The sequence below is a fragment of the Mauremys mutica genome, chromosome 5, assembly GCF_020497125.1.
Source record: "Mauremys mutica isolate MM-2020 ecotype Southern chromosome 5, ASM2049712v1, whole genome shotgun sequence".
NCBI classification, from domain to species: domain Eukaryota; kingdom Metazoa; phylum Chordata; order Testudines; family Geoemydidae; genus Mauremys; species Mauremys mutica.
The window spans coordinates 13097229-13336115 of NC_059076.1; the positions used below are offsets into that span (position 1 = coordinate 13097229).

Sequence of the window (238887 nt, forward strand, 5' to 3'; positions counted from 1 at the left end):
ACCTGCCTTCTCTGACATGTATATTTAAAAAAAAAAAAAGCAAAACAAACACTCCCTGCACATGCTTTTCCCCCTGGGGAGAAACATATGATAGATATTAGACATGTCGCTTGATGCATGACTGGAAGGCTCTCTGATACCGCAGTGATGAGCGCAGGATAAGAGCACACAGAATAGATCTCTCTAAAGTCTTATACCGTGCTCATCACTGCAGTATCGCACACAACTGTTATCCATAGAATGCAGGATCAGTCAATTGTGCTGGTAACTCTGATGAACTACAGACAGTTCGTAGCAAGTCACAATTGCAGCAGCATCTTCCAGGCCTACCTCTGTCCAGTACGTGTCTGGTAAACTTTACAACCCTTGTTCATGAGCAAAACACATGTATAGAAAAAGATCATAACTAAAAACACCAGCACATGGCCTGGTTCCCAGGAGATGCTGACACTGAAGCCCACAGGGGCTACAAGTGCTCAGGCCCTTGGAAGATCAGCCCCCAGGACTTAGCACTTGCCTGTTGTGGATGTCAGAGTGCTTTACAAAACTGGGTAGTCATTCCTGTTTCTATCTTATGGATGGAAAAAGTGAGGCAAAGAGAGGTTAGTTTGTCCAAGATCAAGGAGCAAGTCCCCGGCAGAGCCTAGAAACTAAGATATGATGAGGAGCAAGCGCAGATGACTTCAAGAAGATAACCTGGTTAGGCTAAGGTGAGAGGAGAATTGCTATAAAGGGTTCATTCACATTAAAATGGAGAGAGAAACTAAATGTTAGGAAGGAAAGGAACAAATTGAACATACACTCAAAGGAGAAGGGCTTGCAAAACACTGGAATGCCAAAGCCACAAACATAGCAGATTAACAGGAGGAGATGGAGTAATGGTTCCCCAAAAGAGATAGGTGCAGTGCACTGTTTTATTTTCACCATATATACATTACACTTTCTGCTGAAGTGAAGGCATCATACATTGACTACTGTGGGACTGGTAATGTCCTGAGCGGCCAGAATCTTGGTTTGATTTTAAGTCTGCCGGGACATTGGCTCAATTTGGTAGAGAGCTGAAATCTGCAGTCCTCACACAGGCAGAACTTCTGCTGAAGTTGAAGGAAATGATAGGAACCTTCAAACCTTCCTAAATGGGCTAGCCATGGAAAAAGCTCTACATCAGTCCTGGGCAAGCAGCAACAATGCAGCCTCCTGAGAAACAACTACTCAGGATGGGGAAGAGGAAGGGATGTGGACCCTGGGCATGCAGGATACACACAGGCAGAGGAGGGTACCATAATTCAGGGGATCACAGGCCATTTAAAGAGAAAAGGAGGGGAGAATCATGGAGAGGATTCACACACATGGTTAAATGAATGAAGAAATCAAAATGAGGAGAAGGAAAGCAGAATAAATCATAGTACATTTTATATGGCTCTTTCAGAGTTGTGGTCTTGTTAGAGGTTAGTTGACCAGCCTTGTGACCAGCCATGGTCCTTGCATCATTCTGTGGTGGTCATCTGCCCTCAACAAACCAGGGAATGATGTGTGTGGCCGAGGACATTCAGACACGGGTAGTCCCCATCCAAAGTATCCTGCCAGCCTGTGTGTGCGCCAAACTGGATCAAACTGGTTCCTGGTCAGTAAACCAGGCTCCTGGCCTAGGACAGACAGGGTCTGAAAACAAAGTATTTGCGTAAGGGAAAATTAAACAAGTCAATATTAGATAAAATTTTATAACATTTGGCCATGTGTGTTAGCATCGGGAATGGGTACGCACCACCACCAACCTCTAGGCCCCCAAAATGTTTACCTTTAAAAGAAAACCACATTCTCCAGGGGATGCCAGGATTCACTAAATCATTTGGACCCTAACAATTACCCTAGGCTGCACTGCTTTCAATAGTGGATTTTTCCTCAGTGATTGATTGTAAAACTCCTCTGTGTGAGGGTTACTATAGAAAAAACAATTGTACTCCATTTGCATTTTAGAGAGGATTTTGCAAAATCTTTCCCTGGCAGTGTCCATGGTTTTTTTGTTTATGTTGTTCTCGGTGAGCTCATTACCATAAATAATTTAACCCCTAAAGCAAAAAAACCCCCAAGATTAGAATTTGTTTAACCTGAAGAACTTTCTTAGTAACTACATCAGCTCTTAACTCATTAACATATTGTGCAACATCACTTACCGTGCAGATGAGTTTAAAGATGAAAGCTACTGAAAAAGCAGTAAAAGAGGAAAACTAGCAAAATGAATATCAAAAATGCAAACACGTTAACTCTGAAAGTCTGGTATTCTTCCCCCTTCTTTGGCAGAGTGTGTCCTTGGCCTTTTCATGGAAAGAAACCAAGTTAGATGATTGAAAGACACATCCCAATGAATGTGTGAAAGACACATCCCAATGAATTTCCCCTGAAACACACCCATATCAAATTAGATTCGAAAGTAAAACCAAACAGACTGTTAAGACTACACAAGTAAGCAAATTTATTTTAAGACAGAACAAATATTGTGGCAAACAATATATAAATTCAATTGATAACAGGGGTAAATATCAGACTTTGTTTTCAAATAGATATAAAATATATTCAGATTTTTTTTCCAAAAAAGCAGCTCTTTTTTCTCCTTTATTTTAAACAGGCCAAATAACTTATCGGAATATTGGCTCCTCAGCTGGCAGGGAGTTTTGAAAGCCCTATGGGTAATCTGGAGATTTCCCTGCAGCTCCTACTAATTTTACAGTAGTGTAAAATGCACGTGACCAAACAAACCACTGCAGAAAAAATGCTATGGAAATGCTTTGTTTTCTTAGTGTAGGTTTGGTCCATTCTGTATGTTCTGTCAAACGCAAACCTAGATCGAGGTCGCCTACTTACCATTTTCTTTCCTGGCTTCTTGCCCTAGAAGCTCAGAAGGAGAAATCTATCATCACTGCAGACACTGCCTTTATTTTGACAGAAAAGGAGGCACACAATGGGCACTTTCTAGTGGTCAAAACTGGAACAAACTTAGCTACATGGGTGCTCAGATAGGCACCAATGAGCACTAATTTCACAAGCTAGACAGATGCACCTAATTCTGATTTGTGGAAAATGCGTGTTCACAAAAAACAAGGACTATTCAGCTCTAAAAATTAAATTATCTTGTGATCTGCAGTTCAGCTATGATGGAGCTGCCTCTGGTACAGAACTTGCATACTAACAATCCATGAAACAGAGGAACTAATTTTCAAGAGCTGAGGAAATTCATTTGACTCTATATACTATGCTCAAGCAATGGTCTCCAGTGTGAACATCTAGAGGTAGCAGAAACCTACCTAGCCTTTCTGTTACTGCACTTTTCCATTATACTATGGACAGTGTTCAAGGGGTCAAAGCTGGTACTAACTTAGCTACACAGGTGCTCACATACTGCAAGGAATGAGCACTGATTTCTAATACGTCTTGGTAAATCCTCCATGTTGCCCGTATTCAACCTTCACAATGCAAGGTCCCTGTACTGGGAATACCATGCTTGAAAGCTGAAGAGTGGAGCAAGCTGTCAGCACTGCTGCTGCACATGGCCAGAGGAGCCCCTGCTGTGTGATGCAGAGTACTTTCTTCCCTTCAGGGCTGAGTGGGCAGCCTCTGTAGAATTCCCATCCTCTACTGGCACAAGGAATGAAACATCTAGAAATGGCAGAGAGAGCTGCATTACTGTCTGGTCACCTGGCTATCCTGTAGCTGTTGTAAGGACCTACCTGGCATGGATATTTTCATATAAATGAATCTGGATTGAAAATCAGCTGAGGGTCAAAGAGTTTTAAACACCTGAGGAGTAACCTAGATTCTTGGTCTTGCTATAACTATCTCCAAGTGGAAATACAAGAGTGTGTTTTACAGAAACAGAGCTGCTTTCTGGAAAAACAATCCTGAACCCAAAGAAAGCACACATAGAAAACAGTAGATTGTCAATGGTACTTTGAAACAAATTCAAGTTTATCATTTTGTGTGTTTACTTCATACAAACAGATGAGAGAGACTTTAAACTTCAAGCTTTGTTCAGCATGTGTGCAGTTAGCATCCACAAAAGCACCATTTGATATGGAAGAATTAGCACCACGTAATTTTAGGACCTAACTGGCAACATGCATCATTAAAAAACTTGGAACATGGACATTTGTGTGGTACATGGTACAGTCTATTATAAACAATACAAGGCAATTTATGATTTTTCATACAGTACAATACAGTCACTGATCAATGAACCCTTTTAGTACAGTACATGACAAGTAACACCTTGCACCCTGTTAACACTAGAATAGGCTGTAGATTTAAACATGTCTTGTGTGAGTGGCTTAGTTTACCTTCTTCCTACCTTCAAAATTCAGGGTCTGATATTTACATGGTCTCAGAAAGTGTGCCCAGATTTGTTGGTCTCTGTCTCAATATGGGCAAATACCAAACGTGTATTTTGCAAATGTCAAGCTACACAAATTAAATGTTAGAACCACAAAATAACCCAATAAAACAGCCACCCCACTTAGCTTTAGCCTTCCTGAAATCTAGGTCTTGCAGTAGTACGCTGACATGGAAGGCGAGGGAGCGCCCCAACGTGCATCCGAGTGGATCCGTGGATACACTGCTAAGAGTGCTATGGAGTGAGGCAGCTTGGGATGGTGGGATATCCTGCCTCTGTCTGAACGTGAGGTCATGATATGGGGTTTCAACATTTTGATGTTACCCAGTGTAGGATGAACATGACTGCCCTGCTCTGCAGCTGGGAGCCAGTCTTAAGGCCAGATCTCCAGGGCCAAGGGCTGTACTGGGAAGTAATGAGCCCCCTATTCCTGAGGTTCAAACACATGAATTACCCTGCTTCCATCACTGCCCTCTACATCACCTACTAACCTGCAGGAATCTTGGACAACCGGCCTTAAAGAGTCAGGGCCTCTACAATCGCTGCCTCCTCGCTGGCCAATAGGTCTCTCTCAGCCATGTTCTTACATTGCTCCTCCCCCGCTTCACCTGTCCTCCTCCCCATCTCTTCTCATTCCCTCCCCCACTCCCCAGCTGCGCTCTCTCCTCTACCGCTTCCACTGGCACTACTGTTTACTCTTGTCCCCTTTTCCCTCTCACCCGCACAACACGCCTCCACTCCCTCTTTTGCTGCCACCTCCTGGTGATATCTGCCCTGCCTCTGCCCACCCCTTACCTGGAGGTGCTCTTACCCCAAACATGGCTTTGGCTGCCACCTTGACACCCCCAACCTCAGCTTACAAATCCATCTCTTGATTGACAAACCGTCACCCTCCATCCAGCCCCATATCTCAACCCATCTATGACCCTTCTGCAATGTCCAGTGGCCCTTTCAGGCCCAGTGTGCCTCAAGCTGGGTCCTTGATCTTTCCCTTCAGTCCCTTCCCATTTCCCTGCGTCACCCTAGAGATCACCATCCCCCTACTCATGCAGGCCCATAACCAGGGGTCTGACCCAGCCTTCTCTCCAGACTTGCACCTGCAGACCATAGCTACCTCCTACTGCATCTTCCTACAGAGCATGTCGGAGATCAGACCCTCAACCTCGGGCTGTGACTCCCTCTGCCTCGCACCCTTCAGATAACATCAAGAATGCTGCTGCCCCAATTCATCACTCAGACCACATCAACTCCCTCCACCTGACATGAGTGATGTGGAGAAAGTGGATAAGGAAAAGCTATTTACTTATTCCCATAATACAAGAACTAGGGGTCACCAAATGAAATGAATAGGCAGCAGGTTTAAAACAAAAAAAAGGAAGTTCTTCTTCACGCAGCGCACAGTCAACTTGTGGAACTCCTTACCTGAGGAGGTTGTGAAGGCTAGGGCTATAACAATGTTTAAAAGGGGACTGGATAAATTTATGGTGGCTAAGTCCATAAATGGCTATTAGCCAGGATGGGTAAGAATGGTGCCCCTAGCCTCTGTTCGTCAGAGGATGGAGATGGATGGCAGGAGAGAGATCACTTGATCATTGCCTGTTAGGTTCATTCCCTCTGGGGCACCTGGCATTGGCCACTGTCGGTAGACAGATACTGGGCTAGATGAACCTTTGGTCTGACCCAGTACAACCGTTCTTATGTTCTTACGACATCTACTTCCTTACTCTCCTCGGTGCAGTGATGTTGACAGAGCCTGGCCAGCCAGGGTGAGCTGTGTCTGCCTCTCACACCTGTACTTCCCTATTCCTGACACTATCTCATGTTGACTCTGTCCCCATTAAAACACTAAAACAAAATATGTAACTGACACAGCTGTGCCAATTCTTCACCAGATTCATTCCCTTGTGTGCGCTATCTACGCTGGACAGCCCCCAGCGCAAAACATGGGCCTTTGGGCACCACCAGCTTATAATGGTCACTACTGCTGCTACTAACAATAAATAGGGGTGGGGGGGAAGAGACAGAAAAGCTGGTTTAAATGGATTAGTGGCCACTGCAGGATTAATGAAAAGTGAATTGCGTATGGGTCACTTTAGTTTCTATTTTATTGTGGCACTTGTATAGAGGATTCTGATAACCATGAGAATTGGGATAAAGTCTTGACTCGGGAAATGTAATCAGTGCTTTAGTGGACATGCCCGTCTGATCAGGTACACTTGGGGATAAAAGAGGTTAAAGGCAAATTCACACTCCGCCTCTAAAGCTAGCTGTTTGACTACTGAGACAGTGGAATGTACCCCCATTCCCACACACCAACTTAGCTGGCAATGAAATGTCTTTCTAGAAACAGATCATGTAAAGAGACCCTGAACTTATAGTTACATTTAGGCCAATTCTGGCATCCTGCAAGACACTGTATAACAAACACAAAGAAAGGGTTAACAGGTTTACTCTTCTTGATGCACAACATATGATCATAAATGGGGATACATATCAAGAAAAGTAAACTCCTGAAGCCAGTCCCACACCAACACCACTTCATACCTCTGACATAGTGAGAACAGGGTCCAATGGGAAAAGTGCTAAATTACAGTACATTTGCATTTTTATATGTCAACTATTGAACAGCAAAACAGATTGTTTGAAAACAGAATCAGTATCGTACAGTAAGTTCACATTTAATTCTTCACCATTTCTACACTTTTAACACATGCATTTTATTTCCATTATTTTAATTCCAGTAGGACCAAGATCCTTCAGAACAAAGATCTAACATTAAACAAAAAAATTAAGAAAAATATTAAGCATCACATAAGTTTCAGAAAAGTCTGTTAATTAGCATCACAATGTACTCAGATTTACATTTAAGATTTTTCATGCCATGACTTTAAAACACCTTTTGGTTAATAATATTCTACTGAAAAAAGAGTACTGTTGGGGAATATATATATATCTATATATCTATAGTTTTAAATGACTACCTGCTATATACAGGTTTCTGATAAACTTGACTCATTTCAATGTCATCCTATTAATGTATATAGCTGTGAAATTACTTCAATATATATTTTAAAAGAATGCTAAATAATTATAGTGACCTTACATGTTGTTAAAAAAGAAAGTTAGTGATAAATTACATTAAAACACTGCCTGTGTGCCATTACAATTTATTCTTTAACTATCTAAAAACAAAATACTTAAGAACTTTATCCCTTTTGAAATAATCTTCTGGTGAAAAAAGGTGCTTTGCTATAAATTACACTTGGGCTTGTCATGTGTGCCATGTAGTAAAGAACTTTGTTTACGTTCGATGTCTTGAAGGAGGAGACGTCAAGTAAAGGGAGGCAGCAATCCTATTTTGGAGATAAGCTGCTCCATGCGCCCCATATCCTGAGCTAACTGAGTAAACGGCATACTACAGCCTGTTTAGCTCACTGAGAACTTTCAATTTTCAAAAGCACCTAAGTCAATAGGATGTAGGCTTCTGAGTCATGGAAGTGCTTTTTGAAAATGTTACCCTCTAACTAGCTATGGTTCTTACTGCTAAGACATGCCAACACTTCCAACTGTTACGGTTTTAAACCTGGACTTGCAGAGTGAATTGGGCTATGAAAAAAAACCTGTCCTTTATTTTAGCACCACAATTAAAAATATAGAACATAAAAGCCTAATCCTATTGGGCCTTTAATATTTAATGTTTTTTAATCACTTCAATACTTAGTCAAGATACCAAAATAATATAGAGTTCTATTCCAATAGAAAGCTCTAACCAGAGCTGAGAGGAAGAAATCATTAAAATCTATGGTTTATTAGGAAAAAAATCTTAATTACTGCAGCAAAATAAATGTAATTGATATATCTACTTTTTAGTTTTAATACACCATATTCAGATGAGCAGATTTTATCATGCTTATACTCTTCCAAGATTATTTCTGCTGTGTCAACTAGTTAATAGTGATATATGAAACCCAATTTACATGTCACACTTTAGAATGAACATGCAATTTACTACAGTAAGCATGGGGCCTTATCTAGCATATTTCACATGAGAAGAACTCTCACTAGGAGTATTGCCAAAATAAGAATTGATTGGACGCATAACTAGTAAACTGGGAAAAATATATGTCTTTTAGTGATATTTAGATACCCACAGCATAAATGCCTTCACAACCGGCAAAGAGTCCTGTGGCACTTTATAGACTAAGAAGTTTTGGAGCATGAGCTTTCGTGGGTGAATACCCACTTCATCGGAAGCATGAACTTCTGTTAGTCTATAAGGTGCCACAGGACTCTTTGCTGCTTGTACAGATCCAGACTAACACGGCTACCCCTCTGATACTTCACAACCAGGTTATTTCTTCTTCACTAGAAGAGAATCTGAAGGCTTTTAAAAGAAGCTAAACATCATCAAGGACTGGACAGGGTATGGCATGTGATGTTAAATATGTACATCCTACATCTGAAGGGTCTCACTTTGTTTTCAGAATCATATAGAATTACCATTATGTTTAGCATATAGAGACAAAATATCAAATTCAGTGAAGTGTCTTTCCAATCAGTCTCTTCCAGGATAGTCTCAAAATCTTCACATTTGGATACCATACAAATTTAACAAGAACAATTGTGTACATCTAAGTGGCTTCCTGCCACAATGTACTTCACATTCCTAATGCCACTCCTAAAATTCAACAAACCCAACAGTCATTCTGCCCAATATGCCTCCCTCCTAGTATTTTGTAGTTCCTTCATTTGAAAAAGATCTTTTTTTGTTTAAGCCCACAATAAGTCTAAGTTGAACTTCCAACAGAGGCACACAAACGGCTTTTATTGCAATGGCTTAAGCACAGTCTGCACTGACAATGATGTCTAATAAACCTTAGGAATAGTTTTTAATTTGCTTTCCTATCTATCCTTGGTGGACACAAAGGTAAAATTGTGGTACCAAAAGCAAGAGTATGTAGCCATATATTTAACTATATTTCTTATTTCACAGCCAGTGGTCTGTGCAACGCAAAGTATAAAATACAAGGTCTTGCGCTGTTCTTCTCCCCCATAAGGTTTCTCCTGTATCTTTGGTGTTTTTAAAAGGTATGCACTCAATTGCCTCAAAAAATTTAGGACAACCACATTTGCCTGCACGTCAATGATTCAGTTTGTAACAGTACACAGAAGTTACATTACATATGTTTGGACTGTTTTGTTTCATTAATTTATAGAATTTCTAACATATAATTCATTGAAGTAAAGCGCCAGACGGTGATCACGTTCACTTAAAATTCTTTTTTTGATTGCCACTACATATGTTAAAACATACAGCCTGCGACAGGCTACACAAAGTAGGAAAAACAAATAGCTTGAAACTCAGTGCTAATAGTACTTATAAAAGTGCAGTGCTCCATATAGTCAGAAGCAAAATGACGACTAATACTTAAAGTGCTAGCTTTAAAGTTGGTTTGGTTCAGCATCCAAAACCTGGTTAGAACATGTATGGTAGTTAGGGACTAAATAAAAAAAGAGTAGAGAGCACTGAAATTGCACATGCCACACCAAAAGTGCTCCAAATTACATCATTAGAGATGCACAAAGCCACTGTTCAGCTAATGAACATATACAAGCAAGCATCTGACATCTTCTAGTTTACAATAAAGTACACTTCATAAACTTCATTAGCACAAACCAATTCAGAAAGAAATTATCACAACTTACAAAAACAGTCTTCCAGAACATTTACAAATCTTTGCTACCACGATACTCAAAGTCAAGTGAAAGCTTTCCTGGAAAGCCTGCCAAATGTCAGCAGCAAGCTTCACAAATGCTTTGACATGCAGTTCGCAGAGGAGTCACATTAGGGACTGTCTCCTTTTTCACATTATCTTACAGTTAGCCTATATATTTTCAGCTTTCTGAACAGGCATTAAACTTACATTGTCTCTTGCCCACTGTAGCAGTGAAAAGACAATTAATGCAGTAACAAGTTTATGAATGCAATCTTAATGAAATTCTTAGCATTAGCTCTTCATTTCTACAAAGGAAAGCATAGCCCATATGTTTTTCAGTAAGCAGATATTTTCTTTAAGCTTCTAGCACTTCATACTGTATAGCTGTGAGAAAGTGAGGACTTAAACAACATGAAGACAGTGTGAAAAACACCAACATCCAAAACAACTGTGATACCCCCTTAATCGCATGGATGATCTCTAGGAGTACTGCATTTTACACATTTTTTGAAGGTGGGTTGAAAAATACAGCATCCACCTAGGAAATCACTTAATCCGATATTCTGCAAATAAATGGTGTATGAACATCACTGTGCACCAAAATGTATTTCATTTCAGTTCTTAATGCTTGCGTTATTGTTCCCTGTAAATCACTTTTGTCAAAGTAAAAGGTCTAAAACCATGTGAGGCAAGAATCTAAACATCAGTAGTCAAGATCGGAGAGAAACAAGCGTATAGTATGAGTTAATGGCTAGAATACCAGCCATTTAAATACATAAAAGATCCACCACTCTTGTGTGGTCTGAGAAAATAATCTGGAGGAGGAGGAGAGGGGGGTATGAAAACACACAGTAGACTGGTATCATCACTTCTTACTTAGGGTGACCATGTGTCCTGATTTTATATGGACAGACCTGATATTTGGGGCTTTTTCTTTTCTTTTTTAATATGGGCTCCTATTACCCCCCAATCCCATCCCAATTTTTCACACTTGCTATCTGGTCACCCTATTCTTACTAGTACAGATAAATATAAATGTCTTTTTTCTTACAGTTTGGCAACGCTCACGTAACTTGTCATGCCAATTAAGACTCAATGAATTGAACTGTAACAAAACCCACTTATTCCTGTACATGGGTTTCAAACAATAGTACCGGCCTGCTGTATTTTAAAACAGAAAAAATGCAAATTGAAACTAAATGTAGAAATAAGAGTTTATTTAATAAAAGCAGGGCAGAGAAAACTCTCCCCTCTAAGCCAAATGTAATTCAGTGCCTCACCTCTGACTTCAAACTGTCAGCAGCTCCCAAGGTCCCTCGGAGGCTTTGCCAGGCTATGCAGCCACAAAGGCTGATCTCTGGTCAGTAGCAACACTCTTCTGTGGCAATCGCCTCACAATGCTGGAACTACAGCTGCCTGTGACCTTCCCTTCTCAGGGGAAAGTCTGTGACACTACCATACCTGACTGTCCCATAGACAGAGCTTTTGGGCTCTGAGGAATTCTGTGGCTCGAGAAAGAGATACCAGGGAGCCAGAGAAGAAAAGGTCTTAAAGATGTGTCCATGGCTGACTGCTCCCTTCTGGAGCCCAATCAGAAAGCAGGCCAAGGACTCTGCCAAAAGCCAAAACACAATTAGGGAGAAGCAAGAGCCCTCCATACAGTGTGCTGAGCCCACCACCTTCTTTTACACTTGGGAGAGGAACCCTTGCTGGCCCCAATGATCACCTCAGGGCCAACAAGGACTTTTTATTTAATTAAAGCTATTTACTGAGACGCTCCCCCATGCGTCTTCCCTCTTGGAGCCAGGCAGCTGGTACCGCCCCAGCGTTTTAGTAACTCTATGAGCTGCAGAGCCCCAGCAGGCAGAAGAAATGGCTGGATATAACAAAAGCTGCTGCACTGAGCTTGTTTACTTAAACTCTGCCGGAGAAGCTCTGCTCTGGAATGTATGGGTTTCCTTTTTGCCCACTGGTATTTATGGCCTCCTTGGACTTGATCGTTATTATTTGTATTACATGACACTTAGGAACCCCAGTGGAGGTGCCCCACCGAGCTAAGCATCATGCTGAGAGGGAATGGAAGGCAGTGCCTGTCCCACAGAGCATACAGCATTATGGATAATACAGTCCAAAAAGCCACAGATAATTTCCTTCTGGAACAGGCCCATAATATTCTTAAACAAACAAAACACACACCAAAGTCAGAGTCCCTTTCCTCTCATAGCTCTAAGGTAGTAGTCTGAAGACCCCAGTGTGTAAACCATCTCTAAGATTCCCAAAGGGGTTCACACCTCCATTCAAAATTTTTTAGGAGTCTGCAAAGGAAAAAAGGTTGAAAACCACTGCTCTAAGGGAAAACTCCCTCCCTCTTTCAGGGTTGCTTTACTAAATACAGTTTGCTCAGCAGACACAATACATAGGGTTATTTTCAGGAGCTCAATGTGCATGAAAAAGATGTTACTCCTTACAGTTTAGGTTTTCAAAGAAGCCTAAGGGAGGTAGGCCCTGAACTCCTAGTGAATTGCAGTTGGTGTGAACGCAAATTACCATTGACTTATGTAAAGTATTCTGTGCAGCAAGCATCACTCATAACTGTAACAAATGTTTAAAGGATGCATCAAACCATTGCAATCCAGGCTTACATGCTCCACACTGAAATCTTTCTACAAAGTTCTTTATGAAAACATATTTGCAGCTGTGCTATAAAATCAGATTCAGTGACTTGCATTTTCTTCTACCACTCTCCCTTCTTAAAAAGAAAATGTCTCTTTTGCCGTGGTTAAAAATGCTGAATGTCTTACTAAGATATTACTCTGTGGTGGCACATCTGTGCTGTAGCTTGTAGTTTTCTGCAACTAATTACAGGCCTGATACTGAAATTGTGAAGCTAGAGAAGGTCACTCATCCACAGCAATCAGGATCACTTGGTAAGCCAGGTGCAATCAAATGATGTCTTTTAATGCAACCTGTATCAGGGTGGACCCTGCTCCTGCTGAGAGGGGTTTAAAAAGTGGCCTGGCAGGGCTTGAGAGCTGCTGCTTTAGGCTGGGCTGATTAGGGAAGTGGCTGCAGCTGGGGGCCACGCCCCAAACTGAGGAACAGGGCCTTATAAGAAGGCAGGGAAGCCAGAAGCCAGACAGTCTCTCTTTGGCTGTAGAGAGAGATGGGCCTGGCTGCTTAGGAAATGAGACAAGGTACCTAGGGTGAAGCAGGGCTGGGGACAGGCTAAGGAGCTGGGAAGCTCTGGCCTGGAAAGCCCCAGGCTGCGGACTAGCAGAGGGCTAAAGGTACTGGGGTTGCAGAGGGCAGCCCAGGGGTAGGCCAAAGCAGCAGGTCCAAACCCTCCTTGCCAGTGATGAGTAGGCTGATACTGCAGTCTGCCCCAGGATGTGGGGCTAGACAATGACTGACAGTAGCCATATACTGAGGCAAGGTGGAGATAGAGGGTGGGGGTTCCCTAAGGAGGGGAGACCCTAAGAGAAAGGAGTTACTGCCAGGGGGCAGCAGCCCATGTGAAAGGGCACCGGGTCCAGGGAGGGACACGGGGGCCAGAGGACAGGTGGATCACCAGCCTGCAGAGGGCGCTCCGAACGCTGGAACAGAGCTAATTCCCGGAGTCACCAGCAGGAGGCGCCGTGGGGGTGAGTCTGACCCGTTACACAACCAAACATGGTTGTCACATACTCAGGAACAAACGTGGCAAGTCACACTTACAAGATAGGGGACTGTATTCTGGAAAGAACTTAAAAGTTATAGAGGGCAACCAACCAACTGAACATGAGATCCCAACAGGACTAAGAGGGCTCATGCAACTCTCGGATGTATAAACAAGATAATACCTAATTGGAGTTGGGAAGTGTTATTACCTATGTATACAGCATTAGTAAGCCCATAACTGGGCTACTGTGTCCAGTCATGGCATCCAGACTTCAAAAGAAGATGAATAAATCAGAGAGGATTCTAATAAGTGATACAAAAATACTTTGACCTGGAAAAACTGCAGTGCAGTGAGAGACTAAAGGGATTTAATCTATTTAGGTAATCAAAGAGAAAGTTAAGAGGAAACAATCTGTGTAGGTTAAGGCTTCCTAATATCAAACAGCTTTTTTTTCTGTTTAAATACTTGGAATATGATTGAGGTATAACAAGATCCACCATCTGCAAGCTGAAGTTTGGGAAAAATGCAAATTGGAAACAAAATGCAACTTCACAGTAAGGATAAACTATTGGACAGTGAAGGACTTGGCTCCTCATCTTTTGTACTCCTAGAATTTATTTTTTAAAAAGCATTACAGCTGTATTGAGCTTGGTCTAAAAGAAAAAAATAAAGCAGCTCTTTTATAGCTGTAAAATGCCTTTGCTCTTGAGTTGGAATGGGCCATGTAGTAGGAAAATAGTTCCTTTCCTCACTGCATTTGACCCACAAAGTATAGCGGTTCTTTCATTATAATCCAGGGGTCTGATTTTTCAAAAACTTTGCCATACTCTTGCTTTCACTGAGTTGTATGCGTGCGCAATGCCTTTGAAAATCAAATATAAATATTTAGTGTCTAATAAAACCACAAGCCATTCAGGGAATACATTCACTCTTAACTGTACCATATGTTTACACACACACACACACACACACACACACACACACACACACACACACACACACCACATATGTGAAGATGTCCATGCGACAGATTATTCTTTCTTTATGGCTGTGCAGTTTATCACCTCAGACTGCCTCTCCTGCTTTACTCGCTAATCATTTTCCCTGAGGAACCATTCTAACATATCAACCCCATGGGCAGCCTCAGACAGCAACCACTTAAAATAAAAGTCATCCTGCCATAGAAATATTTCCTTCTTTCCCCCCCCAATAGTTGCGTCTGCCCAAGACTCAGGGGAATGATACATTTTCCATACTTAAAATGCTACTTCAAATGGTGTTGAAGCCTTCGAGAGCTAGAAGCAAGTGCTGCCCTCCTGCCCAACCAATTGGGAAGCTGGAATCTCCCATTTCCAGGGTTATAAACCTCCCATTTCAAGAACTGCAGGGCTGGGAGATGGTAGACTTTAAACCCATGACATTTTATGTGTAGATGAGCTAGTTAGTGTAGTCTGTAGAAGTTTTATGGCTCCATCTGAGCCCTACACTTTTAGACATATGGAAATTATGTCACCCAGCATTTGGACGTGGAACGATAAAAAAATTATATCAGGGTTGGTTTTATAATAGTAATTAAAACATTTCCAAAATAGTTGTATGCCTTGGGGCATACATAAAATACATGGTGATGTGGTATAAAGGTTCTAACTGGCACTCATTTAAGTTGATCTGCATAATTGATTTGTTGCTTTACCACTAAGGTCATCCCCAGGCTGTTTCAGTGGTAAGGAAAGTGATTCCTACATAAAGCATATTGTAGAGTGTACAGGGATTTGAGATCCTTATGCATGAAGGACATAATAAAAATGCAAGACATAAGTTTATGAGTGATTATGGGGCCATTTTAATTACATGCAATTTACTGCAATGAAAAAATGTTTCTTGTAGTGTAAGGATGCCATGTGAAGAGGTAATTATGCATCCTTTCTAGTCCTAGCAGGTTTCTGTTTGAAGAAGTTTATTTACAAAATGTACATCTCTGTGCCTTGATGCAGTCATTACAGCCATTGAACTTGGGCCCAATCCTGCAAACCTTCACCATGGATTTCATTAGCAATTCTATGGGCAGAGGGCTTGCGGGATTGAGCCCTTAACCCATCTTCAGAATGGCAATGCCTTGTGATCCTGCATGGCCTGTACTCTAGGGTATACTTTGTCTCTGAACTTTTGAACAGCTTCAACTTCAAGTATGGTAAATCAAATATGTTTGATTCAACTGATGCTAGTGGTCAAATGCAACATTTAGTATCGCTACAATGTATCACTTTGACATTCAGAATTTCAGTTTAGAGAATAAATAAAATGTGCATAAGAAAATCATGTTTAGATATTCTTAATAAGCAAGTGCCAGCTATGCATAAAAATAAGTAAAATTCTAAAGTTGGCTTGTAATTTTTTCATTTTTATTTGCAGCAAAGTTTAAATACTACATGATAAATGTAGCATTTTGTAGCTGTACAAATATAACCATCATGAAGGCCAAAAAAAAAAAGCCCATTTTTATACATGGTTCTGAAAATCAGTAATGGATGAAAAATGAATCTTTCCAGTAGTTCTGCAGAAAAGAATAGCAGAAGGCACTCAAAGCACTGAAAACAATGTCTTTCCATTCAGCCCTGGACTGTCTATGAAGCAGTGGAAGAGGCAATAACAGCACACAAGCTTCTGCCATGATGATACCCAATATTCATCTTCATATCTTGAACACACCCAGGAATGTTGGTGCAGTTATTAATAACTTATTTACAAAGTTGATGAAACAGTCCTATTTCAGTTAATGCCTCCTTGACTTTGTAAACACACAAGTCTTGGTCAAAGACTAAGGACCTACCTAGTGTCCTGGAGTACAGTACGATTCAATCACTGGAACCCATGTATCATTATTGCTATGTGGCTCTGTGGACACTACCAAACATCAACTCACTACTGCTGTATGGTCTGAGGCCATGGCGACTCCAAGTCACAGCAATCATCCAAGCACACTTGAAATGCATTCTCTCCCAAGTTCAGAGCCTTTGTTCTCACTATTTCTGATACAGGAAGTATTTTATGCCTGCTAAGTGCATCTCACCTCAGTCAGAGCAGTTTCAGGCTGAAAAATATATTCTCAGTTCTTGTACATATTCTCTGGTCTTTTCTATAGATAGACATTTGTTGCTAGATATTTAGATTTGCCTCCAATGCTAGGAGACACATTCCTGAGGTGCTTGGTGGCAGCTAAATGATATCAGTACTTTGTACTTACAATGACTTTCACTTGATGATCTTAAAGCATTTTATGATTATTAATTAAGCTACAATGATGGGGGGAGTAGAGAGAGGTTATACAGAGATCATTTTACCTACTGCCAAAATGCTGCAACTTCTAGGATGGAATGCAGCAGCTGCTTAACAGCACATGACAGTGCTACACAGAAGTATAGTGCAGATGCAATTTTATGTAATTGAAATTGCAGGGGGAATTAATTAGGCAAAATATAAATCACCTGAAATTCAGCCAGGATACAGGGGCTAATCTTTGACAATGGTAAGTCGTCAGGAGGTAGAACCTTCAGAAGCACAGCCCTCCGACACAATGTTGACATGAACGGCTCTCACCGATGATTATAACATTGGTTGAGGACTGACTCAGAGATAAGTGACAGCTATTTAACCACAACCACTTCTTGTACCTTGTAGATAGTTCTCAGAGGCCTCCCACCAAATGATTAACGTTGGCCAAAACGTTCTTCATGTGTGAAATCTGACAAGAAACATGGTGCTTTGGGTAAGGCTGCTCTGCTTCCTTTGTCACCATGGGCAAGTAATCTCCGTGTACCTCAGTTCCCATCTGTAAAATGGGGCTGATCCTTCCTTTTCCCCATACCCTTTGTCTGTCTTGTCCATTTAGGCTGTAAACTCTTCAGGGCAGGGACTCTCTCACAATGTGTGTGTACAGTACCTACCACAATGGGACCCTGATCTCACTTGAGCCCTCTAGGTGGTACTATAATATAAATAGCAGCACAAAATGGTCTGGCTATGGGACATTTTGCCTGGCAAATCAAAGTCGTCTTAGTGGTGCATTAAGTCCTGTCACTCTTGTATTGACCAACTGGCATTATGAACCAAAATATTTAACTGCTCTAATTTGATGCAGTAGTTTTAAAAAGTCATGCCATGTCTAATCATAAGATGTTACGTACAATGCTGGTAACATGCTCCAGACTGCCATGTCTTGCACAATATGCTAGGCCTCCTTCGTGAAAGTCTAGGAGACTATCTGCATGAGATCAGTGATGACACAGTGTCAAGAAGGTTAATGTATAAAAACAGGGGAGTAGCAAGCAGGAATAGGGACATGATTTTTATCTTGTATATGGCATTAGTGAGACCGATGCTGGAGTGCTGCATTCAGTTCTAGTGGCCACATGTTAAAATGTTGAAAAAGTGGAGAGGGTGCAGAAAGGAGCCACAAAAATGATTTGAAGGATGAAAACAAGGACAGGGAACTCCATTTGTTAAAGCTTATCAGAAGGAAGTCTGAGGGGAGACTTGATCAAGAACCAATGGGTGAAAGACAGACATATTCAAAGCAGAAATAAGGCACAAGTTTTCTTTACCACTAACCATTAGCACAAGCTACCAAGGAAAGTGATAGACTCCATGTCTTTATGTTTTCAAATCAAAGCTGGATGCCTTTTTGAAGATCTGCTTCAGTGAAATAAATTATTGGGATCAATATGGGGTAACTTGGTGAAATTCTCTGGCCTGCAATATACATATCAGACTAGATGATCTAATGCTCTTTTCTGGCCTTAAAAAGCTATGAAGCTATGGTAAAAGTATACTACTACTGAGCCTGCATATTGTGGTGCACATTGTCAAAGTGCTATACAAGCATTCCTAAAAATGTGATTTGCTGAACACAGAATCTTGTCTGGAAATTTCACTGTGTGCTAGCATAAGCCCTGTGCTAGCAGCAAAATGCTGAGTGTGCAGAATTTGCAAAGTAATAGTCTCACATTAACCAGGTCTTAAGATATAGGATTATCTCCATGATTAACTAGGTTAAGTAAGGTTTGCCAAGGAATCAAACAAAGGGTCAACAATAAGGAAATCTATCAAGCCCCGGCCTTGGAATTTACTGAAGACTACAAACATATGACGCACTGGATGAGAGAGTCATATAGGATATGTAACTATATTCTATGGTGGAGGATATTATGATGTTTATATGCAAGACTTACACCTTAAACGGTCACTTTCAGATTAGAAGCCAACCTCTGCAATAGCTTCCGCCAGGCTCATCATTGAAGCCCTAGTATATCATGTTCGCTAGGGCCACATTCCCTCCCATTTCTTTATTTACACAGACTTTACAGACATGTTGGGGGTTCCCTTGAGCTCAGAGCCCCAGTACAACTGTCCTCCTTTCTTTCCCTTGTCGGCAGGGCCAGCTCTAGGCACCAGCAAACCAAGCACGAGCTTGGGGCGGCACAATTTCAGGGGCAGAGTTCCTGTTCGCCCGGAGGGGTTTTTTTTTTTGGTTGGTTTTTTTGCGCTTTGGAAGTTGCACTCCCGGAGGTTTTTTTTTTTTGCTTGGGGAAGCAAAAAACCTAGACCCGGCCCTGCTTGTCGGCCATGGCTTCAGCTCAGATGTTTGCTGAGTGATTGATAAATAATGCCAACAAAGGTGATGGTGAAGTAAAGCCTATCAAGAAGCCATGAAGAACACAAGACTGTGGAGATGCTGAGACAAAAGTGCAGAGGAACTGCAGTCTCCTTTCCATAATCTCTGAGGATACGGAGAATTGGCATCTTTTATAGAGCCATGCATTCTGCATTTTGGCAACTCATATAGAATGGCAAAAGCAGAATGCTATCATTTAACAAACCTTGTTCCTATCAGCATGGCTTTTACTGGAACTCCACTGAACAGAACCTATTCAGTTCTGAGAATATCTGTTCAGATCATCCCTGTCAACAGTCTCCAGAGAATTTAAGGATTTGGGAGAAAATATGCAGTTGCCACCAATACATCTTAAACAATGGTTTCTGTTGATTGCAGAGTGAATTTCACTTAAGCCATAGTAACTGTTGCCATCATTATGGATTATTACTGACGTAATCAAGTAAGAATCCTTGATTTTCCTCTCATACATTGTAGTTAGAACTTGCAAATAAGCAGGTGGATTTTCAGCTGTCAGCTAGACAGCTTTCTCCACTCAATGGAGAGGCTAGGCTGCAAAATCTAAACATTTAAAAAAAAAAAAAAGTCTAGCCCCTTGGTTGAGAAGAACGCCTAGACATGAAGTGATGCAGCACCACGTTTCTGAGTTATGGAAGCAAATGGGTGCAGTGCCCGTGCTGCTGCCCACCGCTGTCTCAACCAGTAGCAGTATGAAAATAACAAGACATTGAACAGTTTCACAGGAATCATCTGTGGGAAAGCAACACAACCAGGCACTAAAGGTACTCAGGGAATGACAGGAAACACTCAGGAGGCTGGGGGAGAGGAGGAGTGGAGAATCCCTCTTTGCAGCAGCCGGGGGCCAAGGTAAGGGCAGAAGAGTGAAGCCATCAACTGCAGCATCCAAAATGGTTGGGGAGGGACAGAAGCCCAGCAAGGATGAACTGCCTTTGTCAGAAGGCTCTTGAGAAGAGTCTCTCTAACCTCCCCTTATCTAACATATAAAGGAGAGCGGGACAGGAGCTTCCAGTTATCAGACACCTCAGAGCTGAAGATGGATATGAAAGAAACAGCCCAAAACAAGAGTACAGGGATACCACGCTAGGCATCTTAGGACTCTCCCTTTTCCCAGCAGTTAGAAGCAAAGGTTAGGCTTCCGGATGGAATTCCACTCTTGGACCTCACTGCTTTCCCTCCCTAAAATCTTTATTGCCTCCTTACTCCTCCACGAGAAATACTCCAAAGAAACCAAAATAAAGGAATAAAAGCTGTAATTGGAAATACATTTTACGTGAGCTCTGAACAAAAAGTGAGATGCCATCTCTCCAACCTCTGGAAGCCTTGATACCACAAACTGGCTTTACAAGAACGTCACCTGAATATTTAAAATTTAAGGAATCAATTTAATTTATGGTAAGTGATTTAAAAGCTACTGGGAATTTTTATTAAGAGTGAAGGCCATAAATTAATGTCAGTTCTAGACTATATTTACACTCCACTAGCAATTTCTCTACAAGTTCTGAATCAAGTGAACACAAAATGTATAAACTCATCAGGTAACCTATCCAAAAAGGCAGCACTAGAGTACTGAAATCACTGAGACAAACACAACAGAAAAATGTCCCAACAGCCACTGCCAGTCACAAATCAACAACTTGAGACGTACACTTCTAAGGGAGAAACAAAGGTGTACTTCTGAAGAATAAACATTCCAAAAGTCAGCTCTTTTGACTGGAAGACAACGGGTCATAATGTTGCCAAGCTGTGGGTGAGAAGTGAATCTGCAAACAGACAATTTTTCTAGCAAGACCCAAGAATAGCTGACTTTGGAGGTACATATCACAGAACACTGACTTAGGCATAGCAAAGACACCAAATCGAGCAAGTGAAACTGAAGTTCTAACCAGCCAGGACTTCGGAGAATTCATTAGGCATACCAAGAGGACCAATGGTTTGTTCACACATAAATAACTTCTTTTTAGCCCTAACAAAAATGCACTCTGGGCCTACCTGAGAAAGGAAAGACTGGTACTATGACAACTACAAAGACTGATTTTTCAAGGAACAGTAATGTCTCTTCAAATTGTTTATTTCCAAGTCAGGTTTATGGATTTACAGAAAAGTCTAATTGGAACACTGAACCACTCAAATGAAATAGGAGTTTCGTTATATATAACTGTTAGCAGCTATAGAAATGAGCTACTTCCATCAGCACAGTGATTGGAACAAAGAAGATAGGTGCATTAGAAAAAACTGTTTTTCCTTTTCTTTCTTGTTTCTCCTGCAAAGGAATTTTTTGTTTTTTATTAAGTGTTTCTAAAATTTCATGTTTCCTTTTTCATGAATAGTTCAGGAATTTTCATTTAGCTAGTCAAGACATTTTTATATAATTATGGTCCGTGTACTAACAACATAATTCAAAACAAGAGAAACTTTTTAAAAAGATAAAATTGTTGCACCAAGTTAACATTTTTATGGGCACAGTATTTAAAGAGAACAATTTAGTTAAATGTCTTGGTTTGCTACAGGGACGATTACTTAGTAATTTTACTTTAATGCAATGAATTTCCTTTAAAAACAAATGCACCCTTTTTGGGGGTTACAGCCTCATTTTAAAATATTTAGTTATATTATTGTAGCTTTTTTGGATAGATTGAAAACAAATTATTTTAAACAGGTCTATTTTGTTAACAAGTATACGTTGAAACAAGGTTCCTTTGTGTGCCTTAATTTTTAATGGGTGAATCCCACTTTGTCTGAATAAATTCCAAAATGGAAAATCTGTGACCTTTTGTACAAAATGAATAAACTGATGTGACTGATCTGCAAACAGGTGAACAGTTCACTGGAACTTGGAGAGAAGCCCATTTTTAACAAGTAATGCATTAGGAGATTAGAAGATAAAGGAGAACAGCTCATTGAACATGATTGGCAAGCAAAGGAATCCAGGAGCTGCACAATCAGATGTCACCTTATAGCAGAGACTGACTGCTGAAGCTAATAGGGGTGTGCAAACCTTTTCAATTTAATTGAGACGGTCTTCTAAGTAATGTTTGAACTGGTGAAAGTTTCAGAAACACATTCTACTCCTCAGGCACAATGGAGCTGTCAGGGTGAAGCTCATCTGTGCAGGAGACAGAGCTTTCTTGGGACCATTCCAAGGCTGTGGAATAAAATTCCCCAGCAGGTACCACAAACCTCACCACCTCCACTACTAGTGTAAGGTGCACTTCTTCATCCTACCTTATCTGATATAAATATCCAGGTTGCTATGTATTCACCCACGAAAGCTCATGCTGCAAAACGTCAGTTAGTCTATAAGGTGCCACAGGATTCTTTGCTGCTTTTACAGGTTGCTATGTGTACATTAAAAATACAAAACATTATACTGCACATACAGCCAGGGACAGGATGAGAGAGAGAACAATCCTCATGTGACAGATGCAGTCGCATGCTTAAATGCACGTCTGAAAGGCACTCAAATATTATGGTGATGATGCCAGTTTCAAATAGAAGGAAATTTTATCTAATTTTATCTGCATTACATTATCACATTACCTTGCTTTACACACACTGGATGAAAATTTGACTGAGGAGAATCCAATCAACTTTTCAACTCAGTTAGATTTTCTGGGAGGTTGAATTACAACCCCACCAAAAAAAGAACAAAACAAATCACCCCCACAGTTCTATTAAAAAAAATTCCTCACCTCATTGGATGGGCACTTGATTGTCAGGAGCCTTGGATGCAAGTTATTTGAGATTAAATTGTATGACAGTCTTTTCTGTGCAGAGCATCTCCAAAGAGGTCATTAAAGGCAGTGTTACAGACTAACACGGCTGCTACTCTGAAACCTGTCATTAAAGGCAGTGTTTCCCCAAAAGTAGTTACAAAGAGTGGGTGTGCTTGACATAAACCCCCCCAGGCCACTATCCAATCAACTGCTGGCTATTCGGGATTACACATGAAACATGCTGCAAAATCAAACACACACTATAGATAGATAGATATATACACACACACTATATATAGTATATAATATATATAGTATACACACACACTTTTTGAACAAGCAGCATAACACAGTATATCATTTGAGACCCAGCAAGAGTTGCCTAAAGCAATTTTTTGGAAGAAGCAGAGACTCAACTGTAAAGTTGGAAAGCTAATGGGTGAAATCCTGGCCACACTGAAGCTTATGTCAAAACTTCTGTGGAAGCCAGGATTTCATCCAACGAGTTCAATGTATATTGCTTCCAATTTTCAATCAGATCAGCCTGTAGTATGGTCACTTTGAAAATGCTGAATTAGTTACAGCAATATTCTTAAAGAAAAATAATTGTTTGCTGGTCTGTCAGAAAATAATGTTTTTTCTATCAAAAACTTTGGTTTAATGTTAGATGCCTTTTTAAGGCTCCTGACAATCAAGATATCACATTCCTAACTGCAAGCAGCTCAAAGACAGATGAATATGCTTGAGGGAACAAACAACAATAATGCACAGGTCACTCTACAGCAAGCAGAGAAAATTGTTAACTGCAAGTTATTTGATGAAATTGTATGAAACTCTGCACCGAAGAGTATCTCCAAAGAGGTCATTAAAGGCAGTTTCCCCAAAAGTAGTTACAAAGAGTGGGTCTGCTTGGCATAACCACCTCCACACCACGTTTTCCAATAATTACTGGCTATATTCTGTGTTACATGTGAAACATGCTGCAAAATGAAACTATAAAGATAGATCATGAACATGCAGTGTGCAGACCTAATACACCTACATAAAATTGAACCTAAAATTGTGAATATTTAGGGTCCAAGACCCCAACATTTCCCCTTTGTTTCAAAGCAAGGCTTTTATTAAGTTGGGATGACTATGGGTTTATTTTTATGCTATTTCTATAGTGTAAGATCAGACCAGCAGAACGTGGAAGAATTGAATTAGCCAATGTTGTCTGCTTAGGAACTTTTTTCTCTAAGACCAGCAGCTATGAAACTAGAGAAGTTGCAAGCTGGGGTGAAGTGAATGCTTCAGTTGTAACTTTTATACTAGCTTTGCATTTTTTAGTTATTTTTGAAAAAATTTAAACACATTTTTGCAAGATGGTACTAAAAAAGGATCTTGGTGGATCTCATGACCAAGAACAGCTTATGTGAATGGGCTCAGTCTGTCTGTATCACAGAATGGGTTTGGCTCCTACACCCATTGAAATCAATGGCAAAGCTCCCCATGATCTAAATGGTGCAGATTCAAGGGCAGAATTTGTGGCTCTGCCGAGTGACTGATTGGCCATACGTTGGCAGCTCTACTGACCTTGCAGAATTTCCAAGCCAACAGTTAACTGAAATGGGGAGATTCTTCACTTCAAAAAACTGATCTAACCAAAAAACCAGTGGATGATGCCAGTAACATGAGACGGGAAGTGCCCCATTACAAGTTGCCAATGAATTCCTGAAGAGTAGGTATTTGGGGAGAAGCTAACCAGGCCACCATCTTAAAAAATGATGGAAAAAAGTGCAACTGTTGCTTCTAGATTATGGGCAATGTGATGCCACCACTCCTGACAAGAAAGCCTGCGATTTCTTCATCCCCAGGCCTGGTCACCAAAGGGTAGTACTCCAACATCTTGGGACCTCTAAGATTTAACACCTACAAGCAAGCAGTTTCTAGCCAGCAAGCAAGTCTGTCAACATTAACCAGCTGAGACAAGAAAACAACAGGCTAATCTTTTCAACAGCAGTATTAGCTTCTTCCAAACCTGCATGAAAACTCCAGAGTTGCAACCACCATCTTGCCCAAGTATGAAACGTCTTTGCCCTTCAGATTACTAAATTACTATAGTTTACTCCTCAGTCTAAATAATCTAGAAGGTTTTGGCATATATGAGGAGGTCTATATTAAAAAAAAAAAAAAAAGCCTCACAGAAATCTTTACATTCTCCCTAGAAATTGCATTGACACAAACATTTACCCTTTACCTTCCTTTATATGCTGGAGAAATTCTGTGATGTATTGAAAATACAGTTTATCCAACCAAATTATTTCTGCAGTCAGATCATTGCCAGGTCCTTCATTAGTGGGATTTGGAAAGGCTGATTTACAAGAATAAATTTTTTTACCAAATGAAATACTCCTGATTAACACAAGACTTTCCACTATCTGTGGAAGAGAGCATACAGATAATATGGCAATGTAGCTTGAACTCACGAATGCTGGCACAATCTGTATGAGCGTCAAATAGTTAAAAATGGGGTTAAGTGAAAACATTTTGACACCCATAAGACTGCACGGTAAATTCAATACTTCATATCTGAAAAGCATGGGGAGGAGCAACAGTTAGGAAAACTCCAGCCTTTTTTGTGCATGATAATAAAGGGAGCTAGACCCATATAATTAATTTGCCTAAGACCTTCCATTATAAGAGATTCTTATAACCTTTTTTGAGCGGTTCTCACACCTCCATTGTTTGCAGCAGGTCTTTGAAATTCAGCCAGGGAATACCCTTAGGCTAGAGAAGTGCCTTTTCTTTGTCTTATTATGTTAAGAGATCTACACTGTTAAAAAGCACCATTTGCTGGCTGTGGTTTGTATTCCTCAGAAAAAAATTGGCAGTTAAAAGAACATTAATATTGAACAGTCAAGTGCTCAAAATGTAGGAAATTCAGCCCTCTTGTGCATATTCAGGTGAATGCAGTCTTTAATTCATAATCTCAGACTATTTTTTTGCCCCAAAGAAGCTCTTCCTCATTCAGTGCACAGCGTGTCTGGGAATGAGGCAGCTATTGTTTTTATACTCATCATTTCATGTATGACACCACACCTATTTTATTGCACACATTCTAACCCTGCAATGAATATGGAATTAATAAATTCCTCTTGGAATTTTCCCTGTCACTCATCACAGTAGCATCTGAGTGCTTTGCAAACATTAATGAATTTATCTTCACAACACCTCTATGAGGTAGTAAGAGATTTTTTCCCCATTTTACAAGTGGGTAACTGAGGCACAGACAGAATAAAGCCAAAATTGTCAGGTGTTCATTACTTTTAAGTATCCAACTTGAGATGCTTATAAATGTTTCAGAAGATGTAACAATGTTATAGCACTTTATATGTTCAGAATACAGGTCCCATTGACCTCAGTTGCAACTGTGCTCAGCACTTCCACAAATCAGGCCCCAGGTGTCTCTCAGTGGGGACCCTGAGAATGGTGAACACAGTTAATGACCACCTGTGAAAAGTTTAGTGTAAGTGTCTTACAGACAATCGCACAGGAACTCTCTGGCAGAGGCAGGGATAGACACCAATTCTACAGGGCAGCATTCAGCTGCCTTATCCATAGGACTATCCTTTTTCTTCCCGAAATCCTCTGCCTCGCCCACTACACATCTTCAAAATTCTGCAACAAATGAGCCAGGGTCCTACAGACAACATTCTCCTTCACTGCAAAACCCTGATTCATTCCCTGTCCACCGTCCATCTTGTGCACTGAATGAAGCAGGGTCCTACTGAAACAAATGATCATGTAATTAAAGACTGTTTCAAAATGTTCACACACAAGGGTGCCAACTAGCATGTGCAACCTTAATTCTGGCATTTCTTAACTTTTGAGTACTTGACTTTGCAATCTTAACATTCTTGTACTGTAAATCTTTTAAAAAATGGAATTGCCTATATTTTTAAAAAAACAACCAATGAATTCCATCTTTTGGAACCTTATTGACTCCCCAACTTGGGTCAGCAGCAGGGCTGGGACTTTTAAATCCATCACACAGACCTCCACCACTTGGGCTAATGGAGTAACTGGTAGCAGTAGTAGGCTGTTATCCTCTATGCGGACTACAGCGTTAAGAGGGGAATGACACACACTTCGCAATGGGTTACATAACTGTTTAATGATAGAAGAATGCTGGGTTCAAATTCCAAGTTTGAGAGAGAGAATGTGGTCTAGTGGTAACTGATCCTTCTGCTTCTATCCCTCCCATTCCCCTGCAGGCCACTTCTGTTCCTGTCCCCCTCTGCTCCTCTTCAACAGAATGTGTTAAGAATGTAACTTGAGAAGTATTTGTATGGATTTAAGGTTGACCCCAAACACTGAGTGCATAGATTGCTGGATATTTTAATCAATCAGTTACAGAGATCCTGTTGTGCCACCATTCTGAGTGTAAATAGTTTTTTGCATTAACAATTAAATGTTTTCATAGTAAAGCAAAGCTTGCTATTTGCAATATGTACCGAACATATCTGATTTAATAAAAAAAAATCTACTTGCTAGAATTTTTAGCATACTATTGAATATTGACATATTGTTAACATCCTGCCCTCCCAATCTCTCTCACACTCTCCCCCGCCTGGTGTTTGTGTATTTTTATAAATATTATATAGGGTGTGTGTGTGTGTGGAAAGCTTCAAAGTCAGAGGTCTTAGAGTAACGGATATGCACTTCTCTTCCTCTCTTGGCTGAATCTAGCCATTTTAAAGTTATCTTGTTTGTGATCCATATGGTGCATAGGTTGAAATTCACATACTTACGCCATGAAACATCCCTCTGCCCACTGGGTGAAATTCACCCAGTGATTAAGAAGCCAATTTAATTGGCAGTATTTAAATTAACGACCCAAATCCATGAGCTGCATGATTTTCTGAGTTTAATATTAAATACAGGTAATGTAGGAGAGGTTTGATACATTTTTAAAACCGGTGTATTTGCAAAAGTTTAAAGGGGCATCTTTCTACGTTGGTTTCACAACTCCCAGTTTCCATCAGAAAGAAGCCTGTCAAACAGGAAAAAGGAATAAGAATGTGTATCATAGAATGGACAAGAAAGGGCTGAAAAGATAAGAAATAAACTTACTGTAAAAAAGTCTTGATTCTAACAAATTAAAAAAACATGACAGGCTTTGGTAATATACTTAAAATTATTAAACAGTGCTTGGTATGCTTCAAATTGATGCTTTGAGATTCCTAGAAAATCAGCTGTTATTGATGGTGAGGCTTTTTTTTAGCATTTTTTAAAACGCTGATTTAATTTAGAACCTCTTATGAGCTCAGCCAGGCACATTCTCTTACATAGAGAAACTATGATACCATAAACATGATGCATAGCACAAGATAAGAAAATGCTTTCAATGTTACTTGACTCCATGGCTAAATGTTTGCCCCAGCTGAGCATTGATGACCTTTCTTCTGCCCATTAGACAGACAGTATCTGAACCGCAAATTGTTGCTTCTGGGTAAAATCCTGGCCCCATTGATATCAGTGACAAAAACTCCGTTGACTTCACTAGGGCCAGGATGTCGTCTTTGTTATTCATTCAGCTGGCTATTTTATTCTACTCCAGAAGCTCCACCATTTCATTAAGTGGAACTCTATCAAAAACATACCCTTTCAGCTACATTATATTTAATTTAACAGTTTTTGTAGTTTACCAAAAATTTCACTTGTTACGTGTTCAAGTTACCCCCTCAGAGGGAACTTCAGGATAACAAACACTGGAACTCCAACAGGGTTGTAAACCCTCCAGGATTGTCCTGGAGTCTCATTATGTCATGTGATGAAACCTCCCGGAATACATCCAACTAAAATTGGCAACCCTAAACTCCAGTGATAAAAGTTTGCTAGGTCTTGATATTTTTAAACTACTACTGTCCTGTATATGTATAAATATAGGTGGTACAGAGACCTCAGGTGTGATAAGGTTTTCATGAAAAGCACTTTGTTATAGTGAGAGCCGTTAATCCCATAATATTTAATAGGCTGTCACCAACATTTAGAGCTTCCACAGATTTGTATTTATTTATTTTTTTAAAAAACAGCTGGGCTAAAAGCCTGTTTTTAATATTTCAAAATACCTGATCCCAGGAATGTCCCGTCTCCTAACATGGATGCTTTTATTCTGTGACCCCACAAATTCTGCCATAAACAAAGTCAGAAACTAGGATTTAATAGTGCTAATAGACTCCTAACATAATAATGAACTGCAAGCATTTGCCATGTAAAGAGAAATCAATAACCTTTACAAGAATTGTAGTCAGATGTAGATTTTGGTTCTCTAAACAAACAAAAAATCTAATGAATAAATCTTATGCTACTGTCCGATAATCATACTTGCTTACTTTTCATTTTTTGTAGCAGTACACTAAAATGTTAATGACTCCAGATGAAAGCAAAAGGACAATGAGACTACCTTAGATAGTATCAATAATGTAAAATAGCTATATCCATTATTGAATTGAGAATACACAATACAACTATAACTGCAGATTAAGGTCTTCAAATTCAAATACAACTTTTTGATACTGTAGTACCCAACTGCTCATAAAGATGGTATTCAAAAATTGGCCCAATCCTGTTCCCACTGAAGTCACTAGAAAAATTCCCATCTGCCTCAATGGGATCAGGATATGGGATAAAACTTAAAGGCAAAAAGAGCTACTATCAAAAATAATTATTTTATGGGCCCTATTCTGCAATCCTTAGTCATGTGACTACTTGCATTGGGATGTCAGCTTCAGCAAAAGTTACAGGACTAGGACTACATTTGTATTTAAAATTGTGAATATGCCTATCCATGTATTTGACATGTACACTATTACAAATACATGCACACATATACTTGATCCATAAGTACTTTGCTGTAATTAATTCTAGGATTTCTGTTGATAGCATATGTATATAAGAAAATACTTCAAGTTGTCTGTGGCTGGCATTTTATATGTAGTGTACTTTTTCATTTCTCACCTAACTAAAGAAAACTGTTCCAGATCTGAATTATTAAAAAGCCTATAGGAAAGACAAGGTGATTTTTAAAAGCCATGACACAGAAGGATTAAGATATTTTCACCTTAGAGGAAATAGCATAGAAAATAAAATGCAAGATGTATAGTTTTTTTTAGGACTTATTTTGTAGATTTCATATATATTGTATTTACAGGAAACATGTACTGTTGCAATGGGACTACAGCCTGCTTACTAACTCATTTTCCACACTGTGAAGACACTGTACAGTGAAAACAAACAACAAAATAAATGCATTTCCATTGCACAAAATGACTACACTTTTAGTTAAAAGGGATGTCAGTCAAGCAAGTAACAGTTCTCCTAATTCTCCTCCCCATAGAGTTTAAGTCATTTTAATAATCCACTGAAGAAAAAGGATGCAGCCATTTGACTAAAATACATTTAGCAGAAAAAGTACGTTAAAATTGTTTTTGGTCATTTTGTTTGAGCCTTTACACAAATAAACCTGTTTTAAACTCTTCTAGCAGCATATTTGGGATTTTACATTTATCCTACCTAAAGATTTGGAGCATTTGGGGATTTAAAGACAGATTTGAAACACTATGGCAGCTAACAGTAAACCTGCATACAAAGCTGCCAGTAAAGCCCAAGACTACTTATTTCACATGAGACACCTTGAAATAAGGTTTTATTTTTTTCTTTTTTTCCTTCAGCTCTACTGAGAGTCATATACCATCCCCTTCTCCACCAAATTTCAAATAAATAATACATCAAAACATTTAAATGCAGTAATCTTAAAAGGGATGCAATAAATAATATATGTAACGGCTCTCAGTGAAATAACACATTTAACCAAACTGTGTTCCAGGCAGAAACTGATTTTTAAGTCCCATCTTTAAACTGTGCACTTCAGATAAATATATTATTTCACTTTGAGCTACTGTGGATTTACAATATACATGTATTGGATTTATACATATTAAATACACATATGAAGCACTTATGATAAAGAGTAGATTGCTACTATATTGAAGCACAGTTTCTTTCTGGATAAAGTACACACACCATTGATATTTATATTAAACGTGTATTTCAAGTTTTGTTGCATTAAAATAGATTCCCCACTCTCTTAGGTGCAGGAATAAATGTTGCTGCTTCTGAAAGTCCCTAATCAAGAATTTCTTTTAAGTTTGCTATGTTCTCTGTATTTCATGAAATTTGACAGTCTACTTGGTCACAGGTGGTGAGATGTCCTACACAGTGCCATGGTGGTGAACCTTACCATTCTAGTGCGGGTAACGTTCCAACTCTCCCATAGCATTATTACAACCAACAACATACTATATCTGTACTTTAACAAGAAAGGAAGTTTACACGCTATGGCTGGATTCAATACAAACTGGCTAGTTTCAATACCACAGAAGCCCACCCAATCCCCCCCACTACTCCAAATCAACATTTCTGGGATTATGAGGGCTTCTGTGACAGCAAAGTGTCACAGAAAGCTAAGTGAGATGGCGTTACTGAACCCAGCTCTATAAAGATTATGAGTACAAAACATAGCTATACATTCATTACAAAATATCTGGAGCCTGATCTTTCAGAGATGCTGAGCACCCACAACTCCAAATAAAGTTAACTGGAGTTGTGGGTGCTATGCTACCTCGGGGGTGGGGGCGAGGAGGGAATCAGACTTGTGGTTTTGAAAGGATTTTTAATAGTGCCTGCCTTCTCTATCATACCATTGTAACTGGATCAAGTGATTACAACAGAGCTTTGACAGACGTGCATGCAGGAGGCCACCCCTCACAGATTTAGGCTATATATTACTGAAGCACATCCTACCAAACTAATAGCAGAAATGTGCTTCTATTATTTACAAAATAAAGTGCATTATTATTTAATTATAGAACTGACATACTTTCTGCCTGGACCACACAGCTTTAAAACAGAGGTGAGGGCTTTAATGTAAAATTCTCTCATGAGAACCTATTAATTCAAGAGATTCAGACTGATGCTTTTCACCCTGTCCTCTTAGAATTGTTTTTGGCCATGCTCTTTAGTGCAAACAAGCTTGTGTTTTTCTCAAGTTTAAGGGTCAGGCAGTTTTAGGGCGTAAAGAATGACAATCTATTTAGAATGTACTGGGAATTCAATATTCCTTTGTGTTATAATGGGCCCTTCTGCACATAAGCCGCATAATACTGCTGCTTTCTAAAGCTGGGAACACATTGCCAAAAATAATGAGGAACCCGTTTCCAAATGTAACCAATGTAAGTTTTGCATTGCTATATTTTGAGTTTGTTAGTGTTATGCTTGGATCATAGTATTTTCAATCAATGCTTTACATTTCTATGGAAAACCAGTAGTCAGTGCTTTAACTGTTGATAGCTGGCTCAAGTGTCGTCCCGGATACTCAGGTGCGTATCACCGTGTGAGAGTAAGTGCATTAGCTGGTTTTACAAAATACAGGCAACACTTAATTGTGTATCAGAGCTGAGAATTGAGCTTGTTCAGCAGCCAGCAAGATACTGACTTCCTGGGGTAATAGTTACAATACATCAATGCATTTCTGAAGGCCAATTAATAAATACAGGAAACCTAATTATGAAGCAGTGATGGAAACTGATACCGGTCTACATCTTCACTGGAGCACTTTCAATAGCTAAGACGTAGGCTGGCTCTAATTCTCCAAAATGGCAACTTGATAGCAATAACAATGCCACTTTGCACCTGTTTGTTTTTTAAACCTGTAAAGGAAATGTATTTTTTTAAATTACTACTTACTTGCACAATTAAAATATTTTTCTCCATTAAGAGCAAAAGAACACATGGAATGCAAGATTATCTGCATTGCACATGTTACGTAGGAACAATTCCAATGAATGAGCTTTTAATATCAAGTGATGCAAACATTATTTTAGACTGGAAGATGCTGAGTGTAGAGGGGAAAATCCACGTGAAGATGGAGTGCAAGGGGAGAAGTGAGCATAAAAAGTTCTTACATTCATAGTTCCAGATTGCTGGAAGTTTTGACAAGTTCATCACTACTTTAGGCACTGTGATGGGCAGCAGCAATCAGTGAGATGGTAATTTAGGCATTGATAAATCATTCACTAATATACTGCTATCAAGCCAACAATAGTATAAATTGTTATTTTAGTATGATTTGTGACTTCTTAAAACATCTTTTTTTTTTTTTTTTTAGTACTTCACTATCTAATAGGAACCATTAGTCCTAGGACTAAGGTTATAACCTTCAATTGCTTGGTCATGGCCCAAATGGCCCATTAGCAATTCAAGTGACCAAATAAGAAAATTTTGCTTTGGATTAGAAAATATCTGAAACAGCAATCAATACATTAGTGATTAGTTTATGGTAATTTTTTTTGACACTAGGCCAACTGGTTGTTAGCTCTAAGGGAATCACCTAAAACAGTGAAATTAACTTCTTTACATCTGTTCTTTTCTGTCACAGGCGTTAACATGTTCCTAATAGTTCTTTGGTGACTTTGGTGCAAACTTTTTTGTAGTTTCATCATTTTTAGCACCCAAACTAAAGGCCAGATTATTCACTTAAACCCCACATACAGTCCTTCTTGATATTACTAATGGTATATCAGATCAAAGACATGATAAGGTGTTTGAATTTAGTGTGGCCTTCAAGTGTGCAGGCAGATTAAAATTAAGACTGGGGACAATTTTGGGTTGCAGATAAGTGTGTTTAAGCAGATTAAAATTTACTGTTTGGATTAAAAGATAGCTGGCCCTCATGCACACTCAGCTACTTCATTAAAAAACATGATTTGGGTGGTGATAAATTTCTGTAGATATACAGTAGCACTTTAAAAAAAAACACATAAAAAAGGTAGGTAAAATGGAGTCTCTAAGCAAGGGATTTATAGCCCAATCCAACTCCCATTGATCTCAGTGAGAGATGAATTGGCCCCTATATGCTGAAAAATTTCTTCATAAAAATAAATCTGTTTTTGCTTTGAGATCCAAAAGCATTTAGAATATCCTATGTCCCCTTTCTAACTCAACCCTCCTGAACAGATAATGCTTCACATTTCCCCTCCAGGCAGAGTATTTGGATTTCAAGGCAGCAATCTGGGGGAAGATGTACCTCCATAGTCTTCAAGGGGACTTCACGCAGGCCTAACAGTCAGCCCACGTGAATCAAATTGCAGGATCATGGCCCCAGCTTTAACATGGTGGTGAAAGAGTGATGGAGGTGGGGGCATAGATATTATCTTGGAATACTAAAACCTATAAAAATAATAATTTGTAATGGAAATGCTGACACAGCTTTAGCCATAGCATTGTAAATGCGCTACCAATAAGTATGAAATTAGAGAAGCATTTTTATATCAATTAAGTGGTGCACCAAACTCTCCCAAAGGTTTTTCCTCAAAGTAGAAGGACGAAACCAGAAGCTATCCTCATACTTTTAATATCATACCTGTGTTACTCATACAGTTGGGAGAAAACCCTGGAAACCCACTTGCAACAATCATTCAGCCACCAAAATGCCCACTTCCCAGCTCCTTGCTAGAGCCCCCCAAACCACCAATAATATAAAAATAGTTTTTGAAATTTTGAGAGCACATTAAAAATTCCTCAACCTTACATGATGTAATATGTAGATGAAGAATGGATTATTTTCATTAATTTGGGATAACCCATCACAATTCAAACACAGCTTTACTTTTCTGCGGCACTCGAATTTTTTGGTTACCACAGAATTATTAAGCTAAGAAATTAATATTCCACTCTTTGACAATCCTTTATAAAGGCTTGACCTGCTATCGAGAGTTTATCCATAAAGAACATTGCTTAAAATTCAGTAATTAGTGAAATTGATTTAAAATTTCTACCTTTCCTCGTATAAGTAGATAAAATACATACAAAGTCAATTTCTGTGGTAAATGACCTGTAGTTAACCGTTTCAGATTTTAACTCAGCATGGACAATATTTAGTTCTGGAAAACCTGTCATAAGCAGAAACCAATACTTTTCAGCATAAGGTACGTCATGTTCTAGTGCAACACAAGCCTTACCTAGACTATTTAAGGGTCAGAATGTCAGATTTTTGTGCTGATATGCATACTTTCATAGTCTTCAACACTTGAAACAGCTGATTCATTTAGATTTGGGAGGCTGATATTCCCATAGGAATTAGAGAGCTGTGTTGGGTGTCATTTAACATAACCAGACTTCAGAAGTATTATATACTGGAGTTATTACTAACAACAGGAAAAGGACTTACAAAAAATGAGGGGCAATTTTTTCAAACTACTAAATATTCAAACTACCTCCAGCCAATTTATGGTTTTCTGTTTTGCCTGACGACCAGTTCAAATGCACTCTATTCCAGACCCTCTTGCTCTTCACCACTGTCACCTGTGACATCCATTCTTTTCTCTTTATGGCTGTTGTAAATTCTCCTCATTTCTTCTTCATACTTGATAAAGTTTTCCCCAAACCTTGTCCACGCTTTATACGGGACAGTGATGGTGTTACGGTAAGGTGGCCTCACCTCACTTACCTTCAAAAAAATGCCATACCTGTTAGATCCCACATCAAAGTAGAACCGCTTGTTATCCACCCTGAAGGAAGTCCCCTCTGGAAGCTCAAGGGGTTCATCACCCCCACTTCGTCGTTCTTCTATATCTCCCTCCCCATATTCTTCAATTAGCTGGACCAAAGCATCCCTGAATTCAATCATCCCTTGGGCTGGAAGGACAATAGTCTGTTCCTGTCCCAAATTGTGGCCAAAATAACCTATCATGCCCGGTCCTCTAATCATGGTTTGTCTAATCCTTAAGAAACGCCCACGTTGATTCTCCTTCAGGTCTAGATAATACTTCCTGTTGTCTCTTTCTATATATTCAGTTTTCAGGACACTGTGAGGATGCTCTTCTGATTCAACAGATGCTGGAGGCGAAGGCAGATGATGCTGTTGCCGTCTTCTCAAATCTTGCTCTTTGCCATTGCTGTGTTCATGTCTATGACTATGGCTGCCTTTGAGGCCCAAATGGGCATAGTGCTCTATGAAATCTCCCAGATAATCCTTCAGCTCAGCAGCCACAGACAAGGAGAGAGTCAGTTTGCTTTTCCTGATATTTTCCTGCCTGCCTCTTCCTATCCAGACCTCCGCTATCTTCAGGAAGCGGCCTCGGGAACTCTGCTTCACATCCAGATAAAATCGCTTTTTCTGGATGTCCACCCTTTTGGAGGCTAGCTCCTGGATCTCCATGCAGCCCCCCTGAGAGGAGGCAGGATAGTGATACTGCTGTTGAGACTGGGAGTAAATGCTCCTGTGCAGGCTGGAGCCCCCCACACTCCTTCCTCCTCCTCCTCCTCTTCCCCTCTCCATCTTTACCAGTCAGCTGGAAATAACAAATATATAAACAGACACAGACCATAATATCAGTGTCAAGAACCTGCGCTACTTCTCAATATCTCTCTGCTCAGTGTTACTTTCCCCACAAAGATGCTTGCACCCTGATCTCCTACCATGACACTCAGCAACATGGGAAGAGATCCCAATCTCCGTGACTGCTTCTATCCTTCCACTTTGTGTGTCACCCTCGAACTTCTCCAATAACCATCCCATCACTACTACCCTCCCACCAACAGGCACCCCACAACCCCCCTTCCCTGATAATAATCCCCATAGCCCCATTTCTGTCACACTCCCCCCAATAACTGTCTACCCATTGTGCCACTAATCTCCACCATTATAGCCCCCAGGACTGGGGGATTCCCCAGGAGACTGGGTGTCACCAGGATAGCACCACTCTACTGCCAAACAGTCCTCTGTAATTCCCCCTAGCCCTACCACTGTACTGCCCTCTAGTTTGTCCCTGGATGCAGCCCCCACTAAACCCCCATCAAACCCCCCTTTCTCCCAGTGATGGGGGCCCCAACCACCCAACAGCCACGGTACGGCAGACCAGCCCCCCAGTGACCCCCTTCCCCCAGGTTGCAGCACCCCACTGAACTCCCACTCCCTCCCCAAGGCTGTAGTGCTCCACTGAACCCCCACTCCCCATGACCCCCTCGCCAAGGCTGCAACCCTCCACTGAACCCCCACTCCTCGTGACCCCCTCCCCCACCCCGCATCCCCCCCACTGAGCCCCTACTCCCTGTGACTCCCTCCCCAAGGCTATAGTGCTCCACTGAACCCCCACTCCCGTGACCTCCTCCCCCACACTGCAGCCTCCCACTGAACCCCCACTCCCCATGACCCCCTCGCCAAGGCTGCAACCCTCCACTGAACCCCCACTCCTCGTGACCCCCTCCCCCACCCCGCATCCCCCCCACTGAGCCCCTACTCCCTGTGACTCCCTCCCCAAGGCTATAGTGCTCCACTGAGCCCCTACTCCCTGTGACCCCCTCCCCCACCCCACAGCCCCCCACTGAACCCCCACTCCCCGTGACCCCCTCCCTCACCCCGCAGCCCCCCACTGAGCCCCCACTCCCTGTGACCCCCTCCCTCACCCCACAGCCCCCCACTGAGCCCCCACTCCCCGTGACCCCCTCCCCCACCCCTCAGACCCCCACTGAGCCCCCACCCCGCAGCCCCCACTGAGCCCCCACTCCCCGTGACCCCCTCCCCCACCCCTCAGACCCCCACTGAGCCCCCTCCCCCACCCCGCAGCCCCCCACTGAGCCCCCACTCTCCGTGACCCCCTCCCCCACCGAGCCCCCCACTGAGCCCCCACCCCCCGTGACCCCCTCCCCCACCGAGCCCCCACTCCCTGTGACCCCCTCCCCCTCCCTCACCCTGCAGCCCCCCACTGAACCCCCACTCCCCGTGACCCCCTCCCTCACCCCGCAGCCCCCCACTGAGCCCCCACTCCCCGTGAACTCCTCCCTCACCCCGCAGCCCCCCACTGAACCCCCACTCCCCGTGACCCCCTCCCCCACCCCGCAGCCCCCCCCTGAGGCGCCACTCCCCGGGAGCCCCTCGTCCCCCTCCCCCACCCCGCAGCCCCCGACTGAGCCCCCACTCCCCGTGACCCCCTCCCCCTCCCCCACCCCGCAGCCCCCCACTGAGCCCCCACTCCCCGTGACCCCCTCCCCCACCCCGCAGCCCCCCACTGAGCCCCCACTCCCCGTGACCCCCTCCCTCACCCCGCAGCCCCCGTTGCTAGGCGAACGGGACACTTACTCCATTGCTGCAATTGCCCTTCACCAACCGCCGCCGCCGCCCGCCGCTCCCGGCCGCCGCGCACAGTCCCGCCCGAACCGGGACGGAGCATCCCCCGCAGGCCCCGCGGCCGACTCCACTCCGCCGAGAAACACGGCGGCAGAACAGGGCCCGCGCCACAGGCTCGGGGGATGGAGCTGGCGCCGCTCTGCCAGGTACCGATTCGGCCCTTAAACTACAACCCCCAGCATGCACCGCGACAGGGCCTCACCGGACATGCGCGTACCCTCGGGTAACCTTCCAGCCCCGGCGGAGGGAGGTGACGTGTTGATGGGCGACGGGCGGCGAGCTGATGACGTTGCGTACACGCCGCTGGCGCGCGGAGGGTCTGAGCGAGTCGGGGGCGCCTAGGACGCGGTGCAGCAGGTCAGGGCCCCCCCAAGGCGGAGCGTGCCGGGCGCCGGCCTCCCCTCCCCTCTCCCTGCGGGCGGGCGGTCCCCGGGGTCCTAGCGCGGGGCCGCCTCCCGAGCCCGCCCGGGGCCCCGCGGCTGCTGGAGCTGGGTCCGCCCGCGGGAGCTGCCGCCTGGCGCCCGTGCGAGCCGCGTCTCCACTGGGCCTGCGGCGGGCGCTAGCTGAGGAGAAGAGGGGGCCGCAGAGGGCGCGTCTCCACTGCGGCTGGGAGCCCCGGGGGCAGGCGCCGCGGCCGCCGTGCGGCCCAGGGGCTGGTACCCGGCTTCGCTGGCTGGGGCTGCACGGCGGCCGGGGGCGAGCGAGGGAGCGAGCGGCTGTGCCCGGAACACCCACGCGGCTGTTTTGAGTGGGCCTAGCGGGGGGCCTGCTAGTCACAGTCTGTCTTCCTGTGCTGGGCCCCTCGCCCCGAGCTGCAGGGGAGCCCTGCCCGGAGAGGCCTTGGGCAGCAGCTTCTGGTTCATTGCTCTGGCTGCCCTTACCCCGGCCTGTGCCCCCGCCGGTCCGTGCTGAGCACTTCGGCCGTCACTTCTGCACGGGTTGTCTTCCCACGGCTTCTCGCTCAAGAACACTCCATGGACTTGTGGCCACGGGAGTCCCGGTTGGGGGGCCCTTTTCTAGTATTGCCTAGTGAACCTCAGGAGCTTTGTTGGGACAAGGCCGGGCCTCTCTATTTGGGAGGAGGGAGCAGGGATGCTGCGCTGTAAGAGGGTCATGTCCTGCTAGTAGGCATACGTGTGTGCAGGAGACGTGTGCTCACAGAAATAAAGCTAAATGAAGTGAAATATTTTTTTCTGTAAGAGAATTCCAGCTTCCAAACTCAACGTATGCATCACATCTGGGTTGGAGTGACTTGTGCCGATGGAGGTTCTCAATATACAATACGTGACTCGCAGGGCTTTGGAGCGGAGCCCGGAGCTGGAGCGCAGAGCAGCTCTGGAGCAGTGGAGCTGCAGGTTTTTGCCTGGAGCTGGAGTGGAGCCAGAGCACAGCTCCGAAGCCCTTGTGACTGGGGAGGGGACTTACATAGTCTTTGATTTCTATAGAAGGATGTCACTCGTTCTCCACCCTTGATGTGAATAACAAGCAAATTATGGCAGGTGGATTTAAAAAAAATCATGCTTTCTGCCCATCAGTGCGTGTTCAGAGGTGATATGGTATTTGGGTCTGGAGGTGAGGGACAGAATCAGCTTTTCTGTTGAGACTGAAGGTAGAGGTATGAAGGGGGAGCATTGTGTGTGAAAGGGGATTCTGAAGTATAGCCATGTTGGTCCCAGGATATTAGAGAGACAAGATGGGTGAAGTTAGGTAATATCTCATACTGGACTAACTTGCTTCTGTAAAGGGGACTCTGGTAATACCGAAAATATCACTTAGCTGTGCTATTTCCTGACTGACCATTTTGATAAGTTTTGGTCCATTTATATAGCAGTTCTAGTGAAGGGAGGAAAAATAATTACTTCTGAGAACATTGATTCAAAGTGAAACACAGTTCAAACAATTCCTGGCTGAAGTTCATTACAGTATATATGTCAACAGAAGTGCTAAGATAATAGCAGTGAATGCTATATAAATAGGTAGAAATTAAATGCCACAAGCATTGGTAGTCTACAGATGCTTGTCTACAGTCAGTCTTTGCACAAACTTAACTAAAATTGGGGAGAAGGGGAACTACTTAAACCAGTGCAGTCCCCTAGAGTGTAGTGTTTCAGAAATATATTATGCTGATGTAAACTCTGTGGAGAGTCTCCTGATGGATTCTTCCTCCCCATTTGTGTTGGGGAACCCTTTTTGTGCTGCATTACGCTCACACCCATAACCCTTATGCATATGCATGAAGGTTCCAAATCCTTTTTCTTTATTGGGATTTCTGCACCCCATAAAATGTGGGGTATCTTGCTTTTCATAAGCTAGCTTCTTAATTCCCATTATTTTCATTAGCATTTATGGCAACAAGTCCCCATGGCAACATGCGGTTGCTGCAGTATTTTCCATGATGTTACAATCAGGGGTCTTGAGGTTTAGATGGGTACATTGTGGCATATTTTCCTGAATATCACCCATTGGCACTTTCTTTACAGTAATCTTGTAACTTCACCGGTACAGGATTATGTCAGCCCTTCTTTAGGTCTAAAGCCTAATACAGGGGTTCTCAAACTGGGGGTCACAAGATTATTAGCTGAGGGGTTGTGAGCTGTCAGCCTCCACACCGAAGCCCGCTTCACCTCCAGCATTTATAATAGTGTTAAATATATAAAAAAATGCTGTGTGAAAGGGGTCACCACTACAAAAGTTTGAGAACCATTGGCCTAATATGACTAAGCTACAGTTCTGCAGGCCTCAGCCTGGAGATATTGCATTACAGCCTTACTTCGTTTATATACCTAATACATATTCATCACTCATAAATAATTGTCAGCCTTATACCCTTATAATACTATTGTATTCATGCCTATACTTGTATCTACCTCTGTTTATCACACATTGATTACATACAAATTAACCACAACAGAAATAATTATATGAAATAATTGGCTACAGAGAACTGCAAAGAAATAAATGCTAGCAAAATGTCATCCTTTTTTCTTTCAAGGATGGTTTTGTTATGAACAAACTTGTGCATCTACATTAAAAAGGTAGGGTCACATTTCTGGAGAAATTATAACAAGCCTTAATGAGATCAGACAGAAGATATTTTGAGTCATGCTTTATTTCTATATAATGTTTGAGAAGATTTTTGTTTGATTGGAAGCAGCACAACTTACTAGCAATAATATAACAATAGCATTGGCTGAATGAGGCAAATTTTCTGCACATCATAGGCTTAAACTGAATTGTAGGCTATATTAATTGCTTTTCATATTGATAATTACTGCTTGTTGCTTTCATCATGATCACAGAAGAGATTTGGACAAAAAAATAAATACCAGAGTTGCCTGTTAAAATAAAGAAAATGGTAATTACTAATACTGGTAGTTGGACCAAAAGTTGAATGATTCTGATTAAGTGGGCCTCTGCCTAAATCTTTTACTTACCCAACTTTATACTTCTTTCCAACTAGAATAATTTTTGATTGCTGGCATTAAATCAATTGGCAGTTTAGGAAGCTAGAGGCAGCTGTGTTTTACTTCTTTTTTTTTTTACACAACTGAATACTGCAAAGATCAGTTTCTCTTTCTGCTTCAAAATAGTGAGCATTGTAAAATGAAGCAGTAATAGTGTTTTAACTAAAAAGAGAAATTTGTTATTTGTAAAAGCACCTTGATGCAATAAGATTAATGTAAAAGGTCTCTTCTCCCAGGGATTTATGTACATATCAAGTACTTTTAGTGCTTGAGGGTAAGGCTACAGTTTTGTCACGGATGTCATAGTGGTTGTGGAAACTGAGTTTGAATAAAGTCCATGAAATGTCCCCAAACCAAGTGGCAGTGTGACCTAGTCCACTCAGGTTTGGCATGTCTGCTCCTCCATTTCTGGGGGGAGGGATAGCTCAGTGGTTTGAGCATTGGCCTGCTAAACCCAGCGTTGTGAGTTCAATCCTTGAGGAGGCCACTTAAGGATCTGGGGCAAAAATTGGTCCTGCTAGTGAAGGCAGGGGGCTGGACTCAATGACCTTTCAAGGTCCCTTCCAGTTCTAGGAGATTGGTATATCTCCAATTATTACCTTTATTACCTATTACCTTTTCTGTGCATCAACACTATGTGCTAGGGTGTAACACCAATCAAATTTGCCCCTCTGTCCCTGGGATAGGAGCCACAGCTACAGAGTGAGCATGGAGTGAGCTCACTCTCCGATCCCCTCTTCTTTCCATGATCTGTCATTGTTTATCTAAACCTCTGCCGTGGAATGTTTTAAAGATTGGCATGACCATCATAGTCCTACTCGTGTGAACTAGACTTATGGGAGAATAAGACCCTTGGTGTGATGAACTGCAATGCACTAGGGTTGTATCACACTTTATTAGTGCTCTAGATCTAGAAGAGGAAGCAAACCAAATTTCATTCATGAAATTTGCAGAAGATATAAAACTGGATGGTGGGCTGGTGGGATTGACTTATGAAGGAAGCTCTTTGTTGCTTTAGAACCTCATGTCATGGACCAGGGACTTATTGTGCTAGGCACTGTACAAACACACCAAAAGATGGTCCCTTCTGCAAAGAACTTACACTTTAGGACGAGACAACAGGGGAATGCAGACAAACAGACTAGGGAACATAAAGAAACAAGTCAGGACTGGTTAGCATGCTAGGCAGTGGGCTCACCCACACCTGCTGCCCAATGGTTGTCAAGAGTTTTGGAGGTATTCCAACAAAGAGGAGAATTAAGAAGAGATGTGAAAGAGGACAATAAGGTGTCTTTGAGGGTATTTATGGGGAGCTCATCCCATATGTACAGCATGGTGAGAGAGAGCCTGGAGGTGCTTGCTTAACATGTAACAAGCGGGTGATGAAGGCAGCCTTCATTGGCAGGATAGAGGCGGGAGCTGAGATCTTGATAGCGTGAGAGAGATGATAGGCAGTGTGGGATAGACTCTGAAAGGCCTTGGAAGTGAAAACATTGTATTTGATGAAATGGAGAACAGGGAGCCAGTGGGGGGATGCAGAGAGAAGGGAACATAACTCTTACAAACTTTTTCAGGTAAGCACCAAGGTAGGAGATGAATTATGTAGGGTGGTGTGAATGTTATAACTGGAAAAGGAACATGTTGGCTGACTCTTCAGAAAAATGTGGACGCATATCTAATAGGCTGCAGAATGGCTTCTCAGTAGAAGTGTTGGAATTGTCATTGATTAAATCTATATATTTTTTAAAAATAGTGGCAGATGGTGGTGGGACAGGGACTTGAAAATGTACAGAACAACCCTGCATTGTCTCAGACAACTAGATGACTTCCGTAATTCTATGAAGAGCTCACTGAGTGATGCCTTGGGGCAGTGCATGGAGTGGGTGATGCACCTTTCAGGTAGGGATCTCAGCTAATAGGTGTGGACTAATTAGGTTCTTCTTTAAGGGCATCCATGCGTTCCCACTAGTGGGAACTGCCTCCTGACAAATGGGTGCACAGAGCCCTCTTGAAAGCAGCATCTGTTAGGAGTGCATGCATGAGCACCCTCTTGAAATTGAGCATTTGGATTGTAGAGCTCTGTATAAAAGGATGCACTCCTCCAACACCTTCTGTTCTTTTTCTGCTACTTTAAAGAGCAGAAGGGACCCACTGCTGTGTCTGTAGTGAGGCACTTATTTGAGTTTTCACCCCCCAAATCTATGGACAGCTTAGTTTCAGTGCTAGAGTTGTGTAGTGTTAATAACTTCATAGACTCACTGAGTTTTTTCTAAATCTCCTGGGAGCCCTTGGGGCTTTTGGGCACTGAAGTCAAACCCTAAAAGAGAGTTCAAGAATCATAGAATCTCAGGGTTGGAAGGGACCTCAGGAGGTCATCTAGACCAACCCCCTGCTCAAAGCAGGACCAAACCCAACTAAATCATCCCAGCCAGGGCTTTGTCAAGCCTGACCTTAAAAACCTCTAAGGAAGGAGATTCCACCACCTCCCTAGGTAACCCATTCCAGTTCTTCACCACCCTACTAGTGAAAAAGTTTTTCCTAATATCCAACCTAAACCTCCCCCTCTGCAACTTGAGACCATTACTCCTTGTTCTGTCATCTTCTACCACTGAGAACAGTCTAGATCCATCCTCTTTGGAACCCCCTTTCAGGTAGTTGAAAGCAGCTATCAAATCCCCCCTCATTCTTCTCTTCTGCAGACTAAACAATCCCAGTTCCCTCAGCCTCTCCTCATAAGTCATGTGCTCCAGCCCCCTAATCATTTTTGTTGCCCTCCGCTGGACTCTCTCCAATTTATCCACATCCTTCTTGTAGTGTGGGGCCCAAAACTGGACACAGTACTCCAAATGAGGCCTCACCAGTGCTGAGTAGAGGGGAATGATCACATCCCTCGATCTGCTGGAAATGCCCCTACTTATACAACCCAAAATGCCATTAGCCTTCTTGGCAACAAGGGCACACTGTTGACTCATATTCAGCTTTTCGTCCACCGTAACCCCTAGGTCCTTTTCTGCAGAACTGCTGCCCAGCCATTCGGTCCCTAGTCTGTAGCAGTGCATGGGATTCTTCCGTCATCATATTTCTTTTGGCCCAATCCTCTAGTTTGTCTAGGTCCCTCTGTATCCTATCCCTACCCTCCAGCGTATCAACCACTCCTCCCAGTTTAGTGTCATCTGCAAACTTGCTAAGGGTGCAGTCCACACCATCCTCCAGATCGTCAATGAAGATATTGAATAAAACCGGCCCCAGCACCGACCCTTGGGGCACTCCACTTGATACCGGCTGCCAACTAGACATGGAACCATTGATCACTACCCGTTGAGCCTGACCATCTAGCCAGTTTTCTATCCACCTTACCGTCCATTCATCCAGCCCATACTTCTTTAACTTGCTGGCAAGAATACTGTGGGAGACTGTATCAAAAGCTTTGCTAAAGTCCAGAAATAGCACATCCACTGCTTTCCCCTCATCCACAGAGCCGGTTATCTCATCATAGAAGGCAATTAGGTTAGTCAGGCATGACTTGCCCTTGGTGAATCCATGCTGACTGTTCCTGATCACTTTCCCCTCCTTTAAGTGGTTCAGGATTGATTCCTTGAGGACCTGTTCCATGATTTTTCCAGGGACTGAGGTGAGACTGACTGGCCTGTAGTTCCCTGGATCTTCCTTCCCTTTTTTAAAGATGGGCACTACATTAGCTTTTTTCCAGTCATCCGGGACCTCCCCCGATCGCCATGATTTTTCAAAGATAATGGCCAATGGCTCTGCAATCTCATCGGCCAACTCCTTTAGCACCCTCGGATGCAGCGCATCCGGCCCCATGGACTTGTGCTCGTCCAGCTTTCCTATATAGCCCCGAACTACTTCTTTCTCCACAGAGAGCTGGTCACCTCCTCCCCATACCGTGCTGCAGAGTGCAGCTGTCTGGGAGCTGACCTTGTCTGTGAAGACAGGCAAAAAAAGCATTGAGTACACTAGCTTTCTCCACATCCTCTGTCACTAGGTTCCCTCCCTCATTCAGCAAGGGGCCCACACTTTCCTTGACTTTCTTCCTGTTGCTAACATACCTAAAGAAACCCTTCTTGTTACTCCTAACATCTCCGGCTAGCTGCAACTCCAAGTGTGATTTGGCCTTCCTGATTTCACACCTGCATGCCTGAACAATACTTTTATACTCCTCCCTGGTTATTTGTCCAATCTTCCACTTCTTTAAGCTGTTCTTTTGTGTTTAAGACAAGCAAGGATTTCACTGTTAAGCCAAGCTGGTCGCCTGCCATATTTACTTTTCTTCCTACACATCGGGATGGTTTGTTCCTGCAACCTCAATAAGGTTTCTTTGAAATACAGCCAGCTTTCCTCGACTCCTTTCCCCGTCATGTTATTCTCCCAGGGGACCTTGCCCATCAGTTCCCTGAGGGAGTCGAAGTCTGCTTTTCTGAAGTCCAGGGTCTCTGTTCTACTGCTTTCCTTTTTTCCTTGTGTCAGGATCCTGAAGTGTGCCTCATGCCTGGTAAGTATCTGTCATGAGCATCAGATTCTGGGATACATCAGGTATCTGGAGGAAGCATGTTCTCCAGCCTAGTGTGCACTCTGCGGGCTTTAGCCACGAGCCCCATCTTTGGTGTTAAGCCTACCTTGCTTTGAGGTGCTGAGAGCCCAGGTCCTAGTTCTGCACTGACACTGGAATGACCCTCTAGTGCTGAAGCCCACCCTTACAGAACTCAAGAGGGAACTCCTGCCTTGGCTTTGGCACCTCCCTCTTCTAGAGGTTTCAGTGCAGGCTCTCCAAAGACCCCTGCAGTTGCAAAGGCAAAGGCCCAGTCTGTGCTGTCAGCACCCACTGAAAAGCGCCATTGGCTCCAAGCGAGATGGCACCTGACTCTCCCCAGGCTCCCTCTAAACCTGCTCTGGAGAATCTTACCGGTTCCTCTGCACTGACATGTTGGCACCAAGCTCACTCCCGGACATTGATCCTAAATGGAGAACAAGAGGAAGCAGGCCAGCACCGCAAAGTTGCCTAAGAAAGGAAGGGGAAGTGCCAAGACTCTTCACTCCTATGGCGTGGGATCTCCTGGTGCTGACCACTTTGGAGCCACCAGAACAAAGCCTCCCAGCAGTAGGACTATTTGTTCTCACCGTGTCAGTGCCTGACAGAAGGGTTGTCCCTGATCGTGATTGTTCATACCCCATTCCAGTCACCATGTGGCAGAACTAGGCCACCTTCCCAGAGTCTGACAAGCCCACTACACGTCTTCTGCTATCCCAGAATTCTCTCCCAGCCCTCCAGCAGGGGTTACCCCAGGTGTGGCAAACCTGAGCCTGAAAAGAAGCCAGAATTTACCAACAAACATTGCCAAAGAGCCACAGTAATATGTCAGCAGCCCCCCATCCGCTACCCCTTCCCACCCCAGCACCTCTTGTCCACCGGCAGCCCCGCCAATCAGCACCTCCCCACCCTTCCCCATGCCTCCTGCCTGCCACAGTCAGCTGTTTTGCAGCGCACAGGAGGCTCTAGTGGGGAGGTGGGAGGAGCGAGAGCATGGCAGGCTCGGGGGAAGGGGCAGGGGCCTTGGGGAAAGGGGTGGAGTGGTGGCAGGACTTGGAGCAGAGCAGGGGGTTGAGCAGTGAGCACCCTACAGCACATTGGAAAGTTAGCATCTGTAGCTCCATCCTCGGAGTCAGCACCTGTACAAGGAGCTGCATATTAACCTCTGAAGAGCTGCATGCGGCTCCAGAGCCACAGGTTGGCCACTCCTGGGTTACCCCATTGTGGGATGAGAATGGATGGGTTGCGAGGGTCCTCTGTGTTCATAGAATCATAGCATATCAGGGTTGGAAGGGACCTCAGAAGGTCATCTAGTCCAACCCCCTGCTCAAAGCAGGACCAAACCCAACTAAATCATCCCAGCCATGGCTTTGTCAAGCCCTGTGGGCCTTAAAAACCTCTAAGGAAGAAGTTTCCACCTCCTCCCTAGGTAACCCATTCCAGTTCTTCACCACCCTACTAGTGAAAAAGTTTTTCCTAATATCCAACCTGAACCTTCCCCACTGCAACTTGAGACCATTGCTCCTTGTTCTGTCATCTGCTACCACTGAGAACAGTCTAGATCCATCCTCTTTGGAACCCCCTTTCAGGTAGTTGAAAGCAGCTATCAAATTCCCCCTCACTCTTCTCTCTGCAGACTAGGTTTCAGCTGCAAAGAATGAAAAGCACAAGGGTAGCATTGACAGCGCATGCATTGTTTCTAGTGCAAGGTTAATACTTTTTATTAAATAAATACCCCTCAGTGCACTTCCCTGCAAGTCACAATGTAATCATCACCACTGGCTATTGCAAGAGTCAGTTTGCTGCTCCAGCCATGGTGAGTACAGCCATGAGACATGGGCAAGAGAGGTCTTGTGCTGCAGCTTTTGTGAAGACATCCTTGAGATCACTGGTTGGAACTTCAGAAAAGCCTCCTTTCCCCTAGCAACCTGAGGACAGGTACAAAAATCAAATAGTTTGATTTTTACAAAAGCGGCACCAGATTGGGAGGGAAGGGAGACAAACAGGAAGCTTCCCATTTCCCCCCCCCTTTTTAAAAAATGCTGGTTGAAATCCCTTCCAACCACAACCACAGCACGCTTGGGAAAGCGTGGTTGTGTAACCCAGATTTCACCAAACAGGGGGCGGATTACTAGTTGAATTGTTTGCGGCTTAAAGGCTAGCATCCAAAACTTCCCTCCATTTCCCCTAAGTGATGCGATATCACTCTCCTGAGGGTAACAGAGATGGAAAGGGAGCAGATGCTGTAAGCGTCTGGGTACAGACCTGGCCTTTATGCTGCAATGCTCTGTACTGCAATGATGCCAGCAGAGTTAATACTGGAGCGGCTCGGGACAGTGTCCTACTGTGGTAGATGAAATAAGGCAGCCCTCCCCAGAAACCTTCTGCAAAGGATTGCAAAGAACCTCCGTGAAAGCTTCCTAGAGATCTCCATGGAGGATTCTAAGGCCATCCCTGTGCAGGTAAATAGTTTTATCTGAGAGCACCCTCTGTGTAGCTGGAGTGGCCACCTATACCAACTACACCTACTTTTTTGTTCAGATTAAACATAAAAAATAACAGCATGTAATCCTAAAGTTTGATTGGAAACTGGATACTCACCAGAAGCGCTTTCATGGCATCACGGTCCACCGGTAATTGGTCTTGTGAAGGGATGGGTTCCAGGGCAAAACACAGTTCTTGGCTGTCAGGGAGAATGGATCCTCCGCTTGCCTGCCTCGCATTCTCCCCCTTGTCGTCAACAATATCCTCGTTGTTGCTTGAGGCCGCCCGGAGCTTCTGGGAGGTATCCATAGAGAGTTTTGGGGTAATGGTGGTGTTGCCATCAAGAATCACATGCAGCTCCTCATAAAAGCGGCATGTCTGTGGGGCATCACCAGAACAACTGTTCGCCTCCCTTGTCTTATGGTATGCTTGCCGAAGCTCCTTTATTTTCACGCAGCACTGCTGCATGTCCCTCATGTAGCCCTTCTCCCCCATGCCCCCCACAATTTTGGCATAGATGTCAGTGTTTCCTCCGCTGGATTGGAGCTCTGCCTGCACAAACTCTTCTCCCCATACACCAATAAGATCCATCACCTCTTCTGTACTCCATGCTGGAGTGCGTTTGTGGCCTTGAGTCTCTATGATCAGCTGTGCTGATGAGCTCTCCAAGCTGATCAAACAGGAAATGAAAATTCAAAAGTTCCCAGGGCTTTAATAGGGGAGTGGCTGTTTCCTGTGTACCTGGCTGATGTGCAGTGGAGTTGAAAGTGTTCTCCAGAGCAGTTACGACAGAGCAGTGTGTGACACCTCCTGGAGGCCAGTTCATTCAAATTACACAACGCAGTGTCTACGCTATCCCCATGTCGAATCAAGTGCTACGCCTATTGTCGAGATGGAGTACAGAAGTCGACTTTACAGGCCACTTAGGTCAGTGGAAGGGACTTGGTAGTGTAGACACATACATTATTAAATCGATCTAACGTGACTTATATTGACCTAACTTTGTAGTGTAGACCAGGCTTAGGTGTGAGAAGATGAGAGCTACTAATACTACAATCTTGAAGAACCTGTTAACCAGAAACGACAAATTCAATTCAATAACAGATAATACTTCCATTGTTTAATAGTAATTTTAAATGCAAAGCATGTTTTGATAAACATTTACTTATGTATCCAGCACATTTAAAGTAATTTTGTTTAACTAATTAAAAAAAGTAACTGTTTTTGTGTTTAATTGAATTTCCATCCAAATGGTGTGACCAAAAAATCATGAATAAAAAAGTTGTTTAGTAAATAAGAAATGCTTAATTAACCATTTTCTAAAAATTAAGAATCTGAATAAATATAAATTGTTATATAATTCCTTAAATATATATAGATTTAGTGCATCCTCGCGATTAGCAAAAAGAATGCCCAAATTTAGCTATAAAGGCTAATTTAATTGCAAACCAACATGTTTACCAACCAATGAGAGTCAGCCTTTCTTTAGAAAAATAAAAAGTACAAAAGCAAACTAAGATTAAAATAAATTTAACTCAGTTTTCTGCTTGCTGATTTAAATCATGATTAAATTGATTTGATTTAAATCAATCCACCTTGACACACAGAGAACATCTAATTGAATTAAAGTCTGTATAAAACCATTTCAACATAGTGAGGGTACCAGGACTAGCAAGGGTTGAGGACCATTTGACTGGAACCACGGTGGCTTCTGTGGCATGTCTTGGGTACATTCCAGTAGGGAAAAATCTGTAGAGCTGCAACTTGAAGGCCAGTTTGTACTTTTCGCCAGGCATGATGCCATGTGCTTAACACGGCACTCCAGTGCTCAATTTGGGAGAGCAGTGCTGCAGTTTGTATTTTTTGCTAAGAGCTCCTCAGTACTGCTCACTAATCTCCCACAAGTGGGACTGTACAGAGGCGCAAAGAAAGAGAGGTTTATCCACCAATCACCTGTGCATTCACACTCAACAACCACCTTTCCCTTCACCTCCGGGTCCCGTATAACATCAGGACACTGGTTCGGGAGAAGGGACAGGAAGTTAAGGAGGTGAAGTCTCTTATAGCCTTAGTTGCTGAACATTTGATGCCATGAGAGAGCACTTGCACATGTGTGCGCTCCCCTCCTCCCTCCACACTGGTGTATGCAGCCTTCCAGAAGGTTGTGTGTGCTCGCCACCGGTGGACAACTCCCATAAGTGCCAATGCAGAGAGGTGACTCAACATTAGGCACCAATAAGTAACTTCTCCTTATCTCCCATCACTTCCTCATTTACCTAGTCTATCTTGTCTTCTCTCTCCTTGCCCAGGCTCTCCCTCCTTCCTGTTGTTAATCTTCTTTCATCTTAATACTGGCCTACCATTCCTCTACCACTCACAGTCGTGTTGCCCTCTCTGGCGGCTGAGTGGAGGGGAAGCTGTTGAGGATCTTGGGGGCTGAACTATGTGCATTTGTTGTGTTGCCCCTGATCTCTGCTACAGAACTCAAGAGGAAGCTGTTAGTATCTGTTAGTAAATATTAACCCTATTCTTTTTTTCTGTTTGATTAATTTATATATTAGCTATTCTTTAGAATCTTTATCTTCAACAAAGAGTGTGTCTGAATTCTAAAGCGCAGAACACTGGCCCTTGACTGATAGGTAACCCTATGCAGGAATGTTCTCCATCATACCGTATTTTAAAAACGGTGAGGAGTCCTTGAGGCACCTTAAAACTAACACACTTATTTGGGCATAAGCTCTCGTGGGATAGGTGGGTATTGTAGTTTTAAGAACAAATTGACAGAGCCAGAAGGGTACCCAGAAGTCACCTACTACAGGACAGGCCCAACAAAGTAACAGAATGCCACTAGCCGTCACCTACAGCCCCCAACTAGAAGCACTACAGTGCCTCATCAGGGATCCACAACCTATCCTGAAGGTCGAGCCCTCACTCTCTCAGATCTTTGGGGACAGGCCAGTCCTCACTTACAGATAGCCCCGCAACCTGAAGCAAATGCTCACCAGCAACCCCACACCAGAAAAACTAATCCAGGAACCAATCCCTGCAACAAACCATGTTGCCAACTCTGTCTGCATATTTATTCAAGGGACACCATTCTAGGACCCAACCACATCAGCCGTACCATCAAGCCATACCATCGTTCACCTGCACATCTACCAATGTGATATATGCCATCATGTGCCAGCAATGCCCCTCTGCCATGTACATTGGCCAAACTGGACAGTCTCTACGCAAAAGAATAAATGGACACAAATCAGACAAAGAATTGTAACATTCAAAAACCAGTAGGAGAACACTTCAGTCTCCCTGGACACTCAACAACAGACCTAAAATTTGCCATTCTTCAACAAAAAACTTCAGAAACAGACCAACGAGAAACTGCAGAACTGGGATTAATTTGCAAACTTGACACCATCAAATTCCGCCTGAATAAAGACTGAGTGGCTGGGTCACTACAAAAAATAATTTCCCCTCTGTTGATACTCACACCACCTTGTCAACTGCTGAGAATTGCTCACGTTCACGCTAATTGAATTGGCCTCTTTAGCACTGACCCCCCCCCCCACTTGGTAAGGCAACTCCCATCTTTTCATGTGCTGTATATTTATACCTCCTTACTTGTATTTTCCACTCCATGCATCTGAGGAAGTGGGTTATAGCCCACAAAAGCTTATGCCCAAATAATTTGTTAGTTTCCAAGCTGCCACAAGGACTCCTCTTTGTTTTTATTGATACAGACTAACACGGCTACCCCTCTGAAACCAGCTGTATTTTAACAATCTCTGGCACCTTCATATCTATAAAACCCCAAATATTCTTGGAAACAATCTCCTTTACATACATGTAGGGCAGTGGTTCTCAAACTAGGGCCGCTGCTTGTTCAGGGAAAGCCCCTGGTGGGCCGGGCCGGTTTGTTTACCTGCCGCGTCCACAGGTTTGGCTGATCACGGCTCCCACTGGCTGCGGTTCGCTGCTCCAGGCCAATGGGGGCTGCAGGAAAGGTGGCCAGCACATCCCTCAGGCCACGCCGCTTCCTGCAGCCTCCATTGGCCTGGGACGGCGAACCTAGTTTGAGAACCACTGATATAGGGCATATACGTAATGGGTACAGAAGCATATATAGACTTGAGAAACTAATAAGGGATGATTGTTACAGCAGATGTTTTCTGTTGGGGAATCAATAGGGAAGATTGATTGTGGGGTAAGAAGGACTCATTGAGAGAGATTATCTTGAAGAATTGTTAGTCTTCTCAGCTGTGAATAATCAGGCCTTCACACATAAACCAGGTAAACTGAGAATGTATAGAAATGACATCAGAACATATGTTCCTGGGGAATATTCTTGCAAAAAAGGTTTCTTTGTCTACAACCCTATATAATGATATTGGTAAGGGAACTTCACTGGGGGAATGAGGGCTGCGCTTCCTTCCAGATATACACTGAGACAGAGCCAGCTCTTGGTAGGGTAATAATGTATCTCTTTCTGTATTCTGTATAGTGCTGGACTAATCTGATTCATAATCTTAGATTAAATAATTCCAATTTAGCCCATTGTAGATGGGCTGACTCACCCCTGTGGCGCCTCCAGCTGGTGACTCCGGGAGTTAGCTCTTTTCCAGCGCTGGAGCGCCCTCTGCAGGCTGGTGATCCACCTGTCCTCTGGCCCCCATGTCCCTCCCTGGACACGGTGCCCTTTCACATGGGGTGCTGCCCCTGGCAGTAACCCCTTTCTCTCTGGGTCTCCCCTCCTTGGGGAACCCCCACCCTCTATCCCCACCTTGCCTCAGTATTGGCTACTGCCAGTCATTGTCTAGCCCCACACTCTGGGGCAGACTGCAGTATCAGCCTACTCATCACAGGCAAAGGGGTTTGGACCTGCTGCCTTGGCCTACCCCTGGGCTGCCCTCTGCAACCCCCAGTACCTGTTGGCCCTGTGCTAGGCCGCAGCCTGGGGCTTTCTAGGCTGGAGCTCCCCAGCCCTGCTTCACCCTAGGTACCTTATCTCAGTTCCCTGCAGCCAGGCCCTTCTCCCTCTGAATACAGAGAGAGACTGTCTTGGCTTCTAGCTTCTCTGGCCTTCTTATAAGGCCCTGTTCAGTTTGGGGCGTGGCCTCACCTGCAGCCACTCCCTCAATCAGCCCAGCCTAGAGCAGCAGCTCTCAAGCCCTGCCAGGCTGCTTTTAAACCCCTCAGGGCAGGAGCAGGGTTCCACTCTGCTACACACATTATTTGAAAATCTTGAGTCATTAACTCAGACATGCAACAAAGCAGTGAGTTGAACTGGAACTGCTGGAGACAGCACAATGGGCAGTGTAACCGCACCGAGAGCTGGTAAGACCAGCATTGTGTGTTGCTGCTCCATTGGTTCCTCTTCAACACAACTTGGTGGGGCGGGAACATTCAGGACTAATCCCCATAGCCGAGGCAACCTGCTCTCATCAGACCAACGTTCCTACTCTCCACTGCAAAGGGAGTTTCAAACCATGAATTGTGCGAACAGCATGTAACTATTTCTGAGTAAGAAGGCTAGCTAGAGAACAGAACTGTGCATCACTAGATTAAGTGTTAAACAAACAAAATCCCTAGGATTCCTTGGTATGTTAGCATCATAGCTGTTAATGGTTGAATTGTTTTAGTGGAAAAATACACAAGTCATTTAATCCTAAATTAGTTGGTGCTGTCATAATGTGCAAAAGACTTCACTGAACTTTCTCTCAGGAGGATATTTTGAGATTTTCTTCTTTCATGTGTTTTTATACATTCGTGTGTACATGTAGCAGATGATGATAACTCTGGTGAAGAACTCCTGCATTTACTTAGTCACGTACATTTCCTTCCCTGTGGACAGATTACTTGAGCCTAAAGTGATCAGCTAAAATGAGGACCCTGGGGGACTCAGAATGATAAAACAGCAATAATAGCTCTCATTCCTATACCGACTGTTCACTAACTGCCTTTTTTTTCCCCTTAAATTTTACAGAACAAAAATAACAGAAATGCAGGAGAATTAATCATATAGAATTGAAAATGATTTCTCCACATCATAAACTTCCTCAGTGGATGTCTGCACAGAGTAAAGACAATGCTGTGGGTGACAAAAAGGTAGGATCTGATGTGAAAATCCAGTTGTGCTACATTACATAGATGGTTTGGACTAATGTTCAATTTTATTACATTTTCAGCTTGTACCGTTGTTCCAGCATTCATTGTTAATATATTTACAGCTTGTCTGTAGATTAATTGCATATATGTGGTACGTTTTTGATTGATGATCCATTTTGCTGTACAGAATTTTTCATTTGACAGAACAACAATCTTAATATAAATTTCACCATGTAATGGTGTACCTATTAATAAATAGTAATACTTTTAGTTCTTTCTTTCTGTATATTTGATTCATTTATACATATTAACTATTCTCTAGAATCTGTATCCACAACAAAGAGTATAGCTGAATTCTAAGGCCCAGAACACTGGTCCTTGACCAGTAAGGTACCCTATTTCATTATGCTGTATTTAATAACTTTAGGGCATCTTCATGTCTCTAAAACTCCAGATATTCTTTCAAACCAGCTCCTTAACATATATCTATATAGATATAAAATGTTGACATAAGCATATATAGACTTGGGAAACTAATAAGAGATTGTCATAGCAGATGTTTTCTGTGGGGGAATCAATATGGAAGACTGATTGTGGGGTAAGAAAGACCCACAGAGAGATTAACTTGAAGAATTGTTATTGCTCTCAGCGGTAAATAATCATGCCTTGACATGAGAGAGAATATATAGAAATGACATCACAACATATATTTCTGGGAGAATATTCTTGGAAACTGGGTTTCCTTTGTTGGAAATTCTATATAATGATAGTGATATGAAAACTTGGTGTGGGGGGAGGATGAAAACTGCACGTCCCTTCCAGATGCAGGTAAGATACATATACAGCTCTTATTCTGACAACAAAGGGTAGTAATGTATTTATTTCTGTATAGTGCTGTATTTATCTCTGATTAACCTGTTATTTCAACAATATCGAGTTGTTAACACAGACATGCAACAAATATAATCCGCTCTGTCTGTCTGTCAGTGACTAAACAACAACATGGTATGAGGATTAAATTAATAGCAGTCAAGACATGAGTGTTACTGTGTATAAAACACTGGGTAGTACATTACTGTAGCTGACTGTCTGAGTTTGCTATACTCCAGTGCTATGGAGTAACAGCAGTTGCTCCACAGTTAAAGTTGCAGCTGAGTCTTCTTTATAATCATGATTCTGACCTCCTTTTAAAAACGGGAAAATGGTTATCATTATAGCAAATGTTATTTGTCAATTATTGGAGGCTCCAGCCTGGCACTGGGGAGCACAGGCCACTGGCTGCGCAGAGGTGGGAGGTTAGTCTGCAGCACCCACCGGGGCATGGACTCAGCCGTGAGGCTGCACCCAACCCTGACACAGCGCAAGGACCAGACTTGTCCCAGAAACATCCCAGGGCTCTGCCCCTCCGTGCCAGGTGCACCAGGCGGGGACAGGCAGGCTCAGCAAGGCCAAGTGTGGAGGGGCTCAGTGTGGGGGGGATCCAGGTGTGGGTTGAGAGGGTTCTGTGTGGGGCAATCTGGATGCGGGTGGCTCAGTGGGGGATCTGGATGCACAGGGGATTGTTGGGGCGTTCTGGGTGCAACGGTAATGGGACTCTGCAGGGAGGGTCCAGGTGAAGATGGTTGGGACTCAGCGGGGGGGAAGTCGGGTGTGTAGGGGGGGATACAGCTCGGTAGGGGGTATGGGTGTGGGGGCCTCGGGAGGCCCAGATGCTGGGGCAGTGGGGCTTAGTGGGGTGGGGATCCAGGTGCAGCTGGTTGAGGCTCGGTGGGGTGGGGATCGGTGCAGGTGGCTTAGTGAGGTGGTCCAGGTGCAGGGGGAGTGGGGCTCATCATGGGGGATCTGAGTGTGCGGGGCAAGACTCAGCAGGAGAGCCTGGGTATGAGGGGGTCTGGATAATGGGGCATGGGTGGGTGGAGGAGCAGCTCACTGTACAGCAATCCCTCCCCCTGCAGCTGAGGAGTGATGGGTGCAGGAAGTGGGGAGTGGAGGGGGAGAGAGTTTGCAGAGCTTCCTGCAGCTGGGGGAGAAATCTGAGGGTGGGTCTGACCTGGCCCCAGATGCTATGCAGGGAAGAGGAACCAGCCAGGACTAGCAGCTGAGTTGGCGCAGGGTAGGAACCACCAGCTGGGTCTTCCCTAGTTCCTCCTCCTGCCCCACAGTGATTTACCTCTCTGCCGGCTGCCCTGGGCCCACAAAACACACTGCGGGTGGGGTAGGGGGGGTTGCATTACCGCTCTTGTGGCTTCCCTTTGCTTCCCGTCACAAAGTCATTTTTCTGCAGGGAAGCAAAGAAATCTGCAGGGGACATAAATTCTGTACATGCGCAGTGGTGCAGAATTCCCCCAGGAGTAGTACATGCAGCTGCTTACAGAGAAGACTACATGCATCAGTAGTTTCTGGTGCACATGAACCCTTATATTCCAGGAGATGTACACAAAAAACAAACAAAAACCCATACTTCTCTGTTATGAGCAGAAGCTGCACATTACAAGACAGCAGTTGAATATAAGTGGCACCTAGTTATGTACAATTTTTTTTGCTTATGATCAGTAACTATCAACAAAGATCTGAAATGCAGTTCCCCTCACCCCCAAAGGCTGCAGCTGATCTTATCAGGATATACCTCTCAATCAAGAGATGGATGCACAGCCATGGACAAATTTCAGCCAGAGCCAAATTATAAATCCTTTCTATTCAAAAAAAAAAAAAGAAAGAAAGAAAACCAACCCCCTCCCCCACAATAAAATAAAATAACCAAAACTGAAAAGAAAATTCAAAGGATATAAAAACTAAAATTTCACACCAAAAGGCTACTACCTACATTTACAGAGAACAATTTTATTTCCACTTTAGAATGTAACTGTGGAGATGCTACTATGTCCATGATATGCAGTGTGGCCAGATTGTGTTGTCTTGAAGGTGCTATGGATTATTTTTCTCCTGTGGTTCTGACTCAGTCTTGTTTCCAAAGCTGGGTATTTCTTACTGTACTGTGTTTTGTTGGCTGCCAAATAACTGATGGCTTGTCTTTGGTACAAAATTGTATGTCCTGTACAGAGTAGAATTAGCTAACGTGATGCTGCCGAGGACAAGCCGTGTTCAGCATTGTGTCAGGTGTTTAACGATAAACCCTGATCTACGCTGACCGCATAGTCACAGCCAGCATTGTTTGATTACTCTAATTTTTAGTCCTGTCCTAGTGCTGTTAATGTGTAGCAAAGACAAGGCCCAAGCCACGTCTTAGACATAATAAGTTGTTTTATAAGAAGGAACAAAATAAACATTTTAACCAAGTAAAGATGAGATGAAATATCAACTACAATTGATATTACACTTAATATTTATATGGTAGTTTTAATCTTCAGGGCACCTGCCTAATAATTTAAAAATTACTCTTCTGCAGCCCAACGTTTCACATGCTCCTGGGTGTTTGGGCTATGCTCCTCTCTGCAGTTTCGTGGAGGTAGATCAGCCTTTAGGTGCTGCATGCTCTAGTCACGCCCTCTTTGCTGCCGCTTGCTGCCAGACTCTGCCTTTGCAGCAGCAAACGGTGGCAGTTTCTGTTTCTCCCACCCTTACTTCTCTGTTTTCGCTTGTTTTGCCCAGTTTTTGTGACGTGGGGAGCAGTGTTCTCCCTCTTCAGTGCTCCTCTTCCTCCCTGGGTTGGCTATCCCTCAGGTTTAACCCTCCTTCAGTCTCCACTGTAGCATCTCCCTGCCTGCTCTTCTCCCGCTGCAGAGGCAGAGCAGCCAGGAAAGCACTGGGTCAAATCCAAGCGGTGCTCTATATGTGATGCAGCCTTTCCAGGCTCAGCAGATGGGGAGTTGTGCCCAGACTGCCCCCAACCTTCTGTCTCAGACTCTCTTGAGGAAGTGAATTAGGGATGATAAGGGCAAGCACATTCACAAGAGCCCCCCACCTCAGGGTCTGTACCATACAAGAGCCAAAGGCCTCTATTGCTGAGACATCAGAGGTGGACGCTGCAGTAGCATCCCTCACCAGGGATATGGTTATTCCCTGAGGAGTGGAGTTCTCCCCGAAGGATCCCATAGATAGAAGGATGGAACCCACTCTCCAAAAGGACTTTTGACGTCTCCTCTGCCACCCTCCGAGCATCTTTGGCAGTTCCCTGTTTGGCTGGAGCATCTCTTTCCTGGACCGAAGATCTCAAAGGCCTTAAGTCCAGAGATCACCTTGACTTTGGTTCCATTTTAAAGAGCGTCTCCCTAACAGCAGCATTTGTAGCTGATGCCTCAGTGGATGCGATCAGGCTGTCAGTCCAAGCCATGGCTTCTAGCTGACTAGCCAGGCACCACCTATGGCTCTGACCCTGGAAGGTGGATACTGGCTCTGAGCAAGTCCTATGCTCGGCCAAGTTTACAGTTTCCCTCCTTTTTGGAGAAAAAGTTGGTTATGTTGGTGGCTGACAATGTGGCAAAATCCACACAGTCTCTCCCTTCCCCACTAACTGTCCTCAGGAGAGACTGTGGACCAGCCTTCAGACAGAGATGCTTCTCATCTTTGCAGAGATACCGGCAAAGGGACACAGATTCTTCCAGGAAAAACAGTGGAATCGGGCCCTGGGGTTTGGAAATGTTGAGGGAGCAGCTTACACCCGCCAATCCAGTGCAAATCCCAGAAACCCCGGAATTCCAACCATTCTGGGCTTCTCCCAGAAAGGCATAGACAGCCCAGTACAGTTGCCTGTCGGTGTCTGCTCTTAGTAGCATGCTATTCACAACATGCTTAGGTTTCCTCATGGCTGACAAGCCACAGGTAGCCAGATTCCTTGGAGCAGTCTGGTTAGCCAGTCCGGCAGTCAGGCCGCTCTTCCCAAAATGGGATTTACTGCTAGTTTTGAGGGCCCTGACAAGCCATCTGCTTGAACTGTTGTCTACAGTGTTCTTATTTGACCATTAAGACCTGTTTTAGTAGCTGCTGCATCCACCAGGCGAGTGTTGGAGCTGGCAGCCTTATCTGTGCGGCAGCCTTTACTGCATGTTCCATGAGATCAAGGTGGGGTTCAGGACACCAGAATCTATTTTTACTAAGGTAAATTCCTACTACTTTCATTCTCAAGAGGTTGTGCTTCCTTTGTTCTGTCCAAAACCACAGCAGCAAACAGAGAAGACATGGCATACCTGATGTTTTTAAGGCTCCTCTGACATCTATCTCAAATGTAAACAGTCCTCAAGAAGATTGGGCTCTCTATTCTTGTCCTTCCACTCAAAATGGCAGGGACTTAGAGCTTCCAAGTCCTCCATTGCTAGGTGGATTAGACTATATATTGCGGAAGCCTACAAATCATTGGAGGTTCCTAGCTCAGAAGAGATCAAGGCGCGCTCCACGAGAACTATAGCAACCTCACAGGCGCAATGAGAAAATGCGTCCCCTTTGGAAATTGAAAAGCGGACACTTGGTCTGCAGCTAACACCTTCATTAATCACTATAAAATGGACTTTCTTCTGCAGAGACCTCCTTTGGCAGAAAGGTGCTGTGGGTGGTGGCCCAGAAATAATATAGGGCTTTTGGGGGGTACATCTTTTCTACCAAACTCTTGATTTATACCCCTCCTTATGTCTAATCACTGCTTTCTGCTTCCCAGACATCCAGAATTGTGGGAGATGCTGCTTGCAGAAAGGAAATTATTGATAGGAAATTTTCTGTTCATTTTAATGAACTGTACAAATTATTTCATATGTCTATGTATTGCACCACAAAAACTATATTAAAATAACATTATTAAGGTTGCAAAGTCCAACATTCCAAAGCTAGGAAATGCTGGAATTTAGGTTGCCTGTGTGACATTAATTCGCTCCACTTGTGAACGTGTATACAGAGACTTTATCTGCTAAGCCCTAACAAGTCTCAGCTGAGCATGTGCAATTTGTTATAGGTTTATAACTTAGCCAAAATTGGGCTCATTTTTACAGGTATGGTAAAAGGCACATGCCTGACTCAAAATGACATATTTCAGGTTCCTGCTGCAAAGCGTGGAGATGCTACAGCATTTTGAAGAAAAGGTTGCCAAAAAATTTTAACTTGGACAAAACATATTTTTTCCTAGTCTTGTTCTCAGAAATGATGAACTCTTTTGGCTGAAGTTTTACAAAAACAAGTCAGTAAAAGGTTAACACCTGTCATGGAAAATTTTAGCCCAAATGGTTAAAGTTTGACAAATTTGTAAGCAAGTGAAGACAGGGTCTTTAACAAAGGGTGGTGCTATGAGCTGTCTATTTTAAAGTTTGTAACTGTTCTGCTAAATAGTTTTACAGTAACAAACCAATCCCAAAATTGTTTTGGTAGCCAGGACTATGGCTTTAAGAAAGTTGTATTGCTAATGAATGTGTTTGCAATGTGGCTAAATATGCCCTATAACAGATCCTCTTCTAAATGTTGTTAAACAGAAGTCTCTTGTTCAGAGGAGTGTTCTGGAAAATGACCTGCCTATCTTAGAGTTCCATGGCTCTGTTGTTTACAGCTACGATGCCAGCGACTGCTCCTTTCTGTCAGAAGATATCAGGTAAAAGCTTGCATGTTTTCTTGGTGTGTGTGTCTATCGCTACCTCAGAAGGGTTTGTGTTTTTCCACATGCACATCTATACCTGTTGTGCAATTTTCATACACAGAGTGGGTCAGCTACTCTGCCATAGAAAATGTCTGTAGATAATAGAGGTCTTCTTTTTAGTGTAAGTTGCAGAATTCTGTCTGGTGTTACATATTGTTTACAAGCACCAAGTAAAGTTATAGTTTCTTAGGACTAAAAATTATCCATAAATGCTACTGAATGACATCTGCAGTGAGTGGAAATTTAGAAATAAACTAACTTTAGCTGACTGGATGTAGTTCTGCATTTGTACCCTTTTTGTGAGACTTCATGTCTGGAGACAGCATTCTTTAAAGTGCAAATCCTGTACTCTACAAGTGTGTAACTTTTCACATTGTGACTAACTCCATGGATTTCAGTAACTTTAGTAGGACTACTGTGTGTAAAGTATGTGTTTGAATGTCTGCAAGATTGGAGCCTAAAGATACATCATCAATTCATTATGCAAATAGTTGGGTTTTGGATTTGGATAGTGCATACAATGTTTTTGGGGACAAACTTAACATAAGATTATCAATAAATTGAGAAAAATAGTTATGAGCAAGAACTTCCAAAAATATATCTAAGGAAGGAGTGTCCAGTTTCTGTTTTTCTCTCCCTTGGGGTGAATTTAATTGAGGCACAGCAAGCCAAAGAACGGGTGTCTGTACTGCATAAGACCTGTAGTTAAGGGTGTATGTTGTTTGGAAGGTGTCAGGTGAGCCCTTTGTAGTAGGGTGAATTTCACCATCAGTGTGGAGGCTGTTTGACTACAACTCTACTAACAGCCCATGAACAGGGAGTGAGAGAAGAAGTTTTTTAGTCGTTCATTCTAAAGTAAGATATACTGTTGTCATATGTTATAGATCAGACGTAGGCAACCTATGGCATGTGTGCCGAAGGTGGCACACAAACTGATTTTCAGTTGCACTCACACTGCATTTTAATTTAATTTTAAATTAAGCTGCTTAAACATTTTAAAAACCTTATTTACTTTACAGACAACAATAGTTTAGTTATATTATTATAGACTTACAGAAAGAGACCTTCTAAAAACGTTAAAATGTATTACTGGCACACAAAACCTTAAATTAGAGTGAATAAATGAAGACTCGGCACAGCATTTCTGGAAGGTTGCTGACCCCTGTTACAGATGGTATATGTGTAGTAGAATTACTAAATGGGAATTAATCAACCTATTTTCTCTTCAGAAGAAACCTATCTGGTGGAGATGTGATAGGATTTGACATTGAATGGCCGCCATCATATACTACAGGGAAAGTAGGGAAAGTCGTCCTAATCCAAATATGTGTATCGGAGAAAAAATGCTACTTGTTTCACATTTCTTCAATGTCAGGTCAGTATCATTCTTTCCCTGCTCTGGTTCATATTTGCCTCTCTGTGTCAGGTTACATGATCTGTGCTTTTGCCTCCAGAAGCAGACAGTACTTCCTGTTTCAGCTGATAGAGAAAACCTACCCCCACTATAGTGCACATATCCAACTATCCAATTCTGTGTGGGTATGTTAGTCTCTGTCAGCCCGCATAGGTCGTTTATATCATGAAAGTGCCATCGTTACTACAAAATTAATTTAATTTAAAAATCCTTATCGATGTTATTAACATTGTAAATTACGGCTGAACCAATTTTAAGAGCTAGATCTTTTTCAAAAGAGTTTATTATCAGAAGGTCCCATGTGGGCACCTAAATGAAGTGGCCAGATTTTCTAAAGTGCTCAGTATCCAGCAGCTTCCACTGTTCCCAAACAAGGAGGAAGGAAAGTTTCCTTTTCGTTTACTCTGCTCATGTTTTCATTTCTCTTTGAAGACGACTGTCATAGCTTATTTACACAGCCACTTTCTTGTGCTCCTGAGGTAGTTTTCCTGAATTCAAATGCTATCTTTACTAAAATAGAAAATATTAAACATTTGCCCTATATAATATGTTTGTTCCCCCCCTCCCCCAGAAATGAAACTGTAGGCCTGTATTTTGCTGACAATGACCCTTATTACCTTGGCTCAACTGGCTAAAAACTTGATGAGTGGTCAGGATGCCATTGGTTCTTCAAATCTGTGTGTTGTCCCGTATTCCTATGGGGAGGTATCAAGTATCTGCTGTGCAGACTAGTTCTAGCTTGCTTGATGTATTTGTGGCAAGCCTGGTGTGTACAGTGTCTGTAGAACCTAAGCTTTTGTGGTTGTAAATGAAACCACGTAAATGAACAGAGAGTAAACTGATGCAATGTTATTGTCATGTACCTGCAGACGTTCTGAAGCTGTGTGAAAAGGGCCATTATTCTCATTGGGGTGTTCACGCTAATGTTTAATAATGACACTTTAAATGTCTGTATTTAATTGCTTATTTTAGCAAATGTGGTGGGGAGAGATGTTCAAGGGTAGGAAATTCAGATGGAAGAAAGGTACAAAGACGTGAAAGAGGGAGAGAGATGATGAAAGGAGGATAGAGGAAGAGGAGAAACAAGGGCAGACATGCTGGTGATCCTAAAGGCAGAGATTTTCCCACTGAGTGATGATAAATGTGATGACATTGAACATAGGATGCTGATAAATAAAAGTTGAGTTACTAGTTGAAGGGATGTATGTTACATCCTGGATCTTTTTGCCAACCTTCCACTCATATCAGTAGAAGATACCCTGTGAACTGAGGGGAGTATAGGGTCCTAAATATAAACCCTGATCCACGAACAATAATCCAACATAAACTTTGGAGTCTGTTCAGAATGGGGACCATACAAGTACCAAGATTGTATCATAAAATGTAGGCATACACACATGATGAAATGTTGAGTCTGCAAATACTTATCAAGCTAGTGCAAAGCTCAAGTTTGGACAGTAGAAACTGAGCAAGTTTCTAGGTGTGAATATATTTGGGTGCAGATTTATAAGGGGTTTAGAGCTTTAAAAATTATGGCCAGAATAGTCAAATATGGGATCGTGAAGTCATAATTAGGTTCCTAAGGTGCCGAGAGAGGCGGGGGGCGGGCGCTGGCGTCGGGCGAGCGGAGGGGCGATGGAGGAGTAAAAGGAGAACCGGCTGCAGGGAGCCCACAATGAGGTGGTGGTGCACGCGTAGCGGCCCACCCCCCTGCCCACACCCCGGGCAAGCAGCGTTGTAGACTTGATGGTGAAGACAATAATGGACAACATTGCACTTCAAGTTCAAGTGACTACGGTGACCCAGTTTACAAAGAAATTGCTGTGACCAATGGTTATATTAATAGAATGAGTAGAGATGAGCTCAGCGCTAAACTTGCAGAATTCAAACTTGAAACCAGGGGAGTGAAAGATGTACCGAAAAAGAGGTTGAAGAACTACTATAAGAAGCAGAAGCTGATGCAGAAGGAGCCCACCAATGGAGACAGTTACTATGATTACATCTGTGTTATTGACTTTGGAGCAACCTGTGAAGAGGACAATCAGCCTGAATTTACACATGAAATAATTGAATTTCCTATTGTTTTATGAAATACTCATACCCTAGAAATAGAGGATACCTTTCAACAGTATGTGAAACCAGAGATTAATCCCCAACTTTCAAATTTCTGCATCAGTCTGACAGGAATCACTCAGGTCTTGGGATATGAGTAAATTTCTGAATATCCAGTGCTGTATTAGCCGTATCAAATATCCCTCTTTTGCCAAAAAGTGGATCAACATTCGCAAATCCTATGGAAACTTCTACAAGGTTTGAATTGATTGCAGATTCTCTGGGGAAAATTCAGTCTAAAGTTGGAATAAGTAAAATTTTGCACACATTTTTATGTAAATTATTTTTTGTACACCGCAGGGTCAAGCTGTAAAACATTCCAGTTTGTATAATTTCAGTAGCATTTATTTAGATCGCAGGGCCTTAACAAAGTGCTAATTTTGAGCACCCACAGTCTCTGTTGAATTCTTGAAAATCAGACCACTGCTTAGGTGTTTAAATAAAGATTTAAGACTTAAAAAAAAAAATGGGGGGAGGGATAGCTCAGTGGTTTGAGCATTGGCCTGCTAAACCCAGGGTTGTGAGCTCAGTCCTTGAGGGGGCCCCTTAGGGATCTGGGGCAAAATCAGTACTTGGTCCTGCTAGTGAAGGCAGGGGGCTGGATTCAATGACCTTTCAAGATCCCTTCCAGTTCTGTGAGATAGGTATATCTCCATTAAAAGAAAAAAAATGTCCAGAATACAAAGCACCCACAAATCTGGTGGAGAATAGGCCACTTCTGTTTAAATACCTAAAGCCTGATTCAGGTGCTGAACTGTAGTAAACCAAACTTGAATATTTTAGTCTGTGCCCTTTACCTATCAGTCCCTATAACCTTCAAAAATATTCTATGACTCAATATTGTTATGAGATCCACTTGATGGAAATTCAGGTTTTTAGAACACCAAAGCATGAACTCTGTATGCTGTGTGCGAACTCTGACAGAACTAGCTCATGTTCTTGAAACCATACTGAGGAATACAGATATTACTGGTTTTCTCTTGCATGTGTTACTCTGTGTCAAAAGTGCAAAAGAATGCTCTGTAACAATGAATGATTTCAAAATTAAATATGAGAATCTGAGGGCTGGTCTACACTAAGAAGCGGGGTCGAACTAGGGTACGCAAATTCAGCTACGTGAATAGCGTAGCTGAATTCGAAGTACCCTAGTTCGAACTACTCACCCGTCCAGACGCCGCGGAATCGAAGTCCGCGGCTCCAAGGTTGACTCCGCCACCGCCTTTTGCAGTGGTGGAGTACCGGAGTCGACCGCGGCGCTTCCGGAGTTCGAACTATCGCGTCCAGATTAGACGCGCTAGTTCGAACTCCGAGAAGTCGAACTCACCGCGTCGACCCGGCTCGTAAGTGTAGACTAGCCCTGAGTTACACATTTGTGGCCTTTCAGAGTTTATCTACTTTCTCCGTTTACTCCAGGCTTCCTTTGTTGGCCTACCACCCACGCTCGTCTGGTCCTAACCCAGTGTACATCTTGGACTTGGCACAACAATGCAAAAGCTCTTCATGGGTATAATTTTGTGGGTGGGTGATGGTCTCTCCTTCCAAAAGATGGTGTGTCTATATTTGGAGTGGTCTTTGCACATGATGAATTGTATCTTGGGAGGAGGCAACCACAGCTCCCATTGCCTTCAGTAATTGTTACTGGCACTTATAGCAAAGGACCTTGTCCAAGAGGCACATATTCTTGTGTCTGGGCAAATGCTGGAGGAAGGAATATAATTGCTCACAACTCATTTATATTTAGATTGTCAGTGACAAATGCATCTCATATTTTTCTCCTGCTTGGATCACTGGGAGCTGTTGGTGTACAGTACTTCTAAAAATCCTGCCTCATTTGTTTAGAGCAGCGGTCCCCAACGTGGTGCCTGTGGGCACCATGGCGCCCGCAGGGGCATCCAAATGCGCCCGCATCCTGGCCGGCAGTCGAGCATCCGCCGAACGACACCTCTCGATGACACCGTTTGCCGCCGACAAGCGGCATCATTGAGAGGCGTCGCCGCTGAAATGCCGCAGAAATTCGGCGGCATTTCGGTGGATGCTCCACCGCCGCCACGGTCCTTCGTCTGGCACCCGCCAGATGAAAAGATTGGGGACTACTGGTTTAGAGTTTGCTGTCCCCACTGGGCCACCACTGCAGGACCTACTCCTGGTATCAGATTTCTCCCAAATATCATGTTTTTCTCAGAGTACGCTGATGGCGGCAGCGCTTCTGCTTGGCTTGTTTTTTGGTTAAGTTGTTTTTAGTATGCTATTCCAACCCACCTGAGTTTCCAGGGAAATCTACTTTCCTAACTGTGTTTTTTTCCAAGGGCTTTGAACAGTACTCTTATATTAGCAGAGTACCGAAATTTATTCTCCTAATGGGTCCCTGTGTGTCTGGTTGCCTGTGTTTTAAGTTAATAAAAAACTTCATACAGTGTAATAATTTGAGACTAAATATGTGAAAATATTGAAATAACACATTCAATTTTAGTGATCATTCAGCTATATAGATCAGAAATTATTTTCCAAAAGCAGTTTCCTGTTTTTTGCTGATTGCCATTCATTGGATTGGATTGCCATTCATTGGATTGGAAGTCATTTTTTGATCTGTTGTTTCCATAAGGGAAAAAAAAAAGTTTGCATAATTTCAGTGTTGCTTGCCTCCAGATGAAATTATACTACAACCAGTTGGAGTTCCAGCTAGCCCAAAATATAAACTGACTGGCCTGCCTTGGTATTAAAGTGCCATACTAGAAATGACATGCACTTGTTTGATGGCTAAGTTGACTGCTTTATAGATACAGATGTAGTGACCATTTGGCTATTACTATAAAAAAGGTAGATTGCCCAAATTTATCCTTGATAGGATTCTACCAATTTCTGTATGAAATTAAAATCTGGCAGTTTTTTCCATGTAGTTGATTATATTTGGATTTAATCTGTTTTAGGTTTTCCCAAGGGACTCAAAAGATTGCTTGAAGATGAAGCCGTTAAAAAGGTTGGAGTAGGAATTGAAGGAGATCAGTGGAAGCTGATGAGCGATTTCGAAATCAAACTGAAGAGCTTTGTAGAACTGGCTGATGTCGCCAACGAAAAAGTAAAAATTCAGTTTTTGAGGGGGAGTGTGTCTTATTATGCTAAATAAAGGGAGGCTTTTGTTTTCATAGAAATGCAAATGTGGCACCAGTCATACACTGTAGATCTATTACCAGGGATAAATATTATCAGGTGACACTTCTTAAAGTATTTGAATTTGGAAGGAACTCAAGTAAGAGCTACAGTATTAAATGCCTGTATTTGCATTGCACAGTATATTTGATTTTCCCACAGATCTTTTTTTCTACTCAGCTCAGTTTCAGGCCGTTTTTTTTTTTTTAAATCGAATTTTATTCCCTTTTATGTTTACTAACAGGAATTGTCAGACTGGATCAGACTCAAGGTCCATCTAGTCCATTGTCCTGTATGCAACAGTGGCCAGTACTAGATGTATCAGAAGGTGCACTTGGCAGTTATGGGATAACCTGCCCCAGGGAAAAATTCCTTCTATCCCCAGCAGTTATGGACTGGCTTATGCCATGAAGCATGACCTTCCAAAACTGTAGCTATTTTTGTTATCCATATAAATGTTTCATCCTTTGTGTATCCCGCTAAGCTGTTTGTCTCAGTGATCTCTTGTTGCAGAGAATGCAGTAGTCCATTTACTCATTGTGTGAAAGTCTCTCCTTTTATTGGTTTTGAATTTGCCATCTTTCAGTTTCAATTCCTTTCAATTTTCTTGTCCTTGAATTATGAGAGAGGGTGAAGAGAAATTTCTGAGCTGCAATCCCTATGGTATTCGTTATTTTGTAAACTTGTATCATGTCCCCTCTCTAAGCTGTAAAGAGTTTCAATCTTTTCAATATCAATTAATAGATGAGGTTTTTCCATGCCCCTATCACCTCATTTCAGGTGAGGACAAATGATTGATTCATGTAACGAGACACTATTTTTCCATAGTATTCTCCATGCCATTCCTTATGAACCCTAACACCTATTTATTTTTCTGACTGCTGTTGCACATTGACCAGCAGTTTTCGTTGTGCTGTCTACGATGATGCCTGGGTCATTCTCCAGAGTTGATGCAGTTAATTATTTAGACTCAGTTAAGGGTGCGAGGAACTCAGATTATTCCTTATCAAGACTGAATTTCATCTGCCCTGGGCGGGTTCCCCACAGTTGCCTTGCATTTGTCCCATTGCTTAGATCATTATCCTTTTCCTGACTCAGTTGCCTTAGAGTCAGAGTTGATTGCTTTTCTCTGGGGCACCAGGCAGAGCTGCTGTCATCCCGGTTAACGTCGTTTCGTTGTTACGTTGCTGATCAATTAGGGAACATGCTCGTTTAAACTTGTGCAATGCTCCCTTCTAACGTGGTTTGGCAGCCGCCTGCTTTGTTCACTGCTTGCAGGAAGAGCAGCCCGTTGCAGCTAGCTGGTTGGGGCTTGGAACCAGGGGGGACTGTCAGCCCCCCATCAGTCCCCACTCCCCTCAGTTCCCTGTGCAGCAGCCGCCAAGCAGGCTATCAACTGCCGGCAGTTCAGCTGTCCCTCCTCCCACTGCTGTTTGCTGCTCTGCGAACAGCAGAGAGGCAAACAGAAGGAGTTTGCCTGGGATCTGTCTGAGCAGAGGTACGCTAAGTGCTGCATTAGGGGGACTGCGCTGGTGAGTATCTGAGTGTCTGTTGAGGGGACAGTTTGACCGTATGCTTGATTGTTTGATTGCTTGCTTGTTTGAACAGTGTGAATTGGGAGTGCTTTGTTCCAGCTGGGCCTGACTGTTATAAAAAGGCAGTAAGCTGAGCAGCGAACAGCAGAGAGGCAAACAGAAGGAGTTTGCTTGGGAGTTCGCCTGGAAAGAGCCTACCGAGGCCCCCCTCTCGCAGGGTTCCCTGAGTTGCGTCTGCCACAAGTAAGGAAGCTCGTAGAAGGAAGAGACTATGGATGCTGAGCGATCCGCTGTTGTGACCTGCACAGGATGCGCCATGTTTGTCTTCCTTCCACAGGATAGAAGTGACTTTGTCTGTACAAAGTGCAAGCTGATCTCCATATTGGAAGAGAAGATTCAAGGTCTGGAGAAACGAATATCAACCCTGCGTTCCATAAAAGAAAATGAGGATTTCCTGGATAGACGTCAGGATCAGCTTCAGCAGGCACAATGTTCCGAAGATTCAGAGCAAGCTACGCAGCGGGGACAGAAGGCCAGTGAGGATAATTGGCAGCATGTGACTTCCAGAAGAGGAAAGAGTACCAGAAACGTCCATGTACCAGAAACACAGATGCAGGTGAGCAACCGTTTTCATGTCCTCTCCACAGGTACTAGTGCAGAGAGTGGAGTGGATGATACATCTGAGGGAACAGAGCAGAAGGAGACTCCACTGATTGGAAGGCATGAGATGCATCGTCCTAGGGATGGGGGTTCCACGACCACCACTCCCAAGAGGAGGAGGAGGAGGGTGGTGGTGGTCGGGGACTCTCTCCTCAGGGGGACTGAGTCATCTATCTGCCGCCCTGACCGGGAGAACCGAGAGGTGTGCTGCTTGCCAGGGGCTAGGATTCACGATGTGACAGAGAGACTGCCGAGACTCATCAAGCCCTCGGATCGCTACCCCTTCCTGCTTCTCCACGTGGGCACCAATGATACTGCCAAGAATGACCTTGAGCGTATCACTGCAGACTACGTGGCTCTGGGAAGAAGGATAAAGGAGTTTGAGGCGCAAGTGGTGTTCTCGTCTATCCTCCCTGTGGCAGGAAAAGGCCAGGGTAGAGACCGTCGAATCGTGGAAATCAACGAATGGCTACGCAGATGGTGTCGGAGAGAAGGGTTTGGATTCTTTGACCATGGGATGGTCTTCCAAGAAGAAGGATTGCTAGGCAGAGACTGGCTCCACCTCACGAAGAGAGGGAAGAGCATCTTTGCAAGCAGGCTGGCTAACCTAGTGAGGAGGGCTTTAAACTAGGTTCACTGAGGGAAGGAGACCAAAGCCCCGAGGTAAGTGGGGAAGTGGGATATCGGGAGAAAGCACAAGTAGGTGAGTGCAAGAGGGGAGGGCTCCTGCCCCATACTGGGACAGCAGGACGATCAGGGAGTTATCTTACATGCCTATACACAAATGCAAGAAGCCTGGGGAACAAGCAGGGAGAACTAGAAGTCCTGGCACAGTCAAGGAATTATGATGTAATTGGAATAACAGAGACTTGGTGGGATGACTCACATGATTGGAGTACTGTCATGGATGGATATAAACTGTTCAGGAAGGATAGGCAGGGCAGAAAAGGTGGGGGAGTTGCGTTGTATGTAAGAGAGCAGTATGACTGCTCAGAGCTCCAGTATGAAACTGCAGAAAAACCTGAGAGTCTCTGGATTAAATTTAGAAGTATGAACAACAAGGGTAGTGTCGTGGTGGGAGTCTGCTACAGACCACCAGACCAGGGGGATGAGGTGGACGAGGCTTTCTTCCAGCAACTAACAGAAGTTGCTAGATCACAGGCCCTGGTTCTCATGGGTGACTTTAATCACCCTGATATCTGCTGGGAGAGCAATACAGCAGTGCACAGACAATCCAGGAAGTTTCTGGAAAGTGTAGGGGACAATTTCCTGGTGCAAGTGCTGGAGGAACCAACTAGGGGAAAAGCTCTTCTTGACCTGCTGCTCACAAACAGAGAAGAAATAGTAGAGGAAGCAATAGTGGATGGGAACCTGGGAGGCAGTGACCATGAGATGGTCGAGTTCAGGATCTTGACACAAGGAAGAAAGGAGAGCAGTAGAACAGAGACCCTGGACTTTAGAAAAGCAGACTTCGACTCCCTCAGGGAACTGTTGGGCATGGTCCCCTGGGAGAATAACACGACGGGGAAAGGAGTCGAGGAAAGCTGGCTGTATTTTAAAGAATCCTTATTGAGGTTGCAGGAACAAACCATCCCGATGTGTAGGAAGAAAAGTAAATATGGCAGGCGACCAGCTTGGCTTAACAGTGAAATCCTTGCTCGTCTTAAACACAAAAAAACAGCTTACAAGAAGTGGAAGATTGGACAAATAATCAGGGAGGAGTATAAAAGTATTGTTCAGGCATGCAGGAGTGAAATTAGGAAGGCCAAATCACACTTGGAGTTGCAGCTAGCCGGAGATGTTAGGAGTAACAAGAAGGGTTTTTTCAGGTATGTTAGCAACAAGAAGAAAGTCAAGGAAAGTGTGGGCCCCTTGCTGAATGAGGGAGGGAACCTAGTGACAGAGGATGTGGAGAAAGCTAGTGTACCCAATGCTTTTTTTGCCTCTGTCTTCACAGACAAGGTCACTCCCAGACAGTTGCACTCTGCAGCACGGTATGGGGAGGAGGTGACCAGCTCTCTATGGAGAAAGAAGTAGTTCGGGACTATTTAGAAAAGCTGGATGAGCACAAGTCCATGGGGCCAGATGCGCTGCACCTGAGGGTGCTAAAGGAGTTGGCCGATGAGATTGCAGAGCCATTGGCCATTATCTTTGAAAAATCATGACGATCGGGGGAGGTCCCGGATGACTGGAAAAAAGCTAATGTAGTGCCCATCTTTAAAAAAGGGAAGAAGGAAGATCCAGGGAACTACAGGCCAATCAGTCTCACCTCAGTCCCTGGAAAAATCATGGAACAGGTCCTCAAGGAATCAATTCTGACCCACTTAAAGGAGGGGAAAGTGATCAGGAACAGTCAGCATGGATTCACCAAGGGCAAATCATGCCTGACTAACCTAATTGCCTTCTATGATGAGATAACCGGCTCTGTGGATGAGGGGAAAGCAGTGGATGTGCTATTTCTGGACTTTAGCAAAGCTTTTGATACAGTCTCCCACAGTATTCTTGCCAGCAAGTTAAAGAAGTATGGGCTGGATGAATGGACGGTAAGGTGGATAGAAAACTGGCTAGATGGTCAGGCTCAACGGGTAGTGATCAATGGTTCCATGTCTAGTTGGCAGCCGGTATCAAGTGGAGTGCCCCAAGGGTCGGTGCTGGGGCCGGTTTTGTTCAATATCTTCATTAACGATCTGGAGGATGGTGTGGACTGCACCCTTAGCAAGTTTGCAGATGACACTAAACTGGGAGGAGTGGTTGATACGCTGGAGGGTAGGGATAGGATACAGAGGGACCTAGACAAATTAGAGGATTGGGCCAAAAGAAATATGATGAGGTTCAACAAGGACAAGTGCAGAGTCCTGCACTTAAGACGGAAGAATCCCATGCACTGCTACAGACTAGGGACCGAATGGCTGGGCAGCAGTTCTGCAGAAAAGGACCTAGGGGTTACGGTGGACGGAAAGCTGAATATGAGTCAACAGTGTGCCCTTGTTGCCAAGAAGGCTAGTGGCATTTTGGGTTGTATAAGTAGGGGCATTTCCAGCAGATCGAGGGACGTGATCATTCCCCTCTATTCAGCACTGGTGAGGCCTCATTTGGAGTACTGTGTCCAGTTTTGGGCCCCACACTACAAGAAGGATGTGGATAAATTGGAGAGAGTCCAGCGGAGGGCAACAAAAATGATTAGGGGGCTGGAGCACATGACTTATGAGGAGAGGCTGAGGGAACTGGGATTGTTTAGCCTGCAGAAGAGAAGAATGAGGGGGGATTTGATAGCTGCTTTCAACTACCTGAAAGGGGGTTCCAAAGAGGATGGATCTAGACTGTTCTCAGTGGTAGAAGATGACAGAACAAGGACTAATGGTCTCAAGTTGCAGAGGGGGAGGTTTAGGTTGGACATTAGGAAAAACTTTTTCACTAGTAGGGTGGTGAAAAACTGGAATGGGTTACCTAGGGAGGTGGTGGAATCTCCTTCCTTAGAGGTTTTTAAGGTCAGGCTTGACAAAGCCCTGGCTGGGATGATTTAGTTGGGTTTGGTCCTGCTTTGAGCAGGGGGTTGGACTAGATGACCTCCTGAGGTCCCTTCCAACCCTGAGATTCTTTGATTCTATGATTCCTGCCCTCTGCCTTGGAGCTGCTCCCAGGAGCCTCCTGCTTGCTGTCCAAGGGGGGGAGAGGTGGGCTAATGTCAGGGTGTCCCCCTCCCCCTGCTCCTGCCCCCTGCTTACCTCTTCTCCATATAGCGCAGGGTGGGGACTTGACAGGGCTCAGGACGGAGGGGGCTTGCTGGACGCAGCTGCTATCTCAACTTGCTGATCTACTTAAAAAGGCAGTGTACTTGGAGTGGTGTCAGCGTACCTAAAGGGGCAATGCACATATCGCGCTCTCTCTCTCCCCGACACACAGGGTGTGTGTGTCTGTTTGCCATGCTGTCTCCCCTCCCTCCATTCGGGCTACCTTGTAGAGAGTGAGGCTACATTAACAACAACGTGTTAACCCTTGAGGGCTCAGTTGAATGCTAGTTCATTATTTAGCAGTAAGGCATTCCCTGGGAAATATCCTTCCCTCTTCCACCCTCTGACTCCAGCACCTCAACCAAGCTTCACCATCATCATTGCTGTGTACAGTATTAAATTATTTGTTTAAAACTTATATTGTGTGTGTGTGTATATATATATGTATACACACACACATACATACATATATACATACATCGTCTCGCTTAGTCGCATTTTTCAGGAACATAACTACAATGTCAAGCGAGGAGTTACTGTATTTGTTTAGCTTCTCCACAACGGCCTGGCCTGCCTTGAGTGCTCCTTTAGCATGCTGATCCAACCACTGGTTGTTTGGCAAGTGTTCTGCTTCTTATGTACTTAACATTTGATATTTTTTTCTGTTAGTTTTTCTGTCGTTTGCGAGTTGCTCTTCAAATTCTTTTTTGGCCTGCCTGATTATGCTTTTACCCTGGACTTGCCACAGTGTATGCTCCTTTCTATTTTCCGCAGTAGGATTTGACTTCCAATTTTTAAAGGATGCTTTTTGTCTCTGACCACCTCTTTTACTCTGTGTAACCATGGTGGCGCTTTTTTGGCTCTTTTTGTGCATGTGTGGGTTTGTTTATTTTCTTTTATTTGGGGTACACACATAGTTGGAGCCACTGTTATGATATTTTTTTAAAAGTTCTGCGCAGCCTGCAAGCATATCACTCTTGTGGCTGTTCCTTTTAATTTCAATATAACTAGTTTCTTTGTCTTTGTTTAGTTCCCTTTTTTGAAGTTAAATGCTACTTGTGGTGGGTTTCTTTGGTATTTTCTCCCTGACGGTGTTAAATTTAATTACGTTATGGTAGCTATTATGGAGCAATTCAACTATATTTACCTCTTGGACTAGATCCCATGTGCCACTTAGAACTAAATGAAGACTTGCCTCCCCCTTTATGGGTCCCAGGATTAGCTGCTCCAAGAAGCTCTCATTAATGGAGATGACATATTCCCAGTCAGTAGGGGATAGTTGAAATCCCCTGGTGATAATTGCATTTTTTGTTTTTTTGTAGCCTCTCCAATTTCCTTGAGCATTTCACAATGACAGTCGTGATTCTGGTCAGGTGGTAGATAGTATATTCCTACTGCTATCCTCTTACTATTCACGCATGGAATTTCTATTCATTGAGATTCCATGCTGCTGCTGCTTGATTCACGTAAGATTTTTACTATTTTTCACTCTGTTTTCTTTCACATATAGTGCATCTCTCTCACCAGTGTGACCTGCTCTCATCACTGTATATTTTGTATCTTAGTATTACCGTGTCTCGCTGATTACCATAATTCCCACCAAGTGTCTGTGATGCCTATTACATCAATATCCTCATTTAATTCCAGGCACTCAAGTTCACCCATCTTAGTATTTAGACTTTTAGCATTTGTCTACAAGCACTTATGAAATTTGCTAATACTTAGTTGTCTATCTTCTTGTGCTGTAATTGAATGGCAGTCTTTTCCGTTCAAGTGTTTGTTTTTTATTTTCAGTTATCTGTACTTTATCAACTTCTCTTCTCTTTACTAGGATATCGAGTAGCATATTCAATAAATCCTCCCTTAAGGTATGTGTCGCACCGTGTGCTCCTTCACATCCGTCAGCTTTCCCCCAGCCTTTGTTTAAAAAGTCATTTATGATCTTTTAAATTCTACATGCCAGCAATCGGGTTCTGTTTTGGTTTAGGTGGAGCCCATCCTTCCCATATAGGCACCTCCTTTCCCCAAAAGTTTCCTCGTTCGAGATAAATCAAAATCCCTCCTCCCAACACCATTGTCTCATCCACGCGCAAACCCAACTGTCTGTATTTCTAATAATGAATACCCCATTGCTATTACTTGTCTCCTCCTAATAACAGGGATCCCCTCCCCCAGAGAGGCATCCTCAGGATGAGAGGATACCATGAGATCAGCTGGTAGGAGGGTCCCAACTATGGGATCGCTTCCTTCTGCTTCAGCTTGATGTTCTTTCCTTGAGACTTTCATCCCTCTCAATAGCACAGAGGGTGTCAGACTGTGGAGTGCGACCTCTATTGTTGATACAGATTTATTTAGATTGTTGTCTCACAAGAGCCACTAACGTAGTCATTGGGGAAGAGGCAAAGAACTCTCCTGGCTGGTTTTTGATCCAAACACAAAACAAAGAATAGGAATAAATGGCCAGTTTTCTTCATGATGAAAGGTTGACAGTGGCATGACTCTAGGTTCCATACTGGGTCCAGTGTTTAATTTTGTAGGTGGTGCAGGTAGTGTGCCTATAGTTAACATTCCCCCAACCCTTTTTTACCCCAAGATTTCACTTGGAATCTTGGGCTGAAATTTTCTATGCTGAGCATTTGCCTAAGGTTGCGTTATTTTGGAAAGTTTTAGCTAGAATGGGTCAGCTGTTCCCGAGAATGAGGTTTGGGGAAAATGCATTAATTTATCCAAGTTAAAGTTCTTACAGCTGCTTCATTGAGCAGCCCTATTGCCTCCAGGCTTCAGAGCAAAGGCTCAAAATTTGACAGGGGACTTGCCCAGGTGTCAGGAATGTGCCTTTTATTGTTCCTCTGAAATTCACCCTAATTTGACCAAGTTGTAAGCTTTTTGGAAAATCTCGGTTTGCACGTGCTCGGTGGAGTGTTCTTAGCATTTACAAAAACACACAAGGAGTCCAGTGGCACCTTAATGACTAACTGATTTATTTGGGCATAAGTTTTCATGGGTAAAAAAACCCCCACTTCTTCAGATTCATGGAGTGAAAATTACAGATGCAGGCATAAATTTATGTATCAACATATGTATATTTATGCCTGCATCTGTAATTTTCACTCCATGCAACTGAAGAAGTGGGATTTTTTACCCACGAAAGCTTATGCCCAAATAAATCTGTTAGTCTTTAAGGTGTCACCAGTCTCTTGTTGTTTTTGTGGGTACAGACTAACACGGCTACCCCTCTGATTCTTAGAGTTTAGAAGCTTATGTTTTCCAAAAATTCTGTTCACTGACGTGCTCTGGCCACTGGCAGCTCCCACATGTGACTGGACTGTACATGTACCATCCCCACAGAGTGACTGAGCATGCGCTATCTGGGGGCTGAACAGGACTTTCTCTGCAGTTATTCTTCCTTGCAGACGAAAATTGCTGTGGTGCCAGGCACAGAAACTGAAAGCAGGGAGCCTGTTTCTCCTGTGCTGTCAGTGCATCCTCAGTTGATGCCTCGACAGTACTGAGGAGAAGGAGCAAGCTGCTTGACTGGCTGAGAATTAAGGAACAAGGGTGAGGAGATAGGGGAAAACATGCAGTGCGGAGGCAGCAGTATATGGGGATGTGATATAACAGGAGGGAGGGGAGATTAAACGAGGCAGGGTCCTGTGGAAAATACACGATTGGGCTCATGTAATTACAGACTATCATAGATTCATAGACTCTAGGACTGGAAGGGACCTCGAGAGGTCATCGAGTCCAGTCCCCTGCCCTCATGGCAGGACCAAATACTGTCTAGATCATAATGCATACACACAAGGGGATGAACTAGGGTTCCAATGGAAATCTTAATACTGGCATTTCCTAACTTGAGTGCTTGGCTTTGTACCCTTAATGGCATTTTAATGTAGGTTTTTTGGATGTACCCTTTATTTCCAGTCTGGAAGGGGGAGTGATTACTGAAGTAGCACAATTTGCAGATGACACAGTTATTTGTTAGTGATGAGTGGTGTGGAACGTCAGAGAGACCTAACCAAGCTGGGTGAAAGGGCAACACAATGTGAAATAAAAGCCAATGTGGATAAATGCAAAGTGATGCACGATGGAGGGTAACTTTTAGAACTCTGTGAAATATACTGGTACTTTAACTGTATCAACTCAGGAAAGAGAAATGGGTGTCATAGTAGATGTTTCATGGAAGGTGTCTGCTCAGTATACAATAGAGTTGTTGAGGCCAGCAGTTTATTAAGGCCCAAAGAGGGGTTGGACAGTTTTATATGGATAACAAGAATATGCAGCGTTATAGGCGTTAATACTAATAAAAACAGTGTTGGAAAGGGATTTTAAACATGCTTCAGGGCTTAAGCCAATCTCTAACTATTTGAGACCGAGAAATGAGACCTGATGTAGGGAGCAGATTATCTCCCATCTGCCCACTGTGGGGTTTCCTTCATCTTTCTCGGAAGCATCTGGTGCTGGCTTCTATTGGAGCTGGAACGCTGGGCTAGGTGGGCTGTGTGTCTGCTCCTCTCTGGCAGTTCCTACGTTTTACTCCCTGTCGTTACTGAATAACCATTCTCCCTTGGAGCAGGGCCCATTAAGGTGTTGGTGAGTACTTCCTTATCTCTGTTCCCTGCATGACTGTCAGATAGCATAATGCATAGTGTTTAAATTCCCAAAAGTACTACAACTAGTGCAGTTCCCATTTTCAAGTCTGAGCACTGACCATTACATCTGCCCCTTTCTCTGTCCCACCAGCATAAAACGTTACTGTTCTGACCTCTATCCAGAGCCCCAACGTAGATGTTGGTAATTACTGATTAAACCTTCAGATGTCAAATCCAGATGTGCACATACGTTTGTATTGATGCATCTGGTTGCATTGGGAAATACCTATGTATTAGACAGCTTGGCTCAGGGAGCAATGCGGAGCAAAGGATTCTATATCTGGGATAAGAATGAATTATTTTGGTCTCTACTGGTCTAATGTCATATTACTAGAATATAGATGTAGAGAACATAACTTCTGACCACACTTACTTCTCCTAGTGATAGGCATGGCATACAGAAATTAAAAAATCTTAAGGTGAAGTTTTAATACTTAGTAGAAGCTTTTTAAGATGACAGTGAAGTGGAAAGGTTACAGTCAGTGCTTTAAAATGACCTGTATTGAGCACTTGTGTGGTGTATTTCTCCCTTTTTTGCTATGCTTTGGACACCCACTTCTCACTGCATATGCTGATGGTGCCCCGATGCAGCAGTCTAGTTGACGAGAAGGGAACACTGTGCAGGAACACTGTGTCAGGGCACCAATGCTGTAATTTTTCGGTTGTAACACTGCAATTGGCTCTGATGGGAGCAAAATCAAGCTGTACATCTGTAGGTCAGTCATTTTGTTGAGGAATGAGTTAATTATGATCTATTCAGAGTCTCCACTTGTGATGTTGAATCAGCTTTGTTACCTTGTTCTGAGAATTATTTTTAATTTGAACTTAATAAATATTTCTTATTTTTAGCTGAAGTGTAAGGAGATGTGGAGTCTAAATGGCCTGGTAAAACATCTATTCAGCAAGCAGCTTCTGAAGGACAAGTGTGTCCGCTGTAGTAACTGGGAGGAATTTCCACTCAGCGAGGAGCAGAAGTTGTATGCAGCCACTGACGCTTATGTGGGTACAAATAGAGAGCTCCAGTCCATGTTTTAACAATTTCATTCCCCTTAATACATTATTTGCTGACCTTTTTAATGTCTTGCTGCAGTGGAACTCACCAGTCATGTAATTCAGATTCCTTGCAACCAAATTATTAGTATTAAATCTTTGCCCCGCAAAACACACTATAAAGCTTCATAGTGTCAGTGACTGAGCTGTGGGCAGTCTGGCTGAGAGTTCGGAGCAAGAGTCCAGCCTACCAGTTAGAGCTGAATCCAGACAGCGTGGGTACAGGAGCGAAGCCAAGGGTTGTAGCCGAAGGGTGAACCACTGTCAGTCAGAAGGCAGAGCCAAGGGTCTGAGCTGTTAGTCAGAAGTTAGGAAGAATCTGGGAGCAGGAGCAGGTGCAGGCAATGGCTGGAGCAAGGCTAGAGACAGTGAAGGCAGGTGGCAGGTAAGTGCAGCTCTGGGTTAGGAATGTGTTAAGCAGCTCCTGAGCTTAAGTATCAGCCTGTTGACTCCTTTGGCCAATAAAGTGGTGCTGTTGACTCCTTCAGCCAATCAGGGCCAGCTGCACTCGTTAGGTTTCCAGAAGAGTGGTTCTGCTGAAGATTGGCCCCTGACACATTGTGTAGGCTACTGTCCAACATTTTCAGTTCTTGATTGCATTTTAACCCATGTATTTACTGGAGGCTGTTCTCCAAGGTATTCTCTCCAAGTGGGTCTGATTTGTGAATACTTCTATAAAATTGTACAGTTTAGAAGTATAAACCCATAAAATTTAAAAAGTTAGGATTAAATTTGCCTAAACAGCAGCATTGCCTTAAAGACTTGCTGCATCTTCAATAATAACTTCAGTTCTGTGGATCAGAATAGGAATGGCAAAGAAAAATATCAAACTTGTCAAGTCCTACTGACCAGAAATGATACCATCCCAATATAAATGTTTATCATTTGGCACACTAAGGACACAGTCTGTTAGCAGGAAAAGCTATCCCGCCGAGAAATAGCAAGAGCCCATTCAGTCAGGCATAATAACCAATCGAATAAATGTTCTGTTAGTTTTGGAAACAATGCTTAATTATTCATTAGAAAAGGGGTTGGGGGACAAATGGAGGAGTGGAAAGGTCTTGCTTCACTGAACCGTTGCATATGGGAATGAGGTAATTACAATATCTAGCGCTTTACATCAACAGATCTCAAAGTGCTTTGCAAAGGAGGTTAATATCATGTCAGTTTTATAGAATTTCTCTGCCCACCACTCCCGCCAGCTATCCCAGGGACTCCCCTCACATCTCAGCGCCTCATCTTTCCCCTATACCAATGCTTTCTCCCTCTTCTCCCTCTTCTCCCTGGGAAACCAACCAAACCCGGGAGCCTGACTCTCCCTCTCCCCAAACCCTGCCCTCTTCCCCTTTGGCCCATACAGGCCTCTCACTCCATCAGGCCGGGGTAGGTGGGGAGAGGTGCCCACTTGGAGTACTTGTTCTCAGTAGCATCAAATTCATATACATCATAATACTTCCATCTCAAATGATGACCTGGCCACAGTGGTCTGTGGTTCAGCATTTCCAGGCTAGATTATTGCAATTCTCTCTCCCTGGGTTTAGGCAAAATGTGGAAAGAAGTTACAGCTGGTGCTTAATGCAGTAGTCTTTCTCCTTACTGAGATGAGCTGAAGGACCATATTGTTTTATACAACATTTACGTATAACCTTGAACAAGGCACAAGGAAGAGCCTTTTCAACAGCAGCTCCAAGACTGAGAGTCCAAGCCTCACTCTATGTGAAGTTGCTTATTGACAAAAGTACGGTTCTCCTCATTCTCAGTAAATGTTGCTTTTTCTAATATACCTGGAGATGAGCAGTGAACCAGAGATTTATATGTATCTTTGACTTCACTTACGAGACTTATCAGGAGGTTACCAGAACTACTGTTCTGTTTAGTACACCTCTACCCCTATATAATGTGACCAGATATAACACAAATTTGGATATAACGTGGTAAAGCAGCTCTCCGGGGGGGGAGGGGAGGGTGCGCGGACTCCAGCGGATCAAAGCAAGTTCGATACAACGCGGTTTCACCTATAACGCGGTAAGATTTTTTTGCTCCCTAGGACAGCGTTATATCAAGGTAGAGGTGTCTTTTTTAGCACTGTAGATATCCATGAGGCTCTTTATTAAATGAAAACAGAGGACATAGTCTGCCCACGTTTTGTGTGCCATGGAACACTGAGGCAGATGATACTAATCTATTAGCCGTGCTATAATCCAGTGGCTCTCAACCTTTCCAGACCACTGTACCCCTTTCAGGAGTCTGATTTGTCTTGAATACCCCCAAGTTTCACCTCACTTAAAAATTGTTTGCTTACAATATCAGACATAAAAATACAAGTGTCACAGCACAGAGTTATTGAAAAATTGCTGACTTTCTAATTTTTACCATACAATTATAAAATAAATCAATTTGAATATAAATTCAGTACTTACATGTGAGTGTATTGTGTATAGAGCAGGTTAAACAAGCTTTTTATGCAGCCTGTTGTAAAACTAGGCAAATATCTAGATGAGTTGAGTACCCCTTGGAAGACCCCTGTGTCGACTTAGCTGGTAGTGTAGACATGGCCCATGTGTTGATCTGACTGGGCCCATGGGTGTACAGCAAAGGCATTTTGGGTGCATTGTTTAGCAAGAGTTTAACTCAGCATTTGCTATGTTTCTAACTTTTAAAAAAATAAACGAACACACCTCTAATATCTTGAGGTAATGTTCACTAAAATCATTGATATGTTCCTGCACCCTTAACTTTACCTTAAGAAAGTGTTAGGCCAAATTGTATTTTTATTGAGTTCTCTAACTTAATGTTGCATTACTGACATTGTTTGGAACAAAAATCCTTCACTTAGTGTTAAATTGAATTTACATCTTGGATTGGAGAAGAAATTTGTAGCCTGTTCAATTTGTTTTATGCTTTTCCAAACATGGAAGGAAAAAAATGTAATATGAGATCTGTATGGAATCTGAAGCGTTACATTTGTTTTGCTTTTCTTCACAGGCAGGCCTCCTCATTTACCAAAAACTGGAAAATATGAATAACTGTGATCAGAGGCTCTGTAGTATAAAAAACGGTAAACTGCAAATTAAAAGCATAAAGAATGTGTGTTTTTTCTAATTGGACATTGAACTGTTTGGGGTTTACAGGCAGCTTGCAGTGAGAGTATTCTATCTGGGTTCTTTGTTCACCTGTATCACCTGGGTTTCTGAGTGTTTTCCAAAAAGGGCAGTAAGTGACATGGGAGCACAGTCTCATCGTTCTGTGGTGTGTGTGAGGGGGCTGGTAAGAGATCTCACTCTTACTTTTGTTATTCCACACCGTAATACGGTCAGATGCTTGAATAAACTATTGGCCACCTTGTGAATTACGGCATGTTCAGTGCCATCTCATGCATTTGTGAGATAGATGGAAATAACATAGTGTCTCCTGCTTCTCATCCTGCCATGGAGTGAGACCTGCCAGAGCTTTTTTCCTCATAGCTCAGGAGATGTAAATATCCCATGGAATACCAGCAAACTGTAAACTTTGGCTTTGTCCTAGGGGCACACAGTGTTTGATTTTTTTTTTTTTTTGGTATATAGGTTATTAGATTTAATGGAAAATGTCACAGCTGATTTCTCTGAGTTTGTTTTGTTTCTGCTGAGCTAGAGATCTTGTCCAGATTTTCTAAAAAGCTAGTTACCCAGTAGTTCCTATTTAGGTACCTAAATATATGCCCAGATTTTCAGAAAAGCTTATCTCCCATTTTCACATCAGAAATAATGAGTTAAGCTAAAAATCTTAGTGTTGCTTTTGACCGGGGAAAGCTGTGTGGAAAAGATTTTATTCTCTTTCTATGCAGGCTGTACCCTTATTTTCCCTGTGATGACTATGCAACAGTAATGCTGCCTTCTTGATCACAGGCTTAATTTTTGTGACCTCTTTTAGCAGATATCTCTATATTTGCAGCTTGTGCGTGATTCAGCTGCATGTTTGCTCACTTACTTTTTATGAGCTTTAACAAGTTAAACACCTTTTACTTTATGATACTAAAAGTCAATGGAACTACTCATGTTTAAAGTTGCATAAGTCTTTGTAGGATCAGGGCCTAAGAACATTTAGGCTAAATGTGTGGGCTGTTCACTTCGTTTGTAGCGCAGTAGCATGTAAATGTGCTGAGACTTGTTTAAATGAAGCAAGTTTCCTGTCCCAAAGAGGACAGATGTGCAGATTCTTAAAAAATAGGAGCTTAAAGCTAGACTCCTAATTCCATGCGAAGGAAAATACATAAGTGGCCTGACATCTCAAAAGTGCTGTGACACAGTGTCTCCCATTGGCTCAAAGTGAAGAGACTGTGAGTGAGGGGGGGTGGAACAAGCAACCGATCAGCACATGGCAGAGAAAGTCTAGAGTCAAGACTGTATGATGACTATGTTGGTATCTGCTCGTCCCTTTGGTAGTACTTGGGAGGCTACTTCTGTGTCTGTTCCTGCTGAATTTCTTTGGCTCTTTGGGCTGGCTCCACATGGCTCAGGAGAAGGAGTGCTGCTGCATGAGTCCTGGTGCCCCTAGGAAGAGGTGGGGTAACCTCTGCAGTTCTGGGTCTGGACAGGGCATTTTGCGCCCTAGGTGAAAATTCCTCCTTGCGCCCTCCCCTGTCCCCGAGCCCTGCGGCGGCTCCCTGCCCTCCCACGCCCTGAGGTGCCCCCCCCCCCCGTGGCAGTTCCCCCCCTCCACCCTGAGGTGCCCCCCCCCCGCGGCAGCTCCCTCCCCCCCCGCCCGCCCCAGCTCACACCTGTTCTGCCTCCTCCCCAAGCACACCGTTGCTCCTTCACTTCTCCCACCTCCCAGGCTTGCGGTGCCAATCAGCTTAGGCGCCACAAGCCTGGGAGGCGGGAGAAGTGAAGCAGCCACGGCGTGCTCGAGGAGGAGGCGAGGCAGGGGTGAGCTGGGGCGGGGAGTTCCCCTGCATGCCGCCCCCCCCTACTTGCTGCAGGCGGCCCTCCCCGCGCTCCCCTGCCCCAGCTCCTTCCACCTAAATGACGGTGGTGACCGGGGCTGCCAAAGATCCAGCCTCTGTGGTCGCCGCCGAAGAAAATGGCGCCTCCCAAATCCTAGCGCCCTAGGCGACCGCCTAGGTCGCCTAATAGGTTGCACCAGCCCTGGGTCTGGATGGTGCTGGTAGGGATGATTTGTCCCAGCTGGGTCCCATTTTCCCCTTCCCCCTCACTGTGCAGCACCTTGTCAGGCTGCTTCCGAAAATGGGAATTAGACAAAGCTATTAACTGTAACTGTAATTATCATTAACTATAGCAACCACTGTTTCTCTTGAGTCAGTAATGATCTAGTAAGCTTATTTGCATATGCATAGAGAAGAGAGGTGAGTTATATGTAAAGAAACTTCACTGACATTGAGTTTTTCAGATGGGGAGATGTTGCCAAATGAAGTCAAGAAGCAACTGTCCTCATTAGCTGAAGAAATGGTGGAGCTGGCTAATGGTCTTCCCAGCACTTTTGGACAACTTAAAAATATGCAGAGGTTAGTTGTTGCTCAAATCTGCTTCCTCTTTATCTTTGAAATCCCTGTCAGTGGTATGTTCTTATATCTGTACTAATGGTATCGAATCCAGTGCACCCTATTGATAGTTACAGATCCACATGTAAATTGTGGTGGGTGAGGGCCTCCTGTGGTCCCCCCCCAGACCACAATATGGGCTGCTGAGAGTTCTTTCCTGGTTTAAGGCATAAAAGGGATTCTCCAAACAAAATAAACAAACAAACAAAAAAGATCCTTTCCCTCTTCCTGGCTTGGGAGAGGGTTTGGCTTACCTGCAGGCTCTGGTGTCCTTAATCTGAGTTAGGATCTGCCTCCAGCTCCTCCTTTTGGTAATCCTCACTTTATACCTGGTCTGTATAGTCTCAGGGATGGTAGAGTCTGCGACTGCCTCTGTTGCCAGCTATATCCAAGTCATAGCAGTCTTCCTCTCGTCACCACCCTTCCTGTGGCAGGCTTTCCCTTTTTAAGCTGGCAGAGCAAGTCTTGCAGTCTGTCTTGTTAGTGCTGGCTGACCCCAGGAGAGCTTGTGGGGGCACCCCTCACAATGTGTATTAAGTCCCCCCCCACTTTTAAAGAAACTTCAGTCCATAAGAAAACTTCACTTTTCTACTCACAGATACAAGGATGCAACTTTTCCTTGTGTAAATAGCAGAGGATTGGTGGTTTAGCACTGCCAGCCATGTTCTGTAGGACCGTTATAATCTGAGGGGAAGCCTGTGAGCCCTGGAACTGTGACAAAACCTATCTTAAGCAATTGCTCAAGAGACCAATGAGTTTTGGATACTTAATGTAACTAGTCTTCTAATCAAGGTGGGACGTACCTTTACTCAGTGGGTCTGGGAATTCTTTGCATCTCAGGATAGGTTGTTGCCTAGGAAAGATGGTCTCACACAAGTTTTAGTTTACGTAGCTGATTACTAGTTTCAGGTCGCTTCTTACCGTTCATTGTTTAAATATGATCGTTAATAGCTTGATAGAAATTGTTCCATCTAGGCCTGATGGAAAAAGAGGTAGGGCAGAATGTCATCTGTGCATTGATACTCTATCACAGGGACATCCGGCCTCTTCAGCTTGAGGGCCCAACATGATGTTTGAGAGAGTCAAGTAGCCACAGTCAGTCATTCTCTTATAAACCCAGTACAAAAAACTGACGACAACTACTACTGACTACCTAATAATTTGCATCTGAAAGTTTCTTTACCCCGTTAACTTCTTGAATTCCAGCAGAGTCTGAGATGATCCCACAGTACACCAGCATGGCTAAAATAGTCTTCATGATTGGTACTTACTTTGTATTTGTGAGCTGAAAATGTTTGTTCACAGATGTGTAGGCACTTCCAAAGTGACAGATCTTCTTCGAGTGCTGGTTCCTATGGGTATTCCGTTGTGGGTATGGGTGTGCTTCAGGTGCCTGAGACTGGAGAATTCTTGCAAGCAGTGTCCGTTGGTTCATGTCTGACCCCTGCCCTCCTCATGCTCCACACTGAGGATAAAAGGGATGGGCAGACTGGCTGCCCTTCCTGTTCCTTCCCACCACTGCATGGCTTGAGTTGGAACCTCTGGTGCCCAGAGCTTATATATTTAAGCAGCATAACTGCATGATGAAAACTGTTTTCCCTCCAGAAATATAGGTATTGTATATTGATTTTTGGTTGAGGAAAATTTTGTTTGCATGTAAAGATTTTTTCCAGCCAGAACAACAAAGCTGCATCTATGAAGTTTGGAGGAAATATTTTGCTATATGTTAGAATTATCATTAAGGGCAAGAACTGCCTTTAAAAAGCCACTGGTAAGATATATACAATAACATTTATTTACAGCTTTATTTAATTCTCCTTTTTTCCCTAACAGAGCTGTAGAAATATTAACTGGAGTATCAGAAAGTATAGGTACCTTAAGAAACATGTTGCTTGGTGAACCCAACTCTCAAGCAGAGCTGGGGAGCAGCTGTGTTGCAGCTCCAATGAAATCTGAAGTTGTGTCTACCATTGTTGAAGAAGAAAAGGCCGAAACATCTGAATTTCCTACACGACTTCAAGATGATTTAAATGATGACATTGATGATGATATGTTACTGAGTGTCAGTGAGGGAGACCTGACTGGTAGTGAAACGGAATTTAGTAAGCCTGAGCAGAAAGATGGAACTGCAGACAGAGGATCTAAGGAGAATACAGACAGAGACTGCTTAATGTCACTGGACATTACTGAATATGAACTTCAAATGTTGGAACTTAAGGCCAAGGAAGAAATTCTAAACGAAGCTGCCTTGCCTGAGGTAATGGATTAAAATCCATACAAATGATGAACATTACCAGGAAAAGTGATCTTACTGTTAATTTACCAAGGGATTTTAAAGAGTTGACTCACAGAGTGACAGTTAATGTGTGTGAGAGGAAGGGATATTGAATTGCTTTCCTGAAGCTGAATTTAAAGCTTTAGTCTGGCCAATATCCATGAAACCTGTCGATCTCTGAGCCTCTCTTTAGCACCGCTACCATTTAGATCTTTGTTACTTTGCTACATACACGAACTCTAGATTCACTCTTTCTACTGTGAATAGTATGTTTACAATATGAATTTTAGGGGATACCGGGCCAAATTCTGTCCTGGGACACACCTCCACAGTTCCCATTGTAGTCACTGGAGATGTGCAGGTGTCTCACACGGTACGATTTGGACTACAGAGTTCATAAATTGCAGCCCTTTTAGAGACTTCTCTTTTATGGTGCTAGATTCCTTTTAGTTTCTATAATTGATTTTACTTTATTTTCTTTTCATTTGCTTGGTTTGTCTGTATTCAGGTTAAACGGAATCTTTAAACTTCTATGGAAATTTGCTGTGTTCTCCTAAATTTTTTCCAAACATGTTTTACTACGGGAAGGGACTAGACCACATTGTTTAGCGAAGAGTTATCTGCAACTAACCCTTGAATGACATATAAATGATGTGTCTAGTAGAGGAATAGAGGGGTGGTAGACTTTCAGTGAAATAAAGGCTTATTTTGAAATATTCCTTTAGGAACCATATTCCAGAGAGAATGAACAAAATCTTGGTTGTGTCATTGAAAGTGATGAAGAACTGGAAATGGAGATGCTTAAAGTAGGTGCCATAATGTTTGTTTCCCTCATTGAGGTAGTTGCTAGTCAGTCTGTCAGCCCTTTGGTTGGGGTAAGAGAGACGGGAAAGAGACTTTATTATAGTGTGGAGATTTTTCCAGCATATTCTAAATATTTTTGACAAAAATCAGAAATCATTCTGTCATACTCATTCTCTCCCTCTCACTCTGGCCCCAATCCAGCAAAGCACTGAAGCACAGGCTTCAAATTAAGCCCATGAACCATCCCATTGAACTACTCACATAATGAAAGTTAAACAGCACTTTCCTGATAAGAACATAAGATTGGCATATTGGATCAGACCAAAGGTCCAGCTAGCCCAGTATCCATCTTCTGACAGAGGCCAGTGCTGGATGCTTCAGAGGGAGTGGCCAAAACACAGCAATTATCTAGTGATCCATCCTCTGTCGTCCAGTCCCAGCTTCTGACAGTCAGAGGTTTAGAGACCCTCAGAGCATGGGGTTGTATCCCTGAGCATCTTGGCTAATACCCATTGATGGACCTATCCTCCTTTCACAAGCTATCCTGACTCTGTTCTTTTCTGTGATGTACATGTGGCAGAGTGAGCTTCATTTACATTCTAGTCTGTGAAATGCTGGCTGATGAGTGAATGAGTGAGTAGGGAGGGATATTTTAGTAGTAAAGCACTGCTAAAATACTCAAGCTTTTCTTAAATTACTTGTCCCATTGAACGTCACATCACATCAGGAACTGCATCCTTTCTCCATCTATTTTTCAAGTCATTAGAAATGAACAAGACTGTTTTTCCATAAAACCTCAGTTCCCACCTCTCCCAATCAAATTCACAAAACAGAATCCCAAAGGACGAGAGAGAATTGGAAATGAAAGCTGTTGCCCAGCAGTTTAATCACGTGTCCCGAAAGAAGCTATTTAACATGATGTTTTTAAAATTTGCAAAGACAGCCTCAGGAAGAATTGGAGAGACTGTCATGTAATTGGCAAATGAGAATAACCATTTCTTCAAGTGATGTTCCCTATATGTATTCCAATCATCGCTGAGTATGTCAGCGGAGGGGATGGAGGGCAGGTGTTGGAATACAAATAGGGACCATATCTTGAAGACCCTCCAGTTACAGGTAAGTAACCTCCTCTTACAAAAGGTAACATTTAGTGGGATTTAAATTAATAAAACAATAACACTTGAATGTATGTTGCCCTCTAATAATGGCAATTTCTCACATGATTGACCTTCTTTGTGCCTTATGCTGAAGAATCTGAGCCAAGCCATAATTAGAGTAGAATTCATGTGCCCTTGAGCAATATTGGTTCAAACAAAAAAGCAGGTTTTGTTCATTATTATTTCCCCTTTGTGCAATAGGGGTTAACTTTCTACTTCCAATTTTCAGTCTATAGAAGATGTAGATAATTCTAAAGTCAGTCGAACTGACTCTATCTCCATTGAAACCAAGAGAATTGATGGCTCAAAATTACACCTTTCTCCAGATGATGATGAAGATGAAGGCATTGAGGAGGAGGAAGAGGAGAGCTGGGGTAAATACTGAATTACACTATGAAGTATGAGTAAAAGTTGACAATAACTCTGTACTGTGTGTAGAAGCAGACTCGGAAGGTAGCGTAAAGCCCTGTGGTTAGTTTACTGCTCATGGAGACACCAAGCAAACGCTGAGGTTCTGAAGTAGTGCTCACTGATACTAATGAGACCAAAAGATAACTTGGAGTCAAATTTTGTCCTTGGCTAAGTGTAGGTGACTCCTTCTAAACTAAAACTGGAAACATATTCAGAACAAGGTAGATGGGATGGGGAATTGTTTGTCCCAAACTGATGCCCTCTGCACAGCCTGTCTTCCGCTCATCACATCCGCTTTACAGCTCCCTGAAGACTCCATCTGTGGATCCTGGCTGGTCTGTCTCCTCCTTGGTGATTTTGACCCAATGGTTGGGAACTGGTTATGTGGAGACAAGGCACATGGGGAGTGCTGCCGAAGTGAGTCCTGGCCTGCCCAACCCTTGCTCCCTGAAATCTTCTCTTCTGCTAGGCAGTCTCCAGATTAACTACCTGACTCCACCCCAGCCATTTCCAAGGAGTTATATTTAACTGACATGTTGCAAATAGAAATTGGCAAGAATATGCTAAGGTTATTGGTTGCTAGTATTTCATAGGGTTATATAGATTGAGAGAAGTAATCTTACCAACTTGGCATGAAGAAAGAGATTCATGGTTTTATTCCTAACAGTGTTTTGCAAGTTTGCTAGACTTTCGTGTTAGAGCTATGTGAATCCAGGGCCCAGGAAATGAATAGCAATGAGCTTCCTAATCTCTTTCAGTCCATGGCTTTTCACTTCTAAGAAAGCTAAATATGCATGCATTGTTTTTCCTTCAGATCCTTTGTTGCCTGTACCTAATGAAATAGAAGTCACGTGCTTAAAGACATATTTTGGGCATTCTAGTTTTAAACCGTAAGTGCGTTATCAATTATCATATAATGTATGTGTCCAGTTCCTATCTTTTATTTAATTTAGAATGATTTTCTATTGTTGCTTATGATAAGCACCAACAGTAAGCTTAGTGTTGTAGAAGACGCACAAAAAAGGCACAACCCCTGCCTTGAGGAGCTGTCAAAGTAAATCTCATAGTGAGTTACCTATATCAGAGCGCTTATAGACTAGACATCCATGTTCTTGTCACTTATCTTAGCAGACCTGGGTAATTAAGGTGTTACACTAAAATAACAAAGGCACTGTAGATACCTCAAAATATTTCAAACAGCAAAAAATTTGAATTACTAACTCTTGTCACAGTAAACTTCATAACTGAGGTGGTTGGCTTTTTTTGTATTTGTCTGTTAGACACATAGTATGGAAGAACAGTGTCTGGTAATGCGCAAAGGGCAGTGATAAACAGATAGCTCTACAAACAGTGCTAGGATACAGAGAATAGATTTCTAAGGCCTCGGAACCAATATGCAGTATTGGTTTATATACATCATATAACAAATTGCCTAGAATATTATGTAGTAATTTAACCGTCTGTATGTAGCAACTACTTGGTAACCTAGGAGCAATAATGTGCATATTTCCATGTTGCTGTAGCTGTGTTGGGCTCAGGATATTAGATATGGGTGAGGTAATATCTTCTGTTGGACCAATAAAATACATTCCCTCATCCACCTTGTCTCTCCAGTAATGTGTATGACTTCTGTGCACTGCAACACATCTAAAATTTATCAGTGTTAGATCATTATATGGTCTTATTTTCAATATAAATAGGATAAAATATTGCTTAAAATGCCATATGGCTTGCAATGCTCATGGAGTAAATTTTATGAAAAATTGTTTTGGGGAAAAACTAACTTGGTAAATTCTGAGACACAATAAGGCACATTTGGATTTTTCTCAATTTTATTTACATTGATACCCTATCTTTAGTTGCACACAAAAAGAACCAAAGCTGTGTTTGGCAGCAGCCTTTTTTGGTGAAAATAATCAATAAACCTATTTGAAGATCAGCTTTTAATAACATACTAGGCATCTACTGCATTTGTAGTGTTCCATTAATCATAGAATCATAGAAGATTAGGGTTGGAAGGGACCTCAGGAGGTCATCTAGTCCAACCCCCTGCTCAAAGCAGGAGCAACCCCACCTAATGATTGAGGCAAATCCTGCTTGCCTTACTCTTACACATAGTCCCAGTCTGACTTCAGTGGGACTTCTTGTAGGAGGAAAAACAACCACAGTTTGGCTGTAAGTTTGTGTGGAGAGGGAGCACACCTAGAATACTAAGGTGGTTTCAACCGTGGTTTATTGAACTGACAGTTTTACCTAAATTCTGATGTTACACATGTGGATGCCAGATATGTTGTAGAGTAGTGCAAGATACAGTTCCTTATAGGCAAATAAAAATTAATATGTATTTAATTTCAAGGGTCCAGTGGAAAGTGATCTCTTCTGTGTTACAAGACAGAAGAGATAATCTCGTTGTCATGGCAACTGGTAAGTACACACCTTATGTTCAAAGGAACATATGTAAGCTTCTCTTATGACTGCTTTGTAGGGAACATGGTCTAAAAATTGTCTTGCATGGATCGATTGAGTGTTAGGAAGTACAATAATGGGGCAAGTGAGACGCGAAATGAGGCTTTGGGGAGGAATTAGAGTTTCAGGTATTTAATATTTCTGTTAGAGGTATGTGTTTTCTTTTTAAGGATATGGGAAGAGCTTGTGCTTCCAGTTTCCACCCATTTACACAGGCGGTACAGGAATAGTCATCTCTCCTCTTATTTCTTTGATGGAGGACCAAGTGCTGCAGCTTGAGTAAGTAATATAACTGTAGCAGGCAGGTGCCATGTCCCTACAGAAACCCACAGATGCTGCATCTGTCATTTGTTGGTGCGAACGGCTGCATCTTTGACACTCACTGTTAGGCCCATCTCATCTGACCCCCCTGCATACCGCAGGCCAGAAAACCTCACCCAGTGATTCCAGCATCCAGCCCAATGACTTCTAGTTGAGCTAGAGCAGATCTTTAAGAAGGAGACATCCAGTTGTGATTTAAAGACGTCAAGTGATGGAGGATCCAACACATCCTTCTTGCCTTCGCTCTCACCATTTCACCCTTGGGAATAAAGAGCAGTGTGGCTGCACCCATCTCTGTTCCCTCCTGCCCCCTATGGCAGTCAGAACTCACCAGAGTCTTCCCTGCTAGTAAATAATTAGAGAATGTCTTGTAAATAATACATCATTAACATTAAAGATTAGGTTATAGTTAATTAGTTTAACAGTAGTTCTACTCATTTGGCAGCTCCTGGTCCCCTTTTTTTGTCCAATGAGTCTTTTTCCTCAGATATTCCCACCTTCCTGCCCTTATGGCGGATACTAAGCACTTGAGGTCAAACTCTGCCCTTCTGGTCATGGGCTGATTCCCTGGACTGATGGCCACTGCAGATGCCATTTGTGCTTGAGGGGATCTCATGGAACCCTCTTGCTATTCAGACTTCAGCTCCTGTTTTACCAGAAAGTCAAGGGAATCTCTCTTAAAATGGCACCTGCTTGAACAGTGCACGAGGGATACCTCAGACCCTGAGCCAGAAGTTGTTGGAAGCTGAAGCTGGAGAAATTCAGGCTTCAGTTAAAGCACAGTTTTTTAACCAGGAGGGTAATTAACCACTGGGGCAACTTACATAGGATGTGGTGGCTTCTCCATCGCTTGAAGTCTTTCAGTCAAGATGCAGTGTCTTTCTAAAAGTTTTATAGGCCAGGTTTAAGAATCACTGGGTGAAATTTTCTGGCCCGTGCTATAGGGGAGGTCAGACTCAATGATCACAATAGTCCATTCTGCCTTTAAAGTCTATTAATAGTAATGTTGAATTTTCTGGATTTATATTGCTTGTTTTTTTACATAACTACAAAACATGTGCCATTATTTCTCCTAAATTACTGAGACGTACTCTCAAGGAGAATTATGCTGGCTCAGTCTCTTCCACCCTGTGCAAACCAGACACGGAAAAAGCCTTTCCCAAAGATGGAATTTTTGTATTAAGGGCTTTCTTTATATTTGCTGTTTTCTGCTGCACACCATGGTATTATGTAGATGAGGGGCTATGATGTAGGTGAGTGGCTGGACAAACTAATCTTGCTGCCCACAAGCACCTGGGGACAAATACTGGCCAGATTACGTGTATCTAACCTGTTATCTAGACGTTTATACTGCTCCCATCAATGTAATCTGAGTCCCTGTTTATTCACCGCCTGCCCACTGGCTCATTAATTTTGGATGCTGAAGAGATTTGATCTCTGCAGCCTAAGACACCCACTAATTCAGCTGTCAGTTTGGATGAGGTCCATGTTCCGGGGCTGGAACAAATGGATAATTTAAAAAGCAATAAATCACCAGGCTCAGGTGGTGTCCATCCAAGAGTTCTGAAAGAGCTTGAGTATGAAGGGGCAAAAATACTGAATTGCTCATTAAAAACAGCTACTTTACTGGATGGGAGCAAATTTTGTACCTGTATATTTTTAAAGGATCCAGAGGTGATTCAAGTAATTATAGATCAATAAGCCTTGTATCTGCATCTGGTATATTGGCTGATACAATAATTAAATAGAATAGTAAAATGCCTGGAAGATCATGGTATGATAGGGTCTAACCAGCATGGTTTCTGCAAAGGAAAATTAAGTCTCATTAATCCGTTAGAATTCTCTGAATAGGTCTGTAAAGTAGAGTTAAATGAGAGCTGGTTGACATGTATTTAGACTTTCAAATGGCCTTTGATAAGGTCCCTCACAAGAGGCTAGTCATGGGGTCGGAGGCAAAACACTGTCATAGATCCTAAACTGGCTAAGAGACAAGAAACACATTCACATGAATGAACCCTATCTTGCTTGTGCTTTCTTCGTACAGAATGTCAGGCATTGCAGCTTGCTTGCTTGGATCAGCTCAGTCAAGAAATGTGATAGGGGACATCAGAGCGTAAGTTCATTACTTTTTAATCTCTCGACTCTCAGGTCCTGAATACAGATATTTAAATTGCTGGAAAGAATTTAAAAGAATTTTCCTAAATTAGCTCAAGTTGTGCTCATGTTAATGAGCCATGAAATAAGTATGAATTTTTCTTCAAGTGTTGATTTGTGGTGTGGGCCTTTTGGCCAGCAGAGTCTGTTGGGCCCTTTGCCCCAAATGGGAGTGACCACAACTCTTACTGCCTGTGGCAGGGACTCGGAAGGCAATGGTATTTCCCCTGCTCCCTGTGCTCTTTTTTCTGTCAGACTTTGCCTCTAGCTCTTAGTGGTTAGGATAGATCATTACTCAGTTAGTGTTTGATAGTTTTCTCTGCTTTATTGGCAGACTTCAGTTTCCTTTATTGCTGGCTGTCCCTGTGGCTCTGATCACATTTTTCCACCTCGTGGCTGAGGCAAAGGCCCAGGGTTTAAACCCAACCCTTCATGTGATGAATTAGTGACTTTTAGGGATAGACTCACAAGGTGAAGGCCCTGCCTCAATAGAAGCTCGGGTTGCCTATCCCTCTCTGCCAGGACCTGATGTACTACAGCAGCTGCCTGAAGCGCCATCTTGTGGAGTGGTCTGATGGGTAGTGTTGGATTCTGAGCAGCAGCAGCAGCTCTGCCCTAGATGTGGGTTGTCTGTCTGAGCCTGTGCTGAGACAAAATCCCTTCGTGCCTGGTGAGCAGGGAATTCTACCCTGTGGTCCTGAGTCTCTGGTACTAAAAGCAGGGAAACTCATGGGAGTTGCTTCCAGTCCCCAAGACTGACCACTTCATCAACCACTTCAGCTCTGCTGAAGCCAGCTCCCTTGCTGTCATGGTAGGCCTGAGTGCCATTCAAAGGCAGGATAATGGGACTGGCCCTCCCCCTTGGAACCAGGGTGGGAGAAAGAGGTGCTGTCAGCCCTGAGGCTTCCCTGACACAGACAGTCTGAGTCTGACTGCTCTGCGTCAGCTCGTGCTGCTGCGTCAGCCTGGCTGCCCCATCTGGGAGCTGTCCACCCCAAGGGTGGCACTGACTTTCTCAAGGTAAAGACATTTCAGGGTTTCCATGCCAAAGAAACATTGCTCATCTTCAGCTGAGTGTGATGTGACCCCACAACCCTGGAATCCTCTCCAGACATGCATCAACCTTGGGTCTGTGCTTGGCATGGTGAGCCCTCCCTGTCACAACCTCACCGGGAGCCATGCCATGACCAGGTCACCACACAGAAGGCCCTGGTCTCCCGCTCTGATAAGATCCATGAACCTATGAGCTTTCAATGAGCAGGAGAACCTGGAAGAACAAGAACAATTAATCTGGCCTTCAGGGCGTCTCTCCTCGAGCTGAAGGACCTTGCTCTCCAAGTCCTGGCAGACAACGCCACAGCAGCTCTGGCAATTGCGACTCCCTGTGGCAGGGAAGGGGTTTCTCAGCCCTGGCACCCTGGGATGGTGCACATATAGTCCAGTCAGCATGGAGGAACCGGGTTGAGGATACAGCGTGCTCAGTGAGGTCATAGAATCATAGAATATCGGGGTTGGAAGGGACCTCAGGAGATCATCTAGTCCAACCCCCTGCTCAAAGCAGGATCAAACCCAACTAAATCATCCCAGCCAGGGCTTTGTCAAGCCGGGCCTTAAAAACCTCTAAGGAAGAAGATTCCACCACCTCCCTAGGTAACCCATTCCAGTGCTTCACCACCCTCCTAGTGAAATAGTGTTTCCTAATATCCAACCTAAACCTCCCCCACTGCAACTTGAGACCATTACTCCTTGTTCTGTCATCTGCCACCACTGAGGACAGCCTGGCTCCATCCTCTTTGGAACCCCCCTTCAGGTAGTTGAAAGCAGCTATCAAATCCCCCCTCACTCTTCTCTTCTGCAGACTAAATAATCCCAGTCCCCTCAACCTCTCTTTATAAGTCATGTGCTCCAGTCCCCTAATTATTTTTGTTGCCCTCCGTTGGACTTTTTCTAATTTTTCCACATCCTTTTTGTAGTGTGGGGCCCAAAACTGGACATAGTACTCCAGATGAGGCCTCACCAATGCTGAATAGAGGGGAATGATCACATCCCTCGATCTGCTGGCAATGCTCCTATTTATACAGCCCAAAATGCCATTGGCCTTCTTGGCAACAAGGGCACACTGTTGACTCATATCCAGATTCTCGTCCACTATAGCCCCTAGGTCCTTTTCTGCAGAACTGCTGCCTAGCCACTTGGTCCCTAGTCTGTAGCATTGCATGCGATTTTGCACTTGTCCTTGTTGAACCTCTGTATCCTATCCCTACCCTCCAGCGTATCTACCACTTCTCTCAGTTTAGTGTCATCTGCGAACTTGCTGAGGGTGCAGTTCATGCCATTCTCCAGATCATTAATGAAGATATTGAACAAAACTGGCCCCAGCACCGACCCTTGGGGCACTCCACTTGATACTGGCTGCTAACTAGACATGGAGCCATTGATCACTACCCGTTGAGCCTGATGATCTAACCAGTTTTCTATCCATCTTATAGTCCATTCATCCAGCCCATACTTCTTTAACTTGCTGGCAAGAATACTGTGGGAGACTGTATCAAAAGCTTTGCTAAAGTCAAAGAATAACACGTTCACTGCTTTCCCCTCATCCACAGACCGAGTTATCTCATCATAGAAGGCAGTTAGGTTAGTCAGGTATGAGTTGCTCTTGGTGAATCCATACTGACTGTTCCTGATCACTTTCCTCTCCTCTAAGTGCTTCAAAATTGATTCCTTGAGGACCTGCTCCATGATTTTTCCAGGGACTGAGGTGAGGCTGACTGGCCTGTAGTTCCCTGGATCCCCCTCCTTCCCTTTATTAAAGATGGGCACTACATTAGCCTTTTTCCAGTCATCCGGGACCTCCTCCAATCGCCATGAGTTTTCAAAGATAATGGCCAATGTCTCTGCAATCACATCTGCCAACTCCTTTAGCACCCTCGGATGCAGCGCATCCGGCCCCATGGACTTGTGCTCGTCCAGCTTTCCTAAATAGTCCTGAACCACTTCTTTCTTCACAGAGGGCTCGTCACCTCCTCCCTATGCTGTGCTGCCCAATGCAATAGTCTGGGAGCTGACCTTGTTCGTGAAGACAGAGGCAAAAAAATCATTGAGTGCATTAGGTTTTTCCACATCCTCTGTCACTAGTTTGCCTCCCCCATTAGTAAGGGGCCCACACTTTCCCCGACCACCTTCTTGTTGCTAACATACCTGTAAAAACCCTTCTTGTTACTCTTAACATCCCTTGCTAGCTGCAACTCTAAGTGTGATTTGGCCTTCCTAATTTCACTCCTGCATGCCTGAGCAATACTTTTATACTCCTCCCTGGTCATTTGTCCAATCTTTCACTTCTTGTAAGCTTCTTTTTTGTGTTTAAGATAGCAAGGGTTTCACTGTTAAGCCAAGTTGGTCGCCTGCCATATTTACTATTTTTCCTACACATCGGGATGGTTTGTTCCTGCAACCTCAATAAGGCTTCTTTAAAATACAGCCAGCTCTCCTGGATTCCTTTCCCCCTCATTTTATTCTCCCAAGAGATCCTGCCCATCAGCTCCCTGAGGGAGTCAAAGTCTGTTTTTCTGAAGTCCAGAGTCCATATTCTGGTGCTCTCCTTTCTTCCTTGTGTCAGGATCCTGAACGCGACCATCTCATGGTCACTGCCTCCCAGGTTCCCATCCACTTTTGCTTCCCCTACTAATTCTTCCCTGTTTGTGAGCAGCAGGTCAAGAAGAGCTCTGCCCCTAGTTGGTTCCTCCAGCATTTGCACCAGGAAATTGTCCCCTACACTTTCCAGAAACTTCCTGGATTGTCTGTGCACCGCTGTATTGTTCTCCCAGCAGATATCGGGATGATTGAAGTCCCCCATGAGAACCAGGGCCTGTGATCTAGCAACTTCTGATAGTTGCCTGAAGAAAGCCTTGTCCACCTCATCCCCCCGGTCTGGTGGTCTATAGCAAACTCCCACCACGACATCACTCTTGTTGATCTCACTTTTAAACTTAATTCAGAGACTCTCAGGTTTTTCTGCAGTTTCATACAGGAGCTTTGAGCAGTCATACTGGTCTCTTACGTACAATGCAACTGCCCCACCTTTTCTGCCCTGTCTCTCCTTCCTGAACAGTTTATATCCATCCATGACAGTACTCCAGTCATGTGAGTTATCCCACCAAATCTCTGTTGTTCCTTGACTGTGCCAGGACTTCCAGTTCTCCCTGCTTGTTTCCCAGGCTTCTTGCATTTGTGTATAGGCACTTAAGATAACTCACTGATCGTCCTGCTTTCTCAGTGTGAGGCAGGAGTCCTCCCGTCAAAGTTCAGACCCTTTGGAGAGTAATGCTGCCAGTTTCTCACCTCTGCTGAGTGGCAGAGGTTTCTTCTGAGATTTTCAGAAGCTCATAACTTGATCAAACTTGGGGAGACTTTCATGGGGATGGCAAAAGGCATATCTGACACTGGAGTGACGACATCATCTCCCGCACCAAATTTCCAGTCCCTGTTCCAAAGCATGGAGATGCTTGAGGTTCAGTTAAAATAGTTGTATTCTTTTCTTTAAATGTGGGCAAAACATTGTGATTTTTTTTTTCTAATCTCCTTCTCAGAAGTGGTTGAACTGTTTTAACTAAACCATTCCAGAAAATTCAGCCTGTGGCAGACAACTGGCCTGGGAAAACTTCAGTCTGAATGGTTAAAGCTTGGCAAAGTTATAAGCAACTAAAAACAGGGCCTAAAGTTAGAGAGTGTTAGGCAAATTTAAGTTTATGCATTGCTTCCTGCACAGCCTATGACTGACTTTTCCTTTGTCTTTCGGTCTATTTCCCTTTCAGTATTACTGTTTTGTTTTATTTAATATTTGAGCTTATCTTCTTTTCCCCTTTGGAGTCTTTAAGTGAAGTTTGGATATCTCTTTCTACCTCTTTAACTCAGCCACAGGTTATTGGGCTGAATGTGGGAATCTCTGAGTGAGATTCTCTGGCCTGGGGTATGCAGGAGATCAGACTAGATGGTCATATTAGCCCCTTTTGGCCTTAAAATCTAAGAAATTCCTTTCCTCTTTCTCTTCCTGCCTTCCCTCTTTTGTTTCCATTCTCTCTACCCTCTCTCTGCATCATTCGTTTCCTCTCATGTTCCCCGTTCACAACCTGTCTGTATTGTCCCCACCTTCATCTTATCTGATGCACTCTTTCATTTCAGTTGGATGAATTGTTTGGGATCTCTTTCATCTGCTGCATATGACAATGTATTTTCCCAATTTTGTAGGGGCCACTATAGAGTTGTGTATATAACTCCGGAGTTCTGCTCGGGGAACTTATCGCTACTTCAGGAACTTGACCAAACCATTGGTATGTTGTGGTAGGTTAATTTTGGGAGCTGTGGGGAATTTACTCCTGGGGGGATTCTGTGCCACAGCACAATCTGCACAGAATTACTGTTCCTTGCAGAATTTTATTTTTTCATGCAGAATTTGTGATTTCCATCAAAATTCCTGTTGATGAAAATCACAAATTTCAGCCCCGCACATAGCAAGGCTCCCACTGTCAGCCCTGTGCATGGCGGGGCTCCCGATGACAGCCCAAGCCTCACCAGGTGTGGGATTGACAGCAGGAGCCCTAGCCGCCCAGGGCTGACAGGCCTAGCCACACTTGCCCTGCACGGAGCTGACAGCCAGAGCAGTATTTTGCAGAATTTTAAAATATTGTGAGTAGAATTTTTTTAATTTTTTGGTGCAGAATCCCTCTAGGGGTAGGAATTGGATTACGTTGCATTTATTCAAAGGTCCTACCAGTGATGTGTTTTAATATTTTTTTCTCTGAACTTGTTTAGTATACCCTGTTTTGAGAATTTTTCAGCACTGTTTCTCAACACTAACAGCAAGTTCAGAGTCCATTATGGCAGTCTTCACTGATTGGTGTCAGCAGACTCTGTTACAATAACATTAAGATAATTACTGTATATAGATACAGATACAGTGGAGTTGCATCATAGGCACATTTAACTTACGTGATTTTAACTATATGCGCAAAAAAGAGAAAAATAACAATTTAAATGCTGTACCTGTAGTGTGGGCGATTCCGCCCGCCATTCCACTCAATGAGCGTTTGACTATACGCAATTTTCACCTTACGCGCTGACTTCAGAACCTAACCCCCTCATAAGATGCGACTCCCCTGTATAGAGAGGGCGCATAATGTTCATTCTGCATGAAATACCAGCTACTAAGAACAGGGATAATAGAGGGATCAGTGTAGGCTCTTCAGAACATGCACTCAGCATTCTCAGAAGTATCTCCAAAAATTAAAAATAATAAGCATAGATTAATGTTCTAATTTTTCAGAATATTACACTTGATAAATGCATGCAGTACAAGTATTGTGGCTAATAAACTATTTTTCTTACTAAACACACTAATGCAGCTAATGCTCCAAGTGACCATCAGGACAACTCAAAATAATTCAAACTTCAAACAATTTTTGTGATTTCACCAATTTAGTGCCCAGTGCTATGAGATGCAACGAGCTTCTTGAAAGCCATTGGAGTCAATAGGATTTGAGTGTGCTTGCTACCTCCAGGACACAGCCCTTAAATTGCAGAATCTTTTATATAAAAGGCTGATAAAAGCACTGGTTGCAGAGATAGAGTGATAGTTCAAACCGTAATGTGTGATGCATGTGTTAGTATGAAGAGTTGCTTTAGAAGTTCCTCTCCCATCAGATTTACCTATACTCACATGACCTCTTAAGAGGATTGGAGAAATCCTGGGACTCTCAGGCCTTATTTCACTACCAAGGAAACAAAATTGATAGTAGCTATCAATGAATATTAGTAAACGGGCCTGAAGTCTTTATTGGCACCAAAGGAGAGAGGAAGCATGCCTTGCTGTGTAGAAGGGGGGAGCTGTTGTGGCACACATCCTATGAGCAGTGGGCTTGAAGGCCAGGGGGACATAGTGAAGGGAAAAGTGGAGCAGAGAGGGATGGTTTGCGAAATCTCTTGTGGCTTTGTATGAAAAGAGGTCAATGTGAAAATGGATTTCCACTGGTTATTACGCTAGAAGCCATTTTAGAAACCCACACAAACTAATTGTACCTTTCTCTGGAATGATCAGGGCTCCCATCTGCATAGTATCCGAGGGCTGATCAGGCTTCACTGTAAAGTTTAACTTCAGTAAACGAGGTTTTTATTTTCTAGAACATTTTGTATCCTTTCCTAACTCAGTGTAATATTATATAACTTGTGTGTTCATTTTTTGTGTGTGTTTTTTTTTCCAACCCCAGGTATCACGCTGATAGCGGTCGATGAGGCTCATTGTATTTCAGAATGGGGGCATGACTTCAGAAATTCATTTAGGACTTTGGGTTCGTTAAAGAAAATGCTCCCTTCGGTGAGGCTCCAGGGTATAGCTCATTTGTAAATAAGATAAAAAAGGATGTTGTAAATTATGTTTTAAAAGTAAATTTTTCTAGTAGGGTTATGATTTTTTTTCCTGACACTGCTCTTCCTTAGACATGCTTGAAGCACTGAGAAATTTGAATAAAGCCAGAATGCACACCAGATATATTGTGTGCCCTGAAATACTCCTGTGCCATGTAAATTAGGGTGGCCACTTTTCAAGCCTTCACAGTGCTGAAATATGCTTTCAGATATATGCACCTACATGTCCTATTTCAGTTCAAAGGAGATGGAAGTGTGTGTGTGCATCTGATGGAAGAACTTGATTTATAATGTATTCTCATTTATATTAATGCAGTGAATGGCTGTCAGTATGCAGATCCTTAGTGATGTTTTTGTAACCTTTTTGGAAAAGGACACATTTTAGTCATGGGGAAAATATTGGTCTGTATAGTTATATACATGGGCTCCCAGCATTCCAGCAGGTTTAGTTTTTTTTCACTCAGATGCTAGACTTAAAACATCTTATTCATTATGGCACCATACTTTCAAATTTGTGTATCCTGGAGTTCTGGTGCTTTTGAAAATGAGGCCATTTATTTAGGTGATAAAACACAGACTAAGCACCAACATTTTTTAAAAATAGGAGCGTCAATTAGGTGCCTAAATATGGATTCAGGAGCCTATGGGTGGGATTTTGAAAAGCACCCCACTGACTTAGAAGCACAGATCTCATTGACTTCTGGTCATGTAGGCATCTTTGAAAATCCTAACCGTAGGTGGCTGAAATATGGACCTAGGAGCCTAACTTTTGGCACCTATTCCTGAAGATCTTGTCCTAAGGTACCTAACTTTAGGCACCCATATTTGAAAATTTGTATAATCCTGTTGAAGAAACTGTAATGTAAAGATAATTACATTATACTGGCACTAGAAAAGGTTCAGAGAAGGGCAACTTAAATGATTAGGGGTTTGGAACGGGTCCCATATGAGGAAAGATTAAAGAGGCTAGGACTTTTCAGCTTGGAAAAGAGGAGACTAAGGGGGGATATAATAGAGGTATGTAAAATCATGAGTGATGTGGAGAAAGTAGATAAGGAAAAGTTACTTATTCCCATAATACAAGAACTAGGGGTCACCAAATGAAATTAATAGGCAGCAGGTTTAAAACAAATAAAAGGAAGCTCTTCTTCACGCAGAGCACAGTCAACTTGTGGAACTCCTTACCTGAGGAGGTTGTGAAGGCTAGGGCTATAACAGCGTTTAGAAGAGAACTAGATAAATTCATGGAGGTTAAGTCCATTAATGGCTATTAGCCAGGATGGGTAAGGAATGGTGTCCCTAGACGCTCTTTGTCAGAGGATGGAGATGGATGGCAGGAGAGAGATCACTTGACCATTGCCTGTTGGGTTCACTCCCTCTGGCATTGGCCACTGTCAGTAGACAGGATACTGAGCTAGATGGACCTTTGGTCTGACCTAGCATGGCCGTTCTTATGTTCTTATGTAATTGTCCAAATCCAGTTTGAAAAAATATATGTTTAAATATAGTTTCTGTTTCCTCCATGTAGACAGGTGAATGTGCATTTGCTTTTATGGAAGGATCGCTAAAATATATTTCTTTGTGACAATAAAAAGCTCTTGGAAGTATAATATTGTCTCTCTTCTTCAGAAGCATTAAATTTTCCAGGGACTGTAAACAGATCAGGATATCTAGTCTCATCCCATTTTTTCCTTAACTTTGAATCACAATAATAAAATAAAAAATATAAAAACCGCAAGAATGATGGGTCTCGGTTTCTGTTTCTTTCCTTCCATCATTTCTCTTTGCTTTTCATTTCAGGTTCCGGTTGTTGCTTTAACTGCAACAGCGAGCCCTTCAGTTAGAGAAGATATAGTGCACTGTCTAAACCTAAAGAACCCTCAGGTCACATGTACTAGTTTTGACCGACCTAACCTATACTTAGAAGTTGGACGAAAAACTGGAGGTATCCTTCAGGATTTAAAACAGTTCCTTATTAAAAAGAAAAGGTGAGGCCTTACTAGCTTGCTCGTTCTATCAGCTGCTGCTATTGTATCTCAGATATTATCAAAGGTGTGCCAGACTGGGCGTCAAAACCAAGAATAGCAAAGTGGACTTGGACTGGACTGGGACCAGGAGACTAGGTTCTCTTCCTGGTTCTGCTGATGAACTGCTGTGTGATCTTGGGCAAATCATTTCACGTTTCCGCCTTTCTTCCTCTCCCACCATTTGTGTTGTCTATTTAATAAGTTCTACAGGGCGTGGATAGTCTCTTGCTGCGTTTGTACAGTGCCCAGCGTATAGGAGCACTTATCTTGGCATTAGTGCAATGCACATGCTAATATTTAGCTGTACAATGAATTACGTTCTAAACCGTATTATCTGAAAAATAAGAGTAGGATTATGCACAAATTCAGAGTGACAATTTTGATTTCTAGCATTAAGTTTTCATTTGCTTGGCTGCAAATGAAAAATACCAAATGTGTTTCCTTACAGGTAGGCTGGCACAGACAGTCTCTTCCTTTTTTTTTTAATTGACTTACAGATACACAAACGCTAAAATGAAAGCATGATATGTATGTAGGGTGGGCGGGAGAAGGTTGGGTTTCAGTCTCTGTAGTTGCTGATGGGTCACTACCGTTGTGTTGTGATTCCATTCATACGGGCTACATATAGCTATTTGTGTCTGCTATTTCTGTTTGTTTATTGTACTTCTATTTTCAGGGAAGGGTTCAGTTTGTTTACAGGGGCAGCATGGCTGGAAAGTAGGGAAACAATGTGAGAGCTGTTGATCTGAGAAGATGTGGGGTGAAGGTATATGCTGTGTATTTATACCTTACTGTATTTTCCACTCCATGCATCTAATGAAGTAGGTTTTAGCCCATGAAAGCCTTATGCCCAAATAAATTTGTTAGTCTCGAAGGTGCCACAAGGACTCCTCATTGGTTTTGCTGAAACTAGTACTGTGATTCACACAAGAAGTGAACTAGTCAGAACATCACCCAGGAGAGCTATAATGAGGCAGCAATATATGATGTTGGTAAACCTTTAGAATCTTTCAGGTAACAAGTACTATAGAAATGGAAGAGATGTTATCTTTTTTGAACCTCTTTGTGTCTGACAAGATTCTTACCCTAGCTAAGAATCCAGGAAGAGATTCTTAGCTGGTGTTAATTGTCATAGCTGCATGGGACGCTATGGAGTGATGACAGTTTAAATCAGCTAGATATCTGCCCCCTAGAGAGAACATATTACAAATAAACAAGAAGAATAATGCAGATTTTGAAATTGCTGATGCCCAGGATAATGAAGACTTGCTGCAAAATCTACAGTCTGGCAGCCCTTAGTCTGTTGAGTCAGATGTTGAACTTGTGGTTCGCAAGTGGCCTCTTTAGCATTTACAGCATGTTTATTTATTGTTTATTATTTTCCTTAGCTCTACATACGAGTTTGAAGGACCCACTATCGTTTATTGCCCATCAAGGAAGACCACTGAACAAGTAGCTGCTGAGTTGATGAAATTAAACTTGTCCTGTGGCACATACCATGCTGGCATGGGAATCAAAGCAAGGAAAGATGTTCATCACAGGTTCATGAGAGATGAAATTCAGGTATAAATTCGTACTACAGGATGATGTTCTGTAGGAAATGGGTTAGTTATTCCTTTGACATGTACAGAGTGAGAGAATTTTGAAATATCAGTCTCTCTTTCAAATTTACTTTGTACCTTTGACATTATGAGCAAGAAACTATTCTTTGGCTTCCACAGTCTGTCTACAGTGACATAATTTCTGACCTTCATGTTAGCCTCGTTTACATTATAAAGATCTTAAACATATACTTCATCCTCAAATACTTCAGTCTTTCCCGGCCATATAGTCTACAGTGTATAATTAGGAATGACTTTTCTCACTGCTGATGTGCAGTCATTCTGTCACATAGATCACAGTAATACCGCAGGAAATGAAGAGTACCCCATACCACCATTTTATAACATTCTACTTTTGAGCTGCTTGATGGGTAAATGTTGTATTTTTAAATGGCCCCATACTAAGCTCCTCTGTGTACACTTGGCCTCATTCACATATATTCTTTCTCTTGTCTTTCTAGGAAAAAGGCAAAGCAGGAAATGCATTTCTATCCATTATCTTATTTTGAAAATAATATTAGATCTTCAGGTTTTGACCAGTCCCTAAGTGGAATATTATTTCGCTTAAATGCCATGTATTTCTGCAACAGTAAGATCTTCATGTTGCCATGGGAAATCATTAGGAGACTGTAGAAAATTTCTCGTGAACTGTTCTGGGTTAATGAATGGAACTTGTGTGATTCATTGTGATTGTGTGCCGTTGTGACAGTTGAGCCTACAATTTTACCCGAATTGAGCTCAACTGTAAGAAGTGTGTAAAAGTTCATAAGATGTTACTAAAACCTAGAATAACGTGGAGAAAAACGTGTAAAAGGGAGACACAATAACTTGATTGGTCTAAACAAAAAGGCATATTGATATGATTCAAAAGCTGTCTTGAAATTATGCTTCTTAGGAGATGTGGAGCTGAGACTTAGAGTCAAAATTGATGTGTCAAATATTAGGCCTAATTGGTAGATAAAATAATGAAGGTAGGGGCTATTCCACCCATTACTCCCTTTTTGAGTCCTTAAAAGAAAGGGATTTTGTCAAGAAAGTATGAAAAATCAAAAGAAAAACAGACAGAAGCTACTGGAACGAGCTTCACCATCATGGCTGCCACCCCCATTGTTTCCTGGGACCCTGGGCCTTCCTCATTCTGATCCTAAGAGGTGTCCTGATGAGAATAGGCCAGAGAGGGAGGGAACCAGATGACATCACCACCCCACTAGCTCCCGCTGAAACCCAAATACCATCTTGGGTGGCAGTCAGTTATTACCATCTTTAATACCATCTAAGACTGTCAAAGAAGGGCGAGAGGTTCCTTCTAATATTAGATTTTTACAACAGCAGTAACAGCGACATCATCAGCACATCTGAACTAACTTCTCTTTTTTCGCCAAAAGTACAGTTATTGCTACCTTTGATCCTATCTAAGAGACTGTCAAACAGTGTGTGGAGAAGAGTGTTTTCCTTCTACAAACTGTCTACAGCTAAATGGAAAGGGAACAAGAGATGTTAACATGAAAACCTTATTTAATTCTTTATATTTCAAATGCTTTAAGTGTTTTTCCTTTTCTGTCTCTTTAATAAAAGGTTTAAAAGATTTTTTCTATACTTTATTTGCCATGGTGCCAAACAAGCTGAGGTCTCTGTGTTCCAAGCTGTGGACCTTGTTTAACGCTGTTTAATGTTAGACAGTAACTGGTTTATGTTAAGTATCAGAGGGGTAGCCGTGTTAGTCTGGTTCTGTAGAAGCAGCAAAGAATCTTGCATCCGAAGAAGTGGGTATTCACCCACGAAAGCTCATGCTGCAAAACGTCTGTTAGTCTATAAGGTGCCACAGGATTCTTTGCTGCTGGTTTATGTTAACACTCTTAGTCCATATATCATATCTAAATTAGTACAACAGTGATCAGAAATCTGTGATAAACAATCAACTGCAAGTTTGCTTTCACTACGCTTACCAAATCATTGCTGTATCACACGTGCACAAAGAAATAGTTTTAGCTTGCTGCTTTTAAAGATTGACCTTTAGTATTTCGACCTCTTTGCCCTGATGATTCTCTCTTTTGCTCTTAGAGGAAAATATAAAGTTATAGGTCATTTTTATTATGTCTCTGATCTGAAAGAGCTTTGCAAACATGTATTTGTTACTCTGGGGGAATTCTCTGCCACTGCGCGTGTGCAGAATTCATGTCCCCCAAAGATTTCTTTGCTTCCCCATAGAAAAATGACTTTCTGACAGGGAAGCAAAGGGAAGTTGCAAGAGCAGTCACACACCACTCCTTAGCAGTGCAGGTACATTGTTTCAGGCACCTGGAGCAGCCAGCAGAGAGGTAAATCACTGCGGGGTTGGGGACACCCCAGCCAGTGGCTCCTACCCTGAGCCGAGATCAGCTGCTAGACCTGGCTGGGCTGGAGGCAGGAGAGGACGGGACTTCCGCTTCCCCTGCAACAAGTGGCTGGGGCTATGTCAGACCCACTCCCTGCACTCAAACCCCCACCCTGATGCCCACCACCTAAGCCCCCATATCCAGACCCCCACGCCACTGACTGCCAACCAGATGCACATTCCACCAAGCCCCCCTCCCCCAGCACCCAGACCCCTCCACTGAGTCCCCGAGACCTCTCCGTTGAGCCCCAACCACCTTCACTTGGAAGCCCTGGCAGAGTCCCATTGCCCCTGCATCTGGAACCCCCCCAGTGAGCATGTGTGCATCCAGATCCCCCCCACACTTAACCCCCCCAATGAGCTGCCTGCACCCAGATTGTCCCACACAAAATCCTTTCACCCCACACCTGGATCCCCTCACACTGAGCCCCTCCACACTTGGATCCTGCCTGATTGAGCTGCCTGCCCCGTACCTGGCGCAGAGGGGCAGGGCCCCAGGGTGTTTCTGGGGCAGACCTAGGCCTTGTGCTGTGTTGGAGTCAGGTGCAGCCTCACCGCTGAGTCCGTTTCCTGGGGATGGGGGTAGGGAGGCTGCAGGGTGATCTCCCACCTTCATGCAGCCAGTGGCCTGTGCTCCCCACTGCCATGCTGGAGCCTCTGCATTTATTTATTGACAAATAAAACTTGCAGAATTTTAAAATCCTGTGTGTTTTAATTTTTTTTTTTGGCACAGAATGCCCTCAGGAGTAAAAATGTGTGTATCTGTATTATATAGGGATAATCTCAATCACCAAAAGTTACAGGGACTTGTTCTATTGGTGATTGAACCCAGTGTTCCTAACTACTCATCCCCTGCTCTAAGCATTTTAAGTTTGCTGACGCGTTATGACTGTGATTAATGATGTGCTTATGCTGCTACCAATACATGACTCCTTACTGACAGCAGTATATACGCCGAGTGTGATTTGAAGCTACTAAACTTTAGGATGAATTTGAATCAGTGGCACAGAAGTCATTACACACTGTGTTGGCATTAATGGAGGTTTAGACATATTTTTACAGCTAAGTTAAACATGTATGTTATGATTATTTCCCAGTGCATTGTGGCTACGGTGGCCTTTGGAATGGGTATCAATAAAGCAGACATCCGGAGAGTTATTCATTATGGTGCCCCTAAAGAAATGGAATCCTACTACCAAGAAATTGGAAGGGCTGGCCGTGATGGTCTTCCTGCTTCTTGTTACGTATTTTGGACTGCAGCTGATATGACTTTTAACAGGTATAATATTGGGAACAGCCTGGGGTCATAGGAACCTTGTTCATTCTGTAGCCAGAATTTACTATCATGAATGAGCAGGAGGGGGCTGGTTTAAAATAGTCTGTTGTTTTGATATATGGTGCCTTGACTTAATATATGTGAAAACATTCGTTATGCGATGATATCTCCAGGAACACAGTGTGCGTCCAACAGTCCTCTGCTTCGTCCCACCCAGCGTCCCTGAGAGGGTCCATTATGTGAAGGAAGGCAGTGGTCAGGATGCGTAGTACAGGGCCTGTTGTTATTTTTGGAAAACATATACTTAAAAGCAACATGAATTCAGTCTTTCCCTAAAACTGACATGTTCAGGCTTGGACTTCTAGATAGTCAGTGCACCATCCTTGCAGTCCCTTAGTCTAGTTCCCACTGATGATAATAGGTCAGTGTTTCTCTTACAAAGACACCCACAGAAAGGAAGATGACAGAAAGGTCTCTCTCATGTCCATCTCCATCCGCCTCCACCTTCCCCTTGCAGGGATCTTGAAGGTTTAGTGTGTTGTGCTGTAGGTAAAGACTTTTTGTGGAGCACTGCCCAACTACAGATTGAGAACCACTGCTGTGTATGAAATAAGTTGAATGTGGTAGGTACTGTGAGTATGCTGTTACTATTAGTTCAAAGAGAAACTTGTGGACAAGTGTTTAAGCTTATTTGTTTTTCGTTTTAATGGCAGATATCTTTTAAATGAGATACAAAATGAAGGATTCCGACAATACAAATTAAAGATGGCGGCAAAGATAGAGAAGTACCTTAACTCAAACAGCTGCAGGAGAAAGTGAGTATTATATTTTACTGCACATTTTCTTTAAGTCCACAATACACAATTAGTATTGTCCATTGCAGTTCAGTAACAACTGAAGATGTAGCTACATAACTTAAATGCTTTGCAAAAATGCAATTTTATTTTAAAAAGTGATATTTACCATCTTTTGCATAATTAAATACCAGCATTAGGAACTTCTGATTTACTTTTTAAAAACAAACGTCCTTGTCTCTGGTGAAATCAAGTGCAAATAATTGGCTCCCAGGTGAATCAATTAATGATGATGATTTCAACTCATTGTTTTTTTGCAATGAATTTAACGTGTAAATTCTTGTTCTTTTATTTAATTCTCAATGTTCCCGTGGGTAGAATCATCTTGTCTCATTTTGAAGACAAACAACTCCGGAAGGCCTCCTCTGGCATCATGGGAACAGAAAAATGCTGTGATAATTGCCGATCCAGGTAAATGTTCCTCCCTAAAGACTACAGTGTTTAGAATATCTGTCTTCCCTATAACATACAAGACCAATGCAAATAAATACACCAGTAATTTCTCCTAATAAAATATTCTGTTTTTTGTGCACTTATGTTTGTGAGTATTCTGATCAATACAAAAAGCCTCCTGAAATCTGCTTTTGTGTTTGAACAGCAGTGTCTGTTGTTGTAGGCTTATCATCTCGGTATTGGAGTGTGACAGGAGGCAATGCATATGCATCACACCAAATCCCAGATTGTAGTAAAGCCTGTAACAAAAAATCACTGTTGCTATTAAAATGTTTTCATTTTTTTTAAGTGTCTTATTACAATACTCCTGAAGAAAGTAAAATAAATGTTACATTTCACCTCTTTTTTTAACCTTTGGTATCTGCCTCGCAGAATTAATTCTGAAGAAAGTTTAAAAGCTGCGTGTGCCAGCAAATTTTTTTATACTGCTTGATTGTCTTAGATTTCAAGGCCACAAGTAACCATTGTGGTCATCTAATCCGACCTGCTGTATAACACAGGCCATAGAACTTCTACAAAATGATTCCTAGAACAGGTCTTTTAGGAGACCATTCAAATCTTGATTTAAAATTGTCAGTGATGGAGAATCTACCACGACCTTTGGTAAGTTGTTTCAATGGTTAATTACGCTCACTGTCAAAAATGTATGCCTGATTTCCAGTCTGAATTTGTCTAGCTTCAATTTTCAGCCATTGGATCATGTTATACCAGGGGTTCTCAAACTGGGGTCCTGATCCCTCAGGGAGTCGCAAGGTGGTTACATGGGGGTCTCGCGCTGTCAGTTCCATGGGGCAGTCAGCCCCAAGCCACCATTAAATTAAATCCCCTCCCCCGGTTTTTAATTCATAAGTGGGGGGCACACTCACAGGCTTGCTGTGCGAAAGGGGCCACCAATACAAAAAGTTTGAAAACCACTGTGTTATACCTTTCTCTGCTGGATTGAAGAGCCCAGTATTAAATATTGGTCCCCTGTGTAGGTACTTACAGACTGTGATGAAGTCACCCCTTAACCGTCTCTTTGTTAAGCTAAATAGATTGAGCTTTTTGAGTCTGTCACTATAAGGCAGGTTTTCTAATCCTTTAATCATTCTCCTGGATCTTCTCTACCCCCTCTCCAATTTATCAACATCCTTCTTGAATAGTGGGCACCAGAACTAGACACAGTATTCCATCAGTGGTCACACCAGTGCCAAATAGAGTGGTAAAATAACCTGTCTGCTCCTGCGCAAGATTAACCTGCTTATGCATCCCAGAATTGCATTAGCTCTTTTGGCCACAGCATCACACTGAGAGCTCACGTTCAGCTGATTATCCACCACAACCCCCAAATCGTTTTCCGAGTCACTGCTTCCCAGGATAGAGTCCTCCATTCTGCTAGTATGGCCTATATTCTTTGATCCTAGATGTATGCACTGACATTTAGCCGTATTAAAACTCATATTGTTTGCTTGTGTCCAGGATACAAAGCAATTTTAAGTCACTCTGTATCAGTGACTTGTCTTGATTATTTACCACTCCCCCAACTTTTTTGTCATCATTATCAGTGATGATTTTATGTTTTCTTCCAGGTCACTGATAAAAATGTTAAATTAGCGTAGGGTCAACAACTGATCCCTGTTGGACCCCACTGGAAACACACCTGCCCAATGACTATTCTCTGTTTGTTTACATTTTGAGATCTATCAGTTAGCCAGTTGTTAATCCATTTAATGTGGCATGTTAATTTTATATCTTTCAAGTTTTTAATCAAAATGTCATGCAGGGCCAGGTCAAACACCTTACAGTAGTCTAAATATATTACATCAACACTGTTACCTTTATCAACCAAACTTGTAATCTCATCAAAAAAAGACATTACATTAGTTTGGCAGGACCTATTTTGCGTAAATCCATGTAACTAATGTAAATCAACATTACCCTCCTTTAACTCTTTATTAATTGAGTTATCAGTCACTCCATTATCTTTCCTGAGATTGATGTCAGACCAACTAGCCTATAATTACGCAGGTCATCCCATTTACCCTTTTAAAAAAATTGTCACAACATTAGGTTTCTTCCAGTCTTCTGAAACTTCCCCAGTGCGCTGAGACTTATTGAAAATCAACATTAATGGTCCAGCAAGCTCCTCAGCCAGCTCTTTTAAAATGCTTGCATGCAAGTTATCTGGACCTGGTGATTAAAAATGTCTGATTTCTTCCTGAGATATTAGTGGAGTGAAAAGAGTTGTGTCATCACCATATGATTAGACTAATCATCAGGTTGTTTTTTTCACCAAATACAGAACAGAAATATTTTTGAACACTTCCGTCTTTTCTGCATTACTCATAATTCTATCATTTCCATCTAGCAGAGGACCAATACCATTCTCAGGATTCTTTTTTTTCCAAATATATTTTAAAAAATTATTCTAATAGTCCTTAACTCTGCTGGTCATACATTTCTCCTTCTGGCCTTTTACTTCTCTTATCAATTTTCTACAATTCCTAATTTCTGATTTATATTCATTACTATCAACTTCCCCTTTCATCCATTTGCTATAAACCAGGTTGTTGTTTTTTAACCAGCACAGTCTTCTTCCTTGACTGTGGCTTTTTAGGCATCTAGTAAGGTGTTCTTAACTCTGCTGTTTGATGGGATTTAGTCTCCTATTGCTACTCGACACAGGCATGTAACTAATATCAACATTAATGGGACATATGTTCAAGGGGAGATAAGACCACTATGTGTTTGAATAACATCAATAGAAGTAGAAATGTCTTTCATTCTTGAACTTGTAGTAGATTGTGTCTCTGTATTCCCTGGAAGTGTAAGAATTCTGGTATAAGGCATGTAGATCAGTGGTTTTCAAACTGCGGGTCGCGACCTAGTACTGAGTCGCAGAATGTAAGGCACTGGGTCACGAAGGCTCTAGTCAGCACCGCCGACTGGGCTGTTAAAAGTCCTGTTGGTGGCGCCTCCTGGCTAAGGCAGGCTAGTCCCTACTGGTTCTGACATCGCTCTGTGCCCCAGAAGTAACCAGCAACAGGTCCGGCTCCTAGGCGGGGGGCCACAGGGCTCTGCACGCTGCCCTTGCCCTGAGCACCGGCTCCGCGCTCCCATTGGCTGGGAACTGGCCAGTGGGAGCTGTGAGGGGCAGTGCCTGCAGGCGAGAGCCATGTGGAGCTGCTTGCGCGCCTCTGCCTAGGAGCCAGACCTGCTGCTGGCCACTTCCAGGGCACAGAGCAGTCCGCGGTGCCAGGACAGACAGGAAGCCTGCCTTAGCACCCGCGCTGTGCCGCTGACTGGGAGCCACCTGAGATAAGCCTGCACCCCAACCCTGCGCCCCAATCTCCTGCCTCAGCCCTGAGTCCCCCCCAATCTGGAGCCCCTTCCTGCACCCCAAGTCCCTCATCCCTGGCCCCAGCCCAGAGCCTGCACCCAGAGCCCTGACCCCCTCATGTACCCCAATCCCCTGCCCCAGCCCAGAGCCCCCTCCCACACTCTAAACCCCTCATTCCAGCCCCCACCCCGCAGCCCTCACCCCCATACCCCAAACATCTCATCCCCAGCTCCGTTGGGTCGCAGGCATCAACAATTTTCTTCAACTGGGTCACCAGAAAAAAAGTTTGAAAACCACTGATCTAGATGTACTATGCTGCTCTCAGAAGAAAGTAATCAGTTCAGCTATGCTTCCTGTCTGTTCCCAAATTATGGGATAATCCCTCAGCTGCACTGTAGTTATGATTAGAGCAGAATTTTATTTTAGAGATGATTTTTCATTGTGCCCTACATGCAAAGTCACGTTGGCTTTAAAATTTCAATGCCAGTAAAAGGTCTTTGCTTAAGTTTGTGTTAATTTTGGGGTTGTTTGGGAGATAGAGCCCTCCCCACTCCCACCAAATGACCTGCTTTTAATTTTTTCTGGTGTTTTTTCCCCCCATGTACCTGAAGAGAACTGTGGCTACAGTCCACATAAAACTTGTATCTCAGGACTTCTCTAACCCCATGGTAGTTAAATGCAAAAAGTAGTGTAAAAGCAACTTGAAAGCTGTTGGGTAACATACTAGAATATGAGTCAACAGTGTGATGCTGTTGCAAAAAAAGCAAATGTGATTCTGGGATGCTTTAACAGGTGTCTTGTGAGCAAGACACGAGAAGTCATTCTTCTGCTCTACTCTGCGCTGGTTAGGCCTCAGTTGGAGTATTGTGTCCAGTTCTGGGCACCGCACTTCAAGAAAGATGTGGAGAAATTGGAGAGGGTCCATAGAAGAGCAACAAGAATGATTAAAGGTCTTGAGAACAGACCTATGAAGGAAGGCTGAAAGAATTGGGTTTGTTTAGTTTGGAAAAGAGAAGACTGAGAGGGGACATGAAAGCAGTTTTCAGGTATCTAAAAGGGTGTCATAAGGAGGAGGGAGAAAACTTGTTCACCTTAGCCTCTAAGGATAGAACAAGAAGCAATGGGCTTAAACTGCAGCAAGGGAGGTTTAGGTTGGACATTAGGAAAAAGTTCCTAACCGTCAGGGTGGTTAAACCCTGGAATAAATTGCCTAGGGGGGTTGTGGAATCTCCATCTCTGGAGATATTTAAGAGTAGGTTAGATAAATGTCTATCAGGGATGGTCTAGACAGTATTTGGTCCTGCCATGAGGGCAGGGGACTGGACTCAATGACCTCTCGAGGTCCCTTCCAGTCCTAGAGTCTATGAGAATACTCAAGATGTTCAAAGGGTTAAGAGTTGTTCACAGAGTGCTAACTCTGCTACAGGTCTTCAGGCATAAGTTAGTGTTGCCAACACAGTTTTACCTCATGGAATTTTGACTTTTGTATCTTGAACACTAGATTTTTGCATTTAAAGGTATATTTAATTGCATAATTAAATGTAAAAGCTGTAATTCAAGCATACGCTTTATATTTTTAACTATATTTTAATCAATAACGCCCCTTATTTCTGAGTGTTTAGCACTTGGCAGTTACTCTTTGTTTTCTTGTGCATGTTAGAACCTATTGCTGCACCATTAACAGTGACACAGAAGAGAGTTTGCAGGACTTCGGTCAGCAAGCGTACCAGCTGATGTCTGCAGTGAAGGCCTTAGATGAGAAGTTTGGAACTAGAGTTCCGGTTTTGTTTCTCCGAGGCTCTGTAAGTGTGATTAAAATTCCTTGTGCATTTTTGGGGTGGAGGGAGAGCATTCCTGGGATAACACCCCCCTTCCTGCTCCCAGAAACAGTACACACATTTCACTTTATAGTACCTCTCTCCCCAACCCCAGCAAAGGCCAGTCTTACAGTGTAGTGCGCCTTCCTCTAGAGAGAGGCTGAACAGACTAATTCAGTAGCACTGGTGTGTTAGCCCTGGAGCTGCTCTTTATTATTATGATGGGTTATTTGTATTGCAGCAGTGTCTATAGACCATGGCCCTTACTGTGTACAAAGAATGAGTTGATGGTCTCTGCCCAGAAGAGTTCACAATTTTAGGCTCCTTTTTCTAAAGGTTAAACATTCAACATTCCCAGCTCTTCCTGGCCTAAGAGCTTGGATCCAAACTAAGATCCTGTACTTAGCAGTGTATTGAGCTGCCTCTAAACCTCTGGATTATCTCTTTCTGGGTTGTTTATAGTCAGCTTTTGAACAAGTGGAAGTAACCTCTAATACTGGAGGGGTTATCAAAACTTTTCCGCTACCTGTGAACATTTTACCTGCAATTTAATCTCTTGTATTGTTTATAGCAACTGAAATACTTTTCTAATGAGAGGAGGTATTCCTCTCTCCATGCAGGTGTGTAACTTCCATTATCACTAAAAGGGGCTGTTTGTTTACAGTGAAGGGAGAATACATCTTTCTGTTCTCTAAATTTCTGTTCTCTAAATTAGCCTGTTGACTGATGATTGAGTAGAGCTGAAGATTATGCTTGTGTTAATGAGCACTTTTGTCTTGCTGACTTAATCTGATGGGTGGGGTTGAAGCAAAGCGCATTGAATGATTTATACAGATCTTTACATGTAAAGGCTTTTTAAACATTATGGGGAAAATAATCACTGAAGAATGAAATATGAAGACCGTCACAAAACAAACATTTTGAAAAAGCAGCAAAGAATCCTGTGGCACCTTATAGACTAACAGACGTTTTGGAGCATGAGCTTTCGATGCTTGCATCCGACGAAGTGGGTATTCACCCACGAAAGCTCATGCTCCAAAACGTCTGTTAGTCTATAAGGTGCCACAGGATTCTTTGCTGCTTTTACAGATCCAGACTAACACGGCTACCCCTCTGATATTTTGAAAAAGAGTGTGTTTTTAGCTTGGAAGAAAATTACTTGTTAATAGTAGGGAAATACTTGATTAAATTTTTCCCTTTATTAGGAATAACTCATGTTAAAAACTTGGCATTGATTTGTTTAATAAAATATCCGGATCTCAGTTTATATGCCTCTGGGGTTTTTGTTTGTTTGTTTGTTTTTTAACGTTAGAAGGCGTTATAATGTGAAAGTTGCAGGCTACCCCAAATGGCAATGTAAATGGTAATGAAAATTATCTCCAGCTGTAAACCTCAGCTCAACTGCTGTCTATAATGTTTCTATTTTTTGTAAAAGGTGTTTGTAAGATTTTGAAAATTGTGTAATAAGGCTAAATATCCTAGAAAATCCTAGGAAATAACCCATCCTTATTACCATAAGATATCTAAATACTTCAAAAAGTTTGTGAAGTTCATGAAGAATTGTGTTGTCTTGGATTTTATTCAACCTAGCAGTGTCTTTTCATAACAAATAGGTACAGGTGGGCTCCTAGACAGACTTCAGGTGGGTCACAAGAGAGATCAGATTTCACCTATTATTTGAAAACTGAGTCAGCATATGGTACTGAACAAGTCCTCCTGGGAAGCTTCAAATTAAGAAGTTGCATTGACTGAAATTTTATACCACCGCTGCTAGAAAAATACGCAAAATTAGAACATGACCACATTAATAAACTGAAATAATGTGGGTACTTTTTTATTGTGAGATACTCTAGGCTCCAAAATCTTTGTGGCCACTCATGTGAATACCTTTTAGTCATAATTCTAATATTTAATAATATCTAAGATGTTAGTCGTTTCAGCTAATTACAGTGAAATACTGTTAGACCTATTTATATGGCAGTATCTTGTAAAACTTTAGTTGAAAAATTCATTGTATTACACATTTTTATGTATTTTAAATGTAAGTATTGTCTTCAGTGAGCACTTCTTGAAAGTAAGTATTGCACATTACATATCCTTACAATATATATTTTAGAGAATAATTTATATGGTATAGTACCTGTAAATAAAAGACCATTCTTTTTAAACTTCAAAAATCCATAAATGAAAAAGTTTAAATGAAGGCATTACAAAAACAAAATCAGGAACATAAATGTCCATGCTTCATTCCAATTTTGCAAACAAATTTTGAATCTGCAGATCAACAGCCAGATTTCCAGTATATTTTATACATATGAATTGTATCAAATATAAGAGATAAAGAACTAGCAAGAATCAGCAAGAAAAAAGAATTGAATGAAGGTATCTCAGTGTGACGATATGAAAGACTGGCAAAAAGAAGTATAAAATACACGTTTTAGTGATCTCAGCAGCGTCACATAAATTTGGTGCTCCGTGCAGTTACCCAATTCACAATTTACTAAGTGTCCCTTTCCCCCAGAAATTGTTCAAGGTCCTTTTCGGTCCTAAGTTTCTCTGATTCTGTGACTTCTGCTGTCTGGTGTTTGAGTTCCACTGGAACTCCACTCTTCAGTCGGCACATGTGCCTTTAAGCAAGGCCGCTTTCATCTGTTTTGTGGCTAATCTCAGATTAGGACAGGTGAGTTCTCAGTTTTTGACAGTGCTTAATGGAGCAAGCTGCTCCTGGAATACAATCTCTCTCTCTGATAGGGAAATCAGGAATGTGTCTCATGTTTGATAGTCCTGTGATTTTATGTATCTATGCATTTACAGAATTTTTTTTGTTTGCTTAACTTTTATAAATATGCTCCCGGTTTTTCTTCTGGGCACATATACAACCATTTGAAAACTGAAACAACCAATAGACCAAAGGTCAACCCTCGGAAGAACTACTCTGTCTCCACTGAGACTGTTCTGCTTCCAGTGTCTCAGCATTCAAATCTGGGGACAGCACAAATGTCTGAACTGTCTGAAGATGCTCCAATACTTCTGTTAGCCTATAAGGTGCCACAGGACTCTTTGTCGCTTGTGTCTGAAGATGTTGCATTGGGGGAGAGAGTCTGTGAGGTATCTGAAACACATACCCTAGAGGGCTTTTGTAGATAAAAGTCAGCACCTTGCATTGTACCCATAAGCAAATAGGTAGGTGGACAGTACAGTTTGCAGAGTGCAGGTGAGATCAGCTGCATATGGCAGGGATCACTAAATAAGCAGGTATGTACATGCAGTCTGCCATGGCTGAAGGTAGGCTCGTTGAAGTAGTTCCGTTTGGATGTCAAAGGCATGAATGACCGTGGAGCAGACATATCCCGGAGGAGGTGCCTTTCTCCTTTTCTGTCTCTAGTGCAGGAACTGGCACATGTCACACAGAGAGTCCTTAGTCTGTGATACTCCCCTTTGTCAATTCTGCCCTCCACGCAACTAGCCCTTGACTCAGTCTCCTGCAGAGTGGAATGACGCTACTCCCTAGAGACCTGGTGCACCATCGTCTTACCATCACAGACCACTAGGTCTGCTCTTAGCCTGCACTCATCCCAGATACAGATGATAGCAGGAAGGAACAGGAGCTAAGAAGGAGTAGGAGACCCTAGCCTGTACCAGGAAATGTCACCTCCTTTTCTCAATCACTGTGGAAAACACCAGCATCCTGCCTGTCACTCAGACCTGTAACCTGGGTTCCATCTTCAATTCAGATCACTCTAGATCTTTACATCTGGGATATATCTAAATCTTGCCTATTGTTTCTGCATAACATGTGTAAGATATGGCCTTTCCTGTCCATGCGCACAGCTAAACTCTCAGCCAAGTTCCCATCATCTCACATCTTGATTACTGCAGCATCTTTTTCTCGGGCCTTGACAAATGCTGTCTTGATACATTGAGAATGCTGCTGTATGGATCGTTTTCCTAGCCCATCGCTTTGACCAAGTCACTTCTCTCTTTGAATCCCTCCACTGGCTCTCCCTTCTCTATCGCATTGAACATAAGCTACTTGGCTTCACTTTCACGGCCCTTCGCACCCTATTGCCCCATACCTATTATCTCATATTCACTATCAGGATGTTGACAGCAGCTTCCAGTTGGGCCATGATGTCCGCTTCCATCATCCACTTGTTAAGTTTTCAAACCAGCACCTTTATGCTTCCTCCCATGCCGCCCATCATGCTTGGGAAGAGCTACCTCATTATCCACCTTGAAACCCTCCTTAAACCTCTCCTCTGCTGCTCTGCCTACAAACCCTGCCTCCCCCATCCCCAGTTTGGCTGCTGGCTTGTTGAGGCCACTGCCAGTGGGTCTAGTGCTCCCAGCATGTGCATGTAGCATCTCCCCTGCACCGTTCTGTGTCCAGAATGGCGCTGGGAGAAGGGTGGCCCCTGCTGGGACTCATTTTACTCTGTCCCCCCTAGTGCAGCAGTCCCTGTTTTGGCTGCTTCTGCCCTACCAGCTGGAGTCTCTGACTGGCTCTTCTCTGCAGTTCACCCAAGAGGAGGAGGGAAGAGGGACGCAACCTGGGTCCTTGTGCTTTCAGAATTGGGGATCTTCTCTGTACTGGGTTCAGGGGATGCTAGCAGGAGTGGTGGCCCTGGATCCTATAAGACAAGCAAATTGTGGCCACAGTCCTTAGGCAGTCTTGGCAGAAGGCCCCGAAGTGGAATGAATAGGCACAGAGGAAAGTACCCTGTCACCACTCCAGGTGACAGCAGTGAGGTACATTGGCGTGGCCCTTGCTCTAACAACGAATAAAGGGAAGGATTCAGATTCAACAGTTTCAAATTCAGCCATTTTTAATGGGTATTAAATGACTCTGCCAAACATAGTCTCATGTTTGGAGGGGTTCTCCCATAGTTCTGGCATTTTCAGTCTTCTTCAGCTTTCAGTTCCTCATTTTAGTAATGATAACTTATATTCGTACAGGACTGGATGACTATTTCTGTGCTTCACCAGTTATGATGGAGTAGTTTTTCTAGGGATTGAGGAGTCTGACCAAAATGTTTGAATGATTTCAGAATTCCCAGCGTCTCCCAGACAAGTACCGAACTCATGCTCTCTTTGGTAGCGGAAAGGACTGGCCAGAGAATTGGTGGAGGGCTTTGGGCCGACAGCTCATCACTGAAGGTTTCCTTAAAGAAGTTTCTGGTCAAAGCAGATTTGCAACTCTGTGTGAGATTACTAAGAAGGTAATCGTGTTGTAAAACCTTCCTGTCAGAGGTTTCTTTTGGGAATGTAAAGTTGAGTGACGTGGTCTGTATCCCACAGGGTAGAGACTGGCTCTGTAAAAATAGGAGTGAGTTGTGTCGGACCCTTCTGCTACAGCCCAGTGAAGAACTATATCTAAGGAAACCTCACACCCAAAGGTAACTACATTCATATATATTATGCACGTGTCACTTTTATCTTGGGGGAATAAATATATGAATCCTGCTACAGGAGACTGCCTGCGCCAAGGAGGAGGTTTCTGCAGTAAAGTTTTGTTTGGTTTTTTGGGGGGGAACGGGGGGGGAGTGCGTGTCTCTTGGGCACAGTCTTGCTTGCATAAGAGGGACTACACTCCTCAGAATCAATGGTATCAATGGTTCCCTCTTCCTTGGGGACTACCTCAGTTTCCATATTACCTGTCACACTGGCCTACTGGGGCTATGGGATCCATATATGTGACATCTCAAATCTCTGTGATCCCACTGGGAGTCCAGACAGCCCTCTCCATGCAGAGAACATCATGAACCTCCTCAAGAACTAATGGAGGAAGAGGAGGAATCATAACATGTGGAACCACCAGCTTCAACAGGATTGTCATCTTCATCGCCAGCCAAGGAGTTGCATTGGCTTCACCGGCACCCCCTGATGACTACAAGCAATTTCAAAATCTTCTGAGGAGGGTCACGCACATGCTTCCTTCTGGAGGAAGTGCAGGACACCCCTCATAAACGATTGGATGTTCTCCAGAGAGCTGGTCCCCCGTTAGGCGGCACTTCCCATTAACGACGCCATCCAAGGGTTAGTCTACAGTAGAAGTGCTGTAGTGGAGCTGCACTGTTGTAGCATGTCTGGTGAAGACGCTCTATGCCGACGGGAGAGAGCTGTCTCATCAGCATAAGAAAACCACCTCCTTGAGAGGTGGTCACTATGTTGGTGGAAGAAGCTCTCCCACCCACCTAGCGCTGTCCGCACTGGGACTTAGTTCGGTGTAACTTATGTCGCTCGGGGGTGGCTTATTCACTCCCCTGAGTGACATAAGTTATACCGACATAACCTGTAGTGTAGACCAGTGGTCTTCAAAGTGGGGTGCGCAAGAGGATCCTTGGGGGTGCGCGGCAGGAGGAGCGCCTTTTTTTTTGTTTTTGTTTGTTTGTTTGTTTGCTTTGGCAAAAATGGTAGAGCCAGCACGGCAGGGGGTGCATGCTCTCAAAAAATTTTACTGATAGGGGTGCGCGATCAAAAAAGTTTGGAGACCACTGGTGTAGACAGGCCCTTACAACCAGTCAAGACAGTCTGGCCAGTTGTGCTCGTGCTCCAGAAACAGCAGAAAAATCGTACTTTGTGTCATCTAAGGAGGTGACCTTAGCTTCATGTTCCTTAGTCCACCTATCAATGAAGGTTGCCTTTCTGGTTGCCATCACCTCAGCTAGAAGAGTAGGTGAAGTGGCTACCCTTATGGCCGATCCACCGTACACGATTTTCCATAGTGTTTCCCTGAGATTACACCCAAAATTCACCCCCGGAGTAGTCTTGGAATTCCATCTAAATCAGACCATTCACTTACCGGTCGTCTTCCCAAAGCTGCATGCCACCAGTGAGGATAGGAAACTTCACTCTGTGGACACTCATTGGGCCTTGGCATTCTACCTGCGAAAGACTAAATCCTTTAAACTTTACCAAGGCTGTATCCTTCACAAAGCATGTGAAGGTGAAACAATCTCTCCTCAGAGACTTTTGGGCTGCATCCTGCTGTGTTGTGAGTTAATGGCCACCTCTCTCTCACAAGGTGTGAGGACCCACTCAACCAGGACCCAGGCTACATCGGTAGCTTCACTTAAAGATGTTCCTCTCCTGGAAATATGTAAAGCTGGAAGTTGGGGTTCTGCTCATTACCCCCTGGTGCAAGCTTCTATAGCTGATGCCTCATTCAGCAGAGTAGTCCTCCAGTCGATGATACAGCAGGGTTCCTCGCACTGTTCTCAGTGAATCTTGCTTGTGAGTCACCCAGAGTGGAATGCACATAGGGACCATCACTTGATGAAAGAGAGGTAACTTACCTCATATAGTAACAGGTTCTTCAAGAAGTGTGGTCCCTATTCCACTACATACCCTCCTTCCCCTCTGCTGCGGAGCCTTCTGCAAGGGCTATTTGCAGTAGAAAGGTAACTGGAGAGGTGTTCAGCCCATGCCACCATCTATGCCTCTGTTTGGAGCATGAGGAGGAGAAGGGCGCAGGTGCGGACCAATGGATGCAGCTAGCAAAAAATCTTTGGTGGGCCACAAATTGCAAAGAACTCCAGTAACCTTTCTTTGCTCTTTGTATTCTGAAACCATCCTCTCCCAAGGTGTATTTTGAAATGTCAGCCTTCATGAAAGAGTGATTTTTTTTTAATATGTTTTGAATACATTTGAATTCATTTTCTTACAGCAATAGACAGATAACTTCGGTTGCAGGACCACATTCACCAGATACAAGGTCAATAAAGCTGACACCGGAGAAACAGGTCTGTATTTCAGAAAAATATTACTCATCATCCACTTCATTATTCTTTTTACTGACGGGCAAGTGAGCTAACAGATCAGTATATCTAGCTATAAAGTCTTCTCCACATATTTGAAAGCTTAAGATGCACAATAAAGCAGCACAGAATATAGGATTTACAGATCATTTGTATGATAGTTGTGTGGTGAACAAAATCATTGGTACACTGAACACATTAACGTGTGAAGGTGAAGTATAGTATTAACACCCAAATATGCACTACCTACAGTGCATCCTCTTATACAGTGACTAAGGTTACAAATTTTAAATCTGTTTTTTAATGAGAATCAATATACTGTAACACACAACTGCTTTTTACTCATGTCTGGTGTATCTTTGTAATAATGTACTAGAGAGACGCCAGGTACCAAGTGGAAAGAATTTTTCGTTATGCAACAGACTGTAGTGTGTTTTGAAAAAAATCGATCCCTTTCTTCACTGAATATCTTTTAAACAAATTCGTATAAAAATCTAAATGAATATTTTACTGTTAATATTTGTACTGGGAAAAATGTGGATACCTTCTTTGATTTTCTGACTTGGTTTTTTTTTTTTATTTTGAAAACAGACATATTTGCAGGAAATGTTTTCTTATCAAGGAGCAAGTAAAATTTCTGCAAGAGGCAGTGTCTCAAATGAAAGGTACAATGGACTAAATTATTTCTACTCATATCTTTTTCTCTACTTATTTGTTCTTTCCTGTGTTGTGAAAGTGGTATCAGTAGAGCAACTGTCAGAGAATAAAGTAAGTCTGTTTGTGGTGTAAACTTATCTTTTCGTTTCAATGTCTCAAATCATTAGTGTGAAAATACGTGCTGTACGGGTGCCAGACTTCATTTAACCTTTAAGAAACATGGTATAATCTGTCCGTCTGAAAGTCTGGCAAAACAGTATTACGAATGCAAATAATTTTGATAGGTAAATTAGGTAAACACTTTTAATTTTGCCTCACATGACATGCTGAAATGTCACAAAATGTAAGTTAGGTTATGCACTGAAGTAGGTAGGGTTACAGTGTGTTAAATGGCTCTTTAAAGCATCCCACATTAATTTTAAAAAAGTGACTATAAAATACTTCTGTTGCTGATTACCTGAACTGAACATTTATATCATACAAAAAATGTAACAAGCCTTGTTTTCTGCACAATACAAGTCCATGAACCTTTTTAAATGCACAGTTAATTAAGCCTGTTTTGGGTTTGATTTTAGGGGTGTGTTAGGGGGTCTAAAATTAAGACACATTTTCATTTGTTGATATTTTAAATCCAAATGCAAGGGAAATAAACATAACAAACATTAATTAAAAACCAGGCTATAAATAACTTTTATTTATTCCAGGTTGCTCTGCTGGTCACTTGGTTTTTGCTTAGTTTCTATTTTTTGGTAACTTGGAAATGTGATACTTTTGGATGGGTCAGGATAATATAAAATGCGAGAAGCGTGTGTTTCTGTGCACCTCACAACGGCATGGCTGTAGTGGCCCAGCCGCGCTCTTGTAAAGTGCGCAGTGTAGACATAGCGTAAATGGAGAAATTTAGCAGCATAGCTATACTGGTATAATTATATTGCTGTAGTTATACCAGGATAACTCCCAGTGTGGACTCTGTGTCTGTGCAGATGTGTGTTAATGCAAATAGCAACTAGACTGGCTGAGACCACAGGTCTGTCTGGCTCATACACACTAGGACTCCCAAACCTACCAGTCTCAGCAGAGCAGAGCTGATGCAAAGTGAATTGATACATTGATCTAACAGGAATATGAATATCACATTTTATTTTATTTTTTAAATTTAATAGTGACCTGGTGCAGTCACCAATCAAACTGAAGTCCCCAGAACCTGCTGTTTCATCCAGAGAGAAGGAACTGCACGTAAGTCTATTAAACGGAAAGGGCATCTGCTTGTGTAAGAAATGCATTTACATTGTGCTTGTGTACATCTAACACAGTCCTAGAGACCATTCCTTGTCCCTCCAAAGTGTCAACCAGAGAAACTGCTGTTAAACTGGATTTTTCAGCTGTTAAACTAAACTTTAGGAAGGTGCTAGAACTGGAGTCCTTGATGATAATTAAACATTATGTGTGGATATGGTTTAGATTCTGTCTGCTTATTGGTTTTGTTTTTGGGCTGTAGTTTGCTTTCTCATGTAGAAGTTTTCCTCCCATACTTTAATCACATCTAAGTGCTTGACTCAAAGTGTTCTTTAAAGTAATGCCTTACATGTATTCATACTTTGGCTTTGTTCTTTACAGACTATTCTATATGGCAAGCTGCTGGCAGCCAGACAGAAGCTAGCCAGTGAGAAGGATATTCCTCCGGCTGTGTTGGCAACAAATAAAATACTGGTGGATATGGCCAAGATAAGGTAAAGTCTTCAGTTTGAAAACCACATGTAAGTCCAAAGATGTTCGGAAGTCTTACCCTCATTCCTTCAAGCCACGTTAGTAACAGAAAATGATGATGATGCGTTACTTCTCATGTGCCATAGATTTTAGGTGTTGTACATAAACATATTGAGGAATTCTGTTTTTCCACATGCTTCCAATTCAGTAACTTTCTGCATCAGCAGAATTATTAATCTGACTGAATTTTGAAGATAGACTTCAATGGGTTCTGATTTTGGTACACTGTTACTATCAAGAGGTGCAGGAAGAACTCCTCAAACTGAATGCTTCTGCTATGTGATCACAAAATTCAGACACACACAAGTTCTGAAAATGTATGTATAAAGTTTATTAGCATTTTTAGTAGCACCAAGGATATTGTAGCTACCTCCATTCAACATGTGTATGGAGCTATGTGAATGCAGATAGAACAGCATTGCAGTTATTGCTCTACAGGTGAAATTTGACTGCATGTATAAATTACTCTGTTACAATACCTGTTTCTGAAAGTATCTTGTCATGTCAACCTTTACCACCGCCAGTGATGTCTGCCTTCATAGTCTATTTATCAGCCTCTCCCACAAGCAAATTCATGCTTTCTTCCAAGCCACCACTTATGCATGAAGCCTCTCCCTGAACTAAGCTGTAGAGTAGCTTCCTTTTTCAAGACCCCCACTTCTACCAAGCTGCATATGGTAAATTGCCAAGTGGTGAAGACTAGGCAGGTGGCCAGCAGGGGCCTGGGCATCAGATATGCCCCTTTCGTGTAGCTTTGGGGAAAAAGACTAAAACCTGCAAATTTTGCTTGTATCCAGCCTTTGTAACCATGCCTTCCTGGCTGGCTGGAGAGGGGATGGAGTGCAGGGGAAGCAGCAGTGTACCCTGCTCAACCCTTTCTTCCCTGCACCCTCTGCTTGTTCATTTTATTAGCTTGTTGCATTTGTCTTCATTTGGATTGTATGATCTTCTCTTACCCCATCACCTGACCAGGGACTCTGTGCACTTCTGTACTATAAATGAATAATCAGGGTGTTACAGTAAAAGTCTGCAGAAAGATAGAGAGAAGAAATGAACTTCCTTACATGATTCCCCACTATAAAAGCAAGTATTGTAAGACACCCGGCATATAACAACTGCAACTGGTTCTGCAGTGTGTTGCCTAACGCAAAGTCATAGGTGCCCCGCCTGTGTCCCTAAATAGGACTGACAGCATGAGGTGGAGAAGTTATTTCACAAGGTCGAGATCCATGTTGATGGCTCCAGCTGCTGGGAGCGTGCAGACACAAAATGGCTCAGCTGGATATGTTCGCATGCGAAAACCATCAAAACACTTCTGCTCAATTCCTGCGGGATAGACAGACAAGTTCTCCCATAATGCACTATGATCCAAGCCATAGAGTGGCCATAGCTGGTGAGGGCACGAGGAACCCAGGTTATGATGGTATTTACCTGCAGAAGCTGAAGTTGTGACTGGGTCTGCGTAGTGTAGTATGGATGTGCCAGCACAGGTGTGAGGCTTGGGTTTCCTGTGCAGTATGGACACTCAGGTGCAGGCTTGGAATCACTGAGTCTACAGGTGCAGGTCACACAGTCAGGTTTATTATGCCGTGTAAACAAACACATAGAGAGGGACTTCCAGATCATCTGGTCAGATCTCCTGTACATCACAAGCCACCAATTCCACCTAGCACCCTCTGACCAAACCCAACAATCAAAAGTACACTAAAGATTTACAGTCCATAGGAGACAAGGCTGTAATGTGTCACCAGGAGAGAACAGGAGGGACCGAGGTGCACAAGTGCCTGAGGTCCCTGCAGTGGCAGGGAAACAATAGACGAGATTTACCCAGATAACCTGGGCAAGTGACCCTCATAACCACACGCTGCAGAGGAAGGTGAAAACTCCCCAAGGTCCCTGTCAGTCTGACCTGGTGAAGAGTCTTCCCTGACACCACATATGGCGATCAGTTGGACGCTGAGTATGTGAGCAAGAACCAGCCAGCCAAGCCCCTGAGAGACTGAATGCTCGGTGCCACCTCAGAGCGCTGGTCTTCCCTGTCCAGTGTCCTGTCTCCAGCCGTGGCCATCTCTGATGCTTCAGAGGAAGAAGATAAAAACAGAAAACCCAGAATACATTGTGGAGGGAATCCCTTTTTGACCCCTGCAAGTGGTTGAAGCCCAGTTTATAGCCAGTTTGCCACGACAGAACATAAAAAAAATACATTTGTTCATAGTTGCAAAATAATGTATGTGCCAAAAAATATTAAGCACTAGCAAAAAGCCACACACTTCCTCCACAGACCTTTTTATAAGAACTTTGAAAAATAACATGACTAAAATGCAGACAGTGCTGTGATGGCAGAGTAATCACCTGTCAGTGTAATCTGTGGTTAAAATGGGGATTGTCAGTCCTGTTCTGTCCTACACTCCATGTTCCAAAACATAAACCAGCAAAGCCTGGTAACTCTCCATTGTGTTCTTGTTCTACCCGAAATAGGCCTACAACTGTTGAAAATGTGAAGAGAATTGATGGCGTATCTGAAGCAAAATCTGCCATGTTGGTTCCTCTCCTGGATGATATCAAGGAGTTTTGCCATACAAATAATCTGGAGGTAAGATTTTTCCCTCAGCAAGGCCTTCTGCTTCTTTCTTGTGATCTACCTCACCTTGGGATTTACAAGTCCCATTTTTCAGGCTTTCTGGCATGGTCCCGGTCCTTCCTCCAATTATAGGACAGGACTCTTGTTGTAGCCTGTGAACAGTCCTCCTGAATCACATGAAGTTGCTGATATTGAGCAAAGCCCTCCTCTCACTCCTCCTCAGGGCTGATTGTGCTTCCTCTGCAGCAAGAAACTGCTGGGCTTGGGTAGTGGCATCCAGCTCATCTGGTTGGCAGTGTGGAGGATGACAAGTAGACCAGAGAAAGTGTGCTTCTAAACAGGTTTCTTAAGAAGTTTTCAAAATACAATATCAACTCCTCTCCTTTCATTTCTTCATGCCCTTGTTTTTCCCTTCATGTTCTCCTGTTTCCCATGTTCTTTCTCCCATCTCTTGTTAAGGATTCTTCCTTTCTCTTACCCAATCTGTCTGTGGTGAAGTAGATGCCCTCCTGAGATACGACCGTCTCATGTACATCATAGCTAAGCATCCAGTAGGTTACTCAAGGGGCTGTCTTCATCACTCCTTGAATAACTGACAAGTGCCCACTGGGATTGGTGGGTAAGCTTGATCTCCCACACCCTGGGCTTGGCATGTCATGACTACAAGCTTCTCTGTGGCCAGGGGCGCTGGAACAATATGTACAGTGGGGGTGCAGAGAGCCACTGAACCAAACTGTAAACCCTGTGTATGGGGGAAACCATATCAAGCCAGGGGGTGCGGCAGCACCCCTTGTTCCAGCAGCTATGCCTGTAGCTGTTCATTTCTTCACATATGCAGTGGAAATCATTTTGATCCAGAAGTTCCAGGTTACACAGTGCATAATGATACTGGATACGTTCTATATAAATACCTGTGGAACAGATTAACGGCCGTGGCTGGCCTGGAGAACAAGCAAAACCCTGGGGTGTTGAGACCCTCATCCCTAAGGTGGGGGAACTCTCATCTAAATCCCATGTAGGCCTCAGCAATTCAAGGCTTGGCTTGATCTCTCTATCTGGTGAAGGGACTAGAATGTAAACACTTGGCCTAATCCCCCTCCTCCTCCTGGGAGCTGTGGAACAATAATACCTGCTGTAAGATGAGACCTACAACGAGGTTTCTTTTAAATGGAACCTGTTAATGGCCACAGTCAGCATGCCCGTGTGGTGCTGGTAACAAAGAAAGGAACCTCACTGTTACTTCCCCCAGAAGGAAGGCCAGATGGCAGCAGTGGAGAGGTTAGAAATTAGTCCGTGCTTGGGTACACCTAGCCAGCCAGTTCTAGGAATGAAATCTTCAGAATATGGCATCAATGCACACACCTTGTTACACCTAGAGGAGGCCTGATTATTCACCAGTTCCCCAAGCTTGCTTTCCATTCTTTTAGAAATCATATATAAACTCACTAACATAGTGTGTGGCAAGCATCCAGTTTTTCTTAAAATAGCTAGTAACTATGCAGCCTGTTTTTTAGGATTCATGGTAAATTGCAGACTGAGCTCTTTTGTCATCAATGCTCTTTTTCAAAGTGGCTTGGTTTATATAAAATCAGCATTCCAGCTCTTGACTTCCAATGGCTCATATTTGAAAACAAGCAAAATGGGTTTTGTTAGCCATTGGTTGTTTTTTTTATTTATTTTTTTATTTAAATGGTATTGATTTGTGGTGCTAAATGTGGACTAAAGCCTGCAGTTATTCACTCAGGCAAAACTTCCAGTAAAGGCAGACTGCAGGATGTGGTCCTAAACATAGTGGCTGGCAAATCTGTAGCAGAAAGAAATGGATATTTTTAATTATAGGGAGGACTGTAGAAGTCCTGGGGCTGTGCTGTTCGCATCTGATCTTAAATGTAGATGGTTCCCCTCCACACAGACACAGACACAAACACCATCACTGAACTCCTGTCAGTGTCCCTCTTGAGTCCTAGGACCCGACTCAAATGTAGCGTGTGCTGGTGTACATGCTGTCTTTCTTCTCTCAGGTTTCCTTGCTGAGCTGATTTAATTCCTGTCTGGTTTAGTGCTTCAGCCACTGAGGTGATTGTCCTCAGTGTCTTGAATGTCCTTTCAAAAAATAACTGGTCTGGATGGGTCCATTATCTCATTGCTGCCATGACAACCATGGGACTGTTTCAGATGTTTCTGGCTCAGCACACAAAGCTGGTTACATCCTAGATTTGATATTTGGGTTGGGGTTGAAGACTGAGACATATGGAATTCGCCTTTGTCACAGTCAGACTCACCTTTGCTTCCCATTTTATTGGTCCATCCTGGGAGACAGGTGGACCTGACTGTTCTGAAGGATACTTTGGCCAGTGGACCCACTCTTTCAATACTCTCAATGAACCTTATGATTCCCTTCTTCTGGCCTAGTAGACAGAGTGCTGGACTTAGATTTGGGAGGTCAGAGGTCTGTTCCCAGCTCTGTTGCTGATCTGCTGTGACTTTGGACAAGTCATTTCACTGCTCCATGCCTCAGTTTTGTGAACTGTAAAATGGGGATAATGATACTGACGTCCTTTGTGAAGTGCTTTGGGGATCTAATGGTGAAAAGTGCTAGATATTATTCTGTCCATTACTATCCATATGGTGGCACCCTGTCCCAGTGTGCTTTCTTCGCTGGTCATTGTGGCGACAGACAAAGCACAGGGGAGCTTCTGTGCTGCCAGTGGCAGAAATCACATTCTGAGTTTTTGCACTCTTATGCTACCCTAGAGGTGAAAGGATTCTTCTTCTCCACTCTAGCGTCTGCAGAGTCCCAACCAGCAGATATGTCCAGGCAGGAAGAGTGCCTGCTGAATTGTCTGTGGTTGGGTAGAGATGAGTGTTTCTCACTGTTGTGAGGAGTTTTCTCTCTGCTTCACAGATCAGGTTGCTAGGATGCAGGCTGTGTTGGCCCCTTCCGTGGAGGCAGAACTGTGTGTGTGTGTGTGTGTGTGGCATGAGGTTGGGAGAAGGAGTCTTGTCAAGTTTCTAAAAAAAAAAATGTCTTAACTTAGAACACACAAAAACATGTATTTATTTAAAAATAAAAGATTACTCTGCATTACAGTATGTATTACAGTATATATGAGTATCAAACTCTTTTAACGGTGCAGTGGTGGGAGGGATAGCTCAGTGGTTTGAGCATTGGCCTGCTAAACCGAGGGTTGTGACTTCAATCCTTAATGGGGGGCCATTTAGGGATCTGGAGCAAAAATCTGTCTGGGAATTGGTCCTGCTTTGAGCAGGGGGTTGGACTAGATGACCTCCTGAGGTCCCTTCCAACCCTGAGATTCTGTGATAATTCAGAAACTCACAAACCAGTCCGGTGTGTGTCAGTCCAGACACCAGTTATTTTGTGACCCCTCGGGCATGTTAAGCAGACTATCCTATAGCTTGCTTCAGCGCACCTGTGTGTGCATGTGCGTGTGTGCATATGAATTATAAGCACCCATCTTGGGACTGTTCTACTGTTTATGTGTGGAACACAGTCTGACTGTATAGTTTAGTTTGCTCAAAGTCTAGCTCTTCCATTTCCAATTCCAGAGCAGATGACCAGACAGGATGATTTCTTGGGCTTTATTCCTGCTAACTCTTGTTTGTCGCCTTACAGACAGACACGTTCCCTACTTGCGGATCTAGGGAAAAGCAGCTAGCAGCCCTCCAGAAGAGAGGTGGGTGCAGCCCCCTTCCGCAGTCCCAGCTCGTAACATACATGCTGTTCCATGAGAAGAACCAGTCTTTGGTAAGTTATTTCCCATTGGTGGGGATGTGGAGATGCTGGTTGTCTAAAATAGGTGGTGGGAATATTGTGTGTATGGAGATTGCAAACTTGTTAAAACAGGAGACTTGAGGGCCAGACTGAGTTAGTTGCTGCTGTTCTCTTAAATTCTCCCTACACTGCCAATGAGCCCCGGGCTGGCGAATACCATGTCCCTGTTCTGGATATAAAAAATCAAACCCTTTGCATTGTACCTCTATATCAGAGTCGAATGGCCTGCAAAAAGCCCCACAGGAAAATTGAGTGCAAAATTGAAAGACTAAATATCAGTGCAACTTTCTGATTGAGACTTCCAAAGCTGTGACTCTTTCTGCACCCTGATCTCAGCCATGTTACTCTCATCTGCTAAGACAGGCACTTGGGAGTTGGTAGTGCACAAAATACTCCATTTGCACAGTTCTGGGAACCGTGACTTGGAATGACCTTTTGTGCATTTAAGGGCAAATCTGCCCTTGCAGCAGAGAAAGGTCCCCAGGCATCAACCCAAGTGTAGTTCTTCTATCCAAGAGAGAAGATTTGGAGGTCTGCTCACCAGGTAGGGACATCTCTGTAGTGCATATAAGGGGTGGGCAGATGGCGCAAGGACAGAGAGAAGTTAAATGGAGAAGATTAATTATTTGAGCAGCAGATAGGAATGTTGACCCAGATTCAGCCCTTTCACAACTGGTTTTGGAACACTTGATACACTTAAAAACAATGGGTTTGTTTCTCTTGATTAAAATGCACCTATCAGCACTAGCAGCAGTCTATACTCATGTAAAGGTTAAAGCCACCTTCTCATACAGTCTGGTGAAAAACTTTTTTAAAAGTTTATTGAATCTGTATCCCCCCGTTCATGACCCAGTCCCTCCATGGAATTTGAATTTAGTAGTAATATAACCTATATCTTCCCCGTTTGAGCCTCTACCGCAGGGGTCGTCAACCTTTCAGAAGTGCTGTGCTGAGTCTTCATTTATTCACTCTAATTTAAGGTTTTGCATGCCAGTAATACATTTTAACATTTTTAGAAGATCTCTTTCTATAAGTCTATAACATATAACTAAACTATTGTTGTATGTAGAATTGTTGTGCATGAGAGTGTGGGAAACTAATATGCAAGTTTCTAGAATAAGGCTAGTTCTTATCTGCTGGTAGGCAGTAATAAAATAATAAATTAAAAAGCTGTCTAGGATGATGTTACCCAATGAAGTTACAGCTGCTGCCTGTGTGTATTTTATTAACCAATTAGCAATTGCTTAATTGCTTGCTTTAAGTGTATAAAGATGTATGCTAAAAAAAAATAAAATAACTTTGCTTTCAATCATATTAATAGTCAAGCTCTGTCCACGCACGCCTGCGCTGCAACAGTTGTATATAAAGTAAATAAGGTTTTTTAAATGTTAAGAAACTTCATTTAAAATTAAATTAAAATGCAGAGCCCCCCGGACCGGTGGCCAGGCCCAGGCAGTGTGAGTGCCACTGAAAATCAGCTTGCGTGCCGCCTTCGGCACCCGTGCCATAGGTTGCCTACCCCGTTCTACAGGATTGTTCTCTGTTTCATCTTTCTATAAAGACAGCTTTTCATAATAGCAATTTCTTCCGCTAGAAGAATTAGTGAGTTGTATGCATTGATGGCAGACCGCCCTCCCCCGTGTACTTTTCATAAAGATAAAGTGATCTTAGACCACATCCTAAATTCCTTCCAAAGGCAGTCTCGGAGTTCCATATCAATCAGAGTAGAACTTTACCTGCATTTTTTTCCTAAACCTAATTCGCATAAAGGGGAGTCTAGATGACATTGCTTACAAGAGCGCTCTTAGCTTATATTACCTGGTACTTCTAAGGGTCAGGCCATTTCAGCACAGTCCCTGTCCAGATGGGTTAGACTTTGTATTGAGAAATTTTTACCAAAAAAGCTTCCCTTGCTCCTTCTGGTCCTCTTAGAACCCATTCTACTAGAAGGACAAGTACATCTGTAGCAGTCTCCAAACATATTCCTCATATTGAAATAGGCAGGGCTGCTCCATTCAGTTCAAGTCACACTTTTACAAGACATTATGCATTGGATCTGGCATCCAGCTCTGAAGCACAGTTTGGCAGAGTGGTGCTTCAGTCATTATTTAATTAAAACTCCACTCCCTTCTTCCGTATTTACAGTACTGCTTGTCTAACTACCCCAAGAGTGGGAATGTGCAGAGGACACTCAACGAAGTAGTGAAGGTTGGGTGTTTGTAATCGGAATTCTTTGAGGTGTACTCTGCATATTCACACTCCCCACCTGCATTCCTCGCTCCTGCGGTGTCCTAATGTCACTGTTACTTGGTATATTCCACTGTAGTAGTTGGAAGGAACTGAGAGGGCAGTAGCGCCAAGCCCCCCTTTTATAGCCGCATCCACAGAACGCGCCCCAATGCTGGGGGTGAGGGAGGGATGTGCGCTGACATGCACTGCTGGTAGAAGGTGGCACCGTCCTGGCTGCTCCCAGTCAGTGCATCGCAGGAGTGAACATGCAAGAGTCTATCTCAAAGAACTCCACTGACAAATAGCCAACCTTCATTTCCTAATCATAACATGACCTTAACATGGGGCTTTGCATTGAACACTTTATTAATTTGTTGTGTAGGCAGAGAGCCATAACACCCAGGGAGAAATAGGCATGTTGCTTTGTGCCCGTCGAAGGAGTGCTCCATAATCCATTGCTTTTATATCTTTTTTTGTTAAGCTTCTCACTTTTTATCACTCGTTGATCCGTTAGTATGATGCAGAAATAGCTTCAAGCTTCTCTTGTCCCTCCCAAGAGTGTGTGAGTGAACCTTGTCAGATAGTCGCTAAATTAAAATGCCCAAGGACTAATTAACAAGAAGCAATAGAACAATTAGTGTTAGGTAATTTGATGCCCAGGATCAAATAACCGTGATTATTGCATTTCCCCTGTGTGTATTGTCTGGGGGAAAGTCAATAAAAGAAACATAAAGCCTAATTCTTTCAGGGAAAATAATTAATTTAAAATCCATCCTGTAAAAAAATCCAACTCTAGTTAAGCAAAATCAAAGAGGTTGCCCTAAGATTGGGGTAATGGAGTCCACCTAAAAGAACTTGAAACACTCAGCTTTTGTTTGTTATCATTTCTATTCTGGTGGTGCTGACAGTGACATTAGGACTCAGCGAGGGTTGCTGCGTTTACAGATCTCTTGCAGTTAAGGTGTCGATAATTGGCTGCTTTATTGAGGGACATTTTGGGCTTTCACAAACCGAACGTTACAAGTGAGCTGAGCTGATTGTACAGTTACAGCTGCTAGGTTGTCATTAAACTGTCTCTCCATCACCAGTGAAGTCCTGTAGCCCTGGAAATAGCTGTGGAAGGCCCCATATGTGGTGAAAATATGATTCCCTTTACATGGTGCAGACTGCCATGCTCAGGGATTGATCTGTTTCTTCTAGGTAGCAGAGCAGAGCTTGGTGGTAGCTGTCTCTGTAGCAGTGTAGGGGCGATTGTGAGCAGGCCAGAGGTAGAGCGCAAACCATGGAGATGCAGTGGCCCAGCGTAGCACGTAGGTCCTGGCAACAGCTCATCTCTTTTTGCTCCAGCCCCATGACAGTGTAGTAGCGAGTCTGGAGCAGCGCTGTGGCCGCTGCTAAAGGATGGCGCTCTGGGTTCTGTTCCTTAGACATTTGAATGCAGAGCAGAATCCTTTCTACGCATGGGATTTCAGGGTTACAGTGAGAAGTTGCTCTCTAAGCCAGAAATAATCTTTCGAAATGAAACCTCTTTACAGATTGGATTCAGTGTCTGAAAGAGATCAGAAAAATGTGCCTTGCGATGCGGTTTGGAGTTCTTGTTGTGTGGCCTCCTGTTCTTGCGGTTGGTTTGTGAAGCAGCAGCAGCACCATGCATTATCATTTATTATTTGTATTACCATGGTGCCTTGGCGCCCCAGTCACAGACCAGGACTCCACTGTGTTAGGGGCTGTACAAACAGAACAAAAAGACAATCCCTGCCCTAAAGAGCATATTGGAGCAATCTAAGCATAAAAGAAGAAACAACAGATGAATACAGACAGGCAGGGAGAGTACAAGAAAACATCAAGACATGACAGGCAGTGGTCGCAGCACACCAGCAGCCTAACCATTGTCATGTTTTTTGTAGGCATCACAGCGAAGGAGACTTTTGAGGGCAGGTCTACACTACAAATGTACATCAGCGCAGCAGCACAGATGCAGCTTTGCTGCTGTAGCATGTCTGGTGAAGACGCTGTAAGCTAATGGGAGAGAGCTTTCCCATCAGCTTCATAACTCCATCTCTGCGAGAGGCAGGAGCTATGTCGGCAGGAGAAGCTCTCCCACTGATATAGTGCTGCCTACCCAGGGGGTTAAGGTCGGTGTAACTATGTTGCTTAGCGGTATGGATTTTTCACACCCCTGAGCGACATAGTTATAGTGAAGTAAGTATGCAGTTTAGACCAAGCCTAAGGAAGGCTTTGAAGGAGGATAAGGAGTTAGTTTTGCAGATGTTTATGGGGAGCTCCTCCCAGGCATGCGGGGCAGCATTGGAGAAAGCACCAAGGTGCTAGTTTGAAAATTTACCAAGTGGGTGATAAAGGATGGAGCCATGGGCCAATTGGAGGTAGGAGCCAACCTTTTGATACTGAATGAAAGATCAAAGGTAAGTGGGAATAGGCTGTGAAAGGCATTGAAAGTGAAGAGTAGAAGCTTATGTTTGATATAATAGAGAAAGTGAGGAGTCAGTGCTAGGATTCAAAGAGGGCTTTGGTTCTTTTGTTGTTAGATCTCATATACTTTTACCTCTTCAGATTTCTTCTCTCATTGTTTCCCCAGAAGAGTATAAGTGAAAGCAGGTCTCTGCCTCTCTCTGTGGTTGGCTCTCATTTATCCCAAGCCTTGAAAGCTGGCTACCCAGTCGACTTAGAACGAGCGGGTCTGACTCCTGAAGTTCAGAAGGTTATTACTGATATCATCCAAAACCCTCCCATCAACTCAGGTGAGAAGCACAGCTCTAGACTGAAGGTCTCAATGACAGTCATTGGGATATGGATAAAGCAAACAAGAAACCTATGTATCCTGTTTGTTCCTTTTGGTGAGAATTCATCACTCTGAGGACCCATTCCTGAGCCAAGCTGAGCATGGCAGGGCAAAGGGCGTTCCCCCTCAGGTGTGAAGCCAGTGGGAGATAAGGGTGCACGGAAAGCCACGCCTCAAGCCATAAAAGAGAGGAGAAGGGGAGTTTTCTTTAAGAACTTCTGAGTTGAGTGCATACAGAAGATTGGTGTCTCAACAATATGTAAAAAGATCCAGACATAATTTTTTAACTGTGTCCATATTTAGGTACCTAACTTCAGCCTCTGAGTTTGAAAACGTTGGCCCCAGTGAATAGTTATACTTAGGCACCAGCAGCATGCCAAGTGAATCCTTGAAAATATCTTAAATTTCCTCAGATTGCAAACCTGGGTCATTTAAGATACTGGGTGACGAAGAGAACCAGACAAGTAAACTAATAAATAGGTTGTTACCTGCATTTTAAAACTTATCAGAATTCTATAAATGTCAGATGGGCACCTGATTTAGTGATTTAAGCTCACAATTGGTAGCCCCAAAGCAGGGTTTCGATTTCCAGCTTTTCCACTGATCTACTGCTTGGCCTTGGGTGAGTCATGTCATCTCTGTGATTGTTTCCCCATCAGAAGGAAGCAGCTTTCATCCCTCCATACTGCAGGCAAGGTAATGGAGATGTTACATTTGTCACTTCTAACAGAGCTAGAGATAGAACCCAGATCTCTAATATGGCAAATATTGATGATGATCTTCATTCTGTTTAAAAGGACACCAATTACAGTTGTAACCCCCACACCTCCTGGGTGTGGGGTTCTGTCCCATCTAGTGGCACCAAGACGACTTAGAGAGAGAGAGAGAAATGAGTCTGCTCTACAACCTTAGCTACCAGCCAGTTGGCTTTTTGCTCATGTGGTAGAGGCTCATGCACTAAGCTCCAGAGGTTCGATCCTGCCTGATGACGACTGGGGTCTGTCGGCGTTATAAGTGGGGGCTCGTCTGGGATTTCAATGGGGAAGTCTCTGAAGCTCGGGACGCGCTTCCTCAGCTAGGTGAAATATGTAACCCCCACACCTCCTGGGTGTGGGTTCTGTCCCATCTAGTGCCACCGAGACCACTTAGAGAGAGAGAGATAAAAGTGAGTCTGCTCTACAGCCTTAGCTAAGAGCCAGTTGGCTTTTACCTCATGCTGTAAAGGCTCATGCACTAAGCTCCAGAGGTCCCTGGTTCAATCCCACCTGCCAACGACCGGGGTCTGTCGGCGTTACACAGTAAAAATAAGGAAGAATGCTCGGGGTCTTCTCTTCTTTCCCCACCCCCAGCTCTACCGGGCCATTAATGAGTCACTGACATTCACAGGAGGAAGGCGTGGTGCTTAGAATGAGCAGAGGAATCTCTGGGAGTCTGAACGCTCATTCTCACCAGCTCAGCAATTCCCTGCTGTAGAGCTGGGCTCCATTGTTTTTGGACTTTGTACACTAAGCTGACCTGTAGGTAGGTCAGTGATCATATGCCACTTTCTAGGGCTTGTGGGCCCCAGAAGCAATTCAGATTTGTACCTGTTAACCAGCACTGTCAAGATAAGTTTCTTATCTGTACAACAGATAGCCCCATCAAATCTGAATGATTTCCACAGGGTGGAGTGTTTAACTCTGTGCACTTCATTCAGCTGGGACAGTGACACCTGGCAGCTACGTTTATAGTCAGTTACTCCTTTGTTTCCATGTGCTAACACAATGCGTGGTGTTTGGGCTGCTGCACTCTGTTCAACAAGTTCTGCAACAAATCTACTTCCACTTAACGACAAAAATCAGGAGAACGCTTGTTAAGCTTTTCTGTAAGGTTTTGGACGTAAACTACTTTTGTCCCTTTTAAGTAAAATGAAGAATATTGTCAGTATTTCCCAGAGATGATTCATTTGTGTTCTGTACATCACTTTATTTCTAGATAGCAGAGTGTGAGCAGTTGTTAAATGATAAACAAATTTCAGACTAGAAAGAAGATGCAGACTTTTAACAGTGAGGGCAATCACTGGTTGGAGCAATGTGCCAAGGGATGTGGTGGATACTCCATTGCTTGGTCTTTAAATTAGGATTGCATATTTTTAATAAAAGATCTGCTCTACAGGGGGCCAGACTAGATGATCACAATGGTCCCTTCTGACCTTAAACTCTGTGAATCTATGAAATTGTTCATGAAAGGTACCAGCGCCACCTTATGGTGTGTAGTGATTAGAGAGGCAAGGGAGAGTTGGGGGGAGGAGATTGAGATGGGGAGGTGGCCATGACATATGGGTATGTGATCGACAGTGACATCAGTGACCACTGCTCTGGATAAAAATGAAGAAATAATAGACATTTGTGGCTAGCATTTATTATTAAAGTTGATCCTGTGATTGGACATGGTCCTTTTTGAATATGTTTTGTTTAAATAAAACAACGAAAATGCCACACCACCTTTTTAAGCACCAACTTACAGGTACACATTGTTATGCTATGAGGAGGAGATACTGGAGATCTATTTTTTCTTTATTTTTTATGAAAGTGTCCTTTTAGCTTTTGGTCAGTTTTAGTTTCTCTGAAATGTCCAGACCCCTTTACACGCCTGCTTTTCAATGAGCCCAGAAACCCTTTTAGGAGCAGTTAGAGGGCTGTCCAGACACCTTCAACTCACTTTCAACGGCATAAACTCAACTGGGTGCTCGGAGAACTCCAATTTCAGTTGGACAGAAAGCCAGGGTCGCACTGGCCAGTGCTGCTGAAAAACAGCTGGATCAGCGGGAGAAAGGAGTTTGAAATGACTTGTCTACCATGAGCCCCTGGCTCCATCTACTACCAGTCATAGGTGGACAGACTCCTACAGTGCTCCTCTTCGCTAGGAAAGTGAATTAAAAGCATTGTCGATGCAGTGTCTTCAAATAAGAGGAAAGCTGTAGAAGAGCCTAGCTGCCTTTAAAGTACAGCGACTGGCTGGAGTAGGGGAAGGAAAGTTGGGGAGAAGAGTGCTAATGACTTATTGGGCCAGATTTGACTGCAGTGGGGTTGCACGGCTGTAAGTGAGGTCAGGATTTGCTCATTGGGCTAATGTTTTCCTTTCTGATAAAGTTCACGCTGTAAACTGTATTTTATTGTATTGTTTAACCCATTCCATGCTGTAAAATACGCTGTGCTTTAATGAGGGGAAAATTCACTGGCTGTTGATGTTGAACCTTCCTTCCCCAAAGCTCAACGGAGTGCTCCTGGAGCTCTAATTTGGAGAAGCACTTCAGGAACTTGGGGAATTTATTAAAATATATATATTTTTTTCCTTCCAAGATGTAACCAGAATGACAGCGATTAGAGCACTGGTCCCTGCGAATATCGAGCTGTACCTGATCCGAATGGCAATTGCACTGCTGGAGAAAGGATGTGGAAATGGGCAGCTGGGCCAAGCGTGTGATTCAGGCAAGAAAAGCCTCTCAGCTGAGTGTGAAGGGCTGCCGGCCAGCATGGGGCCAGCCCAGAAGAGCAAGGAAGGAACATCATGGATGGAAACAGAGGTTAGTAAACCAAGTTGTAAACCAGTCTGCTTCTGCAAAAACAACATTTATTTCGTAGAGACATCGTAATGTTTGATTTCAGGTGCTTTTTATAATGCCTTTAATTGGTGTTCTGATTAACTTCTTATACATCGGGTACCAATGGAAGTAGCTGCATTTTTATCACAATTCAAGTTTTCAACCTGTTGTTAATCACTGAAATCAGCTTTGCGTAGGAGAAACCTCTAAAAATAGCATGTTTAAGATTCCAGACACACTGCAGAATGTAAGTGTATTCCTAAAAAACCATACAGCTCTGGGCAATATTGGAAGTGCCTGTAAGTTTGTGCCACCTGATAGCTGTTTATTTGCTCTGTGATTTGGTCTGGTCTTGACAGTATGGGTGTCTAAGGTACATAGATCTTAACTGACATTGGATGGCAACCAAATTGGCAGTTTCTGAGCGGCAAATGGAGCCTGGCCTCCCCCATCATCTCTGGGAGTGATCCCTCACGTTTTAATTTCAAGGCACCTTGGGCCAGATGATGTCCCCAAGACTCACAGGTGGAGGGGGGACCCTTCTTGGCTGACACCTTTTTACTCAGTGGAAAGGGGAGAACTGCACATCTCTGCAGCACAGTCTCTCCCTCCTTCAGATATCGTGCAGAGCTGTCGGTGGGGCTAAGGACCTGTGGGTGGAGAGGGGTTGTGGACTGGGTTTAGGGTTGTCCATCATCCTCTTCTTTCCATGCAAGCCCTGCAAGGGAACTGGCAAAAAAGAAGGTAGCTTAAGGCTTGTACTGCAGACTCTCCCAGTGTGAGTTCTGGTCTACACTGACTGCTATGTTGTGCTCAGCATAGGGGCAGGTAACAGAATTGCTGGTAAACATTCGTGGTGTGGACTAGGCCTAAGCCTGCGCTAACTTTGCCCATTCTCTGCAGCATGCGTTCCATGGAAAGCTGCATGGGGGAGCTCCTTGCCACATGGCTCCATCCAAGTGGTGGTACAGAGGAGCTGGGGTTACACAGATGATTCCCAGAGGTCAGGGATCCCATGCATGTGGTCTGTGCATGGTGCAGATCCCCTGGTGTCCGCAAGCCTGGGGAAGAGAACTCCCTGCTTGTTCTACAGCAGGGGTAGGCCTGTTCTCCCTCCCCCCTTCCCTATCCCCCCCAGAAAGGTATGTGGGAGTTGTGCAAGAGGAATATCCTGGAACTTTTCCTGCTCTCAGCCGGGATGCTCCTGTGTTTTCCATGAGAAGGGCTGTTCTGAGCTTCAAGTGGAGAGGGGGAAGCTCTTGCCATCCCATGTGTTTTCCTGTCCTGTGGGTAAATGATATGAATGCTCAGAAGTGTCTCTTCCTGCACTGTTCAGACACTACCTACTCCTCTGTGGAATTATGAACACCTTGTTCAGACTTCCTGTGGCACCTCGGCCAAGTCACTCAGGCTTCCTGTGCCTCAGTTCCCCATCGTACAGTAGGGATAATGCCCTGCCTCACAGGGGGGTTGTGAGGGTAAACACATTAAAGATTGTGAAGTGCTTGGTGATGGAGCCTTATGAATGCCTAAGATAGCTAGATTGAAGACTGTGCCAGGCATTTAGGAGCAAGGTGGACTTCTGGACACTATGCCTCCTGGGCAGTAGATTTCAAAAGCACTACCTGACAGGTCACTCATAAGAACGGCCATACTGGGTCAGACCAAGGGTCCATCTAGCCCAGTATCCAGTCCTCTGACAGTGGCCAATGCCAGGTGCTTCAGAGGGAATGAACAGAACACGCGTAATCATCAAGTGATCCATCCCCTGTCGCCCATTCCCAACTTCTGGCAAACAGAGGTTAGGGACGCAATCCCTGCCAATCTTGGCTAATAGCCACTGATGGACCTATCCTCCTTGAACTTACCTAATTATTTTTTTGAACTCTGTTACAGTCTTGGCCTTCACAACATCCTCTGGCAAAGAGTTCCACAGGTTGATTGTGTGTTGTGTGAAGAAATACTTCCTTTTGTTTGTTTAAAACCTGCTGCCTATTAATTTTATTTGATGATCCCTAGTTCTTGTGCTATGAGAAGGAGTAAATACCACTTCCTGATTTACTTTCTCCACACCAATCATGATTTTATAGACCTTGATCATTTCCCCCCTTAGTCATCTCTTTTCCAAGCTGAAAAGTCCAGGTTTTATTAATCTCTGTTCATATGGAAGCTGTTCCATACCTCCCATCATTTTTGTTGCCCTTTTCTGTACCTTTTCCAATTCCAATACACCTTTTTTGAGATGGGAAGACCAGATCTGCACGCAGTATTCAAGATGTGAGCGTACCATGAATTTATATGGAGGCAACATATTTTCTGTCTTATCATCTATCCCTTTCCTAATGATTCCCAACATTCCAACTCCTGAAGGGAATGTAGCATTGTGAGATTGCAGCTGAAGGGCTGTTTATACCTACGTGGGTAGTATGTCTATGCTGTCACTGTGGCATTAGAATTACACGAGCAGGGGAGTTGTGTTGCTCTGAAAACAGAATAACTATGCTAGTAAAAGTGGAGGCTTTCGCCAGAGATAAAATAAGCACAAACGTATTCCAAGTTGTGCTGAAGAAAGGTGAGTTTTGCTCCAGTCATCATTAAATAATTTTGTATCATCTGCTAACTTTGCCACCTTCCTGCTCACACCTTTTCTAAATAATAAATATATTAAAGAACATGGGACCCAATAGGGAATTTTCAGGTTCCCACTCTTAACCTTTTGCTGATGAACCTTCACCATTTATTCCTACTTTTCATTTCTTGTCTCTTAGCCAGTTTTTGATCCATGACAATACTTTGCCTGTCACCTCATAACTACTGCAGTTTCTTTAATAGCCTCTTGCTGGGGATTTCATCTTAATGCCCCTAAGCTCTCAATCCATTTTACTGGCTTTGCCAGGGTTCTGTCTGTTTCCAGAAGTGTATCTTTTTGTCTCTGGTACCCTCTGGAGTCTTGCCACTTAGCTGTGCTGGTTTCCTGCTTTCCTTCCTGCTTCCCTTCTGAGGCTGCCCTTGTTTTCTGAGGTTGCTTCCGTGCCAGATCTATAGACTTCAATTTCTGCATAAATGTACTTCTGTTTGTAACTGATATAGCAGATCCAGTGATGGGAAATTATTGGCATGGTGCATTTTAACAGTCACAATAAATTTACCGTAGTATTTTAACAAGATGAGAGAACTGAGCTCCTGTTCATTTGTGACCTAGGACCGAGTTCAGTGCCTTTGGAAGAGATGCTAGTTCTAGTAACCCAGTGTCCCGCTGGTACCAATCTCACATGTGTTATTGCTTTTAAAGGGGAATTCAGTGACGCCAACCACACACACATACAAGTTTGTGTCCAGGGAAGGAGTGAAACAAGATCATCCACATATGGATTCTTCACCTTGGGTAAATCTCTGTCTTTATATTATAATACGTGATAGTTTTGCTGGTAGTGAGTGAGATGGGTAATCATAGAATATCAGGGTTGGAAGGGACCTTAGGAGGTCATCTAGTCCAACCCCCTGCTCAAAGCAGGACCAATTCCCAACACCCTATCTATTCCAATACCCTATTTTTGATGTTCATATCTTTCTGAACAACTTTATTTTGGGCTGAAATTTCCAAGCACTTAAATAATAGGGTGATAGGTGCTGTACAAAAACTTTAGTGAATAGAAACATCTCAGTCCAGCTCTATATATTAACTAACCCCTTTGCTGGAAAGAACACCTCTGAGCAATAAGCAGTTTTGAGTCACCACCAAATATTTAAAGGCTCCAAAACTGTTGTGGGATACAGTGCCTAATGCTTCTCAGGTCTACCAACAAGGCTGTTGAAATACACGTTTCAGCACCTTGTGTTTGAAATAACAGTGCTCCATTTCCTGACGTTCCAAGTGGTCTAATTAAGTAGAAGGCACTATATATCCTCCCTTACTATAATGTAAGCGTATTTTCAAAATAAAGAACTTTCCATGTATGCAATATTAATTGTTTGGATTTTGAATCGTAATGTTGTAAGTGGAAAGTCTTTTTTTTTTAACCGGCCATGTTTTATTCTTCTAAAATGGGAAGCTTGTAAAGAGCAGCAAGATGGACAACAAACAACCCTCAAATGCAGAATGGGATGTACCAAGCCATCAAACCTCCCTTCGTTTAGCCTCCTGGAATCAGCCTCCCCTGGATCCTGTTGAAGAGGAACTGTTCAGTGACTCCCAATCAAAGGTAGCGCTCTGATCCATAATTTTAGGCCTGGTCTACACTGGGGGGGCGGCTATTGATCTAAGTTACGCAACTTCAGCTACATGAATAACGTAGCTGAAGTTGATGTACTTTGATTGACTTACCGTGGTGTCTTCACCACGGTGAGTTGACTGCTGCCGCTCCCCTGTCGACTCTGCCTGCACCTCTCGCCAAGGTGGAGTATAGGAGTCCATGGGAGAGTGCTCGGGGGACGATTTATCGCGTCTAAACTAGACACGATAAATCGACCCCCGCTGGATCGTTCGCTGCCCGCCGATCCGGCCTGTAGTGTAGACATACCCTTAGTTATGCCTTGCAGGGTCCTAGAGCTCGGGCCCGAGCCCAGAAGTCTATACAGCAATGAAACAGCGCTGCAGCCTGAGCCCCGTGAGCTGAGTCGGCTAGCATGGGCCAGCTGTGGGTTTTTCTTTGCTATGTAGAAACACCCATACAACTTACTATTTTTTTCCCCTGTGAGGTAATTATGCTTTGTAATCAAGCTTGTCTCTCTCAAACTAGACAGATTAAGCTCTTCAGGTCTCTCACTGTAAGCCATTTACTCCAAATCATTTTTGTGGCTCCTTTCTACACTTTCTCCAATTTTTCAACATCCTTTTAAAAATATGAACACCAAGATTGTACAAAGTATCCAGTATCAGTCTCACTAATACCATTTACAGAGGTCAAAATCTCCTCCCTACTCCTCCTCCTCCTCACTGCTCCCCTTGTTTATGCATCCCAGGATTGCATTAGCTCTTTTGCTGAAGTGTTGCACTGGGAGCTCCTGTTCAGAAGATAAGGCAAGTTCTATATATAAGACCTTACATGTTAGAAAAAAATCTACCGTGAGGCTAACAAACCAAACAAACTTGTAAGCTATCACTTACTATCTTTAGTACCTTCTCACCATTTAGGAATATTGGTTGCGTATCTTAGTTCAGTTACTATATACATTAAAGTACCCTATCCTTTTTGTAAGAATATGCTGTTTAAACTCGGATCTATAGTAATTAATGTTGTTTCTTTTATACTGTGGTAGGACCTAAAGGCTTCAGCCAGGTTGGGTCCAATTGTGCTAGGTTCTGTACAAATATATAATAGTTCCTGCCCCAAAGAGTTTACAGTCTAAAAACAGTGCACCAAGTATTATCGGCCACTGATTATTTACAATTATTGTGAAAGCAGAATTTAGTGAAAGTCCAGTCACTTCAGTGGTACCGATTTCACTGAGTAGGAGGCTTACCTGCCCATCTCCCCTTCACTAGCCTTGCTAGTGTCTTGTTTGTATAGAACTTCTTACAATACTTGGTGTTAACCTCCATAGAAATGTAAATAGGGAAGTGTTGGTGCATTGTGGCATATTTGGTTAGCAGAACATCTTAGTCTTGCTTTATTTTTAACCATCAGGAGTCTCCCTCTCTGCTCTAAAGATGCCAGACTCCATCAATTTATATACAGTAATACTCTGCCACAATCTAGCATCTCATAAAAGATCTTATAAGACCCTGATCTTATAAAGCAGGAGCATACTGGGTTTCCAGTCTTGGCTCATAGGGAAGCATGCAGATCCCAATCCACCTAAGGCCTTTTTGCTTTTCTTCATGTGATCATCCTTTTCTTTTGTCCTCTCCTAAAAGAGGCACTGTGGTGCCTCTAATAACATGCTAGTGGTACTGCTTTGGGCATGGCTGTTTCAGTTCCAGCCTGTTCTCATTAGCAAAGGAACAGCTGTTAATCCTGCCAATCAGAAATCATTTTACTTTGCAAGCAGGAAGACAGCCCAACCCAATCTGGATCCAACATTGAATCACTTAGCAACCTGGAGTTTGGATCACAGTTCCCACTCCCTGCCCAAAATAAGGGTTTGGATGATGTTCCTTAGAATCCAGAGTTAACAACAACAGTGAATGTATTTTCTTGGTTTTATCGAGTCCCACTCACGCTGGAGACTTTCTGTCCTTATCCAAGCCACACTTAGAGTTCTGCAGTGTCTCACCCCATCTTGCCTAATCTCTCTCTCTCGTTCTTATACTGTGCCCATCTTCATGGTACAGCTTCAGCACCTTGAGAGGGAGTGTGATGTGGAGCAGTATTTCTCAACGACTGTTCCGTAGATGGGTGCTGGTTCCTGAGAGCTCCCTGACGCAGTTTAGTAAGCCAGCAAGATGGTCCTTGGTGCCAAAAAGGTTGAGAAACACTGGCCAGAGGAGTGAACACAGGTTTAAGAGTGAAGAGCTCCTCTCTTCTTATCCACATTCCTCCAGTGAGTCTGTTCCCACTAGGAAAAAGGTACTTTTTAAAATCGGGTAACTCACGTTCGTTGATGTGCCTGCAAATGCTACGTGCCACCTACTGTAGACACAGTTTAACACCTGGACAGTGGTGGGGTAGCCTAGGGTACATGGCTTTAATTCTGTTTCTCCATCGGTAAATGGGGATATAGCCTGACTAGCTGATGGTCAGCGAGGTTTGTGCAGTGCTTTGGACATACAGCGTAATTTAGGTGTTGAAGCACTGTGCATGGCAGGGGGTGTGGCAGCTTTAGAGCTGATGTAGTCAGTGGGTGGAGAAGGGCCCATCTTGTCTATTCCTATCCCACACGTTTGGGAGAAGGCTTCAAAATCCCACAGAGGGTGGCTAGAGTCCCAGCTTGCTCCCCCTGGGGAGTCGCTGGGGTTGGCGTTCAGGAAGCTGAGAGCCAGGTGTGTGGCTGAGGATGGTTTGTGGAGAAGGTCACTGCCTAGGTCTCTGTGGGGCGCTGGGGTAGAATTGAGTAGTGGGTCCCTGCCCTGACTAATATGGGGCTGAGAGGATGCATCCTTCCTTGGGCCTGTGGGAAGTTGGGTGTTGGGTTCTTGTCCTGCTTCCTGTGGGGTGCTGAGGAGGTTGTGGAGAGAGAGGATCTCTGGTGAGCTACTTGAGGTCTTGGGGAGAGGATTCCCTGTCCGGGCACTCTGGATGGGGTAGGGGAGTCCCTGCCTAAGTTGCTTGGGGGAGGGAGGGTTGGAAGGAAAGGAAGTCCTTGCCCAGGCCGTTTGGGGGCAGGGGAATTTGGGAAGAGGGCTCTGCCTGTCCCATGTGGGGTGAGGGAGAGCCTCCCCCCTACAATCTGAAGGTGACTCTGCCTGACTTGTGGAAATTTTATGCCATAATGGTGGAATGTTTGCTTAAATGTCCAGCTTTCACATGATGAAACCTGGGCTCTCCCACTTCGCCATAGCAGGGTAGATGGGGGATGGAGAGAGGTGGTCCCTGTAATAATTGGGCTGTAGCTATTTCAGGGCTTTGAAGAAGAGAGCGAGCCTGAAATGTACCCAGAATTGTATTAGCAGCCAGTGCATGGTGAGGAGCAGTCAAGAGCCAGGCCCCTGCATGCTGCATCCAGGCACCAAGCCTGGTTTACCTCACATTCTGATTCCTTCGGTCATTCCTAACCTGCAGAAACCATTGTTTCCTTCTCAAGCTGATACACCTCAACAACCAAAACTTACCCAGCTTCTCCTTGTTCTTATTGGACAGGGTCAAACTGGTGGGGAGTGGGAGCGGGGGATGGGGTGGCAGCACACAAAATAAGGCCTGCCCGTGAATCACCAGAATGAGATGCGCTCACTCTCTTTTGTGCAGCTTTTGACCCCTCCCTTGGGCTTGGCTCCTCTTTGGTGGGGCGTATACATGCGTATGGCTCTGCCGGCCTCCATGGGTTTGAGGGGGGAATGTACGTGGTGGTCTCCCGTGACCCCAAAAGAAGCTGTCACTCACAGTAAATGGCACAGATCTGTAACCCTCCCTCCCCTCACATGTCATGACAAAAGAGATACACTGAATGTCAGCATTTAAATCATCATCCCCAGACCTCTGCCTTATCCCCTCACTGAGCTGAGTCGGGCAGGAGGATTGTTCCAGGCTCTCTGAAGACTCTCATAGATGTTGCTGCCTCGGTTACGCTAATTCATATTTTTGAGTTGTCTTTGCAATCATAACAGCTAGAGACTGTCCCCCTTCCCCCCCCTTTTTTTTTTTTAAACAAAAGCTGAGATTCTGAAGAACAGCCTAACAGCTTCAGTGAGGTGCTGGTATGCGATACTGGCATGTGCCAGCCCATTCCGAGCCCTGGCTCCCGTTGTTGCTCTGTTGGTGGACTGTACTTCATGTTCACTGGAGTCGTTTTAAAAACGTGCACCTTTTCCTCATAAAGAGTGTTTTGAATCTTACAGTAAGGTAACATATATTTGCATTTCTCCAGATGAGCATGATTTTTATTGTTCAGTTGAGGAGCGGAATAGTCCATATGATTACTGTAACATTGTGTATGATATGTAAGGCTATGTTTTAGTCACGGGTATTTTTAGTAACAGTCATGGACAGGTCACAGACCATAAACAAAAATTCACAGGCCCGTGACCTGTCTGTGACTTTTACTAAAAGTACTTGCTGTGACTAAAACTTGGGAGGGGGGCTGTGGGTGTGGTCTGGGGGGGCCGTGGGTGCTCTGGGGCAGGGGGTGTGGCCTGGGGGGGCCGTGGCCCGGAACCCCCGCTAGTGGTGCGGGGGGACTGCAGCTGCAGTCCGGGATCCCTGCTGGGCAGTGGGGAGGATTGGCAGGGCTGGCAGGAGCTTCCTACCTGGCTCCGTGTCCCTGCAGCTCCTAGGTGGCAGGGGCCAGGGCAGGGGGGCTCTGCTGCTCCCGCCACAAGTGCCGGCTGCCACAGCTCCCGTTGGCCAGGAACCGCAGCCAATGGGAGCCGTGGGGGTGGGGCCTATGGGGGTGGCGTGGAGACCCCTCCACCACCTAGGAGCTGCAGGGTGGCCATGCCAGTGGGAGCTGGGGAGCCCCCCACCCTTAGGTAAGCGCCCCCCTGGACTCCCCAACCCCTGAGCCCCCTCCCCACACCCAAACTGCTGCTGCTGGCCCAGGGACTGCCTGGCTCAGGCAGCCCCTGAGCCAGCACCAGCTGCTGCAGAGGTCACGAAAAGTCATGGAATCCGTGACTTCCGTGGCAGACTCACAGCCTTAATTATATGTTATACTTGTCTCCTTCCAGACTCAGTCTGCAAAAAGGAAGTTACCAGAATGGTTTGGAACTTCAAAGGGAACAGATTCTTCCATTACTACTGGCAAGAAATCCAAAGTGGGAGCAAAAAAAGGTCTTTTTGGTTGAACTTGGAAATATCAACAACTTTCTCTTTTAAAGAAGCTCAGAGAGAGCATATACCGGTATATAAGCATTCTGGCTCTACTGGCATTCAGAAGGGAGTTGCAAGCACTACATCAGAGATGGTTTATTTTTAGTTTCTAGCATTCTGAAGGCCATGTTTGTTTGTGCACAGTTGGAACCGTTACTGAGCTTGGGCTGGAACAACTTGTCAGTGTGTGGGGAGCAGCCACATCAAGCAGCAAGATCTTGAATTCAAGTACATAAAGAACTGACCCAAGGGTTCAGTTAGGTCATATTAATATTGTTTATAGAGGCTGTTTGCTACTTTCACTATTAGGATCAAACTTTCCAAGATTTTTACTGTCAGTTTATTATATATTAGTACAGCGGTTCTCAAACTGCAGCAATCTGAGGACGACCCCCATTTTGATTTAAAATTTTGGGGACCTCCCAAGCCTCTCCACTCAGCCCTAGGCCCTACCCTGCCTCCACTCCTTCCCTCAAGGCCTCACCCCTGCCCCACCCCTTCCTGCCTCCCACTCACTCCATCCCCTCTCCCTCTGTGTCTCACTCTCCCCTGCCCTCACTCACTTTCACCAGGCTGGGGCGGGGGGGGGGGGTGCAGGAGGGGGTGCGGGCTTTGTCAGGGAGTTGGGTGTGGGGTCTGGGCTGGGGCAGGGGTCAAGGAGGGGATGAGGGTGCAGGCTCTAGCCTGTAGTGCTTACCTCGGGCGGCTCCCGAAAGTGACCAGCACATTTCTCTGGCAGTGTCACCTAGGCGGGGGGGCGGGCAGGGCCTGTGCCCCAGGTGCCACCCTGTAGCTCCCATTGGCTGCAGTTCCTGGTCAATGGGAGCTGCAGAGTTGGCACTCCCCCCTCCCCCCCTGGGATATGCCAGCCACATCTGGGAGCAGCATGGAGCCAGGGAGCCTGCCTTAGCCCTGCTGTACCTCTGGAGGGGGAGGAGTTGATCAGTGGGGCCCGCAGACCCCCAGCAGTACCCTCAGGGATCCCCCGTTTGAGAAATGCTGTAGTAGTAGATTCCATTTATTACCATCTAAATGGAAAATGTGGGCAACTTCTGTGAAGTTCTTTCCAGACCATCTCAGCTGCTTGTTGTTGTGCATTTACTTTCTCCATGAACACCTTCATAACCTTATCCTCATCAGTTGGCATTGAGTTTATTATGCAGGTGCTAAGTTTTTACAGTGCCTTTTTTTTTTTTAAGGATGGTAGTAGGCATGGAAGAATGTGGAATATGGGGGATCTTGCAGATGGTTCAGTGCCACCATATTAATAAGTGTTATCTTGCTGCTAATACATATTATGTCAGCTCAGCATTCTGCATCTACTAATATTAGATCTGGTTTGATCTGATAATACTGTGCGGTATATCTGATGTGAGATATACTGTATGGAATTCACTATATCACTGTTGAATTTTGAAAAAATTATATATATGGAAAAATGTGATATACTACTTTTTAAATTGCCATTATGCACTTTGTACTTGCACTGTGGTGTGTTTTTTATAATAAAATGCTGCATAACGGTACTTACAATACATATAGTTTATTGTTGATTTATTTCTGTAATCCTGTTCATTTACCTTTTTTGAGAAATCAGACTTGTTTGTAATTCCAAGCATCAGTTATATGAGATGAAATTTCAATTTTTAAAACGTATGGATAGCATGGGTTGGATTTTTTTGAATTAGGGATCAATAAAAGTTAAAAATTCTGATTTGAAATGTAATGTCAAAATCAGCCAGCATACACCTGCAGCAGTAAGTTAGTTACCCACCAGACACAGTATAAGATACAGGAAAATGTTCCATAGCATTGGGCAAAGCAAAACTTCACCCAAAGGAACAATACAGTACCATGCTGTTCTGGGGGAGGAGTGTGTCAGCCTAATAAACCAAAATCGTGTTATCTGGTAAAGGCCTCTCATAGTAAAATAAACAAAGAGCAGCATCCTTTCGTGCATCTGTGCTTCCTGGCACACCAGTTCCTCTTCACTCCAGCAGACAAGTGTGAAAAAATTGTGATAACTAATTCTAATTACAATAGTTAAGAGAAAGTATGAGCCACTCCCACAAGGTCAACCTTCATCCTCCTTAGTCCGTGTGCTCTAGTTTAATACTGCGTGTGACTCAAGGAACTTCCACAGCTAATGTCTCCCATGGTTACTCCTGAGGGCATTCTGCACCAAAAAAATTAAAAATTCTGCACATTTTTTAATTCTGAAAGTTTTATTTGTCAATAATTAAATGCAGAGGCTCCAGCATGGCAGTGAGGGATCACAGGCTACTGGCTGCACGGAGGTGGCAGATGACACTGCAGCTCCCCTGCCCCCAGGACAGGGACTTGGTGGTGACATTGCACCCAACCCTGACACAGTGCAAGAGTCAGGCTTGCTCCAGAAACACCCTTGGTCCCTGCCCCTCCACACCAGTTGCATCAGGTGTGGGCAGGCAGGCTTAGCCCAGCAGCATCCACGTGTGGAGGAGCTTAGTTTGGGGGGATCCAGGTGTGGGGTTAGAGAGTTCTCTGGGGGGCAATCTGGATGCACAGGGGCTCATTGGGAGGTCCGGGTTTAGAGGTACCTCTGTAGGAAGGCCCAGGTGAAGGTGGTTGGGCCTCAGCAGAGGGGAGTCTGGGTGTGGGGGGAAGGAGCTCAGCAGGGGGGGTCAAGCTGCTGTGGGAGTGGGGGTTGGGTGGGGGTCCAGATGCAGCTAGTTGAGGCTCAGTGGGGTGGGGATGTGATGGGCCTGCTTAATGGTTGAGTCCCAGCTGCTGCCACTGAGGGGATGCCACATGCCAAGCTCCTGCTGCCCGTCTCCGCACTGCCTCTTTGCCTTCCCCACTGCAACCTCCTCTATCCCCTTCCCCTCACTCCTCCTACCCCTTCCTTCCCCACTGCCTCTTCCCCGACCCCACCTCCCTTCCCCCGCAGGCATTCACCATTGTACAGAAAACAGGATGGATTCCCTGCAGGGTACCCAGCACACACACAAGGGGATAACAACCAGCATGAGGACCCAGGAGCTGGCATCCAGCTGCAGTCAGTGAGCCAGAATGGCATCCTCCACCACCCTCCACCACCCCTGCATCTCTGCTCACAGAAATGGGGGGGACCTTTGGCATGTGACTCCATATGCCTCTATTGGGGGGGGAGGGGGCAGTGCTCCCCTGCTCTTCCAGCTCTACCCGTGGACATCCCCAGCCCCCTCTCCACCGTGATTTACCTCTGCTGGCTGCTCTGGGCACCCGAAACGATGCACCTGCACTGCTGGGGGACGGGGGCGTGACCACTTTTGTGGCTTCCCTGTAATTTTCTGTGGGGAAACAAAGAAAGCGGCTGGGGCATGAATTCTGCGTGTGCCCCGTGGGGCAGACCCCCCCGCCCCCGCCCCGCAGTAACATTAAGGCTGTTACCGATCTTGAGGCATTTACACGTGAAATCGAAGCGTAAAACTCCCAACAGCTCTGTAATGGCGCGGGATGCACCCGAGGCTGGAGTCGCACTCCCGCGCTGCAGCGAGCCCTTCCCGGCGGGCACAAGCCCGCCCGTGCCTTGGGCCCCTGCCCCAGCCTCGCCGGGGGGGTCCCTGGACCCGGCACCAACTGACACTGGGGGGCACCTCATGAGGCACCGGCGCGGGAGGGGGGCAGAGAGCCCGGGCAGCGCCCACTGGCACCCACCGCAACTCAGCTGCCTCGGGGGCCGGCCCTGTGCAGCCGCCGCCTCCAGTGGCCGGGCCGCCCCGCGTGCCTGCGTTGCTGCGGTAACCGAGTCTCGCACATCCGGAGGCAAAGGGCCGGTACGTCAGCGCGCGGCGCGGGTTCGCCGACGCCCGCGCGGGGCATGACGGGAGGAACGGTGGGCGCCGCTGGGCCAATAGGAGAGCGGCAGCAGCGGCTGGAGCCTGCTGCGTCCCTTCCTGCTCCCCGGTGCCCCCCGCCCCGCGCGTCGGGGCGGCCTCGCTCGCGGGTGAGTTCTCGTGCGCGAGCCGGGCGGTTGGAGCGGGGCAGCCAGGGAGCGCGAGGACATCACCCCTCCCCCCCCCACAGCTGCGCGGGCCGGGGGGGGCGTGTGTCCCCCCCCACAGCTGCACGGGCCGGGGGGGGCCTGTCTCCTCTCCCCCCCACAGCTGCACGGGCCGGGGGGGGCCTGTCTCCTCTCCCCCCCACAGCTGCACGGGCCGGGGGGGGCCCTGTCTCCTCTCCCCCCCCACAGCTGCACGGGCCGGGGAGGGACCCTGTCTCCCCTCCCCCCCGAGCTGCATGGGCCGGGGGGGGCCTGTGTCCCCCCCCGAGCTGCACGGGCCGGGGGGGCCCTGTCTGTCCTGCCCTCCCCCGAGCTCCATGGGTGGGGGGGAGGGGGCTGTCTGTCTGTCTGTCTGTCTTTTCCTCTCCCAGAGCTGCATGGACTGGGGCGGATATCTCCCCCCGCCTGCCATGGGCTGGGAGGATTTCCCCAACCCCTCCCCCCAAGTCCATGGGTTGGGGGGGCTCTCCCTCTTCCATCCTCCCCCAGAGCAGCGAGAGCGGATCCCCTGCCGTCTCACCCTCCCCACACACAGAGCTGCATGGCCCACAGTGGATCTCTCCTGCCCCCTCTTTCTTACATAGAGGTGAGTAGGCCAGCAAAGACCTTCCCCCCTCCCCACAGCTGTATGTTCCCAAGGGGACCCCTTCCTTCCCCCCTTACTCACAGACATCAGGCGTGGCTCCTGCTGTTGTGCATAACCGGTCCCAGCGTAGTTGTAAAGGAGTGGATGGGGCCCACGAGAAAGCTGTCTGCAAACCTGTAGCCGTGTCTCTACTGCTCTGACTGCAAAAGACAGTAGGGCTCATGGGTTTGCTACTTATTGCCAAGTGTCACTCAAACCAGACCTGCTGGAGCCATTTTTATAATGAGAGTGCTGAGAGCCATTGACCTAAACTGCAAACCCTGTCTGTAATGGAAACCACTTCAAACCAGAGGGTGCTGCACCTATGACTCAAACATCACCTTAGTGGACAATCGTGTGTGGTTCCTACCTGAGGCCCTCACTCAGTCCTTGGCCTTCTTACTGTCGTGGTGGCTGGGATTTTAAACATTTCTTGTTCTTTGTCCTACATGAGACACCCCCACGTGCTCCAGGGGGACCTGACAGATGGACTAGATGCTTAGCCTTGTCAATGCACAAAGTAAACAAACTCCGAAAAATAAAGCAAAGAAAAATAATCTTTCTGTTAATTGAGTGTTTGTAACAATAGTAGAAAGAAAATAAAAATTCAGACAAGTGATTAAACTGACGGTGTCCTTTGTAAATATCCATCAGCCCTGGAAAGTATGAAGCACAGAGTGAAGGGAGTCCCCACCTGTATTCAGTGCTTTTATCCCTATCCATCCTCTGTAGCCTCTAGCGTAAGGTTGGGGAACTTATGTGATGAAATTGCATCTCATTCACATCTTGAGCCCTATGGGGGTCTTGGTGATTTAGACTGCAACTGGGGTATCTAGTAACATTTTCCATCTATACATTTCAAGAAGGCCATGGAAACCCTCCCCACCCCCATACAGACACACACACAGCTAGATGGGCATAGGAGGGGAGGCGCACACACCCCCCCCCACAGTCTGCGTCCACAAGCAATCCAAGCAGCTTATAGATAGTAAGTTGCTAATATAGTTGTAAAATATCCTGTGCTTGTTGTAAAGGTCCTGTAATGGGGCAGTGGCATGGACTGTACCTGTCTTTGGTTGTAAACTATTTTCTCGTTAAGGGAAGGCAAACTGAAAAACATTCTGTGAGTGTGTACGTTGGGGTGGCCAACGTGTGGCTCTGGAGCCACATGTGGCTCTTCAGAAGTTAATATGCGGCTCCTTGGGCTGGAGCTACAGGCACCAACTTTCCAATGTGCTGGGGGGTGCTCACTGCTCAACCCCTGGCTCTGCCACAGGCCCTGCCCCCACTCCACCGCTTCACGCCCCCTCCCCTGAGCCTGCCGTGCCCTCGCTGCATGCCATGAAACAGCTGATTGGGAGGTGCAGGGAGGGAGGGGGAGGTGCTGATTGACGGGGCTGCCAGTGGGTGGGAGGTGCTGGGTGCAGGGAGCTGACGTATTACTGTGGCTCTTTGGCAATGTACAGTGGTAAATTTTGGCTCCTTCTCAGGCTCAGGTTGGCCACACCTGGTGTAAGTGGTACATGCATAGTGGGTGGATGCTGCTTCCTAAAGTCAGTGAGACTTAGGCTTTTGAGCCTGTTTTACTTATTGCTATTTATTATTTGTATTCCCATAGTGCTTAGGAGCCTTAGTCATGGACCAGGAGCCCATTGTGCTAGATGCTGTACAAACTGAAGAAAAAACAGTCCGTGCCCCAAAGAGCTTACTTAGGAGCAGAGCAATTTAAATTACCAACTTTAATAATGATTTAAATCAGCAAGCAGGAAACCTTGATGTAAATCATCAATTTTAATTGTCTTTTCCATTTGTAGTTTTTAGTTATTTTCCTGAAGAAAAGTTGATTTTTTCCCTTTACACTAAATTTGGTAAAAAGAATGAGGAATACTTGTGGCACCTTAGAGACTAACAGATTTATTTGAGCATAAGCTGTAGCCCACAAAAGCTTATGCTCAAGTACATTTGTTAGTCTCTAAGGTGTCACAAGTACTCCTGTTCTTTTTGCAGATACACACAACTCATTTGGATTCAGAAGTATGCAATCAGGCAGCAGGAGAGAACAAAAACAATAAAGAGCAAATACAGTACGGTACTGTGTTAAAGAGAAATTGCTAATAAATGAAGGGAAAGCAGCATTTTTCTTCTGCATTATAAGATTCAAAGCTGTATTAAGTCATTGTTCAGTTGTAAACTTCTGAAAGAACTATGTTTTGTTCAGAGTTACAAACATTTCAGAGTTACAAAGAACCTCTCCATTCCTGAGGTGTTTGTAACTCTGAGGTTCTACTGTACATCTGTTTCCCTCCCCCATACAGAACAGAAATATTTATGGAACACGTCTGTCTTTGCATCAGTATTGATAATTCTATCATTTTCATAGTCACCATAATAGAGGCTCAAATTAACTGTATACCCCAAATTTAAAAAACATAGTAAGGGGACCAAAAGCTTGCCACTATAGCTAAACAGCAAAGGACAAGAAATAGAGGCAAAAAGGCATCCTTTAAAAACTGGAATTCAAATCCTCATGAGGACAATAAAAAGCAGCATAAACTCTGGCCAGTCAAGTGTAAAAGTGTAATTAGGCAGGCCAAAAAAAGAATACGAAGAGCAACTAGCAAAGGTCTCAAAAACTAACAGCTAAAATTTAAGTACATCAAGCAGAAAACCTGCCAAACAGTCAGTGGGGCAACCGGACAATAAAAGTGCCAAAGGAGCACTCAAGGAAGATAAAGCCATTGCAAATAATTCACTTAGCTTCTCCTCATTGGTCTTCACTACAGAGGTTGTGAAGGAGAGCCCCACACCTCAGCTGTTCTTTTTAGGCAACAGATCTGAGGAACTGTCCCAGACTGAGATGTCAGTAGAGGAGGTTTTGGAACAAATTGATAAACAGTAAAAAGTCACCAGGACCAGATGGTATTAGCTGGACAGTTCTGAAAGAACTCATATAGGACATAGCAGATCTATTAACTGTGATATGTAACCTGTCATTTAAATCAGCCTCTGTACCAGATGGAATTCACCCAAGAATTCTGAAGGAACTCAAATATGAAACTGCAGAACTAACAACTGTGGTCTGTAACCTATCACTTAAATCAGCCTCTGAACTAGATGACTGGGAGATAGCTAATGTGATGCTGATTTTTGAAAAAGCCTCCAGAGGTGGTCCTGGCAATTAAAGGCAGGGATGCTGGAATAATCTGTATAGTGGGGATGCTGAGAGCCATTGAACCAAACTGTAAACCCTGTATATAATAGAAACCGCTTCAAGCCAGAGGTTGCAGCAGCATTCCTGGTTCCAGTACCTATGATTACAGGCCAGTTAAGACTAACTTCAGTACCTGGCAATTTGGTTGAAACTATAGTAAAGAACAGTATTATCGGAAACATAGATAAACATATATGTGGTAGAAGATTCAAAGTGACTTTTGTAAAGGGAAATCAAGGCTTGCTAATCTATTAGAATTCTTTGAGGGGATCAACAAACGTGGACAAGGGGGATCCGGTGGATATAGTGCACTTGGACTTTCAGAAAGCCTTTGCCAAGGGCCCTCACCAAAGGCTCTTAAGCAAAGTAAGAAGTAATGGGAAAAGAGGGAAGGTTCTCTCATGGATCAGTAACTGGTTAAAAGACAGGAAACAAAGGGTAGAAATAAATTGTCAGTTTTCACAGTGGAGAGAGGTAAATAGTGATGTCCGTCTGGGATCTGTACAGGGAGCAATGCTGTTCAACAGATGCATGCATTATCTGGAAAAAGGGGTAAACAGTAAGGAGGCAAAATTTGCATACGATATTAAATTACTCAGGCCAGTTAAGTGCAAAGTAGTCTGCAAGGAGTTACAAAGGGTACTCAGAAAACTGGGTGAGTGGGTAACAAAATGGCAGATGAAATTCAGTGTTGAAAAATGCAAAATTATGCATATTTTAAAACATAATCCCAGCTATACATACAAAAGGATGGGATTTAAATTAGCTATCATCACTCAAGAAAGAGATCTTGGAGTTATTGTGGATAGTTGTCTGAAGACATCTGCTCAATGTGCAGCGGCAGTCAGAAAAGCTAACAATGTTAGGAACCATTAGGAAAGAGAATCAGACAGTAAATATAATGCCACTGTATAAATCCATGGTACACCCACACCTTGAATGTTAGTTGCATGCAGTTCTGGTTGCCATATCTCAGAATTGGAAAAGTTACAAAGAAGGGCAGCAAAAATTATTAAAGGTATGGAACAGCTTCCATATGAGGAGAGATTAACAAGACTGGGACTTTTCAGCTTGGAAAAGATGAGTAAGGGAAGGGGGATATCACAGAGGTCTGTAAAATCATGAACGGTGTGGAGAAAGTGAATAAGGAAGTGTTATTTACTCTTTCCCGTAGCACAAAAATCAGGGGTCACCTGATGAAATTAGATTTAAAGTAGGTTTAAAACAAACATATGGAAATACTACTTCACACAGTCCACCCGTGGAACTCCTTGCCAGGAGATGCTGTGAGGGCCGAAAGTATAATTCCAAAAAGAATTAGATAAGTTCATGGAGGATAGGTCCATCAAGGGCTATTAGTGAAGATGATCTGGGATCTAACACCATGCTCAGGGTGTCCCTAGGCTGTGATTGTGAGAAAATAGGAGTGGATGACAGGGGATGGATTGCTCAATAATTGCCGTATTCTGTTAATTTCCTCTGAAGCACCTGGCATTGGCGACTATCGGAAAACAGGATACTGGGTTAGGTGGACCATTGGTCTGACCCAGTATGGCTGTTCTTATGTTATGTTCCTCTAGTAATGGACCAATAGCATAGTTAGGATTCTTTTGTTCCTAATATTTAAAAAAAAAAATCTCCTTAACTCAGCTGGCCATAGATTTCTCCTTGTGTTCCTCTGCTTCCCTTATCAATTTTCTGCATTTCCTAACTTCTGATTTATATTCATTACTATTCCTTTTATTGTTCTATTTGGTATAGCTGTCTTACCTCCCATCTAAACCTGATCAGTTTTTTAACAAATATGGCCACCTTCCTTAATTGTGCAATTTTGGCTTTTGGGACAGCTAGTAAGGTGTTTGTAAACAATTCCCAATTATTCAGAGTTTTCTTTTTAAATTCTTCCTCCCAGCTGATTTGTCTCAGGTGTTCCAGAATGAAACAAAAAGATTGAAACACCCTGCTGCCAGAAGTCCTCTAGAATTAGCAATAAGAGGTTCAGTTTACAGTGAATTAGTTTAGTTGTTCATTATTTGTTTTGTGATAGCACTTAGGAATCCCAGTTTTCCCAAAGTTAGTAGAAGGCGGTAGTGCAAAAATCAGGGGAAGATTTATAGTGGAAAATTAGCCTCAGAGGTCACTCGGGAAAAACTAGTATCCTTATCTAAGCATCCATTGTTATGAATGAGATTATTAAAACAGCAAGATTGTGAAAATATCTAATTAACTTTTCACCACATATGCTTGTTATATGGATTTCCTTGAATCTGAATTGTGAAAATAGACCTGTCACTTTCACTTTTGTTTGTAGTCAGTCTTGTTTTTTCTCCTGCAATGACACAGTAATACAGTATATATGAATTGTAAACAAACCCGAATAAATTTAGTTTCATTTGAATTATAAAGATCACAAAAATGTTTTATTAATATTGTGTTTAGAAAAAAGCTTTGTATTTTGCAAAGCCTAAAATTCAAGGTCAAACTAATAGATGTTATCTGTTTTTGTTTTGTTTTCTGCATATTTATAGACACAGTTACTAAGAATGACCTCAGAAAATCATGCACTGATGTGTTAGCTTTTCAAATTCTTGTTTTGGAGAATAACATCTTGGTACATTTGAAACTGCATTTTAAAAGTGCCCCTTTTCCCGTATATTACCTCTCAAAAAGAGGCATTTGTAAATTCCGTAAATAAGGGAATTTATAATAATATACTAACATTCTGTTCACTTTAGATACCTCATTGACCTTTTTTATTTTGATTTTCCCTATTCCTTTTTCTCATGACAGAATTATGGATCCAAGCCTGCTAAGAGAACGAGAGCTATTCAAAAAACGAGCGCTCTCCACTCCTGCTGTAGAAAAGCGTACGGCACCCTCGTCTGAGTCGTCATCTTCCAAAAAGAAAAAAGCAAAACTAGAGCAGGGTGGATCATCAGGCTCAAAACAAAACACAGGTTGGTGAAAGTACCTCTGATTGTTTCTTTCCATCTGTCCACATACCCTATTTGGTCAGTCTTTCAGTAAACTTCCAGAGCCATTCTCCAAAGATATGATCCTCTAGGATTCTTATGCTTGGGTCTTAGCTCCTGAGCATGAGAGTGCAGGAACTTCTACAACTCTTAAAGAATTTTGACTCTAGAGGATGGAGGTAGACTGTGGGTCAGGCCCTGTGCTGTAAGTGACAAGCCACCCTCTGGATGATGTAAATGGTGGTCTCTGGACTTTACAGCCAGTTTATGCTTGACCCTGCTTCATGAAGAAGCTCCTGGTGTGCTATGGTTGTGCATCACTCCTGCTCTTTTTACTGTATGCTTTCCATTGTTTTCAGCTTTCCACCCATCTTTCCTTTTATTTAGGCTACTATATTGGTGCCCATCACTGTACCATCTCAGGTCTGATCTACGCTTGAAACTGAGATCGACATAGCTACTGCTCTCCTGAGCACCATAGCTATGCAGATATAAACCCTCAGTGTAGATGCGGGTATGTCAACGGAAGAACGCTTATGTCGACCTCGCTCCATCGCTCAGGGAGGTAGAGATACTACAGCAATGGGGAAACTGCTTCCGTCAGGGTAGTGTGCATCTACGCCATGGGGTTACAGCTGCATAGCTGCACCACTATAGTTCCCATAATAGAGACAAGCCTTGAGTGTCTCCCAAGGGTAAAGTCAACAACAAAGCGATCTCTCTCTCTCCCTTCCTTGCCAATGGGCTAGCTAAGATTTTTTAATAAAAAGGTGTAAGCTTGGAGAAAGAACTGGATTTTATATTTTGCTTTGTGTGCGATGTGGTTAGGGTCGTTCTTGTTTTGTCTGGCAGTAAGTCTGGATCTATCAGCCGGGGAAGGTTCTGTAACCTGTGGTCACAAGTTGCTCTGTATTGGCCAATAGTTTCACTGGAATCAGAAAGAGAGAGAGATGGTGTCTCAGTAGCTAAGGCCAGTTCCATGCAGAGTTTGGCAAAGCACGTCAGATGTCTTTAAACTGACTTCCATGTTCAGTGAAGAGCCAACACAGAGCGGTGAATAGAAGTGATGTGGTCCTGGTGACCTGTATGTCTGAGCACAGGGACAGCTGTATTCTGCAGTCAACTTGATAGGTTGCCAAAGGCCAGTGCTCCAGTGCAGTTCTGCAGCATATTATTGATTATTTTGGTGCTCTAGCATTTTGATGTGCCTCTTCGCTGCTTATTTTTCCTTCCGAGTGCATTTTTGACCTATCAGCTTCTTCCTCAGTCTTTCTCACTGATTTTCCGTTTTTTCTTGATGCACCCTATCTTTGTTGCAGGAAAGTTGTTTGAAAAAAGACTGCTCAGTGATTTCAAGACATGACTGTATGGCAGAACTATGTCAGTGGCACATGACAGTATGCTCTATCTGCCTAGATATTGACCATAATAAGCAGAGTATCAGAGTTGGCTGCAGATGTCATCCTGTGCCTGGAAGAAAAATGCAGCGTGCCTCTGAACCCTCCTTTAGACACCTTCGGGGGACTCTTGTGCCCTGAGAATGTTGCTGTTGGTGCAGGAAGCTGTGACTTTGACATTGCCACCCCAGCGCTCTTGCACTGGTGATTTTGGCACAGTCAGCGTTGATGCTTGCAATGAAGCTGTAAAATGCTCCAGATTCCCAAAGGGTTAGCAGTGACACCAGTGGGGGAAGGGGCACACACCTTACCATTGCCACAACTACCCTACACCACACACCAGGACCTTAACTTTTCCCCAGTAGGGATGCCAGCCTTCCATCATCTCCTTTACCCCAACCTACCCTCTCTCAGCATAACCAACTACTATATCAAACATCCACAAGTACTAATGTTGGATAAATATAATCTGGGAAAGGGGTGTGTGTGCAAAACAGCGAAGAGTTTAAGTTGTGGTTTGTAGTGTAGGGTGGTATTGTTAACAGTAAAGTGTATGGCTGTGGATGGGGGGAAGAAAGGTTGTGTACTGTTGAAGGGCATACTTTTTCATTTCCTTGCTCCTGTGGATTTGAGTCATGTATTTTGTGTGTGTAAGAACCGTAACTACTTAGCTGTATTTTGGGTATTTAGGTCAAAGCAACTCATTGGAAAGATATTTAATCTTTTATGTCAGTGTCAGACCCAGCCAGTATCAGAAGTGTTCAGTACTGCTACTGTGTGTCCTAAAAGGAATGAATTTGGTCTGATTTTAGTTCTGAGTGAACAGTTGTTTTAGATGTCTTTTTGTCCGCTTAATTACCCCCCTCCCCAAGTCCTCCTCACTACCTCCTTTCTCAATCACTGGAGACAATACCACCATCCTGCCTGTCACTCAGGCCTGTAACCTGGGGGTCATCTTTGACTTGGACCTCTTTCTAAGCCCTTATGTCCTACCACAGTCTGGGTGTAGGGCTCCATAGTCCAAAGGTCCTCTGTCCTCTGCCTCTTGTCTGCAGCGGCAGTCAAAAAAGTGAACAGAATGTTGGGAATCATTCAGAAAGGGATAGATAATAAGACAGAAAATATCATATTGCCTCTATATAAATCCATGGTATGCCCACATAATAATTATAGATATACCAATCTCCTAGAACTGGAAGGGACCTTGAAAGGTCATCTAGTCCAGCCCCTGCCTTCACTAGCAGGACCAATTTTTTCCCCAGATCCCTAAGTGGCCTCCTCAAGGATTGAACTCACAACCCTGGGTTTAGCAGGCCAATGCTCAAACCACTGAGCTATCCCTCCTCCCCACATCTTGAATACCGCGCACAGGTGGAGTCGCCTCATCTCAAAAAAAGATATATTGGACTTGGAAAAGGTTCAGAAAAGGGCAACAAAAATGATTACGGATATGGAACGGCTGCCATATGAGGAGAGATTAATAAGACTGGGACTTTTCATCTTGAATAGGAGACGACTGAGGAGGGATATGATAGAGGTCTATAAAATCATGGCTAGTGTGGAGAAAGTAAATAAGGAAGTGTTATTTACTCCTTCTCATAACACAAGAACTAGGGGCCACCGAATGAAATTAATAGGCAGTAGGTTTAAAACAAACAATAGGAAGTACTTTTTAACACAACGCACAGTCAACCTGTGGAACTCCTTGCCAGAGGATGTTGTGAAGGCCAAGACTATAATAGGGTTCAAAAAAGAACTAGATATATTCATGGGGGATAGGTCCATCAATGGCTATTAGCCAGGATGGACAGGGATGGTGTCCCTGGCCTCTTGTTTTCCAGAATCTGGGAATGGGCGACAGGGGATGGATCACTTGATGATTACCTGTTCTGTTCATTCCTTCTGGGGCATTGGACACTGTCGGAAGACAAACTCCTGGGCTAGATCGACCTTTGGTCTAACCCAGCATGGCTGTTCTTATGTCTCCTCGGCCGCCAGCAGTCCCCACAGCTCCTGGGGGCATTCATCTGAGAGTGGTCCTGGCAGTTCCTTGGGATACTTGTCCTTCTCCTTCAACTGCAGGATGTGGCTCCACTTGGGGGCTAGTCTGGGATCCTGCAAAGATCTCTGCTCCCTGGAAGAGATGTCTGCTTCCTCCCGTGTTCCAGCCCCAACTGAGCTCTGGGGCTCTGCTTTTATATTTCCTGTCCCAGCCTGGGACTTCCAGTATGGGGGGTGGGGAGGTTTTAAGTTTGCCCACCGGAGGAGTATAGTGGTCCCTTGCTCTCTAGTTCGGGTGGAGGCTGCTCCACCTCACAACCCCCTGCTTCATGGAGTTACGGGCTTACCCTGTGCTTGGTCTTCCTCTTGCTTCTAATGTGTTTGTATGATGTTTTCTTGTTACCCTTTATGGCTCTAGCTCATTTAATCTCGTTTTGTGCCTTGATCTTTCTAATTTTGTCCCTGCATACTTGTGTTATATTGTTTATATTCATCCTTTGTAATTTGACCTAGTTTCCACTTTTTTGGGGCTCTTTTTTGAGTTTCAGATCATTAAAGATCTCTGGGTTAAGTCAGGGTGGTCTCTTGCCATACTTTCCATCTTTCCTACGCAGTGGGATAGTTTGTTCTTGTGCCCTTAATAATGTCTCTGAAATACTGCCAACTCTCTTGAACTGTTTTTCCCCTTAGACTTGCCTCCCATGGGATCTTACCAGCTCCCTCAGTTTGCTAAAGTCTGCCTCCTGCTGTTCTCCCTCCTACCATTCCTTAGAACCATGAACTCTATCATGTCATGATCACTTTTACCCAAGATAGTCCTTGGACCTGTCAATAATATGTATTTCATGGCAAGGAAAGATTGATAAGAGAGTCTAAAATAGTCAAAGTTGTGCTAACTCTGGACAGCTGGGGCCTGGTCTGTACTAGAGAGTTAGGTTGACATAAGGCAGCTAACGCTGACCTAACTCTGTAAGCGTCTACACTAAAATGTAGCTCCCACCAATGTAACTCGCCCACTACACTGACTTAATAACTCCATCTATGCAAGAGGAATAGTGCTTAGGTCGATGCAGTTAAGTCAATGCATTGTCAGTGTTGATACTGTGTTGCTTACATTGACTGTTCCTGCCTTTCAAAAGCCATCCCACAATGCCCTACACCGATATTTAAATCGGTGTGAGCGCTGCTGGTGAGGATGCACACTGCCAACACAAGGAAGGTAGTGTGAACACGCAAAAGAGGTTTAATTACTGTGGTGGCTGTATGTCAACGTAACTTAAATCAACTTAATTTTGTAATGTAGGCTTGCCCTAATATAGAAACTCGATACATCCAGCATGAAAGTGTGTTCTAATGTCTGTAGCCAAGAACAGTGGATCTGTAACTCAAAAGGCAATCCCCTTGACTGCTAGAAGTGTGGGAGGGAATCAGTGTGGAATGATCTGTGAAATTATGGACTTGGAGACAGGAAGATGTGGGAGGGAATCTCTTGGGTGATATGTTCTTGTATGGCGGGGGGGAAAGATACTCATTTGCCTCCAGACAGTACTCTTGATGAAACACTCCTTTGTGGAAATATTGAGGTGACCTCACTCTGATGTGATAACAAACTCTAACACCTCGGAATTAATAAGCAGTTTGGGTGAGGGATAGGGTAGGACTTCTCTGAACTGCAGGGAGAACTGTCAGGTCCTTCCAGGAAGTGGAAGTGGTCAGAGAGATACTTGCTTTCTGGTGATGAACATTTTTCTTTTTTAATCTAATAAGAAAGCCTACCTCACTGGGCTTTGCAAAATATTCAGATGCAATGTGTAATGAAAACCATTTATTTTGTTTTACTGACATTTTTTCCTTTTCATAAACTTGTTTTTAAGAAGACTACTATTGTTTGGGTAAATTTTGTGCAAACTTCCCCCAACAGGAGAGGTGCTGAAAGGTAAGTTGTTTCTGGAATCCAACCCACCTCTCCTGATTTCGGGCACACATGGACAGAAGTATCCTTTCACATTAAGGTGTATTGCATGGGGTTGTGGCAGGAAAACATATGGAAGAAACCTATAGACCAAGGAGGAGACATGAGATGGCAGGGGTGAGGGTGACAATCAGATTGATCTGTATTTCTCCAATTAAGCAACGCTGTGAATTGTTCAGATGAACAAATATTTACTCTAGTAATCAAATATAGATGACAAAAGTTCATTTAAAAACAAAAATCTTTCTTCCCACATAACATTCTAACAGGTGGGCCATATAAAGATTTTGCTAGCCATTCAAGTTCACATCCAGAAGTGAAATAATTGTTGCTAATAATGATTAAGGCCCAAAGAGCACATGACTTGCTCACAGGATGCAAGAGGCTTCATTTTGTTTGTTGGTTCTTCTGTGAGTTCTAGTGATCAATCATTACTACACCACTTCTGTTTCTCTCTTCCTAAAGCTACTCATCATGGTTCTAACTGGGTTAGATTCATTCTCTAGGTCTTTCATGGTTTTATTTTTCACACAGCAGCAACAGTCAAGCAACTCGTAAAGGAAAGCCAACACCACCAGAGAAACGACAGTAAAGATAAATATAACCAGAATAATAAAGCAGGCAGTGTTCCAGTTATCATGGAAAGGGTAAATCTTTTGCACTTGAAAACCAAGGTATTGGAAAAGGGATGTAGTCTCGTTGTTGAAGGTTGCCATGCTTGGAGAGTCCTTTTATTGTGCTCACTGCAGCAGAGCTGTAGGCTAAAACAAACAGAGAAACAGAGGTGACGTTTTTAGCTTCTAAAATGTCAGTTTTTTCTTTTACCAACTAAGTTGGAACTCGAATTATTTTCCCTATTTGGAAGAGTTTACTTTCAGAATGACAGCTAATTTCCTGTGGCAAGCAGTGAATATTTTTTGAACTGGGGAGCTTTGGACATGTACATACTCTTTGAAGTGAAGCTGAATTAATTTGTCTTTCTACTTTGCTTTAACTCAAAAATATATTGGATCAAAATGCACAGTTTGACTGTGTGATGACTTTTTGAAATATATTTTATTGCAAGACTAATACACCACAGCATGTTTCAATAAAGTTAAGGAGCATCTCTCACTTATTCCAAAGCTAATGCAAAGAAGCAGTCTTACAGAGATTATTTCCATCTGCATGGGATGATTTTAGAAACATGTTCTATTTGTTACTCTTAAATGTTCTAGTGTTTTAATGGTTTGAAAACCCGCTCTGTGCATGTGACGTTTCTAGCAAAACGAGGGACCCATGTGCTGTTACTAATGTGTGCATCCTAATGACTGGAATGCTTAACATGTGGTATTCTTCTATGTTCTTCCATTTGTAAGGGTTTTTCTCTTCCAGCTCTATGAGAGAGAATTTGTGATTTTAAGCACAGTACAGTTCCATTCATCAGAATGGTCTGGGGGCCGTCTGATTCCTTTCGGTAACTGCGCGTTTGGATAAATGGAAGTGCTATGTTAAGCTGCAGGATTTCTGGGTAGGATGAGGAAAGGAGGGAGGCAGAGAGGAGAGTGGAAGAGAGAAAGAGCCTTGTTAATGCTGCTTTAGTAGGGTGACCAGATACCCTGTTTTTAAAGGGACAGTCTCGTTTTTTGGGACTTTTTCTTATATAAGCACCTATTACCCCCCACCCCCTGTCCCGTTTTAACCCTATGCTTTAGTGCTTCCCAGCACCGTCAGCATTAGGGGAGGGAGCTGGCCATTCCCCTTGGTATTTGTATTGGTGTCTGCAGAGCCCAGGGCTGTCAGCGTTGGGAAGCATTCAAGCAGCACCTCTCCCATCTTCTTTCCTTCCCCTTTTCTCTCCCTTCCCCTCTCCTTTGCCTCCTTTCATTTCCCTCCCTCCTTTCCTCATCCTATTTGGAAATCCTTCTACATCACAGTTCCCGCAGCCTTAATGTTAGTTAATCAGTTGGTATGTAACCGACGTAGGGCTACGTGGGGGACAGAGTGTTGTTTTGGATAACTAGGCTGTCTGGGTTATTTGAATTTCATTAAGTGGAATTGCAGTACATTTAGAAATTGTAACTGTCTTGGAGAATGAGTTTCCAGAAACAAGGCTGAACTTTCAGCTGCTCTCCAGGTTTATAATACAATGTCCTTACCTCCTCTGTAAGCACTAGTATTGCTCTTTCGGTTAACACGCAAGCTTCCTAACACATTAAGGGCCAAATTCTCATAGCGTTCAGCACGCAGCAGCTGAGTGGCACTGTGACCCCGTGTGTTAGGTTGCTACGCCTGGAGTGGGAGCTAGGCCTGGCACTACAGGACTGTAGCTGCTCCCACCAGGTGGGTGCGTGGCAGGCTCACTCTCCAGCCCGTCACCAATGACCCATCGCCTCCCTCTCCCCCAGTTGCAAAACCTGGCTCTGCCACTGCTTGGCATTGGTCTAACTGCTTTCCTTGCTTTAGGGAGGCAGCAGGATTTAGATACATGAACTTCTGGAACTGAGCCTAGAACAACATTGTATTGAAGGACTGGCTGCTGACTGAACTAAAATGGGAAAGGGAGCCCCATGCAGCTTGGTGTTTTCTTAAATTGGGGGTTGGGAGGAAGGGTTACCTCTTCCAGCACCTCTGAGGGTAGAATGGGAGAGGGCTCAGTTGAGAGAGATGATGAAAAGAGGAAGGGAGAGATTAAAGCACAGTTTTTACTCTGCTCTCATCCCTCACCTTAGAATATGAAAGACAAATGTACTTGTTAAAATACTATGAATTAAGTCATAGATGCAGAGGAGCAGGCTAAGAGCTGCTTTGGATATCTTTAAGATGAATTGAAATATATATTTTTAATACCAAAAAAACTATTTAGGAACTTCAGTTATTAACATGATATACTACCCTTACAGTCCAACAAATATTTGTAAAAGTGAGTTGAAAAGTTCTGGTTCTGCTCATGCATGAGTTAATTATATCAATCATTTCTAGAGAAGGGAGGAATGTGCATTTTTCCTTTTTAAAAAGAGCATTTATTTCTTTTAACTCTGAATTTCCTGACTTATGAACAGTTTTAAACATCAGTCATAGTATAGTATTTTAGTTTTTGCATAGTATAGAGGACCCGGAGTGACTCCATAGTTAAGAGCTTGTCTACACAGGGACATCCAGGAAAATTAATCTGAATTAACTAAAGGTGTGAATTTGAAATGGATTAGTTAAACTGCATTAACCCCCTCAGCGAACACCCTCATTCAAAATTAAAGTGGCTTTAATTCTCTTTAAACTAATACGCACAATGGCACCAAATTAAAATCACACAGACAACCTTCATTCTGGTATTTTCTCTCCAGAGCATGACTGTGCAGCCTTAATGTTTTCTTTTGTATGTAAATTAATACGTAAATTTTGCTACACAAACTTGGTACAGGAAGACTGAAGGTTAGGTAAGAAAGGCTAGAAGTCTCTTGCATGTTATACTCATGCAGGTGGGATATGATGTAGCATTAATAAAATCAGAGCTATATAGCTAATTAAGGAAAGATGCTCAGTTTGATTGTAAAAAATGTATGTTTTGTACTGCGTATAACTACACTGGACATGAGGCAACTTTGTTCACTTAAAAGTTGAAATTCTTTACAAAAATCTTAAGATAAAGTGATTTTTGTTTTGTAGATAAGACAACGAATAAAGACGTAGCCTATTAAGAAGTCCACCTGGTTACCTTTTATTTAACTTTACTTAATCAAAATGCTACACGACCAGAAAACATTGATGTTTTGTTTACAAAATTGGAAACCAAAATATATGGATAATTGAAAGGAAAAATGATAAAGCCCATATTTCATATTGCTACCTATTTTAAACAGCTTGTCTATGAATTTACCAATAATAAAATTGGGCCATTATTAATATAAAACAGGAAACAGCCAGTATGTAGGGGGTAGAGCCGGCAGCAGGTATGGTATTGACACCCTTACTTCTGTGCTGCTGCTGGCGGTGGCACTGCCTTCAGAGCTGGGTGGTCAGAGAGTAGCGGCTGCTGGCCGGGTCCCAGCTCTGAAGGCAGCACCGCCACCAGCAACAGTGCAATACCATGCTTGCTGCAGGGCTCTACCCTCTGCTCTTTCCTTCCTTATTTTTTCTGTCCCATTTTTCCAGGGCACCCCTCCCAAGCTTTGTGCCCTGGGCAGCTGCCCCGCTTGCCCCGTCCTGGTGACAGCCCTGTAGTTGCACCAAATTGTCTGGTTATCAAAAAAATAAATAAAATAAAATGAAATAAAATCACAGGCATATCATAATAGTTGAGTGTTTATATTGTTCCAGCAAATTTTTCTTAAACAAATAGGTCTGCTGTGGCTTTTCCAAATTACTGCAATTAATAAAGGTCCATTATTACTTTTTCACAATTTTCCATGTCTTGTCCACAACTCAGCCGCTATTATTTGAAGATCATCCCACGATTTGGGTAGTGTCTTAGCTATCATTAATTTTTAAACTCTAGTAACATGAGTTGTAAGACAATATTTTTAACCCCTTTGATATCTGATAGCTAGTGATTTAGTTATATGATATACCAACTGTTTTGAAGCTAGTGCTTAGCACTTCTTAAATCAGGGTGGGCAAACTTTTTGGCTTGAGGGCCACATCTGGGTATGGAAATTGTATGGTGGGCCATGAATGCTCACGAAATTGGGGGGTTGGGTTGTGGGAGGGGGTGAGGACTCCAACTGGGGGTGCGGGTTCTGGGGTGGGACCAGAAATGAGTTCAGGATGCGGGAAGGGGCTCTGGGCTGGGGCAGGGGTATGGGTGGAGGGGGTGAGGGCTCTGGGGTGCAGGAGGGTGGGACTGAGGGGTTTGGAGGGCGGGAGGGGGATCAGGGCTGGGGCAAGGGGGTTGAAGTGAGGGAGAGGGTCCCACTTACCTCAAGCAGCTCCCGGAAGCAGCGGCATGTCCCCCCTCTGGTTCCTATGCAGAGGCATGGACAGGAGGCTCTGCACGCTGCCCCACATGCAGGTGCTGCCCCTGCAGCTCCCAATGGCCCTGTTTGCTGGCCAATGGGGGCAGTGCTTGGGGCGGTGGCAGCGTGTGGCGCCCCCTGGCTGCCCATATGCATAGGAGCCAGAGGAGGGACATGCCGCTGCTTCCAGCAGCCGTGCAGAGCAAGCCCCCGACCCCACTCCCTGGCAGGAGCTTGAGGGCTGGATTAAAACATCTGAAGTGCCAGATGTTGGCCCATCCCTGTCTTAAATAGTGGTTAGGAAAATTAACTATCTCCATTGAAGAGAGAATTTCAGATAATTCTACTTTATAAACATATTTGGGGCAGGGGTCCGGTTACTCAGCTGTAGGCCGATTTTGATAATGTTCTAGAGGTGTTGGCTCTCCCCTAGTGACTATAATCCCCCAGATGTGATTAAAGCCAAGACAGCTGTTTAGGCATCTACCAACACTGTAGTAATCATGAAATACAAGACTAAAGACTTCATTGCTAATCCATCAAAATTAACTGCAGCACTGATAAGGTAAGAAAGGACACATCTTTGAAAACTGTCATAGAAACTCGGGTTCAACACAGTTGCATTTTAATTCTAATTGCAGTAGGAATATTTAAAATTTACGGTGAGCCAATTTGATTAGTATGCGTTGCAGGTATTGTGCATGAACGAAATCTAGTAGCAGTTAAATATTTAATTTAGTTCTATAATTTCTATAATAGGTTTTAATTTAAAAATCATTCTTTGGATGCTATGATAATGTTAGCTTACTTGGAATTGTATTCAGAGGAGCAGTCGCAAAATGACTCATTTTAATGCAGTGCTGAGGAAGTCTCAAATAAGAAACAACTAGACAAACATCTTCGTGTAATGGTATCTAGAAATCTCTCATGGATTCTAACCTGTCTATCTGCATTGTGCAGATGGATTAACACTCTGATATTTACCCCAGTAATACGTTAAGTGATAAGGTTGATTTTCATGCGAGTCTAGCAAACCAATTCTTTAGAACACATTTGTAGCCTAGCTAGGCAGTATACAGTCTCATTCTTAAGCAATTTAGTGATGCTTTATTGTTTGTATTTGAAAAATACACCCTCTAACATTTTGGTTTTTGTTACAGAATTAGCTTTTTTTTTTTTTTTTTTTAAATAAAAAGATGATTTTTAGCATCTATTTAAAAACAGTCAGAATCAACTAAATGGAACGTGAGGCTGCAAGAATTGAGCTACTGGCTAGTAAACATCAAATACATTTTGTTTATTGCGCATTAGCTCGGGTGTATTGGGTTTCTTGTAAGATGGAGGGGTCATCAATTTTCCATTAATGCACAGATGGTAAAAGTGCATGTCTGATAGTAGCAGATTAAGGATTGTAGGAGAGTAAAATCCTGCTTAACACAAAGAAAATTTGTGCTGGCTTTTATAGGAGAAAGGCTTTATATGGAGTTCTTTTCTAAGCTAAAGATATATTTTCTTTCAATAATCAATATAAACATAAGACAATCTTAAAAAATGGTACAGACCTACCTCTTGTCTGAAAGGATGCTGAAAGAGCGCTGGTCTGCTCTGGTTTTTTTTTTTAGTGCAGCCTATGGCACAGCTAAAATGGAGCTTTGCTACTATTGGCCAGAGCTTAATGCTGCTGACAACTTCCTTTATGCTCATTTGCATCAAACCCACTACCCCAGGAGTAAATCATTCATAAATTTAAATGGTATTGTATAGGATGATAAACCTGCTCTCCCCACCCCGTATCTTATTCTTTTACCATGCGAGCTTATTAATGATGAGGTATATTAGTGATACAGTGGTTATTAACATGCTTTAGCTTTGAGGTGGAAGACAGTGAATCAGAGCATGACATTTGAAATGTTAATACCTGCAGATTTCTGTTTCTGTTCAGTATTATATTTACTTACGATAAACTGTAAATGTGCCACAGTCTGGTAGATTAAACAGGTTAATAGGAAACAATATTGCTGCCTTTGATTTAATTCTTGGACAGAACCGTTACATAATGTGTTTTCTTAACCATAAGTTATCAGTTGTGGAGGTAGAGGTGCTCCCTGATTTTTGTTTTACTGATCTCTTAGGTCTGTAACCATTAAGATTTTTTTCTTTGGTAAATTTCCTTCATAGAGAGAATTTTTAAAAAAAAATTGATTGATACAAAATAAAAGCGGCTTGCTTTTGTTTCTTTGTTTTCCAACTTCTCAACTGAAGTTTCTGGAGAGGGTCTATTGTGTTATCCCTAGATTTATACTGTGTAAGGTCTATGATATAAATAATAATATATAAAACAGTTATTCGATTAATCGTGTGTGTTACATTTTCTGTTACTTCAGCTTCCTCCTTTGGTCCATGTCCTTCCGCTTACTCTTCAGGGAAGTCATAATCTTGAAGTTATGACATGACAATCTGATTCTGGATTTTTGACATGGCGTTCATTTTTATGGTGTTATGCTTTTGCTAAACCTTAGCAAAGCTCCTGATTTCAATGCAAGTCTCTACAATAATTAGCAAATGGGTCAAGGAAAGTATATATGAAAAACAAAAAAAAGTATTTACTTTTTTTTTTAAATCTGACAATTTTGAATGTTTATTTCACAATCTTTTTAGAAACTAACTTGCAAATAAAATTAGTACATAACTGGCAGTGCGCCAAATGCTTCCTGCCTCTTCCGAAATGCCAAGCTGGATAGTGTGGGCGTATTAGCAGACTGAGTTTTGAAAGTTAATCTACAGTTCCCTTTAAAGAAGCAAGGGCATGCTAAATTTAAACACGGTGAATATAACACATTTTCTCTGAGTCTACCACTTATGTGATAACCCACTTTCTGAGTCTACTCCCAATTTACCGTGAATGATTGGTCCTTAGCAGAAGTCTCAAATAAATTTCCTAGAATACAATAGTGTATTAGACTAGATCCACAGAGTATGTCGTTGCTAGTTGTACTCTGTTGTGGTACCTTAAGTAGGGGGTAAAAAAAAAAATCTGACTAAGACTTTCAGAATAACTGTTGATTTTGAATGCCTTAACTTTTGGATACCCAACTGGAAACATTGATTTTCAGTGTCTGGATGCTGAGAACTGGTTTCAGACTGACTTTAGTAAGAAAATAAGTTTCCATTTTCTGCTTTTATAGTGCTTATGGGCAAATGTGTTTTGCAGAGTGTTAATGTGTGCTATGGCTTATAAAAAAGTATCCACCAACAATAGAATTCCCAGTTGGAAACCAAACCTTTAGAAATGGCATTAAAGACACGTAGGCCTTGTCTGCGCTAGTAATTTTCCTAACTGCCATTCCTGTGCTTCATTTGTGCAATCATCAGTCAAAGCATTGGTGGAGACAGGGCAACAGCATTTTTAACTGTGTGTTGTCTAACCCTGTTTGGAGCACTAAAAAGTCTTATTTTTGAGTTTGGGAAGGGCTTTGCTGGAGTGAATTAAGGACTGTTATAAAGCAGTAGGTTACAGATAGAGCTGAGGTGACTCTCCCTTTCTGAAGTGCCCTGTGTTTAGAGAATCATATCAGTTTATTAATTTATATTTGTCAAAGATTGTGTTAAAAATCACTTAAGACTGCTTCAGTGCATATACCAGCAACCAACCATAAGAAAGACTGGAAATTTCTGTTTAAATTCTCATATACCTGGTGCAACCTACAAGTTTGCCTTCTCTACATTCTCATCCACACCACAGATGACTTTTCCTTCCATGCAAAATGTGCAACGTTTAACTCCAGCGATGTGAAGTGGTTAGAAATGGTTATTAGTTATTTAAAATATTAAAATGGTGTTGTGTTAACTTGGAGTCTTTATATCAAGATTAGATGGCTTTCTAAAAGATGTACCATAGTTCAATCTGTTAATATTCAGGAATCACTGGGTGAAATTCTCTGTAGATTAGGGTTCTCAGATTATATTTTATAATGTGGCACACAATTTACAATAGAGAGACCCATTCAAAATTGTGAGGACAGCCTTTTTTCTTTTTCACCATCACATTTTGCTACTTCTCTGGTAACTGCAGCAACTGTTTACAAAAGTAATAAGAAAGTATTTAATGTATTTTAACTGTCTTTTGGTTAAATTTAGTAGCTGGAAACAAAGAGCCAGTGTCATGTGACCATCCAACTCTCTGTGAAATTGTTCAGTTTGGAACCTTCTGCTATAGATATTTTTAATTTCTGTTTTTCTGACTGACATTTGCTCATATGTTAAATGAGACATTTATTTGCATAAGACAAGTAGATTGAATATTTTCAGAAACTACTGTGTACATGTTTGATGTAATGTTCACAAACTATTGTGCATGCTACAGTAACTGCTGAGAGAGAGATGTTTACCTGTGTGTGACAAACACTGGTACCTTGGGTCAGCCACATTCATGTGACTATTTGACAGCAATAGCTAGAGATATATTCCTTCTCAGACCTTTTGATTGCAAGTACTATGTGACTAATTTTGTGACAGATAATGTGGCCGATATGGTTAAGAGGAAAGTTTTGCAAGAACTGTTCTATACTTAGATTGTAAGGTCCTTAGGTCAGAGACCGTCCTTTTATTCTGTGTTTATTCTGACGTTATTAAGTCCAGCCCCCTACACTATGGCAGGACCAAATAAACCTAGACATGGGTTTCTCAAACCATGGGTCAGGATCCAAAACTGGATTGCCAGAATGTTTCAAAGGGTCGTGTGGCAGCTCCTCCCGGCGGGGCTCACCTCACTGCTCCAGGCATTGCAACCTCTAGGGTCCCAGCGCCACTCAGGATGGGCCCAGCTGTCATGATGATGGGAATCTGGGTAGGCCAAATTTGAGTGAGTAGCACTGCAACCCCATGAGCAAGTCACAACTCTACTCACACAAATTTGGTCCAACTGGGGGACTGGACTTGATAACTGGGGGCTGAGGTTGCAATGCCCGGAGCAGAGAGCTGAGCCCAGCCAGCCCCACAGTACAGGAACTGCAGGACCCAGCCTCCCCAGGGGGCAGGAGCTGACTGACCAAAACCACCCCAGAGCCTCCACCCCCAGACTATTTATTGGTTCACGACAGGCCACAAACATTTACAGACAGGTCCCGACCCCAAAAAGGTTGAGAACCACTGACTTAGACCATCCCTGACAGGTGTTTGTCCAACTTGTTTTTAAAAATCTCCACTGCCAGGGGATTCCACAATCTCCCTTGGAAGCCTATTCCAGAGCTTAATTACCCCTGTAGTTAGAAAGTTTTTCCTAATATCTAACCTAAATCTCCTTTGCTGCAAATTAAGTCCATTACTGTTTCTCCTACCTTCAGTGGACACAGAGAACAATTGATCACCTTCCTCTTTATAGCTGCCCTTGTCATATTTGAAGACTGTTATCAGGTTCGCCATTGGTCATCTTTTCTCAAGACTAAACATGCCCAATTTTTTTAACCTTTCCACATAGGTCAGATTTTCTAAACCTTTATCATTTTTGTTGCTCTCCTCTATATTTTCTCCAGTTTATCCTTTTCTAAAGTGTGGTGCCCAGAATTGGATGCATTACTCCAGTTGAGGCCTCACCCGTGCCAAGCAGAGTGGGACAATTACCTCCCATGTCTGATCTGTGACAATCCTGTTAGTGCACTCAAGAATGATTTCGCAACTGGATCACATTGTTGACTCATATTCAAATTGTGTTCCCCTATGTCCTCCAGATCCTTTTCAGCCTTACTACCATCTAGCTAGTTATTCCCCAATTTTTCGGTGTGCATTTGATTTTTTTCCTTCCTACATGAAGTACTTTGCACTGGTTGTTATTGAGATTCATCTTGTTGAATTCAGACCAGTTCTCCAATTTGTCAGAGTAGTTTTGAATTCTAAACCTGGCCTCCAAAGTGCTAGTAACCTCTCTCAGCTCAATATCATCCACAAATTTTATAAGCATACTCTCCACTCCAGTAGCTGAGTCATTAATCATATTATCTCTGTGATTAATTTTTTTCATAACAGCCACTTAGCAGCTGCTACATATAAACAGGAAATTGCTCATATGTTTCATTCTTCATGAACTAAGGTGGAACATTTTTCAGATTGTTCAGAAGTTTGCTTCACAGTGCCCCAAGTTAATGGAAATGTGAAAAGTATAGACAGTGTATTGGCTCTAGTTTGCCAGAAGGTAACAAATATCAGTCTGAAGAGGCATGCTGAGGGATTGTTTCATGTATAGAAACCAGTAGCAATGGCATTTGATTCTGATACAGTTGGTGGACTTTGCTACTGCAATTAATTTCGGTTGAAGCAGCTCAGATTAGAAGCCACATCAGAATAGAGAAGGGCATTTTAACTGGTATTGTATTGCTCGCAATTTTAAATTAAATTTTCTACTTCTGGCTCACAATGTCACAGCATATAGGTACCATTCAGTCAAGTGGGTGGGTGGGAACCTTGAGCTTGCCTGTAGATGACATTCAGTGAATACAATTATAGTTGTTTAAAAGTTGTTGGTGTCAACAAAAAGTCAAACATGAGATATTAAGCCTAGGAATTAAAATTTACTCCTTTGGTATTGATTTTTGCTTACCTCCTCTTTAAAGCCTAAATATTTACATTTCTGCACTTACAGAATTACATAGAGACCATATTTTCATTCACAAAGAGTGAATGAAAGTGCCCAGGTCTGGACTTCTGAACTATGTATACTTTTTATTTATGGTTGTAGTACCAAAAAGAGATGTATAATTGAAGCTGTGTTGAGTGCAAAACTAAAAATCTGTTTCTGAGAACATGTTCTTTTGCTTCTTTTGCAGACCACAGCAATGGGTCATTTAACTTGAAAGCCCTTTCAGGAGGCTCTGGCTACAAGTTTGGAGTCCTTGCTAAGATAGTGAATTATATGAAGGTATAGTCATTTTATTTCAAGTATAATTTTTCTGAAATGTTTATACATATTTATCCACTTGTCATCTCAGACACATTTATATAAGCTGACCTTTCATTGTAGCAGTAATATTAAGAACTTTTATCAGACATGCAGAACTACTTGTTTAATGCCAAAAACGTCATTGATATAAAAATTGTCATTGTAAGATTCCCCCATGTTTGTATCCTAGTGACTCCAGCTCAAGTTTGCTCAGTTTAAAAGTAAGAAGATGGTTGAGAGTCTGCTGACGTAAACCAGAGATGAGAACTGATCAACGATTCCGGAACCATTTCTCAAAATCTCTTTCAGGGCTAATTTCTTCCATATGTTTAGGAATGTCAACTATTCTTAAATTTATAATTTGACTCATTTCCTATCATCAGCTTTTATTTTAAGTGCTGTCTTTCATCATAACAGACGTTATAGATTCATTTTCTTACTAGGTTTCCAGAGCAAACTGTTGAAGATTTCAGTCCTTGAATTAATAGTTATTAAAATATTGTGCATCATGACTTTTTTCTTTTAAATTAAAACAGCTAATTCTGTGGGGTGGGGATTGCCATAACATGTTACCAGTCTTAATAAATTGCAGTAGAGTTCATACTTTCATTAAGTACCTGCAGAGCTCTAATAAATCGTATTTATTTTATCAGACGCGGCACCAGCGTGGTGATACACATCCATTAACTCTAGAAGAAATTTTGGATGAAACGCAACACTTAGATATTGGACTCAGGCAGAAACAATGGTTAATGAGTGAGGTAAAGAAAACAAATTTTCAGACTCTAACTAATGACCAGTAATAATAAAACTCAACTCATATACATTTGCTTAATGATAAACTCTGTAATATAACTTTTCTGCTAAAAATGCTGTGTCCTCTTTACTTGTATTCCTTCTCAAGAATAACCCAGTGCTGTAGTGATACTAGCTCTGAAACGGAAATGATTCTAAAATTGTGAAAGATTGTAAAACGAGTCATGTGAAGAGCATTTACAAATCTTGGTATAAAGTTAGTTAATTCATTACTGATGCAATACAATGAGCCAATACTTGTCAAAGAATCTTAATGTATATGTTAAATGTAAAACTGCTCCAGCATTTGAAGATCTTATATTAACCAAAGAAAAACAGTTTGGCTAAAATAATATCTCTAGATTCACAGTTATTTACTGGTCAAGAGCTTTAGAATTTTCATCATATTTTGGTGAGCTAAGGATGGAGTGGTAGCAGAAGACTTGGGGGTGGGGTGTTTTGTTTGAGGTTACTGTTTTGTATATCCTTTTCTCTTTTATGGAAATACAGTATTTAACCATGTTGCCCCCATCCTCCTCCTCCTAACACACTTTTTACCTGATGAGAATGAATCTCTTTATGGTCCTTCAGTATGCTTTAGCAAAGTAAAATTCCATAAAACGCAATGGTTGGAGTCTGGTGTCTTTAAATGTAACCTGCTTTTCTTCTTCTGCTTCATTTATGAGTGAAACATTACTTACATTTTTATTTAATACCAACTAACATAGACATATAGCAAGAAGACAATCAGTATATGTAGTAGTTACATTCAAAAGACAAGATATAGTAAAAGTAGTGTGGCTATAACAAAAGTATCTTGCAACATTCCACTGGCACTAATACCCCTGCTAAATCCCAGAGATGTGCACCTGTAGGGTAAAATCCTGGCCCCAATTAAGTCAATGGCAGCTTTGTCGAGGATTTCACCATTAGAGCATTATCACATAGATGCTAAACTAAGAAGAAAACACTTTGTTAAATTATTATTGCATTTGTAAGTGATAATAAAGTGTGAACAAAGGCTCAACAGCATGGTAGTCTAGTAGGCTATTAACAGGCACATTATGGCAGTTCACTTTAAAGCTTTGGTGGCTTACATAATCTCTTGAGAATTTGGTAGGCTACCAAAGTTAGTTAACTTTTTTATGATGACTGTGTGTTCTCCCTCCTTTCTTCTTTCTGTGTCTCTTCTCTTTCTCCTTTCAGGGTCAGGCTGGCAGCTGCAGAAGAAACTAAGTAGGGTTGCTCTCTCTTGCAGAAGAACTTCCATTGTGGTACTGGCTGTGAAACAGGAACGTATCTTTATCATTTCAATTGTCCGTGAAATCCTGTTCAGTTTCACTCTGAAGTTGCCATCATGGGTAAAGTTCTTCTGTGCAGGAAGTCTGCCCTTCTCAATTTCTTCTGCATCTGCTGGTGCCGGTTGACACCAGTTGGGGAAGACTGACTACAGATTTGTTCATCCCAGGGTAATGTCTTTCACATTTGTAACCTCAATATGAGATCAGTGCGATATGTTGGGTAAATAGTTTGTTTGCATTTTATGTCCAGACGAATTCATATTTTTGTATCCCCTGGTATTTTTATTTCTCTAATCTCCTTCCAAAAAGGAGCTGTGCAGCTTTTTCTAAAACAGCTGCCACAAGTGTCTTTATGGATCTCCCAGCCTAAGGTGCATTGTATAAATAGTGCTTAACCCTCCTCTGTAAAGTAAAAAGTACCATCATGAATTCTGCCTGTACTGGATCTGAGATCCTGAATCCCAAGTCCCCTTCCTAATCAAGCCTGTTAATTGTCAGCTACAATATGTTGCTGGTGTGCCATCATTGACAGATGACAAGTTTGTTTAGTCAAATATACATATACATTCATGTTTTTTCTTAAGTTTAAAACTTATGTCCCTATTACAGGCTCTAGTCAGCAATCCCAAAATAGAAGTTATAGATGGGAAATATGCTTTCAAACCTAAGTACAATTTGAAAGATAAAAAGGCTCTGCTCAGGCTCTTGGACAAGCACGACCAGCGGGGACTGGGAGGAATCCTTCTGGAAGATATTGAGGAAGGGCTGCCCAATGCACAGAAAGCCATAAAGGTGAGTAACACTTGTGACTCACCGTTCAATCTATTTGTCTTATCAAAGAGTAGGCTGGGGGTGACTTCATCACAATGTATAAGTACTTGCATGGGGAACAGAAAGGTGGTAATAGAGGTCTCTTCAATTTAGCAGGTCTTATACCAAGACTTAATGGCTGGAAGTTGAATCTAGACACATTTAGACTAGAAATAAGAGGCACATGTTTAACAGCATGAGTAATTAACCTTTGGAACAATTTACAAAGATTTGTTGTTCTCCATCACTGGAAATTTTAAAATCAAGTCAGGATTTTTTTCTGAAAGATCTGCTCTAGGTCATGCAGGAATTAATTCAGGGAAGCCATGTGGGCCTGTGTTATACAGGAGGTCAGACTTCACAGTGGTCCCTTCTGGTCTTAAAAATGTCTGAATCAGCGATCTTTTCACATACTTCAAGATACTGCAATGACTTAGCTCCATTCTCTGGTAAACTGTCATAGCAGTAACTGCTTCACTTTCACAAAAGCAGACTTGGCTCAGTGAAGTGCAAAGCCTGTGTTACTCAATGCAAAAATAAAAACCGTATTAAAGTACTAAGTTACAGAAAAGTAAACTTGAGTATTACAAAGGCACTTATGCGTTAAATTTAAATATTTGAAAATCCCTTCTCCCTTCACTCATAGGAGAAACATTGAATCTTGAACTCAGGAAATTGTAGATAAATGATTTATCATTTGCTTAAATATTGATATGTGATCTTAATCTTTTTTTAAAAAAAATAAGGATTCTTGAAGATCTTTTTTAAGAACTAGCAGTCTCAGGAAGAATCCTGGACTATGGTAGTTTTGATCATGATTCATAATTCTAAATTATTATGTATTTGTTTAGAAAACGTAATAAAAAATTGTAAAAAAAAAATATCAAATCAAGATGGTAAATTAATGGAGAAATGATGCCACAGCGTTGCCTGTCTATTGTAGGGTTGCCAACCCTCCAGGATGGGCCTTGAGTCTCTCAGAATCGGCATCCATCTCCTGGTGACTATTGAAAGCAATCCAGGAGATTTTAATAGGATATTTTAAGAAAATGACATTATGTTGGGGGGGAAATCTCCTGGAATAGCTTCAGTCAGAGTTGGCAACCCTAGTATTGCCACGTAGCCTGATCCTGGTCAATAGGAATTGAGTACTCAATTCAGATCAGCTTTTTTAAGGCTCAGGCCCCTGATTAGTTACTAAGGCCTGGTCTACAAACAAACTTGCACCCATTTACCTTAGTGTGTTTTTAAATTGGTTCAGCTGAACCAGTGCAAATTTGTGTGTAGACACTCCTATTTTAGTTTAATAGTGGTTTATTTTCATTTAGCTTAATCTGGTTCCTTAATCCAGTATTATGCATTGTTCTCTATTAGCTTCCTTCATTCTTTGCAAAGGATGGGCCTGATCTAAGCATGAATCAGGGTTGTGTAGTGGATGAAGCAGTTGTTCGTATGACCCCTACCTTGTTTGTAGATAGAAGTTGGAAGAGGTGTAGTGACTAAGGCAGGAGGTTGCAGGAAGAGAAAGGATAGGGAGTGTCCGCCTGGAGAACTGGACTCATCCCTGACTCTGCCACAGAATTCCTGTGGCCTAGTGGGCAAATCACTTACGCCAAACACTTCACACATGACCACTAATTATGTGTTCATAATTTTCTGGGTGCCTTTCTTTAGACACCTGGGTCCTTATTTTCTGAAGTGCTGAGCACTCTCAACAGATGGCAGCTGAAATCAGTGGGAACTGTGGATATTCAGCACCTCTGGCATCAGAGCAGTGTGGTCTGGAGGAGTAACCATAATACTGGGAGTCAAGAGACTTTTGCCACTGATTCACTGTGTGGCCTTGGGCAAATTGCTTCTTCTTCGAGTGATTGCTCCTATGCATTCCAGTTAGGTGTGCGCGCCGCGCGTGCACGGCTCTTCGGAACATTTTTACCCTAGCAATACTCGGTGGGTCGGCTGGGCGCCCCCTGGAGTGGCGCCACTATGGCGCAGGATATATACCCCTGCCGACCCATCCGCTCCTCAGTTCCTTCTTCCTGCCCGTGACGGCCAGTTGGAACAGTGGAGCGCAGCTTAACTGACCTCCACTTCCCTAGCTACTCGTAGTTTCTCTCGTTCTGTTTACAGTTGTAGTTAACTTTATTTTGTTTGTAGAATAGTATTTATTTTACAGGGGTTCGGGGTTTATCCCCTTCCCCTCACCCGGTACCGGGTCCGATGCCCGGTCCACAGGGTTGTGTAATGCTCGGCCAGCCATAAGCCGCTGCCGACAAGAGATCCTCTCTTAAGTGCCTCGAGGGATCTCACCACACAGATAAGTGCCGCTTTTGTGAGGCCTTTCATCTGAGAACAAAGGGGAGCGGGACTTTCCCCTCAAGCAGCTCCTGAGGGAGGCAGCTCTTGCTCCTCCGCTCTCGGCGCCGAGCGCTGGTTAATCTTCAAGGAGCGCTCCCTCGGCACCGGATCGCCGGTACCGCTAAGGCCTCTCGGCACCGACCGTCGCCGACGTCCCTGCTCCGCAGCTGAGCGCGATGCTCAGTCGGATCGCCCGGCACCGATGTCTGCCACGGCACCGACAATATCCGCACCATTAACTCCGGCCAGGCAAGAGCCGTCGAGTCCGGTGCTGGAAAGCTCCCCGGTATGGTCCGTGGTCGAGCTCGCTCTGAAGCTGCGTCCGAGCCGCCTGCTCCGCAGCCGAGCGCTATACTCAGTCGGATCGCCCGGCACCGATGTCTGCCGCGGCACCGACAATATCCGCACCATTAACTCCGGCCAGGCAAGAGCCGTCGAGTCCGGTGCTGGAAAGCTCCCCGGTACGGACCGTGGTCGAGCTCGCTCTGAAGCTGCGTCCGAGCCGCCTGCTCCGCAGCCGAGCGCTATACTCAGTCGGAGCGCCCGGCACCGATGTCTGCCGCGGCACCGACAATATCCGCACCATTAACTCCGGCCAGGCAAGAGCCGTCGAGTCCGGTGCTGGAAAGCTCCCCGGTACGGACCGTGGTCGAGCTCGCTATGAAGCTGCGTCCGAGCCGCCTGCTCCGCAGCCGAGCGTTATGCTCAGTGGGATCGCCCGGCACCGATGTCTGCCGCGGCACCGACGATATCCACACCATCAACTCTGGCCAGGTAAGGACCGTCGAGTCCGGTGCTGGCTAGCTCCCCGGTACGGACCGCGGTCGAGCTCACTCTGAAGCTGCATCCGAGCTGCCTGCTCCGCAGCCGAGCGCGATGCTCAGTCGGATTGCCCGGCACCGATGTCTGCCGCAGCACCGTCAATGTCCGCACCATTAACTCCGGCCAGGCAAGATCCGTCGAGTCCGGTGCCGGTAAGCTCCCCGGTACTAACCGTGGTCGGGCTCGCTAGGAAGCTGCGTCCGAGCCACCTGCTCCGCAGCCGAGCGCTATGCTCAGTCGGATCGCCCGGCACCGATGTCTGCTGTGCACCGACGATATCCGCACCATCAACTCCGGCCAGGTAAGGACCGTCGAGTCCGGTGCTGGCAAGCTCCCCGGTACGGACCGTGGTCGAGCTCGCTATGAAGTGGCGTCTGTGGTGCGAGCTGTGGTCGAGCTCACTATTCCCTCCACGCTGGAAACATTTCCACAGCGAGGGAGTTGCTGGCGAGGGCAGAGCCTGCGCTGCCTCAACCCCCGGCACCGCCGGTGCGGGTTACATAGTCAATCGGCAAGCCTGCCTTGATCAGTCCACCCTCCGTCGGCACCGCAGAGCGGCACCGTTTATGATCGCGGTCCCGCAGATGTTCTCGGTCCCGCCGATCGAGGTCCCGACGCCGCTCTCAGTCTCGGCACCGTTCTCCATGTCGGTACCAGTAGTACTCGCGGCACCGGTCAGCGTCCCGCAGCACCGATCCATCCCGGTACCGATCCCGGGCGCAGCGTCGAGTGACGTCAGTTACAGACGCAGACTCTACCATGGGCTTTTCAGCTCCTCCAGGGCCATCCAGACACGCATCAGTGTCGTTCCGTGCGGACGCTTCCTATGCATAGGACTCTGTTTTCCGATGGGCCCTCCAGAGTCTTCCAGGAGACCTATCAGTGGTCATTCTGGACGCCTTGGGTGTCCTACCACGCCAGCGGCGTACCAGTGATCCCATCTCGCTCCGCTCCGTCGGAGCTCTGGGTGCCAGAGGTGACAATTAGCTGTCCCCCTCCGACCGGTATGGAGCAAGCCCCGGTTCATCCACCGGGCTCCCCGATCCCGCCGGATCAGGAGGTCGTCCAGGAGCGCGAGCCCCCACAGGACCCGCTTCTCCCTGGCCTTTCTTCCTCCTCCTCCCCGGATAGGGGGGGCAGGAACATACTCCTCGGGCCCTCCTCTAATCCAAACGCACCAGCCCCTATATCTAAGGAGGCTAGGCGTATGGTCTTACTGGGCCGTAAGATATACTCGGCGGGGGCCCTGCAACTTCGTGTGGCAGACTGGCAAGCCCTGCTTAGCCACTACTATGGGTGGCAGCCAAATTTACAGAGGCGGTTCTTCAGAACTCCCGCTCTGGCCTCGGGGGTGGCCACAAGATGGCTCCAGTTATCGAGCCTTCCCTCGCAGCTGCGGCACACTGTACAGGACTTGCCCTTCAATGACAAAGGCCTGTTCCCTGGAAACACTGGCCCTAAGCGGCAAAGCCTAGAGGGCAGCAGGGTCGCTTTGAGCTCTCTCTCTGTCGGCATACACACGCCGGTAATTCAGAACCGACATTGCCGTCCCCAGCGTATCCGCTCTTTCCCTGCGCCTTGCCAAAGTCAGTACTTTGCCAGCGGGCGTGGCTTACGCGGTCGTAGGCGTCAATCCGGACCCCAAAGGTACAGGAGGTACCTAAGGACGAAACCTATCCCCTAGGCGAAGGGAGGTCTCAGACCTATCCTAGACCTGCGGGACCGTGACAAGTCACGATGCAGTTAAGTTCCGCACGGTACCCAGCGGGGACGTCAATCGCATCCTTGGATCCTGGAAACTGGTACGCCGCCCTCCATATGCAGGGCGCATGTTTCACTTCACTATTTCTTCTCCACACAGAAGGTGCCCTCGTTTGGGGCCTACCGTCGTTTCCAGTATACGGCCCTCCCGGTTGGCCTCTATACAGCCCAAGTGTATGCAAAGTGCATGGCTGTAGTCGCCGCGTCTCTTCGCCGCCGTCGGATACACGTTCTCCGTATCTAGACGATTGGCTCATTCAAGGGACCACCAGGCCCAAGTTACCAGTCGTGTGGGCATCGACACGGACCTATTCCCGTGTCTAGGCCTGATGATCAATGGGAAAATCCACTCTCATTCCCACACAGGGAATAGAATTCATTGGGGCCGCCCTGGCCTCCAGTCTCTCCAGAGCCTGCTTACCTCAGCCTCGGTTTCAGGCGAGGGTAACGATTGTACAAGGCCTACGGTCCTTCCCGACAACTTTGGCTCGCACTTGCCTAGGTTTCCTGAGTCACACGGCTGTCTGCACGTTTGTAACCGAACATGCCAGGCTTCGCCTCCGTCCACTTCAATTGTGGCTCACCTGGGTGTACCACCCGGGCAGAGATACCATACTCGTGGTCGTCTCGTTCCCCCCGAGCATCCTAGGCTCCCTCGACCGGGAGTCAGCGCCCTCCCTGGTGTATCCATGGAGGCTGTTCCATTCACCCCTCGGGGTCCCTCCGGACAGACACCCCATCTCTCGGCTGGGTGCTCCCCTGGCTCGGCTTCGCACTCACGGCCTTCGGTCGGCGCGAGAGATGGCCTTACACATCAGTGTCCGAGAGCTGAGACCGGTCTGCCTTGTGTACCAGGCGTCTCAGCTGGCGGATCGCCTCAGCAGATCCTTCCTGTCTCGCAAGTGGTCGTTTCCTCCGGACATTATCCATTCCGTTTTCCGGACGTGGAGCTTTTCCCGCATAGCCTCCTCGCTCTCGCAAGAACGAAGAGAGAAAGAAGTTCTCCTCGTTCCAAGGCCTCTCCCCAGGCTCGGTCTTGGGGCGGTTTCCCTGAGGCAGTGGATCAGCCATCTGCTGTACGCTTTTACACTGTTCCCGCTGGTTCACAGGGTCCTGCTAAAACTCCGCAGGGACAGAGCGCACCTGATCGTGATCGCTCCAGCGTAACCCGGGCAGCACTGGTGCACCATGTTGCTACACCTGTCGGTAGCCAACCCTCTTTGCCCAGACCCCGTGTCGCGGGATCACGGCGAGCTTCACCACCCGGACTTGTACTCCCTGCACCTCACAACAGGGCTGCTGCGTGGCTAACCCGTTCCGAGTTACGTGGTTCTGCCTCGGGTCTACAGGATTCTCCGGGGTGGTAGAAAATCTTCCACTCGGTTAATGTATCTGGCCAAGTGAACGCGTTTCTCCTGCTGCTTCGAAACACGCAATGTTTCTCCCGCCGAGGTCCCGATCCATTCCATCAGGTTCCTCAGGGCTTGGAGCGTTTATACCCCCCAAGTGGGGCCCCGCCATAAACCTGGGTCCTCAACCTGGTTCTAACCAGTCTATGCCTGCCCTATTTGAGCCAATCTCAGCATGCTCATTGATATACCTGTCCTGGGAGACGGTTTTCCTGTAGCCTTTCAAACGGCCAGACGAGTCTCCGAGATTCAGGCTCTCACAATAGGCCCACAGTATAATGTGTTCCTCTAGGACAAGGGCAGTTCTTACCACGTCCGCCCTGCCTCCCTAAGGAGGTGTCGGCCTTTTATATCTACCAGGATGTCTTCCTTCAGGTCTTCTTTCCGAAGCCACTCTCATTGCAAGGAGAACAACAATTGCACTCCTTCGACGTCCGTAGGGCGTCCGCAATCTATATCTGGCGGACAGAGCCCTCTCGTAATGCCCCCAAACCGTTGTCGTACCGGCATACCGGACGAAGGGCTTACCTGTCTCCTCCTAGAGGATTTCATATTCAATGACGTTGTGCATCCGCACCTCCTGGATTTTTGGCCCATGTTCCATGGAGCCATCTTACTGCACATTCCACCAGGGCTCAGGCTTCTCTGCTGCCTTCCTGGCTCACATACCCTTTCAGGGGATGTGTCGTGCAGCTCCCTGGTCCTCGATCCACACTTTTGATTCATTGGTCCAAGAGTCCATAGCTGATGCAGCCTTTGGCTTAGCAGTTTGCATTCTGCAACATCTAACTCCGACCCCACCGCCTACGTAAGGCTTGGGAATCACCTAACTGGAATGCATAGGAGCAATCACTCGAAGAAGAAAAGACGGTTACTCACCTGTAGTAACTGTTGTTCTTCGAGATGTGTTGCTCCTATCCATTCCAGACCCGCCCTCCTTCCCCACTGTCGGAGTAGCCGGCAAGAAGGAACTGAGGAGCGGATGGGTCGGCAGGGGTATATATCCTGCGCCATAGTGGCGCCACTCCAGGGGGCGCCCAGCCGACCCACCGAGTGTTGCTAGGGTAAAAATGTTCCGAAGAGCCGTGCACGCGCGGCGCGCACACCTAACTGGAATGGATAGGAGCAACACATCTCGAAGAACAACAGTTACTACAGGTGAGTAACCGTCTTTTCTCTGTTTGTTTCCTTGTGTATAAAATGGGATAGTGCTACTTTACCTCCTACCACCTAAGAGTGCTGTGATGACTGATTAGTTAATGTCTGAACGTGCTTAAGCAGAGAAATAGAAAATTACCTCCTACCCAGAAGTCCTCCATTTTACTAAGTTCCTCCTGCAACATTTTCTAGTGCTCTCTGGGAAGTGGAGGACCAAGGTGAACTCCACTCCCCGTCTCCCTGTCTTTCAAATTGTTAAATGTTGTCTACCGAAGAATGTAAATTAATGAACAATTCAAAATAAAATTCAGATCCTTTAAAACTACATATTGATATGCCATCTCACTAATTACATATAAATACTGCCTGTATTCTAAAGATCAAGTCTTTTGGGGGGTCTGTTCAGTCTTCCAGAGCGTATTCTCACTTCTGAACAGTTTCCTGCAGGGCCTCACTTCCTGACAAAGTGCTTGCCGGCTCAGGATGTCTTTGTTACATCAGAACACACTGAAGATGAAAGCCCTTGTGTCACAGCCGCTGTTTGTTGAAGAACTTTTTTCCCTTCTCCAGTTTCCCACGGAAGTTGCCACAAACATCCTATGTAGTGTAGAATCTGATTAAATTTTTGCAGGCTCTGTCCTGCAAAAATATAAGCACTTTATATTATTATTATTATTTTAATTGCACTCAACTGCTGCTCCAGTGTCAATTTTAAATTAAAGGTTTCATCCATCCAGATTCGTCCTAGTGTTATCTGTTCTACTGAGGATCTTTCCCTCACCAGTATGAACTTATTATTAACTGACTGTTCTCTTCTCTTCTCTTGCTTTCACTATTCTTGGTGACCTGCATCATAATGCAAAATGTCCAGTTTTGTGGCATCCCTTACACACTGCATCCTTTACTGGACTTTTTTCCAGCTCTGAATTGGTGTCTTACCACATCTTTCACAACTTTTCTGTTTGCTATTTATAAACGTTCTTTGGTCTCCCACTCTCTAGTTGTGCACTGTTTTTACATTATGCACTTAATCCCATTGCTCCTTTCAATTTGTTCAGCTCATCTTCACTTTGTCAAAGTTGTCAGACGTGGTGTTCATTTTGCTCTACCATCTATGTCTCATTGCTGCTTCCTTATAGTTTCTTGCATTCTTGCTTTGTTACAGCTTTCACTATTGCAAGATTGGGTGGTATATGGCAATACTCCAAAAAGAACCTTTAAAAAAAAAAAAAAAGGTACGTATCCAACTGTGACATTACCCAGGGTACAATCTGGACTGTTGAACAGCTGTGTCCCCTCAATTCTTGAACCTGGGGTGCCTCTTAAACTGCTTCTCTGTGAGAGCAACACTCCTGGTCTGCCTACACAGCCTCCAGTATGTAAATCACTCCCAGCCACCCAGGAATTACACTATGGACAACACCAGCAAACTCCCAGACTTCCCCCCAGAAAGGTGTCTCTTGTTCTGCCGAGCACCCACATGGACAATATCAGCTCATGTAAAGTCTGTCATTTCATTAATAGTAAATGATATGCACTAATCTGATCTCAGATGGAGTTTCTCAAACCCACACTGGTTTAGATAAAACAATACAAGAAGTCTGTTAATTACAGAAAGATAGATTTTAAGTGATTACAAGTAATGAGGCATAAAAGTCAGAATTGGTCACAAGAAAATAAAAGATAAAACACAATTAATATCTAATTTAACAAGCTAAGTAAAGCAAAGGTTTCTTTCACCACATGCTTTAGCAGTCTTACTGGCTGGATTTCTTTCATCCAGGACCCCTCCCCCAGTTCAGAGTTAATTTCCTTGTCCTTCAGGTGGTGTTGATGCCAGGGGCAGAGAGAAAGGGAGGGGTATTTTGGGGCATCTGTTCCCCCTTTGTTATAGTTCTCTTTTTCTTTGAAAATCCTCTGTAACTGAGGTTCAGGAGACAGAAGGTCTGTGGGGAAGGGAACCTCCAGCTCTTTCTTTGCCAAAATGTTTCTTTCTTCTTCGAGTGATTGCTCCTATGCATTCCATGTAGGTGTGCGCGCTGCGCGTGCACGGCTCTTCGGAACATTTTTAGCCTAGCAACACCGGCGGGCCGGCTGGGCGCCCCCTGGAGTGGCGCCGCTATAGCGCTAGTTATATACCCCAGCCGGCCCGTCCACTCCTCAGTTCCTTCTTCCCGCCCGTGATGGCCAGTTGGAACTGTGGAGTGCTTGTCGTCCTCCACTTACCTAGCTCACCTTGGTTCTAGTTTTGTATTTAGTGTATATAGTTAGTTGTTAAAATTAGTTAGTTGAGTAGTTATTAGATAGATTAGGGAGAATTAGGGGGGCTTAACCCCTCTTTTCCCGTCCGGTGCGGGCGTATGCCCAAGACACCTGGATTCAAGCCCTGTGCGGCTTGCCAGCGGCATATGCCCGTTGGGGACCCCCACGACACCTGCCTTCGTTGTCTCGGCGAGGGACATCGACCAGACAAGTGCCTCATTTGCAGGTCGTTCAAGCCGCGAACGAAAAAGGAGCGGGACATTAGATTACGGCAGTTCCTCATGGAGTCAGTGCTTACCCCTGCGGTGCCGACTCCTCCGGCTCCGCCGTCGTCCTCGGTGAGGAGCGCTCCAGCGGTCCCCGGCCGGTCCGGTACCGAGACTCTTAAGAAGCAGCCGGCACCGAAGCCCCGGCACCGTTCCCATTCACCATCTGGGAAACGGAAGCCTAAGCCCAAGGCTGTAGAGACTGCTACGTTGAGACCATTGGTCCAGCAGCCAGTAGCGGCGCCTTTGGCACCGTCCTCGACAGCGCACGGACCGTGCACGGTACCGTCGACTCCGGCACCGGCAGGGCCGTCGAGTCCGGTACCCCCGCGCTCCCCGGTGCAAACCGTGGTCGAGCTGCCTCTCCCGTCCGCGCCCGAGACGTTCTCGACGGCGAGGGAGCTCATAGAGCTAACAGAGGCACCGAGCCTCCGGCCCCCGGCACCGCCGGTGCGGGCTGTTCCGTCAGTGGGCAAACCGGCCATGGTACGACCTGCCACCCCTGACAAACGGGATAGAAGGCGATCCAGGTCCCGCTCCCGGTCCCGATCCCGGAGACGGTCACCTTCCCGCCGTTCAAGGTCACGGCACCGGTCTCCATCCCGGTACCGCTCTCCTTCTCGGCGCCGGTCGCAGTCCCGGTACCGCTCCTCATCGCGGTACCAATCGTACTCCCGGAGGCGTTCCAGGTCCCGGTCCCGCTCTCCGGACCGTCGGCACCGAGGAAGGTCCGGATCCCGGCACCGCTCCCGACGCCGTTCTCGAAGCCGCTCCCGTCGACGACGATCGAGATCGCGGTCGACCTCCCGCTACTCTCGCTGTCGAAGGTCCCGCTCGCGCTCCCGGCACCGAGACGATCGGCGCCGGGTACGGACAGACTGGTGGCATCAACGGCGCAGTCTCTGAGCGCCTCTGCCCCCCCGTGGCCTTCCCGCCAACCGTCGGTCGCTTCACACGACGGCAGCGGTGCAGATTACCGCGCGGACCCACAAGGACAAGACCTGGGTCCCCAGCAATGGGGTTTCTGGACCCGCTGGGCGGGTCACGAGGCTCAGGGCGCCCCCTTCCTCCCGCGACAGGGGCCTTCTGACCATGGGGTGCCGGAAGCCACCGTCAGCAGGCCCCCTCCATCGCCTCCGGTTGAGGTTCCACCGCCGTCGGTGCAGACGGAACATCCCGTGGAGACGGCGACCTCACACCCCATGGACGAGCCTCAGCCTCTGCCTATTGGTCAGGCCCAGTCCTCGTCTTCCTCGCCCGACGAGGCGGTGGCGGGATCCTCGTCATCCGATCCCCCACCGATTGACTTACGTGCCCATCAGGACCTCCTTCGTCGGGTGGCACAAGCTGTTAACCTCCCGGTAGCGGAGGTCATCGAGGACGAGGACCCGATCACTAATGTGGTCGGAACGGAGGCCCCCATGCGAGTGGCCCTACCGTTTGTTCGGACGATCCAGAGAAATGCTACCACACTCTGGCAGTCCCCGGCGTCCATCCCTCCCACTGCCCGTGGAGTGGAGCGGAAGTACTCGGTACCCCCGACTGGGTCCGAGTACCTGTACACCCATCGGCCCCGGACTCCCTAGTGGTACAGTCGGTGAATGACCGGGAGCGAAATGGGCAACCTGCGCCTGCACCTAAGTCCAAAGACGCGCGCAGAATGGACCTGTTGGGCCGGAAGGTATATTCGGCTGGCGGCCTCCAATTACGCATAGCCAATCAGTTGGTTCTCCTGGCCCGCTATGCCTACGATAATTTCGTAGCCCTCTCTAAATTTACGGAGTTGGTTCCAACATCCTCCAGGCAGGAGTTCTCAGCTTTGCTGGAAGAGGGCAAGAAAGCTACCAGGTCCTCTATTCAGGGCTCACTGGACTCTGCAGACTCCGGAGCCAGGACCTTGGCATCGGGAGTGACAATGAGAAGGATCTCCTGGCTGCAGTCGTCCACCTTGCCGCCAGAGGTTCAGTATACTTTGCAAAACTTGCCCTTCGATACCAAGGGCTTATTCTCGGAGAAAACGGACTCCAGGATACAGACCCTTAAGGATGGGCGCATTGCCATCCGTACGCTAGGCATGCATACGCCTGCGACACAATGGAGGCCTTTCAGGCAGCAGCCCTTTCGGCCGTTCAATCAGTCCAAGTCTCGGCCGGATAATACACGCAGGGGCAGACTGAACCGCCGTAGACCATCGGGCAATCGGCGTACCCAGTCCCAGGCGCCTTCCAAGGCCCCCCAAGGGCCGAAGCAGGCGTTTTGATGGGACGCCCGAGGACGGCCCATCAGTCTCTCCTCTGGATCCTTCCCCGTTATTTTTCAATCATCTTTCCCACTTCCTCCCAGCGTGGTCCCAGATTACATCGGACAACTGGGTACTACGCACGGTAGAGTCTGGTTACCATCTTCAGTTTGTTTCGCCCCCACCCTCCCACCCACCCACCCCGTCCCTCTTCAGGGACCCCTCTCACGAGCAAGTCCTCCTACAAGAGGTCGAGTCTCTGCTGAGATTGGGTGCTATAGAGGAAGTGCCGAGCGATATGCGAGGCAGGGGATTTTACTCCCGATATTTCTTAATCCCCAAGGCGAAGGGAGGCCTACGACCCATACTCGACCTCCGAGAGCTCAACAAATACCTTGTCAAGCTCAAGTTTCGCATGGTAACCCTGGGGACTATCATTCCCTCCCTGGATCCGGGAGACTGGTTTGCTGCCCTCGAGATGAAGGACGCGTATTTTCATGTCGCCATTTACCCTCCTCATCGGCGCTACCTGCGTTTCGTTGTCAACAATACGCACTACCAATTCACAGTGCTGCCTTTCGGCCTCTGTACAGCGCCGAGGGTATTCACCAAGTGCATGGCAGTGGTGGCCACGGCCATCCGCCGTCGTCGGATACATGTCTACCCCTATCTCGACGACTGGCTAGTCCGAGGACCATCCCGCCAACTGGTGGCGTCCCACATGGCCACGGTCCTAGCCCTGTTTCAGCGTCTAGGGCTCATGATAAATGCCGAGAAGTCGATGTTGACCCCTTCGCAAAGAGTGGAGTTCATCGGTGCGGTCCTGGATTCCAATTTGGCCAGGGCCTGCCTGCCCCAACCTCGGCATCAGTCTCTGGTCTCTCTAGTTCGAGACCTACAAGCTTTCCCACGGACAACAGTGCGTTCCTGCCTCCGCCTTCTAGGCCACATGGCTTCGTGTACGTTCGTCACTCAGTACGCGAGGTTGCACCTTCGCCCATTTCAAATTTGGCTCGCGTCAGTGTACCGGCCCCACCGCGACTCCATCGATATGGTGGTCACGCCCACGAAGCCAGCACTCGCTTCGCTCACTTGGTGGCTGGACCCAGCAGTCGTGTGTGCCGGAGTCTCTTTCCGCCCTCTTCAACCATCCGCCACTCTGACCACGGATGCGTCAGAGCTGGGGTGGGGAGCGCACCTAGCCGACCTACACACCCAAGGCCTCTGGTCGCCCTGAGAGCTCTCCCTCCATATCAATGTCAGAGAGCTCCGGGCGATTCGCCTCGCCTGTCAAGCCTTTTGCCCCAGTCTCCAGGGGCGTTGTATCACGGTGTTGACGGACAACACAACGGCGATGTTTTATGTCAACAAGCAGGGTGGAGCCCGATCTTCTCCGCTGTGCACGGAGGCGATGCTACTGTGGGACTTCTGCATAGCCCACTCCATTCACCTAGTGGCGTCCTATCTTCCAGGGGTGCAGAACACGCTGGCCGACCATCTGAGCAGGTCGTTCCTGTCCCACGAGTGGTCCCTCCGCCCAGATGTGGTTCACACGATTTTCCGGAGGTGGGGGTTTCCCCGGATAGACCTGTTCGCCTCCAGAGAGAACAGGAAGTGCCACCAGTTCTGCTCATTCCAGGGTCGCGCCCCGGGCTCCCTGTCGGACGCATTCCTCTACCCCTGGACGGGTCACCTACTGTATGCCTTCCCTCCGTTCCCGCTCGTACATCGGGTGCTTCTCAAGCTTCGGAGGGACAGAGCCCGCCTCATACTCGTCGCTCCAGCCTGGCCGAGACAGCACTGGTACACTCTGCTGCTCGAGCTATCGGTACGAGATCCCATCCCTCTGCCCTTATGGCCGGACCTGATAACGCAGGACTTCGGCAGGCTCCGCCACCCGGACCTGCAGTCCCTCCATCTGACAGCCTGGTACCTGAGTGGTTGATCCACGCGGAGCGGTCCTGTTCGGCGGCGGTCCAGCGGGTCCTGCTGGAGAGCAGAAAGCCCTCCACTCGCTCGACCTACCTCTCTAAATGGAAGCGATTCGCCATATGGTGCGACCAGAGAGATCTGAATCCATTCGTCGTCCCTATCCCAACGATACTGGACTACCTCTGGTCACTTAAAGAGCAGGGTCTTGTGGTCTCATCGTTAAAGGTGCACCTGGCAGCGATATCGGCCTTCAGGCCACCCGTCGGTCACCGATCCATCTTCTCCGATCCTACGGTTTCCCGCTTCCTCAAGGGTCTTGAGCGTTTGTTCCCGCCAGTGCGGCCTCTGACTCCGCCCTGGGACCTGAATCTGGTCTTGGGCAGGCTCATGGGAACCCCCTTTGAGCCCATGGCTGCGTGTTCACTGCTCCACCTGTCGTGGAAAACAGCCTTTCTCGTCGCAATAACCTCAGCAAGGCGAGTTTCCAAGCTCCAGGCCCTGACGGCCGGTCCTCCGTACACCATCTTTCATGCGGACAAGGTCCAGCTTCGGCCTCACCCGGCCTTCCTCCCTAAGGTGGTGTCAGCCTTCCATGTAAATCAGGACATTTTCCTTCCCGTTTTTTTCCCGAAGCCTCATGCCTCGAGTCGGAATCAACAGCTGCACACCCTGGATGTCCGCAGGGCCCTTGCGTTCTACATACATCGAACAAAATCCTTCCGGCGTTCGCCACAACTGTTCATAGCGGTTGCAGAACGTATGAAAGGCAAGCCGGTCTCCTCTCAGAGGATTTCCTCATGGGTCACCGCATGCATCAGAACATGCTATGAGCTGGCTGGGGTGCCAGCTGCCCGTCTTACCGCTCACTGTACGAGAGCGCACGCCTCGTCTGCCGCCTTTCTGGCCCATGTCCCCATTCAGGACATCTGTAGAGCGGCCACCTGGTCTTCTGTCCACACCTTCGCCTCCCACTACGCGTTGGTGCAGCAATCCAGAGACGATGCAGCCTTCGGCTCCGCAGTCTTGCACTCTGCCACGTCTCACTCCGACCCCACCGCCTAGGTAAGGCTTGGGAGTCACCTACATGGAATGCATAGGAGCAATCACTCGAAGAAGAAAAGACGGTTACTCACCGTTGTAACTGTTGTTCTTCAAGATGTGTTGCTCCTATCCATTCCAGACCCGCCCTCCTTCCCCACTGTCGGAGTAGCCGGCAAGAAGGAACTGAGGAGCGGACGGGCCGGCTGGGGTATATAACTAGTGCTATAGCGGCGCCACTCCAGGGGGCGCCCAGCCGGCCCGCCGGTGTTGCTAGGCTAAAAATGTTCCGAAGAGCCGTGCACGCGCGGCGCACACACCTACATGGAATGGATAGGAGCAACACATCTCGAAGAACAACAGTTACAACGGTGAGTAACCGTCTTTTCTTTCTCGCACCCTTTTTCCTGCCGAAGAATGTCCACTTAACCAGGTGATAATCCATTTGATTTTGTTGACACCTGGCTGAGGCATCTGTTTGCCTTTTGTCTCTGAGGAACTGGTTTGTGGCTGCGTTTCTAAACTTGGAACATGTCTCAGTAGTGTTATACAGTAGAATCTTAAAACTTTATGTACAATGTTTCCACACATATTTTCCAGGACAGGAATTATCAGCAAATTATAAGCTTTCAAGTGTTACCTCACAAGGCATACTTCGTACAAAATCCATCATCATCTTGTAAAAACGGTGAACATGGGGATACAGACTGTCACACCTATACACACCCATATCCATATATCATTTGAAAGCTTATGTTATGTACATGTAGATGAGCTATGATGTGGACCTGGCAAGTGGAGCAGTAAGTCTGTAGGCGAGGTGAAATAATGGTACCCAAAATGAGACAGTATCATTTTTTCATAGTTCCAGAAACACTGCAACAGGACTATGAATTTTCACTGTTTAAGTTAATTTCAACACCTTAATATTAGAGAGTCAGAGTGCGTGGGGGAGTATCTTTTATTGGATCAACTTCTGCTGGTGAGAGAGACAAGCTTTTGAGCTTACACAGAGCTCTTCTTCTCTGTGAAGTTGGTTCAGTAAAAGATATTACCTCACCCACCTTGTCTCTCTAATATCCTGGGACTGACATGCTACAACTACACTGCATACAATACCTTAATATAGTGTTTATTGGTCAAAGCTACCAAATGACAAAGTATTAAAAACATTTTATTGGTTTTGTTCGTGCAAGTATTTTTTTAGAAATGATGAAGCTATTTAGCATGTGGCAAAAATGGCAAATATCAACGTTTTGCAGTGTACTAACATGAAATGTTTTCACGTCACACATTCTTAAATGTCAAAGTGTTTCACAAGTGATTATAATAGTTTTCTATATTTTCAATTGAAATTTGCTGACCAGATGAGTCTCACTGAAGGTTGTGCACCAGCAGCAGTGGATTGCATGCCCATAGTTTGTACTACATAGTGGGTCGATATAAATGTACATGAATTCCTAATGTAATGCTTCTCCATTCATAAGTTTGTATACATACAATGTAGCATCTCGTCTGCCTTGTGGAAGGTTTTATCTTGTAATTGCCTATGCATGCAGTACTAGCCTTTGAAATGTTCTAGAAACTAGATTTTTAATTCAGTGACACTTATGCACAGGTCAATATTAGTATTAGAGATGACAGTACACAGCTTCATATTATGAATATGCAAAAGTTATGAGAGAAAGAAGTGGCCTAATAAAAAATAGTGAAGACAAAGACAACAAACAAGTTTTACCTCTGCACTGAAGACGGATGAAGAGCATGTTACAGCTCTTACCAGCCGTGTCATCAACAATGTGACAAAACCCGTTTGACCCTGAATCAGATCCAGAAGTGCTTATCAACGTATCTACTGGACTGCATGTAACATCAGATGTTCAGGAGTCTACTGAAAATAGCAGATGTTGGTGAAAAACAAATGGAGAGATTTGCTAGAGGTATACTTAATTCTGATGGTTCAGGTAGCTTCTTCAGCCTCGTCAAGAAATTGGCATCAAAATATTTGTTGACATGGCCAAGAAGACCAAAATTATGTCTGGCAATGGAGGGACAATCACAGCAGCTATCAGTCCAGAAATTGTGTTCCGCGGAGCTCTGTACTTAGTAAGATGCAGAGATGATGTTTCAGTGGTAACTGTTCTTAGTCACTCAGCTGAACCCGTGCCTAGGTCCTTCTTGCATGTTGATGGAACAAAGAGAGGAACAGACAGAGCTCAATCAACTTGAAATTCAAGTTGAAAAAATCCATGAGCTAAGAGCATGCAACAAAGAAAGCACAGTATGCATCAGAGATGCCATGGCTGTTAAACAATTGATGGCTGGAGACAAATTTCACGTGTGATGAGTTGGCTGCTGAGTACTTGAGGCAGGTCCTAAAAAGATTTGACAAAGCTAATTCTGTAATCAAAGTCTTTGACAGATGTGACAACAGTAACACTGTGAAAACTGCAGAAAAACCGTATCAGACAGGTGGTGGTAGTGCTATGGAATGTTGCTAATGCTGCCATGTTGTTCATGTTGCTAGTGTTACTGTTCTTGGAGCTCCGATGTCAGCTGCACTAGCAGTGCAGCGGTTTGTTTTAGCAGACCTCCATGTTGTTCATAAGAAAGAGCACAGGCTCGGTTCGGAGGCGAAGGCGCTCGGCCACGTTTATTGTCAACAAAGCACAGTACCAGCACCCCATAGGAGCTACAGATACACTAACGTGTGCGCCTGTGACAGTGGTATTAGTTCAATCAGAACACCAGGGTCCTGTCCCCTAGACCAGCACAAAGATGCCCCTCCTATGACTTCTCCTTTTATACACTGGTATGAACAAATTACATATTACATTCCATATGCTTTTCATTCTTATCCTGTACCTTGTACCTGCTAGTTGGAACAAAACCTCCACTTCCATTATCCTGTCAGTCCCTCCTTATCTGAGAATCTGTGTGCCCCTGTACCTTCTCCTAGGAATGTGTTTACACAATTGCTTGTGAACTCTGGGTACCATCCTCTTCTTGTACCATCCTCTTAGGTCAGGAATGTGCTTACTTGGTGTTAACTAATACCTGTGTGTTGCTATTTTGCCAAGGCCAGGCCAGTTCTGGTTCACAGTCTTTGGTTCATACTGTTAGTTATGCCTGCGGCTCCCGCAAGGCCTACAACATGTTCTGAGGTTGGATGCAAAAAATACCAGATGTTTGGTGGATGCCTTGAACCTCCATGGAAAAAAATTCTAAACGTGGCATCCAACAAGCAGTCACGTGTAAATTTCCTGTGTGAATATATGATTCAAAATGCACCTGAGAGTGTGGGAGCACTTCCAGTGCACATTTGTTCTTGCTGGAGGCTTTTCCAGTGGTGAAGTAGCAAAGTCCATCACTGGTAGAGGTGTTGAAGAACCTCTGTACAGTATAGTACTCAAGAAGATGCAGACACAAGGATGCTTCTGCATGCTGTATGTTCCAGGTGACTTCTTTTGGGTCTCTTGGTGTCAAACGAACCTGCATCTTGGAAGGGATTAGACTAGATGACCCTTGTGGTCCCTTCTAACCCTATGGTTCTATGATTCTATGCACCATAGTAATTAGATCAGCTGATGCAGATGTTTTAGTCCTTGTTGTTAACTACTTTCTAAAAATGGAACACCTAGATAACATGGATTGAAACAAGTGCCATTACCAGCATAGCTGACAAATGTCATTTTATACCCATGCATGCAATTTGTGGTACACTCCTGGTTCCTTCAACATACTTCTTGTAACTTTGTGTCATTCCTATGTGGGGGGAGGAATCTGTTGTTGCCAAAGCAGAGGGATCTTACCACTTCAGAGATCTTGCCAAATTGGCAGAGAGTGATTGACAAGCCACAATCTCTGCATCAAGGAAGTTGGTAGCCATGTTGTATGACCAGAGCTAGAAAGAAAAGGAGACTCGCAGAGACCTGAATTGCTTGCACCTCAGTTCTAGCCATCAAAAAGGACAGGTCAGTGGCCAAGCTCCCAGCATGTGAGGACAGTTTGAAGGGCCTGTCAAAAGAGCAAACAAAGATTTGGATGTCTTTGCACATAGGTAAACCAGACATTGGATCACCATTGCAACACAAATGGAAAAATATGGATGATGATCTACTTCTGTATTCTTCAAGGGCCCAGTGGCCTCTGAGCTTCTGACAAGACCTTATTTGTGCCTCTGTCAGTACGGATTGCTGCACAATCAACTGTCAGTAGTTAAAACAATTTTCCCTCCACAGTAGTCTGTGAGCTGAACCCTAAAAAAATAGGGTACCTTTTGGGTGGGCAAAATCTCATCCTGCACTTTGAATAGCTCTATGTCAACAGATGATAAAAAGTTATGGTGGGCCTTCCTGCAGAGTAGCTTAGTAGTACAGTAGAATCTCAGAGTTACAAACTGATCAGTCAACCACACACCTCATTTGAAACAGGAAGTATGCAACCAGGCAGCAGCAGAGACCCCCCAAAAAGCATTGTGTTAAATGTAAACTACTAAAAAATAAAGGGGGGGGAGTTTTTAAAAAAAATTTTTTTACAAAATAAGGAAACTATTTCTGTGCTTGTTTCATTTAAATTAAGATGATTAAAAGCAGCATTTTTCTTCTGCATAGTAAAGCTTCAAAGCTGCATTAAGTCAATGTTCTGTTGTAAACTTTTAAAGGACCAACCAAAACATCTTGTTCAGAGTTATGGACATTTCAGAGTTACAAACATGCCCATGGCATTCGTAACTCTGCGGTTCTGCTGTAGAATTAAGCCTGAGTTTTTTTGCTAGCATTCAACTTTTGAAAAAATTCTTAATATGAAGGTTTTTTTATATAATGACTTGAATAAAACATAATTAAAGTGACTTCCATTTAACACATTGTTCATTAGTAAGCAGAAAGGAGCATTTTGATATCATAAGGACATCTATTTCAAATCTAAATCTACAGAATAATATATAATTAAACCATTCCTGTCATCTAAATACTACATAATGTAATAGAAATGTCTTTTCCAGGTTTTTTGAAGCTTTTTCAATGCTACTAATTTTGTATGTTCTGCCATAACTACATTGACGAGTGACACATCAAGCCCACAATAATATAAAATGGATAAATCACTAATAATACAGTATTCAGCATTTGACCAGAATGTCTGAGACACCCTGGCACCCCAATATTCACCATTATCATGTAATTATGTTGTGTTTTGTTCAAAGTATGCCTTGTGAGGTATCATTCTAAAAGTTGATCTGCTAGACATTAGTATCTTATTGGATTGTACGTGCTATCATCGTATGGGAAGTTATGAAGTTTGGCTATGTATCTGTTACTGAAACGTGTTGTGAGGTTGAAAACACCCACAAGGAGCTTTCAGGTACAACAGTATAAAGGCCAAACAATGTTGATGGCTTACTGAGGAAATGCCCACAAGCACAAGGATTACCCCAGGAACTGTGTACCATGGAAAACTCTCAGAGGTAGCACTACACACTGGGAACTGTTTGACCCAGGTCACAGCAAAAGAGTTTTCCAGCAAGTGGGAAGAAGATAAAAAAAGGGGGGACAATGACATCATGATGGTACCTCACTCTCCCTACAACAACACACCAGGAAACACCTGAGGGACAAGGACTGAACTGTGGGAAGTGATGGTCCCAGGCTGGAGGGATTTTTAGCCTTTGTATGAAAACCTGGGAAAGCCAAAGCAGCTTGTGCCTTAAGAATCTGCCAGCCTGTTTATCACTCAGGGAATTTGCTAATTCATATCCTACCTATCTAGTGTGTTAAGCTCAGTTTGCTTTTTTATTTATTTACAAAGGTAATCTGCTTTGATCTGTTTGCTGTCACTTACAATCACTTAAAATCTATCCTTTTGTAGTTAATAAATTTGCTTGTGTTTTGTCTAAATATAGTGTGTGGAAATTATAACTTGGGGCAGAAAGTTGTTGCATCTCTCTCTCTGGATTGAGAGAGGGGTGAGTTTTATGAGCTTACACTGTACAGTTCCCTGTGCAGCACAAGACGGTATAATTTTGGGTTTACACTCCAGAGGGGAGGTGCGTGACTTAGCAACTGGGAGGTGTCTTAGCTGAGCCTTCCCATGCAGAGCTGATCTCAGCATCTGTGTGAAGCTCAGCTGGGTGTGTCCCTACCTGTGTGTAGGCTGATGAAAGAGCAGACTTGGAGAGCGTGGCAGCTTATCACAGCACCACAGTGAGAAAGGGAGCCCAGGCTGGTGGGTCAGATGGGCTCAGTGGTACCCGAGTTCCAAGTGGCACCCCGGGGGGAACCTGTCACAATGTCATTTCCACTTATATCATCATCTTCATCCTTTGAACTGTCTTCCGTATTGGCATATCCTCCTCACCCTCATTCGTGGTCTCACATGTTTGCATCCTATATACCAGTCAGCATTTGACAGGTTGAAGAGCAATGAGGATATGGGAAAATATTGTTGAGCTTCCTTATATGGCTTCTTTGTATGTGGCAAAAATCCATCGTGGCAAATGCTCCCAAAATCCCATTCTTCTCATGGCTATAATTAAATGGAACCATTTGATTCAATCAGAGAACTTTTTTATGTCAGATAGGGAATTTGGAATTGTACCAAGTGACACACACTAAGGCAATGAAAAGAGTCAGTGCTTTGGGGATGCTTAATAAAATCCATGAAGTCATGTATTGTTAGTTTGGGCACAAGCCATTTTTGTCTGGCAGAGAATAGATTAGCCAATAAATTTGCATTAGCATTTGAAGTGCATTAGGATGGTAGTTGTCAAATTCATCCCAGGGGCAACGATCTTTGGAGCAGAGGGCAAGGATGTAATTTATACCCCCTCGCTGAGCGACAGACAATGTATGGAGGAGGAGTGGCCTCTACATGTCCTGCCTCCTTGCTGCCAGCCACAATTTTCCAAAGTGATGCACAAATCCAAAGCTGTCTCACCTTGGGATTAGTTTGGGGAAGGTCACTCTGTTGAGATGGGGAATGGTTTGAAGGTCACCGTCCCTTGCAGAACCGTGGGTGGAAAAGTTGCAATAGTCTTTCCTTCTCGGGACTGAATCTTTTAAAAGTTCCTACGTTTGTTTTTAATTTCTGAGAATGAGATAGTTACATTGTCTCATACAGTTTCTTAATACTTTATGTGATGTATTGTTTTTATCAAAATAGACACCCATGTAAGCACCCCAAGCTTGTACTCGGTTCTGCTCTGTAATTGAGTTCTGTTAGAGTTTTAATATCAGCCATAAGACACGAATCTGCTTAATCATAAGCTCTAGATCTTATAGAGACCATATAAAATCATATTGGTATCTCAGTCTCCTTCTTCTGCCAGGCACCCATGATGCTCGGTTTACTCCTGAGGAATGTACTCATCATTCAATAGCCTGGCACATTTTGATAGAGTGGTACAGAAACATATTTTGAAGCCAATCTAATGCCACAATAATCCTTCAAAACTGATATTTCACTGCAAAGTAAGAGTTCATCTTACCAGACATAATGTTAAAGGTTTTTCCCTGCTCCCTAGCTAACTGACACAGCAGAAAATTGGAATAAATGGAAATACCAGAAATACACACTAGTAGTTTGACTTTTTTTTTTCTATTTGCATTTGAGGCTTTAGGGGACCAGATCACCTTTATTACTCGTCCTGATAAGAAAAAAATCCTTTTCTACAACGACAAGAGCTGTCAGTTTACAGTAGATGAAGGTAGGTGTGTTCTTTATAACTTTTCTACTTGTAATTGATCTGCATGTATATTTCATTTGTTGTTTTTTTTAAGCACCTGTACATAAGTAATTTTTAGGTATTATGGTCTCTTAAGACACCTCGATTAATCAAAATACTAAATAAATCCCAGTCTATCTCAAATTGCATGTTTTGTTAAATCAACTGACCTAATAGATGATGAGGTGGGTTCACAGCCTTGGATAGCAAATCTCAGGTTTCAGGAGGGCCACATCCATCCTTCTTTCCTTATAGCCAGATGAGAGGAGGGTCCCAGAGCTTTTCTGTGGAAACACAGGGTCACCGTATGGAAGAGGTTGAATACTTCGAATGTAAGCTCTTAGGGATAGGGACTGTCTTTTTGTTCTGGGCTTGCACAGCACCTGGCACAATGGGGTTCAGGTCCAGGACTGAGGCTCGTATGCATTACAGCAATGCAAAGAAATAATACTACTACTATACTAGTGAACTCTTATATTGAAAATAGTAACTTACTCTGTAATCCTCAGCAAAAATCTTGTGGATGGCTTCTGCTCCTTTTTCACCACCTGATAGGCACAAAGGGAACAGAACAGGGCAGAGTATGAGCCCCAAAGTCTGGATCTTGTTAGGAGAGTGGAATGGGGAACCACGGCCTAGGGACATGGGTGTGAGCCGAGGGAGCGGGGAAAACAGGCAGGAGAGGGCAGAGTCAAGAGTTGTGCGGTGGGCGGATAGGAGCTGGGCATGAAGAGCAGAGGGCAGGGGACAGAATAAGGGAAGAGGGACGGGGTGGGGGACTCCGGGATCGGAAGGGACAATAACTACTAGAGCACACTCCTCTCCAGAACACAGAACTGAGCCCAGGATTCCTGGGGATTCCTTTGCTGTCTGGCAAATAGCTGTGCAACCCCGTGGCTAAGTGTGTCTCCGTTCTGTGCACTCAATGAGGCAGGGTCCTGTGGGACAAGTAGTGTGTGGTCATGTCATTACAGACTGTATCCTAAGGCATTCGCACAAGGTTTGGGTGCCGGTGGGGCGGGGGGTGAGGCTTTGCGGAGGATACTTTCAGATGATGTACTTGCCATAACGAAGGAGAGCTCTGTGCAAGCTCGATAGCTTGTCTCTCTCTCCAACAGAAATTCACCCACCTTGTGTCTCTAATATCCTGGGACCATCACAGCTGCAACAACAGTGCGTGCAGCAATTGCCAAAGTAGCATTTGTTCTACTCTTGGCAACTTCAGGTCTCTTTTGGTACAGCAGGAGAAATGGTTACATGTCAGATTTGCACCAGATGATGAAGATTAATTAAATTATGTTGAAAATTTATCTTCAGAGGAGCTATTCATATAGTACAATAGTGCCTAAGATAGCATCTTACGTTAGAAGAAATGAAAACAGTTTTACACTGAACTTTGAATTTAATTTATTCACAGGACCATTAAAGCAATAAACAAAAGTTGAATATGTTGAGCAAATGTATAGTGAGCCATTCATTGATCTTTGAAGAGAATGCAGCAAGTGAAAATGCATATTGTAGATTGAGTCCTTGCAGGCTACATTTACACTTTCAGTAATAGCTTTATTCTGGGAAGAGGTTTTAGAAGTTGCATCACCTAAGACATAAGAAAACTGTAGCTCTCTCCAAATTTTGGTGTGAGTCTGAGACTTAAGTTCCATGTTTTCCTTTTTTTGTCTTTAAATTTTCAACCCAAACCATGCCTGGCAGGCAAAGATATAGGCCTTTCAGCCTTGCCTACCACAGGGAATTCGTTTCCCACCATTGCTAGCACTGTTCAGCTCCACCAATAGTTGCAATGTTGGAAACCCGAGGGCAGGTGGCTCGCTAATTGAGAATGAGCACCGTGTCAGCTACTCCTGTTCAAAAGAGGTCTGTATGACCCAGTGCTGAAAACCCCAGCAGCCCATTTACACTAGGGACCCCAACGTAGAAACCCAAACTCTCTGCCCCAGCCCTGAGCTCCTCATCCCTGGCCCCACCCCAGAGCCTGCATCCCCAGCCGGAGCCCAACCTTCTGCCCCGGCCCTGACCCCTCATCCCTGGCCCCACCCCAGAGCCTGCACCCCCAGCCGGAGCCCTCACCCCCCCCTGCACCCAAACCCTCTGCCCCGGCCCTGACCCCTCATCCCTGGCCCCACCCCAGAGCCTGCACCCCCAGCCGGAGCCCTCGCCCCCCCCCCCCGCACCCAAACCCTCTGCCCCGGCCCTGAGCTCCCTTCCAGACTTCGAACCCCTCGGCCCCACCCCCACCACCTGAATTTTGTTATGTGACAGGGTTGTGTCACACATCACCTCCATATTGGTGCACATAACAAAATTCATTCTGCACATGAGTGGAAAAAATCAGAGGGAACAGTGCAGGACAGTCAGTACGGAGTGATCTGGATGGCTTAGTAAGTTGGGCCCATTCAAACTAAATGCATTTTAATGCAGAGTTACACATCTAGGATCAAGGAATTCAAGCCTTACCATCTCCTATTCCAAAGGTATCCTAGAAATCAGTGACTCTGAAAATGATTATAGTGGATAAGCAACTCAACATGAGTTCAGAGTGCCATGCTGTGGCAAAAGGGGCTAATGTGATCCTTGGACATATAAGCAGAAGGGACCGTGAGTAGGAGGAGAGAGCTGATTTAACCTCTGTATAAGGCGTTGAGGAGACCAGTATTGCTTACATTGTCCACATTTAAAAGGGATGTTGAAAAGTTGGCAAGGGTGCAGAGAAGAAAGAAAAAATGATTCAAGGGCTGGAGAAAATGCCCCACAGTGAGACACTTGAAAAATTCAGTCTGTTTGGTTTATCAAGCTTTGAGAGGTGACTTAATTACAGTGAAGTGACCTTCCCTGGGAGAAAATACCGAGTACTAAAGAGCTCTTTAATCTAGCAGAGAGAGACAAAGCAAGAACCAATAGCTAGAAATTAAAGCCGGACAAATTCAAATTGGACACAAGGCACACATTTTAACAGTGATTAACCATTAGAACAAGCCACCCCAGTGGGTCTCTTGATGTTTTTGAAATCAAGACTCATTGGCTTTCTAGAAGATGTGCGTTAGCCAAACACAAGTTACTGGGCTCAGTACAGGAGTAACAGTGAAAATCTCTGTCCTGGCCCAGGTGGTCAGACTAGATGATCTATTGATTAAGGCTAAGCTTTTGTCTCAGATATTTTTAGTAAAAGTCATAGACAGGTCACAGGCAATAAAGAAAAATTCATGGAAGCCATGACCTGCCCGTGACTTTTATTAAAAATATCTGTAACAAAATGGGGATCTGCGGGTCCCCACACGGCCTGCAGTGGGGCAGTTGTGCACGTGGCTAGGAGCTCTGAGGGACCCACTACTAGGGTGACCAGACGTCCCGATTTTATCGGGACTGTCCCGATATTTGCTTGTTTGTCCCGCGTCCTGACCAATGTTAGGTCGGGACACTGGACAAACAAGCAAAGGCTCCGGAGCCCGAAGGGCTCGCGCCCTCCCCTGCCCCGACTCCGCCCCCTTCTTCCCCCATTGGATCCTTCCCCAAATCCCCGCCCCCTCACTGCCCCATTGTCTCCCTCCTCAAATCCCCGCCTCTTTCCAAGCATGCCATGCCCAGGAGACTCAGGGGAGTGCGGGGCCGGGGTGAGTGTGAGTCTGGCCTGGCCCCGAGCAGGCAGGACTCGGGCGCGGTACCTGGAGGGAGAGTAGGGGGGCGGCCCGTGGGGCTAGGTGGCGGCTGTTCTCCCCACCTGGGCAGGGGACTCGGGAGCAGCCGCTGCTGCAGCTCCCACTGCTGTGAGGGGAGGAAGTGGCCAAGCACGTGGCGCGCTGCGGCTTTGGTGCCCGGGCCCGAACCCCCCCGAGCCCGGGCCTGCTGCGGGGCAGCGCGCACACTGCGCTCAGCCCCTGGCCAGTCACGTCTGGGCTGGCTGCCCAGCTGGTGCAATCCCGTGGCGGAGGCATCGGCAGCCCAGTCCCGTTCGTTCCCCTGCAGGACCCGAGCGGGATGCGGGGGGCTGGGGCCTGCTGCCCCCACTCCGAGGCCGCCCGCAGGATTGCACCAGCTGGGCAGCCAGCCCAGCCGCGAGTGGCCAGGGGCTGGGTATGCGCAGCCAGCGTGCGCCCTGCTGGGTCCCCGCAGCAGGCCCGGGCTCGGGGGGTTCGTGGGCGCCAGAGCCGCAGCTGCCGAGCTTGGCCGCGGCCGCTTCCTCCCCCCGCGGCAGTGGGAGCTGCAGCAGCGGCTGCTCCTGAGTCCTGCTGCCCAGGTGGGGAGAACAGCCGCTGCCTGGGCCCGCAGGCCACCCCGTACTCTCCCTCCAGATACCGCGCCTGAGTCCTGCCTGCTCGGGGCCAGGCTGGACTCACACTCACCCCGGCCCCGTGCTCCCCTGAGTCTCCCGGGCCTCCCTCCAGCGCTTGCGGAGGGAGGAGGAATCGGGGGTGGGGGATTTTTTTTTCTCTGCCGCCATTTTTTCCCCCTCTGCCCCCGCCCCGCCCCCCCGCATCCCGATATTTGACCTGGGTGATCTGGTCACCCTACCCACTGCGGGTTGGATGTTGGAGCTCCAAGGGCCCTCGCTACCCATGGTTGGGAGCTGCAGGGGACCCCGCCGCCTGCAGGAGCTGGGGGCTGCGGGGTACTCCTGCCATCCGCAGCTCTGGGGGTCCCCCTGCCGCCTGTGACGGTCAGGAGCAGTGGGGTACTCCCATCTGCTGCAGGCTGAAGTCATGGAGGTCACTGGAAGTCATGGATTCTGTGACTTTCGCAACCCCTGTGACTAAATTGTAGCCTTACTAATGATCCCTTTTGGCCTTAAACTCTATGAATCTCATTCCTGTACTGGCTGTAGAGGGCTTGAGGGCTAGAATTTGTGAATTTAGAGAAAAGAGTTGGGAGTGACTCCCTCCACCCACTCAGGCCTATACGCGATCCATGTGTAAAGAACTATGCATGTATTAAGCTGAGCCTGTTGCTCCTTGCCTAAGAAGGGAGTGGGAGAAACAAGGTTTGGCTTCAAGGAGAATTGATTGGAATGGATACAGTACCCCTGGAAGAATTCTCCCTTTCTCCAACTGGCATGCTGGAAATACTGTTAAACCTGCGCTGGATGTGGCCGTGGTGCTGCTGAAAAGAAAACCTTCTAATCTTTTACTTATGCTCTAAATACCTTGAACGCTTCTTTCCACCACAGAGAAGTTCCAGACGTTTGGTACGTTGGGCTAGAGCAAAGGCATGGCCACGAGTCGCAGTGATATATAGCATAGGACACCATTTTAAAAAATGTATGGGCCGAGCAGTTTTCTGGAAAAGAAGCTTTTTACTAAGATCCGTTATTCCCCTTTTTAGGTCACTTGACCCTCCCAATGGGTGGTGGTAATATTTCCTGAGAAAAGCTGTTTAACTGGTAGGGGGAAGATAGTTTAAAACTAATTGAGATCCCGTGATGATGTCTGACAATTAGGCGTTAAAAATGTATGATAAATGGACCAGTACTGAAATTATGATTATATAAAGTTGTAGTACAAAGTTTGATCCACAGGTGGCAGCATAACCCCATATTTTCATTCATACAAAAAGGACATGTCTGTCCTGCCCTCCACTCTGCCCTGGCTGGGAGGGAGGCTGAACGGTGTCTGATCTATGGCTTTTATGATCCATCTATGCAATATAATTTTTTTTTTTAAATCACCAAACTGACATTTTAATTCAAATAGAGCTTATTAGCCAATCATGCTATGATGCTGTGAAACCTGAACAAGAGAGTGCTTCTTCTTGGGGCAATCTCTTGGCCTGAGACTGCCCCCAAAGTATCCTCAGGTGTATTGACTACAGTTCTTCTCAGTGTTAAGAGAGCCCACATCTGTTAAAGGATCAACAAAAATTGTTTGCATACGTGGTTGCTTAAGACAGGTTTTACTCTGCTTACCATCATATTTCAGCTAATTATGTACATGTAAGTAGCCTTGATGTTATAAACAAAAAACCAAACCGAACGCTGAAATGTTGGCATACTCAGCCTGAGCTAGCAGGTGATTAACTTTTTGAATAGTTCATTGTTGAATAGTTTATCCTGGAATGTGGACTCAGTGCTCCTGGATGCACCGTTGTACAGAAGGATGTTCCACAATTTTAAGTTGATGTGTTCTCAATGGCTTGTTAGAGACCATCTGTAGAAGTGAAGGATTTCAAATACGTTTTGAACAAGCTTTTCTACATTACTTTCCCTGGTTGTTTGGATAAACTAGTGAATTATTGCAGTTTTGGGGTGGTGCAGAATTCTTACCTAAATTACCCTCTCCACTGTACCACCCTGGGGCAATTTATATTATGAAATGACCTTCATAAAAGGGGGAATGTGATTAGCCAAAGAAGGTTGAGACGGCACATGTTCCTTTTTAATTTCCTGGGTAATTAATCAATTCTTTCTAAAATATAGGAAAAAAAGGTTTCTAAAAGTAATGCCAAATTTCAGGCACTGCAGGCAGCTAAGCTAAGTATTTGCACTTTTGCGGAGGGTGTTAAAGCACTTCTCCTTTGATCTCAGGTCTCAATGCACTAATGCTGAAATGCTAGTATAGTCATACACTTATTAAAGAAATTGAATACATTTAAGAAATTGCTGCCCCTATATAACATCCTTTCACATTTGAGTGTAGTGTAGGTGGTATTGATTTTAGTACTTTGGGGGATTTTCTTCTTAAATAGCTGTGAAGAGGTTTCTATCAACACTGGAAGTGCTGATATGTTTCAAAATGCAAATACATGTGGGATTGGTAGGGCCCTTCATTTTTGTTTTTCCTATTGAAAACCTCTGAAAAATTTCCAGATTTAAAAAAACCTAGTTATTCAGGTTTTGCCAGTTTTAACCTGAATTTTACAAGAACCAGAACACATGAGACCTGGCTCCGCTCTCGCAGTTTCCAGTTGTTAGTTGATAGCTGCTACAGCTGCAAAGTTGGGGAGCAAGATGGTTCTCTACCAGTAAAACAGCATGGCTTGCTTTCTTTAGGTCTGGTTGTGTTTAGTTTAATTTCTGGTGGTGCATTGATTCCTTTTTCCCTGACTAGACGATGAATATATTTCTTGTATCCATTTGGTGACACCCTAAATCCAAATTGTTAGCGTATATGGACCTACAGAAGGATGATAGCTGTGTACTCATTCTCTGCTTTACTCATGTAAGTTCAGAACTAAACAAATCCATTAGTGTCTGCTATTTGCAGTAGAATGCATGCTTGTGAATGCTGACTGTCCTAAATAGTTCCAATAGAATTCTGAGATGCTTTGGTGCTACTGTCCATCTGCAAACAAACACGAAAAAAAGCAGCCTGATGAAAATATCCAGTTCAAACAATAGCTCTGTATGCAATTTGATTTCTAAAGCAATGTTGTTTTAAAAGGAGTTGCAGGATATTACATAACCAGTCTGCAAAAGCGGATTCATTTATTCATTATCTATTTGCATGCAATGTCAATTTTTGTTTTACAGTTGACTTCTAATTTATTTTATATTCTTGTTGGTCATCTGCTTTAGAAAGATGGGGATGAAGTTATAACCAAGGTATAAAAAAATAGAGACATGAAATATCATGGTTAGAAATGAAACATAGGTACCAACTTTTTGTTTTGATTTTTGGAACATCAGAAGTTGTTTATTTTCCAGTGTTAATTTTTCACTTTGTTCTTGAAAAGATTGTATAATATGATTAACTGTTCCTCCTCTCCCTGGTACCCTTATACACCAGAATCCATCATTGGGCACAACCGTTAGTAAGTTGTGTACTTGTACTCTTGTCTTGTCTACGGAACGTGAGCTCTAATAGAGTAGTACTTTGCTTTCCTGTTCACATCATTCAGCGCCACTTTCCTAATGAGACCAGGTTCTGGTACCAACCAGCCAAGGTACCAGTTGTCAAGGGAATAGGAAACATCCAGAGACACATCTTACCTCATGTCCTAAAAGAGGTAGGATTCTCAGCCATAATAGGCTTGTATTGAGAATTCTTTTGAATTCCAGAAATGAGTGCCCATTACTGACATCATCAGAGCCTCACTAGTTAAGTTATGGGGATTAGGAGATCATGTTTTCTGAGGAACTGTCCCACACTGAGGTGTCAGTAGAGGGGGTTTTGGAACAAATAGATAGATTAAGCAGTAATATATCAGGACCAGATGGTATTCACCCAAGAGTTCTGAAGGAACTCAGATATAAAATTACAGAACTACTAAGTGTGGTATGTAACCTATCACTTAAATCCGCTTCTGTACCAGATGACTGGAGGATAGCTAATGTGACTCCAATTGTTTAAAAATGCTCCAGAGGTGATCCTTGCAATTACAGGTTGCTAAGTCTAACTTCAGTACCAGGCAAATTAGTTGAAACTAGCAAAGAGTCCTGTGGCACCTTATAGACTAACAGACGTATTGGAGCATAAGCTTTCATGGGTGAATTGCATCTGACGAAGTGAGTATTCACCCACGAAAGCTCATGCTCCAATACGTGTTAGTCTATAAGATGCCACAGGACTCTTTGCTGCTTTTATAGATCCAGACTAACACAGCTACCCCTCTGATAGTTGAAAGTAATTCCTTTCAACAGAGTTGTCAGACATATAGATGAACAAGATTTGTTAAGGGAGAGTTAACATGGCTTTTGTAAAGGGAAATCATGCCTCACCAATCTATTACAATTCTTGGAGGGGGATCAACAAACATGTGGAGAAGGGTGATCCAGCAGCAGATATAGCATACTTGGACTTTCAGAAAGCCTTTGCCAAGGGCCCTCAACGAAGGCTTTTAAGCAAAATAAGCAGTCATGGGATGAGCTCAATAAGCTCAATAACCAGCTAAAAGATAGGAAACAAAGGGTAGGAGTAAAGGGTCAGTTTTCAGAATGGAGAGGGGTAAATAGTGGTGTCCCCCAGAAGTCTGTAGTGGGAGCAGTGTCGACCAGTGGAAGAGTCTCATAGACATAGGAGACAGGACCCTTTCCAGGAGATGGACCTAGACTGTGGAAGTAATTCTTGCAAAAAATAAGTGATCTTGGCTACAGTCTGGGAAAGAAGGGACAGAGGATTTCAATTTTAATTAATGGGTAGGGGAGTAGGTACAACTTGTGAGGGCTGTAATAAGTACAGTCATCAGCTTCAGCCTCCGGTATGACAGTGATTACTGCTTTGAAAAAAATACATGGAAGAAATAAGAGAAATTTTACTGAAATGCATTTTCAGGGCAGTGTCAGAAATGACTTTTTCAAGTTAAAGCCAGTCCATTTGTGGTGGGCGTCTTCATCCCACTGACAGAAAGGAGGATTGCTTTGAAATTAAGCTGATCATGCTACCAGTCCAGTTGTCACGGGTGACATGATCAGAAACAGTTATTTTGTATTGTTAAAACTCCTTATCTTTGTTTTGTGGAAAGCTTAAAATAGTTCCTTTTTTATTGGTGGGGAAAAGAAAGAAAACTGATACTGAGCAGCGTGTGATGTAGTCTTTTAACAGAAACGTTCATGTTTCAGTAACTGAATTTATAAAGTGCTATAAGCCTTTTTTTTCCCAAAGCAACTGTGTTCTGGAGTTAAACAAAGTAAGTGCTAATGGAGCCAGTGTGTCTCAAGCAGGTAATGTCAGTGGGTGTTTACCAGCATCAAGGCTTTAAACCATACTGCGTAAAATAACTTCTTGAGGACATATGAGCTGCAGTTGTTTTGACAACTGTATATTAAATGTATCTGGAAATTCAAAAAATCTAGTCTTACACAGCATTGTATGCCTTGTGTTTTATTTATGGTTTGTTAGTCAAACCTGCTGACAGCGTATATCTAACTTAATGCCCATGGAATGAAGGGAGGTGGGATTGTACCAGTCGCTTTGTGGATAAGGCATTCCAGAGAATCCATGAAACTTTACGTGATGCACAGTGTTTTCAGTGTGGATGACAGCTGCTGCAATTAAGACTTTGCTCCTCTGTTCTTTTTTTCCTGCTTCCACGGTTCTTAGGTAGCTTTTCTCTCTCTAACACAGGAAGGACTTTAGAAATCCATTAACTGTATGACATTGTTTATATTATAGTGGTAATATCATCCAGCAGATTGATGCAGTAAATGTCTCAAATCTTCAATAAATTAGAGTAGGAGGCTGACAAGTCTCCTGTGATAATGGCAGCCGAATCTCAGAAAATTAAGCTGCTGTCTCTGGCTGGAGTTAATGGGTCATCAGGATATTTTGAACTGAGGTTTGTAAAGCACATTGAAGATCTAAAGAGCAGCATACATGCCAAGCAAAAGGCTAAAATCATTACTGAGTTAATATTAAAATGTTGTCTTGCCTGCAGAGTGCTCCCCACTAGCCAGGCTCTGGGGTGTAGTCAGCACAGAAGTCAGTTTCAACTGACCTTTATAATTTAACATCTTTTCTCTCAGAAATCCAGCTGGCATTTTCAGAGTGGCTAACTGTGTGCTCATTCTGTGATACTGTGGTTTGCAATCAGACTTCTGGTATCTGTGTTGTCATAGAATGATATGGAGGAGTGTTGGGCAGTTGATGTTTGCATATTCATATTGTCCATGAATCAGATGGTTTTTTACCTATGCATCATTCGCCAGACTATGGAATGAGTGTTTTGTTTGGCATTTTAGAATTTCAGAAGCTGTGGAGGAGCATTCCTGTGGATTCTATGGATGAGGAGAAAATAGAAGAGTATCTGAAACGACAGGGTATTTCTTCCATGCAGGAAGCTGGACCAAAGAAAATAGTAAGAGTTATAAATCACAAATCTTTCCAATGGGTCTTTTCCTGAGCTCCCACAATATTAGTTCCACTGGAAAAGAATCAGTGAAATGGGATGGCGCATATTCACTCTTGCTTATGTGGGGCTGGACCTAAAGATTTCCACTATAGCACTATGACCTCTTACAGCTTTTATGAGTTCATGGTTAGATTCGTGTAATCCAAAAGGCATCGAGGAGGAGGGGGAACAGTAAAAAGCCACTGCAGCTTTACAAGTTGCTTTTTCTAAAAGCTGTACCGTCCAGTTGTGGGATGGTGAAGTCGGTTAAAATGGTGGGGAGAAGGTTTTTTCCCAGCTAGCCAACTTGAGTATTGATACAAAGCATGTCGTCAACCCCACCACAAAGGCTGGGGATCAGATACCAGTGTTTTTGTGTGGAGATCAGAACCTAGCTATGAGCTCTCCATAAAGGCCCCGTCGACTGTAAAATAGACTTTTGACATTAATTCATATATGGCATATTACAGCTCTGCTCTCAACCTTTCCGTGGAATGATTTTTAATGTGGTAGTGAAGAAAGAATTTGTCCCTGGTTTTTGTTCATCTCCACACTCGGTGTTTTGGTGCCTGTCACCACATAGCTGTTGCCACAGGTTCATACCAGTCCCCTGGGATGTTAAATATAAACTCGTTGGGAATAATCAGTATTGTCACTGGCCACACGTTGTGTAGATGTATAGAGCATATGTAATATTTTCTATGCAGTGTACAGTATATTCTGTATAGACATATTGACTCTGCTATGGGTGCTCAAAACAGAGGGGAATATTCCATACACCCAGTACTCACTGCAGATATTTAAAACAAGTGACATTTTGTACAAGTTGAGAAAGTGCCGTCACTTATTTCTAGAAATAATCTGCTGCTTTCCCCACTGGAGCACTGTTTTACTACAACATTTCAGACTTCAGTGAATAATGTTGAATTCTGTAAGAATGTCCGATCCTTGTACACCTGGGTGGCAGCCTTGTGAATACTGTTCCCTTCTCCTTTTAGGCTCCTATTCAGAGGAGGAAGAAACCTGCTTCTCAGAAGAAACGGCGGTTTAAGACTCACAATGACCATTTGGCTGGAGTACTGAAGGATTACTCAGATGTTGTTCCTGGCAAGCAGTGAAGTTTGGTTCTGGAAAAAACATGCTTTTTTATACAGGCTCTTCGTCGCTGGAGTTCAATGTTTGCTTGAACACTGACTGTATATAGTAATGTGGTGTGTCCCCATCCCTGCAACCGTCAAGTTGAAACAGTTCTGTTTAAGAGCAAGTACAAATTACCAAATGTAGAGTTTTATTTTAATTTAATTAGCTAACAGGAACTGTGACTTTGGAAGAGGTCTGGAAGGACAGCCTCTTGCCACTAGGCAAAGATGCAGAGCATGTTAACCTAGAGCTCCTGGTAAATGCTTCACTGTGCTTCTCAATTATTTAAAGGGGATTTTTCTCGTATTGCTTTAGAGTGGGTTTGCAGGTAGAGGTGAATACAATATTCATTTTATTTGTTCCAAGAGAACATACATCATTGCAGAAGCATTTCTTTAAAGAGGCAAGCTCATTCACCGTTTGTATATTTCTTCTTTGCTTTGCCATTGAGCTTTAATGAAAGTTGATGTTGTCTGAGGCTTTGGCATGGAAATACACCACCAGAATTCCCACCAGGCTGCGTGCTGGAAATGGGGCTGCAACCTCACAATGCTAATCAGAAATTGCCCTCGGGATACTGCTGATGACGTTGTGGTGGAGGCACATGCATTGCACAATTCTGTGTTATGGGCTAAAAGGGTCAGACAAGAAATAAAATGACAATGTATTACTAAAAGGGACAGGTGTTTTTTAAAAAATAAAGCCTATAAAACTGGCATCAGTACATTTCTTCTTCAGAGACAAACTGAGTTAAGGGATAACCAACATCTGTTGTGACGTCACATTTTCCTTCACAAGCTGAAGGATAGGAGTTTTTTGAATTAAAAAATCCATATTGGTTCAGTTTTCATTGTTCTGGGCTAATGCCTTTTATTATTCTTCTTGGATAAAAATAACACCCTAAATGTAAATATGCACAAGATTCTATAGGTATGTGTTTACTCCTGTGAGACTTACCAGTGGGATATAGACAGTTTGGCTAACTTATAATGAATGGGAGGGCAATTAACACTAGTCTGTTTTTTTTTATGGAATCACAAGTGAGCAGCAGATGCTCTGCACCTTAGGGGGTAGCAGTCACTCTTCTCAAAGTTAAACAGTAAGGATGACAGACAGGGTGGACTATTTGAAATCAAAACAGTTTAAATCACTGATCTAAATCAGCAAGCAGTTAAACCTTCATTTAACTCATCAGTTTTAATTGTGTTTTGCATTTATATTTTTTTGTTATTTTCCTAAAGAAAGGTTGATTCTTGTTGGTTGGTAACCGGTAAATCATATTATTTGTAACTAAACATAGCCTTTACACAAATGTGGTGCTGCTTCTTGCTAACCCAGCAGTTACTATACACGTTTATTAAAGTAATTATATAGCTTAACTTACATTTATTCAGATTCTCAATTTTTACATTTTTGATGCTTAGAAAAAGGTGAGTGATACATTCCTTATTTACTAGATGATTATTAATTATTTACTTGTGATTTGTGTCACACTATTTGGATGGAAATTCAGATTAAATAAAATGCACAAAAGAGCATTTTACAAATTTTTAATTAAATAAAACTACTTTAAAAGTGCTGGATACATGGAAAAAAGGTTATCAAAGTTTATCAAAACATGTTTTGTATATAAAACTAGCTGATTTATTAAACAAGGGGAGTATTATCTGTAGTTGGTTAACTGAACTGATTGTTCCTGGTTACCAGGTCCTTCAGGGTTTTAGAACTAGTAGATCTCATCCTCTTACACCTAGTTTTTATTTATATATTAGAAGAGGAAAACAAGCTTTTCTGCTTTTTTAACTCCCAATTGCACAGTGACTTCCACCAGTTCAGTGGTTTAACTTTCCTTAAAACTTGGCAGCAAACATGTACCGCTTAATATTAGGTTTTGTATTTATTTTAAATTATTGTAATATAAGTAGTTTAGGTTTTAACATGTCATATCATCAAATTTAATTTTAAATAGGTTTATTTAAAAAAATAGAATTTCAATAAAATCTGGGGTGTTCTTACTTTTAAAAATCATTAATTTTTATCCCCCCACGATGACAGTAGTATTCTGCTGCCAGTAATTATTTGTTTGTGTGTAGAAGCATATTTATAGTGTATGAGGTAATATTTATGATTCCATCGCAAACATACTTTTAAAAATCATGCTGCCATTTTAAACACTGCACAGCACATACAGAATTGCACATGTCAGTCCTATCCAGTTTAGGCAGTTGCTGAATGGTAGTAAGAGTCTTTCTTTTTCTTTGTTATAAGAGTCTGTTGCTCCATCAGTCTTCAAGGACTGCTTAGTTTTTCCACCTGTTCCAAGTCTCACAGGCAGCATAAGAGGTTCCTTTCATGTCAGCGGTTACTCTGGCAACTTGAGGGCTCCAATTCTGCTTTTAAAAATCGGTACCAGTGGGAGACCTTGCATTGTCACCATGTGTCACTGCTGGGGGTCATCAGAGCCTGACAACTTGACATTCCAGGTGCTGGAAGTGCGAGAGACAGTTCTTCTCCCCTCAAGACATTGTGGAAAGTTGCACAGGAGCTGAGCGATGTGGCCATACCCCCTGTGGGCCAGCAATGCAGGAGAGAGGACCAGGGCGAGATGCTGAGCTACACATACCAGTGATTTCCACCCCCCTTTCACCCTGTCCCTCCTTGTCCCTTTCCCCACTCCCCTCCTGTCCCCTCCCGTTCCATTTCCCCATTCCCCTTACTCTCCCTCCTCTATTTCCCCAGTCTCTTTCCCCTTGTTGCTCCATCCACCCATGTATTCCCCTCTGCACTTCTTCAGTCCCGTTTGCCATCCTAATCCTTCTGTTAACTCGGACCAGGAGTGCATGGGAAAGAAGTCTGACATTTCAATAGAATGGTGTCCCTAGCCTCTATTCATCAAAGGATGGAGATGAATGGCAGGAGAGAGATCATTTGATCATTGCCTGTTAGGTTCACTCCCTCTGGGGCACCTGGCATTGGCCACTGTCGGTAGACAGATACTGGGCTAGATGGACCTTTGGTCTGACCCGGTACGGCCGTTCTTATGTTCTTAATAGAAGAATCACTTGCTGAATTAGATTGTTGTGTTCTTTGGCTCAGAGATGTGCAATTTATGGGAGCAGTTAGATTTCTCCCCTGTCAGTTAATATAGGGAGGGGAGGGGGGCATGGGACCCTAGGAAAATAATCCCCACAACATGTCTCGTTCAGCGCACCAAGCTATAGGGACAGTCCCCAAGGCCAATGGGGAGGGGCCAATGCTCCAGGTCAGCCTGATTGACAGGGCAGGGAGGCCAATGAGGGAGTCCAGGGTCCCGGTTCTCCGTGTGAGCTGGAGCTGCCCGGGCGGAGCTAAGGAGAGCGCGGCCGCCTGAGCTGGGCTGGGAGCAGAGCCCGAGGAGCAGCCCAGGGAGGGCTGGAGGCAGAGGAGCTGGAGCCGGGTGCGGTGAGCAGCTGGGGAGAGCGAGGGGGACCCGGGGCAGAGGGAGACGCCCCCAGGCAAGAGGCCAGACTTGGGGGGTTGTGACCCCAATGGGAGTCGGGGGGGGCGATGCTGGGAAGAAGGATCCTGCCACCTAGAGCCTGAGGGCGTGTGGCCACCGCCAGAGCAAGTGTCCATCCCGCAGCGTCCCTGCAGCACAGCCAGGGCCTGGGCAGGGGGCTGGGACGTGTGGGGAACAGACTGAACTGCCCTTGTGCCCCAGAGACGCTGGCTGCAGTGCCCCCCGCCCCAGAGCGGGGTTACGTCTCTCCTCTAAGCTTTCCATTCTTCCTTCTTTTATTGGTTGCTGTTTAATACATTGTATTTGCTTTGAACTGTATGTAATGGGTCAGGGAAGCGTCCGGTGTGAAGAGAGCACCCCGGAGTGGGCACACCCTAACCCCTGTCCTGAGTGACCACGGCAAGGTTGGGGGTCGAGCCCCCCAGGAATCCTGGGCCCAGCCCTGTCAGGGTTATGAAGACTCTGCCACACGGCAGGGAGGAAGGGGAGCCCTCGAGGTCAGGCAGGGCTCTTGGTAAAGGGAGTGGGAGTGAGGACTCGGATCCCTTCACTAGCCAATTCCACTGGGGGAATGTATAAGCCAGGAGAGTTCCTCACAATAATAGGACCATTCCCCCGCTTACAGCTCTTAGAAAATATAATTTAAATAGGGGGTATTGGTGGAGCTTCTGGTCTGGATCATGATTTTCCCCTACCCCGACCTTTGGAATTTATGGTCCACCACCATGGCCCAGCTGTGCCGCAACTGTTTTTCTGCATCTAAAAGCCGGGGTCGGTGTCAGGACGTAACAAGCAGGGCAGTTGCCCAGGGCACCACAAAGCTAACTTGCTCAGGCTTCAGTTCAGCCCCTGGTGGTGGGGCTCAGGGCCACAGGTTGCAGTCCCATGCAGTGGGGCTTCAGCTTTCCACTCTGGGCCCTAGCGAGCCTGACGCCAGCCATGCTCCCCCTGAAACCTGCTCCGGACCTCTGGTTGAGAACGACTGCAATAGAGAAAATGACAGACGTACCATCACCTCTTCTGTAAGGTCCCACCTCACAATTCTTAGAACAGCCTGAATCTCCGTTTTATTTTCTGGAATGTAAAGAACAGGAAAAAGATCTTGGAGTCATCGTGGATAGTTCTCTGAAGATGTCCACGCAGTGTGCAGAGGTGGTCAAAAAAGCAAACAGGATGTTAGGAATCATTAAAAAGGGGATAGAGAATAAGACTGAGAGTATATTATTGCCCTTATATAAATCCATGGTACGCCCACATCTCAAATACTGTGTACAGATGTGGTCTCCTCACCTCAAAAAAGATATTCTAGCACTAGAAAAGGTTCAGAAAAGGGCAACTAAAATGATTAGGGGTTTGGAGAGGGTCCCATATGAGGAAAGATTAAAGAGGCTAGGACTCTTCAGCTTGGAAAAGAGGAGACTAAGGGGGGGATATGATAGAGATATATAAAATCATGAGTGATGTGGAGAAAGTGAATAAGGAAAAGTTATTTACTTATTCCCATAATACAAGAACTAGGGGTCGCCAAATGAAATTAATAGGCAGCAGGTTTAAAACAAATAAAAGGAAGTTCTTCTTCACGCAGTGCACAGTCAACTTGTGGAACTCCTTACCTGAGGAGGTTGTGAAGGCTAGGACTATAACAGTGTTTAAAAGAGAACTGGATAAATTCATGGTGGCGAAGTCCATAAATGGCTATTAGCTAGGATGGGTAAGAATGGTGTCCCTAGCCTCTGTTCGTCAGAGGATGGAGATGGATGGCAGGAGAGAGATCACTTGATCGTTGCCTGTTAGGTTCACTCCCTCTGGAGCACCTGGCATTGGCCACTGTCAGTAGACAGATACTGGGCTAGATGGACCTTTGGTCTGACCCGGTACGGCCGTTCTTATGTTCTTAACTTCAACCCTCCAAACAGGTGTACTCGTTACTAAAGAGCGCAAAGGCAGAGGGCCTGCTTTCGCAGGAGACACACTGATGAGGGTTACCAGGGGAACAGCGGGGGCAAAAAACCTAAATGGCTTCAAGACTGAGCTTGATAAGTTTATGGAGGGGATGATATGGTGACACTGCCTACAATGGCATGTAGCTAATCTGCGACTTCTAGCAGCAAATAGCTCCAATGGCCGGTGATGGGACACTAGATGGGGAGGGCTCTGAGTTACTACAGAGCATAGGGGCTGACTCCGTGGGTGTTCTGGGGCTGGAGCATCCAGGGGGGAAAAATGGTGCATGCTGAACGCCCATGCTGATCCGCAGGGCCTGCCCCAGCTGATGGGGGGCAGCCCCCCATCAGCTGGGGCAGGCCCTGCGGATCAGCACCCCTCTCTCCTTTCCTTCCCTCCCCTCGCCTCCCGCCTGCCACAATCAGTTGTTTTGCAGCATGCAGGAGGCTGGGAGGAATGGCGGAGGAGTGAGGATGCAGGGTGGTGCGATATGGGGTGGGGGCAGAACTGGGCGTGAAGAGGTGGGGGTGGGGTGGGAACAGGAAGGGGGGGAGTGGGGGAGAGCCTGGGGTGGAGCTGGGGGTCAAGCACCCCCAGCACTTTGAAAAGTCGGCACCTGTGGTACAGAGAATTCTTTCCCATGGACCTGGTGGGTCTTGTCCACATGCTCAGGGTCTAACTGATCACCATATTTGGGGGCTGGAAGGAATTTCCCCCCAGGTCAGATTGGCAGAGACCCTGGGAATTTTTTGCCTTCCTCTGCAGCATGGAGCCCAGGTCACTTCTTAGGTTTAAACTAGAGTAAATGGTGGATTCTCTGTAACTTGAAGTCTTTAAATCATGAATTGAGGACTTCAGTAACTCAGCCAGAGGTTAGGGGTCTATTACTGGTGTGAGTGGGTCAGGCTGTGTGGCCTGTGATGTGCAGGAGGTCAGACTAGATGATCATGATGGTCCCTTCTGAGGCTGTTAAATTAAAATGTGAATGGGTAGGAAAAGCGATGCCTTGCTGCTTCTCATCCAAATCCAGAGGGTAGCTGTACTTATTCGTAAAGTGCTGGCAGTAACAGTCTCTGCGTCAATTTCAGATGATTGGGGCAGATTTTTAATCCTTAAAGTCACTACAAACATATCTTCACTAATCATCATCAATATGTTTGGGCCTAATCTCAATTATCCTGAAACCTTTCATAGGCTTTTTACTAAATTATATGAACCCATAACCCTGTAGTGATTGCTGGAGATATTAATGAAGTGTTTGATACTTTTGTGGTCAGATCTCACCCTCATGGTCATAAGCCAGCCAAACATGGAATGGCCCTGGAATTGCACGTTAAAGATTTGGGACTATATATGTGGTGGCTCATACATCCAATTGGGAGGGACTGTTTATACTTTTCTCTGGTACATGGTCCTATTCTTGTGTAGATTTCTTCTTGACCTCAACAGACTTGGTAAATTCTGTTATTGGTTCCTCCACTGATACAACTGCCGTCTCTGATCATGCTCTGATCACTCTTTGAGTAGCTGCAGACCCAGGTATGTAGATGGAGATTTAATCCTTCGCTTTTTATAGATCCCCATTTAAAAAATATATTGAAACAGAAATTGGCCTGTTCCTATAGACCAGTGGTTTTCAACCTTTTTTTCATTTGCAGACCCCTAAAAAATTCTGAACCAAGATGTGGACCCTTTGGAAATCTTAGAGGTAGTCTGCAGAGGTCCCTAGAGGTCCATGGACCACAGGTTGAAAACCACTGTTCTGTGGTAACGACAACCTTTTGTGGCCCCTTAGACATAGTCCACAGACCCCCAGGAGTCTGCAGGACCAGAGGTTGAAAACCACTGCTATGAACAAATGATCCTTCAACATCGTCTAACAGGCTGTTGCAGGAGATGCTCAGGGCTTATTTGAGAGGTCGACTTATTAGTTTTGCATCTGCCAAGAGGGGGCAATGTGGAGAAAATATGATGGCCCTTGGGAAAAAAATCAAGGGAAGTTGATTTGTCTTTTTTCTAATGCTAAAGCAATATGTCCAGAGACCCTCAGTGGAGTGGACAATATTTAGAATGAAAATATTTGTTAACATCAATTTAGTTTGGATGCCCTAGGACTGCCAGAGGCCCAGAGCTACTGGGAACCTTGGAAATGCTTCATAAACTCCCCAGGCCCATGTCCACTGTGTACGGTAAGAAAGAGGAAGTCCGTTGGCATGGAGTGGCAAGGGAAGGAGAATTATTGCAGCCCTTGAAAGTGTGCCCGTGGCAAAGAATATTACATAATATTACAAACGCCTCTGTGGATCTCAGGCTACGCGGCATACACTGAAAGATTTGATTCAAAGTATATTGGATGCTCCAGAGGTTGCCCAAGATAAAGGTCTTGTCCTCTGATGTTTGTTGGTGCTGTAACAAAGGAAAAGGAACCCTGATGCATATGCCATGGGACTGTCCAATAGTCAGGCAGTTGTGGACACAAGAATTAAGATAATGCTCAGCTTCAGCAGTGAAACCTTGGCCTAAAATTATATCCTGGGCTACTTACCTGCTGAACTGGGGTTAACTCTGCCACAAAGTTGTTGGCTCTCGAGGGCTGCAATTGTCACCATCTACATGCAAGATTTTACAAAAACAGACGGGTGGGCTCCTGTCCAGGATAGCGCAGTGATTAGCAGCCAAAGACAGTATCACCATAGACAGTAATTATATGAATTCAAAGAAATTTGGGCCCCATTTCTAGATTCATTTGGATAAAAATGTTGAGATGAGGCAAAGAATGGCAGTCCTCCATTTTATCAAACCCCTCCTCTTCTCCCCATCCATCCCCACCCCTGGGTCCTCTCCTTCCCTCTTCTGCCTATTCATGTGTCGTCTTCTACTTTGACTCATGCCCCCACTGTAACATGTTATGTCTTCATAGTAGTGTGTGGCTTTGTATTGACTGGTCTTTCACCTGTGATGAGTTGTAAAATTGTGCAATTGCACAGTTGTGTTAAAGCGGGCGGTATTTGGAACCACATACAAGCTGCAAGTCATTTATCCTTTTGGACTTTTTATTGTCTGTTCCTTTATGAAAAGCAATGAAAAGGACGAACCAAACAAAAAGGGGGAAACCCTTCTGGTTTATTAACCTAGGTGTGCAGGAAGCATCGTAAGTTACAAAACTAGCTTTGTTTCTGTTCTTAAATGATAGGGATGTTGCCGATAGTAAAATCAAAATCATCTTGGCTGCTAACAAAGGCGCAAGTGCTGTAAAGTCATTTCTCCTAATCAGTCAGAATAGAAGACTGGGAAAGGACGAATGAATAGATTCTTTTTCATGCTGGTAGAAGGCGATTGTTGACAATGCCAAGCTGCAGTGTGGCTCTTGTCTTCGGGGCAGACTCTGGTGTCTATCTGAAGTTAGGTTGGACTAGATCAGAGGTGCGGTCTCCCTCTTATCCCACTTGAGTGAGTGGAGTTCCTGGCGCCTGCTTTCTAGCAAAGAAATGCCACCATGTGCAACAGCAGCAACGTTCTGTATTTTACAATGTTTTTTAGATACAACTAATCTGAGGAGGAGTGCGCATGTGCTGCGTGTGTATGTGTGTGTAATAAAATGAGGCATGTTTTCTGTAGGGCAGCAAATAATTCAGAGATTAATAGATTCCAAGGCCAGAAGGGACCATTGTGATCATGTCGTCTGACTCCTGTTTGAAACAGTCCAGAGAACTTCACTGAATCAATTTCTGTTCAAACTAGAGGAGAACGTTCAGAAAAAACATCCAATCTTGATTTTAAAATTGTCAGTGATGGAGAATCCACTTTGTTCAAATGGTTAATTACTCTTGCCGTTAAAAAATTATGCCTGATTTCCAGTCTGAATTTGTCCTGCTTCAACGTTCATCCCTTGACCTGGATTGTAAGAACAGAAGAATGGCCACACTGAGTGACACCAATAGTCATTCTAGCCCGGTATCCTGGAGAGTGGACAGCGCCAGATGGTTCAGGGGGAATGAACAGAATAGGGCAGCTATTGAATGATCCATCCCCTGTCGTTCAGCCCCAGCTTCTGGCACTCAGGTTTAGGGGGCACAGAGCATGGGTTTGCATCCCTGACCATCTTGACTAATAGCCATGGAAGGATCTATCCTCCATGAACTTATCTAATCTTTTCGACCCCCGTTATAGTTTTAATTTCATCTGGTGCCCTTTAGTTCAGGTGGCATGTAGGGGCTAATAAGACTTCCCTATTTACTTTCTCCACACCAGTCATGATTTTCTAGATCTCTATCCTAATCCCCCTAGTCGTCTCTTTTTTAAACCGAGCAGCCCCAATCTTTTTAATCTCTCCTTGTACGGAAGCTGTTTTCTTGCCCTTCTCTGCACCTTTTCTCATTCTAATGGATATTTTTTGAAATGGGGCAACCAGAACTACACACATTATTCAAGGTGTGGGAATACCATGGATTTATATAGTGCAGCGGTTCTCAAATGTTAGCAAGCCAAGGACCCCCATTTTGATTTTAAAATTTTCACGGACCCCCAAGGCCTCTGCTCAGCCCCAGGCCCTGGCCACACTCCACCCCTTCCCCAAAGGTCCCACCCCAGTGGCGTAGCCAGCATGGGATACTTGGGTGGGCAATTACTGGGTGGGTGGGAGGGATGGGGGGCCCTCCTCCCCTCACCCCCTGTAGCCAGCCTTGCAGGGAGTGAAGGATGGACTCTCTGGCCAGGGGCTCCCCAGGGCTCTGGGCACGCACCCAGCTCTGGGAGGAGACTCTGCTCTCCAGCGCGCACGGCTCCCGGCTCCCTTCCAGGTTCCACTGCTCCCGCTAGGCCTGGTTCCCCCAGGTGGCGGGCCTACCGTTTTTGAAGATCTCCTCTACTGCTGCCGGCCGCCCGCTCACTCGCTCTCCTCCCAGTGGCGGATTAGCCACTGGGCCAACCTGGGGCCCCAGAAAAATGGGCATTCCCACACCCCCACCTGCTCTGCTCGTCCGGTACTCCTGCCAGGGAGTGGGGTCGGGGCGCGGGGGCTTGCCTCACTCCACCCACCTGCCCAGCACTCCAGCCAGGGTGCGGGGACTTGTCCTGCTCCACTCACCTGGCCCCAGCAGGAGCACCAGGCACGTGGAGCAGAGCAAGACCCTGCACTCCGACCCCGCTCCTTGGCAGGAGCACCAGATAGGTGAGTGGAGGGGGACAGCGCTGGGCCAGAGCAGAGCCGGGGCTAAGGGGTGGGTCTGGATGCTAAGTGGGTTGGCCACGGCCCACCCAGGCCCACCAGTGGCTATTCCCTGCCCCACCTCTTCCCACCCCCAATCCACCCCTGCCCCTCCTCTTCCCCATCTCTTTCCGACCCCTCCCCTCAGCACGCCCCATCCCCGCTCCTTCTCCTCCCTCCCTCCCAGCGCCTCCTGCATGCTGCTGAATACTGTTCTCCTCTGAGGGCTTGGCTACACTTGCAAGTTGCAGCGCTGGTAGAGGCTTTCCAGCGCTGCAATTAGTAACCATCCACACCTGCAAGGCACATCCAGCGCTGCAACTCCCTGGCTGCAGCGCTGGCTGTACACCTGGCCAGGTTGGGGTGTAGTGATTGCAGCGCTGGTGATCCAGCGCTGCTCATCAAGTGTGGACACACACCAGCGCTTTTATTGGCCTCCAGGGAATAAGGAGATATCCCAGAATGCTTTTAACTAAATTACTCCCTTTGTTTTGTTATGCAGCCTCTCTTTGTTTTGTTGTGAACCTCCGGAGCTCCGTTTCTACCCGAGCTGCTTATCAGCTCCTGTTTGCTGTGATCAATCTGTGAACAATCAAATGAGATCCTCCTCCCTGTTGTGAACGAGCTCTGTGGAGCTCCTCCGTTGCCGCTGCTGCTATCTAAAAAACAAACAGAGCTCCTGTTTGCTGTGATCATCTGTACCTGGCTGTAAACAATCAAATGTGAGAGGCAGGCAGGGAAACAGCGGGGAGTCGTGTTGCCTGCAGGCTGTTTGCAATTAAGAGTTAAGACTAAGGGGTCGGAAAAATGTTCTGATTTTTCAAGTCAGGAAGCTAAACACACAGTGTTGGCTCCAAAAATCCCCTCTCTCTCTCTCCCCCCGCTCCCTGTCACACTAGACCCCATTCCACCCCCCTCTTTTGAAAAGCATGTTGTGGCCACTTGAACGCTGGAATAGCTGCCCACAATGCATCACTCCCAACAGCGCTGGAAATGCTGCAAATGTGGCCACACACCAGCGCTGGTAGCTGTGAGTGTGGCCACACACCAGCGCTGCTCCTACACAGCTGGATGACCAGCGCTGCAAACCGTAAGTGTAGCCAAGCCCTGAGTGCTTGTTCATGTCCGTTCCAGTCAGGTGGGTGCACACCCCGTGCACAGACATCAGAAAGGTTCCCTTAGTACAGGGGTCCCCAACCTTTTTAGGTCCAGGGACCGGTTTCGTTTGCCGGACCCTCCGCAGGCGTACCTGCGGGAGGTCCAGCTGATCCGCGGGACGAGCGCTTCCTCCGCAGTCGTGCCTGCGGGAGGTCCGCTGCTCTCGGGGCTCAGCTGGAGCTTCCGCAGGCACGCCTGCGGGAGGTCCACCGGCTCCAGTGGCGTGCCTGCGGAAGCTCCAGCTGAGCCCCGGGAGCAGCGGACCTCCCGCAGGCACGACTGCGGAGGGAGCGCTCGTCCCGCGGCTCAGCTGGACCTCCCGCAGGCATGCCTGCGGAAGCTCCACTGGGTCGGTTCGCGGCCCGGTTTCTAAAAGGCCGCGGACCGGTACCGGGCCGCGGACCGGGGGTTGGGGACCCCTGCCTTAGTAGCTCCCATCGGGTCGGCTGGGGAGCCTCCTGGAGTGGCGCCTCAGGCTCTGGGGCACCTCAACACCGGTCCCCCGCATGGTCGGCTTGGCACTGGTCCCCTATGCAGGACCCTTCGGCTCCACCGTGGTGGTCATGGTCCAGATCCATCTCATTGGACTCGGACGGTGATTGCTTCTATTCCCATCACAGCCAACACAAATCTGACAGGCAATGGAGGGAGGCACCAGTGGCATGGCACCCCCAGGGGCAGCCTCCAGAACAATGGCCCTTTTGGACCCCCTGGGCTTACCATCAGGCCCAGAGCTCCTTTTCCAGCAGCTCCCGCTCGGTGGCTTCTGAGCACCGACCACCCCAGCCAGCCAAGGACCGGCCCACACCCTGGGGATCTGAGGCAACTTTGGCACAAGCCCCACCACTGGCCCAGGTCGCCACAGAGGTGTCTCCGAGGCAAGACCCATTGCAAGGCCAGGCTACTGCCACCATGGCTACGGTCGCCACAGAGGCCCCAGACACTGACCAGGAGGAGGTCAGGGAGCCGGAGGGCCAGGAGGACACCGTACTGCGTCTGGCCTCCTCATCTTCATCCCAGGACGAGGCGGTGACAGGAGCTTGAACCTCGGGCCCTCCAATTGACCACAGGGCCCACCTCCAGAGGATTGCCCACAAAGTGAAGTTACAGGCAGAGGACGTGGTTGAACCTGAGGACCCCATTGACATCCTCACGCCAGAAGGACCATCCCGGGGAGCTCTGCCACTAATAAAAACAATCCAGAGCAATATTAAGACTGTGGCAGACCTTTGCCTCAATTCCGCCTACTGCCAGGAGTGTGGAGCGCAAGTACTTCGTCCCCTTTAGGGGGTACGAGTATGTGTTCTCTCACCTGCAACCACGCTCTCTGGTAGTGTCGGCGGTTACTGAGAAAGAGAGATGGGGCAGCAGGGGCCAGGCCCTAAATCCAAAGAGTCGAAAAGGATGGACCTTTGCGGCAGGAAGGTTTACGCAACTGGTGGTCTGCAGCTGAGGATAGCTAACCGGCAAGCTGTCCTCAGTAGATATAACTTCAACTTGTGGGATTCTGTGTTGAAGTTTAAGGAGCTGATTCCACCAGACTTGAGAACTGAGTTCTCAGCTACAGTTGATGAAGGAAAGGCAGGGGTGCAAACCTCTTTACAGGCTTCGTTGGATTCAGGGGACTTGGTCACCCACACCCTTTCCTCAGGAGTAGCCATGAGGAGGAGCTCATGGCTACAGGTGTCCGGGTTGCCCCTGGAGGTGCATAAAACCCTGCAGGACCTACCGTTTGAAGGCACAGGGTTATTTTTGGAGCACACAGACTCCAAGCTGCACAGCTTAAAGGACTCCTGAGTGAGTATGAGATTGTTGTCCCAGCAAGCCAACAAAAACATTTCAAGCCCCAACTGCAACAGCAGCACCCATATCCTCCTCGGCAGAGGCAGGATTTTTATAGGCATAGGGGCAGGAACGGCAGGTGCAAGCTTTCCCATCCCCCACCCGGACAGGACCAGGGCCCAACCAAGCCATCGTTGGGCTCAAAGCAGGCCTTTTGAAGGTGTGCCCAAGGACAGCACAAAATGGGTCCTTCCCTTTGTTTCATGAATTATCTATCCCACTTCTACCATGCTTGGTCCCAAATAACATCGGACTGCTGGGTTCTTCGCACGGTAGAAGTGGGATATGCTCCCCAATTCTGCTCTTCCCCATCCCTCTTCAGGGATCCTTCTCATGAGCAACTCCTTATCCAGGAGGTGCAGGTGCTGCTCACCATAGGAGCGGTGGAGGAGGTTCCTCAGGAGCTAAGGGGCAAGAGATTCTATTCCTGCTACTTCCTAATTCACAAGGCAAAGGGGGTCTCAGACCTATTCTAGACCTGCGAGGACTCAACAAATTCATGGTGAAGTTGAAGTTCTGCATGGTCTCCCTAAGCACGATTATCCCTGGATCTAGCAGACTGGTAAACCATCCGCAACATAAAAGACGTGTACATCCACATAGCCATTCGACCTGCACATAGACGATTCCTATTGTTTGTGGTTGACCACAAACGCTATCCATTTATGGTGCTTCCACTCGGTCTATCAGTGGCCCCTGAGTGTTCACCAAGTGCATGTCGGTTGTAGCAGCTTCCTCCGAAGGAGGCAGGTGCAGGCAGGGCCGGCTCCAGACACCAGCGCAGCAAGCAGGTGCTTGGGGAGGCCAATGGAAAGGGGTGGCACGTCCAGGTCTTTGGTGGCAATTTGGCAGCGGGTCCCTCAGTCCCTCTCGGAGGAAAGGACCTGCCGCCGAAGAATGAAGCAGCGCGATAGACCTGCCACCGAAGTGCCGCCAATCATGGCTTTATCTTCTTCTTTTTTTTTTTCTGCTTCGCCGCTTGGGGCAGCAAAAAAGCTGGAGCCGGCCCTGGGTGCAGGTATACGCCTACCTCAGCAACTGGCTGCTCAGGGGACCCACCAGGAGCAGGTGGAATCTCAGGTCCATTTTGTCAGATCCACTTTTGGGAGGCTGGGCCTTCTCCTCAACATGAACAAGTCAACCTTGTCTCCGACCAGAGAACAGAGTTCATCTGCGTGGTGCTGGACTCGGTACAGGCAAGAGCGTTTCTGCCACAGACATGATTCCAAGCCATGTCAAATGTTGTTTAAGGCCTCAGGTGGTACCTGACCACCACTGCAAAGGGATGTCTGAGTCTCCTTGGCCACACGGCAGCCTGCTCTTATGTGGTGAAACATGCCAGACTGAAGCTCAGACGTCTGCGAGTGTGGCTTGCATTGGTCTGCCACCCGGGTCGCAGCAGCCTGGACTCAGTAGTGACAGCACCAGAGCACATACTCGATTCCCTCCAATGGTGTCTCAACCCTCGGACGGTGTGTGAAGGAATCCCCTTCCACAGCCCTCCTTGTCCCTGATAATGGATGCATCGGCTCTGGGTTGGGGTGTGCATTTGGGAGATCTCCAAATGCAGGGCCTATGGTCACAGGACGAGCTCTCCCTCCATGTCAATATCAAGGAGCTCAGGGCAGTACGCCTAGCAGGCCAAACTTTTCAGGCCCAGCTGCCATCCTATCTCCCGGGAGTTCAGAATGCTAGCGGACCACCTCAGCCAATGGTTCCATAATCACGAGTGGTCCATCCGCCCGGATGTCATATACTCCATCTTCCAAAGGTGGGGCGTTTCCCCAGATCGATCTGTTCACCACCTGGAGCAACAGAAGGTGCCCAATGTTCTGCTCCTTCCAGAACCACAGCCCTGGCTCAATCATGGATGTTTCTGTTACCCTGGGGAGGCTGCCTGTTGTACGCCTTCCCCCCGATCCCTCAACTGCACAAGGCACTTCTCAAGGTCCGCAGGGACAGAGCGGAGGTAATCCTGGTGGGCCCGGCATGGCCTTGACAACACTGGTACACCACACTCCTGGAACTGCCAGTGGGTGCCCCGATCGCATTACCACTCCACCCTGACCTGATCACTCAGGACCACAGTCACCTTCACCACCCAGACCTACAGTCCCTCCATCTCATGGCCTGGAAGCGTCATGGTTAAACCCCATGGAGCTTCTGTGCTTGGGACCAGTAAGAAAGGTCCTACTTGGCAGCAGGGAAACCATCCACCAAGGCCACTTCTTCTTCGAGTGATTGCTCCTATGCATTCCAGTCAGGTGTGCGCGCCGTGCGTGCACGGCTCTTCGGAACATTTTTACCCTAGCAACACCGGCGGGCTGGCTGGGCGCCCCCTGGAGTGGCGCCGCCATGGCGCTGGATATATACCCCAGCCGGCCCGTCCGCTCCTCAGTTCCTTCTTACCGCCCGTGACGGCCAGTTGGAACAGTGAAGTGCTCTCTGTCCTCCACAGCCCTAGCGTTTCTCCATTCTTCGTTGTACATAGTTGGTTAACTTAGTTTAGTAGTTAGATTAGTTGAATAAGTTTAGTTAGTTATAGTATAGTAGGGGAATTAGAGGGGTTTGCCCCTCTTCTTCCACAACCGGTGCAGGCTCATGCTCAAGGCACCGGGGTTTAAGCCCTGTGCGGCTTGCCAGCGGCACATACCTGTGGGCGACCCACACGACTCCTGCCTGCGCTGCCTCGGGGAAGCTCACAGGACGGATAAGTGCCCGATTTGCACGGCGTTTAAGCCGCACACCAGAACAGAGCGAGACTCTCGCCTCAAGCAGCTCCTTACGGAGTCGGCACTTCGGCCTCCCGCGCCGTCCCCGGCAGCACCGAAACCGTCCTCGGCGCGCAGCGCACCAGCGGCACCGAGCCGCCCCGGTACCGATGCAGTGAAGCCTTCGCAGACGGCACCGAAGTCCCGGCACCGTTCCCTCTCTCCGCCGAGGAAGCGGAAGACGGCGCACTGGGCTCCTAAGCCTCCTGCTTCGGGACAGCTTACCCAGCCATCACCGGCACCTCCGGCACCGGCTGTGGTAGTGCACAAACCGTGCACGGTCCCGTTGACTCCGGCACCTCAAGAGCCGTCGAGTCCGGTACCTCCCTGCTCCCCGGTGCCAACCGCGGTCGAGCTGCATCTCCCGTCCACGCCCGAGACATTCTCGACGGCGAGAGAGCTTATCGAGCTCACAGAGGCACCGAGCCTCCGGCCCCCGGCACCGCCGGTGCGGGCTGTGCAGTCAGTGGGCAAGCCGGCCATGATGCGGCCCCCTTCCCCTGACAGACGGGAGAGACGGCGCTCCAGGACTCGGTCTCGCTCCCGGTCCCGAAGACGGTCTCCGTCGCACCGCTCCAGGTCCCGGCACCGCTCTCCATCGCGGTGCCATTCACCGTCTCGACACCGGTCGCAGTCCCGGTACCGCTCAACATCGCGGTACCGGTCGCACTCCCGGAGATGCTCCCGGTCCCGATCACCATCCCGTCGGCACCGCAGGAAGTCCGAGTCCCGGCACCGGTCCCGGCACCATGACTCCAGAAGCTCCGGTCCCGGCACCGTGGCAGTCGATGGTCTCGCTCGCCATCCCGGTACCGCGACGACCGGCACCGACCCTCGGCACCGTCCGGGGACAGGCGGCCAGCTCCGACGGCACAATCCGTCAGCGCCTCCGCGCCTCCGTGGCCATCCTGTCACTTGTCGGTCGCTTCGCGGGCAGACAGCTATGGCCATCTCCAGGCGGCCCCGCATGGACAAGTCCAAGGGGCACAGCAGTGGGGTTTTTGGGTCCCCTGGGCCCAATACGAAGCTCAAGGACTACCTTGCCCCCAGTGGACCCCAGCCTCTGAGCGCAGAGTGCCGGAGGCCATGGTCAGCAGGCCACCCCCATCACCGGGTGAGCCCCAGTTACTGCCTGATCCCGCGGAGCATCCACGGTCTGAGTCAGCTGCCCACCCCATCGAGGACCCACCTGCGGAGGCGGTGGTCCAAGGGCTCTCCTCGTCAAATTCACCAGACGAGGCGGTGGTGGGGACTTCCACGGCAGACCCTCCGCCTATTGACTTGCGGGCCCACCAGGACCTTCTTCGCCGGGTGGTGAAGGCTATCGACCTACCGGTAGCGGAGGTCACTGAGGACGAGGACCCGGTGACTAATGTGATTGGAGCGGAGGCTCCAGTGCGGGTGGCCTTGCCGTTCATCCGCACGATCCAGAAAAATGCCACTACCATCTGGCAGTCACCGGCGTCCGTCCCTCCCACCGCCCGTGGTGTCGAAAGAAAGTACTCCATCCCCCCCACGGGGTACGAGTACTTATATACCCATCCTGCACCAGACTCGCTCGTGGTCCAGTCGGTCAACGACCGGGAAAGGCATGGTCAGCCAGTCCCTGCGCCGAAGTCCAAGGAAGCAAGGCGCATGGACCTCTTGGGCCGAAAGGTCTATTCGGCAGGGGGTCTCCAGCTCAGAATCGCCAACCAGATGGCCCTCCTCGCCAGATACACCTTTGACATCTTGGTGTCCCTTGCGAAATTCACAGAGCTGGTCCCAACAGCCTCGCGGCAGGAGTTCACGGCCCTCCTGGAAGAGGGCAAGAAGTCCTCCAGGTCCTCTATCCAGTCCGCTCTGGACTCCGCAGACTCAGGTGTTAGAACCCTGGCCTCAGGAGTGACCATGAGGCGTATCTCCTGGTTACAGTCCTCCACATTGCCACTGGAGGTACAATACACCTTGCAGGACCTGCCCTTCGACACTCAGGGTCTGTTTTCTGAAAAGACGGATTCCAGAATTCAGACCCTGAAGGACGGTCGCATAGCCATTCGCACTCTGGGTATGCACACACCGGCTACCCAGCGAAGGTCCTTTCGGCAGCAACCCTACCGGCCATTTAACCAGCCTAGGTCGAGGCCCTACAATAGCAGGCGTCCCGGCCTGAGTCACCGTAGACCGTCGGGCAACAGGTGAAACCAGGGCCAGGCGCCTTCCAAGGCCCCTCAAGGACCCAAACAGGCCTTTTGATGGGACGCCCGAGGACGGCCCATCAGTCTCTTTCCCGGATCCTTCCCGATTGTTTTACAACCGCCTTTCCCACTTCCTTCCGGCGTGGTCCCAAATAACATCGGACAACTGGGTGCTTCGTACAATCTAGTCCGGTTACCGCCTTCAATTTGTTTCGCCCCCTCCTTCCCACCCGCCTTCCCTGTCCCTCTTCAGGGACCCCTCTCACGAGCAATTCCTCCTACAAGAGGTCGAGACTCTGTTGAGCTTGGGTGCCATAGAGGAGGTGCCGCTCGACATGCAGGGCAGGGGATTCTATTCCCGATATTTTCTCATCCCCAAGGCAAAAGGGGGTCTTCGACCCATATTGGACCTCCGAGAGCTCAACGCGTATGTGCTCAAGCTCAAGTTTTGCGTGGTCACCCTGGGGACCATCATTCCCTCCCTGGATCCGGGAGACTGGTTTGCCGCCCTCGATATGAAGGACGCGTACTTCCATATTGCGATTTACCCTCCCCATCGAAGCTACCTGCGTTTTGTGGTCAACGGTGCGCACTACCAGTTTGCGGTGCTACCCTTCGGCCTGTCCACCGCGCCGAGGGTCTTCACCAAATGCATGGCAGTAGTTGCTGCAGCCCTCTGCCGTCGTCGCATTCTTGTATACCCATATCTCGATGACTGGCTGGTTCGCGGGGCATCCCGACAGCTGGTAGAGGCCCAGATGTCAGAGACACTATCCCTGTTTCGGTCCCTCGGCCTTCTCATCAATGCCGAGAAGTCCACTCTAGCTCCATCACAGCAGGTGGAGTTCATTGGAGTGGTCCTCGACTCCACTTTGGCCAGGGCCTGCCTCCCACGCTCTCGACACCAGACGATGGTATCCATCATCCAGGACCTTCTCACCTTTCCCACGATGACGGTTCGGTCCTGCCTGCGCCTCCTGGGCCACATGGCGTCCTGTACGTTCGTCATGGCGTACGCGAGGCTCCGCCTTCGCCCCTTTCAATCTTGGCTAGCGTCATTGTACCGCCCGCATCGCGACCCCATAGACATGGTGGTCACAGTCACGAAGCCAACCCTCGATTCGCTCAGCTGGTGGCTGGACCCAGAGGTCGTGTGTGCAGGAGTCCCGTTCTGCCCTCCTCGCCCATCCGTCACCCTGACCACGGATGCCTCGGCGTTGGGATGGGGGGCTCACCTGGGCGACCTTCACACCCAGAGTCTCTGGTCCCCCCAAGAGCTCGCTCTCCACATCAATGTCCGGGAGCTGCGAGTGATCCGCCTAGAGTGTCACACCTTCCGCGCCCGTCTGCAAGGCCGATGTGTAGCGGTGTTCACGGACAACACGACGGCGATGTTCTATGTGAACAAGCAGGGCGGAGCCCGCTCCTCCCTGCTCTGCAAGGAAGCGATGCTCCTGTGGGACTTCTGCGTGACCCACTCAATTCGCCTGGAAGCGTCCTTTCTTCCAGTAGTGCAGAACACGCTGGCCGACCATCTCAGCAGGTCGTTCCTCTCCCACGAGTGGTCCCTCCGTCCAGATGTCGTGCACACAATTTTCCGGAGGTGGGGGTTTCCCCAAATAGACCTGTTTGCCTCCAAGGAGAACAGGAAGTGCCACCGGTTTTGCTCATACCAGGGTCGCTCGCCAGGCTCCCTGTCGGATGCATTCCTTTGCTCCTGGACGGATCACCTCCTCTACGCCTTCCCTCCGTTCCCGCTCGTACACCGAGTGCTACTGAAGCTTCGGAGGGACAGGGCCCACGTCATACTCGTCGCTCCGGCCTGGCCGAGGCAGCACTGGTACACCCTGCTGCTCGAGCTCTCCGTTCGGGACCCCATGCCCCTCCCGTTGTGGCCGGACCTCATCACGCAGGACTTCGGCAGGCTTTGTCACCCGAACCTACAGTCCCTCCATCTTACAGCTTGGTTCCTGCGTGGCTGACCCACGCAGAGAGGGACTGTTCGGAGGCAGTGCGGCAAGTCCTGCTAGAGAGCAGAAAGCCTTCCACTCGCTCCACCTACCTTGCGAAATGGAAGCGTTTCGCGCTCTGGTGTGATCAACGAGGCCTCAATCCCTTCGTAGTCCCTGTCCCTACCATCCTGGACTACCTCTGGTATCTTAAGGAGCAAGGTCTTGCGGTCTCCTCCTTGAAGGTGCACCTGGCAGCCGTGTCAGCCTTTCGGCCATCCATAGGAGGTCGTTCCATCTTCGCTAACCAGATGGTTTCCCGCTTCCTTAAAGGCCTGGACCGTTTGTACCCGCCAGTGCGGCGTCCTACTCCAACCTGGGATTTGAACCTCGTTCTGGCCAAGCTGATGGGACCGCCCTTCGAGCCTCTGGCCACGTGCTCTCTGCTCTACCTCTCCTGGAAGACAGCCTTCCTCGTCGCAATTACATCAGCGAGACGAGTCTCTGAGCTCCGTGCTCTAACGGTTAGTCCACCGTACACCGTCTTCCACGGAGACAAGGTGCATCTTCGACCACACCCAGCCTTCCTCCCTAAGGTGTTGTCGGCCTTTCACCTTAATCAGGAGATCTTTCTCCCGGTCTTCTTTCCGAAGCCGCACGCCTCACCTCGTGAGCAACAGCTTCACACCCTGGATGTCCGCAGGGCCCTCGCTTTTTATATCGAGCGGACGAAGCCCTTCCGGCGTTCGACCCAGCTGTTTGTAGCGGTTGCCGATCGCATGAGAGGCGAGCCGGTCTCCTTGCAGCGGATTTCCTCCTGGGTAACGGCGTGTATCCGGACATGCTACGAGCTTGCTCGCGTGCCTGCATGCCACCTCACCGCTCACTCGACGAGGGCGCACGCCTCGTCGGCCGCCTTCTTGGCCCATGTCCCCATCCAGGACATCTGTAGAGCGGCCACCTGGTCTTCTGTCCACACCTTCGCTTCCCACTACGCGTTGGTGCAGCAATCCAGAGACGATGCAGCCTTCGGCTCAGCAGTCTTACACTCTGCCACGTCTCACTCCGACCCCACCGCCTAGGTAAGGCATGGGAATCACCTGACTGGAATGCATAGGAGCAATCACTCGAAGAAGAAAAGACGGTTACTCACCGTAGTAACTGTTGTTCTTCGAGATGTGTTGCTCCTATCCATTCCAGACCCGCCCTCCTTCCCCACTGTCGGAGTAGCCGGCAAGAAGGAACTGAGGAGTGGACGGGCCGGCTGGGGTATATATCCAGCGCCATGGCGGCGCCACTCCCCGCCGGTGTTGCTAGGGTAAAAATGTTCCGAAGAGCCGTGCACGCGCGGCGCACACACCTGACTGGAATGGATAGGAGCAACACATCTCGAAGAACAACAGTTACTACGGTGAGTAACCGTCTTTTATCTAGCTAAGTGGAAAAGGTTCACTTGCTGGTGTGCCCAGTGTCACACACCTCCACTCCAGGTGCCTATACCACTCATCCTAGACTACCTTCTGCACCCGAAACAACAAGGACTGGCAGCATTATCCATCAAAGTACATCTCACTGCTCTCTCAGCCTTCCACCCAGGAGCGTCTGGACACTCCGTATTCAGCAATCTCATGGTAGGACGTTTCCTCAAGGGTCTGGAACGGCTACATCCTCAGATGAGACAGCCTGTTCCTGCGTGGGACCTTAACCTCATCCTCAGCAGACTAATGGGGCCCCCATCTGAACCGCTGGCAACTTTCTCACTCCTCTACTTGTCGTGGAAGGTGGCCTTCT

The 238887-nt window shown here is 44.9% G+C and overlaps 4 protein-coding genes and 1 pseudogene across 11 annotated transcripts; 3 read left to right on the forward strand and 2 right to left on the reverse strand.

The window, feature by feature from the left end:
* Positions 1 to 28067: 28067 nt before the first annotated feature.
* Positions 28068 to 38614, reverse strand: PURG (purine rich element binding protein G). 6 transcript variants are annotated; one of them, XM_045017833.1, is made up of 3 exons: positions 38346 to 38554; positions 35734 to 36558; positions 28068 to 28199 (listed from the first exon to the last, which is right to left on the reverse strand). In XM_045017833.1, exons 2-3 carry the CDS (start codon positions 36543 to 36545, stop codon positions 28169 to 28171), a joined length of 843 nt encoding a protein of 280 aa, XP_044873768.1. In that variant the 5' UTR covers positions 36546 to 36558; positions 38346 to 38554; the 3' UTR covers positions 28068 to 28168. The 6 variants fall into 6 exon arrangements, 5 of the variants coding, with proteins under 5 accessions (XP_044873768.1, XP_044873769.1, XP_044873770.1 ...); XM_045017834.1 differs by having other exon boundaries at positions 28087 to 28199; positions 35715 to 36558; XR_006579625.1 differs by having other exon boundaries at positions 28143 to 28199; positions 35227 to 36558.
* A 68-nt stretch (positions 38615 to 38682) lies between these two features.
* WRN (WRN RecQ like helicase) lies at positions 38683 to 150819 on the forward strand. Of its 2 annotated transcripts, none has more exons than XM_045017830.1 (36): positions 38683 to 38750; positions 54871 to 54992; positions 61403 to 61518; positions 62793 to 62938; positions 68017 to 68165; positions 79664 to 79813; positions 82850 to 82922; positions 85253 to 85367; positions 87237 to 87660; positions 88404 to 88484; positions 89869 to 90013; positions 90865 to 90940; positions 92407 to 92474; positions 92687 to 92795; positions 94882 to 94950; positions 100239 to 100321; positions 102254 to 102360; positions 104211 to 104398; positions 105826 to 106000; positions 109510 to 109691; positions 110402 to 110503; positions 110861 to 110953; positions 115975 to 116116; positions 121180 to 121350; positions 121430 to 121527; positions 123798 to 123873; positions 124480 to 124553; positions 125709 to 125781; positions 126163 to 126275; positions 128791 to 128905; positions 132528 to 132659; positions 137512 to 137674; positions 141057 to 141280; positions 144591 to 144683; positions 145323 to 145500; positions 150561 to 150819. In XM_045017830.1, the coding sequence occupies exons 2-35, from the start codon at positions 54918 to 54920 to the stop codon at positions 145467 to 145469; spliced, it is 4347 nt and encodes a 1448-aa protein (XP_044873765.1). In that variant the 5' UTR covers positions 38683 to 38750; positions 54871 to 54917; the 3' UTR covers positions 145470 to 145500; positions 150561 to 150819. The 2 variants fall into 2 exon arrangements, with proteins under 2 accessions (XP_044873765.1, XP_044873764.1); XM_045017829.1 differs by having other exon boundaries at positions 38692 to 38750; positions 145351 to 145500.
* On the forward strand, positions 64613 to 65293 carry LOC123371151 (annotated as a pseudogene).
* Positions 150820 to 154523: 3704 nt separating the features above from the next.
* Positions 154524 to 217266, forward strand: GTF2E2 (general transcription factor IIE subunit 2). The gene is made up of 8 exons (XM_045017836.1): positions 154524 to 154669; positions 161353 to 161519; positions 178654 to 178745; positions 179420 to 179527; positions 181472 to 181654; positions 204529 to 204622; positions 215262 to 215377; positions 216409 to 217266. The coding sequence occupies exons 2-8, from the start codon at positions 161357 to 161359 to the stop codon at positions 216526 to 216528; spliced, it is 876 nt and encodes a 291-aa protein (XP_044873771.1). The 5' UTR covers positions 154524 to 154669; positions 161353 to 161356; the 3' UTR covers positions 216529 to 217266.
* Positions 166925 to 221119, reverse strand: SMIM18 (small integral membrane protein 18). 2 transcript variants are annotated; one of them, XM_045017843.1, is made up of 4 exons: positions 221059 to 221119; positions 205136 to 205188; positions 204811 to 204924; positions 166925 to 167665 (listed from the first exon to the last, which is right to left on the reverse strand). In XM_045017843.1, exon 4 carries the CDS (start codon positions 167618 to 167620, stop codon positions 167339 to 167341), a length of 282 nt encoding a protein of 93 aa, XP_044873778.1. In that variant the 5' UTR covers positions 167621 to 167665; positions 204811 to 204924; positions 205136 to 205188; positions 221059 to 221119; the 3' UTR covers positions 166925 to 167338. The 2 variants fall into 2 exon arrangements, with proteins under 2 accessions (XP_044873778.1, XP_044873779.1); XM_045017844.1 differs by lacking the exons at positions 204811 to 204924; positions 205136 to 205188; positions 221059 to 221119 and adding an exon at positions 173402 to 173480.
* Between the last annotated feature and the right edge of the window lie 17768 nt (positions 221120 to 238887).

Excerpts from the sequence above, each read along its gene's own strand:
- PURG (XM_045017832.1), bottom strand. The coding sequence starts at position 36,545 with ATGGAGAGGGGAAGAGGAGGAGGAGGAGGAAGGAGTGTGGGGGGCTCC.
- WRN (XM_045017829.1), top strand. The coding sequence starts at position 54,918 with ATGATTTCTCCACATCATAAACTTCCTCAGTGGATGTCTGCACAGAGT. Across the intron at positions 88,485-89,868 it reads TGGAAATGGAGATGCTTAAA|TCTATAGAAGATGTAGATAA; the intron begins GTAGGTGCCATA and ends TCCAATTTTCAG. Across the intron at positions 137,675-141,056 it reads AAACCCTCCCATCAACTCAG|ATGTAACCAGAATGACAGCG; the intron begins GTGAGAAGCACA and ends TTTCCTTCCAAG.
- GTF2E2 (XM_045017836.1), top strand. The coding sequence starts at position 161,357 with ATGGATCCAAGCCTGCTAAGAGAACGAGAGCTATTCAAAAAACGAGCG. Across the intron at positions 161,520-178,653 it reads AGGCTCAAAACAAAACACAG|ACCACAGCAATGGGTCATTT; the intron begins GTTGGTGAAAGT and ends CTTCTTTTGCAG. Across the intron at positions 215,378-216,408 it reads AAGCTGGACCAAAGAAAATA|GCTCCTATTCAGAGGAGGAA; the intron begins GTAAGAGTTATA and ends TTCTCCTTTTAG.
- SMIM18 (XM_045017843.1), bottom strand. The coding sequence starts at position 167,620 with ATGGCAACCTTCAACAACGAGACTACATCCCTTTTCCAATACCTTGGT.